General features: G+C 38.9%; 13 protein-coding genes across 20 annotated transcripts; 6 read left to right on the top strand and 7 right to left on the bottom strand.

The window, feature by feature from the left end:
* Positions 1-81,944: 81,944 nt before the first annotated feature.
* rag2 (recombination activating 2) lies at positions 81,945-84,760 on the top strand. The gene is made up of 2 exons (XM_004069726.4): positions 81,945-82,350; positions 82,892-84,760. Exon 2 carries the CDS (start codon positions 82,906-82,908, stop codon positions 84,502-84,504), a length of 1,599 nt encoding a protein of 532 aa, XP_004069774.1. The 5' UTR covers positions 81,945-82,350; positions 82,892-82,905; the 3' UTR covers positions 84,505-84,760.
* A 1,250-nt stretch (positions 84,761-86,010) lies between these two features.
* rag1 (recombination activating 1) lies at positions 86,011-92,908 on the bottom strand. Its single transcript, XM_023955935.1, has 4 exons — positions 92,718-92,908; positions 91,374-91,730; positions 90,158-91,284; positions 86,011-89,358 (listed from the first exon to the last, which is right to left on the bottom strand). The coding sequence occupies exons 2-4, from the start codon at positions 91,706-91,708 to the stop codon at positions 87,611-87,613; spliced, it is 3,210 nt and encodes a 1,069-aa protein (XP_023811703.1). The 5' UTR covers positions 91,709-91,730; positions 92,718-92,908; the 3' UTR covers positions 86,011-87,610.
* Positions 92,909-106,910: 14,002 nt separating this feature from the next.
* Positions 106,911-111,345, bottom strand: LOC101158851. The gene is made up of 4 exons (XM_004070099.3): positions 110,793-111,345; positions 110,514-110,716; positions 107,956-108,147; positions 106,911-107,553 (listed from the first exon to the last, which is right to left on the bottom strand). Exons 2-4 carry the CDS (start codon positions 110,704-110,706, stop codon positions 107,252-107,254), a joined length of 687 nt encoding a protein of 228 aa, XP_004070147.1. The 5' UTR covers positions 110,707-110,716; positions 110,793-111,345; the 3' UTR covers positions 106,911-107,251.
* Positions 111,346-111,464: 119 nt separating this feature from the next.
* On the bottom strand, positions 111,465-124,734 carry LOC101158604 (1-aminocyclopropane-1-carboxylate synthase-like protein 1). Of its 2 annotated transcripts, XM_011476302.3 has the most exons (16): positions 123,625-124,733; positions 123,409-123,537; positions 122,621-123,321; positions 122,473-122,532; positions 121,871-121,941; positions 120,615-120,684; positions 120,249-120,315; positions 118,960-119,057; positions 118,744-118,821; positions 118,490-118,590; positions 117,355-117,444; positions 117,223-117,268; positions 115,093-115,234; positions 114,576-114,718; positions 114,333-114,486; positions 111,465-112,280 (listed from the first exon to the last, which is right to left on the bottom strand). In XM_011476302.3, exons 1-16 carry the CDS (start codon positions 124,049-124,051, stop codon positions 111,862-111,864), a joined length of 2,796 nt encoding a protein of 931 aa, XP_011474604.1. In that variant the 5' UTR covers positions 124,052-124,733; the 3' UTR covers positions 111,465-111,861. The 2 variants fall into 2 exon arrangements, with proteins under 2 accessions (XP_011474604.1, XP_004070146.1); XM_004070098.4 differs by having other exon boundaries at positions 123,409-124,734.
* A 237-nt stretch (positions 124,735-124,971) lies between these two features.
* furin (furin, paired basic amino acid cleaving enzyme) lies at positions 124,972-223,707 on the top strand. 3 transcript variants are annotated; one of them, XR_002290424.2, is made up of 17 exons: positions 124,972-125,480; positions 135,042-135,309; positions 169,371-169,469; positions 177,345-177,440; positions 178,984-179,112; positions 181,833-181,909; positions 203,419-203,507; positions 206,579-206,751; positions 210,501-210,713; positions 212,411-212,511; positions 213,840-213,943; positions 215,865-215,982; positions 216,200-216,379; positions 216,550-216,677; positions 217,254-217,382; positions 221,216-222,037; positions 223,105-223,707. XR_002290424.2 is itself a non-coding variant. In XM_011476301.3 (17 exons), the coding sequence occupies exons 3-17, from the start codon at positions 135,145-135,147 to the stop codon at positions 221,920-221,922; spliced, it is 2,508 nt and encodes an 835-aa protein (XP_011474603.1). In that variant the 5' UTR covers positions 124,972-125,480; positions 133,976-134,099; positions 135,042-135,144; the 3' UTR covers positions 221,923-223,707. The 3 variants fall into 3 exon arrangements, 2 of the variants coding, with proteins under 2 accessions (XP_011474603.1, XP_004070145.1); XM_011476301.3 differs by adding an exon at positions 133,976-134,099 and having other exon boundaries at positions 221,216-223,707; XM_004070097.4 differs by having other exon boundaries at positions 221,216-223,707.
* Positions 223,708-226,163: 2,456 nt separating this feature from the next.
* Positions 226,164-245,621, bottom strand: man2a2 (mannosidase alpha class 2A member 2). The gene is made up of 23 exons (XM_023955934.1): positions 245,492-245,621; positions 242,362-243,201; positions 241,182-241,439; positions 240,934-241,078; positions 239,076-239,247; positions 238,729-238,856; positions 238,229-238,402; positions 237,653-237,839; positions 236,099-236,276; positions 235,592-235,794; positions 233,709-233,891; positions 233,302-233,416; positions 233,130-233,200; positions 232,881-233,046; positions 232,391-232,627; positions 232,050-232,172; positions 231,672-231,786; positions 230,407-230,540; positions 230,158-230,299; positions 229,773-229,906; positions 228,802-228,996; positions 228,613-228,726; positions 226,164-227,416 (listed from the first exon to the last, which is right to left on the bottom strand). Exons 2-23 carry the CDS (start codon positions 242,491-242,493, stop codon positions 227,264-227,266), a joined length of 3,459 nt encoding a protein of 1,152 aa, XP_023811702.1. The 5' UTR covers positions 242,494-243,201; positions 245,492-245,621; the 3' UTR covers positions 226,164-227,263.
* Positions 245,622-246,438: 817 nt separating this feature from the next.
* unc45a (unc-45 myosin chaperone A) lies at positions 246,439-254,690 on the top strand. 2 transcript variants are annotated; one of them, XM_020704138.2, is made up of 18 exons: positions 246,439-246,702; positions 247,374-247,566; positions 248,068-248,243; positions 248,351-248,440; positions 248,539-248,706; positions 248,854-249,022; positions 249,104-249,274; positions 249,413-249,584; positions 249,693-249,993; positions 250,888-250,982; positions 251,110-251,251; positions 251,384-251,524; positions 251,656-251,783; positions 251,848-252,028; positions 252,108-252,223; positions 253,470-253,587; positions 253,666-253,821; positions 253,907-254,690. In XM_020704138.2, the coding sequence occupies exons 1-18, from the start codon at positions 246,547-246,549 to the stop codon at positions 254,186-254,188; spliced, it is 2,955 nt and encodes a 984-aa protein (XP_020559797.1). In that variant the 5' UTR covers positions 246,439-246,546; the 3' UTR covers positions 254,189-254,690. The 2 variants fall into 2 exon arrangements, with proteins under 2 accessions (XP_020559797.1, XP_004070143.1); XM_004070095.4 differs by lacking the exon at positions 246,439-246,702 and adding an exon at positions 247,122-247,300.
* A 450-nt stretch (positions 254,691-255,140) lies between these two features.
* Positions 255,141-257,778, top strand: rccd1 (RCC1 domain containing 1). Of its 2 annotated transcripts, none has more exons than XM_011476295.3 (8): positions 255,141-255,452; positions 255,535-255,738; positions 256,026-256,185; positions 256,623-256,744; positions 256,834-256,938; positions 257,145-257,285; positions 257,380-257,409; positions 257,510-257,778. In XM_011476295.3, exons 1-8 carry the CDS (start codon positions 255,254-255,256, stop codon positions 257,701-257,703), a joined length of 1,155 nt encoding a protein of 384 aa, XP_011474597.1. In that variant the 5' UTR covers positions 255,141-255,253; the 3' UTR covers positions 257,704-257,778. The 2 variants fall into 2 exon arrangements, with proteins under 2 accessions (XP_011474597.1, XP_004069771.1); XM_004069723.3 differs by having other exon boundaries at positions 256,023-256,185.
* Positions 257,733-259,489, bottom strand: cib1 (calcium and integrin binding 1). 3 transcript variants are annotated; one of them, XM_011476297.2, is made up of 8 exons: positions 259,318-259,489; positions 259,181-259,246; positions 258,859-258,893; positions 258,691-258,790; positions 258,422-258,575; positions 258,228-258,346; positions 258,069-258,157; positions 257,733-257,966 (listed from the first exon to the last, which is right to left on the bottom strand). In XM_011476297.2, the coding sequence occupies exons 2-8, from the start codon at positions 259,229-259,231 to the stop codon at positions 257,945-257,947; spliced, it is 570 nt and encodes a 189-aa protein (XP_011474599.1). In that variant the 5' UTR covers positions 259,232-259,246; positions 259,318-259,489; the 3' UTR covers positions 257,733-257,944. The 3 variants fall into 3 exon arrangements, with proteins under 3 accessions (XP_011474599.1, XP_011474600.1, XP_023811701.1); XM_011476298.2 differs by having other exon boundaries at positions 259,322-259,489; XM_023955933.1 differs by having other exon boundaries at positions 259,181-259,332.
* A 240-nt stretch (positions 259,490-259,729) lies between these two features.
* On the bottom strand, positions 259,730-263,125 carry LOC101169107 (calcium and integrin-binding protein 1-like). The gene is made up of 8 exons (XM_004069725.3): positions 261,933-263,125; positions 261,632-261,666; positions 261,458-261,557; positions 261,164-261,317; positions 260,943-261,061; positions 260,784-260,872; positions 260,630-260,681; positions 259,730-260,446 (listed from the first exon to the last, which is right to left on the bottom strand). Exons 1-7 carry the CDS (start codon positions 261,981-261,983, stop codon positions 260,660-260,662), a joined length of 570 nt encoding a protein of 189 aa, XP_004069773.1. The 5' UTR covers positions 261,984-263,125; the 3' UTR covers positions 259,730-260,446; positions 260,630-260,659.
* Positions 263,126-263,247: 122 nt separating this feature from the next.
* Positions 263,248-270,828, bottom strand: LOC101157365 (titin). The gene is made up of 4 exons (XM_011476294.3): positions 270,676-270,828; positions 270,164-270,272; positions 263,693-269,941; positions 263,248-263,594 (listed from the first exon to the last, which is right to left on the bottom strand). Exons 1-4 carry the CDS (start codon positions 270,694-270,696, stop codon positions 263,560-263,562), a joined length of 6,414 nt encoding a protein of 2,137 aa, XP_011474596.1. The 5' UTR covers positions 270,697-270,828; the 3' UTR covers positions 263,248-263,559.
* An 829-nt stretch (positions 270,829-271,657) lies between these two features.
* Positions 271,658-273,938, top strand: gdpgp1 (GDP-D-glucose phosphorylase 1). The gene is made up of 2 exons (XM_004070092.4): positions 271,658-271,790; positions 272,751-273,938. Exon 2 carries the CDS (start codon positions 272,758-272,760, stop codon positions 273,874-273,876), a length of 1,119 nt encoding a protein of 372 aa, XP_004070140.1. The 5' UTR covers positions 271,658-271,790; positions 272,751-272,757; the 3' UTR covers positions 273,877-273,938.
* A 3,088-nt stretch (positions 273,939-277,026) lies between these two features.
* rhcg (Rh family C glycoprotein) lies at positions 277,027-284,118 on the top strand. The gene is made up of 11 exons (XM_004069721.3): positions 277,027-277,358; positions 279,822-280,011; positions 280,758-280,908; positions 281,018-281,165; positions 281,259-281,425; positions 281,732-281,869; positions 281,958-282,094; positions 282,207-282,307; positions 282,412-282,485; positions 282,840-282,907; positions 283,466-284,118. The coding sequence occupies exons 1-11, from the start codon at positions 277,142-277,144 to the stop codon at positions 283,512-283,514; spliced, it is 1,440 nt and encodes a 479-aa protein (XP_004069769.1). The 5' UTR covers positions 277,027-277,141; the 3' UTR covers positions 283,515-284,118.
* Positions 284,119-287,132: the final 3,014 nt, after the last annotated feature.

Raw genomic sequence — 287,132 nt, 5'->3', positions numbered from 1 at the left:
TTACAAGATAAAATCTGAACAAACATCTCAGGATCAACAGAAAACATGCCAAAGGTTGTTCGTATACTTGTTCAAAAGACCAAAGACTCTCCCCAAAGGCTAAAACAATTGATATATATTTATGCATCTTCCTATTTTAGAAAATGTAGATTTAACTAATTTATTAACATGAAAGATCACAGATGGTTCCAAATTTAAACTGAAAATGTTGCTTCTGTAGAGGGTTTATAACCACCAACTTTTTGACTATGCGTTGTTTTTCTCAGCACATTTTGAGATAAAAAAATAATGTAATTCATCCATGTGTCACAATTTGACATATTTGACTAATTTAATGTAGCACACAAGATTTATTCATCAGGGTTTTGGAGTAAAGAAAATGTTTCTAGCATGTCTCTTTCTCTTGGAGCTTAACATTTTCTTCTTTATTTGGTGAAATTATGCTAAAACTTGACATCTTTTTTGTATACATTTAGTCAGTTTACCCATTTTTTTTAATTCTATCAGAATTGATGTATAACACATTCTTTTTCATAGAGGAAAAGAAATATACAACAAAAATCAGAAAAATAAATGCTTATTTATGCTATTAGCAGTAATTATAAGATTAAACATTTATTTTACAATAAAAAAGCACAAATCGAAGTCTGTTATAACAGAGTGAAAGAGTTTATAAAAAGTGAAGGTTCAAGTTGTGTTTGGATGTAATTGGATGAAAAAAAAAATTTATCCCAACCTTTTTTTTAAGTCTATAGTGTGCTCTTACAATGTCTATCCAGGGTGCTGAGCAGACAGTTCTTAGAGAAAGGGTCAGCTGCCACATAAATCTGGGACCATTAAAACAAAAGAGGCTCTGAACTGCTGAGCTGGTGGTTTGCTTCTTACGGAAACCACCAGCTGACTGTTAACACTGACGTTGGGTATGGAAATAATATGGTGGGACTGGTTTGAAGCTAGGCCTGGAGGTAAGGTCACTGTAATGTCCAGAATGTCAGCTCCGTGCTTAGAGCAGGTTCATTCGAATGCCATTGTGAGCTGATAGCTTACAGTTGTCAGCCCTAACCTTTCACTCCACCACTGATTGCTGATACTTTCATAGATACTTTTATGCACAAGTCTGCACTGTGCAATTCATTTTAGCCTTGGTGTCTCACAGTAATTATGACTTTTTTCTCACATGTGCTTGAGGGTAAACTCATAATTGACTAATGTGCATTTCTAACAGTAAATGTGGTGCCAATAAATGGCCACACCTGGGGAGTGTATGTAAACACATCTAAAATGAAAAGGTAATATTTTCCTTGCACTCCAAATGCAATAAACTGCAATCCTTACCAGAGCTGCATTTGAGGGACAAGTTATGCAGATGCTGAAAATGAACATCCTGTCTTCAAATTAGAGTGAGAGTTTTCTTTTGGGCAACACTTTAATTAGCCCAATTGATATCACTCAGGGGACCCTGTTATCCCTGGGTGAAGTTACCATGAGCCATTAATTTGTGAGATGATTAAGATTAAATAGTTATTTAATTAAATCCAATTTAGGTGACAATTTCTAAAATACTGATGCTCTGACATGTGCAGATGATATTTATTTTCAATAGGAATGATTAAACACATACGCTTCTCTGTGTTTACGTTCACTTAGTCTGTATTGCCCACAGTACTTGCTGGTGTGTACCAATGGTGAGGGTTGATGGTACCGAAAAGATACTTTGAAGACTTTTGCTTGATGTGTTCTGAAATTTAGCTTAAATTGAGATAATGGCGTTTTAGAAGTTACTGCAGTTAATTTAGCACTCTGGGTTAAATAATTATAACCAAACATAAAAATACATCTAAAAGCAAAAGGTTTGAGCCTGGCCTGCCAACTTCCTGTCAAGGCAGGGCAGAGATGAACAGTGATCCTACAAAACTGCCTCTGCATCTGCAAAGCACAGCAATGTGAATGTATCTGAATACATTTATTTCCTTTTAAAAAGAGAGGATAAACAATTATAAATCAGTCAAGACATACATTACTGTTTGTTGAAATCAATAACCCTGCATATTCACCTCAAGGATAGACTTCTATGTTAATATAAAGTGAAAAAAACAATTTATATATAGAAATATTACAGGATGTCAGACTGTGTATACTACAGTGAGCCTGTCTTGTTCAGCTTCATTGCAATGACTGAGAGTAGCAACATGGATTGCCAGAAGAGAACGTTTCAAAAAAAGAGCAGATCAAGTGGGATTTGTCAAGTTATATCTAAACACAAAACAAAATAGTTGAGGAAGTGTGTTTTTACCAAACCATCTATGTTTGGTCTTAACACTTCCAAAAACATTAGCATTGAGATTTCAATTGAAAAGTCTCTTTCTTTTTTTCTTGTGGGCTAAAATTGTAAGAATGAAATGTTTGAGGTTTGAGCCAGATGCCAGCTATAGGGAAATGAATGCATCTGAATCAAGCAGGGAGTACATGGACCGCCAATAGTACTTTCCATGTCACAAACACAAGCTTTTTCCAATGACATTTTTTCATCTGATCCTGATTCACCACAATTTCAATAATTAAATAATCGGATACACGGTTTTGATCCTAATTTTCTTTGTACATGTCCTGTATAGGGAGAAAAATGCGACAAGAACATGTTAAAAACAACAAAAACACAATTTTCATTGGAGTGGGTCTTTAAAACAAATCACATGGTATCCTTCCTCTCTCCTCACCGTGAGCAGAAGGGCTTTAGTGTTTGCTGTGATAATATTTATCACAGCAGCTTTATCTGTTTATTCCGACCGCCTTTAACCATTATCCGTGCTGTATCCGTGTGCATCTTCCTGCAATGACAAATGTTAGATATTAATCCTTTAAGGAGATACAGCCCACAGATCAAAGCGAAAGCTTAACAGTCAAACGTCAAGTTGCCAACGTAGCTCATTTCATCTTGAAACAGCACACATTTTCAAACTGTTTCATCTACCAATTAACTTAACACATACATGGAGATGAATGGAATCCATTATCTTTCTTTCCCTCACTTTGAAGGTCAGCCAACTAACTTTTAAAAGTTATTGTCCAAAAATGGTCTCAGCAGTGGTGTTAAAACATTTCCCCTTTCAAGAGCCACCTTGCTGGTTGTCTGAAATTTCTCATTTGGAGTTGACAGGGTGCTGCCGGGAGCCGAGCAGCATCACTCAGCTCTCTGGCGGAGGCTTCTATCTCTCATTTTCTGTCTCCTCTGCAAATACTCCCCCATTCGTACTGGCATAACCCAAAGACAGTGCGGCTCTGCAGCGTGGGCTCCCCCGCTCACAACAACAAGGAATGCTGGCAGGCATGCAACAGAAAGGTGCTCTAGCCGTGCTGCTGCTGCAGAGACGGTGGTGTTTGAGCTCCAACTGACTGAGGTGCCTATGGAAATTAGTTTTTAAAATCAAAATTCAACCCCTTCTTAGAAAAATCCAAATAAGTTAGAAGCAAAGAAATGGGGGTGACTGTGACGCGCTGCAACGAGCGGAGAAGTAGAGGTTTCAGAATACTAATTTGGGAAAGTTTTCGCAACAGTTTTTTTCACCAACCCAGATGACATTGTCATGAGCTGTGGCCCATGACAATGTCCTTTAGCCCTAAGACTTTTATGAAGTAATTAACAGTTGACTTAGAGGGATTAGGCAACATGAACGCGCTTTTGTTTTGGTGACCTTGGAGAGGTTGACTAATCTCTTTAATTGAGAAGTTGTAAACACCATTGTTCTCACTTTGCGCCAATGTCAATTTGTTCCTATTTGTGGAAGGCTTCTCTTTTGGTATCTTAAAATGTTTATAAGATGACTGAGGGTATTATGGCAATCTATTTTTCTCAAAGCGTTTGGCACCTAAAGACACTGCTTCCATGTGAAAAACTTTTGATAAGGAAACCTCTCTTTAGTGTATTCTAAACAAAAGCTTAAAAAACATAATGGTTTTGTTTCAAAGTCACATTTTTGATAAAAAAAAATATATATATATATATATATATATATATATATATATATATATATATATATATATATATATATATATATATATATATGTATGTCCAAATAAGTTTTTCTTGTCTGAAGTACTTTGCAAAACAGCAGCAAAAATGATTTTAAATATTCCTGCTTTAATATCTTTTCTCTTTTATTTTTTTGGTGTTTTACAATACAATGATGGATTTCCCTGTCATTGCCTGCCTTGAAAATCCAGTTTCATACATATTCAATAAGGTCTTCTAAACAATTTTTACATTTTGTCATCTTCAATGATGCATTCCATTAAACTCTTAGGCAAAGTGTTTCATGCCACCTCCTTTGTTCTCACCACCACCACATCCTATCAGTTTGACTGCCAAACGTCCACAAGCCGCTATTTATAATCAAATCTTTTTAACCTTGGCTCAAATGGACGCCTGCTTCCCCAGGCACTGATAATGGAGTAAGTTCATGTGATATATTAGTAAATGAAGATATGAAGTTGAATGATATGAATGCACTAAAAAAACTCCAGAGCACAAGCGCCTGAGCTAAGTGGAATACATTAATCACTGGATCCCCGAGGCTATATCAGTTCATGCTAAAGCAAATGTTACTCTTCATTGACAACAGAAAAAAAATGGATGCAGATGTCACTTGTTCTGGAAATAAATCAATACACAATTGAACAGCTTTACTACACAATGGCTGGAGGCTCATTCGAGTTTATCCAAATTGAATGCACCTGTGTTTTTTAATGTACTGTATGAACTGTACCATTTTGCTGACATGAAAGGAATAAAAGCCCCACAACGCTGACAGGAAGCAGAGAAAGGCTACATTCTTTGTGTGCATCCTTTCAAATGTGTACACCTTGTCATGCAGCAGATGATGCCCAAAGTCACCAGTGCAGTTTCAGCGAACAGCCTCTGAGAGTCTGTTAAATCCTGATTTAAACAGTATCACCATGTGGTAAGTGAACCAACCAATAAAAAAAACGACGCTTAAGATACAATGACTGTCAGCATTTACGTCACAGCCTCGGCCTCCATGTCCCTCACACATTTACGTACACATTTTTTTTACCGTTTGAGCCGAATCCTCGGATGCAAGAAAATCAGTGTTAAATATAAAAAAAGGACAACAACAAGAAAAAAACTAGCATATGCATATAGATATTCAGCAGTTCAACAACAAAAGTCAACTTTTAACATGAAACATTTCTTGAGCTTCAAAATAGTAATAATCAGATAAAGAGATATTAGAAAACCCCAAAGGCCTAGTTGGTGAATCTTTAAATAATTAAAATCGTTTTTTTTTTATTATTAGTATTCATAATGAGATGGCAAAAAAATAAGAAATAATGAATAATGAAATGACACAGTTATGATTGCTTTCATGTAATAGTTTAAAAAGTGCTTATTTATTGTATCACACTTCTAACTTAGGATAAAAAAAGTGTTGTGTTTTTGTTTTTTTTACTGTTGCAGTTTAAATTTCACAGAAATACTGAGCATTTGATGTTTAAGATAGATAAAAAGGATGGATCCAACTGCTCGAATAAGAGCATCAGTTGCAACTCCAAAGTCACAATAGTCTGTTCCTTCACTGGTTTTAAAAAGACAACAAGAGAAATGGAAGTCTTTGTGCTGAAGACAAAAATTGCTTTCACCTAATCTCAAATTGTAAAAAAGATCCAACAATTTTCTTTTAAAGTGAAGTTTTATTGGTGATTTATTACAAACGTTTTTTAGATAATCGGCAATAAATATTTTTCACGACCTAAATTGGGCGACTTTTTATCTAAAACTTAGCTAATGAGATGAATAATTGCACTTGAGGAAAGAAATCCTCTATGCTCAGCAGTTCATGGTCACCACAGCTAGCAGGTCCACGTTTGGGTCTTAGCTGGGGCCTTCTGTGTGGGTTTGAAAGAGTTGGTGTCTCTTTTCAAAATCCCTAAAAAACAGTTAGGATATTTGAGATTCTAAGTTGTCCTTAGTGAAATTCAATGAAGCTATTCCTCTTTTTGTGGCCATTTGACCAATGAAAAATCTGCCTTTGGTTTCGTTTTTGCTTTGGCAAAAGTATGTTTACTGATGGGCAGATATAATAAAGTACTTTTTTTTTCTTCTTCTATTTAAAACGAGGAAGTCATGCACACCTCCAGCCAAGGTAGGAGAAATGGAGATTAAGTTCAACCAGCTTTCAAAAAATCTTATTGTGATGAAACACCTTTGCTGCTCAGTAGGAATTCTTTTAACTGGGTTAAAATTACACATCTTCAAAAGTGTCATCCTAATGAATTATACATATTTTTCTCATTTGTCTGTTTTGTGCCACCTTGTCTTTTGTGTGTTCTCTGTAGTCCTCCTGCCTGTGAATTCAATATTTATCTCAGCAGGCTACCCAAAATGAAGTCTCAATTCCAAAAGTTTGTGTAAAGAAAAGGGGGAAATGAGCTTTGAACCGAAATGAGCAGTTATATTTGCCCTGGAGGTATTTTACAAATAGTGAATTTAAACCCATTCAGATCTCAAGCATCTACTTTATGTATTTCACAAAGACAAAATGATTAGATTAAGACAGTGCTAAATCCATATAAAGTAAGAGATTTAACACCAAACCAGCTGATCTACACACAGTATTGATTATTAGCCCGGTCTCTTTGGAGGACGGCTATAAACAGGTTTGAGTTCAAAGATCTTTTTTTTTTTTTATATTTGAGATTTTAGAATTGTCTTTCAAATATAACCTTAGGTATAAGTTGATTAAAATGGTTTTGAAGACACAAACAGAATTTTTTTTTGTTGTTTAAAACATGTTCATGTTACATTTTTCTCATGATGGAGATGAAGAACATAGGGTTTAAAGTTGCATTTCTGAGTACTTATTATTCAAATATTTGGGATTTAGTAGCAGACATGTACAAGTTAATACGGCAAGCCATAAGCTTCCTGCCCCGCTCTGTGTACGTCTTCATTTTCCTCATCTGAGCTGGCTCAAAACTGTATGGCTGAATGGCTCCAATACTGCTCGCCATTTTTGTTGAACCAGTAATGACAGGTTAAAGGTATGAGGGGCTGAAGGCGTGTGAGAGAGTGCATTAACAGATGGATGCTGGGAAGCAGGGACAGGCTTACTCCACACCAACAGTCCACAATTAAGAGGCAAATATCTGAACTATGGTCGCTCTGCAAAAATTTTGTGGCTAAAAACCTCGTAATCATGATTAAAAGACCACTGGGAGCTCTTTAAATAGATCAAAAAGTAACTAAAAGGTTTGTATGAACCTGTAGCATTCCTCATTTAACAAAAGCTACAATTATCCTATGGAGCAATGTGCTTTTTTGCAACATTTTACAAATGTTGTGGCTGTGTTGTACATCATTTTGAACAGGAGCTGCTTTGAAAACACAGCTTCAAATCAACAATGCCCTGTTTTGTTAAACGTCTCATCCCTTCACTTCTTGTTGCTCGTGTTTCTTCGTCACCTTGTCTGTTCACATCTGTCTTTGTATACTTCACCTGAGTTTTCCTGCCTTCTGAGAGCTGCTTTTCATTATGTTAACATTTTCTCCATGCCCCCCTCCTCCACAGCTCTACCTCATGCTCCTGTCATGATGGGGGAGAGAAAGAGAGAATTAAACATTTCTGCATCTTTTAAGATGGCAAAAACCTCCAGACTATGAGGACATTTTAAAACTTGCATTTTTCACAGCTAAAAAAATGGATATCATTAACACATAGATAAAGATGTGTTACTTAGCCATGTAAGTAGCTTCATTAAAGCAGTCAGATTAGAATATTAATTAACTTTCATAAACAAAATGTACAACCCAAAATCATGTGAGACAGCTGGTCTGGTTTCCTTCATCACCACCATCAGAAGCAACCTTTTTCCCATCTGTGGTGTTTGTGGTATACATATTATTCAGCAACTCAGTGCTAAATTTAAAGAGTTTTGTTTTCATGAAAAGCTAATCTTACCAAATTGTTTTAAAAGTAGTTGTGTATTTCGTCTTCTTGGTCTTTGGCTGTATCTCTTATATTAGGCTGTTGAAGCCTGTATTTATTTTGTGTTGTGAAAAAGAAAAAAAGTAAAATCGCTTGTATTTTTTAATTGAAGTAGAGGCTAATTTAAGGTAATTTTGAAGCCAAAGTGGTTTTATGTGTATTTGCATCAATATCAAAGGGTTAAGCTAAAAAAAAAAATGCTACAAATATGTACTAACTTAGGTTCTATACTAAAACATGTCTTTGCAAAAATTCGTTTTTGGTCTTTTTTGTCCAAAGGGAAATATTAAGGAAATATAGATAAAGACAAAATGATTCGGTAACCAAAACAAGCAAGCAAAAACCAAACTTTTCAGGCCAGACCTAGTTTGATTGAACAAGATAGCGTCTGTCCCACTTTGAAAAAGGTCACATTCATATCTGGGAATGTGAAGCAATTTATTGTCCATCAAAATTCTTTTGTTGAGAATCGACACATTTCTGTGCCGCTTCTTCACTGAGAATTCTGTCTACATAAATAGGTCAAATACAGTCAATTTTTAAACCTCAGCACAAGCACATACATTAGAACAGAGTTTTGTTTAGCAATCTCTGAACATCAATAATTTTAAAGCTATTTTTAAATCATTTTTTCTATCGAAAGTGGCCAACAGATACATCTTTAGCGTTATGTTACTGTTATATCCTCTGAATTTGCATCCGTTGATAACTTATTGGTAGATCAGATGGATAGATTTTATACAAATTTAAAGCATTTTATGGCATACTTTATTTTATTTCATTAAAAACAGATAGTATCACGGAAACTGTGATGGTAAAGGTTAAAGTTGTTATGGTCGCCTGAGACGTGAACAGATCCAAACACTGGAACCAAGGAAGACACGCACAGAGCTTGGCGAGTAAGGATTTATTAAAGTCTGTGGAAGTAGCAATGAGTCCGTGGAGTCGTCACAGAGATAGCAGCGAGGCGTAAATATGAAGGTGAGTCTCTTCAGTGATGAAATTGAGTGGGGATTTTGTTGAGACGACGAGTAATGGAGTTTGATGGTGGGAGAGAGATGGCTGGAGTCGTGGCTTGGCTGGAGGTGCAGACAGGTAAGGTGGACTTGTAGATGTGGAGCTTGTGATTGAACCCAGGTCGGGACTTGAGGAGTAGATGTTCTGTAGGCAGATCGAAAACTTGGATGAGAATAATTTCGAGAAAAGATTAGCTTGGAGGCAACGTGATAACAATTGATCAGGTACTGCACCAAAGAGGGCAACAAACTGGCGATGAATACTGGAATGAGGCCACCATATATACAGGACAGGAGATGAGGTAAGTGATAAAAGTGATCATTTTACAGCCTTAGATTACAGTCTTATGTCTGAGCTTGTCCTGTCAGATCTCAGTGCTGTGTTTGACACTATTGATCACGCATTTCTGTTACTGAGGATTAAAGATGTTGCCAGGTTGCACAACCGACATTACCCTTCTTTACAACTTGAGATGTTCATTAAAATGCTTTGTGCATCTTGGGATGAAGAGGTTTTCTGCAAAAAAAATGCTACATTTTTCATTTTTCACATAAGGATGAGGTAATGATGGAAAAGTAAAAAATTGAATAAAAAGAAAAAAAAATCCTTAATACATTTATTCAAATGTATTTGTTGTTTGTATTTGTGTTAATTGGTTGTAATACCAAGTCTTCCTTACACTCTATACTCATAAGGGTCTGCAAAAAACTTTAACTGAGACTTTTTACTTTCTGAAAGCAGCTTCAAGACAATACATTTATAAAAATTGGAACAATTGTCTTGCTTTGTAGATATAATAAGTCATGCATATGTATTTTATGCGCTGGGATGCAAACTAAATGGGCATCTTTACAGGGGGATTTCTAAGTTTTCTTCGTTACAATTGTCTCATATAGATAGCTTTACCAAAGAGGAAACATATTCATTTATTTGTTTGTTTAAATACCATTCAGCAGAATGCTAGTTGTCTAAATGAGAATCCAAATTATTTAATTCTACGTATTTCTTATTTTTAGATTATTAATTTCCATTGTCAAATAGTTGAATTAATTAAATTCTATTTGGTTAAAAAAAAATCCACTGTCACCAGACAGGTATAAATATATTCATCAGGTATTCAGATCATTCTTAAGCCACTTTATATGTTTAGTTAATACTCACTTTATTTAATTGAAACTGTTCAGCAAAACTTAATTGAAATCAGTTGAAAAGCAAATAGCACTGATTCAAGGTTTGACCATCAATGGGAACCTTTAAGGAAATAGTATTTACCTTTGGTTTCTATTTTTTTTTTGTAACATTGCATTTTAGACATAAAAAAGTGAATTGCTACTTTTTTCAGGTAGAAGATGAAATCACTCATATATCATCCATTGGATAACTGCAAAATTGTGTTTTAATTATGAAATGAAGAATTTAACCGGTAATAAAAGTTGTTCCAGCCCTCACAACAAGCTAACGACAATAATGATAATAATTTAGGATTTTCTGACGAATAATTTCTAGCTCATTAAGTTGCTTTTAGGCTCTGCTATGTCTTAATGATGGAAACTTTGAAAAAGACACAGATTGAGGCTAAAGACTTTGCTCACTATGTGTCTGCTATCCTATAATCAATTTCAAATTCTATTAAGAAAGCTCTGTCCTCAGCAAAATTTCCCCTTCATTACAAGCTTTAGTCTCCGGTTCTTTTTTGTATCCACTTTCCTTCAACAACACGCTGCTGAGTCCTTTAATTCATTTACCCATGCTTCCTATACATGCCAACAGCATAATTGCGGTGGTAATGAACATGAAGAAGCAGAAAATTGGTATGGGAATAACGTTAGCGACTCAACAACGCGTGCATCTCCTTCTACCCACCATCTTTTAGTGTATGCATGCAAGGTCTCCCACACATACACGAACACAGAAAAAGCACCGGGCAGAAACTGATGCATCAGCTCAAGCATCAAAGCTCCATTTCCTGGTAAGCCTGATTCGGGCAGCTTTTTGCCACTGTGCAGCTGGAACTTCTGAAGCTCAAAGGTGGTCTAAAGGGATCTCTCTGCCCTTTGAATGCAGTTTTAGAAAGCCAAAGCTGAAGGTCTTGCCTTTTTTTTTTTTTTTTTTTTCAAATAAGCCTCACTTGTTTATCAAAATAAAAAGAAAGAAAAAGACTGCCAATTTTCAATGGTATTTCAACACTGAATAATGTTTTTTTCACAATGTTAACATTGGAAGGTAATAGAAAACTAAAAAGACGTCATTGATCAGAGCCCAGAAAGAATGAATATGAAAGAAAAGAGAAATGTTCTAAAACTCAAAATAAATAGTTTTGAAGAAGCTTCCGGATCCAAACTTGACGACTGGGATTGTGAAGCACACAGTGTGCCAGAGCAATGAGCAATGGTAATTAAGATATTTTAAAAGTTTAATTTTTGATCAACAGTATTTTATAAGTCGACACTGAGAATGTGGAAGCATTTAATGGTTTCAGGTGTTATGGTGCTTGTCAGTCTCCTCCCCCTCCCCCTCCTGCGCTGCACCTGACTCCACCAGCTGGGACCAATTCACCTCATCAACTGCTTCAGCTCTTAAGGAGATTCAGCCCCAGTATCCAACGCCAGTTCGTTGCCCCTTATGGTGACTAAACCTGGGCTCAGTCTAAGCTCATGTTTATGTGTTCAAGTCTTGCCTCGAATCTAACTGATCTCTTCCTGCCTCAGGATTCCAGCCTCCAAGTGTCACCAGTGTGGAAATCAGTTCGAGCACTCCTGCATTCCTGTGGAAACTACAACCTCTGCAAAGCCTCAAGCCGCAGTCCTCCCCAGCTTCATACCAAGCCACTGCCATCTCTCCTGGAAGGAAAATAAAAAGTCTTACTTGCCTCTCACCTACCGGTTTCCTCATTCTGGGTTTCAGCATCTGGGTCTGTCCATCCTACAAGTCATGACATCAGGGTTAGAAATGTCTTATGTTTGAAGAAACCTGGTCACAAATCAGATGAATAATGCTAGCCATTAGCATTTTCTACAGTTTTGATTCCACCAGACAACAGGTTGTGCTTTTGAAAGTTGTACACAATGTTAATGGTATACACATTTATGAAATGTGTACTCCAGGGACTCACGTTTTGCTAATAATATGGCAAAAAGTTTATCAAACTCAACAGGTGAATAAGTTACTGCTTTGATCATCTTTTGATCATTTTTTTAAAGCTTTCCCAATGGTCTTTTATGATCATACTGTTTGTAACCAAAAGGAACGGTTGTTTTCTAAGGCATGGTTCCTGCAGAGTGACAGTTCATAAGAAATTTGCCTCTAAGTTGTGGTGGATAATATTTTTAGAGTGGGTGCTTTAGACTGGGAAATACTTTTTTCAATAAAGCTTTTAAAAGTAACTAGAGCGAGATATATAAATTGAAGTATAAACATTAAAAGACACTGTAGACTTTTTTTTCATTTCACTTGGACAGAAAGTAGGAGGGTGGATGCAAAATATAAGTTATGACTTGCAATTTCTGCCTTGAACATCAATAACAATCCTGCATGGCAAACAGCTCAAGAGGAAGAAGCTTAATGAACAAGATCTGACTGTTTTTTTTTAATACAATCTTAATCTTTGTGCTATCTTAGATGACCCCACTGTTGCACTGACGTGTTCTCCCTACCATGACAAAGGTGGATAAAGGTGGAAAGATTTCATGTAATCCACGGAGGCCAGTGAGGATCACAAATCATTGAAGAAAAAAGGTTCAGAGCACCGTCTAGTGGGTCTAGATGACCCAACTCCCAATGTTAAAGTGCATAGGATAGCACAAGGGATACAGACCAACTCTGATCACCTTTTGATATATTTACACAGTGACACACAGTGGTCTTTTAATTATGATTATGCTGTTTTAGCCAAGATCCAAGCTGTCATTTTCTAGGACATAGTTTCTGCAGAGCAGCAGAGAAATTTGCCTTTGAGTTGTGGGTGGAACTGCTGACGTGAAGTGAGTCCATCTTCACTTCCCGTTATCTGCTGTTTCCACTTTCTCCTACCAGCTTACAGCCCTTCACAACCCCAACCTAACTTTGTTGATGCAACTTAAATGTCGAGCAACATCTGAATTATCCAGCTGACAGATGCCAGCTCAGCTAATAAAAATAAAGACATGGATCACCAGAACGGAGCACAGCAGGAAGTTCGCGGCTTGCTGACAGAAGCTTCTACGTCAAAGCTACAAGCTTTTTCAAACGATTTCTTTTGTCTGCTCCTGATTCACAACAATTTGAATGAAAAAATACTCAGAAATGCAGTTTTGAGCTTAATTATTTTTACATATGTCCTCCAACAACAGAGAAATGCCACAAGAACATGTTAAAAACACCAAAAACATATCTTTAAGACCTCAACAGGGCATGTGTATTGAAGACTCCAGTGAGCTGAACTGAGAGCAATCAACAGCTAAATCTAACCAAATAACACTAATCTGAGGAAAGCAATTTTACAATTCATGAAACTGTGTTGACAAAAAAATAGTGTAGTGATTTTATTACTTATTAAGGCAACATTGGACAACATAGCATGCAGAACCTGGAGTCCGTTTGTTCGTTTGAAATATGCTGGAACAGAAATACAATCAATGCTTAAAAAATACTTGAATGCTTTGTTTCCTTAAAATATAAAAGGTTCATTTTTTAAAGATTTGCATAACCTTTTAGTAAGTTAGCTTTATTGTAATGCTCCGTTATTACTCTTATGCATAAAACATAAGAAAAAAAATACAGAATATATAAGCCCATTCAAATGCCAAAAACATTTCATTTTAAATTGTGTCACTTTGACATGCGGGCATAACCAAACTAAATTAACCCCCACCCACACAAAGTCTTACAAAAACACTCAGATCAATGAGAATTATGATCTTATGACATTGAGTATAGAAAATGTTAAATGAGGAAGCTAAAGTGAAGCTAATATTGTCAAAAATATTCAGTTTCAGTGGAAGAAAAACAAATTTAATTGCACAGTTCATAAACACTCATAAGTAATTTGCTTTTTAAAGCTTGCAAGAGTGATCTCACTGCCTTTGGATCAAACATGCCCCAAATTTACTGAAAGTTGTCTTTGCTTCTAGGTGCAGCTCTGTGTTCCTCCTACCCCAAAAAGTGTTTTGCATTTTTGTTTGAACAGAGGCAACAGCTCCAGCTTCATGTTGGCTTGCAGGAAGGTGTTTCTTTTCCAGAGGAAAATGAATAAGCATGGGGGTAAATTGGCCTTATTTCGCCTGAAATAGATCATGACAAAAATTAACCATCTTGGTTATACTAAAGTAAACATTCATGCACCGTGCATAACCTAATATTTTAAATTACGTAATTTGTTTTTGTTTATTCATTAATTTATGTCAGAGTGTTTAAATATGTCATACTTCATGCACATTGTTTTCCTCCATCCTCCTACTCCTTCTGCAGCAAAGCATGATTTGTAATTAAGTTATTTAATGCATGCGTGCTCCCTGAAGCCCCTGCATGAAAAGGATGACAATTGCAATCTATGATAAATGTTTGTGTCTCAATAATATTTTGTCGAGTTTAAATCATTTGAAACTAAATCATCTGAATTTTTACCTTCCCAACTCCACCAAAAAAAAAAAAAAAAAAAAAATTGTCATATCGTTACGCCTCCCACATTTTCAAACTGTCACAAAACAGCACGAAGAGGACACACATTGCTTCAGGGAGAAATATGCATACTAAGATATTGTCTCTTTTGAAAATACATCCGAGACCCCTTGAGTGCTGTTTTTGCAGTGCTGAGCACACCATCGTACCTTGAAGTGGGTTAGAGTGACACTGTCAGGACACACGGCTGAACTTGAGTCACCTATCGCTCATAAGTGACAAAACAGCTTAACATCACTTAGAGAAATCTGGTCTAGGTTTGCAATTATACATGCTTGATAAGCATTAACAGGCTGGCAAGATGTATTTTAGTGTGTGTGCAGAATCTTTAAGAAAAAAAATCCTCAGGGACACGTTAAATGATTCCCATGGAGAGGCAAAGAATCTAAATAAATGATCTGTAATTCATTTTTCCCTGGCTCAGAGGTGCAGTAAGCACAACCGTAATGCAAATGCACGTTAATTATGAAAACATGTGCACATATACCTACATCTTAATCAAAATCTTATTTAAACTAAATGTTTTGTCCATGGGACCAAAATGGGTCAATTATATCACATTCATTCAGTGCAGAGAATTTTTTTTTCCAAAGCATTTACATTAAAAGTGGTAAACAAACACAACGGAAGGGGGTTAAGTGAAAACAAGCTTTCAATTAAATGTCTGGGTGATTTCACATATATAAAATATTCATTTCTGCAAAAGTCTCACTTTAAACAGTCATGTCTGCCATAATAGAACATACAGAGGAATAACGTAAGTGACTTTAAGCAGTAGTAAATTTAAAAATTTGTATTTCTTACTAGGGTGCACCGCATGTTTTTTTCATCACGGGGAATTATTGAATTTGTGTGGGTCGTACATATTCTGCGGGATCTGACAGAGTCTCTGATAGGATGTTGAACTCAGCAACCCTCCCGACTGAAAGGAAATGCAGTTTCCTCAGCATGTGCTTCATTTCCACTATCAGCAGCTGCAGCTCCTGACAGGAACAAAACTTTACAGATTTGTCAAAGATTCCTTGTATAAAAATGCAAACACTTGCTTACCTCTAGATTGGTCGACACCACTCTGCCTCTCCATCTGCCCATTTTTGCACCAAAAAAAGGAACATCTGTGCTAAACAAGCAGGATTAAAGCCCCAGTCATAACACTGCAGAAAAAACCATTAGAACTAATGAAGTGGTCAAAGAAATCCGCCCTTAGCTTACTGAGAGACTTTTTTTTACTTGAATTTCTCATGAATTCCCATTGTAATAAATTACTTAAATTTTGCCTTACTTTCATGTTACTTTAGACTGCTATTTATGGATAAAAATATATTTAAAGAACCCTGTTCTTGTGGCATTTTCTTTTCTTTTTTAGATAATATAGGACGTATATAAAGAAAATTAAGCTTAAAATTTCTCCTCTTAATATTTTCTTTATTCATTTCTTAATTTATGTTGAATCAAGAGCAGACAACAAATAATTTCGTTTGAAAAAGCTTGTAGCTGTAGTGTAGAAAATACAATCAGCAGTCCACAAGCTCCCTGCTCTGCTTCATTCTGATGCATCCGCTTGTAGACAAATAGATCCATGTGACTGGATAGCTCAGATATTTGCTTGCTATTTTTGTGGCACAGATATCGTCAGGTTCGGGTTGTGAGGGCTGTATGCTAGAGCGTGTAATTAGATGGGTGACGGGAAGTGGGGGTGGGCAACACTCCCGTCCACAGCTCAGAGGGGAATTTCTAATGCTGCCGCTATGCAGAAACGACAGGTGTTTTGGGAAGGATTTTAAAATAGATCAAAGGATAAACAGAGTGGGACTATGATTTCAAATTATTATTATTTTCATTTTTTTTTCGTTTTATTTATTTATTTTTATAATAATTCTTTTTCTTTTTGATTCATAAAACAAATTCAGGTACACAGATATTTTTATTTACTAAGAAACCATAGCCTTAAGCTCCTACTCTTGTTTCCACAATTTAATGGCACTCATCTCACCTCCAGCGTCTTTCAGTACATTGGAAATGTATCCACCATCCTTATGCACTCTTGGTGTCTTGACTAAAAAATTCAAAAATCAGGAATAGAAAATCCAATACATAAAAACAACATCAACCTTCAATTTACTCAAAACACTGGCTGGAAGAAACATCTTAAAAAATATATACTTTTGTCCTGACAGTGCTGCCTAGGCTTCTAAAACAGTAACCTCTGCTGTCTATCATAACCAATTAAACCACTGCTTGGCTTTTTGCAATTTTTAGAATTACTTTACAATTACAATTTTTGCCATTACTGTAAACTTACTATGGTTGATTAATATTTAAAAATAAACTGTATGCTTAGAATAGTGCTCAGAAAAATTACACTGTAATTATTAAATATAATCTGTCACTTCATGTCATTTTTAAAATATATGTGTAATGATTTTATTTCATTTGAATAAATCTTACTAAACTGGACCATGACTATGGTACATTTATTAGTTTGAATTAAAGCATTACGATCTCAAATATGTTTGGTTGGATGTATACTTATGCATACTTATGTAGTATTATCCTTTGAGACAACTTTGGGGGTTTATAAATCTACTAGATTCCATTTAAATAAATAGCTGTACTTATCCTGATATTTAATAACAACCTTGAGATTGCCCGTTTCATTTTCCATCCCGTTCAACATCCCGTCCCATTTTCCAGCACATCAGGATGCATGAATTACCTTCCTGCAGCATCCTCTTTAAATGCTCAAAAACAGGTTGGGGGCTGCTTGGACACAACTGGAAGCAGTTTAAATAAGGCTGTATTTTAGTACTACCATTGCTCTTAGATGACTGCAGCCACATGGCAAAGCATAAGTAATTTATAGAAACATTAAGATTTTAAATTTAGAGGCTCTGTATAGAAACTGTGCTCCTCACAATAAAAAAAAAAAACAGTTGAGAAAATTATTTTTTTGTGACTTGCTTCTAAAATGTTTTTATTTTTGCATCAACAGTTAAAGGAAAACATATTTTCTTCCAATTAAAGACATTTTTTTAAGTATGTATGTCCTTGAAACACCTCTAACCAGCAGAATAAAATAAGACATTTACATTTATTAACAGAGCAGGGCTGTGTAGAATTAAGGATTTTAGCATGTGAATGTTGGGATGTTCCTGAGACAATGCATGCATTGTGTTCAAAAAAGTAAACTTTTAAACATGAATCGATATTTATCATCTTTTTTGGGAAAACGTTTTGCCATCCCAACTATATCAGCTTTCTTAACAGCCAATATGCTGAACGCACGGGTTTTTGAATCAATAGATCTTTTTTTCTTGGCTGACATTAAGCACAGTTTCCGAGAAGACCAGGCCAAGATTCATCAGGCTCACATTGTGAAACAGTCAAGCATTGTTTTCCCCACATAGACTGTCCATCACACACCATCACCCATTCTCTTTTGGGTGTTTGAATGTGAAAACTTTACACCACAGTCAATCCCAAACACCCACAATTTTCACAAAAATGGTCTACGTTTTTTGACAAATTTTTACTTTCGTTTTATTTAATGGATATTATCTTTTGTGTTTTGGGGCAAAAATGCGCCAAAAAAGTCACAAAAATATTTTACACTATTTTTAATTTTAGATGTTTGATAATCTTTACCATTTCATTATGTTTTTGCTCCACAGAAAGTTGTTTTATTTGAGCAGCTGAAGCTTCTGAGTGAAAAGAATGTTTTTCGTTGACTTTTGGCACCTGTTATAGACCCACTCAGATGAAAATGTTTTTTTTTTATGTTTTTAACAAGTTTTTGTGACATTATTCTAATGATGGAGGACCTATAAAAAGAAAATTAAGTTCAAAATTGTATTTTTCAGTATTTCTTTATTCATATCAAGAATTACGAGCAGACGTTCATTATAAGCTTGTAGGTGTGATGTAGACGGTAATACAGCACGCCACTCTGCTGTACTAGCTCTCTGCCATTCTGTTTTTTTTAATCAAAAAATAGATCCATGTGCATCTTCATTTTCTACGTGCAATCTGGCATCTGGGTCCAAGCTGCTAACTATGTATAAACAGTCCTGCCCACAGTCCTGCCCACAACTACTGCAGAAACTATGTTCTAGAAAACAACACAGGTTTTTGGATTTTGGCTACAAACAGCATAATCATAATTACAAACCACTGGCAATGCCAAATAAATCAAAAGAGGATCGGAGTGGGACTTTAAGATTCCAGATCAAGGATGTTTTCTTTGATGGCATGATAAAGGAGTACAGAAACTGTAACAGTTTTTGTCATAAATGGTTTAAAGCACGTCCTTGGTACATTTCAAGGGTATATATATATTCAGTTTTTTGCACTGTACAATAACAGCTTTTGATAAAAAAAAGGAAACAAACTTTAAACTCAAGCTTTTGAATGTCTCTTTTGTATCAGTCTGCCATCAAGCAATCATCTGGTAAAACCCAGAATCCGAACCAAAAAGGGCAAAGCAGCTTTAGTTGCTCCTTTGGACACTGTAGGAACCAGCTTCTTAATGAGCTCAGATTTTTCCCATCTGAATTTTCCTTTTAATTCAGCTCTTTTCTGGCCCCTTTGTTTTAAATTTTTTGCTTAAACTGCTTTGGTGAACTTTTTCTTTTAGTCTTTTTTAGATTTTTTATTTTGCCTTTATTTAATTCCCCGTGTGTTACAAAAAATGTCTTCTCTGTTAAGCTATTTGAATTGCCTTTGTGTAAAAGGTGGCATACAAACCGAGCTGTTTTACCAGAAGAGTGACTGATCTCCATAAAAATGGGTGGTAGTGGTTAAGCTTTGCATTTAGTACTCAAAATCCATAAAATGTTTTCACAATGGGAAAAAAACATGAATCAGTGTTTTGAATGACCTTTAGAAATTTAGCACATAACTGAGAAACAGGGTGGGTACTAGGGTGGCATGTATTTCTGAGCCATTATGATTCATGAATTGATCAAACTTAAACTTAAAAATAATGATTTCTCTTTTACCTTGAGTGAGTTAAATGTAAATCCAGCAGAGTTAAAAAAATACCCCACTGGCTTAGAAAAGCTATTGCTATTTATAGCAACAACAAGCTATTACCAAAACTCAACTTTTTACATGTGGCACAAAAGGGACCTAAATAACCCTGAAAGTCATATTTTGTGTTCATGGTTGGCCTAAAACTCACAATTTCCACAACTTTCTTTTTATGAATGCACATATTGATGCAATAAATATGCAATAAAAGCAAACATTCATGGATTCATGTCAAACCTTTGGTTGGGTTTTTACTGTAATGTGTGTTTTCTGTTTTTAATGTTAAAGCGTTTCGAGCTGTGCAACATGCATGAGAAGATAATAAATAAATAATAAATAAGAATAAATAAAGTTTGATCTGATTTTATGTATCTATGTGTTGGAATCAGGTCTGGATGTGCTCCCTGAGAACATTTGTCACATGTACCTGTGTGGGGGGGGATTGACCCATTCGGATGCTGCAAGTTTTTGGGTTGTCTGGGCCCATAGAGGTTGGTAAAAGGGGCGGCTTCATCTTAAGGGGATTGCAGGGATCTTGAAGTTTACCTTGAGGCCTGTGCGGCCACATAATGAGAATGGAACATACAGTTGTTTGCATGTGGTAAGTCTATCGAGAGAAAAAAGCATGAACATTTTCTCTCGATAGGCTCACCTAATGTTGCTATTTTGCACGTGCCACCTGTGCAGGATACGGCACACAGCCTGTATCCACTAGTAAGGGTGGTTGTGATTAAATCATAAGGTTTGAATGTCAAACTAGTAATGTACAGTGACTAATACAAACTGGATGTTGTGTTTCTGTGTGTTTTACCTTTTTTTTTTTTTTGCCATTTTTAAATCCCAACCACTTTAGGCAGCGGATTCTTCTTTTTAGAAAGTCATTTCTTCCCACTGTTCCCTCATGCTCAGTACAGTACCTAATCCTTTTTTCTGGATGCGACAAATTGGTGCCTTAATTTGACCATTCTTAAAATGCAAATATACCAACCTGCTTCTCTTTCGGCTTTTTCCCATCAGGGGCCGCCACAGCGAACAAGTCGCATGGTAAACTTGGCAATGTTTTACGCCGGATGCCCTTCCTGACGCAACCTTCTCAAAGCAACTGGGCTTAGGACTGGCACAGAAGTAGAGAAGGGAACAGGGAGCAGCCCGGATTCGAACCTGGGTTTCACGGACGGAAGGCCCCGCAAACCAGCACGAGCTAAACCGGCTATTGTTTTTTTTTCTTTTTTTTTATCTGTTTCTTTCTTCTGAGCACCACAAGATAATTAAGTGTGTTTTATTCAAATAAACTAAGTTCATTTTATACCAAAGGGGAAAAAAAGGAATTTATTTGCAACAACAATATGAGAACACAACCAAAGTTTAAAAACATGTGCTGAAGATTAAACCAGAAAGCTGTTTTCCTAAAACAGCATTTTTGTTTGTGATTACACACCTTCCTTACTTATTGTGCTCACTTTCTGTACTTAGCAGGAAAAGAAGAAATCCTTCTAATCCTAACAGGCAGGCTGTGTAGTCAAATTAATGTATAGTAATGTTGGATTACTAGAATTTAGGCAGTTGTTTTGGTTGTTTTTGTTCAAGAATGTGAGCTGCAGCATTATTATTTTGCTAACTTAGAGGGGGGGCAATTACAAATTATCACACAAGGGAGTTGGGGTGCCACTTGAAAGTGCAGTGCAACACAACAATAATCAGCTTTATTAGGGGAAACACAAGATGGCTAAAAACAGGGGTTAAATATTCCATATTTATTGGACAATAGACACGGTACAAGGAGGCTCATACTGTTTGAATAAATAAACTGAATCTATTTACACATGCACAGTGGCAGCTAATTAGTGCTTCATCTGAAATTCTGTAAATGTGCAGGTGAGAGTCCCTTTTTTCCAGTGCTTACAGTTTCTGTACGGCACAAAATGTTGTTTTGCAACTTCAGTTCATAGACTTTCACTGCCAGTGGAACAAATTCTGTTCAGCCCCAAATGGAGTATTCAGAGCAGTGATATAAAGTGCCTCCACGTGACTTGTGCAGCTTAATGTATTTGAGCCCTCACATCGCCCTGTATCAGCACTTGGTATTACCTTCAGCGTGTCAGGGAAAATCCTTCTTCTTGGCACCATGTAAGGAAGGATAGGACCTCTGAATCCTGACTGTCAAAATTCAAATGGACCCTTTGGGAGTTGTGTCGTTCATTTATGTTGAGTCAATATCTGGCAGCTTGGTCCCCTCATTGATTATGAGCTGCAGAGGAAGAAAAGGGGGACAGCATGTGGGCCTTTTGTTCTTTCTCCTGAAGGAGGACTGCCAACAAAATACCTCGCCACAATTAGAATCCCGATACATCAGCTGGACTTTACTTTATAGGAGCACTAAAATGTTTCTTTTTAATGAAAAGGAGAGAAAGAAAGACTATTTGCATAGAATTAAACATTTTCGTTGTTGTTTTTATTTTATTTTATTTATTTATTTTGCTTAAAGAAAAGGCAGAATTCAGCATTCAGACAGTTGGTCCTCATACCAAGTTAAACAATCATGCAAATATGCACAAGACAGGCTTTATTATAAGAAAAAAAGATCAATGATAAAGGTCACCCCTGAAGATCAGGGCATTTGTTTAAACCCACAGATGATTGCTTATCAGTGTAAATTAAGACTGCTTGACAAAGCAGGGAGTCACGCAGGCTTCGGCGGAGGCTGGAGAAATGAACTTCAGCTTGATCTGTCAACTTCCATAGCCAACTGATAAATGAATAAGCTAACAACCTGTCAAAACATTAGCCAGTGAACGTCTAGGGACTTGTGGTGCTCGAGCATTGTGCTGAATATGGCACCCTTCCTTTCCAATGAGCTGTTGGCACAAATAGAGTTGGTGAAAACAAACAAACGACGAAAAATGATGCCCAGTCTATCACACTTCTCCACGAAACTTTAGCAACAACATGAATATTTTAATTTACTCACACAAAACATCCCGTGGATGCTGGAATGAGCCACAGCAAAATGGGAATGGGAATGAGGTCAGATTTCACCCCTGCATTCATTCAACGAGGCACCGTACCTGTGTTTAATGTGAGCGGTGTACAGAAAGAGGGATGGATGGATTATTGGATAGATGCAGCAAGTAATTCAGGCTCTGCATGGAACCTAATGAGAGAAAGAATTCAAAGAACTTCTTTTTTTTTTCCCCTCCATGTTGATGGCTTCAAGATTTCCATGGAGCAACTGTGCCCTCCAACAGGTCTGAGAAGTACTACAGCACAGCTTTGGAGGCCCGGCCCCTCATATCCCAAGATGTTTAAGTTCAAATGTGTACATTCACTAAAAGCCTGCTGATGTCGTCACCAGGGATCAATATTTTCTTTGTGTGGCATTTAAGTATGGTGGTAAATGGTAAAACTAAGGATTTATCCCAAACAAAGCCATGAACTATGGCAAAGTACAAATTCTAATTAATCTCCCCAATCAGCTTGATGAACGAGCTCTGCCAGGAATATTTTCTACAACGTTGGGTTTTAGCTTGCTGATATTGCTCATTCTAATGTGTTTTACTTTAAAATCAACAGTTGTATAGGGGGAATCTTTTGGCCATACATTTTAACTATGTAACAAATTAACGGGTCAAAATAGCACAGTGAAATATATAATATTTGCTTCTTTTCTTATTGAAAAACGTATTAATAACAAAAGAATTTATAACAAATCGTTTAGATAACGTTCAGTGCACATAAAATGTTTTTTTTCCTCTCTGGATTCCATTTCAGCTTCTAAATCGACTTTTTTTTTTTAAAGCAGGAAACAATGGTGATGACTGAATTGGTTTGGAGGGGCTTGGCACGTTTTGAAATATCTAAAACTTCAAATAGTGAGACTTTGTGGACATGTTGCATGTTTTATTCACCTTTTGTTAGCCTTTTCAATTGATGACCCCATTCCAATCATCTTCCGATCTATTTTTAAAGCGTTCCCAGTTGTCTTTTAATTACGATAATGCTGTTGTTTGCCAAAATAAAAAAAACTTCATTTTCTGGTACATAGTTTCTGCAGAACTGCAGATCATTGGAAATTTGCCTCAAAGTTGTAAGCGGGACTGTTGGTTTGGAATATAGCCCACCTCCCTTCCCCACCCATTTGCTGAAAGGTCTCAATTTAAAAGCTCTCCTGCTAGCTTACAGCTCTCGCACCCTACCTGAAATTATCGGTGCAACAAGAATAGCGAGCAATCTAGAAGCCATCCAGCAGTACAGTTTTTAGCCAGATGCCAGTTTGGATAAGGAAAACAAAGACTTACATGGATCTAGTCGTTTACAAGTCTACAACTCATGTGTGAAATGGACATTTTTGTGAACACACTTAGCAAATTTAAAGATTCTTGTCTCAGTCTTATCCCACCTCACAGTGTAATTTTAAGTTGTCTCAATGTTTAATCTACTTGTTAAGATAGCTATATATTTTTGATTGATTGTGTTGTTTTTCTATTAATCCCATGAGTTTCAAAGGTCATCTGTTTATGCACATAACAGAGCCAAGACTGGCTTACCCAGATTTCCGATTTGGCAGCAAGCATTTGCTGTGTCTCTCAAGAGCTGAATGAGATGATTGGGCTCATTAGCTGGCCAGATATGGAGTGAGAATCCACCAGATTTGCTTGTTGCTAAATATGGATGAAGGCTTTGACAAATGGAGAGAATTAGGGCTGTATAATGTATGGGGTTTATACGTCCAGATCGCATTTCCATTGTCTGGCTGCCTCCGAAAAATGTGTGCTGTCATGGAAAGAGCTGTAGAGATGCAGGTTTGACATTTTCCAAAGGCTTGTACTGGAATTTTTAGACCAAAGCATCTGATAAGCTGGAACTCCATCTAAAAAAGGTGCATTTCATTATATGGAGCAACACCTCGGACAAGTAAATATGGACTGTAAAAATAGGAATGACGAAGAAGGCAGCAGATGTAAATGCCAGATGATATCTGGAACAGGGATTTGTTTGCGACAAAAGCGATTCATATGAACTTAACCTACAGAAGCTTGTTTGAAAGTGCATTTCAAGGCCAATGAGTTTATTTTTAAACTTTATGGCAGAAAATCAAATATAGTAAATTTAAATGAGTTATAAAGATTAAGCCTGCTACTTTTACTTAAACTATTTTCTATTCATGATTATGTCAATGTCAATAAAACATCACCACAGATTTTGTATCGTTAATGTAATAAGTTACATGGTACTTCATGTTATCACTTAACAATAACTTTGCTCTTTCAGGTTTTTTCTGTTAGCTTTTAAAGTGAATAAAATAAAAATTATATTTGGGCTCTAAATTGTGTCTGCATGAATCATGCAACAAATAATACAGTCTTTGTTTTCAGTAAAAGTACATATTCTCCCCAGGCTGCAGGATATTTGTACTACATAAAAATGATTTTCACATCGGTTGTTTTTGACAGTTTCAAGCAAAAAAAACTCTTAACCAGGAGGAAATATGTACTTTTTTTTTTTTTATCTAAGGCGGTTATCCCATCATTCTGTAGACTTTCTTTAATAACCTATCCCAAAGTTCAGTTTGAGTATTTTGTGCTGTGCATCGAGGAAGAAAAATATTTTTGTAAATTCTGTCCACAGAAGCTGACCTTGTGGAATGTTTGGGACACTCTTACAGCTATAACAAGAGGGCTGATTTTCTTTGATGGAGTCTGAGGCTCTCTCCCACTGTTTTTCCAACTAAAATTGTGCAAGTGGTGCATCATCTCAGCTCTAGTGCTGCGCATATGTAGTAATGTATCTGACCTGGCCAGGGAAGCCACTGGACACGAACATATCAACAGATTTTTGAAGCATTTTAGGGGCAAAAAAAATCCAAACACAGAAGGGTTGTTCCAACATATTTCCTCTGTTTTTCCTTTTGGTTGTAAAATCTGGTCATTGATTTTAGTGCCTCATAATTATAGTTTTCATTTTCTCTAGTAAGTCTTTTCGATGTGAAGCCATGGTGCTGAAATAAAAGGCCTATAGATTCAATGATTGAGTGACTGGGTTTGGCTGAAAAGTACTGCCTGCTCACCCAGAATCTATAGTAGGTAAAAAATTAAAAAACAAAGAAAATCTTAAGAGCAAAAAGCAAAACATAAAGCAAAACATTTGTGACTCTCACAGTTAAGACTTCCGCATTTTGCAGAAACAATTAACTTTTTTTTACAGACCTATTTTTTATGTTGCCTAAAGCTTTTAATCCTAGAATTTTTTTGTTTGTATATATTTATTTCTTAAAAAATTGCCCATATTATAAATTTTCTTTCATGTTTGAAACATTCTAACTTAGGACTTAATTTAATAAAACTGTACATGTTAAAGAATGACTCAACACACCTGAAAATAATGGCAGGAAAAAATGAATTTATTCATTCTAGCAGCTTGAGAGCATGCAGAATGTGTACTTTTGCCCTCTAAAATGTCATATAAACAGAGAAACTTTCCTCATGCAGCATGTTCTTTCCTCCCCATAGGTGTAGTACCTTAAGGAATTTAGCAGTGATCAGTATAACCACATGCCACCATTATGAGAACAATTAACTCCTGTTCCAGGCCTGCAAGGAGACACGAGGGATTTGCTTGTTCTGTGGAAACATACAGCAGGCTTTGTTCTAAGCGTCGCTTTATGTACCAAAATATCCAGTCCCAGTCCTATTCTGCAACCATGTAATGTACCTGGTGCTCCAATCAAGTGGACTCCAGCTCTTTTTATCTCCCTCCGTAAAGCTCTCAAACGTTTTTGAAAGCACTCTCTATTTGTGACCTGGACTAATTTAGTTTAGCTGTTTCTATTGGCTAATAATACAGAATATGTCTAATTTTAAGCTACAGATTTGTGTTCCATGTTTCATGTTAAAATTGTTATGTAAATTTCTTCACAAGCATTTCCATAACCAATATTGTCTAAATAAATCACTTTCGATTCCTTCCTAGGGTAGTAATTTAGCTGTAACATCTAACTTAAAGACACACAGGCAGTGACACACTGTAAACCCTGACAATACATAACAATGTAACCATTAGGCTATTTTATCTATTTTTAATTAACTCTCAGTTAATGTAAAAAAAATATCTACTCTAAGAATTCTGCCCACAGAAAAATGTCTTAATAGTTCAAATTGCATTTAAAGGTTTAAAGCCTTTCAATTAAAGATGAGTCAGAATCAGAATCATCTTCACTGTCTTTTGCTTTACAACAACAAAATTAGCATCTGCTCCTTAAAACAAGAGCTTAGGAGAAAGTTTAAAATGAATCAAGCCATCAAAACTTTATTTGTAAAGCACTTTAACATCTACTAGAGATCCAAAGTGCTGCACAGGTAAGATAAAATACAATTAAAAGCAGAAATAATAAAATATAACAGTAGCTGTAAAATAAATATTAATAAAAACACTAACAGATCTGGCCTAATTGTCATCTACTCTGGTGTTAAAAAATCCAAAATATCTAAAAATATACATGGATAAAATGAAACGTGAAAATATTGTATGAGTAAATCAAATTAAGGAAAGGAGTGAATGAACACTGGCATCAGTGCAAAAGGTTGTGCAAAGAAAGATAGTGAACAGTACTGACTGATTATGTTGCAGATTTAAACAAATTCTGTGTAATTTTATTTTGAATTGTACTATGGACCTGATGTTGACAGCTCTAACAGGGTAAGAGAAATCTTTGTGAGCTTCTCTAAAATAGTGAAAGCTGGAAATGATCCACCAGGCTGTTAAGAGAGCAGCCCGTGATCCTCCGGGCTGTGTTGATTACTCTCCTTAGAGCTCTCCCGTCTGAGCTCATTGTGTACTATACTACTATACAATACTTCAGGATGGTCCCAATAGTGGCTCTGTAGAAAGTTATTAGCAGCTTCTCCAGGTTTTTTTCTCCTGAGCACCCCTAGTAAGTGAAATCGCTGATGGATTTTTTTTTCTTTTGCCATATCTGCTGGCTTTGCAGTCCAGAAGAGGTCCCCTGTGATCTGAATGCCCGGATATCTGATAAGAGTAGACTTTTGTTGTAGAGTGGGGCAGGGGCCGTACCTGTTGTTTCTTTAGTTTTTGTAGGGTTTAGTGGAAGAATGCATTCACAGTTGGATGAGTCTTGGTGCGAAATGTCAAAATGGTGCAAATCTCATAAATCTTATTCCAGGCTTTTTCTTTAACAGCAGCTGAAGTTAATTTCTCCTTCATGATCACTTTTCAGATGATTGGCACTTCCATGAATTAAAAATAATGCTTCCCATACGTCACGACCAAGTCCAAGTCCCTGATTGATTAAAGTTCAAATGATTTAACTTTTAACAGGTGTTCAATGGCCTCGCGTTTTGTACACCATGCGTGGTGATGCACGAACAGCAGAGTTTTGAATGCGGAAGTCTGTATGTGCGTTTACATAGACTTTTTATTGGAAGTGGTTACAACTTGAACACGAGGTTGGTGTGAACGTAGCATTAGGGTGGAAGAGATGAGAGAGTTAGTTCTGACAGATTGTTGGCAGTCCGACAAAAAGTTCTTAAAACTTGACGTGAAAAAGTCGGGGTTTGTAACAAACTTTAAGATGGAGGCGGAGCCTGTGGCAAATTGGTTTCCATGGGGGAGCCTATTAAAAGCTGGAGTGACGGAGGCAGGGCCTGTGATAACCTGACGGAGGAATTTAACAAACAGTTGTGGAGTCACAAATTGTTGGAGCTCTGGACAAAGCCTTGGATTTCACGATCCCGACCAACATCAGTGCAGCAGAATAATCCAAGTTTGGCATCTTTGTTTCATTCATTTTCAGAAAACATGCTATCTCCAACTACATCTGTGCAACAGATGTAGTTATGTGGGGGGAAAAAAGAGAAAACCTTATTCAAAAGTAGCTATCACATCATTGACTGTTTTGATTAAATACTGAGAATGTATTCAAGCATTCACATACCTAATCTCTGCTGAATGAGCTTAGCTGGCCACATTTTTCCCCACTGTGCCATCCTCCCATAATCATCTTATGCTCTTGGACTCTCTCCGGTAGACACAGAGGGTGTTCAGAGTGGTCTGAAAGATAGGAGAGGCACAACCGATGGAAAGACAAAATGAGGGAGAGAGGATGAGCTTAGTCTTTCAGAGCATCTCTGCGTAGACAAAGCAAACTCAGAGAGTGAGAATCATCTTATCAGGCAGACAGCAGACAAATAAAAGGAGACTGTCAAGAAATTATCACTTTGGTATTCAAGCCATGGCTTGCCACAATGAAACAGAGGGACTGCGAGTGGAAGCTCAAACAGCCAGAGAGACAGTGGGAGCTGTTGATCTTTTTAGCCTGCTTACTTCATTTTACTGCAGCACGTCTCCTCTGGAACGGCTGTGTTTGAAATCAGCTCTATACGGCCGAGCTCTGTGTGCCCAGGCATGCCTGTCACACCCAGGAAGAAAAGACTTCACAGATGAATTGTGATTGCTTACATACACAGCTATGCACCAAACATTAATCAAAGGCAGTGATTTTTCTTTCCAGAAGTACTAAGAAACATGGGAAGATTAGATGGAGGTGAAGATCCAAAGTGTAAGACTCAGGGCAGGATGGTGTGAGAACAGAAAAACAAACAATAAGTGACATTTGAAAAAGTGCTGTTGACTCTGTCTAGCTTGGAATGCAAGAACATTTCTTTTTGCCATTCTGGAAGGAAAAGTGCAGCAGCTAGAGATTGTGTGCCTTGTTGCTAAGAATTTTAATGCAAATCACAGCTTGGACCATCTCAGACTCTGACAGGGAGTGCCTGCAAACCTGCCTGTTGATCATTGTAAGCCTTCCATCTGCTCAAAGCTTCCTTTATATGCACATAAGCATATTGTCTAAGACATCCTAAATACATGCACCACTGTGGTCTATATATTATCATGTGTCTTAGCATATTGATTATATGCTTACTGATAAGACAGTGGGGCAAGCCTAACATGGAAAATTCATTTGCATTCATTTGTTCGCTCATCATTTACAGTGCAATGCTGAGGGGAACTAATAGATTGGTTTTTAACTAGACTCACGATAGCAGAAGGGGGAAAAAATCAACTCAGGAGATGAAGGGGCAACGTTAGCAGGCCTGCCAAGTCAGAGGAATATTTGGATGACAAATGTGCATACCCCGTCACCTTTCTTTGTTTGATACAGACGTTTTAACTTCTTTTTTCGCTGTGGTTGACTTTCATGGCAGAAGTGATTTGTAATTAATGGGAGTTTTTTAACTCATCTATATCCCTGAACCTTGACGAGACCGATCGATATCTCTGCCTGTGGCCAGTTTTGTGTGATTGTGCTCCGTCTCACTGCAGCACAAGTCTGATGTCCCACACAAGCAAGAATAGCAACCCATGGGAAAGATCCAAATTGATAAAAACTGATGTTTTTTTATTGTCATTTTGTAAAAAGTTGACTTTTTTTACGGTGGCCCTGAACTACAAATCACAACAAATCACTTGATGCAAAAGCATATTACAGATCACAACAACAATAAAAAGCACAACAAATAATAAAACAACATTATTACGTTTTAGAAATCACAATTCTGAAAAAAATGAAACAATAAAAATGAAACGAAAGCAATTTCCAGAAATCAAAAGAAAATTTTGAAAAATGAATCAAGGAAGAAACCAGAAAAGGGATAGGTACTGTGGGACATCGTTGATTGGATGTGCCAAATAACTATCGGTTGAAATGATGGATAAACGTCATGATCCAATCAGCGAAGTCCCATAGTACCTACCTTTACTGATTTCTTCTTTATCTATTTCTTTTTTAACATTTCATTTTAATTTCTGGAAATTATATTTGTTTTCTGAATTGTTTTATTTTTCACGTAAACCAGAAAAGGTAGGTAGATCATGGCATTTGTCCATTTGACATGAAGCAGTGCTGGATATACTCTTTTCTAATCATAAAAGCTTTATTAGTATTAATTTCATTTTATTTATTTTTTATTGAGTTTTGCCTTCTAGAATTTTGTTTTATTTCTAAATTTATCTAAATTTATCTATCTATATATATATCTATATATATATATATATAGATATATATATATATATATATATAGATATATATATATAGATATATATATATCTATATAGATATATAGATGTAGATATAGATATATATAGATAGATATAGATATAGATATAGATATAGATATTGATATATACATATAATAATTTTTTTTTTTTTTTTTTTTTTATTTATTTTAAATTTATTGTAATCTTCTTAGATTGTTAGTTTGATTTGCACTTCAGGACCACCATACTTTTTCTTGATTTCTGTTCCTGTTTTTTTTTAGCTTTTATATAGAAGTCAAGAGGAAAGAATTCCACCAAGGCACCATCCCTTAATGTAAATAACATTTCTGACTTTCCTTGCTTATAAAGGTAGAAATCTTAATAATAAAAGTGCATTTGTTTGTTGTTGCATTGGTAGTTTTTTTCTTTTATAGAAAAAAGATTCCAGCTAAGAGTAAAGCACAAGAGTTGTGGGCAATAAACCAAAGTTTAAAAAAAAAACATGAGAAAAAAGATGCCCCCACATCGAACAGAGGATCAGCGTCCTTCTTGATGATGACAGCAGTTTCAGGCTAAATTCCCTAATGATTTCTTGAAATGAGAGGCTAAAGTCACATGAAAACATTTACTGTAACATACTAAATGATTTCCAACTAAAAAGCCATTCAGAGAAAAAGTTTCAAGACAAAACAAATAGATTCACACAAGTAAATAACAAAAAAGACTCCTTGTTTGATGCTTTTATTTATTTGTAACCTTTCTCTTTGAATCTTCACTAATTTGTTTTACAGAGGTTTAGGGATGTCACATTAATCACTGTCGACAAGTAGCAAGTTTCAATTTGTTGGAAACAGCTTTTTCAAAATGAAATGTGCATAGAAGCAGAATACATTGAGCTGTCAGAAACACATTTCCGGTCATCTCATCCACACCAAGCTCTTCTGATCACTTGCCACTAATGAACACGCTGCATGCTCAAATGAACAGCATTCATCCTGTTTGATATCAGACTTTCCATCAGATCAATTTAAAGCCTTTTAAGACTGCGTCTTATGTGGCAGCGCACAGAAGAAAATCTGAGCAGAGGAAAGAAGAGCGAGCACAGGACTACTATTATGTTCAGGCATATGGTGGACATTAATGTGGCATGACTGAATGACAGAAAAAACACCACTTCATCATCTTAGCAGATGTTAGATCGGCTTGACCTCTCAAACAGAAAAAAGGGGACGGTTGACAGAAATTGCATTGGTAGAGTTTTTTTTGTATCATATATAGTGAAAATACATGACAGATAGAATACAGTACTACCAAACAGTCACATTGAGAAGGTCACACAAATAAAATAGTAATGTTGGAGACAAGGAAGTGAAATGTGGTTTTGTCATCACAAAAAATGATTCATCATCCAACATTTTTCCTCCATCTCTTTAATATTTTCCTTTTACCTGAAAAGGTTGTTCTCATGACTTTTTTTTAAATTTTTTACAAATGTTTTCATTTTATATTAGCCAGACAAAAACTATCACCATATTTTCTGCACTTTTGATTGCACCGGATTATATGCATTTACACTAATACTCAAACTTGTTTCCAGCTTTTACCAAAAGAGACCGAAACTTTGACTAAGCGCTAAGTTCCTCTCGAAATTGCTTCAACATCAGTAAGCAGAACCAGAATTAATCCATATATAAGGCACTCGAGATTATAAGACGCAATGTTGTTTTTAAAAAAAAAAGGGTGCGTGGTGGGGGGGTGGGGTGGTGGTCTGGCTTGGCTTGGGGGGGTGGTCCCTTTGCCTGTGCTGGGGGGGGGTTGGCGGGGGGCCCTGCTCGGGGGGGGGGGGGGGGGGGGGGCAGCGGCGCTGGATGGGCTGCCCATCTACACCTGGGGCTGGGATCGGCCCTTCCCTGGCTCTGGGACGGGACGGGACAACCCTCTTGGGGCCCCCGGTCCCTCTGGGTGTCATCCGCTTCGGCTGCGGGGTCTGGGGTGGGGTGGGGGGCTTGTCGGCCCTGTCCTGTGGTGGGACGTTCCTTGGGGGGAGGGGTGGCCCACTATTGGTACGGGACGGGGGGGGGGGTTGACAGGTCGGGGTCTCCGCTGAGGCAATCGGCGGTTGCCCCGGCCGGTTGGCTGCCTCGGTCCCGTCGAGGCCTGACCAGAGCTCTTCTAGAGCCGGCGTTTGGGGGTGGGGGCTTGGGCTTGCTCTGGGGGGGGCGACACTTTCTGGCTCCTCTCTCTCTGTGTGGGGTGGGTGGTGCTGGGCCTGGGGTGTCGGCGCCTCCGGGGGTGGGGCCCCTGGGCTGGGTGGGCCTGGCCCCTTTGCTGGGGGGGCTGGGGGGGGCTGTTTGACCACTGGTGGATAGTCTACCAGCTGTCCCCAACTTACCCCCTTCCTCATATAACCTCATATTAGGGTGAGGGGGTGGGGGGTTTAGCCTGCGATGCGCCTTGGGGGGGGGTTACTTGGCGGTGGCCCCCCTCCTATGGTTGCCGTATGGAGTGGACCCCCCCCCCCTCTTTCGGTTTTATTTGCACCTTAGACATGTAGGGCCCTTGGTAGGGGGGGGTGCTTGGACATCACTGCCAGCAAGCAGCAGGCGAAGGAAAATGGAAATCTTTGCTCCGGCAACATGTTCTTTAAACCTTTGTCCCAGGGAGGACAAGAAATACAGAAGTACTATCACAATGCTTGTATAGTGTGCAAACCTTATTGAAAATATAGTTAAAGAACTTGTTTTTATATCATATTGGCTAAAAATGACTGGCCAGTTTGACCAACTGATCACTTGTTTGGTTGAAGAAACTCTACACTCTATTGACACAGCTGTCAATAAGCAAAATAAAGTTCACACAAAGTCATTCAGATCATCTTTTGAGAAGAATGGGTACAGCTGGGTATCATCAGAGGAGGAGTGAGACATAATGCAATGTAAATGGATGGTTGAGCTGGTATACACTGCACAAAGAAGTAGTCCCATCCCTCAGCCCTGGGGGAAATCATGTGGAGATGCAGTGAAGTAAGAATGCTTGTCCATGCCATTGCATCTTAAAAGAACACCGTGTACAATTCAAACCAAGTGTGCATCATGCATAAAAAAAAGGTTTCTAGGAGTAAAGACAAGAAAATACTATCGCTTACCATGTCACTACATACAGAAAAGTCAAGTGGAATGGGCACCTAAAACACATATGAGGCAACTTTAGAGCCATTTGAGTAAAGTTATCTGAGACGTGCATTAGTTGTGGGTTTCGTTGCACAAAAAACAAAATTTAAGATATTTGGCAATCATTGATTAAAAGAAAAAAAAAGAACCAAAACTGACCAAAGATCAGCTTTTCTGTGTGGAAGTCTTGTTATCAGACTTTAAAATGAACCCAATTGACGATAATTGAAGGCAATGAATGGATTATTTGTGAATCAATGAATAAAGGGGAAAAAGAAAGTGTGAATGAAAACACAGGGCATGTAAGCAGTGCATGTTAGAAGTTAGAGTTTTTTTCTGTATTATAAATGATTTGTCACAGTCCAGAAAGATGTAGAACGATCAAGAAGTCCCCTGATCCACAGAGAAAATAGTGTTCTAAGGGTTGATGGACTTTATTACTTCAAGAGTTAAATAATGTGCTGTTTAGTGGTATTACTTAATTTGAGGATAGAAAGTCAGAGAATTGTTAGTTAAGAAAACTTGTGTTTTATGACTTTAGAACTGTTTCAGTGTCACTGATGCTGTTGTAAAGAGCTTTTGATGAGACTTAATTCCAACCCTTGAGATGAACTCTGACAACTATCGCTCATTTTCTTTCAGACATTTTGGGTGCAGCTTTTGAACGGCTTTTATCTGCCATGTCATGAGATTGGTTTGAGCAAGCAGCTTTAGTAGAAATGACTGGCTTTTCAGCCATAAGGAAGGTCAGTGTAGCAAAACTATTAGTGCATTGTTACCTTCTAGTGAGAAAAACAAGATGAAACAGTGCTGAGGAAAAGCAAAAGCGAAGGAAATAGACATGAATGGTATTTTTGTTAGTGGGGTTGAAACAAGAGTAATTATTTAGTGTAATTGAAATAATAATTTACTGACTGACAATGCTCCATGTGGTTATAATTTTTGACTTCCCTTTCCTTCTGAGCAAAACATATGAACAACAAACAAAGAATATATTTTTACTCAGTAGTTATGCTGTATTTTAATATGTGTTTTAAGTTATATCTCATTGTTTAAAAAAGAAAAAATACTTTACCCAAACAAATATGCAGTATATCCACACTTAATTGACATGCACATATACCAAATTGACTTTTGACTATCCAAACACATATACAGATCCTTTTGCTCTGTGAAGAATAGTTAGAAACTGCCTTAAACTTTTATTACACTAATGGTTTAAACTTAATTCACTAAGCATGTATTGTCATCTCAAAATTATATTACATTTGAAGACAGCACAGCCAAGCTATTTTCCTCACAGTTTATTCTCATCCTCCCTTTTTTCTGTGCATGTGTGATCTGCTGAGCAGGCCTCAGAGTTATCTCCATTTTAACCTTGGAGCTTCTCTCCAGCAGCAACCTGTGGGTGTGATTTTCACATCATTGTCTATCGGACGATCTTCTGAATATGCAAATACAGGGTTCATATACCAAGCCCATCTCTGAGCTCGTTGGTTCGGACTTTTGAATGCACCATGTTCATCTGTCTGTCCCCTTCGTGTTTGTACGAAGTAAAACCTCCACAAAAGATAAGTAACTGTCTCTGAGTCATTATTCATTCATTTCTGTGTGCAGGAAGCTGTGGGTACCTAAAAATATTCCTGTTTTACAGTCCTGTTTAGAACCACCAGTTTCCTCACATTGCTCAGGGTACATCAACAACTTACTACAGTATTTTTCAATAATCAGTAATGCAATAATAGTTACAAGAAAAATACATATCCTAATACTAATGTACATATTATAAAAAAATGTCATAGGTAATTTAATTAGATGTTTATTTAAAATATTGGTATGTGAAACAATAGGAATAACTGGTATTATTTTTCCAGTCCTTCTTGATGACTTTACTATAAGTTGCTTTCCTACATCTTGCTTCAGTTAGGTTATATTGTAGGAGTTCACAGTAATTTCACAAACTTATTTTAGAATTTAACTGCATATTTTGCACACGAAAAAGCTCTGTTCAATTTTGTTTACCTTAAGTACTCCAAAAGTATTTTCTTTCATGAAACTGTAATCACTTAAAATTGTTAAATTCTGAACCGCTACACATAAGTTTGTCCATAAATTCCAAGTCCTTCACACAAAAATGATAAAGAATGGTGTATGGTTCTGGACTTGGATCAGATCTGTTTTTGTTTTTTTTGCATGTTTCATATAGGCAGTATATGAAAGGACAATTTTCAATTTCATTGTAGCTCTGATGGTGCCCACCACTTTCTGTGTTTGTATGAATCACTTTGGATTGAGTTTGTGTGTGAAAGTTGCTATGTAAATACGTTGCCTTGTCTCTATATCTCAGCCAAACCTGTTGAGATCAAGGAGAAGCTCTTTGAACTCCTTCTGAGCGTCTTACTTAGCATTGCATTTCCCTGGCCATCGGCACCGCTGTTAGAAAATCTTGAGTTATATTCGGCCAAGTCCTGTCTTTGAATCCACACATTAAACAGACATCTGTAAAGTGCAAATATCAGAAGCCCCTGATATCAAAGTGATGCTGAAACACTAATTCATGCTTTCATCTGTTCCAAGCATGCTACTGCAAAGCCATTTTAGCTAGTGCTTCAAACAAGTATATGAATTTTTTTTTAGTTGATGCAACAAATGTGTATTTTTTTTGTTAGGCACCTTGTGTTCGACAACACAGTGATGAATATATAGAGTGAGTGAGTGAGTGAGTGAGTGAGTGAGTGAGTGAGTGAGTGAGTGAGTGAGTGAGTGAGTGAGTGAGTGAGTGAGTGAGTGAGTGAGTGAGTGAGTGAGTGAGTGAGTGAGTGAGTGAGTGAGTGAGTGAGTGAGTGCAGCTACTTTACTTCTGAAAAATTTAAGGTTTCCCTTTTTCACTTCTGTTCTTTAATCAATAAACAAGCAGATTGGTATTAGGAATAGCTGCAACAATTGTATGAAGTCAAAATATAAATATACTCAGTAAGCACAAAGCCTTCTATTGCATAATTAAAAATTAAAGTCAATACCAGAAATGCTTTTCAAAGTAAAGCTGTGTTCGTTGACCTAAAAATAAAATGAAAAAGCAGTCCGCCAAACGGCTTTTTCTTTTTCTTATTCAACACCACTCATTCTGTCACTTCATTAAAATGATAAAGAAAATGGAATTCGACATTTCATTTTCAAAAAGTTCTCTTGTAAATGTGTGGTAAAACTCAATTAGAAATATCTAATTGACAATTAAAATGGATTAACAGAAATGCATTTCACTTTGACAATGCAACTGCATCAAATGACTGCCCCGCCTCCCTCCTGGAAATGCTGACTGGAATTGAATTATGCTACACTTTTGCAGGTTGATGTGAAACCAGAAATGCAATCCCATTTTTGCATCATCACTTTAATTATGTCACAGAATAAGCAATGTTTAAGTAGAAAATGAAAAAGCATTTTAGAGGATTATTTCTTTATTTTGTTTTTTTATACATTTGGCGCAGATTTATTTTGAAAATGAAGAAGTGTTTCTGGTATTAACTTTAAATTTTAATTATGCAACAGCAATGCTTCCATATTTTGCAACATGTGTGCAATGTGTTTGCTCGTTTGTATCTGTTATAATAATAATGTAATAATTTGTTGATCTTCCAAACCCAGTTATTCCTGTTTAGTGGTCATAAGGATGCTGGAACGTACCCAGCTATGCAAAACAAATGATTATTACCCTCGTATATGAACCTGCAGGAGGGAATGCAGAGGTTAAGTGAGGGCACGGAGGAAGCAGCGGAGTGGGACAAGCCGATTGGAGTCGCTGCACTTCTGCACTGTCAGATCAAACCGCCTTTTCTGGGCATCAAAGTCACCTGCTGTAGTGGAGTCTGCTGTGATAAAGATGCCACTCTTCCTGCTTCCACTTTCCAATTATAATTACAAATGTATATAAGCAGCTTAACTGCATGGACAGGGGTTTTCTTTTACAGGCGAGGGCGTGGGAGTGTCAGGGTAAAAGCGGAGCTGGTGGATACGATAAGACTATGTGGCACTTTTTCTAATTTTATTTGTTTATTTCCTCTTTATTATCTATACCTACACACATTCAAGTACTCCAGTTTCCATGTCCATATGTCAAATACATATGGAGAATAAAATAAAAATGTGTGCATTCAATCTTAGTAAAAACTAGTTTTAAAAGCTTGACTTTTGGTGTTTGACTGATTTATTTAATTTGTCTCTCAATTCTTTACTAACTTTTTCAGGGACATTTTGCTTCCTGTTGTACGAAAGACAATGTTCACTGTTCAACTTGATCACCTCTGTCAGCCTATGAGTATTCAATAATACAGGGAGAAAAACAGATAAAAGCACAGAGCAAAAATAGACTGCACGTATTCTACTCCTTAGTCTCGGTTGAGCATTGCAATCCTTCAAAAGTTTGGAAGTCACCTTGTATTCGGAGAAAGTGAAAAACAGCTGGTACGATGTGAGACAATGCAGTTCTTTTTTTCTGCTTAAGAAACTTCATAAGTGAGATCAAGTGGTCTCCAGGCTGGCAAAGGTAAAGTAAGGCCATCTATCTTTTCGAAATGGGAATCTGACTAAGCACTTTAGAAAAGTCCGTTTATGAGATATTCTTAGAATGTCATTAACTCAATAACATTTTTTTTTTAATTTTCTTATTAGTTCACAGATGTCAAGAAGAGTATGTTCACTGAGCCATCAGCTAATGGGAATCCTTCAAAAGGGTGCAAATACTGGTCTAAATAATGACAAGAAGGCCCATTGTTGTGCTGAGTGGTGACAAAAACAAGGTTTATTCCCAAATGGAAGAGCAGGGGAGTTTATTTTGTTTTCAAATTGAAGGTGGACAGTAATTACATTTAGTCTCATTAGTCTCTCTCCCTTGAATCGGCGGAGTCATCAATGTAATGTATGTGGCTTTTCCTGTTTGGGCGAAAATGGATTTGTGCTGCATTAGCTGATGAGGCAGGTAAATTACATTATGCCCCCCAATGTGATCTTAATGTCAGGGATTCAGGGATGGAGAAGCCCCAGTATACAGCTGTTAGTGTACATCCACCATGACACAGTTTTATTTCTTTTTGTAACTTGGAATAATGTTAGAAGGAATTATTCAGCTAGATGTTTTTAGGTAAAAGAAAAATAAAAAAAAAAATTATTATTTTTTTTATATGTTCCAAAATTAACATTGATGGAACGTTTGCCTACAATGAAAACAAGAAAACCGGCTCACGCCTAAGATTCACAACAAAAATCTACTTTTTAAATTGGAATAAAGTAATTTCATCATTTTTACAAAGGTTAACATTTTCCTTTTCAAACATCCTCGCTTGACTTCCTCTTGAGATGATTTACTAGATGATCTACTCCCATCTAGATACTTTTATAAATTCACACACAGACATACATGTATATTCAACATCTATCATTTTGTATTGTTTAAATATTTCAAGAGAAAATGCCAACAAATGTTCTTGACGCAAAGTAATTCCAGGTGTTAACAGGTTTATTTGACATTCATTGGGACAATAGTTATTGCACCATCTGTAGAAACCAAGCGTTCTCTTACAAGTCATTTGGACACAGGTGCGAGAGATAACGAGTGTTGAAGTCTTTAATTCTTACCGGTGTGCTTACAGAAAAAATAAAAACAAATGCTGAAAGCTGAAAAAAAATCATCAAGAAGCATTAAAAAATGTACTAATAGATTCTGACTTCCATCTAGATTGTATTTAGTTTAATCAGTACCCGTCTGGGGTTCACTTGGTATTGGGCCACAGAGAAAATAAATGCATAACATTTTTCTTTTCATATTATTACATATGTTTTATTTGGGAAAAGTCACAATTTCTCTTCACCACATTTTATTATTTTCATTATTTTTCAGAAAATTTCAGAACCACATCTATGACTGATTGTTAATGCTTGTCAGGTCGCTCGCCTCGGTCACGTGTCTTAAATACATCCACTACTTTTTTACAGTGGCTGTTCTGGACAATAACATTATTGCTAAATAGAAATCCTCAGACAGGAAAAGGTGGCTAGATTAAAAAAAAATGTCTTCGTAAAATTTAGTTGTACAAAAAGATAGCCAGTGAGGAAACAGAAAAAGCCTTCAAAGTAAAGCAAAACCGCATTCACCAGACAGAACCAGCAGTCTTTACTCAAAATATTGGGAGAGTTGTTCTTACGCACTAAACAGAAATGTGGCGACCCACTCCCTAAAGTTTTTTGCGGATGCCTCTATTAAAATGTATCTAGTTATATTTTAAAAATAAATTTTTTGTAATGTTTATATAATTTTATTTTGTTCTAATCATTAGTCAAAACGTAACATTTCGACAAGCTGTAGTTGACGTCTTGTTTTTTACCTTCCCCTTTGACGGTAAAAAGTAAAGTTTAGGGATCACATTAAAATGGTCCCACATGCATTCTAGTTTTACAGACAGTTTGAAACTGTTTTTCTAAAATGTTAAGTGAAACCAGAAACTTAGAAAAACATAAGCCAAGGCAACCTCATAAATGCAGCTCCATGAAAGTATTTTCTGACATTAAACAGGTACATGGTTTGGGACCACTGAGTGTAAGAAACTTACAATAATCTTGAGAAGTGTATTAAACAAAGAAAAATATCCCTGAACTAAAGGATTCATGACATTTATACAGGTTCAAGTCTCAGGTCTAGTCCAATAAGATAAATTCCCCATGGTAGCAGCCAACTCTTCTCAATTTTTGGACAGAAAATGGTCTGTTTACAAAATACCTATCAATTTGATGCAGTATGTATTCATCGTGCAATGCCCAGAAAAATAACAAATGGAATGAAAAACATGATTGCTCCATGTGGACTTTTTGCCTTGTAAAGTAGTAGGATTTTCACAAGCATTACAAGATTCCAATATTGATAGAATGTGTCTTGCCAAGGTGCAAGAGTCCATCTGTTAGCAAAAATAGCATCTTTTACTGATTGGGTTCAGTCATGATGGCACTTAAGATTGCCTGAAGAGCTCCATTTGGTTCCACTTGGTTTATTTGATTGAACTAAATACTCTCATGACCTTAAAAAACAGACACTTAATTCAAATAGTCATCCTTTAACATGTGTTTTTGACTATACAGATGGTCTAGGAATAAAAAATTAATCCACTTGACTGCCCAGGTCAAGTATTGCATAAAAAGCGGGAAAAAATTGCTTAAAATTCATCTTTCTGTCTATGCAAAACTGCTCAACTCCCGTTTAGGCTTACATTTAGGTGTAAAATTGTCTCAACTTCTGCCTGTAGTGATTAACTGAGAACATGCTTTGCATTTGCTTAAAGCGCTGACATTTAAATTTATGTTCCAAAATGATTTCACAGTTGACATCAATCAGCTATAGCTGTTGGAATAGCACAAATCAGACACGTCAGTCTAAGCCATTATTTTACCAGCAGATGAGGGAGAAAAACAGCAAAAAAATGACAAAACTGATAATTATAACAAATAAGACCTATTTGGAGTAAAGTTATTCTGCATTTTATTATTTTAACAAACTGAGAATTTTTTAGAGTTCTTGAGGCCAGCAAAACAATAGTTGCATAAACATATGAAACAAACATTGATTCTGTCTGTTTAGTTGTGTTATTGTTGCACAACTGCACTTGAGCAGAGCTTGTGAAGGCCACAAGAGCCCTTTGGTACAGTGGTCCCCAACCTTTTTTAGGGCATGGACCAGTTTAATGTCAGACAATATTTTAATGGACTGGTCCAAATGGGGCAAAACCTTTAACAGTAAACATCTTGTTGAACATGCCAAGGTGCCCAAAACATTAATGATGGCAATCACGCCAAAATAATGAACAGAGGTTATTTGGAAGATTTTAAAAATATGAATAAATTTTCAACAATTTCATGATGTTGAAGAGGTTACAGGTTTTTTTTGGGATTTTTTTTAGGTCACACAACCCCCAGCCTTTGGTTTGTGTGACCTTGTCAGCAAAATATGCCCATAGACTTAATTTAGGATAACTAAGATCATGTCAGAAGTCAGAGCTCTGTCTCCCCTTCTTGTCACCAGTGGGGACCATCTCTTGAGTACTGAATGCACTAAATCTCCCAGCAACCCCAGCGCACAGTTCTTGGATGCCACAGACCTGACTCTCATTTGTTATCACTCACAGTACACTTAAGCACTGCACTGAGCCTCACTCAGTGTGAAGTATTGTTTGTGCCACTCTGCCTCCAATACCTGATCTTCTGCTTTCCTGACCCTGTTTTGTCTCCTACTCCGTTTGCCTGTTGCCTGCTCCGAATCTCGCTGGGATCCTGACTACTCCTGTTTCTTCTCTGATACTCCCATGCTCATTATTGACTCCTGCCTCCCTGACCTTGCTTTAGCTTTATGGACTTTTAGCTGTGCTAATAAAACCGGCTGCAATTGGATCCAGCTGTCTGCCAGTTCTTGTGACAGATGGATTAAGCCCTTCTTCGTGATCCTCAGGAGAAGCTTAGTAAACACAAAGTTTGGGGTCATGGTTTCTCTCAACTCAGGATAACTTAGAAAAACCATCTACACCCTGAAAAAACAAAACAAACACTATGCGAATGTAAAACTATTTACTCTAAGTGTTTCAAAGTGACCCTCAGGAGACTATGAGTGCTACCAAAGCTTTCAGCCACAAGTTTTAGTGCAAAACACATCAACTGGGACCAAACCAATGAAAGGAGCCATTTCGAGAAAAAGGTAAGTCCAAGAAAAAATGGGACATGTAGCCCTGGGTCTTTTCACAGCTCTTGGACTTTTGGTGGGAAACAAAATGTCTTCTAATTTACAGAGACAGCTCCTTGTGACAAACAACAAACACACACCAGAGGTCCTCTGTGAGAGAGCATAAGCCTGCAACCAACATACACAAGCTCTTTTCAAACTGCCCTTTCATGCTGCAAGTGATGCCTCTCTTCCTTGTCAGTGTCTTGTTTTTAAGTATGCTTTTCCACCGGTGAGCTGACAACCCAGGTCGTCCTAAAGTTCAACTTCAAGTACAAGGTGCAAATATTTTGAGAAGATTGATTTTGAAACACAAAATCCCATAATGAGAAAAAGGGTCAATTTCACACCCAAGTGGAATTGAATAACTTTTTTTATTTTTATTTTCTATGTTAAAATAATATACAGTTTAGGTATGATTGTTTCAGGTCCACATCAGATTTAAGACCTTCTGTTTCATGTACTTGATTACTAATTGCTATTTTTCACCTGATCTAGTTTTTCATGACAAAATATTTAAAACTGGTTTTAAACTTTCATGATCTGCACTTGGAGTTTTTGTAGTGTTTCGTCAGTTTTTGTCATGTTTTGTTTTCCTTGTCAGTCTCACCAGGTTATGGCTGATCATCTACTGCTGTTTTCTTTTTAGTTAATTACCCTCAGTGCATTTAATGCCGCTTGCTCTTTTTTTTCTTACATTCCATCATTCACCTTAGAAGAACGTATACACTCACTCGAGCACAGGTGCTAGCTTACCTTTGCATACATAGCTTGCGTGACTGAATGAAATGTTTCACGTGTTGGTCTGAAAGCATAAGTACGCGTGCACGAACGTTAGTTGTATTATGTCCATGTTTACAGGAATGTTAGTAACATTCGTGTAACAGTGTGTGTGTGGACAGCCTCACCCTCCTATCCCCCCTCTCTAACATCCCTCTCTCTTCTTCCCTTCTTTTCTTTTCTGTCCGGTCCAACAAAAAACTGTTATAAATATAATTAATCTCAGTGCAGTTTAGTATAAATTATTCTGGTGTGTCAAAAGATTCATAACCCCATGATGTAAAAGTAAAATATGTCCAACACAAGAGGCCTTCAGCTCTCATGTGTTTGCTTAGCTGTTGGACAGGACAAGTTAAAAAGAAAAAAGAAACAAACAGGCTTTTTAGTAATGCTAAATGGGCAATAGATGCATTGGGACAAAAAGTAACAATCCAGCAAACCTTTTTTGTGCTGAAAACAGGTTAAGTATTTATGATTTATCGGGTTTTTGTTCCAAAATCTTTTAAAAAACTAAAAAAAAAAACACAACCTCAAATTTGAATTGTCTATTTTTTGCTATTGTAAAAGGCAAGCTTGTCTGAATACCAAATAGTCACTGTATTTGCCACTCCTTTGGAAAACTGTGAACTTACTGAAGCATTACAAGTGCCACCCACAGATTACAACAATAACTTAATTGTGTGGATGTCATTTCTTACTCACTTGTTTGCCATGCTCTGAATGCTTGCTATCACCACAAATTTTCTGACAATGACTTCAAAAGATTGCTCAGAACTGACAGGGTGTCACAACTGTGGCTAGACCAAGGACTAAAGAACTTCAACAGCGTGGCTCTGTCAAAGAGCAGCTTTATTACAGCTTTTGTGTCCTTTTAGCTCAACCCTTCTGGTGTGTTTTTTGTGAAGGCAGTGTTTTCGTTGGCTGTGGCTTAGTTTGGCTAAATTTGAAAATTGGAGGAAATGAGCTTTGGTAACCTCATTTTCAGTCATTACAATGGTTCATTTCTGCTGCTGAAGCTTCAGCTGAATTCAGAGCTTAGGGCTGTACAAGTAAATTTGAATTGGAAAACTACTGCATATGATTAAACCTGGCTAATCATGGGATTAGGTTTAAAATTATGAAAGAACAACACAACCGTAAAACTGCAAATTGTGTCTTTAACAACCATTTTGTGTTTTGTGGTACGTCAACATGCCCTTTAAATTTACAGATTAAAAACTCACATTACGTCTTTTCATATTTGCGCACAACATCAAAGATACATTTGCTCATAACGAAACACACAGGACTTCATTTGATGACGTAAACTGTGGCACACACAGATGGGCAACAATATACTTTAGCCTGGGTTCCTTTAGCCTCACATCAACGACTTTTCAAGCAGCATTGGTGCATCACTGCTCCATTATCAATCAGAGGCGTGCCCTTTCATTTTTATTGCATCCCTCCTTCTTTTCATAAAGTGCAGTCCATCATCTACTTTACCTTCTCTCTCATTTTTGCCTCTGGTTATTCACCCTTCGTCACTCTCATACCTTCTATTTATCGTAATCTGACTTTCTCTTTTTTTTACTTTTTCTTGTGTTGCATTGAACAACAAAGTTCTTACACAAGACTCAAATAAATAAAAAATACTGTCTGCTTTAGCCCAGTCCAGTTTTGGCCATGAAATGTCCTTGGAAATGAAAGTGTATTAGATTCAGCAGATACTGAAATAATGATCCAACTTATCTGTCACAGAGAGCAGCACTCAAACATTCCAGCTCTCTAGAGGGCCATGATATTACATTTAAACTCCAAGTCTCTAATCAGAGAAGTTTTAATGATGTCTCCCTTGCTCCTTACTCTTCTGCTTTTCATTGATTATTCCTTTCTTCTTTACATCAGTTTTTATACGATTGAACATCTGTTTGCAAAGATTTCCCCCACTTATCTTTGAAGTTTTTTTTGTTTTTTTCATGCCATTTGGAAAATTCTGTAATCGTGTAATGATAGAACATTTTTTTTAGAAAAATGTCAATGACATTCTGAAGTAGTACAGCAACTGACTTACATTTAAATACTTTTCACTGATAGAGACAGAACACATATTTGGGTTTTACGCATTTCTACACATTGATTACAGTGTTCCAAAGTTAAAATATTAGGACATATTGTAGCTCCGCCAAAAGTGAAGGCAGGTTTCAAAAGGTCCCAATGACTCTAATGTTTACCTGCATAAACATGTGTGCAGTCTGGTTAAAAGAATTATTCTATTGAAAACATTTGGCTTTATTTCCTATTTATGGTAAATGTGGATGGGGGGCTGGGATTTTTGTTCAAAATAAGCTGTTTGATTTTATTAGAGATGAAATTTCTTCATTTGCCAGAGTTGTTTTTTTTATTATTATTATTTTGTTTTTTTGATTGGCAGCTAGTTGGAGGCATGTAAGCTTCAAATGTTCAAATTTTGGTCAATGTTTCCTTTCTGCTTCAAGCTCAATTTTTGGCTTTACTGAGTTCAATAGTTGACATCAAATATTGTCCTCCAGTAATTTGTGTATATATTTACCTCAAATGGACTTTACAAAATTTTCTTGACAATCTGTTTTTACTTTCGAACTAAAGGGAAATCCTTTCCAAAACATGAGCCCTTGAAGACAAAAAAATATTTGCCCTCTGCCCTAAAGAAAACTTGTTAAAACTGTTATTGTTAAGCAAAGACAGTTCATCATTTTTGTATTACTTGACTGCACGCTGAGAGCAGTGAGTGATAAAATAATGAACTCCTTGTTGCTGCAAAGGCTAAAGACATGAATCATCGTTTTAGTGATTCTAGTGCATTTCATTTTGCTTGCTCACTGGGGAGAATTTGTCTTCCCATTATAATTAGAATCAAGGCTTCCTCTGTCCTAAAGCCAACCAGCAAGGGCACTCAGGGAGGGTAAAGTCAATATGTCTTCACAGCACTTTTAATATGGAGCAGCAGTCTGACTGACAAGTTATTTCAGCAGGGCTCGATTCCGAGACTCCCGTCCTGACTCAAAGCAGTCACTTATGGAGGGCTGTGACACTGAGCAACTGCCTCTGCTCTCTTTCATCCCATTTTGTAGGACAAAGGAACTTATAAACTAAATAAAACTGTAGTAGTTCTTTGGAGTTTCTCAATTAATTGATGTTAATCATATTACTTACTTAGTACTTAAACTATTGAAAAACTTCACTAAACTAGCTTCATTCAGCTTAGAAAAAGAAGACAAACAAAACTTTTAAGGTTTGAAATTTAAAAAAAAAATGTTTCCAATGGTCTTTCCATTTTCTCGGAGTAACTAAGAGGGCAGCAAAATCGTGAACCTAATGTCAGTCACAAAACAGACACCATTCTGTGAGGAGGTTTTGTCTGTGAAAGGCTCCATTTTTATAATTAGAGTGTGATCATTGCTTAAAGCTTAAGGCTTCTTTGGACCCCTGAATGAAAAACGTCTTTTCGGTGTAAACACATTCTTGTCGCATTATTCTGATGATGGTCGACATATATATCAAGAAAATAAGCTTAAAATTATATTTCCAAGTATTTCTTCATTCAAAAAGCTTTTAGATGTGACGTAGAACTAAAAAATGTAGATCTATTTGCAGACAAATAAGATCCTCGTATGTCTTCGTTTTTCTCGTCCGAGTTATGTGGCTGAAAACTGCACGGCTGTATAGCTCTGATATTGCTCACCGATTATTGTGGCAACTGTAATGTTAGCTTTGGGGGTGTGAGGGGTTGTAAGCCAGCGGGAGAGTGCATAAGCAGATGGATGATGGAAAGTAGAGGGGGCTTACTCTGCACTAGCGATCCCATCCAGAACTATGAGGCAAATTTCTAATGAACTACTGTTCCTTTGCAGAATCTGTCATACAACAGTTTTTTTTTCTTTTTTGTCACATGGAAAAAAACTTGTGCCATTGATTTGAATGGTTTTTGTAAATTCAAAGACACTTAAATATTGAATCATCCAACTTCCCACTGATTTTTGTTTGTCAGGGGCTAACAAAAAAATGAATGATTTTCAGGAAAAATTGATTTTTTAAATATATTAATCAGTAAAACAGATGATGATTGTTTTACATTATCAGAGGAAAAAATGGGATGTTAAATTTTTGGCTGATATCACGCTGTTATTTTTCTTTTCTTGCAGAGTGATGGTTTTTGTTGTTCATTTTAAAAGATTGAGTGTTTATGTATTCAAAACAAGGGATAATGCACAAAAGAACAATGATTAAGTGAAAAGATGTATTGTGCCAGATTTCCACCTGTAGTCCTTACGAAAGTAAGATCAGCAAAGTAAGAACAACTAAAAGTGAAATATTAATAAAATCAACTTTTTATTTTTCTTGTGGCTCAGTGCAGACTGAACTACACAGAATGTTGCAGTTTCAGGACCTTAGTATGGTCTTTTTGAGTCCTTTTGTATTCAGACGCAGAGGTAAGAATCAAAAAGGTCAATTTTAAAATTGGCTTAGAAATGTGTTTTTCTGTCCTTCTGTCCTGTTCCTTCAAAGCTACAAATAAAAATGTGTTTGTAGTTTTTAAATACATGTAGAAAAATCAATCAGGCAAACTTAAATGCTGGTAGAATTAGTGGCAGGGTTTCAGAAAGTACACCTCTTCCAACAGGGTGCAATGTAAAGGCCAAACAATGATTTAGGTGACCTTTCATTTCTTCTCTTATGAATGTTCTACATAAAGTGTATAGTTTTCATCAGACAAAGTGCATTCCATATTCTTACATTTTTGGGATAAAATCAATAATAATTTAAGTGGGGATTTTCCAACTACTCTCACCTCAAAACATTGAGAGTTAACATTTTTATTTTAAATTGAGAGCAGCTCTTCATACTTAAAGTCCTAATATGTGATTTTAAGATAAAATGAAATATATTTTGAATTTTATTTCACATAAGCTCTAAAAAAGGTTGTATCATTCTGGGAGTTTGTGTACTCTCTCCATTCCTGTTCACCTTGTACACCTCAGATTTTCAGCACAACTCGGAGTCATGCCACTTACAGAAATTGTGTAGTGGGCTGGAGAGAATCACCTGCTGCTCAACGTGGACAAGACCAGGGAGATGGTGATTGACTTCAGAAGGAAAAGGACAGTCTGGCAGCCTCTCTGTATCCTGGGCAAGGATGTGGAGGTGGTGGAGGAAAATATCTGGGAGTGACTATCGACAGCAGACTGAGCTGGAGGAGCAACAGTTCTGCTGTGTTCAAAAAGGCCTGCAGCAGACTTCCTAAGAAAGCTGAGGTCATTTAATGTGTGCAGCAAGATACTGGAGATCTTCTACCACTCTGTGGTAGCCAGCACTTTGTTCTCCTCCTTGGTCTGCTGGGGAAGCAGCATTGCAGTCAGTGATGCCAACAGACTGAACAAGCTGATCAGGAAGGCGGGTTCTGCCATTGGCTGCAAACAGGATACGTTTAAAGCAGTGATGGAGAGGAAGTCACTGAACAAGCTCTTATCCATCATGGACAACCAAGACCATCCTCTCCACGCTGTTCTGGACAGACAGGAGGCTCAGACAGCCCCGCTCCAAAACTGCCAGGACCGAAAATCCTTCATACCCAATACAATAACCCTGTACAATAACTCACTGCAACAGATAACCGTTGCACATTTTTTCTTTTTCGCACATTTTGTCATGATTTGAACTTGTCTTGTTTTTGGTCCTTGTTCTGTCTTGTTTCTGTTTCCTGTTTTATTTTGAAAGTCTCCTGTCTTGTCTGTTTTCTTGAGTTTTACTTCCTTTGGTCCCCATCAGCCCTGATCGTGTCCACCTGTGTCTTGTCTGCCCTGTCTGTATTTAAGTCTTGTCTCTGCCTTCCTCCTGTGTTGGTCCATTAGTTATTCCTGTCCTGGTTGTCCTTGTCATGCCATGTTCCTCGTTTCTTGTTCCACGCCACAGCTCTCGAGCCACCCTGCACCATGACAGAATGGACCAACCATACTTTCTGGACCCAGCAGAGCGGGACATGAAGCTACTAGAGGCCTACTGCCAGGAAGCCGAGCGTACGAGGTCTTACTGGGTTTTTGACCAGGCCCAGTTTGCCTCGTATGCCTGGAGTGGGAGCCACCTGGACTTCACAGGGAGCCGTCTCGCCATGAGGGGGGGTCGTCGTCGCCGTCGTCCCCGCCGTCCCCTTCAACCTCCCCTTCCTGTTCCGGAGGTGGTCCGGCACGCACCACAACTCCTTCCAGTGGTGGTCCCGGATGCCCTCCAGCCCCTTCATGTTCCGGAGGTGGTCCCGGACGCACCACAACCCGCTCCAGTGGTGGTTATGGACGCACCCCGACCCGTCCCGGCTCCCAGGGGGTTGCCGCCTGCACCCCGACCCGTCCCGGCTCCCAGGGGGTTGCCGCCTGCACCCCGACCCGTCCCGGCTCCCAGGGGGTTGCCGCCTGCACCCCGACCCGTCCCGGCTCCCAGGGGGTTGCCGCCTTCGCCCCGACCCGTCCCGGCTCCCAGGGGGTTGCCGCCTGCGCCCCGACCCGTCCCGGCTCCCAGGGGGGTGCCGCCTGCGCCCCGACCCGTCCCGGCTTCCAGGGGGGTTCCGCCGGAACCCCGACCGGTCCCCACTTCCGGCTCCACGCCTGACCCGCCTGAGCTCGGCTCCACGCCTGACCCGCCTGAGCTCGGCTCCACGCCTGACGACTCCACGCCTGACGACTCCACGCCTGACGACTCCACGCCTGACGACTCCACGCCTGACGACTCCACGCCTGACGACTCCACGCCTGACGACTCCACGCCTGACGACTCCATGCCTGACGCCGCCTCCAAGCCTGACGACCCCTCCACGCATCTCATGCCGGACCTGCCTCGCCGGACCGCTCGGCCCCCCGGCCGTCCTCCGGACCTGCCTCGCCGGACCGCTCGGCCCCCCGGCCGTCCTCCGGACCTGCCACGCCGGACCGCTCGGCCCCCCGGCCGTCCTCCGGACCTGCCTCACCGGACGGCGCGGACCCCCGGCCGTCCTCTGGACTCTTGTGCCCGTCGAGGTTTATCCTCCGGGGCCCCCCCCTCATGTGACTTTTGGAACCTCGGAGCGGTTCCTTGAGGGGGGGGTACTGTCATGATTTGAACTTGTCTTGTTTTTGGTCCTTGTTCTGTCTTGTTTCTGTTTCCTGTTTTATTTTGAAAGTCTCCTGTCTTGTCTGTTTTCTTGAGTTTTACTTCCTTTGGTCCCCATCAGCCCTGCTCGTGTCCACCTGTGTCTTGTCTGCCCTGTCTGTATTTAAGTCTTGTCTCTGCCTTCCTCCTGTGTTGGTCCATTAGTTATTCCTGTTCTGGTGTTCATGTCTTGTCATGCCATGTTCCTTGTTCTTTGTCTCATGCCACGTCACGTCACAGTAAGTTTTTGTTTCCTTTGTCATCCTGCTCTGCAGCGCTTTTTGTTTGTTGGCCATTAAACCCCCTTGCCCCGGAACTTTGTGCCTCCTGCCTCTGCATTCTGGGTCCTACCGGCTTTCGAGCCTCCTCACCGTGACACATTTTTTCTTTTTTGCACATCGTCAAATAGCTTTTTGAATTACACCACTTTATTGTTTACATTTATGTTACATTTTTTTGTTTTTATATTCTTATTCTTTTTTTCTCTTATGTTTACACTGCTGTCATATGGTAATGAAGAAATTCTCCACGTGTGGTATCAATAAAGTAATTCTGATTCTGATAATGGTGATTGAACAAAAAAGGGGGGGGCACTTTGAACATTTATATAAGAGGTAGCCCTTTTTTTCGTTTAGTTTTTTTTACCATTTGAGATCAAAATATGAGCTTCAAGCTTAAAAAAACTCAATGGTACTCATCCTTCAATCCTCATATGGAGGTTTGACAGACCTGAAAAGTGCATCTGTGATGTCAAAAGATAAAAAGCTTTTCATCGTTGATCTTAAACTCTAAGAAAAAGTCAAAAGCCATTTTCCACAGCCCACCCAACAGACGAAACTACGGTTATCACCTAAAAAAGACAGGGTAGACATGATGCAATTGAGAAAATAAAAACTAAGCTAAAAGCAGCTTTAAGTTGTAAAACAATAAAATTAAACAGCTTCTAATCAGTTGCCTTTTTCCACAACTGTTTCTTTTCGTCATGTGAGACTGAAATACAAGAAGTAATATAAATAAAATAGCCACTCTAGCTGAACAAAAAATATGATTACTGTGGTTGTATAAAACTATTGCAGGAGAAGTATACTTTTCTTACCATCTGAAGGCTGCAGAATAACAAGTTCAAAGTTCCATTCTACATCTTTAATTTGCTTGCAATTAAAGTCGGCTTAGGACAAAAGGAGAGTGACGGAAAAATGGGATTCTGTGTGTGAGATAAAGGAAGAGGTGGAACAATGAAGCGAACGTGAGAGAGATACTGAAGGAGGCATTTTGGAAAGAGACTAGAGTGTGATGATGGGTGAAGAGGCAAGTGATGGATAAGACAGAAAAAAGAGGAGGGGAGCTGATGGGAGAGAGCAATTGTGTGGTTCTTGACACCTCCATAGAAAACACCTTGGCAAGCTGTCAATCGGAGTAGCTTGCTTGATTGATTTTCCTCTCTTTTCAATCAGCATTTCACTGTTCGTCCCGCTCTTCCCCTCAAATGTGCTCAATGCCAAGTTCCAGTTCTCCACAATTTTTTTTTTTTTACTAAATGTCAAGACCAAACTGAAAGTTAGTTCAACTAGTCTTGCCCAGTCACCAATCAATGAATTTGGTTGTAAATTGTGATTCAAATCTGTGAAAAATGTTCCATAACTTCAGAACCAGAAGTCTTTACTCCAATTATGGATTTATTGCAACAGTTGTCCCCACAGACCATATAATAATGTAAAATATTCAGTATCCGGCTGTCTAATGTTATCAGGATCCTGCTTATAAAGTTGCGTTGATGGTGGATTCGCGTTTTTATTATTACATTTGGAAAATAGCTATTTTAACTTTCTTTTTTTTTTTATTTATCCGTCACCCCTTAAAAGTCAGTCGAGGCTGAAGTTGGCATCCGATTTTTTTAGCTTCCTCTTTGACATTTATGGGTTAAGGCGAAATCTTTGTCACCTTTTAATGATTTCTATATGAATTCTAGTGAACAAAAAAAGTTTAAACCACCTGCAGATAAACTTTACCCACAAAAGTTAAGGGAAACCAAAAGCTAAAAAGAAAAAGCTGATGCCCACTTCCGTCTTGTACAGACATTAAACCTAAAAAAGGTTGGAGACCACTGATCTAAACGGCAAATACATACAGAATAGAAATCTAATTGGTTATTATAAATTTAATAGTTATGATAATAATAATGGATCAGATTTATCTCCGCTTTTTCTTGGTGCTCAAAGGTCATTCACTCCTCATTCATACTTGGTGATGGTAACTACTAATGTAGCCTCAGCTGCCCCTGGGGCAGACTGACAGAGGCGTGGCTGGCAGTTTGTGCCTACGGCCCCTCTGACCATCACCGGGACATTCATGCACATTCACACACCAGTGGAACCGCACTTGGAGGCAGGGAGGGTGAAGTGTCTTGCCCAAGGACACAACAACAGCTGGCTGGGGGGAGCGGGGATTGAGCCGCTGACCCTTCAGTCATTGGACAACATGCTCTACCACCTGAACCACTTCCCCGTTATTACTTATCAAGTTTTCCAAGAGGAAGAGAAGGATGGAGATTAAGACTAATCAATGTATTTATTCAAAGATCCCCATTAGTTTTAACCAAAGGTAAGACAAAAGATTAAAGCGGACCCCAAAGGAATAAATGCATCATTACACAAAATCATAAAAATGCATGCACCAATTAATACATACATCAAAAATAATACATGGAAAATTTATAAATTCTAAATAAACTCCAAAAAATAAGAACAACCATCTTATTAAAATAAATGACTCAGTTGAGCATTGAAATTACAACATCAAATATCGATTCAGTCAACTAATTGACAGATTGATGCTTTTTCAGACTTCATGATTGTCTTTTCAGGGGGAACTTGGAGTCCAGCTGGTTCTCCACAACAAAAGACGTCCAGCTGAGGTGATTTGAACATCTGGAAAGAGGGTCACTGCCTTCCTAAATAAGATTTTAACAGAATTTCTAATCTAAGGGTGGTGCTCTTTCAAACCTCTGGCAGACTGAAGACATTTTGTATCTTTAGCCGGGTATTGCTTTAGGTTCTCCACAAAAAACTTGGAGGAAGTGGCTGCAGAGAAGGATATCTAAGCATCCTTGCTGCCCTCATGATCCAAACCGGGATAAATATGGGAGATAATCATGTAAGATAATTATAGAGGCATGAGACTGAGCTAGTATGTTTGTAATGAATGTCTTTGTGAGACAGTCTAGGTCATCCAATAGACAAACGATTCTGCAAATGCCTGATTCACAGCTTGTGAATGAACAGGAAATGAGTCCAACATGTCTCGGCTTTTACAAATAGGTGAATATTTGTTTGTTATCTAGAACTCTGACTTGCCGGACAAGTTTTATAAAAATGGTCTATTTATCTTTTATATATCTCACTGTCAGCCTAGATTGAATGCAGCTCTTTCCACCTTCGTCATTCCGAAAAGGATGTGGGTGATGGAAATTTGATTTGTAAGTGTGTCTATAACAACCCCTTTGAAGAAACAAGGTTATTTCCATTTTGTAATCCATCTCTCTCTTCAGCAACTTCACATGTTGTCTTCTGGCTGGCTGTTACTTAGAGTAATTATTAGACCTTTTTTTCTTTTCTTTTCCATTTGGTTTTTGTACTTAGGAGCCATTCAAAAATATTGCAGACAGGACTAAAACTACAGCATCTCCATTAGGTGCAGGTTAATGATGAAACAAAGTGCTTACAGTAAAAGCTGCTAAGTTTATTTGGGGCTTTTATCTCACACAAAGATACAGATACAGATAAGATATTTAATGCATTTCTACACTAAAAATGCATTAAAATACATTTTGGGACAGATTACTTTAGAAGATGGGCCTAGACTGCTTTATTTAAAAATTAGGTGCTGGCTTTCAGATCAAAGATTGGCTGAAATGTTAATTCCAAAGCTGCATACTTAACACATGTGACAAACACAATTGTTACAATTGTTGCTAAGAAAATATGAACAATGGCAACACAAAGTATAAACTTAAAAACATTATGGATAGATGACTTGTCATAAACATGTCATGAATTCTGTAATATTAACCTTTCATGGACAAACGGAAGAAAACATTAATTTCAGTCATTTCAGCTGTTGGTATTTGATTAAATTGATTGGAAATTCTCAGGTAGCCTTCAAGTGAAGCTGAAACCAAGAAAAAGCAATTCTGTATTTTCTTTGTCTTTCAGCTGCTCTTTGTTGGGGTTGCCATGGATGCCTCCACGGATGCCTCCACTTCCATCTAATTCTACCCTGTGCATCTTCCTCACTTCCACCAACCACCCTTGTGTTCTCCCTAACTTTATCTATGAACCCCCCTCTTTGGTCTTCCTCTAAACCTCCTTTAAAGGATTTTGAGCCATCTTAACCTGTCTTCCTTGTAATCATCTCCAAAACATTTTAACATAAGCTCTCCCTCTAGTGTATTCATTCCTGATTCTATCCATCTTCATCACTCCCAATCAAACCTCAGCATCTTCATCTCTGCTACATTCATCTCTGCCTCCTGTCTCTTTTTAGAGCCACTGTGTCTAAACCAACAATATGACTGCACTCTTACCAGTCTTCTAAACTTTTCCTTTTATTCTTTCTGGCACTCATTTGTCACACATCACACCTGAAACCTTCCTCCACCTGTTCAAACCTGCTTGCACACACCTCTTTCCCACGCGTTCTGTTGCTCTGAACCTTTACAGAGAGTAAACACACAGCAGAAGTAAACAACTGGTAATAAAAGAAAAAATGAATAAAATTAAGACTTTAATCAATATATTCTAAGAAAATTAAAGAAAAGGAGTTGTTGCAATTAACAGAAACCAGGTGAGGTCTATGACAGGTAATAAAAAAAAATTTATCAAGAAAGAATGCAATTAAATCTGTTTAGCTTTGTTTTATGGTTTTATTTTGTTGGGTTTGTAGTTCATTGTTTATGTACAATAGTTTCTGCAGTATCTGTGTTTTAGTTTGCTTTCTGTCAACCTGTTTTCACTTATACAGTAACTCAGCTGTTTCTTGTTGTTTGGATCATGGGTTTGTGGCTCTCACTTGTTTTCAGTGAGTTCTTGCCAATACTGTTCTGTCTCATTTGGGTGAATTAAATTCCTTCATGCTTTGCTTAAGGCCCGATCAGCTTTATTCTGTTCCTGCACTCTGATTTTTTTACAACCACAAATCCAGACAAAACAGGACACTGGACCACATCAAAATGAGTCAATTGTAAAACCCATCCATCTATCCATCCATCCATTTGCAGAAACCACTAAAATCCCTTTCGGAATCATGTTGGAGCCTTTCCCAGCTACTGTTGGGCGAAGGCAGGGTACATCCTGAACAGGTCACTAGTTTGTAATGGGGCCACATATTTAAATGTAGAAAATAAAATAAAAAAAAATGTTTAAAAACATCTTGAAAGTGTTTTCTTAGACACAATTGCCAATAAATCCCATTAGTCATAGATATTGTAAACTGTAATAAACCATAATAATATTGATCATGACCACTGAGTAAATATGGACTTTTAATCGATTCAGTGTAAATGCTGAGATTTTTGTTCTGAACATTTCCAGACCAACAGTGATTATTTTATAATCTTTTTTTTATACAAAAAGTCAGTCCAATGCTAAACGAAAAATATCCACATTTTAAATTGGAACTACAGCAGAGAAAGTTGCTGCAAACAAACACAGCTTAAACCACAACAGAAAAACAAAGACCACATAACCAGACACATCCCTTTGATAGCTCGTCTACTGAAACCCTCAAACAAAGAAAAGTTGTGCCTGATAGGAAATGATATTTGGATATTTTGAAGATGAAAGTAGAAACTGTAGGAGGTGAACTGAAAAATATAAATGTTTGGCTGTCCAACCCAAGTTCTAAGAAAGTCTGCATGACTTATAAACATTGGAGGAAAAACTTCTCAAGAATATCAGACTCTGAAACAAAAGGCGAAATCTTTTCAAATGCATCTTCAACACCAAAACTTGAGAGGATGAATGATAAACTTTTAGAGAGAAAGCAGCTTGCAGTGTTGACACTACAGCAAAGGGCCGTCTCTGTTTGACCGGTGGGTGTTTACTGTATGTTTTTAATGAGATCAGCCTTACCTGTGTGGCTGCCTGCCCTTTCTTTCGGAAGTTGGCTCTAAGAGTGAATCAATGAAGCTTCACATCCTGGTCTATTTTTTAGTCCCTCGATATGGAGCTCAAATTTCTTAGTACGGCTTCAGTTAAAACTAAAAAGTTGACCAGATTTTGTTCAGGCAATAAAAGCATTTTGTCGCTTTTTGGAAGTTTTAAAAAACCACACAAGAAGGCTGGTCTATTCAGGCATAACAAGTGTGGGTTTGCTTGAGATTACACAACATTCTTTTTACTTATATAAGGCTTGTAAGCAGCTGTCAAACATCCTTTGTCCTTCAGGGATAAATAGCTCTGATCCTTTTCAAGAGTATTTTTGATACCAAGGATTTTTAAACTACAATAGTCCTCCTTAAATGTTTTTTTTTTAAAGGATGCTGAGTACATTGTTTCCTACTACAGTAGGAGTATTGGCCTGTGCTGGTGCCCACTTTAGACTCGCAGCTGACTCACATAGTGGGCAGAATTCCTGTGGTTAAAGAAAAAATCTACAAAAAAAATGTAAAATTGGAGCATGGGGGAGTTTTCGCAAAGCAGAGCCCATTGGGTCTTTGTACAAGCTGTCTGTCAGCTTTAGGGTTGAGTTTAGGATTCTTTCAATATTTTAAAAATCTCTTAATGGTCTCTATCCTTCCTGCCTTTTGGGTCCAATTTTACTTATAGACCTCCCCCAGAACTCTTAGGTCTTCAGGTGCTGCTTTGTTGAAAATTCCCAAGAAGAACCAAAACTTTTGGTGAGGCTGCATTTTGACCCTGGCCTGGAATGGGCTCCCTGAGGATCTGAGAGATTCGTTGTTTCTAGAGATTTTAAAAGAGTAGAAAACCATTTTTTGTATAACTTATTTAGTGGGGTGAGCCACATATTTAATAGTTTAATTATTGTAATATTCAAGCCTTGCCAGGTTTTCTCAATATTTTTAACATTAAATTCTAATCTGTCTTAAAATGGTAATTGGTGTTCACCCACGTCGTGCTTTCCTATTTTGATCAACACACATCAAAGAATCAACAAAACATTTATTTATTTTTTAATTTTTAGAATTAAGATGTGTTTAAGCCTTTTGATGAAATACACAAAGAAGATTTAGTCATGTAATATATTTTGTGAGATATAGATAAAATCAGTTGTAATGCATTGGCAAGTTTTTGCCTACATCAATGTTAGTTTAAGATGTAAAAATATTGACATGAGTGTTCAGGAAAAAAGCACCTTATTTACCCACAAATTTGACCGACAAATTTTTCACATTGTGTGGAAATCAGTGACAGCTGATTTGCTGTGGTGACCCCCTGACGAGATATGCAGAAAGGTGAACAACAACGTTTTTAACATAGTGTTGCATAATTGTTATATAAAAGGTTAACTACCATAAAGTTTTAAAAATTAGCCAAATTTTTTCCGCCCAAAGTATTTTGGAAATTTCACAGATCCGGCTCTTTTGAAATGTCTAGGAAAAGCCCCACTACTGCCCCTAGTGGAATCATGATGCACTACAGGGCAGAAAACATGGACCAAGTGTTGTACAATGGGTTATTAAGGACAGTTTGGATCATGGTATTGAGATAGGAGTCTCAGAAATGCATGTACGGTATATGATACAATTATTTAGAGGGCCAAAGTGCTAAGCTATTCATCCATGCACATTCACACTTTAATGCTGCCAAATGAGGCACCAACCCCTACCCACCAGTAGCAATGTGGAATTCAGTGTCTCGCCAAAGGACATTTCAACACATTGGCAGTAAAGGCAGGAATTGAACCTGTGATCAGTCTTCCTCTCCACCACAGCTGCCCCATTTACTTATTTATTGATTTATCTTAATACTCCATTTTTACTTAATTGAATATTCAAGTTTAGTTTAGTTTTTGCTACAGTTCAGTCCAGTGTTTTCCTTCCTCAATGGTGATTTTATTAAAAATATGTGACAACGTTTTGATTTATTTGAATAACATTTACATTCATTCATTGTTTTATATTTTTTTCATTTTTAGTGTTTTTTGTGAGTGTGTGAATCTTATCGCACATGCTAAGCCCTTTGCCCTTTAATGAAAAGTACAATATAAAAAAAGTTGATTGATTTTATTAACGAGGAATGGATTGTTCAAAAGCTCTTCTTCTTTAAGTCCCTTTCAATTCATAAAAGCCAAGGCCAATGAAACAGTCATCAATTTTGGGTTTTCAGTGAAATACTAAGGTTTGGCGGGTGCTGGTTTTATATTAATCAGGGAAATAAATGGGAGAGGGCATGTGGGAGTTATCTAGGAGGATGAGGTAGAAGCAGGCAGAAAAAAGTAAGGGACAAAATGCAAGGTAATATGTTAAATAACTGCACAGGACATGGCAGCTGAATGTTTAAACCTGGAGAACATGCAACAACCCAGCCACATTTAATGCTGCATGCACTGTGTAAAAAACAATGAAGAGAAAGGGCTTAGAGACAGAGAAAAAAAAAGGAAATTGAATAAAAAAGCGACAAAAACTGGAAAGCTCAGAGTGGACATGTGTGAATTCCAGTCCCAATCACCCGCTGCAAGACAATAAGGCGATAATATAATTCAGCTTGTTACTTCACTGATGGTATCTATCCATCATTCAGCATAAATCTTCGCTGTTTACCAATGTGCCAATCACTCCATCATTTTCACATCTCAACAGATCTGAGTGTCCGGAGAGTGAAATCAATTATCTCGCCAGCCTTTTTTTTTTTTCCCTCTGCAAGCTCGTCACCGTGCTGCATTTTGGTATTTACCATGAATATGAAATGCAGATTGCATTCCTGATTACAGAGCTGCCATCTTCCTTCTTTTTAATGTGAAGACTAAGTAGATGTAATCAGAGCCTTGTGGCAAAAGGGTCCTTATTTAGTTGGAGAGCCCAGATAGGAACAGGGAAATGAAAAAACCCACCTCATTTCCTGTCTTCTACAGCCACTACGAGGTATCAAAGAACAAAATGTTCCTCTGGTGATACATATCGTTCAGCCTTGCACTCCCAGAGTAAACCAAACACAAAATTGCTTTTTCACTCTTTCTGAACACCACCGTGAAGGCCTTTGCAGGCAGGCAGTAAGGGAGTGCTTTATGTATGGAGACATGCACACAGAGACATGCATAAAGCATGTCTCGCAATTTCCTTTTGTCGTCAGCATGCCAGCCCGAGCTCAAGTCTCATTCAGTGGGATCACACAGAGTCATGACCTAATTATTCCTGAGGAAACACATTATTATTGATTGGACTTTTATCCTGTCTGCAACAGATAGAAGCTTCCCTTAGATTCTAAAGTCAAGATAAATGATGTCAGATGGGTATTAAAAATGACAGGAAGGCTTGACCTCCAAACACACCATATATTTCCTCTGCTTGTTACTTGCACTGTGCCTGCATGAGCCCTCCCAGGGAGAAGAAGGATGAGTGAACCTAGACGAGCCTCAACACCATGTCAGGGGTGCCCCCGCTTCTTATTTTGTTTCGACAGAAAACAAGTGTTGATTGTCCTGAGCATGCAGAGAGTCACCAGAGAGAAAAGGCAGAGATCAGGGCGGACAAGTGGGCTCCAACTTGTGAGATTAGTCATGTAAGACACACAACATCACCACATCAGACCATCTCTGGTGAAGAGGGGAACTATGCTGAATTACTGATGTCTTCTTTTTTTTCGTTTCATAGCTCTGCCATGTTGGACCGTAATGCAGCAGGTTACTGGTATTTATGGGTCTGGGTTCATTTCATCTCCACGTAATGACACTGACATTTTTCCGGAGGGGAGTAAATTCCAACAAGAGCAGTGTGTGTAATGCTAAACTGAACCCTTACTTACAGGGCTTATGAGATGATTCCAATGTATGGATGTAACTGCACTTATTACTGTTTGATCCTTGCAAAAATGTAAAACCTTGTTGTTGTTTTTTTGTATCTATATTCAAGACATTTTACTAGGTTTTAAGTTTTTTTCCACTAATCATTGCTCTTCACCAGTGCTTCCCAACTCTGCTCCTCAGGGCATCCTGTCCTGCTTGTTTTCCATGTTGCCTTGCTTCTGCACACCTGATTTAGCTCTTCATCAGGCTTTGCAGAAGCCTGACAATGACAGCCATCAAAGGCAGGTGTGTTTGAGCAGAGTTGGACTGAAAACCTGCAGGACAGTGTTCCCCGAGGACCAGGAATGGGAAACATTGCCCCACATAAAAATTAAAAAAATAAAACCCATTTGCTTAGAACTAGCAAAAAAAAAAATCTTATTATTCAGCTGTAAAACATTCACTTTGAAGTAATCCCATCTAATGGTTAACTTTATTATCTTATTTCTTCGTTTTTGAATGCTTGTGTGGAACTCCTTGTTTCTAGATTTTGACATTTTATTATAAAACTCTTGTAAAATGACTTGCTGCATAGACAGACTTTCTAGTGATTTTCTTCTTAAGATAAGTGTTTTTTCCTATTTTAGGCTGCCTTTTTTGTAGTGTGGATGCTCAAAGATGGCATCCATATTTAAATTTTGGGGAAATAGTGCATCGCTTTATCAAAGTGACCAAATTTGACTTGTTAGCTGCAAATTGAAACCTATTAACCATAACCTATTATTATTGTTAAGATAAATGGCTTGTTGTGACATTCATCATAGAAAACTAACCTAACAATTTTGTGTTTTAAGTAGGCCTGCACAATATACCGCAAATTTATCGTTATCGCAATATCCAGCTCTGCAATATGCATATTGCAAAAGACGGTTTATATCACAATAAATCGCAAACTCAAAATGTGTTAAAACAATCTTCTAGCAGCTTGAAGCATTTAACGAATCAAATAAATCCCTTTATGCTTTGACCAATCAGATGGACGCCTTCCCATTTTTGACCAATCAGAAGGAGGCCTATTATGTTAACCCTGGTCCTGAAGAGCCTCAACCCTGCCTGTTTTCCAGCTCTCCTTAACCAGCTTGCTGTTGATTGGCTGACTCAAGTGATTTCACATCCTGATTGACTGAACACACCGGATTTTGGTTATCATTATCGAGCAGTCTAGGGAGAATAGGGTTGGCTACCCTGACGTTTGTCCCCCATGTCGATGAGGGTCATTTGGAGTATAATTTTTAAACTGTTGCAATGAAATGGGAATGATGTTTTTGTTTATTTTTCTATTTGTTTATTTACCACAAATTTATCGTTATCGCAATATTGATCACTAATATCGCATATCGCAAGTTTTCCTCATATCGTGCAGCCCTAGTTTTAAGTTTTTTTAGGAGAATGAATTAATAATCCATTAAAAGACTACTTTCAGGTACATCAATCAGCAAACCACCTTATTGATTTAACATTACTGCATGAAGCTGTTCTAAAAAAAATGTGAAACCCTGTAGAGGTTTTGTTCAATAAAAGATGAAAATTAAAATTTTCAGCTCCTTCCTGGAAAAAAATATCAACCCAAAAAGTCTGAATTTTAAAATGATCAAAGAGAAAAAAGGTAGGACTTCATTCTTTCTTGAATAAACTGTAATAGCTGCTAAATCAGCAACCTTGATGAGTGACCAGTCCACCCACACCAGACCCCACAATCCCTTTATCTCTCCTCTGCCTGAAATGGATGTTTGATCAAGTAAAAATGCTGTATACGATTCTGTACTTTCCTCCTAATCTTGCTCTCATATTTTATTAAGTTGTCTAAAATGCCTTTTGCTGCTTCTGTGTAGTAAGTTTTGCTACTGATTCTTCTTCCCGTTTCATTAAAGCGGGAGTGTGCCGTAAATTACAGTGAGTGAAACAGTGATTAAGGATACGTATCTCGTACGACCCACTTTCAAAGAAATAGAGCCACTCTTTTAAAGCTGAGTTTGATCTCAGAACTTCTTTGAATCGTGCTCTGCAATCCTTCCTTTAGTGACTCATCAGTTGCATTTCTGTTCTGTTCACCGACTTTAAAAACCAAACTTTGAACCGTCTTTTGTGAGTCTAAAGACCTCCATGATTGATCTTTGGGAATGTATCATTTTAATGATCTAGAACACCCTGTCTCTGTCCACTGCTCCAAAAGATGAGGACATTCAGACAAGTGTTGCATGAACTACCATAAGGTTAAACAGACAAAAGATGTCCAGAGAAAAAAAAACGTCTACGCTACAATATGTATAAAAATGCCTTTATGTATTCAGGTAACATCGGATGCAGACTACACCCAAAATGTCAACCAAAATGAGTGTAATCAGACATAACAGATGTGTTTTATGTTTAAAGTTTTCCCACTCTGAGATGAAGAGGAGTCATTCTAATAGGTTCAATCATGCATGGCTGTGCAAGGTCAAGAAGAGCTTATGTGATAGGCATCTGCAGCCCTGTCCTCTAACGGCACTTCCATCAACATCTCTGTCCAAACCTCATGCAGTTTTTTGAAGGATCATGTTTCATTTAGCACACAGCAGTTAAAACAATGAGTATTTTAGCACCAAGCCCTGACAGAATTATACATGTATTACCAATAATCTAAAACTACAAACTAGTGGGAAAAAATTGATTTTGAGATAAACCTGCCCTCCCACTGATGTTTTTTGTTGTTGTTTTATTTATTTATTTTTTTGCTGCTCTGCCCCTGTGCCAACATGCAGGGAGGTAATTGCACAGCGAGGCACAAACCTGACTCACTTTGCCTGCAAATGCAGAATGATAAAGCAGTGGTCTGTTTGTCCCCATACATCCAACTGATCTGCTTCATAATCTAGTTTGTGACTGCAGAGGACTCTGTCTGGAGGTGCCATCCCAAGTGCTCCAAAATCAACATCTTTCCACAAAAGAAAGGTACAGATATATACCTGTATGCATATTTTGAAATCCTGCCTTGTTTATACATGTTTTTTAACAGCATAAATAAAAAACAAAGTCGGTCAGTAGTCACTTTTTCATGAAGCATAGACATCACACTATTTATTTTGCTCTCGAAAGCCAAATAATTATTTGGAAAAGGGTCCTTGTCTCCACAGTCAAAACATCAGTAGTTACAGGGCATTTATTGAGGATTGCTAATAGTTCAAATCTGATGCCTTCATCAGTTTCATCTTCTTGAAATGGAGGCTGAATGCACCCTAACAGGCTCTTCAGATAGAATGTGAAGCTATCTCCACTCCCTCTCTGTCTCTCAGTCCCCTTTGCAGGGTTCATCCATGCTCACACATGTACTGTATTGGCAGAGTGTGTGTGTGCATCCAGACCATGTGCTGGGATGTGTGCTCAGTGTTGCAGAAATGTGGTGGTCTATGCGCAGCCGCCACATAACTCATTAGTGGAGTGGGATCATTGGACAAGGCTCATCGCTTCAGATGTGGTAACAGTGACCCCTACAGGGGAAGAGCTGCACAAGCCCTCCCGCCAGAGGGAAATTCACTCCCGGTATTAATGGTTATTTCTTGGGTATGTGCAGTTCAAGGAGATGGATCGGGAAAGGGCAAAAAAATAAATTATGAATTTTCTTTTCTCTATCTTAAGCAACGTAGAAGAAAAGTTCCTCAGCAAGAATATTACAAGTGATGTGATGTGCTGAGACTGGTTGCTATGTGCTCCATGGTACACTTTGTGCTGTAGAGAAATCTATCTCACTCTCCACAAAGAAAAGCAATCTGGGATCAGGACAACTAAGGATACCCTTCCCAAAGGGGGAGGGTCTCACCGTCTTTCTGTCACGTCATGTTTGTATATCATATACATCATCATGGGAACGATTAAAATCCTCAGCAGCAAAAAAGCATTGTATAGCTGCCTGGGGACAGTGAGGCTGCAGTGTATGGGAAGTGTGTTTACTCATGACAGCTGGAGCTCAAGTCTGTAAACAAAGCAGATCCAGAAAAACAGGAGAGTCTATAAAAGGTCCAAACATGAAGAGGTGTGGCGATCCCCAATACCATCAGACGCTCTTTCGTCTGATTACTATACTCTGAAGATTTAATGTATTATCATCATGTTAGCTTGATTATTTAAGGTTTAAATGGTAATGATTTTGAATAAAACATGAATTTATTAGAAATGCCCTTAAACAGTTACTATGCCCTGTGAATGAATATGTCTAAGTAATATTTTTATTGCTTAGTTAATTTTGTAGCTTTGGACTTTAATTCCTTTGATACTATTTAGAATTCCTATGGAAAAAAAACACATGTCTCTCTTGTGATGGATAGCTTTTAAAACATGTAGATGTTTTTTAACACAAAGTTCATTAAAATTATAAGATTTGGTTTTCTCTAAATTATAGGCATCGATAAAAGACTTGATTTTGATAAACGTGCAAATAATCAGATTTATTTTGTTCTTTATTAGTTTTATTGTGTTACAAATTGCCTAAAGGCAAAATAAGAGAATAAGAGGGTTGGACCTCAAATAAACCTCTTGCTTGAACGCAAGTAAAAAGTCCAGTTTTGAGTTTCCTAATTATTTTCCCAGATTGGAAAGTTTCTAACTCTGTAAGCCCCTCCATAAACCCCTTACTATGGCTGGGTTGGGATATTTTGGTATACTCAGCCAAAAAGAATAATCCCAATATTGGCTGTTAAACAGCGGTTCTCAGCAAGGGGGGAGTAGATGGTCCCAATGTTCATTTTGAGGGGCGCAAACAGTATTGGTGGATGATAGCTTGATGCTTTAGACTGGGCAACATTTTTTCACTTTACTGGATCATAGAAACAAGAGATTTTTTTAGAAATCCATGATTAGATTCCAAATGTGAGTATATAAATTGAAGTAAAAACTTTAAAAGCCAGTGCTCCACAGTAGACTTTTTTTTTCACTTGGGCAGAAAGTAGATGAGGACATGCAGAAAAAAATCAGATTTGCAATTTCTGCCTGAATAAATTCTGAAGGCCAAGCAGCTCAAGAGGAATAACCTAAACAGGATCTGCCTATTGTATTTTGAATTTTTTATCTGTAATCTTAGTCTCCCCACCATCATCTTTTGATCAATTTTAAAAGCCTTCCCAGTGGTATTTTAATCATGATTATACTGTTTTTAGCCAAAAATAAAAAAATCTGTGTGATTTTCTGGAACATAGTTTCAGTAGTTACACTTAGAAATTTGCCTCTAAGTTGTGGGCGTGACTGTTGGCGTGGAGCATTCCCGCCCCCCTTACCCTCCCTGTTGCGGAGCAGGGAGCGTGTAGCCTCCCCAGCATATTTTCTTTATCACAAATAAGCTTATTTTCAAACACAGTTTTTCAGTCTGCTCTTGATTTACAATTTGAATAAAGAAATACTAATAAAATTCCATTTTTGTTTAATTTGTTTTACATATGTGTTCTAGATCATCAGAAAAATGCCACAAAAGCTTGCACAAAACAGTAATAACACCATTTTCATTGAAGTGGGTCTTAACTATTTATTTTCTGAATGTTAACTGATTGCAGTAAATAAAATTGATCTATTCACTGTGTGCACATGACACCAACTGTCTTTGATCTCCTCATTTAAGAAGGGATGTATTTAGGGAGAAAGATGCAAATCCCCATTCACTTTAGATCATCTATAAGAGAAGTTTGAGCTTTAGTGCTCAGCCACAAAGAAATGAGTTGTTGATCTCTGATTTATTCATGAATTCATGGATTTGGAATAAGTAGCACAGCCACATTTATAGTAGATGAATCCTGCAGCACATCCTTAATAAAAAAAACAATGGAAGAGCATTGAACAATACATTACAACATGGCGCCCTTGTCTCATAAATGATCTGAAGATTTACGTCATCTTCATCTTAATAACACATCTGTGAATTACTTAGATACATCCTATTGCAATCTGGACTCAATTTCAAACATTGTAAAATATGTTACTATGCTGAGAAAGGGGTGGTTCCTCTGGTCTGGAAGAAAAACAAGGTTTGAGTGCATCAGAACTAAGTTCCCCAGTTGTGTTTGCTACTCTTTATGTTTTGCATAAAAATGATGGATGGAAACAATATGTTATGCATGACATTAAAAAAAAAAAGAATCAATCCATCTGTCTGTTTTCCATTGACCTATGGCGTGAGGATTGTTTCTACATCAAATGATCCACATTTACCTGTCCTGTCCTCTCTATACACATTTAAACTCTGTATGGCATCAAAGACATCACGTTCATCCAACTACCATGGCTCTACTCAATTATCCATCTGGCAAATTCAAAATGTATTTTGCTGTCAATGCCCAATGAACGGCAATTGTTTTCCGAATGACTTTTTCTGTTTGCTCTCCAGCCGCTGTCAGCTTGGCAGTTTATTGAGCCTAACCAGTTACATTTTGGTGTGGCTCATTGCATTTGGGTGGTAAATATCTCATTACAGAGATCCAAAGCACTGTGTTTCTCAGTGGTCAGGAAATTGTTGTAGCTGTTGTGCTTTTTGGGAAAGAATATCCCATTTTCAACTCATTACGGAAATGAAACATTTCATAACTGAGCCCTTTTGAATTAGCTGGAATCTGACTATGTGTTTTTCTCCACAGAGCTCAGAAATTGTACGTCACAACAATATTCTTGTGTTCTGTTCAGAGCGTTTACATTTTTTTCCCTTGAAAGTTTAAGAAGCAGTTGCTTCCATCTGACTCCTGTGTAAAAAAATAAAAAATAAAAAAGCGAAAAAACAAAATAATTAAAACACTGAGTGAATCTCAATGGCAGAAGAACAAAGACAAGAGTACAACAGCTGCGCCAGATGGACCCTCTTTTTGTAGAATGCCTTCTCTGTGCCGCATCACCTGGGTGTTACTGTTGGTGTCCCACTAAAAGTGCACCTGCAAACAGCCGTAAGGGCAGAGTGAAGCTTGGAGGTGCCCTTTTATCCCAACGCTCATCTCTCATGGTGGGGTTGCACCAACTGAAAGATTGTGGTCCCGACCCTTTGTGTTTGCCACCAAGTCAGTGGCCCCCTCTGGGAGGGGTGTAAACAGGGGAGTCTGTTTGCCAAAGAATACTTTATAACCATAGATTTACTCATCATGTACATCAGAAAACAAGTAAACGTAGTTGAAAGTTCCACCCTGATCATGTTTTGATCAATATTCAAAGTGTTCCCAGTGGTCTTTTAATTATGATTATGTTGTTTTTAGGCTAAATCAAAAAAACTGTCATTTTCTAGGGCATTGTTTATGTTTTTTGTTTTTATTTAAAAAATAAAAAGAAATTAGAAATTTGCCTCTGAGTTGTTACCTGGACTGTTGATGAAGTGCAATCCCGTCCCCATTTCCCGTCTTCCATCTGTTTACTGGCTCTCCTTCTAGCTTACAGCCTTACAACTCCAACCTAATATTACCAGTGCAACAGAAATGGCGAGCAATATAGCCATCCAGCCCCAACTAAGACGAGGAAAACGAAGGCATGGATCTCGTCGTCTGCAAGTGGATGTATCAGAATGGAGCAGAGCATGGAGCTTGTGGTAGGCCGCTTATAGCTTCTACGTCACTGCTACAAGATTTTTCAAACTGCATTTTTTTCATCTGATCCTGATTCACAATTTGAATAAATATTCAGTAATGCAATTTTACTTATTACATGTCCTCCAACATCAGAAAAATGCCACAAGAATATATTGAAAACACCCAATGTATTTTTCTGCAGTGACTTGTCCTTTACTCCTTTCACTACTGCAGAGTCCTCTAATTAAACGTGAGATATGATGAACTGGCATTAAAAATGCCTGCTACAGTCTGTATGCACAAATGTTCTCTTTAATATTTCAAAGCAAACCAACCTCAAATTGTGGGCAGGGTGGTGCAGGTTCCAATTTTCCAAAAGATTTTCATGCACTCTTCGTTTTTTATTCTGGATCAAATATTCTGCTCATTTTGCCAGTGTTGCACTGCAGCACCAAAGGAAAAAAGAATTCTTACTGTGCAAGCAAACATACCTGAGAGGAGAACAGAGACAGGACGCAGAGCTGGCGCTGTGAAACATATTGGACCACCGAATGAAAGCAAAGCCAAAGCAGTCGAAAGAATGGCAACACCGAAAAAAGGTCACATCATTAAAGAGGAACTAACATCTAACCTACATTAAATTAGCTTACATGAACACTTTGCTATCACCTCCCACATTTCCAGCCTTTGTAAAGCATTTGTAAGTGAGCACAGAGGCACCAACTCTGGCAATGTGTAATTAATTACTGTGCAGCTCGGTCGCCCAGTGGGCTGCACACACTGAAAGCTGACAATTGTTCCCAGCTAACACCTTTCCATTAGCCACACACAGAGTAAACACACATTTTTTCTCTGTTTACCTCAAGCACACATTCTTGTTCTTGGCTCTTTAGGGGACTGTTGTACAAGAACCTCTGATGTATTATTTCCCACCAGAACATTGAAAAACTCAGTTTTATTTGGCAAGAATTTGGCACAACAAAATGTTCTCCATGTCTGAATGAAATTACCTTAAATCTCTTGAAAAGCGGTTTTCAAATGTTTACATTTTTGCTGTTTGACTTTTTTGAATTTGTTGTGCTGATGACTGGCGTAAAGCCCGAGCTGTAATTACATCTATATGTTTGTGCATTGGATCAAAAACAGATTATTGCTGCTCTGAGAAAGAGTTCCAAGACAAAAAAAAATCGACCCCAATGTTTCAGGGCCATCTTTGAAACCAGCATTTAGTTTTTCTAATAAAAGCTGCTCCAGAGAAATTTAAGATACAACAATAAAAACACTTTGATTCCTATTCTTCGTACACTCTAATACCAGAAAGAAATTTTCCCATTTAAACCAGTAAATTATGCTAGACACTATATTTTCAAATTAAAATAAAATCTTCATAAATGTTAATGTATGTTTCATAAAAATGTAGAGCAACATTGTAAAATCACAATAGGAGGTTTTTAAAAACTACAAAAGATACACTAGGAAATGTGATAGCATCTGAAAAATTGATGACAAAAGTAATGACTATTGTCACTTTTACCACCAGCAATATCTGCTGTAAAATATGTACATAAAACAAAAAAACTTTCATATTGTCATCTTTGAGGTTGCTAAAATTCATTTCCAAAAATCTCATCACCTGTAGTAATTTTGCCATATAAGGAAAATCAAAACAATTATCAATCGTGGCCTTCAAGTTTTTTGTTTTTTTTTTATTTTAGCAAAAAAACACCCTCAACTTTAACTTTGCAACCAGTTCTTTTTTGACCACATCCCCTTTACTCACAGGTGACCAGGCCTATAATTATTTTGAACTTTCTGATAAGTCATTACAAAATAAATGATAATCAAATGACTAACAGAGGACAGGTTGGCAGAGTGCATGAAAGCTTTGAAGACACATGAAGTGCACCAAGGCAAGGATTTCACCTCAAGTCACTCGAGGTACTTCCACAGTAATGAATGCTGCCACAAGTGGACCTCTAATTGCATTCAGGCAGGTGCACGGTGAGGTGTGGGGAGAGCAAACCATTAAAGACTTTTCCAGCATCCCATTTTCATGTTGGCTGCTCCAGTGATTCGGCCAGATTTGTAGTGACTGCTCCTCTTACCTGCGCGGTAAATCTTGTATTCTGGAGAACTGCATGTGAACAGCATCACACTGCCACTGATCATCCCATTGTCGTTGGTTTTCTGTGATCATTGAATGCAAGTCAGGAGAGTTCCAGTCAAATTAAAGGAAATGAGAGCTGACCTGCTGTTCAATTAGAATCAGGCTCTGGTTGGTTCTGAACGGTTTGCATGCCAGTGTGATTTCATTGTATTACCAGAAAAGGGGGTATGAAATAGAAGATTTTGTAAAGTAATTCTTTTGGTCTGAACCAGCAAACATGACAAGCCGTGCATTTTTATAGCCTTTAGGAATGGAAAGGGAAATCTAGCAGGAACTGCCGACAACAATGATTTTGTTTGACGCAATCTGTCTCCCGGCTCCACCCACAACCAAAGCAAACAGATCTGTCTGTGAGAGAAAACACAGGCACACTGAAAGTGAATTCCATCAAAATGAAAGTCCTTATTAGTTGAGTCAAATGCTGATATTCGTCATGGCAAAGTGCACAAAATATAGATGGCATAACAGCAGGCCTTGTCAGTAGCTCAAGGCAAAGCACCCCAGACAATAAAATGTGATTGTGTGATGGCAGGCATACGAGCGGATCACAGATGATGTCTGATCTATATTAAAAGACATGGACCGGCTCTAATCCCCCTTCTGTCAACACACTAATGGAATTTAAGGACAGTTTACAGACACAAGAGGGCAAAAGGGGTCAAAATGTGCAATACAGAAAACTCTCCATAAAAGCCTTTACAAAACAATGACACTTGCAAAAGCTCAGAGTGTAGGCTGAGAGGGGACATGAGTGTCAAAAACAGATAGGGCTAAATAATTATTTTATTTTCATAAATAGAAAGTTAGAATACTTAAATGTTGGAAGATTTAAATTTTGGAAACATGGATCTAATCGTGGATGCATAAGAATGGGACGGAGCATGGAGCTTGTGGCTTGCTGTAGTAACTTGTCCGTCACACTTGCAGTCTTTTTAATACAGCATTTTTGTATCGGCTCCTGATTCACAATGATTTGAATGAAAAAATACTAAGAAATGCTACTTTAAGCATAATTTTCTTAATATACGTCCTCTATCATGAGAGAAATGCCACAAGGACATGTAAAAATAGAAAAAACACAATTTTTATCTGAGTGGGTCTTTAAACGAACAGCTAAGAATTCCGATTCTATTTGGTTGGTGTTTAAAATGAATAATAAAATTAAAAATGTGGAGCTTTTTGGTCATTCTGAATGACATAAGAATTGTTACATTTTGTTAAAAAGTTTACAGCGCCCCTCCTGTTTTAGTGTTCTAGCTGCTTCATTTTTTTTATCAGCAGTGGGAGGTGCCGTTCTTTAATTTTCTTACTACACATGCTACATAAAGCCGGTCTGCCAGAGCAGGGAGATAAAAGCATGTTTTACATCCAAGAGTCCCTTCACAGTTTGTGATTAAGCTGAGAAGGATTTCTTACTTGGAGGAGACGCAGTATGACGAGACCCAGGAGTCAAAGTTCAAGCAGACCCCGCAAAGTAACATACACAGATCAAACAAGTGTGAAAAAGTCCTGCTGGGTTTGGAATGATGTAGATAAATTGGTGCATCTGTGGAACTTTCCATGGGATGAAGGCAAGATGCACCTTAATCGCCTTCAAATTGAAGGTGCTCTCTTTGCTCCCTGTCTTCCCCTTATTCCCTCTTGCCTTCCAGACAGTCTGAACATCAAAATAAAAATCAACAGAGCCCGCAATTTCCAGAAAACGCAGGAGGCGTATTTTTAGTAGTCTTTAGCTTCCAGGTTGTAGAGCAGAAAATACAAGCAGAATGAAAGTTGCACTGCTGAAAAGCTGACTGATAACCCTCCTAGTTAGTATTTTTCTTCAGGACACAGTTTTTGTTTTTTAAACAGATGTTCTCAAGATAACATATTGTTTATAAAACAGGTTTACGTAGTGGTGTAGTGGTTAGCCCTCTTGCCTCACAGTGAGAAGGTCCAGGTTTAAATCCTGGCTGCGTCCTTCCAGTGTGGAGTTGTGCGTGTGTGTGCGTGCGTGCGTGCGTGCGTGCGTCCGTGCGTGGGTGGGTGGGTGGTTTGCTTTTCTCCGGGCAACTTCCTCCCACATGCTTCATGATTCATGATTCATGATTGGTGTATCTAAATTGTCTCTTGGATGTGAATGTGGGAGTATTTGGCTCTCTGCCTTTGTTTGGCCCTGTAATAGATGGGGAAACCGTTGAGGGTGTAGCCTGCATTTGCTCAACAGTAGCTAGGTAAGGTTTAATAAAGTTAAAGTCCCATTAGCTGATGTGTGTGAAAGGCGTTCTCCTTGTTTAACCCATCCCCTGAGGAAGCGGTGAGCTGCAGACAGCCACGCTCGGGAACCATTTGTTGGTTTAACTCCCCAACTCAACACCTTAATGCTGAGTGTAAAGCAGGGAGGCACTGGGTCCCATTTTATGATTCGGCTGTGGAGTTAAACTCACAACCTTCTAGTTACAGGGTGGACACTCTACCGCAAGGCCTAAAACGCTGTGACTTGAAAAATTGGAATAAGCAAGGATTTTAAAATGGATGCATGGATTAATAATACAGAATTATTAATGGTTACACATTAAAAACAAACTGTTTGCTTTTAACTATCCACTGTAAAATTGAGCCTTATGTTGCAGCATCTTATTTATAAACTTACCTATAAAGATGAATTTTGGAATCACTTGCTTCAGGAATGTGCCATGATCAATATTTCTTAAGGCACTCAGCGATTTGATAACAGCAGACTGGAAACTTGATTTCTTTGTGTTGGATTGATCACAAAAAAATATTTTAATTTTCCTAAATTATTTTTGGTTTGTTCAAAATAGAAACCTCAAATTGCACAGATATACTAAACACTTCAACATGAAAAGGAATCAATTTCAGGCAATTGAGGTTATAAAATATCAAAAATGCTGTAAACATCTGTAAACGGTACAAGAAACCTAAGATGTCTACAGGAGGCAGAATAAACTTGTTGTTTTATAACGGAATTTCAATTAAATTACAAAATTGTAAGTTTAATCAGTACAGCAACGTTAGACTCAGAGTAATTTTCTTCTGTGTTAAGTAGTGGGAAAATAAGAAGAAAATCGCTGAAAAAACTGATCACAATTTGAAACATCTTGAAGGAAATTAAAAATGTTACCTTTTTTAATCGATCACAAAGCAGCATTTATTTTCCTTGAGATAAGATAACTTCATACATGTATAACCGTACAAACACTAAAAATAATCAATAATTATCTTACCATATATTTGTTTTAAAACAATACAACTAGCTGTTTTGGTTTTACATGCAAATAAGTATTTGTTTTTGCAAAGGACATTTCTTCCTTTACTGGCAGCTATGTTTCTGTTTACAGGTGGTTAAAGGTTTGACATTAACAAGAGCAGATGGGGAAGAAGGCAGTTTGAAAGGAGGTTTTTGGAAGGCACTAATGGTGTCGGAGAGGAGGGGGAGGTGACACACCGAGCTGACTCTGACATGTTGGAGAGTAAAGGAGGCTCCCGGGCTAAGCGCTGCTCGTCATCTATCATGTTTGCATTGAATGCAGTTCAAAACAAGTCAACATGGTGGATATAGCACGAGCTAAGTCTTTGATACAGACATTAAATGTTCTGCCGTTACGACGGCACTGGTTCGCTAAGCCTAGTTTTAAATTTGTTTTAATGGTACTTTCTCAAACGATAACTTCTGTGAAAGGAAATATAGCTCTGCCATAAGTCACAGATGATTCAGACAAGCTGATTCATCCAAGTGCCAAAGGCTGAGCCCTCATTGATCGTGCGGTAGAAGCAATTACACGGCAGTCTGTGTCTGAGAGAGACAGCCGCCTTACTGAACGCCTCCCCTCACTCCGAGTCCGTGCTTACGGCGGCATATTCATAATTACCCTTGCTAATCAAGGTGGGAGTTCACAATAAGCCATTCCATTGTGTCAGCATCTCTGAGTGGCAACAGAGAGTCAACAGCCAATTCACATCTGCACCGTTTGGCAGAGATTACAGAGATAATTCCCAACACTTCACTATCTTTGCAGACCAATCTGCTGTGTCAAACAGTCAACATCAAATCACAGCAATACTGATGACAGAGCAGGTGCATGCGGCACAGGACGCTCCTTAACTAAACACACTGTTGGCCTCAGAATCCATGGATTTTGCCAGGCTTAAGGTTATGGCATGATTTTGGATGCATGTTAAAAGAGGCACGTAATGCAACAGACCAATAGTTACTCATTCTCCATGTTGATTATGTATAAAAAATAGCTATGAGAGTTATTTAAATACAATAGCGCTCATGACATGCATTAAATCACCATGAAGGGATTTTTCAGAAATGCCTTTTAAAGGCATACTGATTGTTGAATAAACTTGCCCAGAGTACGGAAAACTGGCTGGTTTTTTTGGGGGGTTTTTGTTTTTTTTTTGTCTTTTGTAGGAGCTTGTGGTTAAAATCCAGTAAATGTAATTTGCTTGTCAGGGTCTTGATTAAAGGAAGCATCCTCCGTGAAATAGCATTGCAGGCGTTACAAAGCCTCAAACAAATACAGCATAGCAAAACCTCACTCTCTAATGCCACCATAATCAGGAAAATTTGAATAAATTGTTATTAACGAGGATCCATACGCACAATTAAACAACCTTGTTTCCAGATAAAAAGCGTGCCAATGAGATGCGGTTGTAAAGAGTACTTCACTTAATATGCTAATCTCAATCCTGACGGGATACAGCAAAACTTTGAAGGCACTCAGACTCTGAAAAACAAGCATTTAGATGGAAAGTACAAGGAGTTATGTCATAACATGTCTGCATGTTTGACGGTCACTATGTATCGATCATTAATACGAGTTCCCAGCAACAGTTGGATGACCATATTTTCCTGACAGAACTGTAAGACTGTAATTTAGATCTAAAAGTGATAAAATATTAACTGTTCCTACAGTTTTTCATTCCATCCCAATCCAAAAATTAAATTACTTAATGGGTTTTGGATAAGTTCTCAAAGTCTAAAAGTCAAAACAACTTTTTTTTTTTGCTTTTAATACTATTACACAGTTGAGTTTAAAATAAAGTTTTGGTCAAGGTTCCGTATTTAATTATGAGTTTGTCTTAAAAACGTTCAATAGCATGCTTTTGCAAGGCCTTTGTCTCTGCTGCTGTACATGCCAAACTATGACCACCAGAGGGTCATTGATCTCTCTCACAAGAGATCATGTTGGTAATCTTCTACACATGGGAGGGTTGGTGGAAACTAAACCTACAATCCTGGGATCAGAGGTAAACTGCTCAACTCGTCCACCACAACAACCCATAGTAAACATTTAGTCAATGAAAATTAACCCCTACATCCCTGATATTATTTCCTAGTGTATAAAAAAATATTTTTCTGTTCAAAGTGAAGCTAAATTAAGTGGATTTAATGGTATGTTGCAAATTAGTGACATTTGGTATGAAGGGTTAATGTTACCAACAAATTCCAGACTTTTTAATGTTTTTATTTTATTTTACGTTGGATCTGTCGGAGTCTGTTTACATCGGTTTTGATTTAGGGTTATTAAGTTGTTCTTTTCAATGTCTTGTACCAATTCATTCTCAACACCTGGTCTTTGCCAATAATCACCTTGTCTGATCTCTTCCTCAGTCGGTAAATAATCTAGTTTTCAGGTCCTTTATGTCAAATTTACCGAGCTTGATTAGAAACCCAAGTATAATCAGAAACAAAAGTTAATCTGGAGCAATATAACTGGAGGAATCCAAACTATAGCCTTGTTTCCACTGCGCAGTCCGGTTCGGGTTTCCATTGTAAAATAGACCCATTAAGCAGTACCGAATCGTACTTCTTGGGAGCCCCATCGGTTGTAGGTCAATTGAAAAGTGGAACGGAACACATGTGACTCTTTTCTCGACTTAGGATCCAATCCAAAGGTTTCTTCCTCTTATTCATCTTGTATTCATCTTACCTGCCCGCAATCTTCTTTCAACATTAAATTCCTGTTATGCAAGATGTATTGCTTTTTAGTACAGCAATAAAAAGACGAGCAACTGGATTACCTTGATGGTTGTCGCTTTTTGGTTGTTGTACTACAATGACGGAATGACATGCTAGTGGTTTACACCTCGTATGCGCCGTGATAACAAATTGCTCAGTGAAAGCTAATGAAAAAGGGCGGAAAATCCCTCTCGCATGTCTAACACACAGTCTTCACACAGTCCATCCTCAGCATTTATTCTTCCAAGAACCCCGCCCCACCCTGACCCACTCATTATATTAGTTAAGTGATATATAACTGTTAGTGGCCTGCTTCTGTCCTTTGCCTCCTTGCCACAACCAGTAAGAGATGAATGTTGCCATTACAAAAGTGATAATACTCGGTCGGAACATTTGGTAAAACTGTGGAACAATGAAAAAAACATATATCAAAAACACTTTTAACGAATAGTGCTAATTGGTTTCCAGAGGCAAGATGTCCTATTCTCCTTCTGCTAAGTAATGTCATCTAATAATATTTCATCATGTCCGCGTACCTCAGTAACGAGTAATAGATTAATGCATTTATGTGCTCATTAACTGACAATGCTCTGCGCCGCGTTCTCTTGATTAATATCACACATTAAACTGTATAGCCATAGGTAATGGAACCCCAGGTCTCCATTACAGACCCAAGTTTAATTCCTGCAGGAAACTATTCTTGTCATCTGCTTGCTGTGGATTTTCCTACTTCCTATAAAGTAATGTTAGAGTTGTTTTTTTTACTAAAAATGTTTAAAAATGACTTTAGTTAAATATATCAAGAAGAAAAGCATAAAAGATGTTGTCTCGTTTGGGTAAAATATTACACACTTCCAGAGTTTCTTGCTAGGGTAAAAGCATCTGCTGAATTAATGTTAAGCAATATTTACTGCATTGCATGATAGCCATAATGAAGTGCATTTACAGAAATTAACTGTAACTGTGATTCACAGGTTTACTGGAATGTTTGCAGCATTTATAGGTGAAAATGACATGAAAGGCTAATATCTTAAAATCCCAATATGGGAAAGTTTGTATGCTAACTCATCACTCTTTAGATCTTAAGAATAATGAACTGTTTATTTATTGTAAAGCACGTTTTAGAAGTGATTTGAGGTGATCACTTATACGGTGCAGGCGACTGATTTAAAGTATTGGATTTAACAGGGAGCCCTCTAATCAGAATCATGGCTAAATCAATAGCTGGCACTGCCTGAGGTCCTGTTCATGCTTCAGTGTACACATCTGAAGTAAACTGCCCCGCTTTGAAACAGTCCGGTCATTTGCTTAAAGAAAATCGAGACCTACTGCAATGAGAAGGACTGCTGAGATAAACTTAAGGAGACAGGCAAGATAAAGGAGGCAAGGAGCGGAATGGAAGGAGGTGTGGGGGTGTTGATCAATGAGAGGCTTGAGGGTGGGTAAAAACTATAAAGGAGGTTTTTCTCACTCAGGGCGTCAGTCAATCAAGCTTCAAGGCTGCAACAAAGGGTCAACGTGTCAGAGACCTCTACCTGATCCAGATGTGAGATCCAGCTGCAGAGCTGCCCCTTGTCACTTCCCCTTCCCGTCCAACACCTCCTTTTGTCTTATCTCCGCTTTACAGCAAAGAAGCTCCACAGCAGTAGTGGTTCCTTATACTTTAAAATACCTGTGGAGAACAGAAGATGAATGTTGAGGATGAGTGGGACATGCACATCCTCTTCATGACTTTGTGTTGCCTATCAAGTCACATCTCATGTGAGACTAAATGAAGCAGGCCTGGAGAAAGGCTCCAACTACATCTGGCCGGTCGCCAAAACACAAAGCAGTTCTTGGCAAGCCACCATTTATCCAGAGTACTCAACCTTGCTGCACAGATCCAAGAGCGGCACTCGTGGCAAAGAGAAGTAGATAAAAGGAAGGTACCACCTGATGTGGAGTACAAAGAAGTTTTTAGAACAGGTGTTTTTACTCTAGTAAAAAGCAGTAGAACAAGTGTTTTTCAGGGACAACTGATTTTACATGATTTTAAGTAAATGCAAAAAAAAAAGCTTTATAGAATGATTTCTGTAATTTCTTTCATTCTTTCTGCTTCCATAAAATGAAAAACTAAATGTGACTTCTTTAACTTCTTCAGTCTATTTTTCCTTTACAGTACATACCCCTGATTTGATCCGTGGCCCATGTCTATTGACAATGATCAGCACACAGAATTGATCTTAGCAAGTTAAGTTTATGTGTACAGCACATATTTTGTACAAAGACAATCCAAAGTACTTTACATAAAACATTAAAAGAGTGTTTCAACTGAGTGTTTCAACTTTTGACTTTGGGAACTAACAAAAGACCGTAGATGACCAGAGGTCTGACATACTTGGTCAGGAGCTTTCAAAGCTTTTATGATCCAGCGACAAACTATTTCTGTTTTTAACAGTTCTTGTGGCATTTTTCTCATTATGGAAGACATTCATAAAGAAAATTAAGATGAAAATTTTATTTCTTCGCACTTCTTTCTTCAAATTATTGTGAATTAGGAGCAGTCAAAAAAAGAGCTTTTTTGAGTTGTAGAAATGACAAAGGGTGGGCAACAAACTCCCTGCTCTGAGTTCAGCAATGGTAAAGGGAAGTAGGGGCGGGGCTGCTCAACACCAACAGTCCCTCCCACAACACAGAGACAAATTTCTAATGAACAACTATCACTCTGCAGACTCTATGGCCAAGAAAAGAAAAAAAACTTTTTTGGGGACCAAAAATGGCATAATCATAATTAAAAGACACCTGGAAACGCTTACAATAGATTATAGGTCGATCGCTGAGGGAATTTAAAGTCTATCCCCTGGCAGACAGTCAGCCAGTTTAAAGGACATGTCACACTCCAGACTCCAGACATTTTTCGCACATTGAACAAATGAAAATTAGACATGCGTGGAAATTTGCGTGGAAAAAGTGAGAAGAATTGTGGTCTGTCCGTGAACTTTTTACAGATGTATCAAGAATTACCCACATTAAAACCCTGGAAGAAGTACGAATAAATAATGCAAAGAAGTAAATCAATGTAGAACATGAACCGTGCATGATTGTTGCGCTTTTTATAAGCAGTTTACTAGTGATTTGCCGCCAATTACATAATATAAATGGTGCACCATATACTTGATATAAAAAGTTATGGAACATGCATGAAAGTCTGTTAGACACATGTGGACGTACGTGGAACGGTCATGGAAAGTCACAAACGTGCATAGCCCTTGCATCTTGCAACATTTGCAAAGAGTTGTGTAAGATTTACATAACAATAGATAATACATTTAACCATCTCAAAACCGAATCCACGTAAACCTTGAAAACCTCGATGGACATCTGCCCACATCGACGTATGACATATGTAAGAAACACATGAATTACGTATATCACGCACGCATCATGACAGACCAAAATTTCATATATGGAAAATGCGCAAACTGTACGCAGTGGCTTCGTGATATGTCTTTAAAAATCTAAGGCCTGGGCTGAAGTGTTTTAATTTTTTAGGTGGACCACACTAGGTAAGGAAAACCTTAAAAGCATGCTACCCTGTTGCCTCATAACTGATTATAAACTATTTTATTTGTTCCAGCCGAATACTCCACATTATTAAAAAAGTATCTCACACTTGAAATAAAATTAATCATTTGATTAGTAACCCAAAATGACTGTCTTCTAGGTCTTGTATAATTAGACACCAACCATCTTGCATCATCCCCTATCAACCAGTAGGAGGTGGAAGCTGCATTGGCTCTCATTGCCAATCTCAACAAGCGGAGCAATTATCATAACATTAAATAGTGATAAACACCACAGCGCAGTGATCATCAGAACATCTGGGCTGTCGCCACGTCATCAGTCAAAGCCACACCTCGGGGAAGCGGCAGTCAGGGAATGATACATTACCGAGGACAGAAACAGGTGCTACAGTAGATTCTAATTATTTTGCTCTATCAATTATGTACAGATCCTCACATTGCCTGGGGTCTGCCACACACTGCTAAGCATCCTAACCCCCACCACCACCCCTCCACTCTCTGCACCAGCTCATCTAGGGCTGCATGGCACATCGATTTGTACAGACGTCTTCAGGTTTGATTTAAAACAGTTTATTTTTTTGAGGTTGAATTCGTAGGAGCAGTTCTAAAAAATAAATAAGGCAAAAATGTCTGCATGTCCCACTTACATTTGTTTCATTACACACGGACTGGTGACAGGAGGGGATTCTTTCGTCTTCCTCGCAGCAGTAGCTGCATTTGGCTCAGACTCACAGGTGTGCTGCTGTTTTGTGTTTTTGAGCTGTAACGGTCTTCCAGGCACTTGTGGTTCCTGCCTTTGTTTTTGCACACCCCTCCAGTTCTCTCTCAGCTTTTCAGTGCACAAAAACATTATGCTCATAAGTAGGCAGACAGCTGTTTCCACTTTTTTTTTTTTTTTTCACTTGGTATTCAGTATTTGTCACTCATACGGGGGAAGTTTCTTCTACAGCGGGTCTTATCTTTTAAACTCAGGCACATGCAAAGGCATTTCAGACAGAACTGGCTGCTCTCATGTATTCATTATAGTCGAGGAAAAGTGTTTTCTTTCTCTTTACTTTCCCCCTTCTCTTGCAAGCCACAGCATTGCACAACAATGTCTTTTGGTGTATCAGTGACTAATACCTACAGCATGCTGTTCAGATGTTGGAGTCAAAGGCTTACAGTGACAGATAGTAGGAGAACAACGGGGAAGGGAGTGGTCTGCATGTGCGAAAAGACTTTTAAAGCACAAGATGCATGTGCAGCACTGAAAGCTGCAAAAGTATAGCTTTCTTCAATTTTTTTTTTTTTTATTGAACTGTCCGAGGTTCAATTAAAACACTAAAAAACTTAATATGGGAAAAAAAAATCACAAATGTCTTCTCATTAGCCTGTGTAAAACAATTAAGTTTTTGGATTTTTAAACTTTGTAAAAACAAATTGAAGTCAAATTATATAAAGTTCATCATTATGGAAGAAATGTGAATGGTGTGTCTCATTGGAGAATTTCTCATGGTTTTTTTTTTAGGTTTCTGTTTTATTTAGTTGATATACTTCCACCTTTTTGAAGATATTAAAGCCCTCCTTGCAATGCTTCAACATAAGGTTTCTGAGTAAAATGTTTTTTTGAATTATATATCCAGTGACTGTTACCAGCACTCCATCCATCTTCAGAACCCGCTGAATCCCTTTCGGGGTCACAGGGTTGCTGAAGCCAATCCAGCTACTGTTGGATGAATGTGGGGTACATCCTGAATAGGTCACCAGTCTGCTGCAGGGACACGTACTCACACACATGCACACCTAGGGGCAATTTAGAGACACCAATTAATCAATGAAACCTGATTTTTAACTGTAGGATGAACCCAGAGTGTCTGAAGAAAACCCATGCATGCTCAGAGAGATCATGCAAACTCAAACAGAAAGGGGATTCGAACCAGAGCCTTCTCGCTGAGAGGCAAGAGTGCAAACACTACACCCCCGACTGTTAGCAAGTTTGTCTAAATCCAGACTTTTAATTTATACATTGCATGTATGTTTTGAAGACAGCAAAAAGAAAAACAGCATTTTACTTGTTTTGTCCTGAAGCAAAAATCATACTAGAATAATTTTGTCATTCAAATGTCATTCAATTATTTCATTGTTTATTCATAAAATACATTTTTTCATTCACAGAAAAAGAAATTTGTGCAAAAATGTTAAATGCAACTTTTTCCTGAAAGTTTTCAATATAGTAAACATTTCAAGTATGATCTATAAAGAGTTTAATGCATGACTAAAAGAAATTGGTTTTATATGCAGCTTAAAGCAGAGATATCACTGAAGTAACTTGCCCAGAGCATTCAAGCAGAACACCTGGCAGTGAGGAGCAGTCACAGACTGTTAACCTCAAGATGTGATAGTGTCTGTGAGTCAACGGAGCTTCAAAAACTCTGCCACTTTCTGCTTTTGTCACAGTTCAACTACATAAAGAGATCTTAAGCTTCATTGCTTCATTCAAGAAAGTCTAAGATTCTCAAAAAAAGTGACTTCGGATCACACAACTGCCTGTGAGGTAGGTAAAATACAATTATCCTACTGAGTGAGAGCTTTGATTGGTAGTATTCTTCCATGAAAATATGTTTGTTGGAGGTAAAATATGTCTTTCATATTTTAGTCATGGTATTCTGATTTAAATTTTTGACATTTAAAAGTGAACTTAGTTTTGGTCATTTCTGTTGTTAAATAAAAATGTTCATAATGTGAAACCTCAAATCTTAAAACTAAATGTTGTTGTTCAGTGAACCTCAGTGCTGTAACGCCAATATCAGGTTAACGTAGGTCATGTGTTCATTCAGATGGGTGTGTAGAGGATGTAACATTAAACATTATTGATAATATTATTACAAAATGGACTAAAGTCAGTATAGACATTGGTATTTTCTTTGCCAAACTGACGAAAAACAGTCACATTACATCACGGTGGGAGTTTTTTTTCTGCTTGCTTTATCAACATGTGTAATAAACAGGAAGTAAAACATTTAAACCTCCACGATGAAAAATAACACCAGCTGAGTGACCCTGTTTGTATGTGTGTTCTTGTTGTTTTGACTCAGGCACCTGCTGGATCATGAGTCTCCAGCCACTGACTCCAGTGAACTGTGCAGGCCTCCTGCAGCCTGGCTGCTCCCTCCTACAGCTAGATGGAGAAGTTCTCTTGTTTGGCCAGAAAGGATGGCCCAAGCGTTCATGTCCGACAGGTGTATTTGGTGTACGCTTTAAAAAGGGTGAGATAAAGCTGAGGCCCATTTCTTTCTCCAATGACTCGTGCTACCTCCCCCCGTTACGCTGTCCAGCTGTCTGTCGTCTTGACCCTTACGATGGCCTGCCAGAGAGTTATCTCATTCATGGCGGCCGGACCCCAAACAATGAAATCGCATCCAGCCTGTACCTGCTGACTGTAGACAGCCGCGGTTGTAACCGCAAACTGACCCTCAAGTGCAAGGAGAAAGAGCTGGTGGGAGATGTTCCGGGGGCTCGATATGGCCACACCATGAGCATGATTCAAAGCCGGGGAAAGTCTGCATGCATATTATTTGGGGGTAGGTCTTACATGCCTGCAGGGGAACGAACCACTGAGAGCTGGAACAGTGTTGTTGACTGTCCTCCCCAGGTTTTCCTCTTTGACCTCGAATTTGGGTGCTCGTCTGCTCACACTTTGCCAGAGCTCAGTGATGGACAGTCTTTCCATTTGGCTCTTTCCAGAGAGGATAGTGTGTACTTCATCGGGGGCCACTCACTCTCCTCCGACTCACGCCCACCTCGACTGTTTCGCCTGCGTGTCGAGCTCCTGCAGGGCAGCCCACTGCTGTCCTGTGAGACCCTGGACACGGGCCTATCCATCTCTAGTGCCATAGTCACTCGCACAGGTCCCGCTCACAGATTTATCGTCTTAGGGGGATATCAGTCGGATTCTCAGAAGAGGATGAATTGCAGCACTGTTGTTTTGGATTCGAAGGGAATCCACTTTGAGACCTTAGACCAACCCAAGTGGACTCCAGATATTATTCACAGTCGCACCTGGTTTGGGGGAAGCTCTGGAGAAAGCCGCATCCTCCTGGCCGTTCCCACTGAGGGACGGCAATCCCAGCCTGACACGCACTATTTTTATCACGTGAGCTTCCAAACAGAGGGAGAAAACCAGGATGAAGAAGGACTCCAGGCCTGCAGCCAAGAGTCAACAGATTATGACAACTCTACGCCTCTTGAAGACTCAGAGGAGCTCTACTTTGGTCGGGAGCCACATGAGCTGGAGGACAGCAGCGACGGAGACGAAGACACCTACAATGAAGAAGATGAGGAGGATGAGTCACAAACAGGCTATTGGATCAAATGCTGCCTTGGCTGTCAGGTGGACCCCAACACATGGGAGCCATACTACTCCACAGAGCTCCACCGCCCTGCCATGATCTTCTGCTCCAGGGGGGAGGGGGGTCACTGGGTCCATGCCCAGTGCATGGAGCTGTCAGAGACCCTGTTAGTTAAGCTTTCTCAAGGCAGCAAAAAGTACTTCTGTCTGGATCACGGAGGCCTACCCTACCAGGAGATGACCCCACCTCGACAAACCATGCCCCTGAAGCGTACACCCATGAAGGTGAAAGACAGAAAAACTCCTCTGATGATTAAAATGTCCCCTACCAAAAAACGCTTTTTCAAAAGGCTTTTTTAATGGCTGATTTTCTTTGTTAAAAGAATTATCACGCATCCCATGAATATATTTTTAACAACTCAGAAAGGAAAAGTGAAATTTTCTGTTCGTTCCCTGTATTTCTTGGCTGTTTAAGTAATTATTTTGCATTATTTAAAGTTGTGTGGTTTTCCTTAATCATAACATTGTTTTTAAAGCTCCTGTAAAATGAAATGCTTTGTACTAGTCATGAAAGTATAATTCTATTTTGTTATTAAAATAAAAAACAAAAAAAAGATGTGTTTGCATACTTTTGTTGTCATTAGTTTCTTTCTATGTACTGGAAGTACTTTATTATTCTAAATAGCTTAAATTATGCTGCTAGAGTTTTTTTTTTTACATACATTCATAAATATGTCTATGAAGACTCTCATTCATCCAGGTAAATTCCATCATAGTAGTAGGTTTAAAGGTTGCCATCTGGACTTGGTTTTTAAAGTTGAAGACGTTTCACCTTTTATCCAAAAGGCTTTGCCAATTCTAAAATAACTGGTTAAAAAAAAAAGCCTTTTGGATAAGAGATGAAACGTCTTCCACTTTAAAAACCAAGTCCAGATAACAACCTTCAAACCTACTACTATGATATATTCATAAAGTAAATATAAAGTATATTTATTGTGAGCAGATTTTAGTTTTTAATGAATGATTAAGATTTAATCATCAACTTTAACTACGTTTTGCAACAAAAACAACCCCAGAAAGCTCATAGAGACTGAATGCTGCATTTCTCCATCTGATACAGTAAAAGTAAAGCAAACTCATAATTGAGTAAATTATGATGGCCAGTCTGCCCAGCAGAGACTTGACATTTTATCGGGTTGGTCTTGCCTCTTTTATTAAACTAGTTCGCTTCTATAACAAGAGTGTCAGGGTGAGAATAGCAATGTGTCCATATCTGCCGGTTGCATGGCAACTGGTGGAATGTCTCAAGTGTGGCAGGATTTGATTCATTGGCTTGAATAATTTCAGAGTTGGGTTTTTGTCATAAAAACAAGTTTGGATGCATGTAGCAGCTACGCAAAGAGAAGCTGGCACAGAGAAACCACCACAGTGGAGAAAAAAACGCTTGAATAATAAGGTGCAAAAATAAAGAAAGAAAGAAAAAGATTAAAATATTCTTTAGTGGTCCACAAATCCTAAATATTACATAATAAGCAACTAGCTAAAACCAAGTTTACACTGGTTGTTTGATTGCTCCAATTCACTATTTTATGTCAGTTCGTTAAATAAGGAATCATATTTAAAAACTTTAACATTTATATCAACACTAACTCATAAATATTTGACCTGTCACAAGATATTTTATAATGAAATAAAGATAACTAAGATGATATGTATTGAATTATTGTCACTACTTAGGTTTATAAAGCTGCAAATTCTGACTTTTTTAATTCTTCATGAAATAGTTGTGAGTGCATGTTTCAAGAACTTAAAAAAAACTTACAAAAAACACTAAAACAGTAAAAGAAAGAACATAAGAGCAAGAAGTCACACATGTTTTGTCTTTATTTAAAACATAAGTAAACATTAAACACAAAAAACTTCCATCAACAAAAGAAATCTCATCAGTTTGATTGTAGATGTGTGGCTCTGTGAAGTGCATAAACTGAGCATGAAAAATACCACGAAAAAAACTCAGCCTTTAGTGTGATGCTGCTCTATTGCCTGTAAATAAAACGTCACCAGAGAATCCTTTCTGCAATCCCAGTAAACACGTCACTGATAAATACTGCAGGTGTGGAAGCATAAAATAAGGAAAACATTCTGAAATGTGAAGAATTGGAAATTTTCAGAATCATCCATCATCCATTAGTTTAGAAATGCAATTCATTACTGTAAAAACAGACATGAGAAAAACTCCAATGAAACTTGCTCAAAAATGATGTTATTGCAGGACCGGCTGACAACCATGGGGTAAAATGTGAATATGTCATCCCAGTCATCTTGTCTAACTTATGACAGTAAAATAAAATCAAGTATTCAATCAAATAAGAAAGCAAAATTACCCGTCACAATTCAAAATGGTGCGAGCAGGAAAAGACAGTGTAATCAATCAATCAAATAAATAAAAGTTGCCAACAAACCCGTTTATTCAAGGTCTCTTTGGTTTCCACCCATCGCTCTCCTCTGTCAGCAGCGTTGGTAAAAAAAAAAAAGAAAAAGGAAACAGGGCCACAGAGGTCTGACAAAGAACATATCCTCTACTTTTTCTGGTCCATGGAGTATTAAACATTGTAATGGACCATTCTGTATTTTTCTACCAATAAAAAGGTCAGTAGATACTTTATTAAAAAAGATTCAAAAAGGCATCATCTATCCTCTACTGTGCAAAAACTAAGAGAGATAAAAAAAAAAAAGAATTACTTCAAAGTGACCAAGTATCTATTCTGGCCCTCAGGGACCTAAGATAAAGCACTAAAGTAATCTTTTTTAGAGTCCCCTCATAAAACAAAGAACATTTGGCTCTCTGTGATTGCATTTCCCACCAGCTAAAATGATACATTAATACAGTGGCCACAAACAAGATCTTTTTAACACAATTTCACTCCAGGACTTACAGCTCTTTCATCTGTTTCCATAAATATTCGCTCAGTAAAAATTCATAAATCTGTCATATCCTTGCAACACAATAAATTGCACCATATTTCACATGGCAAAGATTACAAAAAAAGAGGAAGGGAAGCAGCTAAACGCAGAGAACTTTGGTTACTTGGAAAACAGTCAGAAGTTTAAAAAAAATAACAAGCAAGAAAGCATAGTACTTTGAAAAAAATAAGAATACCTCTGACAGGTTGGGGGAAAAAAACTCCCAAAATTTGCAATGACATTTGAAAACATATAAATTTCAAACACAAAACATGAGTTACTCCCTAAGTACCCTGTAATAGAATGGTGACATTCACCAAGATACAAAAATTCAAACTAGATATAAAAGAAACTTGAAAATAAGCCATTATTGAACTCAAATAAAAGAAGAAATGATTAAGAGAAAATACTAATTAAAACATAAAACTTAATGAACAATGAAGAAACTGGTACTCATTTTGAAATTAATCAAATGTATTTTGTACACACTGGGACTGAAAACTCATGAATCAGGGAGTTCAAGAGACAGGTCATCCTCATCTAAGGTCTCCACTGGGTCGATGGTGGCCTGGAAAGCTTTAGCAGAGTCCTTGTGAGCCTCCATAAACTTTTGCAAGAACTTGGAAGTGTAGAGCCAGTGGTGCTTCAGGACGTCCTCCAGCTCAAAGGCCTTTGACTGACGAGCATTCATCTTCCTGAAGCGCCGGAAAAGTTTGTTTGCTGACTCGTTTCCCTCACTGGCCCAGGCCCCTATGGATCCATCTCTCTCTATGATTTCAGGCACATGAGCCAGGGTCTTGTGCAGGTAATTTGTTATCTTTCCATTGTACCTGTATTTAAAGGTAGAGGAGAGGAGGTCAGCAAAACGCTGGGAGTTGAAACTGTAGCGACACAGCTGGTCAGGGCACTCCTTGGCTGGGCATGTGGCCCGCCACACTGGCTTCATCTGAAGGTAGAGCTTCATCAGCTCCCTAAGAGCCTCTCTCCTCTCCTCTGATGGCACCAGCTCACACACCACCTCCACAGCCTCCATGGTCATTAGCTTGCGGGCGTAATTTCCATTCATCCTCATTATTGGCTTGAGCTTCATGTTTTTCCTCAGCTGTTTATCTAAGGCTGCTCTCCAACTGCGCCGTTCCTCCCGACTGGGGTTGACCTTTTTGTACACTTCTCCGATTTCATCCTGGAAGATTTTGTAAAATTCTGTGGCATTGCCGATGTCGCAGTGTAATGCGTCCAGCGTGGGCTGCGTCTCCAAGAACGGCTTGGCAGACACGCCTTTGACTCTGTCCCGCAGCTCATCCACAGACTCAGAATAGGGGTTGGTTCTCCATATTTCATAGCGTTCAAGATTCTCGTCGTGACTGCGGGTGACGGAGTGTAAGACCATGTTCTGAGCAGCCTCTGCTCGGCTGGAGTCACACAGTGTGCAAACATAAGTTGACCCCGAGGCCTCCAGGCCCTCCATTTCACGCACCATTTTCTCATCGTAACCCGTGCCCCTAAAGTGGAAGCGAAAGGAGCGTTGCAGGCCTCCAATGGACAATATGAGCCTGCTGTGTTTCATTGAATCTCTCTCTGCCACTATCGGCCCCAGGATGGCTGTGAGAGTCTCGTGGTCTGACTCATCCACAAACATTAAGCAAAGGGGCTTGCAGGACAGCTCTGAGTTTGGCTTTGGCTCTGTGAAAATGGTAACTTCTTTGTCTCCGTCTTCTACTTGGACAGATATAGACATGATGGTGAAAGAGAAGCGGACAGCTTTCTCAGGAACAGCTGGTCCCCCACCGTGTTTCTCACTGACATCACCCATGCCATCACAGCATTCTTTGATCAAAACGCTGAAGCCTGAGGTGCAAGTGCTGTCTTCCATCCCACTCTCTCTCAGCCCATCCATGATGTCCTCCTCCAGATCCTTCAATGCTGCCACCAGTGCCACATCATAGCGAAAGCGCCGAGTGATGGTCTCAGCCGGGATATCATCAACAGATGACGTCCACCCGGAGAGTCCATTAATAATGCCAACATTGCAAGATGTAGACACATTTTTGAGGGCTGGCTGCCATTCAAAAAGGTGAAAGCCAGGCAGGAGCTCCTTCTCAGCGGCTCGGAGAGTGTGCAAGGGCTGAAAGATCTGGCGTCCACTTGTGGCTTTGACAGTGCGGTACATCTTATGATACTGGCTGCAGCTCAGGAAAGTGTTGACCCGGATAGCCAAACACACAGCGGGATTTAAACCAAAGCCTCTGCCTGCACGGGGAGAAATTGAAAAAGGGAGAAAATTAAAGCGGGAAATGTTATGGTGAAAGTCAGAAAATAAAAACAGTTAATTAATCAAGAGGAAAGTACACAAAAGCACTAGTTGGAAAATGAATGCTAAAACTGGCGTTTCCTTCAATCGATTTCCCAAATTTGTGGTTATTTCTTCAATGATCCAGCCAAAATTGCAAATTTTACATCCAAATATGACTGCAGCATTGTTAGAAGCACACAATCTATGATTGCAAAATCCAATATTTCCTAATTTCCAAATGAAAAAAACAAAAGGTGGTAAATCAGTGAAGCTGGCAAAAGTGATGTATTGCCTCCAGATGAAAATAGACACCAGCTGCCTTCTATTCCCCAGAGAGGAGGATGGTGCTGTCTGTGTAATTTGCAGATACAAGCGCTGCTTATGTTGTTTTGATTCTAACAGCCCCTTCACAAGAGCTGTTATTGTGCATTAAAGGGAGACTGAGAATGAGAGACTGACAGACAAGACAACTTAAAGTATGGCAGAGTTTGTGCATGTAATAGCAGGGCCTCAGTAGACAAAAGATGGACAATAATGAAATGGTTTTCTATTCAAACTCCAGAGAGAAAACAATTTTCTCTCCTTTCCACGGTGAACTTTTAAACTCATTGTTATTTATGAGATGACTGTATTCCTCAGAGGTAGGTGGAAATATTAAAGAGCAAACACCATCTTAATTAACATTCGTCTGTGCCCCTTTTCCATGGCCGTGCAGGTCTGTGTTAGCTGAACAAAAGGCTAAAAATAGCTCCTTACCTTGCATCATGGCCTCCAGCTCATCTGCCTGCCGATGCTCATTGGAGGATCTCAGTGCAAGCAGGAACAGGGTCAAACAAACGGACTTAACATCACCACCCTCTTCTTTGTCTGCAAATTCCTTCACCTGGGTCTTCAGGTCCCTCAGCCTGTGCTTCTGAGCACGGCGGGTCAATGACAGCAAGTGCTGGCGGGGTCTTCCGCCTTTGTTAGCGAGCAGGTAATTGTCAAACTCTAATGTCGGTCGATTTGATCTGTTTTCCAATTTGTGGCTCAGACAGTGAGCTTTAATGGAATCTAGTCTGACTTCTTCGTCACAACCGTCAGAAGGGCAGAGCAGAAGCAGGGAATGCAGGGCTGATAGAAAGGTTTTGGACGGAGGGATCAGGTCATCTGGAGCACAGGAAAAGTTGCAGGCAGGGCAGTGAGGTCCCAGAACGTGGGTTAATTTCATAATACAGCTGCGGCAGAAGAGATGCCCACAGGGGGATTGAACTGGGTCACAGAGTAAGTGGTCACACACAAGGCAGGTGAGAGAAATGATGAAGTCCACAGGAAGTTTTTCAGAGATCAGCTTGGTACTTAGGTGCTCCTTTTGGCAGTGTGTGATACTCCTGACCCACTGCTCTCTCTGGAGGCCCGCTTTCTTCCACGCTCTCAGCACAGGACCTTGACGTTCTCCGTATTGGCTCAGGGCTTTCCTTTCGCCAAGAGAAATGCTGTCACTGTGGTCCCATCTGCTCCTTTTTGCCAGACTCTGGGCTCTAGGAATGACTTTTCTCCTTTTTCTTCCTGTTCTTTGGAAGGAAAGTTTTTTTGGATAACAAAGGTGGCAGTGGGAGGAATGAGGTTTCCATTCAGAAATTTGTGTTCTGGTGAAGCTACAAACCCCCCCTCCCCGTATGGCAACCATACAGCAGCGGTGGCAGAAGAAGAGTGGGTGAATGGACTCTGCGTCCTCTGTCACATCCACTTTGAAGACGTTCAGGAGAACCTGAGGCCAGCTTGTGAGCTTGCAGCCCATTTTGCGCAGCGCACATTTGCTTGTCTCCTCCAGATTGCCATGAACTTCATGCAGTGGTCCTTTGACTTTCCTCAGGGCCATGCCACAGATGCGGCACAAACACCTGCACAGAAAACAAAAATGTGTAGTTAGACTTTTACAAATTAACTCAGAACTTAAAGGGGCAAATACTGAACTGTGGCGGCTAATCACCTGAGGTGGTTCATGTGGGTGTCCATTTCCTGGAGCTTCATATCCACACGCCTGCCAGGGCCCTCCACATTCTCTTTACTTTTTCCCCCAAAGCACAATTTCATAACACTGGCAGGAGCTTCACCAAGACCAGTCTCTTCATCAGAAACTGCTGGAGCTGAGATGACCAGCGTGGCTCCGATCTCAGACTGTGTCTTACTGGGAAGAGGAGCTCTCTCCATGGACTTCACCCTAAACAGCTTAAACTTCCACTGAGAGTACTCGGAGTGGGGAGGATGGAGCTCATCAGGCACCACAGATCTGGGGCCATCTATCTCCAGGCTCCTTTCCGCCATGATGAAAAAAAGATATTTCTCCCTGGAGAGATAAGTAGAAGACAGGAGAAGATAATTTGACATACAGCAAAGTCTGAAAATGATCCCACCTGTCCATGAGATAATGATACACTGAGAAGACTTAAAGGTTCAGACCCCACATGAGGATTTGACCTTCATGTAGTCTTAGTGTTGAGCCTGCAATACAATCGAAGAGCTTTACTGGATTCCTGTCAAATTAATATGCCGTGCACCCTGAGATCCCGCTGAAAAGTGGGGAGTGAGCCGTGACCTGGACTGTTGTATTTTACCAAAAGTGGCCCTTAGATCTTGTGTAAAATGCACAAGACAAGAACTGGAAGATCAATACAACATGAAAATCTACATTTCTCCAGTCTTCGGATCCTTGCCTCTTCAGTTTCTTTATTTTCCCCTGACATCACGTTTTCCAAATGGACAATCAAACTTCCCACTAGACTGTCAATCATGTTTTTCTTGATGTAGTGAAATTTGGACCCATGGGAGCCATTTCAAGAGCAAAGAAAGAAAAAAAGAGACCTCTTTTATAATACATGGATATTGATTAAATAGATGAGTGGGAAATGGAAAGTTTTTTTATTGAATAAACATCCAAAAGGTTATTTTTTCCAAAAACAGCATTGGTCAATTCAAGAGTAATAATTCACCGGGCAACCCCTCTTATGACACAGAACGGCTGCGATCAATAATACTGCTTTTCTCATGGATCTTGTTTTATCTCCTCCCACATAATAAAAGCTTCACCAGCAGTTCTCAAACTCTAACAAGAAAGTATTCAAGCATCCGAGGGTCCATTTAAGGTCTTACCGTTTCACATGTACAGCACACACACCAGAGAACAGTCCATTTATCCATCTTTTAGTGTTCTCGCTGCCTTCTCCCTTAGAGGCTTGAATCTGTCAATCTCCTCTATTTTCTGTCTCTTTGTCTCAACCCTCATCTAAACACACAGCTGAGCCTCTATGCTTGTGTGTATCAGCTGGGCCCTTACCTTGTTTTTCAGTGTCAGCTGGCGTCAGCTCCCTTGGGGGGCCCTTTCCGCATGGGAGCACAAGGGAAGCCCTGGAGCCAGACGCCTCCACGCTGCATACACCATGTATGTCGGGGAGTCTGTTGCAGCTTGGAGCATCTGTAATGAGGAGCTGTGGTTTCACAGACTGGGAAAGCTCCTTTGTGAGTGGTATTTATACCCATCCTGCCATGGAATCCCAACTGTCATCTCGAGCCAGCTGAGACGCACAGCTGACAAAAAAATAATAAAACAAGGTCGACCCCAAAGAACGGTTGCAACAGTTGCATGTCAGAATCAACTAGTAAACCCCAAAAAAAACAACTCTTTTACCACAACACACTCATCCACAGCTCCTCGTATCCATCTGTACGTTTGCCTCATCCAGGTGGCCTGATGGAGACACAAAGGGTGTTTAGTCTTTGAAAAAGTTTACATGCATGACAACTCAGAAGAAGACGAAGGCAACTCAGTAATTACACGCAATTTGAAGGATGAAACAATTTGATAACCACATACTAGAGAATAAAAAGGGAAAATTATGGATTTTATTGTTGTTGCTGTCATTTTTTTCCCCTGCTATGGTTTAAAAAGAACAACAGAAACCACATCCATGAGTCAAAAGTAATGCTCACTTCGCAGTTATAATTCTGAGAAATTCTGTCAGTTTTAAGAGCAAAACAAATTAGAGCTGTCTGGAGAGAGTGTGGTAAATGCAAAATAAAGTTTATTTTATTCTGAAGTGTTTTTACTCTACAAAATTGGGAATGCAATGGATTGTGTTTATCTTTCATTTCTATATATACATATTTCAGGTGCTTTCCTGCTTCACTCATCTGTTTAAAGTCTGTTGTTTTCTTCGCTGATGCTGAAGAGTTTTTAATTATTCAGCATCATTTGTCAAAGCTTCCCAGCAGGTTTGTGGAGTATTTGCCCAAGTTCATTCTTGTTTGCAATTATCCAGGGGATTAATCTGGTGTATTCACCACAGGGGCCCATTGCTGCTGCATTGGATTTTCCAGCCAAGTCGTTAGAAGCACAGTCAGTGGCCACCAAACAACAGTTGGGTCTCTCTCACTCTTGTCAACTTAACAGGGAAGCTGGATAAACACTAGCAGACTTAGCAGCTTATTTTAGGTGCATATGATGAAGTGTGACCTTAGAAAGTATTGCAACTTTTGTTGGCTTGTATATACATCAATCTCCAGTTAATGTTAAAGAGCAAAGTCAGTGGCAGGAAGGGCTGCTTTTTAGGCATATTCACATCAGTCAGACATGGATGAGAAATCTGTAGTGTTTGATTCATCAGACATCTAAGAACAAGCAAATGATAAATTGTTGCAAGATGTTCCAATCCTATTTATAGCTGATGTTTAGATTTATGATGGCCAAGTAGCCACATGATTTCCAGGTAGGCGTCATACCTGACTCCGGCAGACAGAGACAGAGCTGCAGATGTCGGCCAGACAAACAAGCAGTCACCCCTGAGACCCTCATCTCTCTACGCCTGCTAATTGACTTGTTATTGATCAACTCAAAGGGAGTCTGATTTATGGGGAGAGGAACATGTGGAGACAGCCACCTGGCATGGAACGGAGTGTTATAAATGCAAGGAGAAGGCTGCAGTTCAGGAGGACATGCAGGAGATTGCAATGCACCAATGAACTTGCACCTTCCACTTACAGCGGATGTTTTTTTAATATGATAAATCCAAACAAGATGGGGAGTTAAAAGAAGACACACATCTACACATTCAAGGCCAGGTCAACAAGTATTTGCATAAGAGTGTGTTGGCGTGTGGATCCTGGCATAAAGATCAAATTTATAGAAAGCCCCTCCCCCTAATCCATCTTTTAGGAACTTTTTAGTTGATACTTTCTGGTTTGCTAAAACACCAAATAAAACAAATGGGCAGAAAAGGGAGGAAAAAGAAAAGGTCACAGAAGCAAAACGGATCTGAAAGACAGAAAAAGGGGATAAAGAAGTGATTTCGTGTAAGGGTTGCACATGATAACATGCTTAGCTCAGAATAGAGAACAGAAAAGGGCTTACGGCTGATTGCAGGCTTTGACAAGGAAAAAGAGAAAAGAAACTCAGTTTGCGTCGCAAAACTGTCAGCCAGAGACCCCAAATAGGTCCTCTGATAGCTCAAGTTATGCAGCGTCATAAAAAAAAAAAAAACGTGTCAATAGTAGAAATGGACAATGAGTGAATTCCACAGCAGCTGCAGCCTTCCAACCACAAGGGATGAAATGTCAGCAATGTCTGCATTCGAATGGCCCATCCAAAATTGCAGCATGGTATTTTAAAATGTCATGATGTGTGTGGGAATATTTGCGATTACATTCAGGCGAAAGGGGGCCTTTTTGCTTTCATTTCTTCACTGTGTCTCAAGCAATGTGTGCAAATTTTTAATTGCAGTTTCGTGGCACGTTTGACTTCTTCAGCTTCTGCAGACTGTGCTCTGTGAGTGGCCTCCCACTGTCCACTTCTTTCATCCTTCATCTGCAGGGATGATTTGCAGATTAATACTCAAAGAGGAAGACTCCGGCACACAGCTATTCATCAAACTTACCTGCCAAAACAAACTCCTTACCCCACTACTCAAATCCCCCCTCATTCATCTCCCCCGTTTCTCCCACTCAGAGTCTTGTTTCGTTCACCTGGCTCCTTGTCTTCCTCAGCTTTTGCTAAAAACCAAACGTGCGATAAGTCCAGCGAGATGTTTAATTAGCTCTCCCTCCCTCTGTACAAAGGGGTCGGCTCATTTCAACTCCCACAGTGACGTCCAGTTGAGACATGCCTTTGTGGGCTTTTGTGTGACCCTGTATGACTTGGCTGCATTTATTGTTGCCTCATTAACACTGACAGAGCTTTGATAGAGAACAGAGGCGCGCCACAACGTCACAGCTTCTACAAATGACATCCCCTGCTAGCTGCTGGCAGCCAAACATCACAGTATCATTCACTGCTCCAAATATTTGTTTTATTGGATAATCCAGTCTTGGGATCATCTTTGTGTGTTCAATTTCTAACTTTTCCTGCAGGGTTGCAGAGTTATTTTGGTTTTGGAGCCTTTCCCCCCTCCTCTTTTGTTGTATTAGGTTACTCGACACATAGCATAGCTTTACTACAGCAATGCAAATGATTCGGAATGCTTCTCTAAATATGCACACACACAACTATAAAGACCTGGATAACGCATATTACCATTTCAAGACAGTCTACAAATAGGTCAACAACATGCAAGGGTTTCAGTGCAGTATTGTAGCTCTGAAAAGTTCCAAGCGAACAGACTGTGACTGATCCAGTCACAATTAGCTGAAAGGGATTATAATCATAAGCTTGATTCAGGAGCACCAGACAAGAGCTGATGAATCAAGATCATTGTGTTTAATCAAAATAACAATGCTCTTTAATTTCCTGTTAGTTAATAGTAGATTTTCCTGATTGAAATGCAGTCCACTCAATGCTAATGAGGTTTTTCAATTTTTGCATGTTTTCCTAAACAGTTTAGAGTTGCTTCACACAGTTCTTTCAGCTGAAGAACTGTAAGGAAATACCGTATAAAAAGGGATCGGGAGCCAGTTTTGTTAGGTTTTTTTATTCCATTAGTGTGTTTATTAGTTTTAGTTTATTTCAAATGTCTTAAAATCTACTTTTCATTTAAAAAAGAAAGAAAATTGACCTTTGAGCAAATAAAGCTTATCTCTACCTGGCCACAAGATTTGCATACCACCAACAACATTTCACTGCACATTTTTGAATAAATCAAGAACTTTTCTGGTAGAGCTGTAAGACATGAGAGAATATAGATGATAAATAATGTGTCAACAGTTTATAGCATGAGATTTATTTTTCTAAATATAAAGCTAAAAACATTACAGTGAACCCCTAACACAGAGGAAATGAGTGTAATATAGGCTCCTCAAATCAAATAAGACAAATAGTCGATATTCGGAGATAGATTCAACACAATTTGTCTCTTAACTGGGCTTCCTCCTTGTTTCTCCACCTCACTCACCTCCTCAGTCACTTTCCATCAATGTAATGAGCAAATCATGGCCACAGGGGAGAGATGTATAGAGAAAAATTGTTCCCATTATGTGTTGAGCAGCTTGAAAAGAGCAGTGTTGTCATCTGTCAAGTCAAACCTTAAACTGTCCGTGATCCCAACTTCCTGCCAAACACAAAGGGGTCTCTTCTGATGCTTATAACTGCTTTTATTTCCTTGTCTCCCACCTAAAAAGTGCACTGCAGGAGATTCCAGGACAGATTTGGCCTTTTCTGTGCTTGTCCTATCAGATCTCAGACAAGTGAACAATGGAAACAGCAGCACATGGCAAAAATGGGGGTTTGTTTAGAGTGACTCATCCGAATCCTCAAGTAGAGAGCACAGGAATTAAAGTCAATGAAAGGAAAAGTTGTTAATGATGGATAGATAGATGGAGAGGTGGTCTGTGCATAGAGGTTGTTGTCATTTGGCTGCCAGTTCTGTTGGAGAGAGAAATGACTCCTGGAGCCAGAGCCTGAGTGGTGCAACATTTATCAAACAGTCATCGCAGTGATTCACATGATCCAGCAGGGAGCCATTATTTTACTAGTCCACTCTCACTGCAACCTGCTGCTAGAAAGGACGATAATAGCTGTGGGCTTTACGGGCATGTGAGCAGACAAATACAGTAATTGTTTGAGAACAATGGTTTGGGAAGTCCTACCTCTTTCAGCGAGTCAAATGTGGCCTGTGGTTTGCTCTACACTGGGAAAGAACTGAACGGTGGAGCACAACTGCAGGGCATATGGAATTTGTTCATTGTTGCAGAACACACAAATGCCTGAGGAAGGGACAGACAAACACGAGGTCCCTGTAGTTTAAGGGGGAAGAGCGGTAACTTGAGCTGAATGCATAAAGATCCCTCTCACCAGAGCATCCGCCCCCTCAGCAGCAGCTATGGGACCAGCTGATGCCATCAAAAAAGACCTGTGTTTCCCTGTGTGAGCAACCCGTGAATAAACGCATGCATTCCCAACCAAATGAGGAATGGGGAAATGAAGTAAGCGGGGCACGTGAGAGCTTTGTCGTAAAATGATGATAAAAGTTGTATTCCTCTATTCATTATCCTCTCTCTCTACCTTTACTGGATTTCCATTTGGCTCCTAAGGGACAAAAAAAAGCCATGTTGGCAGTTTACGACAAGGAAGAACGACTGTGGAATTATTTTGAACCAAGGAAAAGGCTGTGAAGACTGTGGCCTCAGTCAGAGTGGATGTAGAGCATTTGGTCTAAATATCACTGTTATTTTTGAGTAAATGTGACATACACAACTCAATAAAACTCTAATCTTGCTAATCCAATGATCAGTTTAGGGAAATCGTCAGAAACATCTACCAGCAGACATCTGATCAACAGAGCACATTTGGTGTTGAAATGTTGGTGTTTGGAATGTAAGCCAACACTATCATGGTGCTACAGATAGAAGAGACTTTTTATAAAAAAAATAGCATAAAGCAACAGATCTTTTTGAAAGCTGATTAGACTTTATACATTAGCTTAAACTGTAATATTTGACAAAATCAAGAAGTAACAAACTCTACAACACAGTTTTTCTGGTAAGGTATATTTTTCTCAGCGGTGGAGCTACGGGGGCCTCGGGGGGAGCTTTGCCCCCCAATTTTTGAGTCAATATTGATATCATTATTTGCAAAGATTAGGAAATCCTCAATACAGGCTAAGTATTGCAAAAATAACACAAAATTGTTTACAATTTTAGCCCCTATAAAACAATATCAATAAAACAGTTTGAAATATGTATTTTTGATCCTTTCATTAATGGCCTTCCACTCTGTTGTTGTCATTTGCTACCTTTCCAAAGTCTTCTAACCTCCCTTTTAAATTGTTTGAGCTCCCCCACTGATAATCTCATTCGTTCCAAACAGTCCTGGGATCTTTTAGCTTGTTTATAGCTTTTATTCAACTGTCCTGTGCAGGCTAATGTGGGTTTCTGAAGCCCATGCCAGCTTCTTTAGACCTAATGCGGTGTACATCCTGAATGGATCGCCATTCCATCACATGACCACAAACAGATGGACACTCAAATGACAAGTTAATATTCACCAATCAACCAGTGACGTGACTTTTTAGACTGTAGGAAAGGGGTGTCAAATTCCAGGCATTGAGGGCCAGCCTCCTGCTGATTTCTCAGAAATCCTGCCTTATTTGCTGCTGATTATCTGGATCACGTGTGTTAAGCCAATAAGAAGCCTCAATGGCAGGTTGGTTTGACAAAACGTTGGACAGCGGCCCTCGAGGCCTTGATTCTGACACCCCTGCTGTATGACGAGGCCAGGATGCTGAGAAAAATGTGCAAGGGAAGAACATCCAAACTCCACACAGGAGGAACTCAACTGGGATTAAAACCAGGGTTTTCACACCATAAGGGCACTACACCAAAAAAAAAAAAAAAAAAAAAAAATATCTACCATGCATTGCTGTTTAAAAACTACAAACTTGTGACTGAAATCTCGTTTGTTTGTTTTTTTCCTGCAGGTTCTCCACAGTCACTGTACAATTTAGGTGCACGTTTGCTTGCACCTGTGTGGACTGATGAAATCTCCCACAATGACAGCTGGGTTCAGTCTGCTATAAATCTGATGAGAATGAAGAAGGTAAAGTAACAAGCATATGCCCAGTTTAGTTTAGTTTAGTTTAGTTTAGTTTAGTTTAGTTTAGTTTAGTTTAGTTTAGTTTAGTTTAGTTTAGTTTAGTTTAGTTTAGTTTATGAAGCCTGTTGAGACAACTGTGTTGTAATATTGCGTAAAATAAACAAAACTGAATTGAAATATGAAAAAAGGTCAGATTGGGTATTTAAGTAACTTCCAACTGCTATAAAGTGATATGTGATTATTAAACAGCATTAGATCTTTTGAGTGGATTAAAGAATAGAGCTCTAAAAAAAAAGTCTAACTGGCTCTTGGATTTTACCAAAAATGTTTTTAAACTGAAGACATGCGAAGGGTTCCCGAGTGATAATAGGTTTCTATAAATGGATTGAATAAAATTGAATAGAACATCAACAATTAGACATGGGAAGCTAAAGGACGCCCAAGAAAAAACTATCTGACATAACCATAACCTTTGGTCACTCGCAGAGAAGTAGTTATAAAATATTTGTTGCATTTCAGAGCATTCAGTGCCTTAAATTAGCCTTTATAGTAAAATTGCTGGAGAAGTACGTAAAGACTGCACTATGTGACAAAGTCTGGAAAGGTTTTGTGCAAACCTATTGTTCACTTTTTATCACGAATCTTGAAGAACTCCCCCCTCGCCATGCAAAATTATACTACTAAATGGCTGCATAAAGCCTGTCTTTCATACATTCATTCACTTTACTCCCTTATGCTGTTCATTGTAATTGTCCAAAGGTGCGTTACTTCCAAGTAGAGCAGAGCCCATTATTATAAATAGGCCAATAAATAACTTCACACAACGTGTCCCCAAAGTGCGCACACTCTAAATGCAAAGCAGACATGCCGTCATAGAAACTGGCACCAAGTAATTATGTTTGTAATTTAATTTCCTTGGTCACACAGAGATAAGAAAAGAGAGAAGCTTTGGTTGGCTGAGGATGAAAAGACTGACAGGAATGTGTCTATGGCTTTATTGTCTGGACTGAGATGTCCAAGACGTTGCCACATGAGCAAGGTTACTACCTGGAAGAAAGAAAAAAAGAAGATTAAAGCGCCGTGGGTTAAGGGTTAAAACCGATCTAAAACAAAAATGATTTTAGAGCTGAAAGAACTAAACGCACCGGTATGAAATGACTGAACTTTACCGTTTACTATCCTCTGAACAAAACTCTGCTTTCCCACTAAGTTCTGCTAAACAAATGCAATCAGTAAAGTGGTCTGGGTGGGATGTCAGCCACAAAGAGCAATGGCTCATTATAGATTCTACAGGAAAGATGAACTCGACACGAAAAAGAACTGAAGGACACAGGCAGCCCCCCCCCCCCCCCCCACGCACACACACACACACTCTGTGCTTTTTCTGAGATTGTTGGACTGCAGACATCAAATTTCTCAACTTTTCCATTTTCCGAGTGTCCACTTATACTAATAACAGAGCAGCAGAGGTCACCAGACAGAAATGGTCAAACTCTGCTTTTTTGCTTCATCAGAACATTCAGATCTGCGGAGAGCAGGCAGTGAGGGAATGGAGAGACGAAAGAAAGGTGTACGGTTCATCAAAATACGACACAAAGCAGAGCAGCACACAGAGGCAGCGTGAAACTATTTTGTGACATCTCAAATCCCCCCCTTTTCCTCTTTTGTTCTCCCCTCCTCTGATCTTTGTGTCTGTTTCTCCCCTGCTGTCTTGTCTTTGTGTATTTCCTCAGTATCTTCACTTTGAACCTAACAGCATTCTCCTGCCAGGAAAGTTACAAATGTTCTGAGTGAATTATGGAAACCACAAAGAAGTAAAGCAAAAAAACAAAACACTGAGCTTCTGCTTTATTTTACAATTCATCATGCTACAAGATCAAGTTAAAAAGCAAAAGATTTATAAAGGAGTCCAGCACACTTTGGCTCTTAATCCTCTAAAATGTGCCTCTGAATATTAATCATACTTTGTCTACCTGAGAATCAAACACACACACACACAAGTGAACAAAACCCCCTTTTCCCACTGTTAGTCAAATAATATTAGTGACTGACCCTCTACAATAGATTTCAATGAAGGAGGCAAAACAACAGATGCTACACTAGCACCACCAAAAGGCAAAAAAGGGTACACCAGTTTGGGATTTTCCTCCAATTTACTGTGTTGTAGCTCCAAAAATCAGAGTTAGAGGGCCTCAGTTTGCCCCGTGCCTTTTTTTAATTCATAGCAGAGAATGCAGACACAAAGAATGAGCATGAAATGCTTCAGGAGCTGCACCATCACTGTAAAGCCTTCCGTTGTTACACAGAGAGAGACTTCAGACCAGGTTGTGTTTTGTACAGTTCAGCACACTTTGCTTGCTTGACGTCTCAGTGGCAGACAGTCTTTAACAATCCGCAGTCTCTCTGTGGTAAGCCACCTGTCTGCGTGCAGCCTCCTTCACCACCCATCTGTCATGTCTTCCTCTTTCCCTAACTGTCTCTGCTTCTTGAAGGAATTCACCAACAATGCTTCTTCTTTTATTTTTTTTACGGTTTGTTTTGCAGAGACATGAATAAGATGAATTTGTGTCTACAAAACGTGAAAAAGAATTGGCTTTGTTTACAAGCCATCAAAACCATGGGTGCTTTCAGGAATCCAGTTATTGGATTGAATTAAAGCCGCAAAGGGTGAAAATAAAAATAAAGCGTGAAAGTAAGAGCTTTGAAAGTAGAAGATTTCTGTCGAATAACATGCTGATGCAAAGTGACCTTCAAGGACATTCCTTTCCATTCAAACAGCAATTAAGCACTGCCCATTGGTAAATTTAAAAGGAGACAAAAATCCTCTGTGGATTTAATAACAAACTCATTAGTAGGGCCCAACAGGGCAGAACTGCCTTTTAATTAAAGCAACACCTGATTAACGCCCAATTAACAAAGGCAGAGCCACTTAATTCTCTCCTGCTTTGGCAGGTTGCAAATGTAAACATAAGCAATCCAGGATCTGAGTGCTTCCTTTTCTCTTGGGAAGGTGTGAGAGAAAAGTAAATAATGACTTTGGAGCCAATGTGTTGACTGGTGGTCCAAATGCTCGGCAGAACCGAATGCTGTGAATGCATGTGGTAAGTGTTTCAGAAGGAGGCCAGATGTACAGATGGTTGACAGAAACTCTGCTTCAGCACACAGGCAAGTCCTGCTGGACTGCCTTGCATCTGTGCAAACAGAAAACTGTCGCCTTCAGCCACAAAGAGTGAGCTCTTGTTGCCCTTTTGCCAGGAGGTTGTCATGAAGGCAACTTTTTCATTTCATCTTTTAGATTAATTAAAAAGCAGCTTTCGTGGAACACACACACAGGGCCAAAAAAAAAGGCCGAAACACAAAAACTGATGGAAATTTCTGTTGTCCTTTTGATTGTTCGTATTAACTTGACTGTAGCCATTACCCTCACCCTAACCCTTTCTCCAGTCCATGCAACCAAGAAAAAAGTTCAGCACTGACTACAAGTATTTAAAAAATTACGTGCGAATAATCAATTTACAGACCATTTTCTTATTTATTTCTTTGTTTTGTTTTCATTTCAATAATCCTTAGAGGAAACTCTATCAGACATGTCATTCTCTATCACTCTTAATTTTTTCTCATCTCTATCTTACAGACTGGCTTTCATCCTGACAATCATCAAAAAGAGTTTGTTTTGAGAGAGACACATTACAAAAATAAGATCGCTACAACATAAAGTGTAATATTTTACTTATTACATGTTAATTAACTGGTGTATTGAAACAAACCTACTGCACAAAATAGCTCAAAGCATTAAGAGCGTGTGGTGTTTGTAGATGAAAGAAAAGATGAACTTTCCTGCTTGTCAATTGTCACTTTCAGCTTATTTATAGCCACTGTTTCCTCATCAGACTCAAAAATTTTCATTAAGCGTATGAGTTAGTCCAACATCTGTCGGCTTTTCTAACCTGATTTTTTTTAAGCAGCATTTTATTTTTGTGGCACACAGGCTTCAGGTTCTCTATTTGGTCCCTTTTAAAGCAGTTAGCCAAAGTTTTGAAGGTTTTTTGCCTCAAATATCCTTCATGTGCTTTCACTTTAATTAAAAGAAATCATTTTATTTTTAATCATCGTTAAACCATGTTGGCCCTCATGAATGTGAAATACTTTGCAGCACATTTGTCACTACAGGTGTTAAATGTTCTTCCACTGCAGGTGTAATAAAGAAAGTAACTTAAAGGAATACAAGGCTTATGCAATGCTTTCAAATTTTGAAAAAAAGTAATATTTAAAGACATTCCCTGGTTAAAATGGTTTTGGGTGTTTTTAACATGTTCTTGTGGCATTTCTCTCAAGATGGAGAACATATATAAAAAAATAGTTCAACTCAAAATTGCATTTGAATTGTAATGCAATCTGAAAAGGGTAGTACTTGTTGCAAAGACACTACAAATGGTAAAATACAAGCTCCCTGCTTCAAACCATTATTGCAGACAACTAGATCCATGTATGTCTTCGTTTTTTGCATCTGAGCTGGCATCTGGTTTCAAAACTGTGTGGCTGGAAAGCTCTTAAAATTGTTCAACATTTTTGTTACACCGGTAATGGTTGGGGTTGTGAGGGGCAGTAAGCCAGTGGGAGAGAGGATAAATTAACAGATGATGGGAAATGGAGACGGGCTTACTCTGCACCAGCAGTCTTGTCCACAGCTCAGAGGTGAATTTCTAATGAACTACTACAGAAACTATGTCCTAAAAAACGATAAAGGTTTGTTGATTTTGCCTAAAACGGCAACATCCTAATTAAAAGATCACTGGGAACACTTTAACAGTAGATCAAAAGATGATCTGCGTGGGTCTTGTAAGTCAAGAATTGGAACACTAAAGAGTAATCTGTGCCACAAACTGTGTTACAGTTTGAAAGTAACTTGGACAACACTGCTTCAGTTTAAAACTGAACCATATGTTACATCATTAAACAGAATCAAAGTGAATCGTTGCATCACTTCTGTGTTTCATTATGTTTACTTTGAAAGTGTCAAACACATGTTTTACTAAATTTAAGAAGGATTTATTATTTGTTGTTTTATTACATTACACCAGGCTTGGCATAAGGCAAACAAAAAAAAATTTTTTCATTGTTACTTGCTTTTTAGCACATTAATAAAATTGTTTTTCGAATTTTTTTGTTTTTGTTGTATATAACAAACAGAAACCAAACCGTCACCCAAAAATTGAGGTTTGAATCAAATCGTAAGGAAAGTGAATTGTTGCATTTGTAGTTGTTTGCATGGTGATTGCTTGTAACTTGCAGGAGTAATGGGTGGAGGAACGAGTGTGGGCAAAGATGGGGCTGATTCTGGGTCTCTGGAACACACTGTTAAGCATTTTGAATGTCGTGGACCGAACTCAAAGAATCTCTGATTGTCTAGAGGGTTCTCTGTCTGAAGACCCCAGTACCCTGATTACATCTACAGCAATCAGGCATTATTTTACAGTGTGGAGCATGAATATTAGCATGTGAAATGGTGCTGTTTAACCCAAGGCCCCACACATATGATGGTGCAGAAGATGTCTTTTTTTTCCCCAGTGACCGATGAGTCCAAATGTAATTTCAAGTGACAGCCTTTTTATGAAATGGTTGGCCTTGTTTTCTCATAAAATAATCCAATTGCTAGCACTATCATTTGTGTATTTTGCAGTGGTGTTGTAATGAGAAAAAGAAAAATTAACAACAATAAAAGTGATAGAAGAACTTATTTTCCTTAAGAATGTAAGGTCTGTTTCATTCTTGGACTGCGTAGCTGTTAAGGCTGTCCTAATTTCTTTCTTAGAAAAAAAATAAAACGACATTTCAAGACATAAAGGTTTATCATTTCTTCAAATTGTCAAAAGGATAAAAGTTTCATCTGGATGTGCTTTCAAAAGCTTTAAAAAATGCAGCTTTCATGGGAAATGCCTGCAGGAAAGAAAAAGGTTTCCGCTGCTGAGGAAGAAAAACTCATCAGAGACAGCTGCATCCTATACTGCAAATTAACAACCCTTCAGTTCAGAGCTCACATCAGCATCCAGCAAGAGACATCTCAGAATCAACTGTGCAAAGGAGAATGCTGAATTCATGTGGGTAAAACAAGGCAAAAAAAAAAAGGACCAAAGTGATTGAATATTAGGATTGTGCAAAAGGTGTGGAAAAGGGGAAAATTTAAATTTCTTTTTTACAAATTCACTAATCTGGTATTATAAATAAGCAAGTACAAATACTTACATAGGAACTCAGCCAATGAAAGTGGAGTGCTTGTTTAAAAATTTCCCATTTATTGCATTACATGAAAAACATTTTCTTTTATTTAAATCAAACAACACAATAAGAAAGCATCATGACGTGTATTTTTCACATATTTAGTGATCTGCTTTAAAACAATTAGCTTACATATAAAAGTTATTTTTTAAACAGAAGTGATCATCTGACACGTTTTTTTTTTAACCCTTGTGCTATCTTAGATGACCCCACCCTTACTTTGATGTGTTATTCCTACCATGACAAAGGTGGATAAAGGTGGAAAGATTTCATGTAATGCATGGACACCAGTGAAGATCACAAATTATTGAAAATAAAAGGTTCAGAGCACTGTCTAATGGGTCTAGATCAGTGTTTTTCAACCAGTGTGCCGTGGCACACTAGTGTGCCGTGGGAGATGGTCAAGTGTGCCGTGGAGAAATTGCCCTCATTCACTGATCTAAAAACATTTCCCATCTCCAGGATATCAGCTCTTTGTTCATCCAAACAGGCCCTGATAAAACACTGAGTAGTTAGGAATATGAAAGATCTTAAAATTACTTTTTCTTTGTGTTTATTTAATTATATTAAAGACATTTTGATAAGGATTACGTTACCGCGATTTACCTGCAGCTATGACAGTTTGCGGAAAAGTCCCGTCCCTTTAACTGTCTCCACCAATCATTCTTGAAGGCTTAATCACATGTCATCAGTCTGACCAATCAGAAGTGCTTAAAGTCTTCACTTCCTTGTTCTTAATTCTGCTGATAAAGTCGCTCAGTTTTAACAAAAATACCGGCTAAAGCTCTTATTTAGCGGTGTAGTTTTCCACAGAGTCCGGTGTCAGACCGTGAAACAAGTGGACAATACAATAAATCTCAGAGACGCCAGTCTTTCTGCAAGTTTTCGGCACTTTTCACACTACATCTCCCATGATGCATTGGCTTAAAGAGCCAGTGTCCCAGCGCACAATGAGTTGTCCTTGCGAAACGCCTTGAAACCCCAACAAACAAACAGTTTCTAAATTTTTCTAATTTAACTTTCATTTCATCTCTTAGAAAAAACAGCCGCAACTTCTTGCTTTTCCGGCCACAATTATCACAAAAATACACGTGAGATTGCGGGCGGGGGGGCTGTCGATCAATACAGACCATGAATTTCTGTTTTTTTTTTGTTTTTTTTGGATGCTGGTGTGCCGCGGGATTTTTGTCAAGGTTAAAGTGTGCCGTGGCTCAAAAAAGGTTGAAAAACACTGGTCTAGATGACCCAACTCCCAATGTTAAAGTGCCTAGGATAACACAAGGGTTACAGCACTTTCATACATTCTAAGTAAACTGCAGCATAAAGACACTTGTTTAATGTTTGGGAAATGTGAAGTGTATTTCTTAGTTGTTGTTTTTTGCCAGTCTGGTCATGACTAACTCAAGCCAAAACCCCGTGAACTGGAAAGGTTTTCATGTCCTCCAGGGCTGGTGGTCCTTAGTGTGCTTTTATTTTGGTTCCATCCTGAGGATCAGTCCTGCAGGAGGCAGCTGCCTTCAGTCCTGCTGATGTACAGCTTAGAAACAAGTCTCTGTGACATTATTCAAGAGTTACGTTCAAGGCTCTGACAAAAATCTCTTTGGAGCATTGCTGCTTTTGTGGCCGGTTTGCTGTTGAACCAAACTGACAGGCCGTTTTGATCTTTCAACCCACACCCTCTCCAGACTTTTCTCCAAGTCAGGTAAAGTGTTTTCCACGACGGCTTGTTCGATGATAAAGACAATTGGCTCCACAACCAGCAGCAATATCCAACCTAAAGCCCCCAACCAGTATGAAGAGCCAAGGCCGGAAAAGTCCTGCAGAATCTCCTCTCGGTGCTGATGGGTAAAAAATGACCAGCTCAGGAGGAAGAAGAAACCTGGAGACAGATGGGAACAAAAAGTCAAACCGAGGATCACTGCTACTAACAGTGGAGGAAAAGTCATTAGGCTCAATTATTACATGCCTGAAGCGTCTTGAAAGAGTTTGTATGATAATGAGCTGCAATTCCACAGAAAGGCTCTTAAAAAAACTGCTGCTCTGCAGGGTATGTAAATGAACAGTTCATGAGAGCATCTCTGTAGGAGCAGCCTTTGACGTGAACTACTAAAATAAAAAAGCTATTTGGAGATTAAACTGGAGCACGTGCTAGTTTTAATGCCGTACAAACCCATCTTAATTATATGTAATATTCAATAAACCATTTAATAAGTATTTTATGTCAGTGTGGGTTCATTTTATACATTAACATTTCAAAAAAAGCACGGCTGTTGTTGTGTACCTGTGAAGCCCATGGTGAGCAGCAGGAGGGTGGTGGGGTAGAGGGCCTCGCCCGCAAGGAGGAGAGCGCGGGTGTTGGAGTAGGACAGGGGGGTTTTAGACGTCCAGCAAAGGGCAAACACCAAACACAGTGCACCGGTGCTCAAGGCCATCAGACAGGAAATGAGTCCAAATACCCTCTCCGCTTCCAGAGCTACAACAGATACAAAAACACTTTCACTACACTTTTCAAAGAATAAAATTCTTGAGTCAGTGTTAAAAGACCCGGTTTGGTGAAAATTGTGTTTTTAACCTGTTCTTGTGGCATCAAAATTGCATCTTTGAATATTTTTTATTCAAATCGTTGAGAATCAGGAGCAGACCAAAAAGCTCATTTGTGATGTAGAAAATAAGCTGGGGGGGGGGTCACAAGCTCCTTGTTTCTCTCTGAAACGGGGAGGGGAAGGGGGGGCGGGATTGATGCACACCACAACGCCTCCCACAACTTAGAGACGGATTTCTACTGAACTACTGCATAAACTAAGTCCTAGAAAACAATACAGTTTTGGGGGTTTTTTGGGCTAAAAACAGCATCATCATAATTAAAACACCGAAGGGAACACTTTTAAAATAAATCAAAAATGATCTGAAAGGGTCTTTAATTTCTTAATTTGTTCTTAAATGTGTTTTTCTGTGTGAAATACAGCAGACATTTTTTTTTATTCACATCTGACATTTGGATCTTGTTGGGGGTGGTTTGGTTTTTTTTTTTTCCAACTAGTGAGTGGATTTTTAATTACATGTCTGCTCTTTCTTTAACCTCTGCTTCCTGCATCTTTAGGTGGCAGCCTTTACGCGCTTTTACAGTTTTTAGGTGACTGTCAGTTCTTTTCTCCCCCATATTTCTTATGCTGGCCATCTCTCTCAGATTTAGCTAATTAGATAGATCTAAAGAGCCAAATAGGCAACAGCTAAATGAATTACTGTAAAAGTAACAGATAACTAGAATCATCTTCATTAAATGTATTTGTTAAATCTAGATGGCACTAATGATAAACAACTTAAAGCTTTAATATGCGTTAACAACATGAGGCGGAGCTAACGAGACTTTAAATAGAGTAAATGAAACATCAGTATGCTATGATAACAGTGCAAAGAGGGATTTGGTTTATAATAACTTATGTAAAGTTAGAATTAAATCAATCTTGTTTTTTCTAATTAATGTTACACTTTAACAAGTAGCAATTATTATAACAGTTGTATAGATTAAAGCTCATAATATGACTAAATTGCACATCAGATTGGTGCTAAGTCCTTCACATTATATTTAAGCTTATTTAATCTTGTTTCAGTTTTCCAAAAATAAATCATATAAAGAGGGAAGGGTAGTCAGAATAATACATTTCTTACTTGTTTACATTTATTTGCCTTGTAAATTTTAGAAAAAATAATATAGTTATTTTTTTATTTTTGGGTATTATTAAGAGAAGTCTTACAATACAGATATTTTTACCTCTACTTATGTGAATTTTTCTTTCATCAGGAACTACTACTCCTATAATATACTGTATAACATGCAATGATAGACTATCAATAGTCTAAATTCTTTTTAATTGGTTGTACACATGCTTTATTTTTACTTGAGTAATGTTTGGAAACCATCTACCTCTGCATATCATTAACCTTTTTTTGGCTTTCCTTTTGAGTCTGGATTCTTCTTCTTGACAGAGTCTAGGTCAAAGTCTGAAACCAGCCTTTCTGGTTCTGTGAGGATTGTGAAATTTAGTTTTGTTTTTGTCAGTTATGTTATGATTTTGGTCATGTTGTGTTTTGAATTGTCCATTTTTGTCAGTCCCACTACTTTCAGGTTTCTCATGATTCACAGCTGTCTTCATTTCAGTCGATTGCTCTCGGTGTATTTAAGCGTCTGATTTTCACAGCTCATCTGCTTTTGTACTCTCATGGTTTTGTCCTGTTTTTGTTTTTTGTTGAATGTTTTTGCCACCAAGCCTGGTCTCCTGCATTGTGGGTCCTACACCACCAGTTCCTGACAGGTTGATAAGATTTTTTTCTTTTTCTTGAATGCGATTTTTAACCTTATATTCGAAAGAGTATCATCGTGTTCCTGGGTATGTATTAAAACCTGTATTTGAACAGTTTTTGGTTTCAAATTAAATATAGACAGAAAATACTTTAACCAAAAGAGGATCTGAGAGAAAAAAAAACAAGTTGCAGCACATTTGCCTTTAAGGAATAGCGAACGCTCCAACTGCTGTACAGACAAGAATTCCTGTGCAGGCTCAAACTTGTCCGCCTGTGCTCTGAAGCTGTATATCATGGAGATTTTATTTAAACTAAAACTAAAGATTCAGATGAGTACAACAAATCCTTTTTTAGGCAGATTTCCACTTATCCTAGCAGAAGCACATGTGCCTCATTGTATGTGTAGTCTTCCCTAACACACTTCAGTCAGTCAATTCTTTCCTCTAATCAGCCAAAATGACAGCTATCAACAGATTGTAAATCCCGTTTGCTGTCTAAAGAGGGACGTGACAGAGGGAAAAGCAGCTTTTTGCTCACCGTTGAAGACAGCTTCATTTTCACTATTTGCCTGGTCGCTTTTGTTGTTAATGGACTTTGCCCACAGTCCTTTGTTTTTCAGCCAGAAGGGTGTCGACACAGCGTAGCACACAAAGAAGCAGCCTGCCAGTCCCAAACAGGACTGAACAAACCTGTAGCGACTGGCGGAGTTTCTGAGCTCCAAAAACGTCATTTCTGCCAAACTGAGAGAAAAAAGCAACACTTAGGTTGAGTTACCACAGAAAAAATCCTTCTACTATTCATGACAAGATGTCTTACCTTAGTTGTGATGATTACAGGTAAGTGAGAAGAGACACCAGGAAGTCAATCCAGTAGCAACACGACTGTACAAACAAATACAGTACAGCATATTTCTCCAACTGCTTATAATCAAAGACGGGCTCAGAGATTAAACCTTTCCTCTGAGTAACTCCTCCTCTCCCTCCGTGGAAACTACCCCTGCAAGTGATGAAATTTCCCCTTGAACTCTCCGCTGAGTTACCAAGCCCCCTCATAGTGGAAAGCGAAAGTAGCGTCGGCAACTGCAGTCCAGCATTTGCATAAACACAATTTTCTCTTTAGAGAACTGACAAAGAAGAATGGGACATTAAAGGGAAGTTGGAGATACAGATATGAACGCATGAAACACGTGAATGGGTTTGCTGGCGTAGAGGCTGTATGTGGAAATGGGTAAATATACTGTTCATCACACAGCGTTTAAGGAAATCCCACTCTGTTTTTTGTTTTTTTTTACAGTGGGCAACAACGGGTTGTGGCTGAGAACGTCATCAACCTCTGACATGTCCCGTTTCTAACACCACCCCCGAAATTTCCCCTGTTGCAACAAAACAGCCCACCCAAGTGAAAGTTATCACTAAACACGGGATCTTTCCGACACAAAATTACAAATTTGCATTTGAAATCTTAAAACAAATGTTCTAAAAGCATGGCTTCTGTATAATCATTTTCTTTATTCACAGATACAAATACATTGCTTGTAAAGTAGATTAAGCAAAATAAAGACTTGACTGATCTTCAATTAACTTTGGCATTCACTTTGAATAGAAGTGGGTTGATGCACATTTTTTAAAAAACAAAAGCATTTCTTTCCAGCTTCACATTAAGGCTTTCAGAGGCACAAGGACAATCTTATCTCATCTTCACTTGTAATGTCATTTTTTAAAACTTCTCTGCTGATACGCTCCTCAAAAAACAGCATTAACTGACTTCACCTTTGATTCGATTTTTTTTGCCGTGCTCCTCAGAATAAGCGCAGGCAGCGAGACGGATGCTTAAGTACTGCCTCTTCAAGTTCTGGCAGGTGCTTTCATGCTTGTTTACCTTCAGCTTACTTTTTGGCTCTTTGCAGCAAGGCTTTGAACACATCAAGAATCTCTGGGTCCTCCCCAGCAGACAGCTCTGGAGTGTTTTTCTCCAGCCAATCAGAGGATCGAATCTGATGTCTAAGGGTGCCAATGAGAGAGGCAAGACTCTCTGTGGGCTTAGAAGCTTGGCAGTCGAGCAAAACAAACTCCTCAGAGGCGAGTAAGTCCGTGTCAGGAGCGGGGCTCTCCTTCTCCTTCAGCTGCTCTGATGACTTGCTTTGCGGTGATGATGCTGAATTAACAACTGAGGCATTGTCTGAGTCCGCGATGTCTGATTTGACTGATTTTCGGCTCTCCTCCAGAGCTCCATTGAAGGAGTGTGTATCAGGATCGGCCCTTCCTTCTTGGGTTTCTTTCAAAGCCTCCAGAAAACGCTTTACTCCTAAAATAACACAAAGTGTTAGCGATGCAAACTGAATTTTAGGTAGAAAACTAAAATAAGAACATGAATCATGTGTGGCAATTACTTTAACCCTCCTTAAACGATCATTTAGTTTAAAAAGAGAGTGTTGAAAAAAATAATTCAAAGGAATCAGCAAGGTGCTTTTTTACTCTGAATTTGACAGACAAGAAAAAAGGAAATCTTTTTGAAATATTTCATTCAATAGTTATTGATTAGATCTGTAATCCAGGAGTCCTGAAGTAACTTACATCTATAAAACTAAAGATAATAGTGGTGTGAAAGTCCCACTAAGATCATCATTTGATCGATGTTGTTCATTTAATATGATTATGCAATTTTTAGCCAAAAATCAATACTATTGTGTTGTTTTCTAAGACATAGTTTCTGCAGAGCGGCAGTAGTTCATTCAAAATTTGTCTTTAAGTTGTGTCGGTACCTTTGCCTTGGAGTAAACCCGCCCCCACTTCCCATCGCCCATCTCTTTACAATCTGTCCCGCTAGTTAACAGTCCGTCACACCGTTAAACAAAAATGGCGAGTGATATCTGAGAGCTTTCCAGCCGTGCAGTTTTGAGCCAGATACCAGCTCAGACGAGGAAAACAAAGACGCACATGGATCTATTCTGCGAATGGATGCAGGATCTTTACATCTTATTGATTCATTGTTGCACACTCCAAGTTACTGTTGCCCATTTCTGCATTTAACATGTTGCTCCTTGTAAAAAATAAATACTAGTACCACACACTGCTGACTGTCTTATACAGTATTGTCTGGTGTTTACTTTTGATTTCAAACTAGTTTTTTTTTTTGCTTGAAATGTAGTGGGGCTTTTGTTTGTTTGTTTGTTTGTTTGTTTGTTTACTTAAGACAGAGGCAGCATGTATTATTATAATATTTCAAAACGTAGATATATAACATTATATCCTTGTAGGTATTTCCATCTTTAGTCTGTATAGACAGGTTGATGGTCTCTAAGTAAAAAGACGATTTAAATCAACAAAAAATAAAAAGCAGAAGGCCGACAACAGCAAAAACAGAAACAACATATATCACATGTATCAACGGTGAACTTCAGTTTTTATATTCTTGATCATTTCATCTGCTTTCACATTGTCACAGCACTGAAACTGCTTTGCCTCTTGAGTCACAGCCAATCTTAGTTTCACATTTAATCACCTTAAGCCACGTTTATTCCTAATCTGCTGTTTCAAGTAGAATGTAAATATGGACAACTGATCTGATAATCCTTAATGAATCCTAGTGAGGATGTTGCTTTAAACAAAGACAAATGAGGGTAAGAGGTAAACTGACAGTTAAGTTTAAACTACACAAAAAGAGGTAAAAGACCTCTTACCTAACTGCCTCATAAGGTATTTGAACCTCGAGTGTTTTCCACTCCATTTGTAATCATTAAAAAATGCTAAAAAGAACTGCAGACAGAGGCTTTTGCTTTCACAGAATCAATGTGAGGCTAGATATCTCAGTGAGTGAAACGAAAACTGAACTGGTTTGTGCAGAAAAAGAGGAATTATGTTGAAAGGTCGAGATCTGAGTCTCTGACCCTCCACAGCACACAAGCTGAAGAGCACTCAGGCAAGACAAGACTCGTTTGAGTTGATACAGAAAAATAGCAGTATAAATGTGTGTGAATGGATGAATTTGACTTGAAAACCTGAGTGTCCTCCGTGATTATTAACAAGGGAGGTTGCTACAGAAACATGCAACTTATTACTATGTATATGTTTAAAATATGGTTTAAAGTAGGCTTTTATTTTGTTAAGTTGAAAGTAAGGTGTATTTCATTTATTCAATCCATCAACTGTATAATCTTGCATAATGATGACTGGCATTAGCTACGTGCAGCAATGCAAACCCAAAGGTTTTCCTCCCCTTGGCTAATGAAGAAAAAGACAGAACTATCAATACTTTCTTCTTACTAGCAAAGATTAGTAGACAATATTCAAGTTGCTGTGCATGAAGAGTATAACAAACCGAGTATTATGTGGAGGGATTGATGCTCAACAAACTGACCAAGCTGAAGGTGATGTTGCTGGGCTGCAAAGACAATTCGGAACCATCCGGGTGTGGAGCAGGAGAACGCCTGGCCGCAGCTCAAAAGCACTTTGTGTTTGAGGAAACGCCTCCACAGAGCCAGCTCCTCCTCAAAGGACGACTCCCTGAGGTACTAGAACAACATGTGACAAGAGTCAGACTCTTTCTAGGAAACAAATAGAAAAACTGTCTGTATTAGGTATTTTTTAAAGCCAGTGTTACCTTTCTGAAATCAGCCCAGACATACAGTGCAGCAGAACTGTCCAGAAAGGGGATGCCCATGCTGGACAGCTCTCCAGTCAGGTAGGTGTGAGCAGCTTTAAGCCTTTGTCTGTTTTTAGGCAAAAACTCCTTGCTGATCCACTCTAATAGAAATGCAAAGGCAAAAGCTGGGAAGTATGTCCTGGAATGCAATGATTCACTTTCCACAGGATTCAGTTCAAGCCTCCATTTCATTTTTGTCAAAGTTCAATAAATGATTTGTGTGTTACCAAAAAAACAACCAAAAGCTAAAAAAATAAAAAATATATAAATATCCTTTTTTAAATTTGCTAATAACCATCTAACAATAAAAAAAAGGTTTCAGTTGGATCATACTAAGCCTGGTGAGATGAAATTAAATATCAAATCTTTCTTACACTTTTAACGTAAACATACTGGCATCCAAATGATTAAAACTGTGTTTTTGGTTAATATGATAACCAAAACCCAAGTGCATTATTGTCATTAAGGTTTGTACCTCTGTCCTGGAGCAGCTGTGCAACTTGATACTGTGTGGTTCCGGGAATGCAGTGAAAGGCGCCTAATTGGGCCAAAGCCTGCACAAGGTCCGTGTTCTCAGTGTACAGAGTGCCAATTCTGAATCCCGCCATTGCAAAGTCCTAGACAGGAACAAACCACAAGACAACAAACCCTCCCAAATGAATCGTCTCTTCATTTCATACATTTAGAAAAAAAAAAAAAGGGTCCAAATGATGTGGACTTTTTTAGTGTTTATTAAATGACTACATTGTGTTACAATACTCCAACAATTGTAAAATCTGATGCCAGCAGCACTTATTATTCTTCCCACGTGCCAACACTTTAAACAGAGACTAATATTTCTGCAATTGTGCGAAACCACTCTCCTTTTGTGTTCTACCTAAGATCTGAGCCGCTCGTCTGTTTAAAGCTCTTGTCTCATTCTCCTCCTAATAGCACAGAATACATCTTTCATAAGAACCAGAATGGGTTTAAGCAGGACCACTGTGACCAAGACACCACACAGACATAGCGCTGTTTTTCTGAAATAAACACAAACCTTCAGAGGGTAAAGAGTCTTCTGGATACACCTGTTATTGATAACATCACAGATGAGCTTTATCATCTTTTGTCCCAAGGCTACATATAGCCCAGAGTGTGTTTTTTTTCTTCAAAGCAAACTGGATTGTGACCACCAAAAAATGTGCCCCCTGTTTTCCTATACATCTGAGGTGAGCTTTTGTCTGGAGAAGCCAGGTCTGTTTCTGTAGAAAAACTAACACAAGGCTTCCCTCCTGAGTCATTTCAGCATGCAAGAACACACTGCGTTTGGTAACAATGTTTACCAAGGTACACTCAACCCCATGTGGCCACAATGTTTAGTGGCACAACAGTTGTTGGTGCAATTTTTCCCAAGGTCTCTGAAAGAAACATACATCCAACCAGCTGTTCTCACTTTGCTGAAATTTACCCAGACTGACGTTTTTTTCTGACAGTTTTACACGCTTTTTACCAGACTTACAAATCCTTTTCATTCTTTTAATGATATGTTTTTGTATTTAAAGAATTTCTACTATTTCCTATTGATTAAGGTTAAATTTAAATTTTCACGGCTACATAAGAAAAAAATGAATAGCGAGCAGTCCTTCTGAAGCTCTCAGGGATTTTTTTTGTTTCAAATTTTGCATTCACACCTTTCTTGTGTCCTCACAGACACAGTTTTATTGTTTTACCCCTAGAATACTGTGCACTTTTTAAAATTTTATATATTATTTTGTGAGCTGTGTATGAAAACTTCTTCTCCTCCAGATTGTCCTCTGCTGCTTCAGCTTCAGACAAATCAAATCCCTTTTTTTTATTTATTTTTTATTAAAAAGCACTTCTTATGCAAAAACTACAAACATGTTCAGAGTCAAACATACCTTACAAGAAGTGGCAGTAAATTATCACTAGAATACATTTTCAACACCTCAGAAATTAATCAGACGGAACAATCAGTCATACAACAGTCAAATATAGCCTAATGCAAAACTTGTTGGTAATGCTCTTAACACAGTCTTAACCCAATTTATTTGTAATTGATGATAAATTATTAATCCAAAGATTTTTTTACGAAGAAAAATCTCTAATTGACATCTAATCTGCATATATTTCAATACAATAACTTGAATACTGAATGTGAATTGACACTAGCCTATTCTTTGTTTTGAATTAATGTGCTGCCTAACTGTAAATTGTTAAAGAGTTCTAAATAATATTAATTTGATCCCAAAAAAATGACACGGAAAATGTATATGTATCATTAAATAACCAGGTCAACTTTAAATGATTATACCATATTGTTTTACAATGCATAATTGTTATTTTCTTTAAAAAAAAATATTGTATTGAGCATTGAATCATGAAGACAAAAACACTTGTTTATTTATTTTGGCAGAAAGTCGTATCCAGAAACAAATTAAAATCGTAATTTTTTGTTTCTTTTTTGCAACTTTCAGAAACGTTTCAAAGCTTTGTGGTAAAAGCCAAAGACTTTTAAACGCAAATATCACCTGAACAACAAAGAAAGAATGTGTATGTGCTGTCAGGATAATAACAAACGTCTCTCACACAGTGCAAAATCACGTACCTTGCTCAACCCCCACATTACATGTGTCCTCTGCGGGTCAGGCAGCCTTAAATAAAAGCACACAGGAGATAAGAGGACGTCCTCGGACACAATACTGATGATTACAGGTCTAATACAGCAATCCTGCAGTACCTGTCTATACTGAGGACACTGTGAAAGGTGACAGATTCATCAAACACCGTCAGCATGTACACCTCATCCACGATGGCGTGGAGCTCATTTCTGGTTCGAGAAACGAGAGAAAGAACAGCCTGAGAAAAAAAAAATCTACAAAGTAACGCAGCGTGCTTTAGCTTTACATCGTGGGTTATTGTGTATGACACAAATGCAACATGAATGAACGCTGGTTCCTTGAGAGTCCACTGTCAGCGTAAAAGCCCTGAGATTTATGATCACAACAACTCTGTGCGTTAAAGGCTCTGCTGAGGGAATTACTCTGGCAGGATCATTCAGACGAAAGCAGATGACGCAGGAGGAGACTTTGACACATGGCTGCTATTAACAACATGCAGCTAGTTAAGAGTGCTGATGCCACGATGTGACACATTTTGATAGTCAACACATGGGACACGGCTACTACCTAAAAAAAAAGGAAAGAAAGGCTTTAAAGACCAATTTCGGTCATCTTTTGATCTATTTTCATTCCCAGCCATCTTTTAATTATGATTATGCCATTTCTTGCCAAAATAAAAATAAAATCTGTTGTTTTCAGGGGCACAGCTTGCTGTAGTAACTGTTATAATAATAATGGATTGGATTTATCTGCGCTTTTCAAGACACCCAAAGCGCTTACATTATGTCCATTATTCATTGACTCCTCATTCATACTTGGTGATGGTAAGCTACTGATGTAGCCACAGCTGCCCTGGGGCAGACTGACAGAGGCGTGGCTGCCATTTCGCGCCTACGGCCCCTCTGACCATCACCGGGATCATTCATACACATCCACACACCAGTGGAGCCACACTGGAGGCAAGGAGGGTGAAGTGTCTTGCCCAAGGACACAACGACATTTTGGCTGGTGGGAGCGGGGATCGAACCGCCAACCCTTCGATCATTGGACGACCCGCTCAACCACCTGAGCCACTGTCGCCTCTTCTAACAGCATTTTTGAATCTGCTCCTGATTCGCAACGAATTGAATAAAGAAATACTCAGCAATGCAATTTTAAGCTTCATTTTCTTGTATATGTCCTCCAACATCAGAAAAATGCCACAAGGACGTGTAAAGAAAATTCCAGAGAAAATTGGTATCGGGCCAAACATACCTTTTAGCAAAATTCAGAAAGGCGACCATTTCCTTTATTGTGTAGACATCAGCCAGAGGATTATGGGGGTTCATTAGTATAATGGCTCGAATGATCACCCCCTTAAAGAAATGGAAAGGTGTGTCATAAAAAGAGAAGATAATATTAAACACGCTCCTATATCTTTGGGACTCTATGAATGAAAACAAAACATTTCAAGAAGAAATGAAACATCAATGCTTTCATTAATACAAGAACAAATGTCTTTGTCTCACCTGCTGCTTTGCACTTTTCAGGGCTTCTTCTAGTCTCTCAACGGTAAGGTGAAAGGGTCGGCTGTCTTTACCATCAGCCTGTGGATAGAAAGCAAAATAAAAAAAAAATAACCACACAAGGGAACAGAACGCACCGTCACATTTGATGAATAAAACAGAATGTGCAGGGGATTGAAAAAAGAAAACTATTATTGCATATGAAATGAGGCCTCCCACCTCACAGTCGAGGGGAACGTGGAAGAGTTTTACGTTGCTGTAGAGATGCAGATCTTCAGTGATCACGCCATAGAAAGGAGTGGGGATGAGAACGGCGTCTGCAACAGGCAAACAGAAGAGAACAGTTTTGACAGACATTTTTCTAGCACGTTTTGAGGTTTTTTGATCTTTTTTTCCGTTGAAAGTATATATATTTAGAATTTGCTACTAGCTCTATATAGAGCTAACTCTATGACGGCTTTAAACCAACTCTGATACATTTGCAAGAAATGTTATGGTTTATAAATGTATTTAAACAAAAATTACTAAATTAAATAAAAATTAAATACTACAACTAGTGTAAACTATGTTATTAATAATAGTTATTTACCATCTAAAATAGTTTAAATCAGTAATACACAAGAGATTCTTCACTAAAAATGAACATGTACGATTAAAGTTATGGTCCAGAAATGACATGTGATGTATGAGATGTAATCAACATGAAAAATTATTAAATTTAATTTTTCTTAGTAAAAGCAAAATGCAACATTTATAGTCCCATTATTGTTAATCTTTTGAGCTATTGTATAAGTGTTTTCAGTGGTTTTTTAAGTATGATTATGCTGTTTTTAGCCCAAATCAAAAAAACATGAGCAACACCGCAACCCTCCTCGTTGCTGAGAGCTCTCTGTTTCCACTCTCTCCCGCTAGCTTACAGCCCCTCACACCCCCAACCTAATATCAGGGATGCAACAAAAATGTCTAGCAAAATTGGAGCTTTCCAGCCGCACAGTTTGAGCCAAATACCAGCTCGGAGGAGGAAAACTGAGACGAATTTGGATCTATTTGTCTACAAGAGGATGCATCAGAATTAAGCAGAGCAGAGAGCTTGTGGCCCGCCGACTGCAGCTTCTACGTAACAAATACGATCTTTTTCAGACATCAATTTTTTTCTCTGCTCTTGATTAACAACGATTTGAATAAAGAAATACTCATAAATGCACATTTGAGCTTAATTTTCTTTGCATCATCATAAAAATGCCACAAGAACATGATAAAAAATACCAGAAACACAACTTTCATCTGATTGAGTCTAACACTAACATGTAAAGAAAACATGGAAACATTAGGAATCTTTGCCACCAAAGTCCACAAATGTCATTGTATTGTTGTTGGTTTTTTTTGCTAGTCAGTGGAGCGTCCAATAGAAACAAGAAACTCTGCGCTCTCTGTTAAACACACATTTTTCATTGGAGATCACGTGTGCATTGTTCATGTGAAACATGGCGACGCATTTGCTGGCTTACCTTCGGGATCACAAATTACTGCAGCGATGCATGAAAAGAGGGAACCACAGCCATTCATCACCACAACCTGAACATGAACACACACACACACACACACACACACACACGGTTTCATCGACGATATGTGAAAGCTTAAACTACTGAATCCACACTTTAGACAAACATCTCCTTTAACCGTTGTGATAGATCATATTTCCCCCCTAAATTATGACTAAAAGTTTCCATTTTGTTAACATGCTTTGGTACTTTTAACTTACAAAAACACTATTTACACAAGTTTTATTTAAAAACAACTCTCCTAAATTTTTCCTGTTTATTTTAGAAATCTTTGAAAACATAAAAATGAGCTGTAATAATAGTGCTCACATTGTCGGCTTTCAGTGGCTTTGGAGAACAGCAGTAATGAGTGAGGAACTTTGCCACCTCGTCTCTCAGGCTGAAGGAAAGAAAGAAGTGAGAAAAAGCTTTTCCCTTCACTTTAAAAACACACAGCTGTTACAACTTGACAAAAGAAAATAAGGGGGTAACCGTTCATTTTAACAACAATTTGATTTACACTATAGTTGGTGGCTGACGGTACGATTCATAGTTGATATCGATTCATCTTGAACGATCCGATTCACTGACCTAAAATCAATCCATGAACTTCAACCAGTGTGACTCAGAGCTAAATACCTGGTACTGAACAGTGCAGGTGAAGTTTTCCCGATTTGTTCTATTTCTTGAAAGATAATCAAGAGTAAATTATGTGTACAAACAAACAAGAATGAATGGCAAATCCATTCCCATTTTAGCTTCCACACGTTGGACTGTAAAGGGTTGTCCGCTGTGTTTTTCCGCTTGGTCGTTTATACGTCAGAGTTGTCTCCAGTGGAAATAAAGTTTACTTTATTTATGCCACAATGGGGTAATTGTTCTCCGCATTTGACCCATCCCCTGGGGGAGCGGTGAGCTGCAGACAAGCCGACAAACTTGGGAGACAACAGCTGGCTGAGGAGAGCGGAGATCGAACCGCCAACCCTTTCGGTTTCTGGACGACCTGCTCTACCGCCTGAGCCACTTGCCGCCCTTGTAAGAGCCCTTCCTGCAAAAATAGTTTTTCTCTTTCTACCTCCTTGGTGAAAGTTGAAGTCTGTGAGCAGTTTTAGTGGGTATAAAAGCAAAGCGTTGGTGTCTCAGCAGCAGCGCAGCACATAGGTTTTAACTGGTGTTTTAACTGGTAAAACTGTCTTTTTTATCCTTTTGATGTATTTTTAACAAGGACTGCTTCTTTAATCTACATTTTACATATTTTTGTAATGTGTAAAACCAAAAAAGCCCAGCTAAGGGCAAATGCTAAAAGCATAGTGATATGGACATGGAACTGCTGTCTATGTTTTTATATCTGTCCTTACTCAATAAATTCATTCAATTCAATTCAAAATAAACCTCCATCCAGATGGTATTTTCCAGTATTGATTATAATCAAGTTATTTCATTTTGAAGCAATTGGTTAATGGTGGATGTCGATTGGATTGAGAACTTGCCTCAGACAGATCGATCTGGTTGGATCGTAGGAAAATAAACCAATTTATCGATTACATCGCTAATAAATAAAATAAATGGCATTTGAAATGTCTCACAAAGCGTGTCCTGTCCAATCCGGATACTGCAACATGGAGGGGTCAACATGGAGCATGTCAGGCTTGGTCAACTGCAGAAGCATAAAAAAAAGAACAGAAATATTTTCAAGAAAAACAGTTTCATTTTATGTTGCAGAGATGTTTAATCTGCTGCGCGTTACAAATGATTTAAAATAGTGCGATCCCTGTTTTTTCATCCACAAATGTTGGTCTGAATGTTTTTTGTGTGTCCTGTTTGTGATGGACACAAGTTTGTGTGTCGCTCTGTGTCATAAATCACTGAGGCTTTAATTGCTTGTCCTCACATACCACCGAACAATTGTTCTGCGAGGCTGAAGCTCTGTGCACAGAGGCAACCACAGAAAATGATGTATGGCTTCGGCTGTAAATAAAGCGGAGAGGCTTCCTCTTAAAGTCATGCAACCTGTTTCTCCCTATTTGTCTTTTACTGGCATGTAACTTCATTATGGCGTCTTGTCATCTGAATGCTTACACATGTTTTATTGCACAGGAATAAGTCTGCTCGATGCGTATTAATTTTTAAAGAATTTCCACAGCTGTTGGCTGTTCTGCCCCCCATGCGACTGTGAGATTTATCTTACGCGTGTGTGGAGGAGATCAAAGCAGAGTTTGTTCTCACTGGTGCCCAAGTTGAGGATACCCTGGGTAAAGGAGAAGGAGCTAGTGAATAGCTTGTACAGATTTTTCTTTTCTTTTAACTACTGAGATTGATATTTTACACTGACTTACATCGGGGTTGTGGGAGTCGTGGTGTTTGTTCATTCCATACTGGGCAAAACCCTCCTGCAGAATGCCCTGGTGCTGCAGGATGCTGTTACCACGGTTGGACAAGTAGACACTAGGCCCACGAGGAGCTGTAGCTTCCACTGCTGCTAAGACGCTGGGTGACATTTTGGAGGTGGTGACAGATGTGGGTGGTGACTTTTCCGTCTTCCTGGTGGGCAGGGCGTCGGCGAGTGACTGCGATAGAGAGGACGACGCGGAGGGGGCGACAGAAGATGACGGGGAGGGGTCTGCGGGGGATGCTCCGGCAGGAGCGGCCGGCCGGACGGAGAGCAGTGCCCCCGTGAGCATGCTGAACAGTCTGAGCTCATGCTGCCGCTCCTGTTCCGCCCTCCTCTCCTCCCGCTGCTCCCTGCGCTCCTCGGCCTGGAACTCTCGCTCCAGCCTCGCCTCCTCCAGGGAGAGCAGGCGCTCCTCTGCAGACTGCTGCCAGCTCAAGAAGCTGGTGAGCACTTTATCCAAGCTCCCCTGACCGCCCAGTCGGCTGCTCCCGTGGACCCATGATGCTTTGCCGCCCCGTCTGCGCTTCCTGTGCCTCGTGGAGTGAGCAGCGTGGGAAATATCCTTATCTGGCTCCTCTGGAGTGTTTTGCATCACACCTGCACCTCCAGCTGCTGCAGAGCCTCCAAGGTTCGGGTCACTGAAACCTGCAAATATAAAAACAAATGAATATATTACACAAAACCGTGTATCATGTTGCGACATCAACATAAATGAGTATTGAGTGTAACCACCTGAGGGTGAGGCTCTTGTGTTGGCCGAGCTCTCAGGCTGACCCATGGTGTACTCTGGTTCCAACAAACACTGTCCATCAGTTTCCTGCTCCTCCCCAGAGGCGTAGTACATCTCTGGGGGTGCACCACCTGAGTTCAGCAAACTCTCCTCAGCATCTTCACACTTAATATCCAGCGGATCTCCAGTTTTGGGGGGCTGGCCGAATAAAAACCCACCTGCTGAGGCGGGCCCAAAAGAGCTGGCTGGAGCTCCCCCCTGCATGAAGGCCTCAGACCCCCCTGAGCTCTGAAACACCTGCTGGGCTATGACAGCTCCACCCAGGGAGGAGTAGGTGATGGCCGGCCGGTTCGCCAGGACCCTGTCCATCACGTCATAGAACTTCCAGGTCCTCATTTTGTGGTTGTCCTTGATGCGCCGGTACTCCAGCTTCATCTTTTTGATCTTCTCCCTGCACTGGTCGCCTGTGCGGTAAATGCCCTTTTCGCGCAAAATGTGCGCGATGCGGTCAAACACGCGCTGATTGCGCAGGGAGCTCTCCAGCTCCACCTGGACCGACTCGTCGGACCACAGCTGGAGCAGCTCAACGATCTCCGGGTCGGTCCAGTTGCTGCCTCTCTCGTGTCTTCTCCCGCGAAAGTCCATCGTGCGTGTTAAGTTAAAGGTCCTCAGAAAGAAGCACGCGAGAAGAGAAGATCTCTACTTCAACTTCGAGAGAATCCAGACTATTTTCTGATCTACAATGCGTGAATAAAACAAGAAAAACATAAAGTCGTGCACGTGTTGTACCCACTTTTTCTCCCTTTTCTGCGTTATATCAAAGGTGCAGCTCCTCGTGCGGGACCGACACCCTCATCCACGCAGGTGTCACATGTTCATAAAACTGTCTGGTCACTCACTACAACACGCAGAGGTTCAGTCCAGCTGAGTGCGTGTTGGACATTTATAATGCACTAAATGTGTCTCAACTTGGGAGAAACGAGGACCGAACGCGCACAGAAATATCTACATCCGGGTTTACGGCACATGCGTGCTGTCCCTATTCCGGGATAACTTTGGCCCGAGTCAACGTAGGGAGACGCTGTAAGCGGACTGGCTCTCCCTTCTGTGTACCAAGCTGTACCGGGGTACATAAAGCCACGGCAAACCAGCGTTATGGCCCCCTCTACCGTACAAAACTCCCTTTTTCACGCACCTCTGTAAGTTCATTGCTTGTCCACAAGATGGCGGTCACACACAACAAAAAATTCCTCATAAACTGAAAGCTCGGCATTATGCGTATGCGTACTTTGTACACAAGTGTCTCCCGGAATTTGTAACAACATTTCATGGTGGAAAACCCTCACTCAAGAATAAAACCAGCACAAAAATATATATCGTAACAAAAATATGACTTTGAAGCCCCTAAGAGTTTATCAAATAAATAATATGTGGACGGTTTACGTTTAACACCATGCTAAGTTGCTTCAAGAAAAAAAATTCGAGCCGCCCTCCTTGCGAGTACAGTGCAACAAATCAAGCATTCACCTTAATCTAGTTGGCTCCAAACGTGACGTACTTCCTGGAGAAATAGGTTTGTAGCACTTTGTTGTCATCTCCAACCAATAGTGAACCTGCTACATTGTAGTGGCTGTTGTCTATAATTTCACCCGATTTTCTTTTTTTAGCCGTTAATTCATTTCACCCGCGTTGATAATGAGGCTAAGATGCGGCGAAAAACAGCTCGGGGAAACTCTTAACATTAAAAAAGAAAATCCCGGATGGAGTTAAAAACGCTACAATATTATATTATAACCATGATGGATGTGGCAAGTTGGTGGCGAATAATAATTCAAGAAGGAATAGTTTAATGCTGCACTTTTAGTTTTTAGGGGGAGAAAAAAAAAGAAAAATTGAAATGGGTGGCAGCGCGTGGCGGTGTAACTCGTCTGCTGGAGGGAGTAAAGGACGACCGGCGAAAGGTTTCATGTGAAGTTGAGAAGCAGGAGAAAGGGGAGTCTCCGCCCGGAGCGAGAGGATGAAGAAGACGTGGAGGCATGACGCCTCGGTGCTCGCTCGTGTCTGACTTTTTGAGGTAAGTCAACGGCTTTCTTCATTTCCTTAATTTAAGAGTTTAAACAGCTGAATTGGTTAGTAAGGGAGAGCAGGGGTAAACTAGTGAATTTTAAAAAGCTTTTAATATTTTATTGTTTTTGTTTTTAATAACAAAAAATTTCAATCGTGATTTTATTAGTTTTAACGTTTTTCTATTATTGCATAAAAATTGTCTTAGCGACATTAGTTTTTCTTTAATATTATTATTATTATTTTATTTGAGCCCTTAAAGTAAAAAAAAAAAATGTTGTAAACTTTTGTATTTAAAGTATTTTTTCTTTTTCCCACACAAAGAAGTCGCAATTCAATATTTTTCAATTGTTTTTGTTTTTCACAATAAAAGCCATAATTCAATTATTTCTACATTTTGTGTTTCTCACCTCTCTGTCTACACATCCCTTTGTTCTTACATGCTCACGCTGGAGCTTTAATCAGATAAACCTTCATCAAGTTGTCTTTATTTATTTTTTACTCTCACTCTTCGGCGCGAATTGCTGTAATATATTTCAGTTAGTGCTGCTCCTCAGGCGAGGAAGAAATTGTTTAGACCCAGCTCTACACTATTCTTCTTCCCTCTGCCTTTTTTTGCCTTCTGGATCATGATTACCCACTTTGATACAATAAAATGCAACCACCGAAAATAATTTTCCACATGTTCTACTGCTTTTAGGGGATAAACAGCTACTTTCTTACTCACATTTATGTCAGCGGAGGTCAAGGTCACCTGTCTCAGCTAGGATAGAAGCATCCTTTAACTTTATTACAGCTTTTTGTTCTATTTAAAATGGACTTTATTGGAGGAAAATTTTTCTCGCTGCCGTTGTTGGGTATATAATTTGATCAGGGTCAAAGCCGTCACAAGCTTTTTGTTCTTGCTCTTGAGTGGAAAGACTTTCCATTTCAGGTGGTTTGTCCTCACAGGCGCTCAGTTAATCAGTTTGGATAGTTTTTCTGCCACAAGCTCTGTGGAGAAAGGCTTTATTAGAAGAAAACAGGATTGCTGGGGAGGCGAAAAAGGTGACGGCAAATTCGCCAACAGTATAGGCTCTCTGGAAACTAGGCCACTGACTTTTCTGGATCCATTTAAAGTTTGTTGAAGGATTTTGCTGAAAATGTCTATAGAACATTATTTATTTCATTACTGCCCCCCCCCTTGAAACATAGTGGTAATTAAGGGGGTTAGGGTTTTAATGGCTCACTTTGGGGGTAAACGTCTGGGTGATCGGTGGGCAGCGTTGGACGTCCGGCTCTCGGGTGCGCTTGTGTCTCTGCTTTTCCAATTACAATTTAACTTGGAGCATTTTTTGGGCTCTGTAGAGGATGCTTGGCTGTCAGTGGTGCTGTGTTAATGCTGCTGGGCGGTTGTGTGCTTTTGGTTTTCAGGGAGAGGGCAGGCCAGAGCACATGGTGGGTGTTGATTTAGCTGATGGGCTGCCTAAAATAGAGCCAGAGTGCTGCATGTGGTCTGTCACACAGCTTCGTGCGCTCGTCATCACCGATGCAAGTTGTTTGCACAGCCCCATGAAGTCCATCAAACCACACGCCATCATAGTTATAATCGTGCAACAGAAGCTAACCAAATGTTTACTGAGTTGTTTGGCTTTTAACCTACAAGGCTGAAATATGGAACAGACAGTTTTTCTTCTCCAAGTAATAATTAATACCTTAAAAAAATTAAGTACAGTCCAAGCGGTCATGCTGTTGACATCAAATTGTGACTCTGCCATGTGGCAGCAGAAACGGAGACACAACAGATCAGACAACATTTTTCCAATCTTCTATTGTACAATTTTTGTGAGTCTGTGTATATTGTAGCCTCAGTTTCCTGTCCTTAGCTGACAGAAGTGGCACCGGTGTGGTCGTCTGCGGCTGTAGCCCATCTGCCTCAAATATGGACGTGTTGTGGGTTCAGAGATGCTTTTCTGCAGACCGCTGTCGTATTGAGTAGTTATTTGAGTTACTGGTGCCTTTCTATCAGCTGGAACCAGTTTGGCCTAGGGCTGGGTATCACCAATAGGAAAGGCATAAAAGATTGATCTCTAATTTTATGGATCTGTTATTGGTTATTTAAACTTGGATCGATTCTGGTCGATTAATTGATTTTATCAACCCAGCCCTAGTTTGGGCATTTTCATCTGACCTTTGGCATCAACAAGGCATTTCTGCCCACAGAACTGCCGCTTACTGGATATTTTGTATTTTTTCGGACCATTCTCTCTAAACTCTAGATAGTTTTGTGTGAAAATCCCAGTAGTTCAGCAGTTTCTGAAATATTTAGACCAGTCCGTCTGGACCAATAACCATTCCATGCCAAAGTTACTTTTCTTCCCCATTTTGATGCTCAGTTGGAACTGCAGCAGATCGTCTTGACCATGTCTACATGCCTAAATGCATTGAGTTGCTGCCATGTGATTGGCTGATTCGAAATCTATGTTAATGAGCAGCTGGACAGATGTGCCTAATAAAGTGGCCAGTGAGTGTATAAACAGAAAGCAGAAGATAAAATACGTGTTTGAAGGTGACACATCTTGGCAGCTCATGTAAAAACAGTTCATTTTGAATTTTTATGGCTCCAAATTGTCCCAAACGAAGTTGGGACAGAAAGATATTTTCTGCTTCGTAGCATCTTCTTTTCTTTTAACTGGAATCCCTTTATGTCTGGGGAATAGAGAGACTCATTTTCTGGAATTCAAGCGCAGGAATCATGTCCCATTTTTTTTTTTTTTTGTCTCATGTAGGATTCAAGCTGCAGTCCTCAGTTGTCTTTGTTGCGTTTTTCATCCCGTGATGCCCTGAATGCTTTCCATTAGTGAAAGGTCAGAGCTGCAGGCAGGAAATGTCAGCACCAGGACTCCTCTACTACAAAGCTCTGCTTTTGTAATGGATGTATATAGTTAAGCACTGGCTTTCTGGGAGCTCCAGGGCCTTACCTGAAAAAGACATCTGGATAGAAGCATTTTTCTCTAACCTGTATATACCTTTCATTGTTAATCTCTCTTTTCCAGCTGCCAGTATCAAATAAACCCTTTTATTTGGCTAAGAGGAGCAAGTCAGAAAAATGGAATATGTTATCAAAAATATTCGTTTTGATTTTGATGTGTCTGCTGACAGGAATGCTACTCTCTTTGCTTTGAACACTGAGGATAACTTTGTGCCTTTGGATTATGCTAGATTTCAACTCCTGTTTTGTACAAAATAACCATAACCTGCATTTGCAGATGGGAAAAAGAACTGAGCTCTTAGACAGTGATTTCCATTAGTGTCGCGGAGTCCATGCTATCATTTCCATTAGGGATTCAAGCCTATATTTAAATGCACCTGAAGGGCCTTAAGATCATGGAGATATGTTATTTTGACAATGAGAAAAATATAAAGCAGGTCTCCTCGTGAGAGGTTGGATGTATTTTCCTTCAGAATTTAACCTGACATTGGCTTTAGTAAGATTTGAAGCTGGTGTTTTATGAAGTAAAGGTGCACACAAATAACAGATGGGTGTTTGAAGCTGCTTTCTTATATCAACACGCTGTTTTCTTATCTAATTTTGAAACGAGTGGCAATGGCACAGAATACTCAGAACATCATGTAAGGCTGTTTCCTCAATTCTGTTATGATTACGAATCAAATTGTTAAATAAATGTGCCCAGGTTTACAGCCTGTTGCTGTCCATCGAAGACATCTTAGAATTTTGATGTTGACTTTTTGTATGGCATGTATTAGTCACAAGTGCCCCTATGGGGTACATACGGGCTGTCTGCAGGCAAAAAATGGGCCTGGATAAAATTTAAGATCGTAGACCACACAATGAGCCCATAGAGTCAAAATGCCCATGCAATTTTTTTGCAGGAATGCAGCAGTCAACAGGTCATAGAAAACGTCTATACAACACGCAAGGGTAAGAAAAGGTGAAGTACATGAGACGCAGGCGTGTTGTGCGGATTTATCATTTTTACAACCCTCCCGAACCCTGTGCACTATGAAAAATGGGCCCGCTAGTGTTGTTCAAGTGATACATGTGATACTGTTGATACAAGAGTGATACACTCTTTGCAGGCACCCTGACTGCGAAGCTACTTTCACATCACCCTCTGCAAGCGACCACTTCCAATGAAAAGTCTATGTCTACATGCTTTTCAAGCTTCCGCATTCAAAACTCTTGCGTTCACGCCTAGCTACGCACATTTTAAAGACTTTTTTGGGCTAAATGTACAAAACACGAGGCCATTGAACGCGCGTTGCAAGTTAAACCAAGTCAGACTTTGACCAATCACAAAAGTGCCAACCATTTGAAAATTGATAAATGAGGAGAAATTAATAATTGTAGTTTGCATCTGGTTGGAATTATATGACACCAAATCTTTCACATATCAGAATAGAGCTGTAAAAGAAAAAGGCTGGAGCAAGATTTGTGAGATTTGCACCACTTTGTCATTTTGCACCAAGCCTCACCAAGCCTTGGTGGTTGACCCATACGGGTGTATGTGACTAGGGCCTCAATGTCAGAATCACCCTGGATGAGTGTTGTCTATGCATCTATACAGAAGTGCATTACCTATCGCTCAAAGACTCCATTATTTCGTAATGATATCTCAACCACTGACGACCTTGTGGGTTTTTGCTGAGTCAGTGATGCTGCTGCTTCGCGCGGTCTCACATTCACAAGGCGGGCATGGCTCACTTTTATCCAGGCAGCATCTGTCGGCATGAAGTGGACAGGCTGCTGCTTAGTGAAAAGGCATGGAGTTGTGCTGGGTGTGAAAATAGCCATTGCACCGTCAGGAAATTAGGAAATGTACACGCACCACCAAGCCTCAAGCTGTGCAGCTGCAGTAAGACGGGGCTTTTTATTTCTGGGAGTCCTTCTCGCCAAGATCCTTTTTTATCGTACCTAGTCATGTAAATGACGTGTTTCCAGCAAAACGAATTAGGTGCAAGGTGTTCCTCCAGATGTTTCTTTTTTTAAGACACCAACTTTGCAGGCTTTTATCGCTCAAACTTTTTTTGTCGCAACAATTAATTTAGAATCAAGGTTGTCAAAGAGGCTGCTGTAATCTCTCCACTTTTCTGAAGAAAAGCTGCATTATCACTGACTCAAAAAGTTGATGTCAGAAATTTTTGAACACACTAAAATCAAATTTGATCAATTTATTCATAAGAATATAACTCATCTATCATCAAAAATGAGATAAAAATGGATGTTGAGTTGAGCTGATGAAAAACTGTGAGCTTGAAATTTAAATGTTGACTGCTCCTTCAGGTTTCCATTAAAAAAATGCTTTTGGTACTTGGGTAGCCTTTTTATGGAAACTTCTAATATATTTTCATGTTGTTTTGAGAAGATAGTCCACATCTGTGGAATATTCAGTTTCTTTTTCAAAATGTTTATCATTTTATTCAAATCCTGAAAAACAAGACGTACTAATTTGGTCAAGGAACAAAAATGGCATCAAAGAAACGCCCAACAAAGAAAAGACAAAATGAATCAACACATGGAAAAATGTAGAATAGCGAGTTTAGCTCAGTCAAAACATGTTGGATTTATAGATAAATATTTCATCCTTGTGGTTTTGGAAGATAACTTCTCAATCTTGGCACTTTTTTTTAGTTTTGCACACTTAAGTTGCAAACACGATGTGTAACAATCGTATGTAATGGGGAAATACCTCAATTATCCAACAGAAATGTTCAATAACCTCTGCATTTATTGCATGATTATAGAAGCCAGGTAGGTCTGAACAATAAACACGTTATGCATGACAGCAGCTCAAAATGTACGCGATTGTAATACCTAGGAACTGCAAATGTGAAAAAATATTCTCTAGTTTTTTAATCCGTGCAAACATGTTTGCCAAATCTTTATCAGATTTTGCTTCAACATGTAAAGTCTTTCGGTGCGATTGACTTGTTTTTGTTGCTTCTTGGTTTTAGGAGTGTTTTCTGAAATAAAAATAGAAGAAGTCACATGCCGTGATCACAATTATAACTCCTATGGCGTTAACCTTAGAGGTGTGTCGCTCGTTGGAAACAGAAGGTGCTGCTTTTTAATTCAAATCTCTGGTGTTGTTTTAGTGTACTGCGGGTCATTTAGCCACCCCTGCATTTCCAGAGGCTCATTGACTCCACAGTGGCTCTAATCTCAACAGGGGTTATACTACTAATTTTCTGTATTTACTTCAGAAACCAAGGTCTTTGTTTTTATATTGTTTGAAGGTTGTAGTTCAATCTTATTTTAGACCTTTGATGTATATTGGAGGAGTGAGCAGGCTCTTGTTATTTCTTCTTCACGCTGTGATTTGAAAGGTGGTTTGAGTGTTGTTATGATGTGCTCGTTATATTCCTCAGCATCTCATGAGGGGAGGGCTCCAGCTCTTTTTCTTTTCTCTTCCCCTCATCTCTACTTTCTTTCCTCCCTCTTTTCAGCCGTCTCAGTGACAGCAGACCGCTGATTTATTTATTTTTTTGGCGCTTGTGTTGATTTTAATGAGCTCAGAAGATCTGCTTCAAAGAATGAGTGACAGACTTCGGTCATGTTCCCTACGCTCCCAAAACTCAACCCCACCACATGTGTCCCCAAAGTTAGAGTTCCATTTGAATGCAGCAAATTCATCTAACTGTTTGGAAACTAATGTAATCAATGGAAGTTAATATTCTATTTTTTTCCGTCTTACGTCTCATACCTGCATACCCATCCATTTGTCTTCAGTGGAGTCACAGTGGAAACCAGCTTCCACATCTCAGACAGCACAGAACCCAGTCACTTTATTTGGGTCATTAAGTCTGAAAATATCTCATTCGCTGAGCCTCCTCATATATATTGCTGTGCTCGCTCTACCTCGGAAGTGGGAATTCAAAATCTTATGCTTCATCACTTATGAACGAAATGAGCTAATAATGCTCCACTATTATTTAGAAGCTTCATAAATTGGAATTCTAACTTTGTGTTGCAGTTTTCCTTGACACTATACCAAAGTCTACCTCAACAAAAACAAGTCTGTAAGCAGCAGGAAAAAAGCAGCGCAGGAAGGCAGCATGTTTTAAACAACAAGAACTAACAAAACCAGAACATAAACCATGAATTAAGGGGAAAATATTGACACTGTGCAAAAACTGAAAGTGAATAAAGTTTTAGCATTTCAGTCAGGAAGGTGACAAATACTTTTTTATCGGCAAATAATGATGAATTGTCCCTATAAGGTTATTATCTTTTTTTTTAAATATTTTAATGATATTCGTTCTCATAATCTCTGTATAAAAGTCTACAAATATGTAGATATTTAAGTATTAAAACATTTCATCTTTCCTTTTCAGCATACAATTGTTGTTTCACTATTAATGGGCCATTATTAAACACTAACCAAACTAATAGTAATACATTTTTTTATTTAATTTGTGCTGTTTGTTATTGCCTTTTATTTAAACTTCATTTTATTGATTCTTCATAAAAAGTCAACATTCTGATCCAGTTTTTGCTGTATCTAAGGTGGTGTCATTGTTGATGACTTAAAACCCTCCAGAAAAATGTAGACCCCCACCGTTAAACTATGGCATTAAACACAACCGAGGTACATTCTCCTATATAGGACAGGATGAGACCACTTATTGTCACTGGGGGGTGCTGAGGTCACAGCCACCTTGTGTAATCACATTAAATAAAATAACCAGCTCTAAACAGCTCTATTTAATTAATTGTGGTGTTTTTGCTTTTCATTTCAGCAGGAAGGCTTCTTCTGCCACCCAACAGCTTTTTGGAAACTTCACACTTTTTGCAACACTGATTTTGTTCAGATCACGTTACCTAAAGTGTTCTTGAATACTGTGATAGCTAAACGATAAAGCATTAAGGTAATTCATAATATTGGCCATTTAATTTATGTAGTTAGTTGACAGTCATTTGGCTACTTTAGGAAGAACAACAATATGTTTAAGAAAAGATTTAACATTGATGCACGGTATTCATGATATTACTGTTGTCAAATACCAATTGTCTATTTTCATAAAACATTTGGTCTGCTTAAGTCTATATTTTCCTGAAAACTCTAAAAATAAAGATTGCGGGTCACAAAAGGCTTTGGTTGTTTCAAACCACAACAACAGGACTCTGCATTCTTTGCAGAGACTAATCTCATAACCACACCTGTCTCTTTAGTCATGGAAAATCTCCACTGCTTTGTTTTTTTCAGTGATGGAAAAACGGCCGTATTTCAGCCCAGCTGCTGAAGTATCCATCTACAAACTGAAGTTATGGGGCGCTGCTGATAATGCAATAATGTAATAAACCCTAAATGTCAGTAGACGTTTTCAGTCCTCTTAACAGGGTAATGTATTTGGGACTGTGTCTGACTCAGTCCCCCTCTGATGAGGATAATGTTATTTAGTTTTTGATATGTACGTGTGGCATTTTTCTAACGGCGAGAAACAAATGTAATAAAAAAATCATACCATTTTTTTGTATTTATGTGTATTTCTCCTTTTAAATAGCTGTCAATCAAACTGTCACAAAGAAGCTCAGTTTGAATCAATGAACTGCTGAGGTGTCCCAACGGCCCAGGTGTGCATCGCACAAGCGCCCAAATTTGCCCCGTTCAGCGTGCACATCAGCTAAGTAATGATCACTATTATCGCATATCGTGAGTTTTCCTCATATAGTATAGCCCTAGTTATTGAAACACTTCACATCACTGTAAAACTAATGACATAAACTGAAGAAATGAGAAACTTTGCTTATTTAACTGAAAGCTATTTTTTACTTGAAAAGCATGCAAGAATTGCTGTGAAGTAAATTTGATTTGTGGATTTAATAAAGAATTTCATCATAAAGATCAATTCAAAGTTGATTTAATCTTATCATTTTTTGTGTTTCTTTCCCAGCCTCAATAACATAAAAGATAATAAAACAGTGACTTTGGGTCATATTTCTTCACCAGTGTAGTTCTACACAAGTTCACCATCTCATGAAAGCGTGTTTTTCAATTAAGCATTGAATGCCCTAACAATAAGTGACAGCTTAGTGTAACAAAAGTATTACTCAAGTGGTAAGCGATAGTGTTCCAACAGAGTTTACTGTATTTTGGAAAAATCGTCATAAATGAAAGGCAGAGTTTGAATGACACCTTGAAGTTGTTACCCTCAAAAGCCTTTTAGATCATTTTTCCCGTAGCAGTTTTTGTTAGTTTCAAGCTTTTTCATATTCCCAGCCACATGCCACCTATATACCCACCATTATTATACATCCATTATCATGCACCCATTATCATACATTACTATTTCTGGTCTAAACAAAAGGGAACTGTTAAATAATTTAGCTTCTAGCAGCGCGTTTGCCCCTTTTTTGGCTTGATATCAATGCTTTTAGTTTTACTGAAGGTCTTCCATTGAGAGTCTGATAGAAACAACAAGATGCAATCTGCACAGTGTCTGTTTTGTTTTTTTTGGAGAACTTGTTTGGGTTTGAGTGATAAATGCAGCATATAAATGAAGCCTAACTGTGACCTAGTTAACAAGGCCATGTTTTTGTTTATAGCCTGCTCTGTCCTCTCATCTCTAGGCCACTGTTCTACTTTGCTGCTGAAAGGTAGAGCACCCCGACTCTGCCTGGAAAGCAGTGACAGACAGAGAAATAGACTGGCCAGTGAAGAGTTCTCCTTTTAATGGATGCCTGGGTGGCCCTGCTCCTCACATGGACAGGATTTGTCCTGCTGAAGTGGACTGATGCTGCAGAGGTCTATACCAACTCTTGGGCTGTTCAGATAAGTGGAGGACCAGAGGAGGCTGATCGCATCGCCAGGGAACATGGTTTCATAAACCATGGAAATGTAAGTTCCTCTCCCTTTGCTTTTAATTGCTCTCATCATTTAACTCCATTGGGATTTTTATTGTGTTTATGTTTGTATGTGCTGTGGACTACGTATAGCCATGGTTTATACAGTAGATGACGTCATTGTTGTTGGATATCAATGCTGAGCATCAGAGAGCCTTATCCTGGCTATTTTGTTGAAGCAGCACATTGAAGTTTGACTCCTTTCACTGCTTTTAGCCCAAGTAGGGCATGGCTCCCTAACACACTTGGAAACTGTTGTTCCGATAGAGTTAAAAATAGCCATGATATATCAGAAATTTTAAGATTTTAAAGAACTGTATAGGTTTTCTATTGTTCGTAGATACATTTTAGTTCCAGACTTTCAATATTTGCTCTAGGAATTTTCTGCTAACGGCAATTAACAGGTTTGCGCTTTCGAATAGGGAGAAAAAATGTCAAAAAGAGATGTAGAGAGACAAGTTCTCTCAAAGGTCTGTTTAGTTGCTTGAATATTAAAATGCTCCCAAAGCAAAACTTTCTCTTATTTATCCTAAGCCCTCGACAGTAGTGAGTCACTATTTGGTTCCCCCCCCCCTTCCCCCGTTCCTCCACTTGAGATTTTACTTCATTTGCATGTGTCTCTGCGGAGCTGCCTGAGTGCTACATACACCAGTGAACAGCCGTCTTACTTCTTAAGAATATGCGTAGGAGGTTCAGCAGACTCCCATCCCTCCTCTACCCACCTCAAATAGAGAAGATTTTTCTGAAAGAGAGGTTTGTAAAATTATTCCTGCTTCAGCTTTGCTTCTTTTATTTAGTCAAATATAGAGCTTGGCAGAGAGTGCAAACTCAAATGTTGTTTGGAGTTGTGTTTGTCCTGCAAACAGTGGTCAAAAAGGGTGTGCCGCTAGAAAATGGACAAATGTGGCGGCATTAAATACACTCGATTGCTTGTCTTGTTTTTAAAGCTGTGACTTGACGGAAAACTTGTCTGAAGATTTATCATTGTCAAAATATAGATTTTGTTTTGGTATTGATTTAGTGAGGTTGATTCAGTCTAACAGAGAATGAAACTATTGCACTGGAGAGTAAAATAAAAAAATGTTGGGTTACGGATCGATTTGGATGGAGAACCCATGGATTGTCTTGAAGTGGACTGGCCAAAAAGGCTATGGTCTGTTCTGCCCTCAAAATTATATTCATTCTTTAACTTCTCCTCTAAGCCAAGCTTTTTGTGCTTTTTTTATATTTTGTTTTTTGTTTTTTCGCACAACACTTCAAATCTTACCTTCCCCAAAACATTTCCAGCTTCTGCCTGTTATCACACTGCATTAATGTAGATGTTTGGCTTGCTTCTTTCCCTCTGTAAGTAATGGACTGTCACAAAAATATGATTGATATGTGAAGATCTGTGAATGTATTCATCAAATCATTTTCTGTGTCAAACAAATGATGCGTTATGACAGTTTGTCAATGTAGTTCAAGGGACATCAAGCTGTGCAGTCCAGGAGACGGAAACTGAAATGAACCCATAGTTTCCCAAAGGGGCGGGTTAAAACATTTCACTTGTCCGACTTGAGCCAGTAGTTGGGGACCGAAATTACCTTTCATTCGAAGTCTCTTGGAGTTCGCAATACTTGTCGGATGAGTATGTTCTTGCTCTCAGTAGTTTCTGGACATAATCTGATTGAAGGTATGGTTTTTCTGTGGACACATCTCAGTCATTTCCCATCATCCTTACTGCCCAGTTTATAAGGAATTTGAAGGGCGCTAACAGGCTGATGCATAATCAGGAGGTAATAGGATTTTTATTACTTATGCGAATTACAGATCGTAATGTAACTGTTCATGACGGTTCCTCAAAATGTCTTTTTCTGTTTTTCCTTAATTTGCATTTTAATTTAGATTGCTTTAGTGCGAGTTCTTTTAAGTGGATCATAGAAACAGAAAGCGTGTCAGTGGGCGACTTCATGCACTTGTTGAATACAAAGGTTTAAGTATAAATGTCATTAAGACTTCCTGCTGTGCATTGACATTTTAAGAGTTGTCTTTAAGCTTCATTATATTCATTTCTTGGTAATGCTCTCAATACTGTTTGTTTTGTTTGATCTTCTTCTTCTTCTTTCACTAATGCAGTGAGCATGCGTAGGAGTTGTAGGCAGACTTTATAGCGAAATGCCATGTTGTGCTCTTGGTGAGCCCAGTCAGATTCATTGTTTTTGTGAGAATGGGGAGGCTCTGTGGGTGTTGATAGACTGACTCACCCAAGAGTAGACGTCTGGCTGTCTTTGCTTATGTTTTTATGTCTTTCTAGGTTTCTATATCATGATCTTCAGGTCAGTTTCTATTTGTAGCTTTTTTTTAGTTATTATTGCAGAAAGCAAGCAGTGATATTATGTGCAAAAAAGAGGGTTGCAACCTTACCTTACTAGTTGAAGCCATCCTGGACAAATGACAAGAACACAGTCGGTGTGCATTTGTCTTTTGCACAGTTAGCATTGCATTTTCTAGTAAAAAGCAAATGTTAGATTGAATCCTGTGCCAGCTGATAGAACCTATAAAGTTTCTGCAAAATCCAATTTTCCAAACACACACACACATATACAATCACTCTGTGCTGGATAGAATTTAATCTTATCGAAACTACTGTCCATAAATCTGAACATAATACCCTGCTAACTGTGTGACAGACCAACTTGCTGACGAACTGTTTTATTCAGTGAGCGGATATTTCATTTATTATGATAAAAAAATTCATGAAATCTATTTCCAATCTTTTTGGGGCTTTTATACCAATCTGTGACAACTGCTGGATTGCTTACAGTGACCGCTTTTATCCTGTTTTCATTTTGCACTGGAGCTTGATTTTTTTTTTTCCCTTTAGAGTTTATATTAAATCTTTGTTAGGCTTGCACTACAAGCGACCCACACCATCTGTGCGGCACCGCAGGTCATTTTTGAGAAAATTGTAACTTTGGAATAAACGTGTTTGTTTGTTTTTTTTGATGGGGGGGAAAAATTAGAAAACTAAAAATAAATCCTCATCAAAGTAATAAGCAAAATACGGTTTATAGAAAAAAAGATGAACAGTGTTGTCACTGATTCATTTCCAAATAGACCCCATATATAAAATACTGTGTGTATTTTGTGCAAGGGCATGACTGACACGCTAACATTCATTATCATGTAAATTAGGCAGCATTAGAGAAAACTGTTATTTTAAGAACTTCAGAGGCTTTAACGGTGTCATTCACAATGTACTGTGCACATGAATACTCCAGCACTGTCAAAGGAATCTCCTATTAAAGTGTGAAACATTTAAATTGAAAAGCCAATATCTGCAATGCTTTCATAGATTCATGAAGTCATACCTAATCTGTGTGGTATCTCGTGGCACAAAAACATTTCTGTAGAAGGAATCTGCAGAGGTGCTAATAGACCATAATAATATCATGAGATACATGTAAAAAAACTAAAGGTAGGAACAATTGTCCAATTCTGTATTATATTTTATTAATAATTAAGCCTTTTTTTAGAATTCATTTTTAGTTTGTGTTGCTTTTATGAAATTGATAAATGTGAGTAAGAGGGAATTTTTCCTGGTATGAAGGCTTTATGGCTTTGTTAGCATGGATTCAAATCAAAACTAGCCTTTTTGGAGTGTTGAATTAGGGATATATCAGTGAAAAAACTAGGGTTGAATGTTAGAAAATAGGATTTATGGGATTTCATTTAAAACACTTAAAAACACTGAAAAAGCCCCACATATATATGTGATGATGATTTATAAAACTGACAATAAGGTAATATCAGAATTCCTTCACTACTCACTACATAGTGCATTCTGCATTTTGTAGTGCTGTCCGAATCTACAATTTCAAAATTGGGTGCCTTGTAAATTTCCTAGAAGTCTGCAAAAAGCAGTGTATCGATGCTCACTAGATTGACGAATATAGACCATAATGCATTGCGTTTGAACAATTAAACCATTCAAGATTTCATCATCAGAACACAGTGGATTCATAAATAGCCTTTCTAAATTGTTCATATTTACTAGGTTTTTAGTTCGGGAGACTGGTGACATCATACTTGCCATTTAAAAAGAAAAAATGCTGAGCACAGTGTCCAAATTGCTTTAAAAATTGAGGGCACTGAACTGTTTTTAGTAGTTAGGGAGTAGAGAGGGAATTCGGGCATAAGAGTAGGATTGTCACAATGTAATGTGACCAGAGTGGCCTGGCTTACATAGAAAGGCCAATGTCCAAAAGGTCTACGAACAGTATCCTTTTTTTTTATTTGTCAAAGCTGCCCTTTCTCCACAGCTCACACTTTCTCTTCCCTCTTCAGCCTCCCCTAACAATCAAATCCTCCACCTTTTATAGGCTCCATGGCCCCACCCAGGAAGAAAGCCACTTGAACTGAACAAGAAAAGAAAGACACAACAAAAGATACGGGTTTCTTGAAGACTGAACATTTATTTGAACTTAAAAAAAACAGACATAAAAAAAAAAAGACGACTGAAAAGGTAATCAAATGAATCCAAACACCCTTCCCCACTCTTCTCCCCTACGTCCAACCCTCAAAAACAGGAAGTGAGGGCTTTTGCTTTCTGGTAACCAGGAAGGAAAAGTGAGAAACATTGCACATAAATTCAAACCAGTTGTGTGTGTCTTTTGTCATTCGCTTGAAACAGTCAGCCTATAACTGTGAGAACAAACAAAATGAGCTGTGACAGAATAGTGACAAGTACACAAAACTACTTCATCACAAGGATACATTTTTTTAATGAAATGCTTGACTTCATTTTTAGTTTTACAGACAACACTCATAAATGAGTGGGAAAAGATTGTTTTAATCATGTCTGTTTATTTTAAATTTTAAGTGACAAAAGTATGACAACCTGTTGGTCAAAGTGAAAATAAAACTGTAGAAATAGTTCATAGCTAACAGCTTCTGTTTTGCATTAGTAGCTGCTGAGATCAGTCAGTGCCGAAATACCATTAAATAAAAATAAAAAGTCATGACTGTTGAAAATTAGCATATACTAATGATAATGAAGCTGCCAGCTTTTACGTCTGACTGGTGTGTTTACACAGTGTTCTCTAGTCTCAAAGCAAGTTTGAGCTAATGTTGTGCGACAGCTCTGGTCAAAGTTGAATAATTTAAAGTAGACTCTTCCTAATAAATATTCATAAATTTACTTAGAGTTTTGAGCCTTTTTTGTTGTCACAGCCGAGGCTTACTGATCATGTTTATTGCTCACGACTCACTTTTTAACTGTAGTAAAACCGTGTTCATAATTTGATTAGCTGTGTAGCCTGCCACAGTAGTCTGCTTCCTTTGCAACACTTAAGTTGAAGCACGAGTGGACGAACTGAGCCTTTTAAGAGTTTTAGATTCAAGCCGCTGCTCATCTAACTTCTTTAATTCGTAGGAACATTTGAATGCAAATGAAAAAGCAGATCTAAAGTCTGCAACTGAAGAGATAGTGGAGGAGGGAAAAAAAAGAAATGAAATCATGCAGAAAACAGAAACAGGAAAGTAACCTTTGAACTCTTTGTTCCTTATCAGTGTTTTTAACACAAAGCAGAGGAAATGAAAAAAAAAAAACACCAAATAATCATAATCTTGTCATTCCATGCTTTTTCTTTACTTGAAAAGACTTACTTAAGCTAACAAAAGCTAACTTTCAATATTTAGAAATGATAAAATCCCATTAAACATGAGATTCGAAGCCAATCATGTTAAATGAAATATTTTACTGATGTAAAAACATCAAGAAAAGGCTTGTGGAGGAAAAATGGGAATAACGCTTCAAGGAGAAACAAAAAAATCCATGTTTATATGCTGTTTTTTTATTAAATTCAGGGGCCATTATAATCTCTAAAAATGGATGATGAGATGATACTTTTTCAGGGTACCTATTCAAAAATACATGCTAAAGCTTATGTTATCCACAAGTCCTTGTGTGTCTTAAGATGCTTCTGATGTGAAAAATAATTGTTAAATTAATAATCAATATTTAAAAAACTGTATATACATGTCAACTGAATCTTGTAAGAGTACATTTACAGAAAGTCTTATATATCAGAGTTTTGTAACCTTAGAAACGTATTTTGTTTGAGGTCCTTGAACAAAGTCCTTTTTTTAAAGGCTGAAGCCCTTGCGCTGCATTTCACATTTACTGAAACCATGTCTATTTTTACCATAAAATTTCAGGCAAACATTGCAACTCACAGATTCTTGATAGGGAATTTTTTTTTCTTTCTTAAGGCACAAGATTTCTTTTACTTTGTTTACAAGCCTTCATTTACTTTTAAGTTTAGGGGAACCTGATTTGGGTTTTTTTTTGCCAAAAATATGATGGAACAAAGAAAACGACAGACTTGACGAATTCCAAGCACCTCTGTAGGTTGCCATGGAGAGATTTTGCAGAATATTATTTTGAGCAGCATAACTCCAAAGCCAAGAGAAGGAAGGGCTTTTTTCCCTGCCATGGCAGCACTGTATGCTTCCCAATGTTTCAAGACCACTTCAGCTTTGTAATTGGGTAATGAAGAGACTCTTTTGTATTTTACATGACATTGGTATTTATTTTTTCTAATATATGCGTTCACAAATTACTCTTTTTATTACATATTTTTTCTAAAATGTCAAACATTAATTTCTAAAAAGAAAGACAACATTTTTTGTTGATAATTAAATTTAGTTTTCGTAGCCTTTTATATTCCCTTGGTATCTAACTCAAATACTCCCTGTCTCTGTATACCAATCTTTTGAATCGTTATTCCACTCCTGGAACTCCCAGGTCCCAGGTTTCTCCCTGTATTTACTTATCAGAGCAAATTATGCCTTCATGTATCCAAGCTGCATGTCATTAAATGCACTACTTCAATTTATAGAGCCTCACTTCACAAACCTTTTAGCTGTCTTCAAAATCATCTCTAAGAAGTCGGCTGGCGCTGAACCAAAAAATCTATAGAAATTATTTTTCAAAAGGCATTGAAAGTGTTTTTCTTTTTAGACCCATAAAATGTAATCTATGCATGTGAGTAGTATTTCATTGGTTACAAGGCTGTAGTTAGGTGTGTTAGACTCCAGAAAGGGTTGCCAAAGACAGAAGTTATAGCAGAAGAGATGGCTGAAGCAGCGAGCAGTGAAGAAGTCTTATCAGTCTGCTCTCTGTTCCTCTGAGATATGGAAGCCATTGTGACTGTGTGCATTCTTCCTTTTCATTCAAGTCTGATCTTCTGGGAGGATTTTTACAGATTGAGCTTATTCTTAAATGGTGGTTATTGACTTTTGATGGTGTTGGAGCAAATTGAAGTTGGAACAATTCTTTTGTTTGACTTCACTGTTGCTTCAAGGAAAGAATGTTGATGCAGGAACAAAAAAGTAAAAACGCTGATATTTTTGAAGATGTGCTGTCCAGGATACGTTTTGTCTCACGATCAGGAACTGGGCATAAATAGTTTTAACTCAGCTAGCTAATTACCTCACACTCATCTGTGCAAGAGACAGGAAAATGTGCAGATTCATGAAGAAATAGCTTGAAAATAGTCAAAACTCATGGTGGCTACACTGTTTGCCAAAAATCATCGGCATCGTTGCAATCGAATCCCATGTGCAGAGTAAGAAACGGCAGACTCCGGCTGTTTGTTTCTTTTTCTTTGTACATACAGTCTTAAATTAGATTTTGAGTATTCCTAAAAAGTTCTTAAAAATACCTAAATTTAACTTCTGTAAATCTGTTGACAAGCTGTGTAGGAACCTTATTATTTGTTACATGTGGTTAAGTTACCCAAATCAAGACTCAAAGAGGATATAGCATTATAAAACGCTGGATTTATTTTCTTTATTTTTATTTATTTTTCTGCCAAGACAGGTACACTGGAAAGTAGAATAATGCAACATCTATGCATTCATTTTTGTTGCAGCCTGGAAGAATGTTTATTTTGTTTTGAGGTTAGGTGGCTAACAATAGATTGATGTAGGTTTATTTCTTTTCCATGATGCCTTGAGGGATTACAGGCTGAACTGCATTTTTCTCGAATTGGTTTTGTTTTCTAAAGAGCTTGAATCTGCATTGAAAGGGCTGCAAAAGGGTTACAACTGTTGCCGCTCCTAGCTGCCCCCTGTCTTGGTCAGGGTACAATTTAAAAAAAGATTGAAAATCCACAAAGGTTAAATAAATGTTTAAAAAAATATCCATGGGTGTAGGAGTTTTTTGATTTAAGCCTTTAAAAACCGTTCTGGAGTTCTTTCAGCCAGCTTCATGAGGTCTTCACCTGAAAGGCCCTTTAAGCACAGCTGCAAGTTCTCGCCCATCGATTCTTGGCTGCTTTCCCCTGCAGTCAGGCTACCAGACGGTCATCTGATGTTCTCTGTTTATTTTAATCTTGTCCAAAAAAAACTTCACTTTGTCCAAAAGTATCTATTTTTTCACACCCCACTCATCATTTTTTTATTTATTTTAAAAGCATTCCCAGTGTTCTTTTCATTTTGCTTACGCAGTTTTTAGCTAAAAAAAAGAAATAAAATAAAAAACGGCGTATTTTCTAGAATATGATTTCTGCACAGCGGCAGTAGATCATCAGAAATTCTTCTCAGAATTGTGGGCGGTAGCGTTAGCGGGGAGTAAGCCTCCAATCAGCTTACAGCCCCCACAAACCTAGGCTAACATTACTATTGCAACCAGTCATATAATTTGGAGCCAGATGCCAGCTCAAAATAGGGAAGAAAATAAACATACACGGATATATTCTGCAAATGGATGCATTAGAATGGAGCAGAGCAGGGAGCTTGAGTTCTGTAGATTATAGTTTGTACCCAAAAACTACAAGCTTTTTTCAACTGGATTTGATTGTATGATCCTGATTCACCATGATTTGAATGAAGAAATACTCAGAAACGCATTTTAATCTTGGTTTTCTTTGCCTTCTGTCATGATAAAATGCTGCAAGAACATGTTAAGAACACCAAAAACACAATTTTCATCAGAGTAGGTCTATAACCGTTGCCTTAAAACTTCTGCAAAATGTGATCAGCTTCATACTAAACTCTACTTCCAATCCTCATTTACATCTTGAAACTTTTTTCAATTCAACACTTATGTAGCTATTACAGCTTTATAATTTCATATAGTTACAACAGAGCAACATTTTAAAAGACATGTTTTCAGTAGTTTTGATAGAAAAAGTTCTTAAAGAGAGATGTTTTTGCTTTTTTTTAAAGAAAAAAACCCTAGTTTGATGGTGTATAAACTGTAATTAGTTGAAATAGTTGCCACAAGATGAATGAAAACAGACAGGATTCATATGAAGCTGGGAAAATGTATTTGCTTTTAGATGATGTGGTGTTGCATAAAAATCACATCTTCAAAAATACAGCATCTCTTCAATTTTAAGTTGTTTTCTTGCTCGTCATTAACCATTTGTCTGCATTAACATTTGCTTTTTATCTGGTAAATGTCAATATCAGCGGTTTTCTTGAGTGAGAGTGAGCTTGATTTGAAAATATTAGTTTACATTTTGTCTATAGTCAGATTCCCATGCAGTCTTACAGAAAATCTGCATTCATGTAAATGTTGTTGCACTTTGATCGAACAGTTTTCTTACATCTAAAATGCAAATACCATGCAGAGAAGATGCCTATTTTCTTTGTACTTAGCTACATGTGACATAGAAAGGGGATAACAAATGGGTTGGTGTACTCCAAATATCCTGCAAATTCATGTTGAGGAAAGAAAGGAAATGTTGGTAAAGACTGGGATGTGGCCCCTAAATCCATGGTCATTACGGGTGGGATGTACTTTGACCATGATGCAATAGTCTGAAATAGAGCACCAATTTGTTTCCAAAAGATTATTATTGTTAGAATTTTATAGCACTTTGTGTACTTTTTAAATAAAATGCGTATTTAATACATATTTACAAATATGTATTTGCATCTTTATTTAATGAGCTAATATTTGTATGTGTGTGAGTTTTCACAGCAATGCCTGCATTTACTTGCAAACCTAATATATTTCAAGAAAGACAGGAAAAACATTTACAGGGTTGATGTTATAATGTAAATGGATTTAAAAAAAGGAAATAAGCTGACAAACAGATTTTAGGTCCTTGTAGATGAAATGTTGCCTTATATAGGCTTTTATGTGCCTATAGAGAGAATAAGAGAATTACAATTATACTTTTATTAGTAGTTTAGTGTTGTCCAGAGTTGGTATATAACTTTAATACAGTGTCAGTTTTAGACTCGTACATTTTTCTTTTCTTTCCTTTTCGACTTATTTTCACCAAATTGGCCATTAAAGGCGGATTCACACGTCCCATCCCATAATAGTTGAGGTGTGTATGCAGTTTGTACTGCTGGCTGCTATTCCTCTTCATTTAGTCGAGGATTATCACCACATGTATTATTTACAGTAGTCAGATGATTTGTTTACTCTTATTTCAAATGTCTCACATATAAATAAAGTTGAAGGGTTGCCTGGTTTATGCAAACCATTCATTAACACAAATGTTGGCTACAACCTGCATTAAACAGCAGTACTTAAAAAAGCTTCAACTTGGTTTGAGCTAAGACTAAAAATCCAAAAGAGTTGTTCACCAGCTGGTTTTCACTGCAACATAATAATTACCATGTGATGTGTGAGGATTGTTTTTTGCCAGTATGAACACAACCACTGGAGGGGTTATTGTAGAATCGAAATCAGAGGCAAGAGCTCAGGATTCTGACCTCTTGGAAAAACCTTTGCACACTTGTGATGTGACACAAAACTTCAAATTTGGCACAATCCAACCTTGATGTCTAAAAATGATTAGTTTGTTGACTTTCAGTAATAAACAAATCAGTACACATATACTAACATTGCCTTATATTTGTTTTAAACACAGTGAAACAGGCTGGAAAAACATTTTTGTAATTGGTTTTCTGGAATTGACACACTAAACCTGTTACTTGCATAGTTACAGTTGCAATTATTACTGCCACTGTCTGTAAAAGTCATAACTGCTGCTATAATGCAGCTGCTGCCAAACAAAGTCGCTTCAGCTTAGAACCTGCATTTAGGGAACCTGCAACCTGACAAAACGATCAGAAGTAGGCAAGACATTTTAATGTTTTACCGTCTAACTTTTCCTGTTTCTTCATTAGGACTCATTAGTGTCATTTTGAAGGAATTGGTTGAATTACATCAATTAAAAGGTAACAATAATGCCAACTGAAAATAATCACTCCCTGAGGCAACTAGATTAAATTGCTGTCAGCGTAGCCATTCACACACTAACTGAACAAGTTTGATAAAAACGCCTTTTGTGATAGCTTTTATATTGCAGGGATTGTGAGCTAATTCGTTTCCATGCACATGTTTTAAAAAACAAAGGCCTTGAGACAGCCTTGGGCTCTTCAAACCGTTTTCATGTTGATAGCTGCACCGCTCATGCGGTACAGTCAAATTAGTAGCTTACGTGCTACACTTTTGTATTATTTACTTTAACATGTTAAATCCTTATATGGATTATGGTTTTTAAGTCAGTTTCTGTAATAAAGATATATATATATATTTATTTTCCTTGGTCTTCGAACAATGTGGACAAGAATGAATTTTTCCTCCTTCTTTTCCAAACCGTTTTCATAATAACATTTGTGTTTATTAAAAATGCAATCTATTTGCTTTTCAACAAAGGCCAAAAAATGAAAATAAGAAGGAAGCGATCTGGATACATATGAGGGAAAACTGCTATCCACATATGGAAGGAGCTGTCTAATCAGTTTGCAGCCAATATTGCATTCAGCTGTCAGACTCCCTGAATGCCTCATTGGAGCAGTGTAAATGTGCAAAGCTACTTCATTTTACTATGACTGAGGAATCAAGAACCAACATTATACATAATTTATTACTCTGAACATGAATTATTTAGAATCAGGTAATTAAAAAAACCTTTATCGAGTTAATTATGATTTTAAAGAGCGAAAGGTAATGGTTAAGTCCTTCAATTACAATTTTAATAATAGCTTTTTTAAACTTAAAATTATACTGATTCAATTTCCACAACGATGATCTTTTTTAGATCTTGTTGAAGGCATTGCAACTGTTAAATCTATTTAGTTCATCTTATTGTAATATAAATACTTTGTCACTGTGGACTTCTTTTGCACATGCAGGTAAAGCTCTTTAACAAGTTAGTAATGCTTGTATTGAACAATAATGCATCAAAACTCTTCAAGTGAGCAGCAAAACAAGAAAAAACTAATATTAGCTCATGTTTCTACACAGGCCAATTCAAATTTGGATTTTCACATTGCTTTATTTCATGTTTTAATTTTATTTTCTGAAGAAAGACAAGAACAAATAGATAATTGCTGACAGGTGCACGGCTTTGCTTTTCAGAAGGGAGGTACTATTATGTTCTCATTGTGTCTCTGACCCCATTGTGTTCTTTTAGCTGGTTTATTTTTGTGTTTTGATAAAAGGTTTCATGTGGGGGCGGATACATCCATTTTCTAATAACATGAGAAAAACAAATCAAGTAAAACCTTTATAAACTCCAACCAATAGCATGTGGTTTTATATACCGTCAAGCTATTTCTGTAATGTTCTCTGGGCTTTTGTTATCCATCTTAAAGTCTGATGAGCCGACATGATAATAGAAAAAGGTTGGGTAGAAGAAGAAGAAGATGTACTTGGTACCATTGTACGGGTAAAAGAATGACCTTTGCGTAGAGAGCAAAATGGAGAAGTAAGAGGTCTGTGGGGCTGTTGTTAAGGCTCCTTCTGAAGCGTGACACTTGATCAATGGCAGAGTGATGCAATTTAGCAGACAAGACAAAGAGTGATGGTGAAATAACAAGGTAGCTCTGTCTCTCTGACTTGCACTATTAGTGATCAGTTGACTCCTTCCTGACGATTTTAGAATGCAGGTGGACTTATTTTGGGAACTCCATTTTAAAGCAGAAATATCACCAACTCTGTCTATATCGATACTTTTTATATTCCAAATATTCTTTACACTTTATTAAAACAATTGGAAACCCTATTAAATGAACTATAAAAACTGAATTTTTAACATGTACAAGTTCAACTCTTATGAATGTTTGAAGGGCAACAATCGCCTGTGCCTTGGGTTGTGTGTGTTTTTGTGTTTCTGTTTAAAAATGAATTCCTGTTATTACCTAATAACGAGACAACTCCTTTGCCTTGGAAAATATATGAATCTGGAATATTGCTAAAAATTCTGTTTTGGCTTCAAAACTTTTTTTTTTACATTATTTGTCGGGAGTCTCAAAATTGTGTAGTTTAACCTTTAACTCCAGTGTTTATATTCTTGTGACTACTAAAACTCTTCAACCGGTTTACGCAATTATTGTAATTTTAAAGTGGAATAAACCTGCGTTGCGCTGATATGAAGAAGGTTTTATATCAAAGTACTTACCCAATCAACGTACAGTAAATCAACAGATTCTGTGAAAGAAAGAAAAGTGGCTTTGCACCATTATGGATATAGATTCAAATAAGAATTGAAAAGCTGCTTTTCTCTGTCTCAGAATTGCTGTTTCACAGTGATCATGTAAAAGGTCAAAGATTTACAGCATGTCAAAGAGAGGGTTTTATTTATATCTGATATTAAAGGGTCAAAGACCAACTCTGAGCATCTTTTGAACTTTTTAAAACTGTTCCCAGTGGTCTTTTTATCTTGATTATGCTGTTTTAAGCCAGAATTTGCGGGGGGGGGGGGGATCTGTGCCATTTTCTAGGACATTGTGTGGCTGTAATTCATAATAGATTTGCTTCTAAAGTATTTTTGTGACCTTGGCACAGAGCAACCCTACCACTTGTGGGAGCTTGTGGCCTGGCAGGAAATGTTCTGCATCGCAAATAATCATTTTTTCCATCTGCATTTTTTTTTATTCAAAATTATTTGAATAAAGAAATTCTCTGAAAAGTTATTTAAGGTTATTTTCTTTACCTATGTTGTCCATAATCAGAAAAATCCCACAAGAACATCATAAAAACAACATTTATTATATTGATATATTGTATTCTATAAATCCTTATTTCAAAAGGCTGTTCAACTTCCCCAAATCCTTTTCATGTTTTTACATACTTCATCTCTATAATTCAGCGAAGAGTTGCTTTAATGTCTTTTAGGACGTGACAAGCTTTAGCCAAATGTTATCGTCAAGTGTTGTTTATTTATGATTTGTGATTAAAACCAACAAATACACTATCTTCCGTAAGAGATTCTTTAAAATGTATTTATAATAAAAGAAATAAACTACTTCTCTATAATGAATGTATGGATTTTAAATAAAAGACTGCAGTTATGTATATGGGGGCCTAATGATCCATACAAACCATTAGAGGCACTATGTATGTGTGGATGATGGGTGGTTAGGTGCCATTGTAAAAAGAAAAAAAAATACATTTAGAGATAGATGTGTGCTCTAGTTACAATAGATCCAGATGATTCTGAGCCTGAATAATGTAGAAAGAGTGTCTGCCATGTGGCAAGACTATCGCAGTAGAGGATGAATACAGAGTAGTGTTGCAGTCTTCACCCCATTTTAGTTCTTCATTGTGATGCCGCCTGGGCAACTTTCTCCAAAATTTAAAGGACACATGGGCTTTTCATATTACATTCCTCAAAATAAAACTGACATGAAGAATTGAGCATTTGGCCCAGAACGTATCGGAAATCTTAATTCAAATGGTTGCATCACTTCCACGCTTTTGACTGCTGATAAAGAAATTCTCACAGATATGTAGGGATTTAAGCTGCAACAGTGACATAGAGCCTTTCTAGACCTCCTGACTGTTTGTCTACAACGTTCTTTCTCTGTCTTTTGTTCTTAATGACTTGAGCCAACTAAAACGTACATTTGTTTCAGTCGGCGCTTCTCAACTATGATAAAAGACCAATTTCACACTCCTGAGTTATAGTGAAGAGGAATGTATCCACAGCTTAAACTCCTTCTCATTAGTTGTTGGGGGAATTAATGAACGCAATAAATTTCCAATTTACATCATGATATCATGTGAAAAATGGCAGCAAGTCACTAGTCTGCATCTAACCTGTGTTGATGCTGGATCCTAAGCTTAGTGAGGCTGCTATGAATTCTAATGCACAAGTGCAACAGTTCTAAAACAAAACAGTGTTCCCTCATTAATCACAAGAGTTACGTTCTAAAATAGCGCACAATGGGCGAAATTTGTGAATTTTTTAAAATTAATATACCGGTAGATATTTTAAACCCTTCACTACACACTTTTTTCAGACAGACAAGACCATTTTCACACTTTTTCTCATGTTGAAAAACTCTCAAAGTTCTTACTTTTGTAGAAAAATAAGTCTAGTATTATAGAATGAAAACAAAGATCTGCTCATCGAAGATTTATGTATGTAGTTAAGTTGGCTAACTGTATGCGTTCTGTACGGACACACCACATAGCAGATTCATTGATAATGGTCTACAGCTAATTAGAACGTGCAACACAATGCGCTGTGTAATAACAAATATAGCAAGGGTCCACTGTAGGAATATTGTCTGTTTTTCTTCACATATCTCTGTTACTTAAAAAAATAAAAATAAATAAAAAACACTTACATGAATTTACCTTTTTTGTCCCATGATCTATAATTAGAAAACACACACACACACAAATAGACTGGTTTAATTAGGAAAGTTGTTTTTATTTTTGTTTGTTTTTTGTGTTTGTACTTCTTTATCTTGTAAATGAACCATGTTTTGGAAAAATTATGCAAATCCATGTAGGGATGGAGTTATTTTATCTTTGTCATTATTATTAATGTAGTCTTTATCCATGAAGACTTTAAAGCACTTGTGACTTCCTGCTACTGGTACTTAATCTGCTAAGGTTGTTTGGTGCCATAGCAGCTCAGCACACTGAAGTGCCTTTGGTATGTGCAGCTCAAAATAAACTAAAAGAATAGGTTCAAAATGTAATGGTTTCCAGCAGTTAAATCGTTTTGCCCTATTCTGCAGAAATCTTCCTTGGAATGCTCCCATTAAAGGTCTAATGAAAAAAATTTCAAATGTGCTATTCATATGCTGTAGCTCTGCAGAATGCTTGATCCATTTATCACTGTTATGAAGGCTATCATGGGACATTGCACAAGAATCCTTTATAGTAAGTGCTGTTCTCTCATGTTTTCTGTGCTGCCACATAAATCCACATACCCCAAACTGCAAATGTGAGAGCTAGTTTAGTTCCAGTGGCTCTGCTGTTTTGGATTTATATCCCCTGTTTTAATATGATTAATTTAAACTCTTAAATCATAAAACGTATAGCTGCTTGGGAGATTTCCATTTTTAAGTTGTTTCTTCAAATCTTTATTAAAAAAACTTTTATATTCTCATCAGCTTTCGGCAAAACAGAAATTGCTGTTCTTTTCCCCTTGTTTTGATATTTTCATGAAGAACGTAGCTTTCAATTCTCCACATATTCCATTTAAATTCTTTGTGTCACTTTGAGTTGTTGTCATTCTGATTCTTATTCTTTTCATGTTTCGTTTGGTTTGCTATTATGCTGCCTAAATATTGTGTAATTTGCTCGAGTCAAGTTTGATAAATTGTTAAAAATATCTGTTAAAATTTAACTTGACTGTGATAAAAAAAAATCACCATTGACAAAATTTAATTTCACGTCACAGCAGATCCTAATTTTTGTAAAAGGAAACATTACTTAAAGACTTACTCCAATGAAAACTGTTTTTGGTGTTCTTGAAGCATTTTTCTCATGATGGAGGACATGTAGAAAGAAAATTAAGCTTAAAATTGCATTTCTGTATCTTTCTTTATTCAAATCGTGAATTTAGAGCAGACAAAAAAATGCAGTTGAATAAAGCTTTTAGATGTGATGCAGGACCTACAATGGCGAGCCACATGCTACCTGCTCCACTCCATTCTGATGCATCCACTTGTAGACGACTAGAACCATGGCCGTCTCAGTTATCCTTGTCTGAGCGGGCATTTGGTTCAAACTGTATGGGTGGATAGCTCCGATATTGCTCGCCATTTTTGTTGCACCTTTAATGTTGGGTTGAGGTTGTGAGGGGTTGTAAGCTAGCAGGAGAGAGTGTTAGTATTGGGATGATGGGAAATGGGGGCTTGATTACTCTGCGCCAATGGTCCCACTCTCAACTATGAGGCAAATTTCTTATTAACAGTTGCAGCTCTGCAGAAAATATGTCCTAAAAAATGACAGTTTTTTTTTATTTTGGCTACAAATGGCATAATAATAACTAAAAGACCACTGAGAAATCTTTTAAAGTTGTTAAAAAATGATCAAAGTGGGACTTCAAGCATTTAGTACTTTTTAGATCATGAATATTGTGCATACATGTTCACAAAAAAAAAAAAAAAAAAATTCAGTACTAATAACAGTTTGACATTCCAGTTGTGTGCAGGCTTAAAAGCACCAGGAAAGTTCAGCAAAGTGTGCACTGCACACAATGTATCACAATAGTAAGTTTACTATTCTGTGTGCAGCCTTCCGTCCTTTTTCCTCTTTTCTGTGCTTCTACCAGCTGCCACTCAATATTTCACACCCTAACTAAACATATTAGCTAAAACTGGTCCATTGCCATGTGACTTGGTCAAAGATCAATATTAGACTAATGAAGTCAACTTTGTAGTTTGAAAATAAGAAAAAGCAACAGAAAAAGAAAACTCACACAGAAGCTAAAAAGAAAATTCAAGGAGAGACAAGAAAAAAAAAAGGTTTTCTTTTTCTTTCTCCGATAACCTGTTTGTAACACCGCCATCTTAGTTTTATGTCCAATTTTAATAGTGGATTCATTATTTCTGTTGTCCACCTCTAGTCTCCCCCCCACCCCATGGTTTGGGTCAACATGCCCAGATTATTTTCACCAAAGCCTTAAAGGCTCATATCTGAGTCATGTTAAGACCTAATACTCATTTCATAGTAATATCACTTGTGCAGCTCAAAATCATTCAGGATGCTCTTTTTAATTTACACTGTCACATCCACGTTAAGGGGGTACACACACAGGTTCACATAAACCAAAAAAAGGGAATTATAAAACACCTGATTTCTTCCACCCTGTCAGTTTTAGTATCTGTGTGAGTTGAAGGCCAAAGGTTTTACGCATGGATTAGCAGCTGTAATTGCAAACAGAATGAGCTACGTATATTGTTATGGCTGTAGTTGTCTTCTTGCATTAATTTGCTACATTGTCAATTTATTCTTTGACAGAGTGAGTGTTCGCAATTTTTTGTGGGTCTTTGCATGATTGTTTTTCGCAGGTGTGAATTACTAATGGGTGTTTGCACTGGATTGGACCAAGGCCCAGGGTGCTGGCTTTAAATATTAGCCTTTCCCTCTCTTTTCAAGGACTTTTTGGCTTAACTCATGTCATGGTGTGTTTTCCTCTGACAGCGAAAGGGAGACGTATCTTGTGTTACTATGGTCTGCTGGTCTTTCCAGTTCTTCAGTGGTTCTACCTTGGTTTTGGGTTACAGGTAAAGCTACAGGGGAGAGTTGTCATTTTTTTCTATTTTCTCCTCATATTGTTAGTTTGAGGACTTAACTAATTAATAGTGTGTGTTTTTTCTTTCACAGCATAGTAAAAGGCACTTTGGATAAAAGATAGTTTGCTTTAACCCTTTATCACATTTAGTAATTGGTTGATTTTAGAAACGCTGCTTTGAATTTACAATTTATGGTAAATATCTTTGTGTACTAAGTTTGTTACATAGACTGGGAAGATACACCAGCATTCTACTAAGGTGAATAGGTCCACCAAGGCTGACTTTTGCTAAATATGAGAATCAACATTTTCCCAGTAATTCATGCAGGTTAAAGATGCACAATATTCTGAGCACTCAGTTGATTTGACAGGACATACTGCAATCCCCAGAGGGGGGGAAATTACTGGATGGACCATTCAGAGACACTATCTTTGACAGCATAGGCATGAAAGCTCCTACAGGTCTTATACGCGCTATTAACCCTGATCGAGTGGAGGTACGAGCTGTGGTTCCTGTAGTCAATACTGGTGTGTGATTTAATCTGATTGGTGGCTTTTGCTGTAGAGCTAAAAAAAAAAAAAAAGTCCCAGGTTTTTTGTCCCCTACAACTCATCCTCAACAGTTTGATGTGAATCAACACAGTGCTCTTGTTCCATCTTTTAAAGGCGCTAAGGTGGGTTCTTGTTTCAACCTCACTTTAGTTGACAGTATCAAGAGACCATTAAGTCCCGCAGCGAGAATTCCACTGCAAGCAGGTGCAATGCCTCTAAGAACATGTGAATGCTTTTTTTTTGCCATTATAAAGTACATCTCATTGTAACCAGTTCTAGGATGAGAAAAGATATCAAGATCAGAACCCCCAAATACCAAATGTTCATCGAGCACTTAAAAAGTCTTTGTGGTTTTGTTATATTATTCTTCTACCAACCTTCATTTAAGTAGTAAATTTTCCTCAGTATCAGCATACCAGTCAGCTGTGCAGAATGGCTCTTCACTATATTCTCAATAGGCAGAACAGTGATTGATGTTACTTGTGACACTTTGTCCCAGTTGGAAATGGGTGATTTATTGTCATGGCAAAGAGTTGGGAGAGTTAAGTGACTGCCAGTCAAGGTTTAAATCTGATAAAACGTGCCTTGTGTATACATGTTTATGTGACTTCTTTCTGTTCATCTTGCGTTGGTTTGCTGCTGTGACTCATAATATTCCTGCTCTTTAATGTGCTCCACTGTGCCCTTAGATTTGGGTACAAAGCCAACTCTCTCACAGAAGATATTTCAGGCTGCCGTAAGGATACTGACAGCTCAGGCTTGCATTCACAATGTGCAGTGAACACAATTCACAAACCATAGATTCCACGTTTTGATGTCCTCAACTCAGTTCTTTTGAAGTCTACGGAAGGTCTGCACTATTCAAAGAATTTGAAAAAGGTTTGGTTCAAAGATGCCCACATCTCCCCACTCTTTAAGTATATGCAGTTTTATTGCTTGCTAAACCAGCTGTCTTTAAAAAAGCTTAGAACTTAAGTAAATGTAGTAATATAAATCCACAAAGCCATTTAGACACATAGTTGCCATTTATATTTTTTGTTTTGGCTGTAGTTGTTACAATTCGTTGATCATTAATTGATGTTTTAATTCAACTAAATGCCACTCCTTTAGCTAAAAATAAAAATAATACTGTTTTGTGTTATTTTGCTTGCTCTTCAAATACTCTGTTTGTATGCATATTCTTAAAAACGGTTAAAAGACGAAAAATAGGATCTGTTGACCATGAATAGTAGACAGCACAGTCTTACAGCGCGCTCTTGGATTAATATTGACACCCCTGCCTACAGCACTTTCCTCTCCACTCCAGTGTCGCAGCACCTCAGGAAATGCAACAAGGATGGAACCCCCAGCGTACTGAAGATAAATCCTATAATTTAATATATTCACATACAGTCTGAATCTGTCAGGAATATAGAGGGAAAGGAACTTCTAATTTACAAAAGGTTTCAATGGAAAGAGCGAGATAAAACATATCATCTGAACTTGTCTTTGATGGTAAATAGAACCAGCTAGAAATGTGCATGGATGAAAAAAAAAGAGAATAAGGAGACTAAATTGATCAGGGTTCAATAGAAATGCAAAGTGCAACCTTACATTTCCTTCCAGCAAATGTGGAATGGAGCCTGACATGCGTGGCTGTAGCCCCGCCGAGTTCAACGCAGTTTATGTGGAAAAGGGGGCTGAGATTCACTCCACAAATGATTAATCTAGCAGTCTCACAGAATCCCAATGCTCCGTGGCAGGCCACCATCCACTGAACAAGTCAGATGGGGCAGCTGAGGGCTGGAGCTGTCTCTTTATTGACCTCTTCACTCACTGCAAGAGCAATGCTGTGATGTAGAGGTGTGAGTGTTGGCATGCGTGTGCACAAGTGTTTCTTCACCATTCTGTCCTGGTAAAGTGAGAGTGCATGATGATTTTTCTCTTGAGGGTTCTTGGGTATTTTATGCAGCTGTGTTGCATCTTCTTTTTATTTGTCTGAAGGTGCTGACAGCCTCTATTTTCCCAAGCTGGCCCTTGAAATGAAGGGTACAGCCCAGGTAGAGGACATTTTGCACATTTCTTTCTTAGTAGACTGCCACTGCTGCTGCTGCAGTACACCCACTGCACTTGTCTCTTTTCTTTGGACTTCCTTCTTGCTTGCATTAATACAATGACTGATCTGAGTCAATGAAAAATCAATGGGACATACTTTTTGAGTGCTCTTCACATTGATTTTTTTTTATGGAGTGTTGTTTTGCACCAACATGAAATAAGACTATCATTCTTTTGTTAAATGTGTTCTTTCATGACCCTGAAGCATGAGTAAGGTACACCCCAAATAAATTGGCTGTAGCAATCAAGATAGTGTGGCGTCTTGCGTGCATGTGGCCCTTCTTTCAATTGAAAACTCAACATAATATCTCACAAAACTCAAGCTGCTGTACATTTTTCTCTTATTTTCTTTTTTCTTCCCCCTCTATTTCATCTCTGGAGCTCCTTCCTTGATCCACTTTAGCATTGCAGCACTTTTTTGTATCCTCAAATGTCGTTTTTATCCAAGGAACACTGAGCCTGTTCATCTTTATAGAATTGTGTGTTTGCTCTACCCATCTCTCCCAGCGGCTGGAAAATTAACTCAGTTTGATCTCAATCCCTTGCTTTGCAGCATTGTTGTTTTCATGTATTGTTACATCTTCTCTGCCTTTCCCCATGGCAAGAGGAGGAGGCCCCTTGTGGCCCTGGGTTTAGCAAAGATTCTGTGAATCAGTGAATCTTAATGTGGTGTCTGTCTTTCATCCTTTCTTTTCTTGCATTCTCCTCCGCCTTCCACCGCTTTCTGGCTTTTCTTACTCTGTTTGTTGCTCAGTGATTGACAAAAGCAACATTCTATGGAGTAATACCTGGTTACCTTTGCCCTTGAGCTTTCCAGAGTATTTATGTGGGCCATAGCAGGTTACCTGTATTTTATTTCAAAATACCAGATGAAAACCTCTCCCAAAAAAAAACTCAAATCGATGAACAATGAACTACGGATTTATAACCTTGGTTAACTAATTATTTGGTTTGCACTGTCTTCTGGCTTCTTCTGGAGAATTGGCCGTAAGCCTTTCACATTAATCCCAAATCAAAAGTCATATTAAATATTTATTTGTCTCTTTGATTGTCCCAAATAAACACGCATTCATATGCATGGTATTGTTTAACACCCAAATAACCTGCAGTGTTTAATCTTTGGTCTCTGATTTTCACATTGGATGTCCAAATACCACCAAGCCAAGGTGAGTTTTGGATGCTACCTGGATATTTCAAAGATTTTTTAAAACACAGTTTGGAGGAGTAATGTGTGTTTGTGTGTCCATTTTTGGGTAGCTGTTTGATGAGGCACCTTTGCTTGTGTTGACTCTTATCGGTTCTCTTTAAAGTTTCACCAGAAAGATAAGCTACATTAAAAAAAAAAAAACTTCCATTTTATTTTCTTATGTTGTCTGGTTCAAGTGATTTAGATTCATAAGCTGTAGTTATATCAGTTTTATGGTTTAATGTAATCCTAGAGCCACTGCGTGAAGGCGTAAGTGATACTAGATTTACTATCTTTATTCAGGCACAGAATCCCAGACCTAGATCTCATCAGTGATAAGAAGTTTAGGCCACTCTTCATTTACAGACCCAGAATATGTATAAATTCAGTTTTATGGTAATATTTGCTAAAGGTCAGGCATCAGTTGGGGGTTTTGCATGTCTACTCTCCTAGTGACACATACATTTTGTAGTCATTATTTTTTTTCACCTTCTACTTCATCTATTCTCAAAAGATATCATTTGTCATCCTGCCTTGATATTTTATTCCCCTCCCGTCTTTTGCCTTTGCACTCTAAGAATAAGAATTGGTTTGAAATCTTTTTTTCTTTTGAATACATCTTTACTTTGAAACTCTCAATCCTTTTTCCCCAAGCTCTTTATATATCTATATCTTCTTTATTTTAACTGAGTAGCTAATTTAATCCTCGTCACTTTCCATATCTTTTAATAGCACTGCTATTTTATGACTTCACTGCTGCTTCAGCGGTTTTGTCCGTAGACATTTTGTTACATATTTGTTTTTCAGCCACACAATTAGCTGTGGCTTTAAGTTGTTTTGATGTGCGTCCGCTTTACCAAAGTTTGCTGAACTGGTGAAAAGAACCAGAGCTGTGTTTTAAACAAATAATTACCCTTCATTTGAAAACACTCAATTAGATTTGCTTTCAGAGTAAAATAATGAGCTATTCCCACTAAGCGAAACTGTGGAGTTATGGCTGTAATTAGTCCGAAAGATAGGAGCCTGGCTGTTTTGTCGCAAACTACTTTTTATCAGACAAATAAGTAACATCACAATATCTAGAAAAAAAAACATTTGCTTTTAGCAGAGTGGAAAGCTGAAGACACAAAGTCAAAGTTGTTGTTTCTGTCTAAAGCCATAATTCATGCATGGATTTTCTTGTACCAAAAACAAAGAAATACAAAATGCAAACATCATAAATTGAAAAGTAGAATAAAAGAAAGTAGCATCAGGATGTGAAGCTCTATTGTGATTTTGAGTCTTCTTTCATAAATTAGCAACAGATGCTGCTGCTGAAAGCCAAGCTGTAGTGTCCTAGAACATGTCTTTGCTCCCATTTTAAACCCTTACCAGGAAAATTGAATTGGAATATTTTCAAGGATCACAAGATGCTTTTCAAAATGCTTAGCCTTCAGAGTCTATTGCGATTATTTTTGCTGCTGTGTCACTAGATGGCTGTGATTGACAGCCACCCCTAGGAGGTGCACCTTCTGTTGAACTCTCCTTCTTCGCGACTCTTAACCGTTCTGTTGCAGCTGTTGTTGTTTCTCAGTTGTTGTTCTTTTGTTCTTTAAACGGTTGCTTTTGCTGCGTATTTTTACTTATTTATTTTTGTATAAATTCACTTTATCCTCTGTAAATGGCACTTGTTTTTTGCTATTTGTATATGTGGATGTCGTCTTTTTGCTGCCGAAGACAAGAAAATGTCCCCTTTGTGGGATAAAGAACGTTTTATCTATATATCTAACTCTCGTAGCTAAGTAAACACAGACTGTTCAGTATGCATGCTTAAGCTCAATGACTAGACTCATAGCAGTGCCTAAGTCGGCTTGATCCATACAAAAGGGTGACCACTTAATAGGCAGAGAATCAACTGGCAAAGTTATTGCCTCTTTTGTGTATTGATTGGCTGGAGCCCACACATGACCATGGAACCCAGTTTAATGTAAGCACACATGGTTCACCAAATCTTGATGTGGAAAGCATAAAGTTCAAATGAAACCATTTTTCAACCATGTCTCATCCTCCAAGCAGATTGGAAAGGCTTTAATTAGTATCGTTCAGACTCCAGTATAACTAATTGATTAAATATGTAGTGTTATTTTAAAAAAAGTGAACCTGCTAAGGGCACATTGACACTGTAATGATAGTGAAGCGTCAATCAATTTTAATAATGTAGCAACAAATCCCTAAATTTAGCTCAAAGACTAAATTATCTGAGACTGTAGTATTGATAAGATGTCCTATCCATCCATCGATAGATCAATACATTTTTCTCTGCTTATCTTGAACCTGGTTGAGTGACAACAGTCTCAGCAGAAACTCTCAGATATTCTGCCACTTATCTGAGCAGACACTAAGGATATTCCCAAAATATGAGAGCAGTATAATCTCTAAAAGTCCTCACTTTGCCCCTAAGGCTTTCTCCCAGCCTGAATTCTCTTTTGCTGTAAAGGAAACGTTCCTCAAGCAGCAATGCATAATGCAGGGAAACCACATTTACAGACATAGAACTGCTCTTAGCAAAGATGTCAGGAAAATATGATTACAAAAGCTCTATTACATTGAACTGAAGTTGATAGTGAAAACTGTTAGTATAAAAGCAAAAGAAGCTTTGTGTGTATGGGCTGAAATGTGACAAAAGCACCAAAAAATGTTGCACACAAAAAAAGGAAAGTAGTTTCTGCACTTGTATGGTGTGCCTTTAGCTTTGGATTCATAACCAAAATGAATTCTCTGACCTCTAATTGCAAAATGTCTGTTAACTCTAAAGCTGTAAGGCTTTTCACTGTTTTAGAGCTGGAGACTTTTATTTTCAATTTTTCCCACTATTCAGAAAAAAAAGGTAAACACAAAATTGTTATAATTATTTATATCTATAATATTTAAACTGTATATAGGCCATTGGCATCTGTTATCTATTGATATCAGTCGCATGTAAACCAACACTTTTGAGCAATGCCTGTTTTTTCTTGAAATGTTACATTTCTTTATTTTGACTTGGGACTATAATGTCAGGTATAAAAAAATATATGTATGTATGTTTATAACCCAATTTTCTTCCTATCACATTGTCTCCACAAAATATTCCCCTTTTTATCTCCCCAGTTAACAATTTTGCAAGGATCTCTTTGTGAAAATAAGGTGCCCTTATTTTGATATTTTCCTGCAAATGTATTCCAAGGTAAGAGTGTGCTATGCTTGGAGCAACTGAAAAAAAATGTTACCACTCAAACTAAGCTGACACTGGGGTGGTCCTTGAGAGAAAGTTCAGGTTAGAACTTGCGTTAAACAAACCAAAAAATAAGACAACACAAAAGGTTTGCCAGATGACAACACATGGATATTGTATGCAATTTCTTTCCTTTTTTATACAGCAATGGGCAACTTTCTTTTAGGAGTTTCATTCAGAGGTGCATTGATGAACCAAATAAGGACATCAGTACAATCTTATTTTAATCTTTAAAAACATAAACATAAAGAGTGGAGCAGTTGGATCCGTTAGACCAGGGGTCGGGAACCTTTTTGGCCGAGAGAGCCATAAACGCCACATATTTTTAAATGTAATTTTGAAAGAGCCATACAATAATGTAGTGTCCCTTTCCCACACTGAGGCACTGAGACTTAACCTCTTTTAAGGTTCTTTATTCTGGTTGCTGCAGACCACAACAAATGCCGTACAATTAATTCAGCAGCTCCTGAATCTCTCCAGCGAGATAAAAGCGCTTCTCCCAACTTTATATTCCCCTGCTCCCGCTCCAGCCCTCCCATTTCCCTTATTTGGCCCATAGCTGAACCCCATTGGTCCAAACTACCGAACAACAGGCTGAGTGACAGAACTGAGAGCCAATCAGATCTCTGCTTGATGGGTTTAGTGAACTCCAGAATTTATAACGCGGCCCAACAGCCACCCAGTTAAACTCTGTCCGCGACAATATGTTTAAAACTAATTATACAAATAAATGTGGGCATTTGATGAAATTTCAACATTTTTAAATGACAATAAACATGTGGATTCTATTTAATAACATTTTTATGCTGTTGCTGATGAGTATTTCTCGTGGTAGTTTTGCTGATGGTGTAGTCTGGTTGGTTGATACGTGGTGAGTTTCTGCTTCATGCAGGCGTTGAGACTTTAAACGTGATCGTAGGTCTGAATGTTCTGTAGATGTGAGACAGACGTGGAGCCAAACACACACTCACACGCTGCAGTGAGTGACGGGCAGCAGGTTTTACGTTTTTACAATCCCTGCGCGATTCACCTGCTGGCCGTGCCCACAACCCCCCCACCCCACTCTCTGCTTTCTTCCTCACACATCGCGTCCCCGCATCTGCGCGCTCGTTCTCAGAGATGGGAACGCGCAGTTTTAGGCATGTCAATTCACAGGTTTCCAGTTGCTACAAACTCTGTGAAATAATAGATAATAGTAAACTGATAGTTTTCTCTCTAAGCACTGCTACTACTGCGCGCCTCTGGCATCGCATCGCGCCCGAGAAGGACTGGTCTAATGAAAAAAAAAACTATAATTAAAGATTTGTCTCGAGCCACATGTGACCATCAAAAGAGCCATATATGGCTCGCGAGCCATAGGTTCCCGACCCCTGCGTTAGACTGTATCTTTAGCCACTTAATGCCTGGACAAAATTGTGATAATTTAAAATGAGAATCTTGCCAGGCAAACAACAAAATCCAGAGCAGCGTATTTGTTGATGGTGAAGTCATTAGCTGGGGGGTATTCCAGGAAGCATGTTTAAACTAGCCTGACTTTAAGCCTGAACTCTGGCTGAAATCCGCCTGAACTTGCTTACTCTGGGTATGTCGGTTCCAAAAGACCGGATATGAGTTGGCGTAATTACGCTCAACTTGGTAACCCTGGGTTACTGCACGTGCATGTCAAGTACATAAAGACATTCTCAATAGACAGCCGATTTCCAGAGTCACCATGAAAACGCGTGGAGAAAAAAAGAAAGCGCTATACTTCAGTGAGACAGAGTCTGAGATTAATGACGGCGTATGAAGATTATACGTCCATCAAAAAAGTAAAACGGCTGCATCCGCAAAAGAAAGAGTTTCTGCTTGTAGTAGAAGAACAGACAAAGTAAACGCACGAGTTTCTGATCTTATTTCCATTTTCATGTGAGGCATATGTATATAACTTATCCAATTTTGCCAACTTAAATGAATTACTTCTATTGGTAACAAGTAATTGAGTTAAATTTATTCAACCTAATTTCTTACATCTATAAAACTCAATAATTGTTAATACAACTCAAATTTGCATATCTTATTTAACTAAATGTCACATCACTGCAATTCAATTAATTTTTTTTCCATCGTAATGAATTGTAATTCTTGAACTCTCATATGTCTAAGTTTGAGCCGGCAGATATACTCATTTTTATAACAATAAAAAGAACAAAACAGTATGCACTTAGTACATGCATTTAGGAATTTTCCAACAATATCAATATAGTACTTAACCGCAGGGCTGCTATACAAACTCATCATCCTCTCCCTCCCTCTCCCTCATGGTGCAGAGACTTGAGCAAAGTAGGACAAAATAACTCGGCAAAACACGGTAAAACACAGTAAAACAGCTAAACAACTAAACACATTTGGTCAAAAATCCACACTTAAACCCTGTCCAGACAGGCAAAGGGAATGGTATCCCACAATCCCTTGCGGTGCAGATATAACAGCAGCACCAAAGTTACACCTACTTAATTGAATTAATTTGAATGAAAGTAAAATAAATGTCTGATAACTACGTGTTATTTTTAAACTGACTTAACAAAAAAAAAAGATTTTTAATTATCTTAAATGAAGCAAATAATTAAGTTAGATCAAAGTAAAAAAGTTTATTTTTTAAAAATCCATACGTGGTCTTATCACCCTCTCACGGTGGAAAAAGTATTATCTGAGCTTCTTCATCCACTAAATCATCTTCAAATGGACACAGCATGCTGCTTCAACTCTCTGAAAACAAACTAACCTTCAACTAAACCTGCTACGGACCAGGTTGTGTTCAAAGCATGAGTTGCCATGGCAACTTGACCTACCCTGAAACATACCTCCATTTCTGGAACCGAAAGCTGAGGTTATCAACTTCCTTAGCCTCAAACTTACCGTGGGAGCTAGCATAACCTGCTTTCTGGAATACCCTCCTGCTGTGTGTTGTCTTTTTTGATCCTGATCTTTTTAGGGCTTTTCTTTTTAAACAAATACACTATCATTATGTTTTAGCTTATAAAATCCACAGTACATAGAACATTATTTCCTTTATGTTTTTTTTTTTACTTGTTGAATGACGTGACAAGAGATTTTACATTGTTTTTTTTTTACCCCATTAGACTTGCATCTGCTTAACAGCTTCAAAATGTAACTAACTTTTACTAAAATGCACAAGAGTCACTGTGAATTGTTAAAAGTCCCACTTCAACTATATTTGTATCTATCTATGTATTTACTTCCCAGTGGCCTTTTGGTTATGATTATGCTGTTTTTAACCAAACTCAAAAAAAACTTGTGCTGTTATTGATGACATAGTTTCTGTAGAATGGCAGGACTTCATCACAAATTCACCTCTGGTATGTGCGGAAGTAACCCCACCCAATATTTATCCTTCATTATGAGAGAAATGCTACAAGAACATGTTAAATTCACCAATACACAATTTTCTTTGGATTGAGTCTTTAAAGATTTCAGGCAAGACTCACCAGAATCATAAAAAGAATGAAAGACCACATGGATATTATATCTACTGTAAAACTTTAACATCTTCTGTTGTCAGAAATGCATGTTGAACATTTTTTTAACTATCATAGCCCAGCTCAGAGGCCGTTCAAAAAGCATTATGTATAAAAAACATTTAAGATCAAAATCCAAGAGGTAGACATGGTGTGGTTGAGTGAGCTGTGCAACTGGATGAAACCTCTGATGATTCACATGGATCTCCTACTGGTGGAAAGCCTTTGATAACAGATCTACATGTTAGTTTCTTTCAAACTCATCTCTCGCATCAGTCGGGATTGTACACTTGAAAATTCAAAGCTTAAAAGACTTGGAAAAACCACATCAGATCAACTCAATTAAGGAAAGCTTTGGTGTATAAATAATTCCATTTTAAATCTACTTTCTTCTTGTGTCTGCACAGGAAGTTTCTACCAGAAGCTGGTGCCACTGCAATGGCTTTTAATGAAAAATGCCAGATCGCATAACACTACTTGTCTCATTCACATTTGCACCCCTTAAAGATCAACACAATAAAGGACATTTCTGATAAACATCGGTGCATATAAACTGACAACGGCTAACTTTTAGACCATTGAGTCAGAGGAAAGATTTTTAACTTTTTAAGAAATGTTCCTGTCACATAATCATTTAAAGCATCTGTTTTAATTGATTTATTTTGTGACTGCAATATTGGATTTGAAAGCAAAAACATTATTTAACTTTCTTTATAGCCCCATTTTGTCGGATTGAAAAGCACTTGCATTTGTTGGGAATGTGTTCCCTTCTTTTATTAAAAATCCATTAAACTACTTGGCACAAAGAATAAAGTCACTTAAAGTCATTTGGCATTGACTTTTCTTCATGTATACATAATACAAATCAGGAAATTACAAGTGTTTTTGATAAATATTGGAAATATACAGAAAGGTAAACTTTGTTTCTCTTTTAATCTTCAATTTGATTTACAAGTTTGGCACACAATTGTAGATGAATATATTGCTGTTACAGCTCTAGTGCAAGCACATAAACCTTCACTGGAGGTTCCACTCACCTATCCATCTTCTAAACTCCCTTGATCCCTTTCAGGGTCACAGAACCAGAACCTATCCCAGCTACGAATGGGTGAATGCGAGGTACAACCTGCACAGGACACCAGTTTTTTTTTTTTTTTAAATTATCAATTACCATATGAAAAATGTTTTGAACTTTGGGAGAAGCTGGGGTGCTCAGAGAAAACATGCACACACATGCACAGGGGGGAACATGCAAACTACACACAGGAAGGACTCAGTTGGAGTTTGAACTGGGGCATTCTCACTGCGGCAAGAGTGCTAACCTCTACACCACAGTGCAGCCCTTGCCAGCCATCTGCTTAATGTGAAAAAATTACATAGTACATCAATTCAATTTTGATTAAAGGCTGACAGCAGACATATTAAAAGTTTTAGTCACTAAGACTCGTTTGAGTTGGAAAGAAATTTTATTCCCCTTCATTTTTGCTTTTGTCTTCATTCTCATCAAGCCAAGTTTGGTTCGGTTAAAATGAAACAACTCTAAGAACTTGGTGGACTTTTGATTATAAAGTTAGCACATGAATGCTCTGACCTTGTCTGGCAGAAAGAAAGCTATTGCTGTCAGATAAAGAATATAAAGAAATAGGCATTCTAAATTATTCTGCTCTATTAACCTTTCTAATAAAAAATGCTGCTTTTGACTGCTTTTTAGGAGGACATTTGTTTTCAACAGTGTCTCTCTTTTTTAACCTTCAGTAGAATACTACTTAAATTAATGACATGCACATGGGATATTATCCTGTTTGAAGCCTAAATGCATAAAGTCAAACAAAGCCTTTTATGATTTACCTCCTGTTTCAGCAGTATGCTTTCATATTTTCATCTTACGGCCTTTGTGTTTCTTTAATTAGTGCCAGTTCTAGTAAAATTCCATTAAAATTGTTTTTTTCTCTTTAGCCGGCCTGTTAGTGCAGATATTAGTTGCCATTAAAGACATTTTGTGGAAAACATTCTTGTTCTCTAAATTCAGTATGTTTGCCTCTGGAAAAAACATTCGAAGAGGTTTAAGAGCAAAATGTTTTTTTTTAATTAGATGTCCTATTGTGGACATTACAGTACAACTTTGCATGTGCACAGATTCAACGTGCCTGCCAACCTTTGTCAAGATTGAAGGAAGTCCTGTTTTTAAAATTTAATAAGATTGGATATATAGTTTTTATCTTTGTTTATCACTAAGGGTGTTACAGTAATACACTTATCATTCACTGTTTGTTTTTTTTTGTTACAAACCTGTTTATATATTCATCGAAATGCCAAAAGTGTTTACTCCACCATTCAATTATTTGAATTCAGGTGTTCCAGTCACTGCCATGGCAACAAGTGTGTTCTCAGCTGCTCATAAGTCACTCAGGTGTCAATCTAGCAAAACAATTCAGCTTACCAAGAGATTGTTGGCAGGTCCAGGCTCCCAACTTTGTGGGAACATTTTGGGATGACCCCTTCCTGTTTTAACACGATTCCACTCCAGTGCACAAGGACAGGTTCATGAAGACATGGATGAGAGAGTTTGGTGTGGAAGACTGGCCATCACAGATTACTGACCTTAACTCGATGGAACAGCTTTGGGATGAATCGGAGAACAGGCAGCAAGCAAGACCTGCCGGAAGAATGCCCAAATATTCCCATTAAAACACTACTTAACCTCGGAAAAGCTTGAAGAATTTCTGCTAAATTCTGCTTTAAATAATAAAATACAAATTTTTCAGTCATTTTTACGATTTGAGTATTGTCTTTGGGAAATAGCAATAAGAGCAAAGCTGGTGATGAGATGCCAGCCTCCTGTAGTGTCCACTGAGCTGTATAAAGGGCAGTGTGCCTCTCATGCAGAGTAAAGACATAGTGGCAGGCTGACTAATGACCTACAGTGCTCTCAATTATTATCAGTCACACATATGCTCACACACACACACACACATACACAAACCTGATATGATGCCCTCTAGTTCAAGCTTTGGAAAAGCATGACTCAGCCGCAGCTTTCCGACTCCATCTCAATTTCCCAAGACTCGTGGACTTGTTCTAAATGAGGATATCAGCACTCTGGGAAATAGGTTTGTCCCACAGAAAAACTACCCTGGTGCAGCACAAATGAGCTCCCTGGTCTGCTGCAATCAATGTGAAGGTTATTAATTCCTGAGGTCACATTTCATCAAACCTGGAAGTTTATACCATGCCGTTTCATTTTTTGCCATGGCATTATTCTTGAGACAGAGTGGCTGTTAAGGTCGTTGTCTGTCTGTCTAATGTTGGGATTGATTTTTTTTAAATTTAGAGCCAGTTATGGGCCTGGCGCATAGGCACACCACAACGTGACCATCATGTTATTGTATTTTGATGAGTTCACCTTTGGGTTCAGTGTTAATTACATCACCAAAATTAGTCTGTATTGATCCTGTGACTCATCCGCTCGCTACTTTGATTCAAATCATTTTTTATGACATTATGTGTCAAACAAATACACTATTTAAACTACTCCAGTCAGTGTAGAATTGTTGTGTCAATATGTTTGTTACTTTTTCAATAAACTCATTATTCTGCCTTTTTGTAAAATTGTCTCACAAATTCTGCCTTACCTTTTGTATCTACCAAAGCATGAAATATCAAATCAAGCCTAAAGCTACTTTTCTCTTGATTCCTACATCATCTTCACTTGTAAAATCACATAAAATAATTAGAAAATCAGTTCTAATTACAAGTCTTAGACACATTTCTTGCCATCTTTATGTATTTGCTGCCAGACTAGACTGCAAGTCTGAACGCTCAGTCTGACTGACTTCTAGAAAGCCTACCCGCAGAATCAGCCCACAGCCCCATGAGAGCCTTCTATCCTGCTGCGTATGCTCTTCTTGCTCCTCACACACATCCATCCTGCCGGGTCGGACTGTCAAACCTTGGGTTTTCTCCAGCCGTCTTACCTTCCACCACCTCTCTGCTTTTTATCCTCCGCTCCAGTGGGCCTGTGAAGGTGAGCCGGTCCCCAGCGACTCCACTGTACAGATTGCAATGCTTCCTCACTAAATGGAGGTCATTCTCTTGGGAATGCTCCCATTTTAAAGAAGAGCTCGGTTGTTGTCCTTCCTTTTTTAAACCCTTGTTTGTGTTATTTTTGCTTGTGACGAGACAGAAATCTCTGAACGTCCAACCTAATTAGTGCTCTTTGTGTCTTTTTAGCTGTCCTTGGTATGACAAGAGGAGGTTAAGGCTTCTCAACGTCATGCCTAATAGCAAGGCTAATGAAAAGTCAGCACCCCCAGAGATTTTTGGGCTAGTTTGGTGACAGCTGTCACCAATTCACTTGCCCTTAAAAGCTCCTTTACAAACAGAACGTGAGGGGAAGCAACAAAAACAGTCGGAGGAACGTTTTTGGAAAACCTCAGATGGTGCTGTACTTCAGAAAGGTTCAGCAAATCATTTCTGATTGACAGTGGCCTTGAACAGTTCAGAAGTGGATATCTTAAAGCTTAGCACTTTATTTTCCTTCAGACTTTAAAATTTTTAAGTGTATATGGAGTTTAAGTCTTCACCTCCTCTCCAGATGTCTGCATTTCTGTGGTATTAATTGCAGTGAAGAATGAAACAGTCCAAACTGAAATAAGCCATTTATTCCGAGGTGAAATAATGATAATAATGAGTCTTGTAAAATTGTTTTTTGCTGAAATCATACTCGCATTTCATAAAATCTATCAGGTCTCACGTACAAAAATACCATTTAAATAATGACCAATAAACTGACATCTTGTTGCCAAATGAGAATTTGTTTTTCCAATCCTTTTATGGCTTTTATGAAAAAGGAACTTCTTTTTACTTGCTTCTCTGCACACCAGTTCTTTCATGAGTGCAGGTTTGTGGTTGTTCTTTTGCTGCAGGTGTATTCAGCTGCTTTTTCCCTTTGTGTTTCTGCAGGTTTTTGGAGATTATTATCACTTCAGGCACCATGCTGTGAAGAGGAGGTCATTGTCTATCCATAAGGGGATGCACATCAAACTGCAAGAAGAACCAAAGGTAAGAACATTGTGGGCTCTCAGCCAGCTCACTGTGCCTCTCCATGTTGGCAACCAAAAAATCTGTTGGCTGATTGGATTTCACAGGAACACAATCTAAACCAGGGCGTTGCTGTTAAAAATGGAAATTGAAAGAGAAATGTTGTTTTGTTCATCGGAAATTGGAAAGGTTACAGACTTGATTTTATGCATTTAATTTTCTTAATTAAAAACAGTAATTGATATTATAGTACTACTAATCATACTCGTGTTCTTCATCTATGATACTTACCAATGCATTTATGTAAAAGAATTATGCATCCTGCACCATTGCTTAATATTGAAGAGGATTCAGTAATATTTTAAAATGTGTTCTTTTCTGCTCTTGAGCAATGATGGGAACATTACTTCAAAATAGTTATAATTGCTCACCAGTACTTAATCCAAAAAGGTTGAGTTTGTTACTAAATTACTATATAGGAAAAATAACTAGTTACCAGAAAAAATGATTGTATTTCTTATAAAAGTTACTGTGTGTTTGTTTTTTCCTGATTTGTTTTCATAAGTCAATTGAAATTAATGAAATATTCCTGAAGTTGTTTTAACTTTGAAAATGTATTGCATAGGAAGTATTTTGTCACATCAAAATCAAACATTTAAAAACAAATACTTTAGTCCAAATGAAATCCAACTTAAAATCTCAGGCAACTGGTCTGGTTTAAATCTGTTATTATTTTCAGGATTACACCAGTCTTCATCCTGGACATAATGTACACTCTCCATACATATTCTGCCCTTTGACCTCAATGAATGTAAAGTAGTTCTTATATCTCCACCTAGAACTTTCTGATAAGTTTCTCTGGACTCTGCTTTCTGCAACTTCCTCCACCTGTATGTGTGTATTGGATGAGTAGATACTGGTTTGTGTGTAAAACAATGCTGACGCCAATTGGCTACCATGAAGCATGACACTGACCTAGCCAATCACAAAAGCTTATCCTGTTGTCAACCCACCCAGTTTCCCCTTCTGACACAAAGACTATTTGTGCCACAACACCAGCCTTTGGTGTGTTTGTACCGAACAGTTTATTAAATTAATTCTAAGTAACCCACTACATTTAACATTCAGTAACATTCAAGAATGGTGACGGTATTGTAAAACCAAAAATTTGTTAGTTCAGGCCGTTATAGGGATGCCACGATTCTCGGGTTAAAACTGAACCGTATGTTACACCATTGAACCGAACTATGGGGAAAGTGAGTAATACTGTATTTACATTGGGACTGTCAGACACATTTTGTGCTAAATAAAAGAGTTTAAGATGTGTTGTTTTATTACATCACACCAGGCCTAGTATCTGCCAATTGGAAGGTTTTTTGTTTGTTACTTGATTATTAACAAATAAAATAAAAAAATTGTATTCTGATTTTTAGTTTTTTTGTTGTTGTTTTGTAATAAACAAATCAAATATCCAACTGAAACAAAACCGTGACCCAAAAATCGAGTTTGAGCCAAATTGTGAGGAAAAATGAATCGTGGCGTCCCTACTCCCCTATATTGAAAAGCAACTGAGTTATTTAATGCCATTACTTTCAACTCCAATTTTCAACTTTTCAATTCATTGTCATACTTGACCATGGGAGAGGGGGAGAGGTTGGTGATTACCAGATTACTTGTCAGTGTGTCCTTTGGGAAATTACTGAACCTCCTTTGGTCATTGATGTGTTTATCTGTGTAGGAGTGCAAAAAATTAGCACCTTGTAAACAAATTGGCAAACTGCTTTGAAAATCCCTTGAAATGATCTTCTACGTTACCTGACTGTAAATGTAAGGAGAGACCTTCCTAAACAGCTTAGGCCTGCTTTTAGGCTCAGACTTCATGTTGTCTGTCTTGCAGCTGAGGTGTGAGAAAAGACAAAAACAAAAAGAAACAAAAAACTGAAGACTTTGTCCTGGACTTTTTTCCCCATGAAGTATAGATTTCGGATGAAGTGTCTTAGGCAGAAATGTAGAATTGGGACACTGAAAGCTGCTTGCTTCACCCTGAAAGTACCAGGTGTGCTCTAAAGTGCTTTCAAGAGTGCTTTACAAGGTGAAATTTTCCCTGGGTTCTTTGTTTTTCCCATGGTCCTTGAACTGGAACTGTAGCTGGTGATGAAAAGGAGACTTGTAAGTGTAGCTACATGAGCTCTGAGGAAAAACTACTTCAATCAAAACACATCTTTATTTTCTTAAGTTCTTGTCATAAGTTCTTAACCAAGTGCATTCCTTGTTTAGAAGTAATATTACCACACGATTAATTGAAATTTCTAGAAAAAGGAGGCAGTAATTGAATTTTATTGTGAAGTGTTAGATAGACCAAAGCAGATTTACAGAAAAAAAGTATTCTAAAAATTCAGGTGTAATCCTAAATAAATAAAAAGAGAAACAAAACTGCGCAAAAATAAGGTAACTGGACATTCACTGATTATTTTACTTTTATCACGAAAAGTCACCAAGAACTTAGTCTGAGTAATTCCCCTGCTAACCAAACACTAGTAAAAAGACCCTTACAAAATAAAAGGATTTCAATGTTTTTATTTTTTTCTATATAATTTGAAAAGGCTTTTGTATTTCGTCTTTCCCTCTAATTTCTTTCCTTTCTGCAGACCTTTATCATTTGAGCCAAGCTGTTGGTAGGAAATTGAAAGACCTCTCATTCCTGCATGCATCAAGAGTCTGCTGTGGGCTTTTTCCTCCCACTTTTCTCATTCCTGTCAGTCCCAGCATCTCCCTCTGCTGCTAGGATTTTTACCCCAAACAGGGGCTTTAAAAGCATCTCATCTGAATCACCTTATTCATATCAACTTAGAACAAAGAGAACGTCTTATTTTCCTCTCGCTCTCATCCGTCTCACCCGTTATGCAGCTCACTCAGCACATTAAGGTTAGCGAGAAAAACCTTAATTTAGTCCAATTTAGCTGCCCGGTAAGTTGAAGCATGCCAAGGTGAGCGTCATGTGTTTATCGTCCTCTGGTTTGTAACACAGAAACAGCATGAGCCACTGTCTTGCAAACAAACCAATTAAGATTAGCACTGAGCGTAGCAATCTTTGCTCTATGAGGCTGATCCTTTGAAAAAAAAAACAAAGAGAAGGTTACGCTTAATGGGGTTTTAAGAAAGCCGCCTTAAGAGGGAAAAACACAGAAATGTTGAACTTGGATTAGTCATTCCTCAGCTCGTCATTGTGCTCTGCCTCCGTAATCCAGCAGTAGAGTTTTGCAACACCTCCATTGTCTTGGGTTTTTGTGCTCCGTGGCAACAACATGTCGCTTATCACCATTCCCTTTGAATAATCACACAGTGGCAACAGGACATTGGCAACTGCATACGCTTTTACCATTATGCTTGTAAGGGATGTTTGTCATCTCCTCTCCACTCTTCCATCCATCCTCTATGAAAGAAATAATTGATTTGTTTTGGGATGACTCCTCTTCGTTTTTGATTAAAACACAGTCTCAGGCAGCAAACGGCTTACAATGCCGAAAAACCCTCTCTGTCACTCCAGTTCTCCAAGTCTCTCAAAGCTTTGCGACAGTTTCTTTGAGATGTACATGAAGTGTCATCAGCATGGAGATGTTCAAGCTGCAAAATACTGTACCAAGCGGGCAGGAGTGCTCAGAAAACAGATAGAGATCAAAATTAAAACCATATCAATTTTCCTACAAGCATTTTCAAGATATTCCTTTGTTTTGATTGTTGCGGCATTCATTCCCAAGGCCAGTCGTCCTGCTGTTGGGAATGTATAAATTTGAGACTCTAGATGAGTACCTATCATGGTTTCCCCCGAAAAACATTTTTAACAATCCTCTAATTTGGAAACAAAGGAGAAAATTGAAACTCCTCTAGTAAAATTAAAGTAATGATTTAGCATTAAATATGCCCCACTGGCATAATTAATTAAAGATAGATCTTGATAAATAAAAAAACAGTTATTTTTTTGCTTAGTATTATGTGTTTATATAACCTTTTAGGCTTGAAAATTTGTGGTTTTATTGAAAAATGTTAAAAATGAGTTGATTTTTCTATATTCAATGCAATTTTTAGAGAGTATAAAGCCTTTGCTCTGAAAGGAGCAATGCTTCATGGGAAATGGACTCACTTTATGCATTCATTTATTCATTCATTCATCTTCTTCCGTTTATTCTGTTTCGGGGTCACGGGGCTGCTGGAGCCTATCCCGGCCACTTGTGGGCACCCTGGACAGGTCGCCATGTCTGTCGCAGGGTTCACTTTATGCAGCGTTTTTAAATTCTACCTAACCACTTAAGCCACGTTCACATGTCCTCACTGCACTTTCTGAGGCTTGAAAGTCAATTTTCTTTTTTTTTTACCTGTGAATTGCTTACTCTTCACACTCACACACCAACAGTTGACCAACTTGTGAAATAACAAATCCCTGACAGCTGAAGACTGAAAAGCACCTGTTTGTGATTTTCACACAAAGAAATGGGTATTATCTTGATGTTTTTGCCACAAATTAGAGAATATGACTAAAATTTGTTTTAAAAAATCCTTTTATGTAAATAAAAAACTAAGTCTAAAGCCAGGTTATTGGAAATTTTAGTTGAAATATTTTATACTCAAAGGAATATAGAAAGTAAAAAGAGTACTCTTATTCATCCTCTGTTACACTAATGTATTTCTTTTTATTGTTCTGATCACTGTGTCTATGTATTTGGCCTATTATTGTTTATTTTTATTATTGTTACTGTTTTTATTTTTAATTTTTCTAAGTGTTGTATGTGGCACATTGGCACAGCTGACAGTGGCAATAAAAATCTCTCTCTCTTTCTCTCTCTCTCTCTCTCTGTCTCTCTCCTTGTATAACCTAGTTCAACCTAAGACCTTTGCACTTCAAAGTCTGAAATGCTCTAAATTGAGTTTTCAAACTACAATAACAGCTTCACTTTGAATTACATCTGTGTTTGAAATATGCTGTACAAACAAAATAGCCTTGGCTTTTTTCTGGAAAATAACTTGGAGAATTGCTGTAATAATGAAAGAATTTCTGCATTTGCATTTGTCTTTCTGACTTCTAAAGCGATTGCAGTACCTCTGATCGTAGCTTTAGAGCTATACAATCAGTGGTAAAAGCTTTATATAAAACATTTTTTAGGACAGAGGCGGCAGTCTAATTCATTTTTTTCCTTTACAGAACCCTTCCACATCACAACATTAAGCTCAACTTCTTTTCCTATTGTTAAAAATTCTAAAACTCTGGAGTTTGCACAGTGCATACAAACTATAATTATGAATATAAAAATGATAAGAAAAGGTGTTTAGTTTCACTTCTACCTATATTTCACCTTTCACCAAAAAGGATGACTTCTTTAAGCGACAGTACGAAGATAGAGATGCAACATTTTGTTTGTTTGAATTATAAAAATGGTTTATGTTTCAGTTATTAATGTTATTAAAATTCTACCTGATGTAAGATAAGAGTTGCAGAAACTCTGGTTTTGGGGGAAACCTTGGACCATTGCTGAGGTCAGAAGATCTTTGGAATAGTGAAGTCAAACCAAGCCGTTAACAGTGTGTGGAGGTCAAAGTGCAAAGCCAATACATGATGCTATAACACCCAAACCAGTTGATGGTAAGACTATCAACATTACATTTATTCAAAACTCTATATTTAAAGACTCACTCCAATCTTCCTTTCAGCTATTTTCAAAAACGCTCCCAGTGGTCTTTTAATTATGATTATGCAATAAACACTGTCATTTTCTAGAACATAGTTTCTGCAGAGCTGCAGGAGTTCATTTGAAATTTGCATCTGGCTTGTGGGCGGGACTGTTGGCGTGAAGTAACCTCCGCCCCCCTTTCCTCTCCTCGTTGCTGAGAGTATTTTGTCCACTGCTTTTTCTATGTTACAAACAAGCTCTTTTTCAAACGGCATTTATTTTTTCATCTTTTCCTGATTCACAATGATTTGAATAAAGAAGTACTACAGAATATAGCTTAATTTTCTTAATATATGTCCTAAAAGGCCACAAGATCATGGTAAAAAATAAATCAACAACCAATGCTCAGTTTACATTTTAGAACAGAAAAAAACTCATACAGGTTGAAAAGGAGTAAGACACTTTTTTTAAATTGGTTTAAAAACTCTTAATCTTGAAACTGATGATGAGATCTAAATCTTGCTGTTGTTTCTATTGCTGCTGCATCAGTAGCAAAGGGGAAAAGACTTGTTTTTATTCTGTTTTTAGTTTGTTTGTGAAGCAACTCATGAAGTGATCTCTGCAGAGAGGTAAAGAAGTACCGGTACATGGCTGACTAACTGCTGTGCCTCAGACTGCCTTCAGTAATGAAAGCAAACTGGTTCTTGGTCTCAGTTCAGCTCTGCTCAGCTGTATTTATAGAGCACTCGTCAAATACAAGTGCAGTCCAGAATGTACATAGAGAAGCACCAAAGCATAAAAGGAAAAGTAGAGTATATAAAGCCCTTATTGTTAATACAAGGGTCAAAAATCATTTCACAATAAAAGCCTCAATCTCCAACTAAAATACATATATTTAAAAATAAATGATCATAAGTAAATTTGATTAAGCATTAAGCATGTTCTCTTAGGCAAAAGACAATATGGATACAATAACAGGAGTAAACTTGTGAAAAATTTTATATTATCCCTCTAAACTGAACTTACATAATTAAGAAAATTATTACTGTTAAACAACTTAAAAAATCTACAATCAATAAATAATTCCAACCCTGTCTAGGCAGCTTTTTGTAGATTTTTCTTGATTTTACAGCTTGATCAAGTACATAATTGTGTTGGATGTGCAAGTGAAAAAAAAGGATTTTTGGTGAAGGAGAAAGTGACAATGTGTTATAAAAATGGTAATAATTGCCTGAATGAAGAGCTTAGGTGCTAAGTGGAAGTGTCTCTTCTGTGCTTTAATTGCTTTTGTTTGCATGTTTTTGAATTCGAAAAGTGTTAATTTGCTAATCAGACAATGTTGCTTGCAAGATCATTTATTTAAAATTAGAGTGTATCAAATAAAATAAAGAAATATCTTTCTGAAATCTTTACAAGGTGAAATAAAAGATGACAGAAATCAAAATTGTTTGGTTCATTTTTAAGGGAAAATCTTTAAAAATAAAAATAAAAGGTTTTCTTTTAAGAAAAGCAAGTTCACCTATTTTTCTTCTTATTAAGCTCTTATTCTCACTTGCTGTGGTTCTGAATCAGTAAAATGGGGAATTGTTGAAATACAATCTGAAATAATTAGAGATGGAAGCATGTAGGGCTCAACTTTTTATTAATTTCATGTTCATTAACTTCATATTTTCCTTTTTTTTTTTTTTTGCATGCCTGAGGCAATGATACATGCAGAATGAATTTTAAAGTCACAGAAACTGAACTGTGTCTGTAGCGTGTATAGCAGCAGTGTGCTCGCTCCAGGAAAAAAACTGTCATTGCGAAGAGAACATGATGACAGAAACATTTTGTCCATTTGCAATAATGGCAGCTTAGGGTGAGAATATTGCTTTTTCTATTAACGTTTTCATGCAACTATGCAGAATAAGAAAGAACTTTAAATCTAACAAAGATTGTGAGCTTTTCTTTTTCTTGCAAGCTTAAAATCAACAGAGGCTGACACTTTTCTCCTGCAACGGAGCGCTGAAATAAATTCGATTTGCTTCGCATCTCTACCTCTGTTTCAAGTTATTACGTTTTGAACACAGCTGGGGCTTTGCTTTTTCCCCCCTTATGTCTTGTCTTTAGGACATCGCAGCTGTTTCCTAAATAGAAAAATTAGCACTGACACAATGTTATGCCAGAACAACCATGTAACCTGTCTGTGATGCCTTGGTGTGTGTTCGTGCATCTGTGTGTTTCGGTCACATAGATCCTTTGGGCGGAGCAGCAAGTGGTGAAGAAAAGAAAGAAGAGGGACATTTATGAGGATCCCACTGACCCGGATTTTCCTAAGCAGTGGTACCTGGTGGGTCCTGGTTTCTTGCTTTTTCAAATAACACTTTTGTTGTTTGTTAATATTGTATAAATTCAAAGATTTCTGATCTATGAAACATATAAGATTAGGAATGCATTTTTTTTTATTAAAAGAGAATATTTTAATAATGGTTTGATAAATGTATTATTTAAAGCATGAAGGCCAAAAAAGAAGAAAAGGCAATCTTAAACAAACATAATCAATCTTTAGGTTTTTGCAAGAAATGATGATGAAATGAAAATACTTTTATATATTCTATCAATATCATATATTTACCTTCTGGGCAACCAGGTCATAAAAGACTGAGTTGCTGACTCTTAGAGTGAGGCCTTCATCTGTCCTGTTTGCCACAGACATACAGTTTTCTGCATCAAATCCATAAACCCTTGCATTCCAAGGTGTTGAATTGAATATTAAAAATGATACGTCAGAATAGATCCACTTCAGAGTTGTATTACCTGTGAAACATTGATAGCAAATTGTGCTGGCAGTTTGTCTGCTTTATTATTCACAGCTTTTTCTGGGAAAAGCTGTGAATAATTAATTTTCTTCACCTAAATGTAAGCTAAAAATTGCTGTCACCAAAACAGATTAATAACTGGGCTGAATCTCCTCGGCGGGAGTCCTCGGTAAATGGAAGATGTGAGAGAATATGCTGTTTAGCATAACATCCAACACTTTAAACCCTATTTTTTAAGGTTTTAACTCATTTTCTGGCTTCATTCTCACACTCTGTTTTCTAACTTGAGAAAAAGAAGAAGAAATAAAAAGATTTTAGCACCATTGGCTTCACATTTTCACAATTTAATTTTCTTTTTCTGAATTTTTTGGACTTTTAAGAGAATCATTTTTTCTTTCTTTTCTTATAAAACACCTTTGACTTATGTGCAGGTTTAGATATATATAAGTTTAACCTTGCTTCTGTCTTCACTGTTGACTTGCCAGCAGCAGTTTGCCCTCAACTCCACTTAAACTCTACTGACCCGTCGACTTCGCCGCATAGACAGTTCAAGTTTCACAGATGTCAAGTAAACTTGGTGAATAATTGTTAATAAAAAAATAAAGCCTCTCAGATAAACCAGAAAATGTGCAACCTTAAGGTTTAGAATGTAATTTCTATTCGAGAGAAAATGAATAATATTAAATCATTTTGCGACTGTTTAACAGAAAGGACTTTGATTCCAGCTTATATTGTGTGAATGCACAAAATTCAAATGGAGAGATTTTCTATGGAGCTTCACAAAAGCTAAATGTACGTACTGCAGTTTTTTTTTTGTCAGCAGCTGAACCTAATGCTCAGAAAGACAAAGGCAGTGCATTAACGGTAGATCCTAATTAACACCTATCAAATGCTTCCTGTTACCTCTGTTTAGCTTTATACCAGACTCTGCTGTGGGTTGTTGTTGGTTTTTTTTTATGCAGTGGGACTAATAGGCTTTCACAGATGATTCAATCTTTGCCAGATGTTCCTGTTAGTCTGTCAGGAAAGTGTCAGTCACATCACATCAATAGAGCTTCGTGTCTCCCCCTGCAGTCCAACCCAACACATCAAGACCTGGATACAAAAGCAGCCTGGGCCCAGGGCTACACTGGAAGAGGTGTTGTGGTGACCATTCTGGATGATGGCATTGAAAAGGACCACCCAGACCTCATCAGCAATTATGTAAGTGGGGAAATATAACAGTAAATTTGTCAAGAACACCTAACTTTGGGGATTCCCTCTGGGGAACAGTAGATAGCAATCCTTTCTTCTAATGAGCAGTGATGAAAGGAGAGGAAGGTAATGCAACTTGCTAGATCTTTTTTTTTTGTCCTAAATTGCTATGTTGGGTTTAATAAATCTTTTCCCAGTCAAATGAGCTAAAAAGAGTTATGGCTTGCTTAATCATTTCAATATCGGCCACTGTAGTTTTTTCTCATGCTTCAGATATGGTGGAAAGAGCTTTGTGAGGAGAACAGCACATTAGAGAAAGTGGGCCACTGTCGCTTTCATAGAACTGCAAATAATACAAAACTTCCTTTTTTTTTGTTTTGGTAAAATTCTTCATATCATCAGGAAAACCTAAAAGCGATTCTGTAAAATGCCAATAAAAGCTTATAGCACAGATAAAAACAAAGATTGTGTGGTTGTGCAATTAAGTAATATTCACCTGGGGACCCAGTTTCCATCTTTACATGAAAAGCCACACACAGTACTCTGCTGGCCCTATTAGAGTAGCAGTTTCCACTTCATAAAAATAATCAAACAAGGGGGTAACAAGCTCACTGTGCTGCATAAAGCAAATGCCAGGGAGCAGTTGAAACGGTGCAGCAGTCACACAGCTCACAGAAGCTCTGTACTGTTCAGATGCTTTTTATCTTATGCCCCATTAACTCGGCCCTGACACTAGGAAAGAACAACACACTAGCTAAATTGTAAATAAAGAGAAATAATGCAATTGTTGTTTTTCTTTTTTAGATAGCTCTAAACCAATAACTCTGAGAATATAAATTAACTCAACTTGTGTTGTGTGTCTTTCAGTGGTAATTGGATTGCAGCTGCTAAAAACTGCTGATGATGTATTTGAAAAACATTCGTCTCTTTATACATGCAGGTGATGGTAACGCATAACTTGGCCAGATTGCCATCACTACATGTTTTGTAAAAGCTCCAGGTGTTCATTTAGGCTTAAAGTATGCTCAATTACCTACAAATTAACTGCAGAAAAAAAGGTGCAGTGCACAGCTTTTTATTATCTCTACATTTCAGAGGAAAATGTTTGGGTTTGTCTAAAATCTACACTTTCTGTTAAATTAATTTGATGATCTGAATCACTGAAGTGTAGCAAATATGAAAAAAAAAATCATGAAGGGGGCAATTTTCTCTGCAGTTTTTGATTTACATGAATTCACACAGAGGGAGGGAGCGTATTACCTGACAGTATTAGTTAGTTTGTGATGTGGATCCCCTCTAAGCAGTCTGTATCACCATGGCAACCCATCCTGGATTTTTAAACAGTTTAAGTAAAGAATGGAAACAATGTTGTTTTTTTTCCCCCACAGAAAACAAAACAAAAGCCTTTTCTAATGTTTTGTCTAATGTTTTATTAAAATAATCTAATTCTTGCAAAAATATCTTGGTATATTAATTTTCACAGAATAGCAGTTTAATACTTAAAATATGAGAATTGTTATGCGAAGCTTTGAAGACAAGTCACACGTTGAGGGGTTATGGGAATGTATTGCCAGCACTAATCTCTTTCAGTCTACTTGTAGAAATGTCACAGCGTTTTGCCCCAATAGTTTTTGATATCTCACACAGTCTCCTCCGGAACAACATGTTCCCCTTGATTGAATTAGATAATCAAAGCACTTCTAAAGAAGAAGAGGAAGCATCAAATGAAAAAAATCCTTGTTTAACTATTGAACTCTTGAGGCATCACTTAGATTTATACAGAGTTTTGGGTTCGCAGTTGCAGACAAAGAAGCAGCCGTTTCATTAAACTTGCTTTAATGTTCATTAGTCAATCGTGTGTTTAAACCATTGACTTTATATGAGAACTGGACCGAGTAAGTTTGATGTTACTCTTAGAAAATGGTTTACTTCCGGCTCCAAATAAAAATAAAGTTGATCCATTCGCTTTTTTTCTTTTTTGCGAGACGGACGTCACTATGTTGGAACCATAAATCCTTGTTTCTATGGCAGCCACTCTCGCCAATCAGAAGTGAACTTGCTGACAACGGGCTCCGGAGAATCTGTCAATCAAACGTTTTGAAGATTAGATGTGGGGGCCCAGCAGAACTTGAATAACTTGCACTGTAGAAAATAAATATTATGAAAAAAATGAGTATTAGCAAGAACATGTTAACCCTTTAACACCAGAGATGTGTCCGATGACACACGCTCTTTGACATTAACACTTTGTCGTTTATGCGATCTGTGTGAATCGGCTGATTCTGATTCAGAGAAAAGCGGCTTTTCATATTGATTTTGAACAGATGTGCGACACATTACAAACATAAAGTGCTGCATAATGACGCAAAGCAAATATGATGACTCAGCAATTCATGCCTGAAAAGTCTATGGGATTGTGGCCTCATCCTAATAGGAATGCGAGTTGGGGAGGGGTCACTCAGTCCAGTTTTTATATAAAGGTAATGGTATGAACATAACAAATATGTGCTTTTATATTTCCTGTTTTCTATCTTTGTCATATTGACTAACAAACAATATTAACGTGTCAAAGGGAGTGGAGGGACACAGTCTTTAAGGTTTATGGGTCTAAAATACACAACATCAACTTTCATAAAAGTATTTTTGTGGTCAGATATAATACAGTTGCTAAAATAAAAGAATTTTAGAATAACAAAATAAGTGAACCAATATGTTTGTTTGTCCCTTAGGATCCTGAGGCAAGCTATGATGTTAATGATGGAGATGCTGACCCCCAACCAAGATATACGCAGCGAAATGAGAACAGGTAATTTGTCAGCAAACCACACGAGAACCAAATGATTAATTCCCTTGTTATCACCGGCAAATGGATTTATAATCACTCAGCATGCATGAAGAATCATTTGGAAGAAGATGTCTCGGTTTTACCAAGCAACCTTTGCTCATTAGTTCTGGATATTTTCTGTCAACTCCAGCTTCCTGTGAGGCTGGTGTTGAATCAGACCCTGTGCAGCTCCTGGACTATGCCTTGCTTTGACATTGAAATCAAAAAATTCATCCTAAAAAGTTTGAAAGTACTTATGTTCTGCAGAGTCTTGGCTGTTCAGCCTTTAAAGCAGCCCAGCCACATCAGCAATTAAATGTTGCTCCAAGAATATTTGTTTATTTGGCTTTGCAATTCACACCATCTCCCTCCTTTCCTCGGTTATCACAATAAAACATATTTTCTGCAGCTGAATGATGCACAAGACTAAAACTCCAGCAAGAATGAATCCTAAACATGTCATTCCATTTAATCCTCTTTCCCAGGTCTCTGAATGCTATGCTATGCTGTTTTAGGCCTATTCCCTCAGAGAAGATGAGAGCCTGCTTCTGTTTATAAAATGCACAGCAGAATTTTTATATATTCCACGGAGCTTGCTGCTAAGTCTTTTTGCTGTTTTCTTTTCTTTTCATTTAAAACTTTTAAGCCTGGCATCCAATTGCCTTTGGTCAAATGAAGGAATTAAACACGCTTTGCAAGTTTAGAGGGATCTGAGTGGAGAAAAGAACAGTTCATAAATAAGTATTAGTGGCTATTTACTCCACCTCCATTGTACAGATTTGTGTCTGTTGTTTTCAGATACAAAACCTGATCCATCTCTTGTGGGTGTTGAAGCTGAAAGGGATGGGCATCAGTTGTTTTGGAGTTAACACCTTGTTGGTAGTCTTTGCCGGCAGCTTGAGCAGCCATGCAGAGCGACCTCGGCTCTTCCTGTCAGCAAACTGTAGATCCTTCTCTTCTCTGCTGTTGGAAGGAAAGAAAAAAAGCGGCACTGGAGGGGATAACCCCCTGATTCGGATTCGCCGCTCCTCCCAGCGTGCACCATGCTGTTATTGCAAAGCACACACATACACACCCATGGTTCAGAAGAAAAAAAAAAGCTAACCAGCTGGCACTCATATACTGGCTTGTGCCTTTCAGTGGATTTCCCAGAGCAATTATTTGAAACTGGATCAATTCAAAGGCATGAAATGAAAAGGATGTGTCTGTTACATGGAGGTTGAGTGTTTGGAATATAAAGGCAAATTATATCCTGTGAGTTATGTAAATCTCCACAGAGTAAAACAGGCCATCAGTGAGTAATGCTCTCAAACCTCTCACAATGTGATTATATTATTCTATATTCACTGAGTGACAAACGGAAATTGTGATTTAGAGGCATAGAATTTTCAGACTGCAAGCTTCTTCGTTCGTACTGACGACAAAGAAAGCTGGATTTAGATTTGTATCTGCGTCATTTTCTTAGAGATACTTTGTCTTGACTTGACAGCTGCTCTTGAAGGGAAGCTGACTGTGTTGAAGGCTGTTTTAAAGTGTGGTCAGGCAGGTAATCCATTTTTATTTTTTATTTTTTTTGCTTTACTGTTTTCGCCTCTCCTTTTCCCCCCGTCTCTTTCTCCACCTCCGTGTCAGTGAGAGCCAGAAGTATGCAAATTAGCTCCGAACAGAGGAGAGCAGGATGGATTTCACCCCCTGCCCACAACCTGGCAGTGGAGTTGAACTCTTTCCAAAAATCTCATCGTGCTGAAAGGGCTCTGCAGAATGGAAAACATCATTTCCTGGAGATTTATCTGCATAATAACCTCACTTATAAATATTTTTCTGGTCTATAGGCGCAAGAACATATTCCTGACTGGAACAAGATCTAAGGTTGTAAGAAAAGCTGTGAGTCAAAGCAGAAGGAGCTTGGAAGGGTTTGTTGCATTTCTTGTTAACAACAGATGGTCCTCTGTTGATGGTCATCTTGGATATGTTGCTGTAAATGATCATACCTGGACCCCAGACACCACTTTCTTAGATCCCGGTTTTCTTGTTCAACGTCTTCCAAGAAAGTTTTGTTTTTTTTTGGGCAAAAGTGTCTGTCCTACTATCATTTGCATCTGAGGCTACATGTAATACTATTGACTTATCTGTTTTTTTAGGAGACAATACAACAACCCAAGTCATTGATTGCAAAATTTGAAAGATTTTACACAGTTCCTGTGTGCAAATATTACGGATGTTTGTAATTTTAAAACTATTCCGGCAAAATCCATCCTTCGAGTTGGAATCCTGAAACTACAGGAGTGCTTTGAGGTTTTTGAAATAGCATGGATACAGTGGCTGGGTGTGTGACAGGCCATATCAATTTGCGTTGAAGAATTCCCACCAGGATTGTGATACTTGCCAAAAGCACCAGATCATTAGTGAAAATGTGTGACCAGTGATTAATAAAACCCACCACAGGCATCACATGTAGGGTGAATCAAAGTGAAACCAGCCGGCGATGTGAGCGTGTATTTTATAAGTTCAGCTCAGGAAGTACCATTTTACTCACTAAGCACTCAAATCCACCCTAGACCCACAGCTTCCTTGTCACGCTGCCATGGCTACATCCTTAATGGTAGCTCCGGCCTTCGCACTGTATAATTCAGAATCCTGTAATCTGCAGGCACTCTTAAACGGCTGCGATTCTTGTGTGGAGGACTGGAGGCTGAATACAATGAACTGGTGGACTGCTTTGTGGGATGGTGTGATAACACTTGCCTCATATTTAATGCCAACAAGTCAAAGGCGATGATTGTGAGGGGCGGGGGTGCTGTGCCAAAACAGTATTTCCATCCTGGAAGGAGAGATTAAGGTGGAAGAGAATAACTACAGCCAAGGTGTTCATCTGCACACACTTGGCTGGAAATGCAACATTGAGAGAGCAGACTTTTTCTTCTGCTAAAGTTGGGGGTCCCTCTGTGTCTGCAGACTGAAATCTACAGTCTTCAGTTGGAGCAGCAGCATCAAAACCACCTATGCCTCAAAACCAAACAGGCTGTCCTGGGGCCGCTATGAAACGTCTAGAACACTGCAATGAATGCAGCTTTAGTTGAAAAGCATGGAAAATGCTGCACAGCTTCTGCGTAAAGTACTGTTGAAATAAGGTCTTCAGTCAGTTAGGCTTTTTTGAGTTCCCTACAGCTAAGAAGAGATCATTCCAGCCAGAATCAATAACTCTACAATGACCTTAATGAATCACTTTGTTCTGCAACTCCTTTGAGTAGGATTTATAGTGTTTTTAAATTTGAACTGAAAGCATATACAACACACGTATTTAAAAAAAACAAAATCATTCAGTAAATATCTAAGATATAGGCTTGCTGAAGTTTTTAGCCACTTTTCAAACTCTACATGTAACTGCAATGGGCTCCATTCTGCTCTTTGACTACCATTTATTAGAAAGCAATTGGTATGCCAACCATGTAACCTTCATTTTAAGTCAAACCATCACTGTCTGAATACTAATGCTATACTACTTGATGAACCAAGGCCAAAGGAAAAGGTGCAGTAGCTAATATGAATGATGGCATTGAGATTTAAAAAAAAAACTGTTTGCTTGTTTTTTCTTACCCAGTAAATTGCTTTGTCCTTGGTGGCACGTGGCTGTTTGTTTTGCTGGCCGAGAAAATGCTGCCTCAGCAGAAATACAGGGAATGAATACAGGTACATACACCACTTTCAGCAAAACTCACTGCTTGACTTTATGGTAACGCTTTCTTTTACAGTACAGTACTTACAGTGTACTTAAGTGGTATTTACATGGTACTTATAGTGTAACTACTGGGTACTTTCAGGGTACTTACATGGTACTTTTTATGGAATTTACTGGGTACTTACAGTGTGTTTACATGGTACTTTCTATGGGACTTTACTGGGTACTTACATGGTACTTTTTGTGTCTACTCTGTACTTACATGGTACTTACTGTGTATTTATATGGTACTATTTGGTTCATACCTATGTGGTACATACTGGGTATTTATAATATTCCTACTGGGTATTTACATGTTGTGCAAAGGTGTCTTTTATGGTACTTACCACATGTAAGAACAAGGTAAGTACAAATAAAGTACCTTGACCTTTAGGTCTGCACTCGCTGCATGTTTCATGGTATTTACCATGAATTTACCACAGAAACTACCCCTTAAGTACACTGAAACTGTAACTGTAAAAGAAAGTCAGCCCTATTTCCACTCTATTACATGGTACTTTCATTACTAAATACTGGATATGTTCACTTGAATATTACTTGGTACTTACCCCTTAAGTACAATGAAACTGTAACTGTAAAAGAAAGTCAGCCCTATTTCCACTCTATTACATGGTACTTTCAGTAGTAAATGCTGGGTATGTTCACTTGAATATTACTTGGTACTTAACCCTTAAGTACAATGAAACTGTAACTGTAAAAGAAAGTCAGCCCTATTTCCACTCTATTACATGGTACTTTCAGTAGTAAATGCTGGGTATGTACACGTATTACCTTCCTGTGCAGTGTACATACACACTTGGTCTTCTGACCTCACCACATGAGACAATGCTAACTTGTTGGTAAGGGTAAAGTAACTACATTGTAAAAAAATATACTGGCCTGATTACTTCTTGTAACATGAAGCAAGTTTAAAGAGAAACAAGACAGCAGTGAAAACAACAATCTTTAATATGATACGTGTCTGCAGCATACAAAGTGTCATCACAATGAAATAGGTTTTAAGTACAAAACAGTTCAAAGGAGAAATCTAAAAAACACATTGGCCTGAGGGTCGTGCTTTTTGTCCATCAAAATTCTTTCAGCAGAGTTTGGTAACGGTGCAGGACTTCTTCAGGGTTTGTAACTGCAAGAAAATTCACAATATGAGCTAAAATGAACATAAAAAGCATAACGACTTTGATGAAATACAAAATATATTTTACTTATTTAATCATTTCTGTAATGAGTTTGATAAATCTCTATGAATTTTTTTATCGCTTTGACTGTAATGCTTGAAATTAATCAAGTATCCTCATTTAAAAACATGATAATACATTATTCAAAACTTAACTTTTTTTAAATATTGTTCTAAAAATGAACTTGTTTTAATATATATTATATAATGTCAGGAAAATATGTAAAACAACAAGGCAAAATATTTACTTTTAATACTAAAAACACCCCAAGTGTGTGTTTTTGTTAAATAGGTCGGGGCAAGTAAAGTTGCAAATTCCCAGCGCACTTGAATGCAGCACAACTACCCCCAAAGTGAACGTGCAGATTAATCCGGAGAGCCTCGAGGCGCGCGCAACAGTTTGAATTTCTCTTCATCTGGCAGGTAAACCAGTGTTTTTTTTTAAATATTGGATAAATTACATGTAAATATTTAAACTGATCAAACTTTATAAAGAAGCTAACTTCGTGATTTCAAGCCACTATCTCTGTGTTTGAAACGTGACGTAAGAGCATGTCTACCTTACTGCAATAATTTCAGTTATTTCATGTATACATTTTCAAAGTTTGTAATGAAAATCTACAAACATTGTTGTTACTTACCAGGAGAGGGGCACCTGTAAAACAAGCACGTAGCCTAAATGATAACGTCTGTTGTTCTGTGCTCGTTTGACTGAGAGCACGTCTTTCTGGGAAAAACAATGAAAGGCGTTTATTTAAAATAATGATGACGTACTTCCGTCTTTTTACCGCTTTAGATCAGCTATGGTGAAGAAGACATTCCAGACGAATCCACAGGAGAGTAAGCAAAAGTAAGTTAAATCCACCAAGTGGACATATTATTTACATTAATGAAGAGTTTAACTGCCTTTTCCCCATTTTCTTTTCTTTTGCCGTTTTTATTTTATTTTTATTTATTTTCAAATATGATAGAGACAACAATACCACCCAACACAGTGAATGTAACTGTTTGAAAATTAAAACATATTTTTGTGAATAACTGTGTTGAATTTGAAATCGCCTATTTATTTCTTTTTTCCTTTTCTTTTACCCTGCAATGTTTTTCATGCTAATGCAAATTGTAGGTGCGAATAATATTTATAAAGAAGAAATACACACAGTAATTGCCAATTAAAACATTGCTTTTGTCATTCTTTGTCTAAACAAATTAGATTTTTTTATGGCAATATTGATTTTTTTTCTTTGATTTCTTTTTTGTTGTTCTTGTTTATGTAACTAAAATATAAAGTTGTGAATAATTTATTATCATGTTCATAAATGAGGATAATTGATTAATTTCAAGCATTACAGTCAAAGCGATAAAGAATTCACAGAAATTTATCAAACTCATTACAGAAATGATTAAATAAGTAAAATATATTTTGTATTTCATCAAAGTCGTTATGCTTTTTATGTTCATTTTAGCTCATATTGTGAATTTTCTTGCAGTTACAAACCCTGAAGAAGTCCTGCACCGTTACCAAACTCTGCTGAAAGAATTTTGATGGACAAAAAGCACGACCCTCAGGCCAATGTGTTTTTTAGAATTCTCCTTTGAACTGTTTTGTACTTAAAACCTATTTCATTGTGATGACACTTTGTATGCTGCAGACACGTATCATATTAAAGATTGTTGTTTTCACTGCTGTCTTGTTTCTCTTTAAACTTGCCTCATGTTACAAGAAGTAATCAGGCCAGTATATTTTTTTTACAATGTAGTTACTTTACCCTTACCAACAAGTTAGCATTATCTCATTTGGTGAGGTCTGAAGACCAAGTGTGTATGTACACTGCACAGGAAGGTAATACGTGTACATACCCAGCATTTACTACTGAAAGTACCATGTAATAGAGTGGAAATAGGGCTGACTTTCTTTTACAGTTACAGTTTCATTGTACTTAAGGGTTAAGTACCAAGTAATATTCAAGTGAACATACCCAGCATTTACTACTGAAAGTACCATGTAATAGAGTGGAAATAGGGCTGACTTTCTTTTACAGTTACAGTTTCATTGTACTTAAGGGGTAAGTACCAAGTAATATTCAAGTGAACATATCCAGTATTTAGTAATGAAAGTACCATGTAACAGAGTGGAAATAGGGCTGACTTTCTTTTACAGTTACAGTTTCAGTGTACTTAAGGGGTAGTTTCTGTGGTAAATTCATGGTAAATACCATGAAACATTCAGCGAGTGCAGACCTAAAGGTCAAGGTACTTTATTTGTACTTACCTTGTTCTTACATGTGGTAAGTACCATAAAAGACACCTTTGCACAACATGTAAATACCCAGTAGGAATATTATAAATACCCAGTATGTACCACATAGGTATGAACCAAATAGTACCATATAAATACACAGTAAGTACCATGTAAGTACAGAGTAGACACAAAAAGTACCATGTAAGTACCCAGTAAAGTCCCATAGAAAGTACCATGTAAACACACTGTAAGTACCCAGTAAATTCCATAAAAAGTACCATGTAAGTACCCTGAAAGTACCCAGTAGTTACACTATAAGTACCATGTAAATACCACTTAAGTACACTGTAAGTACTGTACTGTAAAAGAAAGCGTTACCGACTTTATTTAACTAAACAACTGGGTGTTTTTTTTTTTTTTTTAATTAGGAGTCCATTAAACTTTGAACTTGAGGGTTCCATTGGTTGGTTTTGGTCACTCTTGATTTTAATTAAGCGTTAGCAGGTAGCACGACTTGTTATTGAGTTACTGAGTGATTTAGCCTTCTAGTACAAACAAATTCATTTAGGAATAGTGGTGGAAAAGTCTCAGAATGATCAAATGTCTTTGCACAGCTTCAAAACAGCAATAGCTGATGCTAGAAAATGTCAGAGTTTTAAAAACCAGATAAAAATGTGCTAATTCACCTGCTCCAAATTTAGACTTTTTAGTTCGACTATTTAGACCGGCCGAGCCAGTTTAGGCCGAGCCAGTTTAGCTCGTGCTGGTTTGCAGCGCCTTCCGTCCGTGAAACCCGGGTTCGACTCCAGGCTGCTCCCTGTTCCCTTCTCTACCTCTGCCGGTTCCAAGCCCGGTTTGAGAAGGTTGCGTCAGGAAGGGCATCCGGCGTAAAACATTGCCAAAATTTACCATGCGACTTGTTCGCATGGTAAATGGGAGAAGCCGAAAGTGGAAGAAGTTGGACTATTTAGACCGGTTCTTGCTTTTCTGACGCTGCAGTTAAACCAAAGTCTCGAAAATGACCAACACTGGAAGCCGTTTCAACCTGTTTGAATTTTTAAAGCTGCGCTTGCTTCTGTTAGACATTCAGAGGTAATATTTACCGTGGATAATAGTGGAGGAAAGCCCAAGCGTACTCTGTGTCCTTGGTCAAGACAAGTGACTAGGGCCTGGAATCAGCCATATTTTGCGAGTGAGCGCAAATGAATTTGCTCGTCCTGTTCCCCTGTAAGCCCGCCGTGCATGTGCTGCATGCATATTTCTCTGTAGGCAATAAATCCATGTCACCAAGGAGGAGACGCGCACTCAAAGAGAGTGAAGGAGGGCACACATCAAGGAAGACGTTCTTCCTGTGTCATCAGCTTGAGACGTTCCTTTACAGTATTTGATGCAGTGAGCCACTGGGCTGTTTCTGTTTTTTCTTTAGGAAGGCTAGGTACTGGACGGTATTATCATTTTTAAAGCATTTACATCGCTGCCCTTTCAGTATTCAGTGGTATACGAAAATTTTTCCTTCTCTTTGAGGTACAGATGAGCCATAGAAAGAGATGAGCACAGTCTGTGAGGATCTTCTCATTTCGCAACATTGTGCTTTTTGAACGATCCGGTTATAAGCAGACAGTTCTGTGCTGCATTAAGGCATTGAGAATTCAGTGAACACCAGCAATTGGATTTCTGTTACCTGCTTCAAATGCACATGGGTGTCCAGTGGACTGTGAAAGGAAGCACTAAGCATTTGTCACCCAAACTACAGTCCAGTGGTGAAGAAACTACAAACTCTTTGACTTTAGATGTAAATTATACAAAAGAGGCTACATTCACACTGCCCTCAGAAACGTGTGTTCAAGCGACCACTTTCGATGAAAAGTCTATGTAAATGTGTGTAAATGCACGTACGCTCAACACTTTGCATTCATACGTCATTAGGTAGTGATGTTTCGATTGCGTTGTTTTTTTATTCACAAAAATGCTAGCCGTTTGAAAACTAATCATGAAGGAGGAATTAGTATTTGCGGTTTGCGCCCAGCTGGGATTATATGACACCAAGTCAGTCATACTTCAGAATTGAGCTGGGAAAGAAAAAACCTCGAGCAATTTTTGCGAGATTGTGTTGCACCAAGCTTTTAACAGTAGGTGGCGGACATGGGCTAGTAAATAGGAGCAAAAGAACAAGAAGAAAAAGCCCCTCCCTGCTTGTCCATTGTGAACACAACAGGGCTAAACACGCATTCAAAAACATGCAACACATCCTCGGTGTGAACACAGCATAACACACGCAGTCATCAATGTTCATACAGCTGTAAATTTGTAAGAAGATTATTTTTTGAACAAAACTCAGTTAAAGGTAGTGTTGTGTTGTAAAGAGAACTTTATGAGGGAATCCTCCAAAAAATGTTTTTCGTCTGTACATCATTTGTCCCTGTGATCTCTTTTGTGAAGGGAACTTTTGCCCACTAAAGCCTTCAAAGTTGCTTAAGTTCATAAATCTTTGGAGGCATTTGTTTATGCACAGCCTCATTAAGCTCCTATCACAGCATGTTGCGTCGCTCAGCTTTTGATGAGGCCATAGAAACACTTCAATTCTTTTCTTTTTCAGCCTATCCGGGATGAAATTTTGACAACGTTGTCAAATTAACAACATTAAACAACAGATTGGCGATGATGGATAGGAGCTGGTGCACTTCTGATGACTAAAGGCAACACAGACAGACACTTTGAAATGTTGCACTTTTCATTTTCATAAACGCTAAAAAGCTGAAGTACATCTGCTCAGAACAACATCAAAACATCTTCTATCTACAACATATGTGGGCTTGTTTGCACCTTGTAATGCACCTGCTCGCTCCACCAGTCTGCACACAGAGCTGCTATTTTACAAACAAAACACAAAGCAGCAGAAAAATGCACAGCTCATTTAACATTAGAGGAAAAATCAGCCAAAAAGGCCCTTGGACTGTCGGAACAAACAGGCATTTATGTTGAGAGCACAAGGAATGCAGGTAAAGAGTGTTATTGCATACCTGCTTTTTTTTTTTTTTACTTCTGTCTGGTATTTAAAGGATATTCTTAGCAAAACAGAAAAACAAAGAAACTCTCATTTCAAAACATGAGGAAGATCATATTTGTCAGTTTGAGCCAACCTTTGACAGTTTGTCAGAAATATTCTCCAAAACCTACACTGTGTTGAGAAATGTCAAAACAATAACAAAAGGGGGAAAAAAGTTCATTTATATTAGCTGTCGCATCTTGAGTGACACTGCTTTTCAAAATGAATGCTAAATAAGAAATGCTTATTTACAGAGTCATTTGTGTTACCGGTGTCTTGGTGGTTGTGCTTTGGACATCCTGTTTTTCTCCTTTTGAGCTGCCAGACTGATTTTCTGCAACAGATTCTGTCAGAAACTTCATTCTGCTGCACCTAAAATCATTTTATTTTCTCTCTACCTTCTTTCCTTGGTCTTTTTTTTTTTAAAGAGCTGCATGATTTAAAGCCACTGCTTTCTGAACATTTTAGCAGAGTATAGCCCATGGTGATTGAAGGTGACATTTCTGAGCCAAAGCCCATTCTACAAGACATTACAGATAACCCACAGTCGATCAATGTTATCCCAGTCCTGTTGAATAGATACTGATGAATGGGATGTTGAAGAAACTGTTTGCTGAGTGTGAAAATGGCCCCGTTTACACACACTTCTTTATGTTGAGCTATTTGTTTCTTTCTAGTCTGTTAGCTTTGACAGATTCGTTGGAAATTTGAAATCATTTAAACCCCCTAAGATGCTTGGATTACTTTTATTCTTTTCTATAATGATACTATAGCTGATTTAGATGGCTATTTTATTGCATGATATCGTGTTTTCGATGTATACAAATATATATATTTTTTTCTATTTAAGGGGACTGAAGCTGCTGATGTGTGCTTTCACAGTAAAAGTAAGACGTTTAGGTTTCTGGTCTGCATCTTTATTTACTTTTTTTCAGCTCCTCATGAGTCCTACTGCCCAAACAGCATGCAGATCAAATGAACTCAAATGTTTAAACTGCCAGTTGATACGATTTTCATGACCATTTTATCTGACTCGCAGCATCTAACTTGCATAGTGATGATGTGACAACGGCTGTAACGCACTTCATTTCAACGTATGCAATCACTGCCATTGAAGAGTTTTCAATATTTTTACTCCAAACTAAAATATTTAAATGTGAAATAGCAATGGTTGCAAACAGTTTATTTTGAAGATTTTTTGAAAAGTTGAGGACTGAAGCTCTGTATTTGCTTATGTATGAAGCTATCTCCTCTTGGCGCTCCTGCGTATCCATTTGAAAAGCCTTGCCGTGGGCCACAGCTGACTTGAGCTGAGCATAAAATAGCCAAATCCTTTTGGCAACTACAATGAACAGACTCTTTTCTGTCCCCCTGAAACAGAAGAACCAACAGTGCTATGCCAAGAGACACATTCTGCAGTTTAGCCAAGCATTGGTTAAACATTAGTCACAGTTCGTGATGCATATTTCAGCAGGCAGACCCCTTATAGAACAACACAAACCGTGGATAAAAGCTTATGTCCGGTCACATTGATCTGACTACAAACACAGATTCCCTCTTCTTGAATTGAGAAATGTTTGTTTCAAGGATGAGAAAGTATTTCAGCGCGTCGCTGGAAGCCAACGTGTTATTTTTTATTATCTGCTGTCACACAAATACCAACATTCGAGTCCCCGCATCCAGGTTGTTCTTGAGCTCAAAACATTTTAATAAAGAGAGATTTTGAAAGTGTGATTGAAAGATTTAATAGTGAAGCATGAATAGACAGTAGTCGTTGGGTCTGGGCCGGAGGACCTTGTGACGACCTTGGACCAAGTGAAGAGACCCCAGAGCCAGTTAGAGAATGGGGCGGAGGTGGGCCAGCGAAATGTCTGGAATCCTGATTAAAAAAAAATCAAATAATTTAAAGGCAGGAATTTGATTAGGATTGGCTTTAAAGAGAGTCGGCACTTTAGCTATTGGCTCAGAGTGAAGATCAATTAAGTGAGGTGTTAGTGATGAATCAGAATACCCAGCATACCTGAAGATGGGGTAGATCTTCCTCATTGAAATCGCATCAAAGCTTCACAAAAATGTCAGAGATGATATGCAGGATCAGCAAAAAAGTCTTGATTGCTAGCTTTTGACTACGCTTAAAACTCTTGGCCTCAAATGTGAATGGTTTAGTGCCAGTTTTTGTTTACCATCTTCCTGAAAAAAATCTCCAATTATGTTGAAACTGCTGACCGTGTATCGTCTTCCAAACAGGAAGTACCCGCTGGCTCCAAGAAGCCAAAATCCCTTAGACGTCTAGTAAAAAAGGAACCAGCTATTACTCAGACGTTATATTTGTCAGAATGACCATTCTTGTTCTGCTACATTTCATGTTTTTGATACTCCAATTTGTTTCATGATATTTTTGTTGTACAGTAGTGCAAGTTATTCCATACATAAACTGGCCAATCAGATCCCTCGATAAAAGAATGTGTTCACTTTTAGGTGGCGGTAGGAGTGACCTTTCAACAAGCTCACTCCTAATTGGCGAGAGGGGTTACCATGGAAATGTTGACTCAGACCAACATACCCCTCCCACTATTGACTTTAGTTGCACAGTTCCTAACCCCATAGATAATGTCATAGTAATGATTAATCATAATAAAGTTTTTTAGTGATAGTGCATAAAACTTTGAGTTGGTTCTTCTTGCCGCATTGCGTTGCTTTTCCACCCACTTCCCCTCATTACATGAAACTCAGAGCTGCAGCTCTTCCTGCAACCTCTGACTCGGCGTAGCTGCGGGGAATCGCCACGTCGTTCCTCAGTAAAGGATCATCAAGCTGTGGGAAGTTGATGGTGAATTGTTATGACAGTAATTGCTGCTGCTGCAGTTCAAAAATCACAGTGGAAACATTACGTTTTAATTTTATCCACCAGTAATCAAGCTTCAATTGCACTGATTTACTGATAAAACCTCACCATAGGTGTAGCACACCCCTCAGTGGCCCACTGAGCCCAGTGGCGTTTTTTTTTTTTTTTTTTTTAACTTGTCCTGTCCAACAGCTAGGCAAACAGATGAGAGCTGAGGGCCTCTTGTGTTGGACATATTTTATTTTAACAAGAGGGGTTATTCATCTTCAGACAAACCAAAGGTATGTCTGAATAAACCCCTTTTGTAATTGAGGCCAAACTTTATTAATTTCAATCATGTTTGAAAATCTTTGGTGTTGGACCGGACGGAAAAGGAAAGAGGGGAAGAAGAGAGAGGGACGTTAGAGAGAGGGGGGGGTAGGAGGGTGATAATAGGAGGGGAAGGGGGGTGAGACCATGAAGCAGCATAGAGCAGACAGGTTTACTGGTTGTTTATCGTTACGGTACGGTTCAAATGTAGTAGAATAAGGGCGGGGCCTGTTCACACACACTCAAATATTATCAACACACCTGCTAGCCGCAAAAATGTCCACATGTCAACATGCACACAAAACAGATAGTGTTCACGAACGCATACCTATGCCTTTAAACCAACTAGTGTGAAATCTTTCATTCATTCAATCATGCAAACTATTAGTGCAAAGGTGAGCTAACACCTGTGCTCAGGTGAGTGTTTATGTTCTTCTAAAATGGATGGTGGAATGTGAAAAGAAGGAGGAGCGCCCAGCCACCCCCACACCCATACCCCCGCCGCAGCAGCAGCGGCAGCCGGAATTCCCCCAACGCCACACGGGAACAGGCAGGGAACAACCGCCCCCCGGGCGACCAAGACTGCCACCCAGGCCAGGGCCAGCAGGACCGCCGCGAGGCCCCCAGAGCCAGAGAGCAGGGAGGCGCAGAGGGAAAGAGAGCGCCGCCCCAGCCCAGCCAGGAAAGCAGCCCCCCGCCGCGCCGGAAGAGCCCAACGCAGGGCCCCACCGGAGAGGGACGCCCACAGCCCCAGACGAGCACCCCACCACCACCCAGGAGTTCCGGGCATCCCCCCGCCCCGACCCCAGGTACGAGCCAGGACCCCCCAAGGGAGACCCGCTCCGCACTCCAGGCAGCCACCCACCCGGCCCACGGTTGGTCCAGGGAGGAGCAAGGCAGGGGCCCGCCGCCCCCGCCCAGGAGGGGGGAACCCTGGGGAAAAAAGGGCGGCCCACAAGGGATGTTATAAATATGGCCCGACCAGGCTCGGCCATGTTGGAAGTTTGGCGGGGCCCAGCGCCCAGGGGCAAGGACCAGGACCCACCCCCCAGGGACACGAACACCCCCGGCTCAGGTGTAATATGAACCCCCCCACCGTGCGGAGAGAGCACCGCCTGGCCCAGGGAGCCGGCACCCAAGGGACACGGCCGCCATCGCCAAGGGGCCCGCACCCCCCACCAGGGAAGGGGTAGGGGACAGATGGACCCAGGTCCCACCTTCCTTGTAAAATGTGTGTGCGTGTATGGGTGTTTGAGAGGGTGTTTGTGTGCATGTGTGTGTGTTTATGTTTGAATGTATATATTGAAGGGGGAGGGGTGTGTGTACTAAGGGGGGTGCAGTTAAAATTGGCGAGTAGGGCACTAAGGGGACATCTCCTGATTACTCACAGTGATGTCCCCTCACCCTCCACACCAAGGGGCCCTAAATGTCTAAGGTGCGGTTAAAATTGGCGGGTAGGGTGCCAGGAGGACATCTGTTGCTTGCTTGCAGTGATGTCCAAGCACCCCCCCTACCAAGGACCCTACATGTCTAAGGTGCAAATAAAACCGAAAGAGGGGGGGCCCACTCCATACGGCAACCATAGGAGGGGGGCCACTCCCAAGTAGCCCCCCCCCAAGGCGCATCGCAGGCTAGACCCCCCACCCCCTCACCCTAATATGACGGTTTTTGATATGGGCGATGTGGGCGGTCGCCCAGGGCGGCACTTTATAGGGGGCGGCATTTGCCGTGCCTGAGGCGTTACACATAATGTGCTACATACTATATTCAAAGAGGAAGCTTGGAGCTTTTAATTTGAAATTGCTTCAGCAGCCGACACTTAGTGCTTTTAGTTTGACACATCAGACTCTTAAGAATGTCTTCCTCCTATTTGCTCTTCACACTTATGGTGCAAAAAAAAAAAAAAAAAAAAAGAATACCTCAGAGTGAAACAACGTAAAACAGGCACATGAAAAGGAATTAGGCAGAACAAACACCCGTGCTCAACCCAATTTCGAAAAAAGCAGGCAATGGAGATTATTTCCCACAATTCTTTGCTCCGACACAGCATACCCGATGCGCACGTGACCACCGCCCTCTGCTGCAAGACGCTTGCGGCCACACCTCTTTGCGGTAGTCTTTGGAACATAAGTCAAAAAACTCGAGAGGGGAGCGCAACTCGCCGGTGGCTGAATCACACTAACAGGTGATTGGGAGTCTTTTTCTATCTGACAATCAACTCTGGGCCGCAGCTGCGCCTCCCGTCATAGAGACGGAGCCGCGTGTGTCAGAGGGAAGGGGAGGGGGAGGGGGGATGAGATCAGACCATTTTTTTAGGATTGAGTTTTTTTGGAGGATTTCTGCTGTTGGTGTCGCACAAATTTAGGGAAATGCCAAATATTTTTGGAGTAATCCCACTGAGTTCTAAGATTTAGTCTTTAATGTTTTATAAGACCTAAACATATTAATCACAATAAGTTTTATTTTTTAGATCTAATCCCTCTGATATGTTTCACAAAGACACACAGGACGTCACACATTAAGAAATTATTGCTAAAAATGAAGCAGGAGTCCAGCTCTAAAAAAAATGCTCTAAAAAATGATGAAAGAGCAAAAAAAATGGAATTATTTGATATATAATTTCTTATTAATATTTCCAGGCTTTCTTTGTTTTTTGTCCTGCAGCATGTTCATATTTGTATAATTTTGACAGAATATATTTATATGGAGAACAAAATATTACAAGTTATTTAAGGTTTAACTTGAGTTATTCTGGATTAATGTTCCTGTTTTATTCATATTTATGTTCAAAAAGTTCAGTTTAAAAGGTTTAAAAGTTTAGCTTTAGTGTGTTCAGTAAACATTTATCTTCTTCGGCCCAAGACCTTAAGCGTGTTTTTAACTTAGGCCCCTGTGTGACTGAGTTTGACCCCCCTGTAAAATCCATGCATTTTTTTGTGTAAAATGGCTAAATAGAAGATAGGGAACACAGCAGGATGTTGTCAAATTTTGTATGTGTGCGGGGGGGGGGGGGTTACTCGCCCAGGGAGTAAGTTAGTGTAGAACCGCCACTGACTGAGCCCCATAGGACATGTTATAGAAGTGCTGTATGCAAAGAAAGGTGCTCTAATGATGCAGCAAGATTAAGCCACATGCTAAAAGAAATGAAATTATGAAGTTATAATGTAAATGACAGGACTCTAAATGAATTTCTTAAAGCACGACTTTCAAAATTAGAGGGTGGGGCAGCAGCCTGAGCCACATATTTCAGTAAAATCAGTCAAGAGTTGGTCCGCTCATGATTCTGGATTGCTGGGAGTAGAAGGGCTGTCATCAGCGGTGAGATATTTCACATTAATCCCAGCACCTATAGCTGTGGTGTTATGCCGATGGGACCCGCTGGTGGAGCTGAAACGGCGCCCTATATTAGCATTTCAAAAACATTTTTTTTTTAGCATCCTTAACGTTTTATTTTTCTTTCCTTTCTTGTCTGTGTAAATCTGAGAGCATATAAAAGAGCATTTTTTTTTCTTTCCCAAATGCCAACTCCAGGTGCAGTACCTCCTTTTACAGTTTAAATTCCAACACAAATGTATTCCATTCAGTTTGCTAATCCTCACCCTTTCTGTTGTGCTCCTTAGATATGGAAGCTCACATTGGTTATGGGAATAGTTAAGCAGCCTTTCATGTGAGCTCTGGTTTGCGCAGTTTGTGGCATTTGCCAACAACATGTTCCCATACCAATGCTTTAGTCACTACAGTTGTTATGCTCTGGGAAGAAGCTGGCTGTGTTCTTTATTTTTTATTTTATTTTTTTTCGTCTGCCTTTGAAAATTCCAATTTCTCTTTATGTTTTCCAACCTGCTCCTCTGATGGACTTTGCCTGCTGCTGCTTCCCTGACGCTTCTTCCAATCTGTTTTTAAATGGATTTCAAATGAAGCCATTCAGTAATGTCCTTTTGAAACCATTTAATTTCACAGACACTCAGAAGCAAAAACTGTATGCTCGACATAAACCCCCTTTGTGCGCTCTGGCATGTTTGTACCTTCCAGGATGTATTAAGCCGTCTGGCTATCTTTAGTGAGTGATTGACCTGGAGTAAATCTTTCTGACATGAACTCACGCATACGCGTGTAGGCGCACATGTAAACAAGCATGGTCTTTTTTTACATAATGGCTGAACTCTCTTTGGCATCTCTGTAAATGTCTCTTCAGGCCCCGAGCTCTGCACTCACTCTGTCCTCGCTGGCCGAATCCCCTCCATGGCATCACATCTGTAGCTCGCTGGCCTGAAAATCTGCCTTTTCCAGATCATTAAGCTTTTTTTAAGGGTACTGGAGTAAACATAATAACAAAACTATGAACTGAGGGATGCAGCTAATGCTGTTGTCGAGGAATATATAAGAATTTCAGAAATAAACACCATCAATGTCTAAATACGTTGTAAAAATTACCAAAAAAAACACATTTCTTTTAAATGCTAAAAAGCGATGACAAACAAGCATCATGAATCTGATTTCTGGTGTTTATTTTTAAGCAGAAGTCACTCACAGCTGACACATTAAGCTGTTATTTGCGCTGTAATTGCAGTGTAAATACCAAATGAGCGCAGATTGCGAGCATGCAGTGTTCTGCGCCGCGCCATCTGGATCTTCATTCAGCGATTGGCCACCTTCAATGGCTGCTGGCTCTCTGGCTGTTTGTTCAAGAATTCCAAAACAATATGCACGCTTTTGCAAATCAGGGCTCCTGTTGTTTGCACTCAATCATCTCCGACTGTCAGGAAATTGTAAAACCCCTGCAAGTGGAAAGTGAGAGTGTTTATTAGCCTATTTTACATTATTGCTCAAAAACAAATGAGGAATGTGCACATTTTATTTCCAAGCAGGAACTGTTGTTTGACAGTGGCTCCCTGTTGAGCCCCAGAACTTAAAAAAGTACTCATTTAGATTTCAGATCCCATAGCTATAAGTACATTAGAATACAAAAGCGCTTTTAGTGGAATTGTGCCTCATTAACCTTAATGACCAGCTTTTTCGGTCAATAAACCCGCACAATTGCATTTTCTCACTTCCTTTTTTTTTTTTGTAAGTGTGCAAAAAAATGATTATTTGATTATGTGACTAGTCTTCCTATTTTTTTTCTTCTGAATTTATTTGTGGTTTCAGTCACAAATAGGGACAAGTTTCCATTTATCTCCCGCTCTGTGCAGCCTCTATATAATAAAAGATTTGTGAGGGGCTTGTAGAGCAAGGCAGGCGTTTGTCAGACGAGCATTTGTGAGCATCTGTGATGAGCAGGCACGTCTTTTCCTATTTAGTACTCCGATAAAAGCGCGAACAACTGGTGCACGCTGAAAGGCTGCATCTGATCATGACCTAAGTGCAGAATAAAGGCCAAACACGTTTGCTTTTTCTTTTCTCTGAGAAGTGCCGATTATACAAGTTTCTCCTAAACAGCCTGTTTTTGTTGTTTTTTTCTTTTAAGCTACATAGAAATCGTTGTGCTTGCGCAATCATCTATTTCTATGATCAGCTCAGAAACAGCCTTTTTCTTTTAAGGGAGAAAATTAAATACGTTAACCTTTAAGACACGCTGTTGATGGTTAGGGGACACGTCAAATCTCCATCACATGTTTTTAAATGCAGAATGAAATTGGCCAGCAGTAAAGTGAGTCACTTAACCTCTTGTTAAGAATGACGGCATTTTAATTGCAACTGTGATGTATTGCACTCTGCCATATGTGCTGAGGTCCTTGTTTAAGGGCATATATGTCAGGGAAAAATAAGCTCCATCAGACAAGTTGATTGCTTGCCTTAAAATCACTTTAATGCTCCTTGTTGCTGAGAGACCAGATCATAAAAAGAAATGATTTAGACAGCGATGTTTTACAACATTTTATTTCTTTTAAATTTTTGTGTTTTTTACTGGAATAAAGTGCTTTAGAGGTTATAATTTCATAATGTCTTTCACAGCTTTACATTCTAAATCAGGACTCCAGCAGGAGGTGTGATCGTGACCCTGTATGAAAAGGCTGCACCCTCCTGCCTCTTCATCAGCGAGGTTGGGACAAAAGAGGACACGATTTCGAGTCCGTCTAAAACAGAGCTCTCGATGTAATTGCCTTTGCTGATAACATTCACAAAGCGCATCTAGGAGGCGAACCGTACTCTTCCCAATCAGATATCTGCTCTGCAATCACGAGGAAATCTTAACGATCTGCGTTAAATGGCCCTAGCTCTTTCTTTACCATCTGTTTTGCATCTGATCACACTTCTCTAAGAGGTCCAAATGTCAATAAAAAACACATTCAGTGCATTTTTGCTGAGGATTTCTATAAAACATGCAAAGCTGTAGAGTTGTCATTATAGACGCTGCGGGGGCTGCAGCTGGAGTGGCTTTTGTTGTGAAGTGCGGGGATATTGGACAGCTAGACAATGCCCTATAGGAAACCTGTCTGGTCTTTGAAACACAAGAACGGGTAAAAGATTTAATTAAGGGGGCTGTGAATAATTCATGGACATCAATAACTTCTCAAAATTTGTGTTGGAGTCCGGGGCCACTTTCTGTCCATTAAAGTCGGTTTTTGACAGGTCTCAGCATTTGCAGAGTTCCAGTCAGTAGTTTTCTGATCTGAAGAGCCTTTTTTATTTTTTTCACCCTGTAGACCCTGCAGCTACCAAACTTTCCTTTAGAACCAGTTAAAACATTGTTTAATAAAGAAGGATTTATTATGATTGAACTGTCTTTAAAACTACTTACTATTCGGTCTGCTTTTCTAAAAGAATGAAGTCATTCAACAGTTCAGTTAAAAGTTCATCTCCATATAGATGTCTCCAATGTAAGAAAAACACAAATATCACATAACCCTAACCCTTAAACTGTATACAGCGTTTGAACCAGATTTCACGGATGACAACCCAAAATGAACCTGATGGTTGTCCGTGTGACAACCTGGTCTTTTATTCAACATTTTGGTATTTTTCGACTATTTTTCAAAGTTTTTGGGAAACCGACGTCCGACTTTTTAAGATAAAACCGAGTGTACACGAACAATGTCACGTGACTTCCGAACAAACCGAGTACGCCCGAAGACATCGCAAATGACAACATTGCACCTGCATGTCTTGTTTAAAAGATCAGGGATATTAGTCTTTACTGCTACTGCAGCACACAATGTAACATGGTATCATTTACACATGTTTTTATTTGAAATAGATGTTATATCATTTTATAACTTTTCATCACATATAAATATTACTTTTTATTTGGAATGCTGTACTAGTCCCAGTCCATCCAAGTGTTCTAAATTTTAAAAATACTCATTAGGTTACAGTGTTGGTTAATGTAATCAATTTTCTGATATATTATAGGGTAAGATAAAGTATTTTCATTTAACGGTAACAGTATTTGATTTACATGGCAATACTTTGTGTAACCAGATGCTTCTAAATGTAGTAAAATGTTTGTTTTTAGTATTTAAAGAGTTTTTTAAATGTCCATCATAAGAGGCAGTTGATATTAGATGTATAGAAGAAATAAAGATGTAAGTACTGACATCTGAGTAGGATTCGTTGCTGTTGAATATTGGTATCGAAGGGCAACCAAAAATTGGGGAGGAAAACCAAATATTACTTGCCACCATTTTTTTCCCTTATTTCTAACGCTGGTATATATTTTCTTTGACTGATACTTGTTCTTTTGTGTGGGACACATGTCCTCCAAAAAGGTCAATTTAAGCAATTGGATCTCAGGCTTTTACGAGAAACCCAGTTTCATTCGCTTTACTAAGTATTGATTTTACTTTTGTGTATGATTGCGCTGCTTTATTTATTTATTTTTTTTACCTTCGTGTAACCAATTTCCCCTCAGGGACAAATCAAAGTTCTTCTTTCTGTCTTCTTCTGGTTTAATTCACCACAGTACATCTGCACAGCTTTTTGTACTTAACAATGATGCCCCTTGGCTTGAGGGACCTTTGCCCTTGGTAATTTTCATCATTTAGCTCTTCAAGAGCTTTTCAGTTGGATTTTCGGGATTTTGGTTTTTCGTGACACCACCAACTATTTTTGAAAAAGCGAAGCAGAACATTTCCTGGATTTATGGTTTGCACTTCACACTGTTTCCCCCTTCTCTCCTTCTCAACTTTCCCATCGCAGGCACGGAACGAGGTGTGCAGGAGAAGTGGCAGCTGCAGCCAACAACGGAGTGTGTGGAGTGGGCGTGGCCTATCACGCAAAAATCGGAGGTGTGTGCACTAAATTCGTATTTTTTAATGCAGCGCCAGAAAACTAAACCGAATAGGTTTGATGTGAGTTAACAGCGAATAGCAATATAAAATTCACATCATTTTTAATTTGTCGAAAGGATTTCTGCTTTAACTGGTTTCGCTTTGAGTCACAGCAACAGTTGTACAGTAGCTGTCTCCTCGTTTTATTAATGACGCGGTGCAAGCACCGAAACTACGACCACCTGTGTTTGGCTCTTTGCCTTTAAGCTCAAAGCTTTCTTCAACTAATTAGATGAAAAGCAAGTTGAGTTTTTAAAATGTTGAGGCAAGCTGTTCACTGATTAGAAACCAGCCTAAATTTAGTATTTCACAAATGCCAAGAAAAATGACTCCACCTTTCAAAGTTGCTAAAACTCTTTTTTTTTCTCTCTTATAAAGGGGGTTATTTATGAATTTTGCTGTCTTGTGAAGAAAGTTGACTTTGTTTTTAGTGATTTCTTTCACACAGCAATCTGTCAGTGCCATGATGGCAGCCAACAAGACTCTACGGAGCCTGCGGGGCCCCAAGCAGTGCCGCTCACAGATGTTTCTCATAACTCTCCTTCTTTGTCTTCATTACAATTCATCTCCCGACAGATCCACATGTTGGCCCAGCTCTCATAAATGACTCCTGCGTGAGTCTGCTCACGTCACGGGGGTCAGCGGATCCTTTATAAACAGCTGTGATTTCCTCCCAGATGCTTTCACATTGTAGTTAACCATAAGTGTAACAAAACAGTCGTGATTCAGCCCCGCTACCAGCTTCTGTTCCCAATCTGGGCGCAGTTCCACAGATGACCACTGGAGGCAGGTGGCAGAAGGGAGCAAATTCCTATCAACTTTCATTTTAAATATTTTATTCTGAAGATAATTGCAGGGGGTGTCAGTCACAATAAATTTATCAAAGTTCAGGTTTGTGCAATATTAGAGGCATGTTTGTTGATTGACAGGTAGCTGGTCTCAACAAAAACGTACTTTACTTTGTCCCGCATATCCGCTAGGGTTGTAGCGAGTATTCAGATACCCACTATCTATTTGTGATGACTGAGATCACTGGTTTACGATCTTTACAAATTAAGTAGAGTACAGTAGAAATACACTTCTAATTATCGCTCTATGATTGCAGAATAACGTTGGATTTTCAGTATATAAACTAAACAAATGGAATGCACTGCTGTTACCAGAAGTGAATAAATCTTCAAAGAGTTGTTGAGGTTCTCATTTTCAAACTAAAACTGTTTTTCGTGGTCAAAACAAAATTAGACTTAGTTTCAGTTTCCTGAAAAAAGCTCTAACAAACCTATTTTGTTTAACAATTGAAAAAAGAAATATTGAATTAAAAATAGAGAATATAACAAAAGTGTCTTGATCAATTGTGTGGCGTTACATAACTGCTACTATGGCAGAGAAGACATACCAGAACACATCTGTAAAATATTCATCTAGAGTGAGGGAGTTTTTTAGTCTTTCCACTACAGATGAAATAAAGTCAGTTTGTGAAACATGTCTGTTGGGAACACTTGTCAGTTTAGATGAAAGGACTGTGAGGCCTATCTAGTTTATTTAGGTGTTGCTGTGTCTTAGTGTACTAGCTTCTTGTCAACTTTTTTACTAAAAGTGTAGTCAGCACAACTGGAAAAACAAAAAACTGTGAAGAACATTTTTAGGATTTTAGCTGTTAAATCCTCCAAAGTAAAAGAGATATATTTATGCTTTATTTACTGGCAAAGTTAACTAGGAAGTTGACAGAAAAACTATAGTGTGTTTGAAGTGATAAGTCATTTCTTTCTTTCAAAAACTTTGTTTTTATCTGTTATTGTTTAGTTGGTGTTGTTTTGTCTAAAGAAAAATATCCAGTAAAAAGACATACTGTAGATATAGCAACCATTCAATCACAGTAAATCTAAGAAATAAGAAGTACGATTTGATCTGTAAATCATTGATCTTGGTTTGTAAATCAAATTTGGTCCTCGCCACAGTCCCCTATTTCAAAGACAATGTTGAGGTGGGTGGAGCACATTTTGTCTGCATGCACCCCACCCCCCATCATCAGACCTGTTTAGATTCCAATGTTGGATAGTAAGGACAAACTTTGAATTTGCTCTTCGTGCCACACCGCGTTCATCCCCGAACATGTGAAACTCAGAGCTGCAGCTCCCCCTGCAACCTCTGACTCGTCGAGCTGCGGGACGTTGATGTCTGAATTGTTACGACAGGAATCACTGCTGCTGAAGTTCAAAAATCCCAGTGAAAACACAGTTTTAATTTGATCCACATCCAACCATTCAGTATTCAAGCTTTAGTTACACTGATTTACCAGCACAACCTAACCCCAAATTAAAGCATCCCTTGTTGTGTCCCTGCCAGCATGCATTGTCTAAATATCTTAATGTTGGACGCCGTCACTTATAACTCTGCCTTGATGTCTGGGGGTCCTCTTGTAATGGACCTCATTTGAGTTTGCTTCATTTCATGCCTCTCCACGGCCATTAACGCTCAGAGTAGAGATCTGAGGCTGCCGACTTCAAAGGCACAGACAAGATCATGTTGAGGTATGATGAAAGGTGACATTTAGTGCTACCCTGTGGACAATCCAGTCTGTTCGAGGTACTGCAGTCCTTCAGATCAGCTTTTTGCAGGTGTGCATATGTGTGCACGTGACCTTTGGACGCAGTTTGTGCAGATTTGTCAACGATTTAGCTTGGTGTGAGCTACAGAGACACCAGAGGGCTTTGATTGGTTCCCTTTAAAACAAAACATTACAGGTTTTAATTTTTCTTCCTAATTTCATTCAAGCTCAGTCAGTGAATTTCTACCTTTTTTCTCACCAAAGGCTACTTGCTTCCAAAGTTCTTGTTGTTGACAATAACATTGTGTGTATTTTTACCTCATTTCTTTTGTTTTTTCTTTGAAACTGTGTGATCACGCTTATTTTTAATCAGGTGTCTAGATCTTTCCATCCATTTGTTGAAGTTTTCAACACTAATTATCCAGCTCGGTGACCTTAGAAGGCACATCGACCCTCTTTATTTATTTTTTTTTTTTCACAGGAGTTCGGATGTTGGACGGCGAGGTGACAGACGTGGTAGAAGCTCGCTCTCTGAGCCTCAACCCTCAGCATATCCACATTTACAGTGCCAGCTGGGGCCCCGAGGATGACGGCAAGTCCCTGGACGGCCCCGCCAAGCTGGCCAAGGAGGCTTTCATCCAGGGGATCACCAAGGTCAGCTAAAGCAGATTTCCAACCCTGTAAAAGAAAACACAAAAAGATAGATTTATTCTTTCATAAAATTTGATGCAAGTGCCTTAAATAGTTAGGTAAAAACATATTCTCCATTTTGTAAAAAAAGAAAATGCTACAAAATTCTGATTAAGTGGGATTTAAAGGCACTTGAAAGAACATCTCAACAACATATTTAATAAAGTTGCCTTAACAAACACCTAGAAATTGAGATATTTTACTTTGAAGGAATAGGATGACAGAATGTATTTTGGGACATTTGTATTTTGTGAATAATATCCCAGCCTGTCTGCAGTCTTGACCTCGAACAGTTTGTTGTATCACAAAATGAAAAGTTTGACAAAAAAGGCAGATGGCTGCAGAGCAATGGAGATGATTTATCTACCCAGAATGGGGATAAAAGGTTCAAATCTAGTGCAATTGATGTCCTCCGTTTCCAAATACTTGCAGAGTGTTGTTAGAAGACGAGATGATGCAACTCAGTTGCAACCTCACTCAATGCCAGCATTAACATTTCAAGTCAGGGAGTATTCTGAACTGTTCTCAAACTCGTGACAGTAGAATTTTTAGAGATTTGTTTCAAATGCACCTGTGCAGGTGTTTCATTGATGTGAACTCTTTAGCTTAAGGAATTTTACATGATCTCTAAATCTGTGCATTTAATTGACAAATATTACCCACAAAATTATATATTTTATGAAAATTATTATTTATGATGTAAAAAGAAGCAACAAACAAAACAAACTTCTGTATTGGGTGAATCAGTTTGGTGACCTGCTTTTTGACCGTTTAAACAACAAAACAATAAGTTGTGTGCTTTACAGACCTGAAATACAAACGGTTAACCTATCATACCTTTGTGTGATGAGATGCTTTTCCATTACTGTGGGTTATTTTTTTGTCTGCAACCCTTCAAGGGTTTTTTTGTGGCCTCTGCAAAGATGAATGTTTGAGAACTATTGAGAAGATAATTATGCAGTAAAAGCAGCAAGCTCGGGTGCAGGTAAAGATGAAGTAAACACAAATCCATGGGGCAGAGGCTTCATTAGAAACTCAAAAATACCAAGTTACCAAGTATCACTCACCAAATATTGTACTGTGTCTTCTAACCTCCTCATCTACAAACCAGTGTCGGACATGACTGCTATGAAGGACTTTAGAAAATAAGGATGTTCAGAAGTCTGGAAATGCTTCTGTCTTTGCTTTCAATTCGATTTTCTTCTTTTATGTTTTGTGGAAACTAAATTCAGTTTTTCAGCCATTTATCAACTATACCTTTAAGAAGATAAAATGATTGTTGTTGGTTATTACAGCTGTTTACATACGACCTTTCTGGTCTGCCACCATACAACATTGAAATGTGTCTTTAAATGGTAAAGATGAGATTGGAGAAAAACATAAACAGAGCAGCAGCCTTTGATGCAGAACATCAAGTTAGAGGCATCAGTAATTGGCATGCTAATGAGTCAAACAGAACATTTTCTGTTAAGCAGAATGACTCACATCGCCAACTTCTCCGTGTATCACTGTGTGTTCGGGAGGAAAATGTACCTGACGGCAAGAAAACGGGAGCCTGGGGACCCAGCGTGAGTTCTCCTGGCAGGGAGATGACGGTTGATGCTGAAGTGTTATCATCTGGCCTCCGCTACCCGCAGCAAAATCAGCGCTCGACCGCTCGCGGGTCGGGGCCGGACAGTTTAGGAGTACTTTTTTCAGCTGGTGGCGCAAGCACACCCTTTGATTCACACTTCCTCAAACACACAGCGGAAACATTTATCCTGGCTTCTAAAGAGGAGGGGGAATCCATTAGCAAAATGAAATGGGTAATCCTTATAAAACCTCTATGAACAAGCTTGTTTAATGTCTGTCTTTAGTTCCAATTATGGTCTCTTTGCAGATGTACGAGCTTAAGATTTCACAAGGAGTAGCAGTGATAAGCAAGGAAAAAATATTTTGGTATCCAGGCAGAAAATAGCGTGCGTTCATTCTGGCATTATGGGGGCGACGCTGAACAAATAATTACTTTTTCCACCTTGGGTTTACCTACCGTAACTTTGTTGCTATTTTCAGTGAGCAGCTATCCACCAATCTGATCTGAACAAAAAGAAAAAAAGGCTGTTTTCTTAAAAAACAAAAGCTGTTTTTTAAGGCTGCTTTGGTTATGAACAGTCTCCCTGCACAGTTTGCTACTACTGAGTATACAAGCAGCCAATAGGATTGGAATAATGACCATGTTAACATTTTCTACATTCTAAAATATCTTCTTTTATTCAGGTTAAGTCACGGTTCATGTTCAAACTAATTCAGCTAGTGTCAAAGGCTGTTCCACAGGCTGCTGTAGTCATTCTTCTACTGACAAATTCAAGCCATCCCTTTTAGTTATTCTCATTAGCACTTGCTGGGTTCATCCACAGCGCTCCGGCTAATTGTGTAGATTCTTCAGCAAACCCCAGAAACAGTGAAAATAGTTCCATAGTTCATGTGAAGGTGAGACTTTTTGACTTTAGAAGTTCAAATTAGTTTAACATCAAGCAGATTCAAGCAGCCTTACTTGTTTTTTTATTTATTTATTTGTTTATTTATTTATTACAGTTAAATAGTCCTTATTCATTGTATGTGGGGGTCATGGGTCATATGTTTTAACGGATGGGAGTGGGAAGGGTGAGTTGGGCTTTTGCTGTAAGATTGTGTGTTTTCTGTTTTTAATGTTAAAGCACTTCGAGCTGCGCAATTGCATGAGAAGGGCTATTTTATAAATAAAGTTTGATTGATTGATTTATTTACATGTTCGCAAAGACTTTCACTGCTTTAATTAGATTTTTATAAAAACGTAACATTGATGTAAGTGTTTGATTAAGAACAATTTGGGAGATGATTTAGGACAAATTAAAGATAAGAACAAGGACTTTTGGAGAGAAAAATATGCCTTTTATCCCAAAAATAGAGATTTGGAAGACAAAAGTCAGGATAAAACATCTGAAGCAAGACTAATTAATCCAAAATAAAAAAATCCTTCAGTCCTTAAGTAAAGGTCATTTGCCACCCTGAGGGCATTTCAGAGCTGTGGAGCCCTGACAGCAGATGCCCTGATGCCCTCTGTCTCCTGCTCCAGACCGTCCCTGTGGACAGACGGCGAGAACTAGTCCACGCGCTTTAGGCTATCATCAACCGTTTGTTGAGAGAAAGTGAAGGTCGGCAGTGCAGGAGGTCGACAGGTCAACCGCTGCTTTTAAAATGTGTCGGGAAACTTAAATATTATTCACAGAGGCAGCTGGTTACCAAAAAGAGTGGAAACAAATTGAAGAAAATAGGTCATATTTGAAAGCACAATTTAAAAATATATACAAAATAAAAAACAGTAGACCGGCGGGGTACAAACACGTAATAAAATGTTGGTTTGTGTTCTAGAAAAGGTACAGCAGACAAATGACAGTTCTGTTAACAATCAGAGCTTTTGTTGCAAAAATAGCTGCTTTAGTGTAGTTTATAGTTCAGTCTCACACTAACTGCTAGGTAACATTCTGTGATTTATTTGACCTTGAAATCTGTTTAGCACCAGATCATGTGATAATTAGATTTATGCAGTTATTTGTCTAAAGTTTTACATTTAACACCTGTCTTCAGAAAAAAAGGGTCTATCTGTCCCTGTGGCTTTACTTATTTGAGAGATGGGACTTTTCAGCCACTTTTAGCTTAAATGAAGTGAACGTTTTTATCTTTGGGTGCTGCAGGGGCGCAGCGGCCTCGGTTCCATCTTTGTCTGGGCTTCTGGTAACGGTGGTCGAGAACAGGACAGCTGCAACTGTGACGGCTACACCAACAGCATCTACACCCTGTCCATCAGCAGCACCACACAGTCGGGAAGCGTGCCGTGGTACAGCGAGCCCTGCTCCTCCACCCTCGCCACCACCTTCAGCTCCGGAAATCCAGGGGAGAAACAGATAGTGGGTGCAGACACAAACACACACTATTGACACCTCTTTTTAGTGTTTTACTTTTCCTGCCTTTCTGCAATGCGACGCTTTAAATGTCAGCTGACCTATGCAAGACTATCCTTTCATTAATTTGAGTCGAGCATCAACCTGTCAGTGTTTGATGTTGCATTAAGAGGTATGGCAACAAAAACTCAGATGACACATGCTTCCTTCAAGCTGCCTCAGGGACCTTCACCAACATAATTGAAGGCACGGAACTGCCTGTCTGTCTAAAATGCACTGCAGGGAAGCTGCAGGAAAACAAACAGAATCCATCAAAACAACTCAAATGAAAGTTGGTGCTAAAAAGTCAAGCATCACTTCCTCTGCGCTGTTTCTTGGCAAAGAGAGGCTGCTGTTTGTACTATTACCAATTACATGCTGTTTCGCTTTTCCAAGATGGGTAGACACGTTTCAGTGCAATGGATGGATGCGTTTTCTACAATTGCAGAGCAGCGTTTCAAACAAAACCCAGAAGCGACCCCCGCCCCCCCCAAATATTTCATTTAGTGGAGAGGTTCATCAGCAATTGTTCCATCAGACAAAGAAAGGCTAGCAACTAGATAACAGCAGTGAAATCCAATTTCTTTAAAGTAGTTGGGTTGGCAATAAACTTCAGCGCTTCTTTGATATTCTCATCTAAAAACCTGTCTCTGTGTGTCTAAGGCCTTTGTCACAACTGCCCTTACGGGTAATTGTCTGGAGGCAAAAAAAGAGATAAACCTGTACGGGACACACAGGTGGCCCGAAGGGAAATATCAAGGTCGGGGAACCTGTGAGACAAAAATGTTCCTGTACATTTCTACAGGCGTGCTGCAGGCGACAGGTCATAGCGAACACTTAAATAACGCGTGATATTTGCGCGCTCCTTGCTGTTAGACTGTTGGAATTTAGGAAATTAGGCAATTAAACCGTCGTTTGTCCGCAACACTCCAGACAACCCAAAAACCTGCAACACCTGTGCGGGTCCAACCCTGTACAGGTTTATGTGACTAGGACTGAAACCCACACTATAGGAAACACTCAGAGTTCACTAAGCTATATTTGCAACGTAATAATTATAAGTTTTAGCATTTGTTATGCAAAGTCTGAGTGGTTTAGTGGCTGACATGTGCCGCTATGACCTGTCGAACAGGTCTGCCGCGCAGACGCCGGCCCCCTCTTTGTTCCAACCTCCGACACAGAGGCATCTTTCTGGACATAAATGTCATTAGTTGCACAATCTGTCAGGTCAGAAGTTCCAATCATGAATGCTCCTGGCGCCCCCCTCCTTGCCTCTGGCCTCTTTGTCATTTCTGACGAGTCCTCATCTTGACCCAGGCAGGCCTCATTAGCCGCCTGGCAACTGACAGGGAGCACAAGCGGAGTCCTACCTGCGGTGCCAGCATGCTCCATCTCACCACCACATGACCTGGATGGGCTGATTTGGCTGACATTCACTGCCCTCACTGTGACTCTTTGGCAGGCAGGGCATTCACTCATCCTCCTCCTCATCCCAAACAGTTGCAGGAAGGACTCAAATTCTCCCTGGATCTTTTTTTGTGTGTGTTATTTTTTTATAGCTTTCAGCATCTCTCTGTCCTTTTTGAAATCTTAAAATTTAGTGTGTCACATTAAAAAGTGTCTCTCCTATAGTATTTATGTGCACCTCTCTGTTTTTCTCCAAGGTCACCACCGACCTGAGGCAGAAGTGCACCGACTCTCACACGGGAACGTCTGCCTCCGCCCCCCTGGCTGCAGGGATCATCGCTCTGGCGCTGGAGGCCAAGTAAGTGTGAAGCACGGCTGTAAAGACCCTCGTATCATCGTTAGTACCAAGATTCAAATTGTCCTTTATATTACTGTGCTTCATGTTTTCCAAGTGGGAGCTGCTCGCCCTAATGTCCTTAAATGAACATATTCCTTTGGGAATCAACTAAATCCCAGAAGATTTTTAAATCTACCAACAATTTAAGCTTTTGTTAATCAGTTAATTAGTAAGATAAATCAGAAGCTGAGGCCCTAAAGCATTGTTGCTGTGACCGTGCTGTGGATTTCCAGGATTTACAAATCCATTTTTTAGTTCACCTCGTATCCTAAATCACATCTTAAGTCAGTTTTCTCGCTGATCTTCTGGCTCTATAAACCTCCTCGTGTCCACAGTGCTGATGGCAGGTGTCAAAACTCCTCCTGCGTTGCCTCACAGGTCTGTGTCCCCAGCGCCTCGGTGTATCTCAGCTCTGTCAGCTCTGATATCATAAGAGATGTGCGATGACTGACAGATCTCAAGTTTTCTCCTCGTTTGTCGACCATCGGTTAATATTTGCCAGCAAGCAGCAGCCCAGCAGAAACCCGCATGACAGCCAGCAGTAATAACAGAAAAGCTAGCTTATCACTTTGGAGCTTGCAGAGATCAAATCATTTAATAGGGAGAGTTTGTATTTTTTGTTATTATTATTTGATTACTCCCTCCCCCTCTCCCCAATTCTGAGATGACAGTGAGTGGATCCAGGGGGATCTTGTCCATTAATAACACATGAGAGGCTGGTGAGAGGTGAATGCTGATGTTGGTGGGAAATGGAGGTGATGCGCTTCGCTGAAACTCTGCGTTTCTATTCCTGTCGATTTGTGGTGTTGCGCTCCAGCTCCGTGACTCATCGTTTGATTATTCTAACCCTCTGAAGAGTTTTAATACTGTCTTTTCATAAATCTATATCGGGGGAAAAACTGACTTTTCACAGGCGCCTTTCTGTGTGGAAGGTGACCCTGTCCCACAGTCCCAGGCCTCATTAGAAACGAGCATTATAGAGATGAATGTACACCAGCCTCCACAATATTATATCTACTGCTTTACTGTGTTCTTTGACCTCCTTGCACAGCGGGTTATGATGTTCCTTTTGATATATTTTATGACGCCATCCTGGTGAAACATTTTAAACTGTGAGGAATCACATTAGGGTGTTCTTCCTGTGTGTTATTGTTTTGTTGAGGTCAGCAAAACCTGATTTTCCCCATCATGTGCATAATGTTGAAAGTAATACCTTCAGCTATTATGTGACAGGAAGTCAATACTGGTAATGTTGCTGTGCTCTCTAATATGTGTGTGTGTGTATGCAGTATGAACCTAACCTGGAGAGACATGCAGCACTTGGTGGTGAGAACGTCCCAACCCGGGCACCTCAGCGCCGCAGACTGGAAAACCAACGGCGTGGGGCGCACAGGTACGGACCAACGATTGTGTACGTGATGATGGACAGACTGCGGGGTCATGTGTCATCTATTGGTCCGTCATCCATCAAGACATTTCTTTAGATCTGGGGTTATCGCCATCTCTGGTGTTTTAAAACATCACCAGATGTGGACAGATGTTGGACAAGCAGTCGTTGGACCATGCCTAAGTTGTGTCACTACTTAGTGGACTTTAAAGGGCGTTTTTCCATTTTGAAGGGGTGTCCGAATCTAAAATTCCAAAGTCCAGTGTCCAACAAATTTCCCATAACTCTCTGAGAAAACTAGTGTTCGTTGATGCTCACTAGGTTAGTCAACATAGACCACAATGCATTGTGTTTGCATTGAATTATCCAACTTTTCACTGTTGGAACACACTGGATCCATAAAAGGTCATCGTAAAATTTTCACATTTATTAGGTTTTTACTTCGGCAACTGGACGACATCATATTTGGCGTTAAAAAAGTTATAAGCATGTGTCCGAATTGCGTTAAAAGGGCACTAGATATTCCCACACTATATATAGTCTTTGAGGGGTTAGGGGGAGTAGGGAGGGAATTTGGACATAGCCCCAGTAACTCTGCTCATTGGATTTGAGTCTCACTTGTCAATCAAAAGACCACACTCCCATTACTTTTAAGATAAAACCTTGGGGTTCATAAAAATTCATCCACAGAACTAGAAGTCAGAGATATTAAACGTAACCACTGCTCTGAAATGGCTCCAGTTTTGTTTTTTTTTACCTATCTTGAGGACCAAGTATAGACATTGAATGATCTGTGTTCGATATTACAAGACCAACATTTCTTATTGTTGTGTAAACCAGCAGTTATATAGTGGTGTCTTGCTTTATCGCGGTTTAACTTTTGCTGTTTTTCAGTGCAGTTTTTCATGTTTTTCTTTTTTCAGCATCCTGGTCACTTGTTGACTATGTCAATCCGTCTCCTCTGTGTTGTTTCTTCTGCATGAAATCTGTTCAAATTACTACATTCAAATAAATCATTGATCACAAGCAGATCTTTGTTTTCATTCTGGACTCTTTTTCTACAAATATTTTAACTTTGAGAGTTTAAAACAAAACAGAAAAGTGTGAAAATGTCTGAGAAAAGTGTATAACGTGTAATGAGGTCTTAAAATATGTGTAATCCTACTTTACTGATTTAATCAGGTGTAGAGTGATTGCAGCAGGATGACAAACATTAAGTCTTTCAAAGGCTTTATTATTTCAGTCGCTAAAAAAACTTACAATAATTGAAGTCTGCTTTTAAACTGCTCAATGAACAGTAATTTATCTACTTGATCCCAAGACAGCACCACCTTTAAAGGATCCTTTCCTGTTCATTTCTTTTCCTTGTGACATTTACAGACAGGAACAATCTGTGTTTTCCACCTTATATGGCTGAAAGGAAGCACTCAACAAATGCTCACCCAACAGCAACATGCTGTTTATGTCAGGCTTTGCAGGCCTGATAACATATTTACTGCACGGCTCTGGTACATTGAACAGCAGGTAGCACTTGGAGGGAAAAAAAAAAAACTCCTTTTATGTGCCGTTGTGGAACCAGCTACACAGTCTGTCCACAGCTTGTAAGTTTAGGATGAATTTGTTTGCTTTGTCTGTCATCCCCCTGCCGGCGGCTGTCAGTCAAACATGTGTGGCCTCCAGCCAGCCAAGACGACATGCTGATATTTTCCTAAGGGTCTCTTTTTGATCTTGATACAAAAAGAGAGCATTGAATTATTGCTGATTCTAAAAAGAAAAGATGAAAAAGTGATTTCCATGGGTTTTAAGTAAAAAAAACTCTTTTTAAAGGTCAGTTTTTATGGTGGATGATTTATACCTCTTCAGGTCTGAAGCACAAGAAGAACATTTTCCATCCCTCCGTTTTGCTTATGTAATCATCTCTCCATAGTGAGTCACTCGTACGGTTACGGGCTCCTGGATGCTGCAGCCATGGTGGGTTTGGCACAGAACTGGACTACAGTGGGGCCCCAGCACCAGTGTGTTCACACCATGCTGGCAGAACCCAGGTTAGAGGAATGACTCGCATCTTAGTTTGTGTGTTAAGTTCTGTTTTATTGGGAGCACTTGCTGTTCTGTCCTCTCTCTCTGCCTGATAGATGTCACAGCCTCCTCCTGGAGGCTGGAAGAGGCCACTTAGATTCTTAGCTCAGTGCCTTTGTGTGTGTGGCCTCTCTGCAGCCACACAACATTAAGCGCTCTCCCCTCCACTCCTCAAACCTGCAGAGACATCGGGAACAAGCTGGTGTTCAGCAAGAGCCTGGATGCCTGCTGGGGGCGACCCGACTATGTCAGCTCTCTGGAGCACGTTCAGGCTCGCCTCACGCTCTCCCACAACCAGAGAGGAAAATTGGCCGTTCATCTCATCAGCCCGCTGGGCACCCGGTCCACCCTGCTGTTCCCGAGGTACGACACAACCCCCAGCAGCAGCAGCGGCTGAGCCGCGGTGTGGAGCTCCGTCTGTGTCACACCGACAGACGCCGCGTGTGCGCCCTGCCATTCTGCTTGTACACAAAGCGCTCCCACAGGCTCAGAGAGGAGACAAACAAGCGATTTCTCCCTCCTTCTCTTTTCAGGCCCAATGACTACTCCTCAGAGGGGTTCAACGACTGGGCTTTTATGACCACCCACTCATGGGATGAGGATCCTCAAGGAGAGTGGACCCTAGAGATAGAAAACGTGGCACCTAATGGGCATGACTATGGTAACCCCACTTATCTTTATTAATCACTAGGTCTAGTTACATCACATCAAATTAACATCCTCCCCAGCATTCATTCCGTCCCGCACATCTTTGAACAGCCTCTTTGCTTTTTTTTTCTAAGCCGTTCAGTCTCTAATGACACAGTTTGAGCAGTTTTTGTTCCAAGAGGAGAAGCTCTCAGAGGCACATCCCAATTAAAAATTGGCAGTCCCTTGGGAAGAGAGGGATAATTCTCTTCTTTTTTTTAAAAAAAGCTACTTCCCACTGTGTTTTTCTTTCCAACAATTTAGCTGCTTGGAAGGCAGCAGCAAGCGGTCATGAAGAGTTAACATCCTGTGGCCTTGTTTACTCAGAATTGCAAGGAAATGAAATAAAGTAAGAACGCCTCTCCTCCTCTGCTGGAGTTGATCCTCCTCCAGAGGTGTGTTTGGCCAGATCACATCACTTGTTTCCTCTCCTTCCACCCACATATCCTCTATGCAGCCAGTTTACCCTTTTCCCTGTCTGAGAGATCTTAAATTGATATTTGCTTCCATCTCTTTACACTCGGCCTCTTCTGCTCTGTTTCTGGCTCAGGTGTGTTGACTCAGTTCACCCTCCTGCTGTGGGGAACCGGACCCGGCTTGGTCAACCCTTCGTCTCCAGACTTTCCTCGTCCGTCTAACAACAGCTGCAAGACCTTCGATGCTCAGCAGATCTGCATCGGTGAGGCTTTGCATTTGATGCACGCTCCAGAATGTGCTAAACGTGCGAAACAAGCTAAACAAGCAGGAAGGGGATTCTGCGTCCTAGCACGTGTCCACCAACTACAGTTAGAAGAGCCGAAATGTTGAAGCGGTGCAAATCTTGTGAATCTTGATCTAGAATTTTCCTTTCTTTTCCGATATACGTATGAAAGACTTGGTGTCATAGAATTCAGACAGATCACTCGTGGTAACTATTCATTTCTCCTCCGTGATCGTTTTTCAAACGGTTGGCACTTCCATGAATTAAGAGACGCTATCCATACAATACTACTAGGCCTGCACAATAAATCCAAAATCTATTATTGTTGCGATATCAAGCTGTGCAATTTTCATATCGCAAAAGTAAGCAAAAATTGAGATTAATGGTTAACTTAATGTGCTAAAACAATCTTATGGCAGCTTGTAATATTTAACTAATCAAATAAATGCCTTTAAATCCCTTTATGGATTTGACCAAACGGTTGGACTCCTTTTATGTTAGATGTTCGTCTCCTATGAAGACGAGGGTCATTTGGAGTGTAATTTAAGTTATGTCGACTCTTATTTAAATTAAACAGTTGCTATCAAACGGAAATGATGTATTTTGCTGTTTTGCTATTCGTTCATGTATCGCAAGTTATATCGTCATCGTAATATTGATCACTAATATCACAAACCGTGGGTTTTCCTCATATCGTGCAGCCCTAATCACTACCAAATCCAAGTCCCTGATTGGTCAAAGTTCTACCTGGTTTAACTTTCAACGCTCGTTCAATGGCCGCATGTCTTATACTTAGACCCAAATGTTTTGAAACTTGTTTTAAACGCGGGAGCCCGAAAAGTTCCACACTTAAACAGACTTTTTCTTGAAAGTGGGAGCTTAAACACGCGTCGCCAAGAGCGGTGTGAGTATAGCTTTCTACTTCCGACTCACAAACTTAAACTAATGAGCAGCTTCGGATGTTGCCTTTATGCAACAGACTTCAAGACCGACGACTCTGAATAGACCAAGGCCAAAGCTTTGAAAAGTCACTCCCAAATGGCGTGCACAAAATGAGCATGTCACACAGAGTGCAGGTTGTTACAGGAGCAGAAGGCCAGATTAAAACTGCAGCACAAGAGGTGCACGCTGTCAGCAAAAGTGGACTTCTTCCACCAGAGCAAGATAAGGTCAGACAAGTGTCTCTGCTTCCAGTCAGATGCCTCCTTCTTAAGCATTTCAAATCTCTTAATCGGTCAGACTCGCCACTGTAGCTGCTGCTGCTAATCCTTTAATGTACAGTACATGTCACCAGCTCCCTAATGACCTCCCAAAACCTGGAGGAAAAAGCCAGTAGAAACAAGCAAAATGATCTGTGAGCGCTATGGACGATGCACAAGATTCCCTTTAACCCTTTAAAGCCCCCAACATAACAGATTAAACAGAAAATTCAAATCATTTAAAATTAATATGTTTTTAAACCTTCTGAGGAAATTTGCAATATCATTTTTAAAAGATGTAGATAATGTCAATTATGATCCGTTGGGTGATTTAGTAAGTTTTATCGTACTAAATTTTTTAAAATAAAAACAATATTAACATGAGTCTTCAAGAAGGAAACTCATTATTTACTCATCGTCTCAAAATTGTTCCACACTTTCATGAAGTAACTGTTTCATAAAGAATTAATTATCAACAAACGTTGTGTTCTTTTACCACAGCAAGTATTCATTCAATAATAATAATAATAATGAATTATTATCAGCATAAAGTTTAGAAAACTAGCGAAACGTTGCCCACCAAAATGGTTTTTAAGATTTTTTTTGGAAGCAACCATTTTGAAATGGCCCTTCTACTGCCCCTAGTGAAATAACCATGAACTGCATGGACCAAGTGATACATATATGAGGGGTTTTTAAGGACAGTTTTGATCATGCTGTTGAGATAGGGGTCTGTATTTTAAAATATGTCACGAAATCTCTTGATGTCAAAATTATCATTCAGAGAACGGCGGAAAAAGGATCCTGAGGTTTGATAGCAAACGGCCTGCAGTCAAAAGGAAGTTTATTATTCAAAACTAGAGAAAGTTTTCTGATCATCGCCAGATCAAACAGGCTCAGAAAGGGGCAGACTCTGAGGCTTGTGAGTCTTGAATACAGATCTGATTGCAAATGACGTTTCTGTGCTTTATCTCACCCAGACATCACAGTTAATAGATGCTGAAAGGCCATTTGATCATACATTACATTGTCCAGTCAGTTTCAATAACAGTGAGCATGGCTGGACAGCATGTGAGTAATGAGAAAGCCAGTCAATAACCACAGTGCATGGAGTCTGGAAGGCTGGTGAGGAGCTAACGCCCATGTGATCTGTCACTTTTCTGAATTAAACATGTTTGTGTTGTCACGGCGCCAGCGTTCGTTATGATGACTCGACTATCAAACAATAATTGTAAATATGACTCTTCAATCTACCCATAGGTTGTTATGCATCTCATCAGGCTGCTTAGGTCTTGGATTGCGGTGAACTTCAAGAAAAATGACCATTTCAGAGTATGTCCATCAGTGTAATTCGCTCGAATGTTGATGCAAAGTAATTGAATATTCACATTAAAAAATATGATCAATAATTTCATAGATTCTGCTTTATCAAAGATTTCTCTGAAAGGAAATCAATGAGAATCTACATCAAGAAGAGTTTGTTATTTCGCCAGAGAAAAGAAAATGAAGGATGAGAGAAAAAAAGTGATAAATCATTTCATTTATTCTACTTGTCCAACTTTCATTTATTGACTTTTATGGCTGACGATCTCTGCCAAAAGTTTGAATCTGTTCAACTTGAATCCAAAGTTTAAATAAACATTGATTCATTTTTCACATTTCCTTCCCAAAACCACTTTTGTTTGATTATGAGAACCAGTTATCATCTGAATAATAGTTTAAAATGAGCAAAAAGGAAACAGCCATCAATAAAATAAGGAGTTTGTTAAATTTAAATCAAGTAAAAAGTCAATTTGTGCCCAAAATTAGACTAGAACTTGAATTAAAGGCAAATCAATTCATTAGTTTAATTAATAAATTATGCATTTTCTTAATGGAAATCAATTTGATTTGATACAGCATTTTAGATCCAGCCCCACTAACTGCTCATGACCTTTTTTAATGAATTATATGTCATATAAAAAACAGAAAAATTTTCAAACTACTGAAAAAATGTAGGTTGGACCTTTTTAAAGCAATGTTTTTCCCACTCTGAGGAAAAATGCTGCTTTTGGTGTTTAGCATGAAGGACATATATTAAGAAAATTAAGCTTTACAATTCATTTCTGAGTATTTATTTGTTTAAATCAGTGTGAATCAGGAGCAGATGAATAAATGCTCTTTAAAAATAGTGTATTTGTAATGTAGAAAAAGTGGGCCACAAGCTCCCTGCTCCCAGCTCTTAGTTAGCAACAGGGAAGGGGGCGGGGTAGCTCCACACCAACGGTCCCGCCCACAACTTGGACTTGAATTTCTAATAAACTACTGCCGCTCTGCAGAAACTATGTCCCAGAAAACGACACAGATTTTTAGATTTTGGTAAAAATGGCATAATCATAATTAAAAGACCACTGAGAACGTTTTAGAAATAGAAGATCAGAATGTGACTTGAAGAAGCATCAAGGGATGATTTCTTTTTTTGTTTTACCTTTTTTTAACCAGGTAAGCTATGAAGAACATGTTCTCACTAACAGTAACGACCATTTCTTACTTACGTTTAGTCCATGAATGGGATTTTCCGGATGTCAGCTTAAACTTAAACCAGTCGTGCTTTCCTCTCCTTCCTCATTCCAGAGTGCAGCCCCGGCTTCTCCCTCTTCCTCCAGGGCTGCGTGAAGCTGTGTCCTCTGGGCTTCACCTCCGGACCGCAGCTCCTCAACCTCTCCCTGGAGAACTGGGTGGACTTGTCTTTGGTGCAGGCCTGCCTCCCCTGCAACCCCGCCTGCCTCACCTGCTTTGGCACGGGGCCCACAGACTGCCTGTCCTGCCCCCCTCACAGCCATCTGGTCTTCACTTCCTGTTTGCACCAGAACCAAGTGCAGCGGAAATCTCCTCTCACAGGAGGACTCCCCAGCTCTGAGGCCCAGCCAGAGAGGAGCTCAGCGGCAGCAGACGGCAACAACAGGGGGGCCGAGGAGCCCCCGGGGCGCGGGGTAGCCCCACCTACCCAGCAGCACGTCATGGTGGCGGTGCTCAGCTGTGCCTTCATCCTGGCGGCCTTCATCGGCATCTTCTTCTTGCTGCACGTGCGAGCGGGCGGGGCTTCTACGGGCTGGAGGACCAAACTGCCCTCTGTGTTCTCAGACTCCAGAGGCGGGGGGGCGGGCTTCGGTTTGAGTCTTCGGCAGGGACCGCAGAGGAAGGCTCGGATATGCTACAAGGGGATCCCCACTGTGTGGGCCGACGAGGGCTTGAACGGCTGCGAGTCTGAATCAGACAACGAGGCGGGGGACGGACACAATGAGTGGACGGCTTTCATCAAGACGCAGAGCTCCATCTAGGTGTTCTGGGGAGGACGGGCACAGAGAACACAAGGCCTTACCGTCCCATCAGCACCCCCCAAAGTGCATTAAAACCTCTTTTTCTACGCTTTGTCGTCTAACTCAGAACTTCATGGTATTTATTATTACACCCTTAATTATTTTCATGCATTTCTCGTGTTCTTCTTCACTCCTGTAAAACAAACAAGCCGACTTCAAAAAAAGTTTTCAAATCCAGTTCTAATCAGTTTGACCTAAAGAAATGATTCTGTCTCCAACATTACCAACTTCAAAAAAAGAAACCATTTTTTTTTTCAAATTGTGAAGTAAACTTCTTCTTTTAAAAGCTTGAATGAAGAAAGTAAAGGTTGACCCCTTCATACCTGGCTTTAATTCCAATTATATAAAAACATTTTCTTCAGGGTTTTTTCTAGGGGTGGAACAATTAATCGACCTAATCGTTCAATTTATATTCGATCCAAACGGAAGTTGTTAATCAAATTGATCTATCCTTTTATAAAATGGTTACAAAATGAAATCAGTTGATTATGTTGATATTGGAAAATACCATTTGGATTGAGACATGGTAGGTTTACTATAACGTAAAAACAACCAAATGCATCACAGCGGACAGCACACATTTGATGACAGCAAAAAGATGAACATGTGACCATGTGACCATCCAGTGGGCTGAACTTTAGGAACTAAACTGAAAATGGATTTGCCATTGATTCTTTACGTGTTTGTTTGTACACACATTTAATTTACACTTGATTATTTTGAAATAATTCCAAGGAATCTGGAAAACTTCACGTGCACTGGTCAGTACTCGGGTATTTGTCTCTGAGTCTCACTGGTTGAGGCTAAAGATATCCTGGATCCATTTTATGTCAGTGAATCAGATCGTTCAAACTAAACCGATATCGACTGAATCGTATCGTCAAATTGTTACAACGAATTTTTACACCCTTAGTTCTTTTTCCAGTCCATGTGATTCTAAATTAAGTGGAGTCCCGCATTTATTTGCACGTTGGGAATTAATGACATAGAGCATGAAGGGGTTCAATCTTTTTTTTTTTTTTTCGGAAGTTGATTTTTCTTTGAAAAATCTGATCTTGTGGATGAGTTTCTTGACAAATTTCTTGTGAGAATCATTTGCTTCTCATTTCTATGACTAAAACCCCAAATTGTGGCTCTCTGCAGCGCTGGGACCGCACAGAGAATCCTCCCTCAGGCTGCTTGAACAGAAGAAGTGTGGAGGATGTTGCGCTCTCAGCCGAGCCACAGTCGGGCAGAAAAGACATTTGATGAATCATTCACGGAATCTCACCGACTTGTTGAGGAGTAACTCTTGTTTTTTTTAATAGTACAAAAAAACAAAACCCCACTTAGCCCAAAGCTGCTTGGCTGACCTTTTGCAACATTATCCAACTCGGTCGCCGCTGGAGAGGAGCACGATCGTTTTCTCCTCATTTCCCCCGCAGAGCATAGTGTATATTGATTTTGGGGCTTCTCCCGCCAGAATGTTTTCATCGAGGTGCAGCTTCCTCCTCTTCTGGTGCCAGCACAGCACATATGAGGGGAAAAAAACAAACATACACTTCCTTTATTTCCCATTTGAGTAAACAACACAAACTGAATCAAAAAGCCAGGTTTGTTACAGAATTCCAATAAAACAAAGGAAGGGATGTCAGAGGGCATTTTCTATGTTTGTTTTATACGCTTTTTTTTATTTAACTGAAAGTGGGTGTGAATATTGTAGAGATGAGTTTCACGCTGGAATAAAGATGTTGGCTGTCGCATAAACGCCTGGGTTTGATTTTTGTCTCCAACGCCATATTTGCAAACTTCCGGGGTTTTTTTCTTTTATGGAGCTCCAGCAGCAGCAGCAGCACCCAGGAGAGCAGATGGTTCATCACTTCTTTATGGACGGGAATCTCTGCAGCCAGCGTTCTGTTGCCTTCACTCAGGGCGTTTGGGCTTGAGCGAGGCGCCAGCATTCTGTCGCTTCCTGTTATCCAGTTGCACTGAAGGCTGCTGCCAAAACGCCCTCAAGGAAACTGTTCACCAGCTTCCAACAAGGAGGCCTCCACAAACTTTGCTTGAATCTTAAATGGAGCTGCGTGAGGACGCAGGAAAACGCCTGCTGCTTGCAGCTTTGTTCATTTGCATCTTCTAAAAAAAACTGTTTTATGCTTCAGTCCATAATTATACCAGCTGGGAGAACTTTTTGCTCACAGATGTTTCTTGCTTTGCATTATAAATGTATTTGTCAAAGCCTTTTATCTGACTCATTACATGTTCCTACTTACGTTTTCATTTGTTCACCATCTACATTTTTTCCTATTTGCCCTGTGGTTCACAGTAATTAGCCATCAAGTTCACAAAAAACCCCGGTAACTAGAATTATTAGCCATTACAAATACTTATTTTACTCATTACGTGATTTCATTTTTGGATCCATTAAACGCCATTTTGGATTCATCACAGAAGGCCACTCAATATCAGTTTGTGTGTCTTCCTTCTGCACGCTCACAGAAACATGAAGGCTGGAGTTTGGGCGTCCAAAGTCTGAGTGTCCACAGTCTGAGCGTCCAGAGTCTGAGTGTCCAGAGTCTAACCTTTCAGAGTCTGGGCGTCCAGAGTTTTAGGGTCCAGAGTCTAAGCATCCAGAATCTAACCTACCAGTCTGACTGTCCAGAGTGTGACCTTCCAGAGTCTGGAGGTCCAGAGTCTGGGCGTCTAGAGTCTGGGTGTCCAGAGTCTGAGCATCCAGAGTCTGGGTGTCCAGATTTTGAGCGTCCAGAATTTAACCTTCCAGATTATGGGCATCCATAGTCCGGGCATCTAGAGTTTGCTTCGTAACCTTCGTGTTATCCCTAGGCACTTTAACATTGGGAGTTGGGTCATCTAGACCCACTAGACAGTCCGCTGAACCTTTTTTTTTTCAATGATTTGTAATCTTCACTGGTGTCCATGGATTACATGAAATCTTTCCACCTTTATCATGTTAGGACTAACACGTCAATGTAAGGGTGGGGTCATCTAAAATAGCAAAAGGGGTTACGGCTCCACCTGCCTCCATGAACAACAAAGAAGCCTCCATCTCTGCTTTTGCTCAGCTCCAATGAGGTGTGAAGCAAATGTTTTAGTATCAGGTCCCATTCTGTGCCAATCAGGTTTGTCAGCACCTTTACTCTGGGTGACAACCATCCAGCTGGAGATTTGAACTTTAAAGCTCAGGTTAAGGTCATGTTCACTCCATGATGATGAAGACGAAGGTCTGGACTGTCCTGACTGCAGGAACCTACAGTTCAGTAACTCAATATTGCCCCCTACTGATCAGAATTAATTAACCCCAAGGTGTAGAACCCAAAGCACCTCAAGTCTGAGAAAGAAGCTGTTGTGAATAAGGAAATAGTTTGGATGTTTAAGTTCATTCTGCTATTTTATTTGACTGTCCTGTTATATTACTTTATCAAAATAAACAGTGCTACAACAGATTAAAGAAAAGAGATTTGATGAAATGTGAGGCAACTTCCAGAGCTGGAAGAAATAGATGCAGGTATGTCTGCCAGACTTCAACTGCAGCTGAAGAAAGGCAGGAGGCTCCTCTGCCGAGCTCAGACTGAGACAAAGCAGACGGCTTTGATCCCTGGCAGGTCAGAGAAAAGACCTGCAGACATCCTGAGGGAGACGGAGATGACTGGCAGGAGTGACGGGACCCGGTGTGACGGGCTGAGGCGGCTGTGCACTACAAAGTTCAACACGGGTAGGCTAAGAGAAGGCGGGCATCGACTTCAGAAGCAGAGGAAAAGGTCTAACACAGCAGGTGCAAAAGGCAGATAGAGAGCCTGAAGACAACAGCGGGCGGATGGTTGGGGGGGCAACAAAGCTGCAGCTTTCTTGCAAGAAACCTGTGTGTGTGTGTGTTTGTGTCAAACTTAGTTTTGACAGGTCACCAAAAGAACAAAAGAAATGAAACCCTGATAACGATCAAAAGGTTTCAGGAAGGCAATTTTGGCAGCAATGTGTTGAAAGTTTAGCAATATCAGTCGATCCCACCGTTAGTGTGCCCCCTTCCCCTCATGAGTGCAGATAACCGTACCTGAACAAAGACAATTATATTAGAGCTACATTCAAAATGCTATAATTGAACCAGTTTGGATAGATTTGAATGAAGCAACTACTTCCTTTTACATTTAAGTCTATTTTTGCTCTAATTTCAGCTTCAGGGTTGTCGGTTTAGCCTTTATTTTTTCATTTAAAAATGAGTCGCTTCTGGAAAGTGTCATTTCATTTTCTAATCACTTCTGAATTCATAAAATTCTTCCACTTTTTTGTGCATAAAAGAAAAAGAAAATTCTTCCACTTTTGCAATATTGTCTGAATGACTCTTTAATTTTCAGTCACCTTAAAGATTTGACTCACTGCTCCATAGAATCCATGACATCAAAGAAAGAGCTACTGGTCCCTGATAGCCGAAAGATATAAACCCTCACAGTAAGTTTTTTTTTTTGTTTTTTTCCCCCCACAGACACGTACTGATATATCTGCTGTATGATATACATGAGGTATAGTCTCTGCTTAAAGTTCTGCTGCATATATGAGGTGCTACACAAAAAAAGGTGCGAGAATAAGCGTGGGACATCTGACAGGTGTGGACCTTCCTTCCAGAAGGTTCTGGATATTAGAACAGAAAAACTGACAACAACAGGAGGGGCCGTCATCCTACAGAGTTTATGATCATCTGAGGACCGACGTGGACGTTTTCATGGAATGAAAAAGATTAAAGGATTTGCAGCTCAATTCTCCTGGCAAAACCCCACATTCTCTGTGCTGCATTCAAGTCTGCCAGAAAATCAAAAAAACAAAGTTACATTGATTGATAAAACAACAAAAAAGCACATAGAAAGCAGCATAAATTGCACTCTGATGTGGCACCCATCCCAGCCCCCCACCACCATTCCTTCTATTTACATTCAGTGGCTTTGTCCTGGATTGAATATCGAAAGTCACAAAAGTGCTTCCAAAGCAGAACACAGAAATTTCAGTTTTGATTGCAGAGACACAAACAAGTTTTCGGTTGCATCTGAAAGCTCTTTGTCGCTCATCCCCATTTGGAAACAGCTGTAAAATGGCATCTGCGGTTAACAGCCGACGCCTGCCCCCTGCTGTGCGGTCTGTCCCGTTGCAGGGAACGCTGCTTCTTCCTGCTAAAGTGTCCGTGGTTCCACTTAAAAAGAAAAAAAAAGAAAATCCAGGACCCGATTCCTGATTGCTTCAGGACGGGACCGGGTTGGACTCAGTCTTCGGTCCAAGGAGTCTGGTTTGTTTTTGCTTCTTTTGGCTGAGATGGCTCTTAGCGCAGCTTGAGCTTGAAGGCTGAGATCTCCATTGGGTCGAGGCTGATGGTGGAGTGGTTGGCCAGAGGAGTACTAGAGTACATCAGAGTCAGAGACACGGGTTGGAGCAGCTGCAAGTCCAGGTTCTTGAAAAGACTGGATACATTCAGCTGCAAAGAACAAAAAGGCACAAAAAAAAAAAGAAAAACAGAAAAAGTTCATGTACAATCAGAAGAAATGACAAAGGCTGCACTATAATCAAAATAATATTATTGCTAGAAAATAAATTCAGTTCGCAATTGTGCATGTTTTTTTACAGTGCACGGTGTTTTGCATCCTGATTTGCTGTTGACCTTGTCAATCAATCTCCTCTGTGTCAGTATCTCCTGTACAGAATGCATGCAGATCGTCAACTCTACACAGATCTGACCGCGAGCAGATCTTTGTTTTCATCAGGTCACCGCCTAAAACAATGGCACTTGGGGGGGGGTGAGGGGGCTAAACTTATTAAACCCACTCTGAAGAAAATCATGTTTTTAAAATGTTCTTGTGGCATTTTCTCTTGATGGAGGACAAACAAAGAAAATTACATTTCAAACTATTCATTTTTTCAAACCATTGTGAATCAGGAGGAGACAAAAAATGCGGTTTAAAAAAAAAACATAGCTATAATTTAGATGCTTTTACGGCAGGCCACGAGCTTCCTGCTCTGCTCCATTCTGATGCAGACAAATAGATCCATGTACGTCTTTGTTTTCCTCGTCTGAGCTGGTCTCTGGATCAAAACTGTACCGCTGGATAGCTCCAATATAGCTCGCCGTTTGTAATGTTAACTGGGGTTGTGAGGGGCTGTAAGCTGGCAGGCGAAACGGATGACGGGAAATGGGAGGGTGAGCTTACTCCACGCCAACGGTCCCACCCACAACTCTGAGGTGAATTTCTAATGAGCTCTGCAGAAACTATGTCCTAGAAAACAACACAGGTTTACTGATTTTGGCTAAAAACTGCAGGATCATAATTAAAAGAGCACTGGGAACGCTTTCACAATAGATGATCGGAGTGGGACTTTAAATTGCTGAATTGGGTGGAGGGGTGTGTTTATTTTGCTGATGGGCTCAGTTGGTTCGGGTGGTGATACTCAACTGCCTTTTTCAACACTTTCAAACTGGACCTATTTTTCTAGGCAGGATTGAACTTTGAGAGTTTAGCCAAGAGAGAAAAGTGTGAAAATACTCGTGTCTGAGTGTAGGAAGCGTGTAGTGAGGGGTTTTACGGCCTTTTAACAGGATTTTTAGAACAGAACTCCTGCAATAAACGAGGGAACACTGTTACAAAATGATCTTGTGTGGTTTCACGCATGGTTCACCTGTCCTTGTGTTGTTGTGCAGTTGAAGCCCAGGTTCTGAGCCTCTATGCTACAATCCAGAGCCAGCCGGTGCAGAAGTAAGGCTGTGTGCGGAGATGGAGTCAGCCCATCTTGCTGCTCACAAAAAAAAAAGAAAAATAAGTCAGTGGAAGTAAACTCTCAAGCCCAATAATCGCAGCGTCTTCTCACCTTGTTCTGGATGCTACGCAGGTTCAGCAAGTGGAAGTCGCAGGGAAACCTGGACATCAGCGGGGCGAAGGTTTTAAGAGGAGGGATGCCGCGTCTTTTGGGCACAACAGGAAGCGGCAGCACCTCGTGGTTCAGGATGGCGCTGGTCATGTGGCTGACTATGGAGGGGAAGCTGTTCGTCGAGCTGTCCGTCCCCTGCAGGAGTGCAGAGACGGATGAAAGCGACTGTGATAAATGACACTTTAATCATCGGGGCATCAATGGTTCACCTCTAGAGATGCTCTGCAGCCACTACTTTAGAAAAGAAAAAAAAAAGACGAAGCTATAATTACTTTGTCAGAGGAGGAGGTACAGGTCTAATTCTACTCCCGGCAGACATGTACTAATCACACATTTGTGATGTCAAATTTCAAATTAAGAGGGTTGTGGCATTTCAGATTTGATGTACTGCAGCAAAGCAAGTGTAGAACCATCAGGAGCTGGATGATAAAACTGCTACCAGTACCATCTATCCTCTGCCAATGCGAATTAATTTACTTGATAAATGATGTCATTAGTTTCTCCCAATAGTGCAGTAATGAAGAAGACGTTTGGCTGCAGCTATGAGGTGGACGGGGGGAGGGGGGGGAGGTAATGCAACTGGAGCTACAACATCAGACACGAGAAAAATCCCTAGTGGCTAAAGCAACATTTACCTCACGAGCTCCATCGCTTAAAATATTAGAGAAGAAAGACCGAAACGAGCAATAGAGTTTGGCAAAGAAGCCATCGTGCTGAAAGTAATGGAGCGGAGAAAAGAAGAGAGGGAAAAGAAAATTAACAAGTGGAGTGATCCCAAAAACCCAGATGGAGAGGTCATCAGTGCTGGAGAATAACAAAAGAGGTGTCGTCCTAACACGGGATGAAGAGCTCATCCCTGCCACTCCCTGCCAGTCGCTCAGACTGAGCCGGGACGTGCCGGAGCTGCTGACCTTGTTACCAGAAGATCTCCTCTCCAGCAGCAGTCGGAAACGGTTTTCCGTCCTCTTGTTGTCTTTTAGGCCCTGGCCCAGTCCTCGGTTATCATCCTGCATCAGTCGCCGGTCCATAATCACTTCCAGCTGGCCTGAGGGGGACGAACGCAGACAACACAGAGATCACTGAAACTTCCCGCCAAGCACTAACAGAACGTGTGGACATATAAAGATAACATGGAATTAGCTCAGCATCAAAAAAGAAATCATGAAGGGTGTGGACTGAGAATCTCACGGGACAAAGATACTTTCAACACATGAAAAAAATGCATTATAAAGACAATTTTCAAGAAGAAATGGCATTAAGTGAAAAGCGCTAGATTTCATGTAATAGGTGACAAACCACTTTCAAAGCTGGTGACCCCCAGAGCCTGAGCTGTGTGCAGAGTGAGCCGGTGCTGGCTGTCCTGGATGTACGCCTGGCTTGATATGGGATAAAAGTTACCCTGCAAGGGGAGCTTTTGGTAAAACCGTCGGGGCTGAATCTGTGAAAACAAATCAAACAAAACAGGTTTGGGTTTGACAGTTTGGGAAGAAAAGCAAATCTTCCTCCCACCGTCTGTGGGGGGGGGGGGGGGGGGGGGGTTCTGACCTGGAAGCCGTTGAGGTCCGTGTAGAAGATATCATCGCTCTTGATGTCGGTGGACAGACGCATTGATAACTCCTTATTTGACTGATCCCTGATGTCTACCATTGTGCTGATGTCTACAGATAAACCATCCACCCCTAAAAAACCATGAAATAACATGTTAAATATCAATAGAAGAAGAAATCTCTCCTTGGATCAAACAGAAAACGGGGCAGAAACAATTTTGCATAGACAAACAAAATGTGTGCATTCTGAGCATCGCTGTCCAATGACAAATGTTGAAACATTATCAATGACAAAAGCAAAAGGACTTGTGTGCAAAGTACTGCATCAATGCACAAAAAAATATAATGCTGGGTAAAAAAGGCTTCGTGAAGCTTCAAAGTTTTTTTTCCTACTTATTGCCAGGAATGGATTTACTGCTTCAAAGCTTTGTTCTAACAAAAACAGCGACCTCTAGTGTCCAACTGAGATTATTGTTTCAATCCGCATGAACGTTTACAATATAGTGTGGTATTTGCAACTACATTTGCTTTTGGTTACAGAGTGGCTGTAGGGTATTGTCAGTCAATCTCCTCTGTGCCATGTCTCCTGTACAGAATGCGCTTAGTTTCTCAAATAAACATAAATGTTCAATATCAGGCCGATTTTTGGTTTCATTCTTTAAAGACCCACTCAGAGGAAAATCCTATTCTTAACATGTTCTTGTGGCATTTTTCTCATGACAGAGGGCATAAATTAAAAAAGTTACGCTTAAAATAGCTTTTTCGAGTATTTCTTTATTCAAATCACTGTGAATCAGGAGCAGACAAAAAAAAAACCTGTTTAAAAAAGAGCATATTTGTTTAGTAGAAAATACTTTGGACGGGGCACAAGCTCCCTGCTCTGCTCTGATGCATCCACTTGCAGAAAAATTGATCCATGTTCGTTTTCCCTGTGTGAGCTGGAATCTGACTACAAATTGTACGGCTAGATAGCTCCAGTTTTGCTGCACCGGGCTGTAAGCTAGCAGGAGATCATGTAAACAGAAAGCACTGAGCGGCTGGGTTGCTCCGTGTAGTGAGGCTTTCACAGCTTTTAAACAGCTATCATTTTTCTAAAAGCAAAAGTGGACTACTTTGCCGATTCTGTCTGATGTGGGTTATTTTTAAAAGCAAATTTCATGATAAAGGAGGGAGCACTGTGTTGATGACACACTACAAAGAAGTCATTGACAGATCTTGATTAAATGCAAACTGTCAAACACACTGGTTTTGCGTGTTTCGTACCTGGCACGTTGTGTATGCGGATGGTCTGCTCAAAGTGCTGATAGTGCGCCACCACCTCTGAGAAAAGAGGCCCTTCAACCACACGCACCACAGGCGGCTCTTTCTGGTTGTAGGGCTATAAGAAAAAAACAAAAAAAAGACCAAGAGCAGCTTTGAAGACAACATGTGATAAAAAGGGTACAGAACAAGCAAAACTAATCCTTTACACTTTTGTATTTTTTATTTTTTTTATCCAGTGAAGATGAAGGAGCAGCAAGCCTGCCTGTATTCCTGCCCCAGGCTTCCCAGCAAGAAATAATGAGACGGATACCCCAGGGAGACCATCAAAGCCTTTTTTGAGAGACGAGTTAACATCTGATATGCAACAAGGGGGAATACCTTTGGTTTTCCATCCGGCAGGAAAAGGTAAGCTCCGCTTTTGTCTTTCGAGGGACTGGTGCCATAGACCATGAACTGAATCTGAACTTTTACTTCCTTAGAATCATCCTTTCGCTTGATACTCTGCACATGAAGAAGCAACACAAAAGGGAAAATAAAAACACGCACAGATGAAAGAGTGTTCCAGCAGCAACCCAAAAAAAAGGGGGAAGTTTGCTGGGATCTCTGTGCAGAAACAGCTGCCTGCTTTGCTTCCTAATGAACTCATTGATCAAAGCTAAATCAGATTAGCCCAACCTCGGTGGAGATGGGAAGTCAACGGAAGCAGATTAAATGCAAACCTCCAGCAGCCCAGTGCTTCCAGAGAAACCCAGAGTGAGGAACTGGCTGCTGATGTAGAAGCTCTGAGGGTCGGCCAGCTGGGAGTGGACAGGAAGTGGGTCGGAGGCCCGAGCTGTGACGCTGCGGCTGGACAGCCTGAGCAGAGTGTCGGAGCGGAGCGTCATGGGAGAGTCCGCAGAGTCGTACAGATGGAAAACTGCCAAACCGAGCGGCGGCAGACGAGCCATGAACGTTGCCTGGACACACAGTTGGACATAAATATTTAAGTGATCCATAAAAAAAATGTTGGATTCATTTCTCCTGATAATTGGAGCGGCAGGCCGTGACCATAAGGTGTTTAAAGAGTGCCAAAGTAAAAGTGGGAACAAGAGACTGTTAACAAGTCTCCGGATTTTCCTCCGTTTTAATTGAATTCTGAATAAGCATTTTTGTGTGTCGCTTCCCTCTAAAATGCTCCAGAAGAAAGAAATCTGAGCTTCGCCATCTCACCTGGAACACCTCGGCGCTCATTTGGGTAGCAGAGCCCCACTGAGCACTCAGCTGCACCGGGAGAGTCTGCCCGTCCTCTGTGAGGACCCGCACCCGGACCGTGTTTACCAAAACCTTCACCAGGCACAACCGCTCCTGCTCAATAGGGTTGAATACAACCAGGTACCTGGTGAAGGGAAAGAGTCATGAAAAGCTCAGGATGGTGGATGAGGGGACCAAACAGGAGACGTAAAGAAAAGCAGATTATACCTTGGTCCTGCTGGGTCCAATTCGATTAAAGTGCGCTGAGGCAAAGCATCCTGAGTGGCTCGCCTGTCGTCCTAAAGACAGAAATCCTTCTTAAACAGGAAAAAGCCTTGCGTGCAGAGCCTTTTTTTTCCCCTATATTCAAGCTGGTAACAATGTCCACATCTCATCTCACCGTCTCCAAGAAAGCCTCCGTTTGGTAGAAGCGATAAAAATCTCTGTTTTTCATCACCAGGAAATGAGCAGCGTTAATGATTACTCTCTTCAAGCCGATTAGGGAGCGCAATAATCTGAAGGGGGGTAAAAGGAAGAAGCTGAGAGAAGTGTTCACAGAAGACAACCAGACACCGAAAGTTTTCAACATTTGCCAACAAAAAGAAAAACCCAGAAAAGTCACTGAAATGATTTCATATTCTCAATAGGGAGAAGAAATGGATAAATGCTTAAAATCATTATTTACTATCAAATAATTGTGTTTTTTTTTCAAGTTTTTGGTTGAAATGCGTCTGTATTAACTCAATGCTAAGGGTTTTTGTTTTGTTTTTTGTCATTGATGCTCATTTTAAAGCTTTCCACTCTTACTTGTTGCCGTAGTCGATGACGACGTTCTCCTTTGCGGTCCCTGTTATGGCATCGTGGTGCTGGAAGAGTCCAACCGCCCGTCTGGCATCGACCAGCAGGGAATAATCTGTTACCGGGTAGCGCCCCTCCATGCCCTCATGTCGAGCAGTGGCAACCGCCAGACTGTAGAGGATTTCTGCCCCCCTGCAGGACAGAAAAGGAAAAGGAAAAAAAAAGTCATCCATGCGCGTCATCACAGTAAGTCTATTCTGTCATCAATGTGAAATTTCTTTTAGTTAAACTTTGGAAAGCAGACTTGGGTTGGTTTTGTTAAACTTCAATCATTTATCAGACACACAAAATCATCCGGTCATAAAACCAAACGTAGAACTAATTGCTTTCAAATGGTCTAACAGAGTGCTCCAGCTGCACACAGCAGGATCTATGGTCACGGTGCATTAAACTGGCTAAATACACTCAAGAATACAAAAAGTTTGTCTGTTTGTTTGCTTGCTTGCTTTGGACAAGAAAAAAAACTGTAAAAACTGATTTCTTTAAAGGGGTTACTTTGTGTAATTTCTTTAAAATGGAAAAACTGCTATTTCTATATTGTAATACCATAAAACCTTACTTTATTAACTAAAGGAGGTTAGGGCTACAATGGCCCAATAACATGGAAATTATATGAATTATAAGTGTAAAAACTGAGAAGTCATTTAAACACATTTGGAAGTAAATAAGCTCAGTTTTTACCGATAAAGGGTCAAATTTATTATTTATAACAAAGAAAGACAATAAATAGTTTTCATGGTGTGGTCCCAAAAGCCAGTAAACTACACAAAATACTACCCAGAAGAAATAGAGGAAGGGTAACTGGTAGGAACAGGACTGCAGAGCTTCCAGCACATTATTTAACACATAAACCTCATCATGAGCACACCACAGTGATAAATATAAATAAAATGATGTCCAAGTCCTTCTAATGAAGTAGACAGATTGTTCAGACTCAAAACAAAGTCCATTTAACTGCAGACAGACAGGAAAGACACCAAGAGGCAAGAAAACAAACACCTGGGAAAGCTCCATCAATTTAATATTGCATCGTCAAATGAGTTTTAGTCCCTGTTTCTATCTTGCTTTTGCTTAGCTTCATCAAACTGCATGCATGTTTGAGTTTAGTTGCTAAAAACGCTGAACTTCTAAACGTAGCCATGACAAAAACAAAGAAGAAAAAAAGCACAATTGACAATGTCCCATTCTGACTTTCAAAGTCCCACTCCAATCATCTTTTGAGAGTTATGAGAGTCAAGAGTTATGATTATGCCGTTTTAACCCAGAATTTAAAAATTGTGTTGTTTTCTAGGACATAGTTTCTGCAGAGAAATTCAACTCTGAGTGGAGCAAGCCCATCTGCTTACATGCTCTCCCACTAGCTTACAGCCCCTCACAACCCCAAACTAACATTACTGGAGCAACAAATATGTGGAGCTATCCAGCTGTACAGTTTTGATCCAGATATAAGCTCAAAAGAGAAAAACAAAGACGGACATGGATCTATTTGTCTGACAGTGGATGCATCAGAATGGAGCAGAGCAGGGAGCTCCAGGCCTGCCATTGAAGCTTTTACATCACACCTGCTAGCTTTTTCAAACAGCATTCTGGCGTCTGTTCCTGATTCACGATTTGAGTAAAGAAATACTCAGAAATGCTATTTTAAACCCAATTTTCTTTATATGTGTCCTCCATCCTAAAACAAAATGCTACATGAACCTGTTCATAGCACAGTTCTCAACTGAGTGGGTCTTTAAACAAGCAGAAGTTTTCAGTCCCACAAAAACACATCAAATAGTAAAGATAAATTAAACAGGTATATTTAGCAGAAAGAGAAAATAAACGAGCCTCACCTGAGGTGGGACTCAATCACACGGTCCAGGCTTTTGTAAAAAGGTCGCGACGTGTAATAACCAGTCCAGTAGTGGTCTTCCCGGTCTGCATAAGCAAAGAAGTCTCCACTAAGCACAGGGAAGTCAGCCGGTCGGGATCCAGCGGCGGCTCCGGTTGTTTTGTACAAAGCACTGAAGTAGTCCGTCAGAGTCCCAAACTGAGCCTGAAGGGGACAGGTGACAAGACGGAAAGACAGAAAGAGATGCTTACTCAAACAGAGCAGAGGAAATCATCTCTTTCATTGGTATGCATGGGCCTTTTATCTTACACTGCATCTTCTGAGGCTGACAAAAAAAAGCATGACAGTTTCTGTGTTCTGTCAGCAAGTTTAAAAAGCTCCTGCATAATTCTTTTTTTTTTTCATTGCAATGCTTGGCACCCATTCATCCTGAAGCACAAACTCTATAAAAAAAATACATGAATGTTACAAAGCAATATACGTGACAGTTAACAAATCATCTTTTCACCTGTACGTGCAGCTCAGGGTGAGAATTCATGTAGTCGAAGAGCTTCTGATAATTGATGTACTGTTGATCCCACTCCAGGGACTTATCGTAGCGGAAGTCGTCTCCCAGGGGGACGAGGAGGACCTTGCTGCGGTACAGTTTGGACTTTTTACGGTACTGATCCAGGAGCAGCTGGGCCCTGTGTGAGACAGGGAAGAGAGCAAAACGTCAGTGTAGTGAGGAAATCATTGTTAGCCTAAAAAAAACAAAACAATAAAAGCCAACTCAAGCCCCGGAGACATTTTCCACAAACTCGTATTCCAAAAGAAAAAGGCTTTTTAATGTGGCCTCAAAACTCTGAGCAGCTCCTCGGTGTATTCTCACTGTCTGGCTGCAGTCACTGGCTTTGGTCCACGTTGACTTGATGAAGACACCATTACACAGTTGCAAGAGCTCAGACTAAATCTTTTAGGAGGCGTTTGCTGTTGGAAATAAACTATGCTAAAAGAAAAAGACGCTTTACATCATAAAATATGTTAAAATTTCTATGTCTTCATTGGTTGTTTCTGCATGGCTGCAACAAGATTTCACCACAAAGATTCATAAGAAACATCCCAACACTGCCGGATCGTATTAGAACATGACGTTTAACATGGCAAAAGGCTGAACTGCAGCCTTTTAAGCAGATGGGCATGCACAGCAGGAGACCAATAAATGAATTTAGCCTCGACTCCACAACACCCACTCATCCACAAAATGTAGAAAAACCAAGTATTTGCATAATTGGAGCATATTTGTTGGTAAAAGCTAAATCATTGCAGCAAAATGTTTGGTATAACATCAACTGAAAATACCTTTTGAACATCTAAAATGCAAGAACCAATGCACTTCAAAATGTTATCTAATGTCAATTAGCATTTGTCTAAACCTCTAAACAATAAAAATCCTGCTTCATCTCTGTGCCTGCAGGAAACCAGAGTTGTGCCTCAGCCACAACTGCCCTTACAGGTGGAAACAGACAAACCTGTCCGGGGTATGCAGGCGGCACGCTCAAGCATTTTAAGGTCATAGACCACCTGGTGAGCCCATAGAGCAAAACTGTTCCTACACATTTTTTCTCTGGACATTTTGCTAACGACAGGTTGCAGTGAACACTTGAACGAGTGAGTAAAAGGTGAAGTAGGTAAGACAGATGTTTCTTTTTTTTTTTAACCCTGCACACTGGGTTAATGATGTTCATTAGAAAGGTGCAGCCTGACTGTTAGAAAATTAGGAAATTAGACATAGAGTAGTTGTGTGGGCGTCCTACGGACACTTGCATATCACCTGCACACCACGGCTGTGCAGCATTTGCATGCAGTCAACAAGGAGCCAATGCGTGGACTTTACTGACGACTAGAGAGTGGCATAAAGATACCACAGCTGTACGTCATAAGTGCATGTAGCTCAAGTGATCCTAACAAATTGCTCACGGGTTCCTCAAGGGAACTGCTAGACACACCCATGCTCCTTATAAGATGCACCCGCACCCATCTACGACCTTTCACGACCCCGGACAACCCAAAGACTGCTCACCTCTCTGCCACGTTGGCCTCAACTATTGGTTTCGGTGGGACTTTCCAAGGGCAGTTAATGCGACCTCCAGGTAACCTCTTGAAGTCAAACTGGCAGCAGATCTTTGGATCAGGTCCGCAGGTGTGAGGAACATCATAGCTGTAGAACGGCATCATGTGGCAGAAGATATCTGTGCTGGACCCTGTGTCTGTTCAGACAATGAGATCAACTCAAAAGGCAGTATAAAAGTAGAAAAAGAATCAACTGAAAGGCAGGCAGCTCCTTTGAGCGATTTCCCACTTTTAAAAGTTTACACAGCCTGCCGATCAAAAACACAGAAAAAAAAATGTGGTTTTAGCATGAATTCAAAAACCTCAAATAAATCCTCTCAAATGATTCTGTTGAATAAATCCTTCCAGTTTGAAGAGAAGACACTTGACTCATTCTGAGATAATAATGAAGGGAGCTTTTCAGAAGCCATTAAATAGCAAGTTTTGAGGAAAAATTCAATTTTAAGTGCCTCAGTAAAAGGTCAACTTAACAACAAGCGTGTGGACAACACTGAGTAGATGGCATTGCTGGCTCTGGTCCACTCACCCCACGCCTGCCTCCACATAAACTCCAGATTGCGTGTGGAGGAAAAGTGTTTTTTAATAGAGTAGTGGATCCTCTGGATGAGCATGCTGGTCAGGTTGGACTTCTTCAGCAGGTAAGGCATAGTGGCGCTGTGACCGAACGGGTCTACAGCCCACCCGCTGCGGGGGGTTACACCTGTGACAGCAAGCAGAAGGCAAATAATTCAAGTAAACGACTGGAAAGAGAGCAAAATGCATTTAAAGAAAATCACTCCCCACAGCAGGATGCACTGAAAGTACCACAAATCATTTTGTCACCCACAGAGCCTGATGCTACGTCTGTTGCATGCGAGATGACGAGTCTCAATTTCATTGTGGCGCTCCATGAAGATTGGTAGAATTTAAAATTCTATAATAGTGGCTGTGAGGCTGTGTAACGTCAGACAAATATCTCAGCTCCATCCTTCTGAATTGAAATGAAAGCTTCTGCAAACATGGACCCTTAAAGATTCAAGTAAATACCTATATTTCTTTCCAGCCACTGATGCCCCTCGATGAGCTGGTCGATCATCGCAAAATAGTGAGCATTGGCTTCATCCGTCATCACCCAGCCACCAGTCACAATCTCCAGCTGCCCTTCGAGGATCAGCCTGTTGAAAAGACCAAGATTAAGAAAGCAAAATCAGGATAATCCTGAACTAAGTCCCTCTAAACAGGTGTCGCACTATTTTTAGATCGTCCACAACCTGCCTGGAAATTCCGTCCAAGGTGTCAGCTATTGTACTTACAGTAGGGCTCGCCTGCCTCAACTAATTCTTTTGAGAGGCAATAATTGGCTTAACAGTGTGCTTCCAACAGCAAAAACTCACTTTCGCATGGCCTCTTGTTTTTGCGGCTCAGCAGTCTCCCACCACTTGGAGAAATAGGAAATCTCTGACCAGATGAACTTCCTGCGAGGATCCTCTGCCAGCTTCACCACCATGTTGTTCAAGATGTGCTGCGTCTGGTCTGTGAAGTACTTGTCAAATGTTTTGATCCAACCTAACAGAACAGTAAAGACAAGGTTAGGCATCCTGCAAACCTGGAGTCCTGCAAGCTGGTTTCTTTTTTTTAAAAGCAAGTCAGTGAAGTGGTTCATAGAAAAAGGCGACAGTAGAAAAGAAATAGGGAGGTGTTTATGGAATCTGACAGGACTGCTGTATTCCAGCTCTTTTTACAACTAAAACTGCTTATAAAACCTTAGAATGTATATTTTTTTTTAAAACAAAATAAAAATTAGAGAAAAGAATAATCCCAAATGAACAATGTCCAGGTTTGTACATCCACATATTAACAACTGTCAAGTTGGGAAACAAGTCACTGGCTGGTAAACAGGTTACTTTTTTTTCCCTTTCATGAAGCATCGGGAACATCAGCAACACAAAATCCTGTACCGAAAACAACACAATCCTACAACTTCATGAATGAAAGGGAGCAGTCAGAAGAACAATGTTCTTCTTTCTATGCCTGCCCCCTCTAAATCAAGAAACTTGTATATGTTTACATCGTTTAGATGGCCCCACACTTGGCCAGTCACAATCAATACAATAATACAAACAAAAACAAAATAAAGGCAAAGTGAAATTATTTACATTTTACATAACTCTCCAATTTGATTCTCCTTTACATATTTTAAACTGGAAAATATGTGTACAACTTTTCTCATCATTTTGTTGTAGATTCCAGAGTTTAACACCCACAAAAGAAAAACATTTGTTTTAAAGTGGTGCAAGTATCTGGGAACTTAAAATTAAATCTCCTCCTAAAACCAAAATCTTAAGTAAAATCTGGCAGTGCTCTATTTTTTACTTTAGACATACCTAACAGAGTATGTTGTTCTATCAAGTCTTCAAATTTTAGAAAACTAGATTAATAAATAATAAATTCGTGCTTTCCCTGTACCCAACTTTATTTTTTATTCGAATAATTTGTTTCTGCAACAAAGGGGATGGTATTATATTTGATTGAAACCTCAGTCAAAAATAACATTTCAGCCACTCTTTGAAATTAATTGCTTCTGTTTTCCCATATAAATATGCAAATATATGCCATGCAAATATTTTTCCATTATTGGGAACAAAGCTCTCTATTGTGTTGGCATCACGCCAGTAATAAGGACAGCGCTGGACAGAATTTAAATACCTTCTTCAACCATTTTAAAAGCATTTCCAGTTGTCCTTTAATGATGATTATGCTGTTTTTAGACTAAATCAAAAACCTGCGTTGTTTTCTAGGACCTAGTTTCAGCAGAGAAGTTTATCAGTAATTTGCCTCCGATTTGGTGGGTGGGACCGTTGGTGCGGAGCACCCAAACCCCCTCTTGCCCTCCCGGTTCCTAAGAACAGGGAGATTATGGCCGTCAAATGTATGTCCTACGTTACAAAGAAAATCTTTTTTAAAACTGCTTTTTTTGTTTGCTCCTGATTCCCAAACCTTTGAAGAAAGAAATACTCAGCAAAGTTCACTTGAGTTTAATTTTCTTTATACATTTCCTCCATCTTTGGAAAAATGCCACAACAGCACGTTCTAAACACTGAAAACATAATTCTCATAATTTAGAGAGGGTCTTTAAAAGACTACAACATCCCACTCCAGTTTTTTTTTCCTTACCAAATGGCTTTTATGTACAAACCTGATGTATTGTTCGACCTTAAAGAGAGGTATTTAATTTTGAACAACATTGCTCACCTGGGTCATTGTGAGAATGAGGGATGACAAAGACTTGAAGTGGCTCATTATCCCATTCATTTGCTTCATAGGTAATGTCAAAGCCCTGTTTCCATACACCTCCATCAGGGTTGTCAAACTTAAGCAGGGAGTACACATCCAGCATCTAAAATAAACATCGAAATATTAATAACCAGTTCAAAATAAATAAAAGCTAAATGACAACATTATTGGCAACTCTGCTGTATTTTCTCTTTTTATTTTTTTACCTGAACATCCGTTTGATCGCGGCTGACCGAGGCGAACTGGCAATCCTGGGACTTGATGGCGAGATAAGTGGGACGCCGGTCGAAGGGTAGGACCCAGGAACCATTGGCACTTCGGAAAGGCAGGTGGCCGCTGGGAGACACAGCTCCTGTGTCTGTTAGCTCCATCACAGAGTCCTTTATGTGGCTAATGATTTGATGGTTTTCCTCCAGGAGCTGCTCTAGCTGCTCTATCCGGTTCTGCAGGACTGAGATTTGGCTCTTAAAAAAATAAAATAAAAAGTCACTTCGTTGTACCACTTTGATTATCTACATAGCTTTATACTAGGCCTGCACAATATACCGCAAATTTATCGTTATCGCCACATCAAGCTGTGCAATATGCATACCGCAAAAGAGGGCGAAAATCGCAATAAATGGTTACCTTGACCCTTGCGCTATCCTAGGCACTTTAACATTGGGAGTTGGGTCATCTAGACCCACTAGACAGTGCTCTGAACCTTTTTTCTTCAATGATTTGTGATCTTCACTGGTGTCCATGGATTACATGAAATCTTTCCACCTTTATCCACCTTTGTCATGGTAGGGAGAACACGTCAATGTAAGGGTGGGGGTCATCTAAGATAGCACAAGGGTTAAATGTGCTAAAACAATCTCATGGCAGCTTGAAATATTGGATAAATGAAATAAATCCCTTTATGCATTTAACCAATCGGAAGGACCCGTTTACGTTGTTGATCAATCAGATGAGCCCTTTTATGTTTGATGTTTGCCTCCTACGTCGACAAGGGTCATTTGGAGTATAATTTTTATACTGTTGCATTCAAATGGAAATGATGTTTTTGGTTGGTTTGATATTTGTTTATATACTGCAAATTATATCGTTATCGCAATATTAATCACCAATATCGCGAGTTTTCCTCATATCGTGCAGCCCTACTTTATACTAATCTAAAACACAGAAAATATTTTCAAAGACGTCTGATTAAAGAAATACATTTTGTTGTTACTGAAAAAAAAATGTACATTTGATTTTTAGGTGAATATTTATAATATTTTAAAATATTTATTCACTGCAGCTGCCCAAAAAATACGGAAAAATAAAAGTGCAGAAAAAAATTCCAGCAACAAGTTAAATCCTTTATTTTAAAAAAAGAAATAAAAAAGGATCAGCTCTTCTCACCCGTGGAAAGTTTCCTCCGTTCTGTCGTCTTGCAGGGTCATGCTGGACTCGATCCAACATCAGATACAGCGAGAACACTGCCACACAGAATATAGCCCCTCCACACACTGTCACTTGTTTCCTTAGCTTCATCCTTCCCGTACTGTGGTTCCCTGACTAATGAATGTTTTGTTTCAAGCACAAACGGGTAGAAAAGGGCTCTAGAAAATGGTAATGCAATCCATTACAGTGCATTAAAAAAAACGATGGAGAGTTGGAGTCCCACTACTGCGATGGTTGCAGCCTCCCTTCACCATACTGGACAGCAAAATGACAGGGGACTGCAGTTGTAGCAGTAAAGAAGGACACTCAATCTGTAACCTTTCAGCTCTGGCCCAAGCACAGCCAGCGGGGGGTCTCCTTCAAAGTGGTCCTTGTGTTCGACCGCAAAAAATGATGGGACTGAAGCAGAAGGGGGGGAAAAAAGTACCAAACAGGAAGGGAACAAACAGTGAAACTAGTGTTCGTGCATCTTGATGTACGTTAGTGTGTGTTTTCTCGCAGAGTCCTCAGAAGAGCTTCATCCACCTGTACAGTCCTTTTCTTGCTCAAATGACCGTCGGAGTCGTATGAGTTTGTAAACTGCGCATCGGAGAAAAACACTGATTTGGCTGAGAGGAGCAGCAGATTTTTAATCAAGCCTCAAATCTGCCCACGAGCAGCTCCAGGAATTAAAATGAGACAAATGTCATTCTTCCCTCAGTGCCGTGGTGACTGCATATCTGCTTTGGCAGCACGGTCGGGGCATCTGTTGTGGATCCCAAGAGCCAAGTTTAAGTCACATGAAAGGCTCCTCTTCAGCTGTTGGGGAAATTTTGAGATGAATTTAACATGCATAACTAAACATTCACCCCACCATTTTTTTAAAAAGACAAACAGCCACTGATTAAAAAAAAATAAAAAAACAGAGCCAAATTCTTCTCTGAATCAGACTGGTAACACAGAAGGATAAATGTGGCCATGAAGAGAGCTCTGTTTTCTTTAATAGGCAGAGCCACAGAGGCCAAATGGGAATTTCATGAGCTTTCCCTTCAGGTCGCTTTGCATTTAGGCCAGTGTCCCGAGGGGGGAAAAACAACACAGAAAGGCATTACACCACTCGATCTGATCTTTTCTTTTGTTTTGTAGACTTACAGCAATGCATTAGAGTTTTCTGGCAACAGTGGGCTAGCTTTCAAAAAACGCCACACTGTGAATTGGAACAGTGGTCAGAAATAAGCATGATGTCATGAAAAAGATGTTGATGAGCCAAAAACAAACTGGATATACATAGTTTGTTAGATGCAACACAGGAAAACTGTGAAGGATTGTATCAATATTGAGGACCTGGAAGAAGAAAACTTCTTATTACTCATGGATGTTAAACTTAGGTACATTTATAAATTAAATGTTTAAAAAAAGTTTTTTTTTAAATTAAGTTTAATTTAAACAAAAGGGTTCTAACCAAATGCACCTCCAGTTTGTATAAGAAGTATATGACAGAAGCCTTGATGTCATTTAAAAATCTGTTTGAAACAAAAAATGTTCAGCTTCCATCTGTTTGCTCAACTTCAGAAAAATCTTTTTAAGATTTTAAATCTTTAAAAAAATAATCTTTTAAGATATGTGTACCATGACCATTGTCTACAGGAAGAACAACTAAAATCTTCACATGATCTTAAGCCATTTAAATAGCATGTAGTTAAATCAACCTAATTAAACTGCCCTTGAAATAAACCATAAGGAAGTTAAATGTTGAGAAGACACCAGATTGAAAATTTGTAACTACATATAGTTGGTGCATTTTGAAAAAAAAAAAAAAAAAAATCTGTTTATTTTACTCCCAGGATTTTAACACCAAAAACTGAACTGGGTCCAATTTTTCAAACTTTTTTTTTTACATTCCAACAGTTTACGGCTCTTGTGTTTATCTAAGCATCTTAGAAATAGGTGAAAGATCACAGCTTTTGTTTGATCAATGGTCAATAACTAACTAAGGTAATTGGACAAGATTTTCCATAAAGGAGTTTCTGATCAAAAAGAAAGCTGCTCCCAATTATATTTATGGTTGTTATGATTAGAAAAGGGAAAAGAGAAAAAGACCCTCAAGCTCTTGTGCTGCCCTGGAGGGCAATTATCAATGAGACTAAGAGGAGGAGGGGTGGACAAACATTCATATAAAGTTCAAAGGAAAAATGTGAGATATATTGGGCTTAAAGCAGTCTAATTTAGCTGGATTGCTGAAGAATTTTACACTTAACTCTGTGTGTGTAAATCCATAATTATAATCCAGTCACTCGATAGGCTGAAGCCATTTTAGTATTTCATCTCAACAACATGGAACACTTTTTAGGAAAAGTAGTTCCAAAATAAACTGGAGGCTCATTTCCTCGACATAAAGAACAAACCAGGTTGTCAAGCTGTAGAGAATGAAACAACAAAAGACTTCCGCATTCACGTGACAGCAACTGATCCTAATCTCCTCACCAAGTCTCCCTATTGATTATCAGCATAAAATAACAGCTCAAACTGCATGATCATGTGCACAAATATGTTACGTTTTACGACGATACAGCACTAAAACCGCATTTAGTTAGTGACTAACTAAACTAAGACTAACTTAGTCTTAGCAGGGCTAGCAAAAAAGCAAATAAATGATCGACTATAATGATGAATATATTTTGAACATTATATCGAAATTATCCAACATAAACCCAAAAAAGGCTAAACGTACATTAACCCGATAATAACAGTCAGTGTGAAATGATCTCATCCACTCGAAACTCTGCAACAATATTTGATAATCGTGCCGCAATGACCTGAGCTAGCAAGATATTAACTACTATATCTGTCCCATCGAGTTAGTTTGTTGTCCTTAAAACTGAAAACTTGCTAACTATTCTTGATAAACAATTGCCTCACGGACCTGCCAATTCGCCCGGAACGACACCAAATACTCTCATGAGGGACGAAGCAATACGTGTCTATCATTCATTTGCTAACCATTCACTTTCTATCAAAAATCGAAAATATAACCACGCTAGAATTTCTGTTTGCAATTTCTCTCAAGTAAAATAATAAAATAAAACATGCATGCATTATATAACGTTACCTATAAATGGTCGGGTGTCCAATAAGAGCGCAGAGTTTACTCTGTGGACTTATTCAGATGCAGGTTGACAGATCAGCTACTAGGCTAGCAGGTTAGCTCATTTAGCTTAGCTGTTAGCGCCGCTGAGCCGTCGCAAAGCCTTATGGGAACAGAGGTTTTTATTTTAATTTTATTTTTTGGTGTGTCAACATAATTGTGCCTTACACCGTTGCAGTCGAGTAGAAGAGCACATAATATTTATTTATTTGTTCACATTTATTCACATTTCAATTTATTTAAAGTGTTATTGTATTTAAAGGTACAAAACACGTAATATATTACGATTAGGAGTAATTATATTGGCATCACAATACAGATGTGGGGGAAAAACGTGTGTGATGTAAACTTTCTACTCATTGATTAATCATCCAGTCTGATCTATGTATAGATACAAAGGCTTGTTTTTTCTGTTTTTGTTCTCTTGTTTAGTATTTCTTGTTTTGATTGTTTGAAATAAACCAATTCCCAAATCGAAATTTCCAAATGTATATACTTTTCCGTAGATTTTTTTAATTAGAGGAAAATTAACTTATCAAGCTAAAATCAGTGTGATTGTTCAATTTCAGCTTAGATTTGAGTTTGTAGTTTTGATGGTTCCTTCTGCAACTCTGTTAGTTTGTGTAAGCAAGAGATGAGTTAACATTTCAATAATTCACAACAGAACACTGTGGGTGAAGGAGGGATGGTGGTGTCTTTCATGAGTCCAACCACAACCCATCATTTATAATTGAATCTGCAAAAACATTGAAAAAAATGCAATAATAACAGAACAGTGTTTTTTAGTTTGGCCTTGGAAAACACTAGTAAAGACTGTACAGTCTCAAAACACAGTGGTGGTGAAGGGCAAATGTTTACACAGCTGCTTTTAATTTGAATTTCAGAGTGAAGTTCTGGATTCCTGCTGCCTGGCTGAGCCTTGTGGATCTCCTGCATATCCGACTTGTGAACCAAGGGAAGCCTGTGCCACCTGCTCCGGCTTGGCTATTTGACTCATTAAACAAAGCTGACATGGTAATATGAGAGTCAAATCAATTGTATTGGAGAGCAAGGCTCACATGAAACCACCTCGTATCCAAGGGAACGAAGACCATACAACAGTTCTTGACAGACAACAATTCCCAAGACGCTGGTCCAGGAAACTGGAAACTTTCTTCAGGAGTTGCAGCTCTCAGGTTGCATTGTAATACAAAAAACAATTCGCTGTGCACAATATACATGTTAAAGTTACAGTTTTTATAGAACAAGTTAAAGAAAACCACTTTTTTTAACCAATTTTGGGTTTGTCATCACTTAAAGACTTAGATTTTAACGATTATTGCCATCAATTTCATTTTGATGTACTTTAAAGAAGACCATTTATTTTGTAAAATATTCTTTAATAGAAGGTGAAACAGATTTAGTTTTTCAAAAATTATGCTTTTTGGTAAAGTTTTTAATTATTTAATATAACACGGACGTAGAATAACTAGTTTTGCTGTTATTTGAGTAGAGTAAAACCATAAAACATCCAACGTGTAACCAAATCCAGAGGAGACGGAGCGAGATTGAGCCCTCCCTTCCTTTTACGGTAATCCAGTGTCGGAGGAAAGAGGCGGGACTCTCTGTCGTCATCAGCCTTCTGCGCATACCCGGAAGTATACAAAGATGGAACGTCTTTAGTTTATTCAAAGTTTACGGTGTTGTTTTGATTGTAAAAGTGCAAATTGCATTATAAAGTCTTGCATAGTTGAATACAACACACTAATAATGAGTGAGAAAGAAGTAGACAAGGTAAGAAAACATTAATTTGCAGTGTTCTTTAAGATTGTCTGTCACCTTTGCGCACCTTTTCTCTGAAATCCAGGATCCTGCAGCCCTCAAGGAGAAGGGGAACAGCCTATTCAAGGCTGGAGACATGGAAGGGGCTGTCTGCTGCTACACTAAAGCCCTCAAGCTGAGTGCCAGCAAGGCAGACAGCGCGGTTTTGTACCGCAACCGTTCTGCTTGCCACCTGAAGCTGGAAGAATACAACAAAGCAGAGTGTGATGCATCCAAAGGTAGGATCATTAGTGGTATAATCTTCAACGAGAAGGAAGCATGCCAGCTGCTATCAAGAACCTATAACTTTTTTCTTCTTCTTTCATAATTCGCAAAAAACACTGGATTTATTTATTTTTATAATTCATTTTTAATGGGATGTTTTGATTTCCAACCAGGGTTTCACATGGTGCTACACCAAAAAGCAGGAGAAAACAACTGTGATCAGTTTGGGTCAGAGATGGTCAGAAAGGAAAAATTACAGATTTGTCTGACAATCTACTATAAGACAATAGAAATAAGTAAATAACTGTAAAAATGACATTCTGTCACTGATGAGTGGGTGCAGACAGAAAAATGTAAAGTTAAGAAGGTGAATAAAACTGCATTTTCATGCAACTCCTAGCAGATTAATACCAAAGCAGCACAACTAAAGGCATGGCTCAGAGATTACAGCATGACGCATGCATGGTTGTCTACTGGTGACATTAATTAACAACTTTTTGGGGCCTTTTTTTAAGCTTTAGATATTGACCCAAGTGATGTGAAAGCCAGATTTCGGAGAGCTCAGGCTTTTCAGAAGCTGGATCGACTTGATCAGGCCTTTCTGGATGCTCAGAGATGTGCCCAGCTTGAGCCGAAAAACAAAGCTTTCCAAGAACTACTCAGACAACTGGGAGCACTGATTCAGCAAAAGGTAAAGTGGTTCAAATGAGCTGGTTAGTTGTTGATGGGTTTTCTTGGAAGGAAACCTTAGAAATCTAATTCTTTTTACTGTTTAAAAAAATATATATTTTTTTTTAGTCAGTCCAACTAAACTCCACAGATGCTCGAGTGCAGCAAATGTTCTCCATCCTGTTAGATGATGCTTCAAAAGACTCAGATCGAGAGAAGGTAAAGGTGGCCTCAATGTCTCAATCATAGACATTTTCTTGAAGAGTCTTTGAATCAAGGTTTCCCCGACATAATCAAATTCGTGTATGAATTTTCAGGCAGCTCAGAACCTGGTGGTCTTATCTCGAGACGAGGGAGGAGCTGAGCAGATCTTTCGCAATGATGGAGTGAAGCTAATTCAAAAACTCCTTCAGTCAAAGCAGGAAGAGGTTGTCCTTTCGGCTCTCAGGACTTTGGTTGGGTTGTGCACAGAACATCAGTCACGGGTAAGTATGGCAATACCCTTAAAATACAAATGATGTATCTCAGGAAATTCCTTTGCACATTCATAATGAGGAGTTGTTAGGAAGTATTTTGTTAAACCTATGTGAGTACTTTCAGACTTTTAATGACTTGCACTTTTTTATTCCCAGACCATGGCTATAGTGAATGAATTGGGGATGGACCAGCTGTGTGCTGTAATGGGGTCAGGAGCCTCCACTGTGTCTCTGGCTGCCTGCCACCTGCTGCAGGTGATGTTTGAGGCTCTGACGGAGGGCATGAAAAGAGAGATTAGGGGAAAGGAAGAAGCCATGCTACCCGGTGAGTCGAAACACTCACCAAAGCAAATATGGCTGCATTTCCAGCCCTCTGCTAAGTCGTAATTCTTTGCACAAATTCCAGAGCCGTCCAAAGAGCTGCGTTCAATGTTGCGCCACCTTCTTGAAATGATGCCAGCGTCTAATGTTTCTGGGCCGGGAAGAGACAGCGCCATCAACCTGCTGGTCAAACAAGTTCCCCGCAAGTCGTTCAAAAACCCAGACAATTCACCCACATTATGGGTTATCGACCAAGGTATGAGACACACCTGCATGAAGTCAATCATTCTTCTTACCCAAAAACCATAAAAAGGACAGAAAATATACTTGCTATATAGGCAAGTGATTTTTCTGCACTCCATTGCACATTAAAGCACACTTTGCTGTCTTGCAGGGCTGAAGAAAATCCTGCAGGTTGCCGGAAGCATTCCTGAACTCTCAGATGGACCACCTCTTACGGACAACACTCACATGAGCTGCTCTGTGTTGCTTAGCAAACTCTACGATGACCTGAAGAGTGACAAAGAGAGGGAGAACTTTAACAAAATATGTGAAGAATACATTCAGTGAGCCAAACACATATTTCACTTTCCACTAACTTTTGGCTCTTTATTTAGTTTAAGCAAAAGTTATTCTTAAGTGTCTGAAACATTTTTCCTTTTTTGTGTGGTTAGGCAACATTTTAGCCAGTCTGCTCTAGATGCAAAGCTGCGCGCCATCCAAACGGTGTCTGTGCTCCTTCAAGGGCCAAGCGATGTGGGAAACCGAACTCTAGAAATGTCCGGAATGATGGATGCAGTGATCTCGCTCTGTGCCTCCAAAGATGTTACTCACCAGCAAATAGCAGTCGAAGCTCTCATACACGCGGCGGGCAAAGCCAAGAGGGCCTCCTTTATCACAGCCAATGGCGTGGCTCTTCTGAAAGACCTCTACAAGACCAGCGAGAATGACAGGATACGCGTGAGAGCCCTGGTGGTAAGTGCTTCATATAGAGGGAAGTAGTACTGCTTAGTGAAAGGAAGCTCTCCGCAGGCTAATCTTTTAAGGCGACTTTATTTATTTAGCAACTTTTTTGAACAATACGATCTCAAAATGCCTCAGAGATATCCATGGCAACCCAGCAATTCAAGTAATAAAAGAAAAATTCTTTGAGAAACGTCAAACTTGAAAGATGAAAGATGAAAGTGTTAAATTCAATACGATGAACACTATTATACGATACTAAATGTATTTAAAAGTACGTATAAGACTTTCTTACAGAGCTGGGTTTTAAGTTGACACGAAAAAAAACTGCGATGAATGCTTTATTTCTAAAACCATCAGGTTTGTTGGCATCAAAGTTGAGCTGCATTCAGGCTAAAAATTACCATCCCACTATTTATTTATAAACTTTGAGCAGCAAAGGCAGCCTCTTTTCTTGCGAGCGTTGTGGTCTCCTGGGTTTATACACCACCAGTGTGTTAGTCAAATATTTAGACCCTTCTCCTTAGAAACATTTAAGTTAAAAATAAGACTAGAAGAATCAATTCTTTGGTCCACACAGAACAGTAAACTCTTATTTTTCTTTGCAAACTTTGGCTTCCAGCTAATTGTTTTTTTTATGCTGAACCTTTACCCAGTGTATTATGTCAGGCAAGTGTTGTTGTTACAACCAGGAAGTGCGCCATCATTTATTTTTTGAACCCTTAGTTGAGGGGCTTTCCAAAAATAATTCAACCTATTAAAAATTCAAAAGTTTCAATCTATAATTCATTTAAAAAAATCTCAGTCTCTAAATGTTTAAAGCCACCTTTGTGGCATAAACGTGCTTCCACAGAGTTGTGCATTCCTCTGGTCACAGATAAAACTAATCATTTAATGTTATCGCAGGGTCTGTGCAAGCTTGGGTCAGCAGGAGGCACAGATTTCAGCATGAAGCAGTTTGCAGAAGGATCCACGGGCAAACTTGCCAAGCAGTGCAGGAAGTAGGTTTCCATGCTCTAATCCGAACCTGGAATTCAATTAAAAAAATGTGATCATTTCTGACTTGTTGACATGACTGCAGTGAAGTGATACAGACTTGGAGTTGGCCTCACTTTTCTCCTCTGTTAGGTGGCTGTGTAACGAGTCTCTACCTCCAACCTCCCGCCGCTGGTCTGTGGAAGGGCTCGCTTACCTGACTTTTGATGCTGATGTAAAGGAAGACTTGGTGGAGGACAAGCACGCTCTCACGGCCATGTTTGAACTGGCAAAGGTTTACCTGTTTATTTTATTAGTTTCTCTAAATAGTTACCAAACAGAAGAGAAGAAATCTAAAAATGAAACCTTGTTTTGGATGGTGGCTGAAAAATGTGTTGTTGTTGTTGTTTTTTTTGTGGTTGTGCAGTCTGAAGATAAGACTGTGCTCTTCGCTGTGGGCTCTACATTAGTGAACTGCACAAACAGCTATGAAGTAGAGAAACCAGACCCCCAGATGGTGGAGCTTGCCAAGTATGCAAAGCAGCATGTGCCTGAGGAGCACCCCAAAGTAGGATTCTTCATTTTTGTGTTGCCTTATTTTGTAGATCTGCCAGAAAAATCCATCCTTAATAATCAAATAGAATATGAATCGGACTTTGCAGGAGTTTTAATTGACTGTCCTTACCCTTTATGTGTCAGGATGCACCTTCTTATGTGGAGAAAAGGCTGGTTAAGCTCCTTGAAGCTGGAGTTGTATCTGCATTGGCCTGCATGGTTAAACAAGAGAGTCCTGCCCTCACTGAGGCTTGTAAAGAGTGTATTTCCAGGTAAGGAAGGAAAATGTGTGTTTGACCCCCCTCTCTGTTGCTTAACGTCACGTGTCCTTGGCAGGGTGTTCTTGGCTTTGGTAGAACGGCAGGAAGACAGGGGAACCGTGGTGGCCCAAGGTGGAGGGAAAGCTCTGATTCCACTCGCAACCGAAAACACAGATGCAGGAAAAGTCAAAGCTGCACAAGCCCTGGCAAAAATTGCCATCACATCCAATCCAGAGATTGCTTTTCCAGGAGAGAGGGTAAGAATGGGAGATAGTAATGCAAACAACTTTCTTTGAGATATTTATTTCACTTTGCAAACCTCATTTTTCCCCTCAGATCTATGAAGTCGTGCGTCCACTTGTGAGCCTTTTGAGCCTCAATTGCACCCTGCTGCAGAATTTTGAAGCACTAATGGCACTCACCAACCTGGCTGGCATCAGTGAAAGACTCAGGTTGGCCACTAGGGGGAAGTCTTCCCCTGTAAAACTGCTCATATCAGTTGGTTAAAAAATAGACACATTTATTCCCACGGTTTGTCGATCCAGGTATTTAAAGTATTAATTTATTGTGCGCGGTGAAGCAAGAAGTCCTGGGGACCCTGAAGCAGAACACCAATGGGGGACCTTTCTGTGTGGAGTTTCCATGTTCTCCACGTGCATGCATGGTTTTTCTCCGGGGATTCTGGCCTCTTCCCACCATCCAAAAAACAGGCCTCATAGGTTAATTGGTTACTCTAAATTGACCCTAGGTGTGAATGTGAGTATGCAAAGGTGTCTGATTTGATTGTGGCCCTGCGACAAACTGGCAACCTGACCAGGGTGTCTCATGACAAAACGGGTTTAGGAAATGAATGAAAGATTCATTGTCCATGTTTGGTGAACTAATTTAAAAATCATAACTCTTTTGTACAGTAAGCACCACATTCTTTAGGCCATAATCCAGGCTATGTTTAATATTTTCATCCAAAAACCATTTTGAGGATTATGTAACTTGAGCAGTTGCTGTATCAGTTTTATCATTTTTGTATAATCATATAGTGCTCCCCAAAGCCACAGTTTAAAAAAATAATGACTTATTATTTGCTCAAGGCTCCACTCCAATGAAAATCATCACTTTGGTGTTTTAACATGCTCTTGTGGCATTTTTCTCATGATGGAGGACATGTGTAAACACAATTTCTTTATTTAAATCATTGTAAGGAACAGATGGAAAAATGCTGTAGGCAGACGTATAAACTACTATGGCAAGCCACAAGTTCCCTGCACCACTTCATACTGATGCATCCACTCACAGACGACTAGATACATGTACATCTTCGTTTTCCTTGTCTGAGCTGGCATCTGGCTCGAAACTGTATGGCTGGATAGCTCCAATATTGTTTGGCATTTTTGTTCCAACTGCAATCTTAGGTTGGGGTCGTGAGGGGCTGTAAGCTAGTGGGAGTGCACGTAAACAGACGGATGAATTTCTAATGAACTACTGTCGATCTGCTGAGACTAAGTCCTAGAAAACAACATAGGTTTTTTGTTTTAAAAACAAAAACACCATTTAATGTTAAACCCATACTGTCAGTGAAATGGCATAATCATGATTACAAGACCACTTGGAATGCTTTAAAATGGATCAAAAGATGATCAGAGCGGGACTTTAAAAATAATTTTACATGTTTTACTCCCTTTTTTGTATTTTTGTTTACAGGCAAAAGATAATAAAAGAAAAAGCTGTACCAAAAATTGAAGGCTATATGTTTGAGGAGCAGGATCTTGTCAGAGCTTCAGCAACGGAGTGCATGTGTAATTTGGTTTTAAGTACAGAGGTAATGCACAGATCATTAAAGATAAAGAATGTGCTGGAAATCTAAAGAAGAAAAGACACCAATGTAATGTGTCCTCAGGTTCAGAAGCTGTATCTGGCCACAGGAAACGATCGGCTGAAGCTACTTGTGCTCTATAGTGGTGAGGACGATGAGAGGCTAAGAAAAGCTGCTGCAGGAACTCTGGCCATGCTGACGTCTGAGCAGCCTGAGCTCTGCAAACGCATTCCTGGAACTGTATGGAAATCACTCTGACAACATTCTTACGTGCTGGTGTTATAGCTGACTTAATGTTTTACACTCTTAACCTCTCTCTTTACAGACCACTCACTGGTTGGAGATAATGCAGGCTCTACTGCTCTGCGAAATATCTGACCTGCGTCATCGTGGGGTGGTCATTGTTCAGAACATGATCCAGGCTGATAGAGATCTGACTGAGAAGCTTATGGAGAGTGAAGTCCTGGAGATTCTTACCGTCCTTGCTAAGGGAGGAGAGGGCACATCTGATCCGGTGTCAAAGATTGCCAAGGACTGCCTGGACAAAGCAGTGGAGTATGGCCTCATCAGAAGCAGAGAGGGGAAGATGGAAGGAACTGAGCCCTAACAACACGGCTGCAGTGTGTGGATGTGACACCTAGGAGTTGTAATTTACATGAAAGAGGAAATTTTATTACAACTGAAAGTAATTTATGAAAGGTCTCTTAAAAAAACAAACATGTGACAGAAGAATTTGAGTGTTGTCAGGCTCTCATATTATGTGGCTTTTGACCTTCAAAATTACTAAATCCACTTGAATCCACTTCTGTATTATACATTTTCTACTATTTTGGTCTTGCTTTTTTATGTATTGCCTCTAATTTTAACATGTCTTTCTTTAAATATGAACTGCTAAAGATCTCACAATCACATGATGTACTTTGTTTAAAACGTTTATGGCACAATTATTTCCACTACATTCCAGTTCTTTATGTTTAGTTTGCTCTCAAGGCAATTTAGTTTAAACATGTGCACAGAAAAGCAAAATTTATATTTGGTAACGTTTTGTCACATGTATTTTCTTACCTTATAAATCGGTTATCTAATAAAGTTGAACACATTTAAATACATGCAAACTACCTGGTTATTTTTTATTTTACTCTGCTTTAAAGAAAATATTAACTTCTTCCCTTTTCAATTTTTTATACACTTCCAGAAACTGTAACTGCTTATTCTAGACTTGCATCTTCATCCTTATGGCATTCCTTTTTCTTACATGTACATTTTATTTTTCTTTATGACCCAAATTAAAATGGGTAATAATATAGCTTTAACTTGTATTTTTAATCAGTTGTATTAAAAAACATTGGGGTGGACTAATACAAAGTTTTCATTTGTCTGTTCGGTTTTCATTTAATTCAGATTTTAAAATGAATCATGCTAAAATTACCAACAATGGATTTAAAAATGACAACCTATTTTGTTTTTTTCTATCACTTTTTTTTATTTCTAATTTTAAAATACTACGCTATTGTCAACTACTTCTTCCTTTTTTTTAAATAAAGTTTTTTTGAACGGGGAAAAAAGCTATTCAAAAGTACAACAACGCATGCGCAGACGTTTCCGAATCGTCTTGTATCTACTGCCCAAAAGTTTCTGAAACAAACCCTTTAAAGACGCAAAAGCCGATGTAATGCGCTGGTTTGGGTTTGGTTTTAATGCTTTTCAACAAATTCAAACCCAAAATAATCCAGAATACAGCGGCCTCGATGCCGAGGAAAGGCTGAGCAGTCCGACTGAGCTGAAAGGTCACGTGAACAGAGATGGTCGCTGTTTTGAGTTTAGTCAAATCCGAGCAAGCTGGAGCAGAAGAGCATCGCTGCATTCGGATGGTCAGATTTCAAAATCCCGATTGAAACAGTTATTTATTGATTTTTGTTTTCTAGGAATAACATTTTTGTTGTTGTCTATCAGACGCCGGCTGCGTGTGTGTGGCAGGTTTCGTTAATGACTCTTGCAGAGGAGTTATAAAACAAAGCCGTGGCTGCAGAGATGTTTTCATCAGTGAGTCCCACCTCACACTCGCTTTCCTGGACAGAGTTGAGTGCTGGGATCTGCAGAGCAGCGATGAAACTCCATCATGGACCATGGGCATTGACACCCAGTCAAAGAGCTCTGGTCAGTTGCATCTTGTTTAACCCTTGTGCCATCCTGATCCTATGGGGTCAAGATGACCATTGACGTGTTATTCCTACCATGACAAAGGTGGAGAGGATTTCATGTAATCCATGGAAACCAGTGAAGATCACAAACCATTGAAGAAAAAAGTTCAGCGCACTGTCTGGTGGGGTCTAGATGACCCCACTCCCAATGTTAAAATGCCTAGGATAGCACAAGGGTTAAATAACAAACAGCAGTGTACTCAATGTCTTTGCTTTCCTTATGTTCTTATTTTTTTTTAGCAGCTGTCAATTTGCCACTGGTTCCTGGTGGTTATATAGCCTCCAAACCTCCGTTCTTCCACTCCTTGTCACCTCACATGCAAGCCAAGAGCCTCGCTTTGGGTGGAGAGCATGTCATCCTCCTCACTGCAACTGGAGCTGTTTACACTTGGGGACAGGGAAGGTACAGCAGGAGCGTCCTGCTAACTAAACACCATAAATCACAAAGTTACCTTAAATGTTTACACAAATGCTAAAACAATCTCATGGCAGTGTGAAGCATACATTAACGAATTGCATAGCTTTATGCATTTGACCAATCGGATGTCATTAATCAATTGAATGGAGCCCTGTTATGTTAGATGCCTGCCTGCCTGCCTGCTATGTAGTTGAGGGTCATTTGGAGTATATTTTAAGTGGTGTTGACTTATTGAAGTGAAATGGGGATTATGTTTTATTTGTATTTTGTTCAGCTATTTGTTCATGTATTGCAAGTCATGTTGTGAATATTGATCACAGCAGTTTCCTTTTCATGTTGTGCAGCCCTAATTGTGTGTATCTCTGTGTGTTTTTTTAATAATTTGTTTGCATGCCTTTTTTTAATTTCATTTTTTATGACAGTCATGGTCAGTTGGGACACGGAGGACTCCTCCCTGAGGAGGAGCCCAGGACAGTGGAGGCTCTGTGGGGGATGAAGATGAGCTCTGTATCTGCAGGAGGATGGCACTCTGTCTGCATTAGTGGTAGGCCCTGAAGGCATCGCAGGTGCAGTGTAAAAGTGATAGAAGACATTTTTGACAACAAACTGAACTGCGTTTATATTCCTTCTTAGATGCTGGAGACCTTTATGTGTGGGGCTGGAATGAAAGTGGACAGCTTGGACTTCCATCACAAAGGCTGAGAAAAACTTCAGAAAAGAAGACGGACCAACAGGAAGGTTTGCAAGCAATACATTATTTTTTTCTACTGTTCAATATAAATAAAAACTAATATTTAAGATGAACAAAAATCAGTTTCCCATGCTAAGAACAGCATTAGCTATAAGAAAGAATAGAAATGCCACTGCCTAGGTTTTTATTAAGTTGCTTTAGATGTCCATTGTCATATCTTAAAGTCTTTTGTGTCATTATCTACGTTGAATAGGAGAATTAAGCCAAAATAGCAGCACACACCAGGAAGAAGTATTCATTTCAATCCAAGCGTTCCCAGCCCTGTTTGATGTCACTCCATTATGTGAGGTCAAAACAGTGAGTTGTGGCTCACGGCATACAGCTGCAGTAACAAGTAAGAGTCTCTTTACAAGGTTTATGTCCATCTTAGATCGATGTTTGACAAATGTATGTCAATAATCTTTTTTTTTTGTTATTTCTGATTTCAGCTTCTGGGGATCTTTATACTTGGGGATGGGGTACGTTTAACCAGGCTCAAACTTTTAAGACCACCAATGAAATTGAGATGTGGTGTTAAAGCCTATATCTGTATGACTCCTCATTGCGTTGTGTTTTCAGGTGAATATGGCCAACTTGGACACCAATCATTTAGCAGTTCAGATGAGCCCCAGCGTGTGGAGTTTTTTAGGGCGCAGCAGCTGCATGTTGTTGGCGTGGTGTGTGGCCCCTGGAACACCTTTGCTGCAGTTGCCAATGAGGAAGGACTTGCTCCTGAATATCCCACAAAACCTCTCAATAAACATGGAGAGTAACATTTTATACCAAACAAGTATTCTAACAATTGAGATTTTGTATTTATTTAGTATAATAAAGACGTTGGAAATTAAGCACAATGTATAATAAACTATTTATATACAGACATTAAAAAGAGCTTAGAAATTTTAATTCACAAGTAAGTAGAAATTTAAGGCGGAGCTGTGAAAATCATTGGACTTATAACTGACACTACAATGAAAGTTACAGCTGAGTATTTCTGTGATCCGGTCAAGGTCTTTACAGCACAATCTTGAATGAGCTGCAAAAACAAAGTTATAGAAAATGTTAGAACATGCAGAACGATGCTGAATGAACTGCAAGGGGATATAGTAGTGATGACATGGATAAAGGCTTCATTCACCTGACAAAATCTGGTGATCTTGAAATGACATGCTGAAATTCAGAGAGGTTCACGGTTCCATCCTTGTCAATGTCTGACTCTTCAAGAATCTAAATGACATTCAAGGGAGATTAAGCTTCACCCCAAACTTGAAAGGAGAAGAAGCCCAGATGAACTCACGTTGTCGATGAGCTGTTTCATCTCATCAGGAGTTAGGCTTGTATCCCCTGTCCCACCAGTCAAGCAGTTAACCAGTTTCTCCAGATCCTGACGACCAAGGGTCCCATCATCGTCAAAGTCTAGAAAGGATGAAATAGTTAACCCAACAACAAAAAAGGGGCATTTTACATACATTTTTCTGTCATTTTATTTACCAAAAATACGGAATGCATAGTGAGATTTGATTTCCAGAGTCGCTGAATCGCTGAAGGCACTCAAAAGATCGAGGAAGTCGTCAAAGTTGAGGCTTCCATCGTGGCTGTCAGATGTGGAGAACACCTTGCAGATTCTCTCGTTGAAAGGGTTGGTCTATGACAGGAACAAAGGTCAGATCGGTTTAGATTTAGAGCCACTTCCTCAACTAAATCTCCACGAGTCACCATGAAAAACAACAACAATGTTTTCATGTGAATTGCCTCATCACCTTGAGTTCAGGCAGCTCCAGGATGGCGTTCATGGGAATTCTGTAACTTATACCGTTTGTTTCCTCCTTCGGTAGCAGCTCGCTAAATCTCTTATAAGCACTGAAACAGGCGACAGCAAATCAGCCATAAAGTACAGAAATGTAAAAAAATGTAAAATCTCTACTTACAGAAGAATTTCTTGCTTTGTTAGGAAGGTTAGCTCCTAAAAGTATAAAAGACTACATTAGAAAGTGACACATTTATGAAAAACAACAAAAGGTTCCGCCTGGCTTTACGGTAAGTTTACATAAAGCTCACATACAAACATAAGTACGAATGGCTTAAAAAAAGAACTAACCTAATCTTGGTGGTATTAAACATAGGGTTTTTTTTCTTTTCCCCTGTCAAATTAATCTTTTAGAGCTTTTTTCCGCTTATGGCAAAATAATGTCGCCGTACTGTGTCTGTTCCTCCATTTACCTTCATTTTGACGGCACTTTTTACACTTACTTGATATTCGGATAACATCCCTTTATCGAGTTGACTGGCTGTGGTTCCCATCTTCAGCTTTTTAAACTGGAAAAAGTCGCTTTTAGTTTTGTTTTGGTAGTTTCAACTACAAAACACTCGAAGTGAGATCGCATTACCTACTTCCGGTTATAGCCAAGTCCGTTTCCAGTCGGTTCTTCCTTTATGAAACTACGTAACGGTTTCTATGGCAACACACATACAAAAAAGGGCGCCACTGCTCACAAATGTTGTGCTTCGTTTCTGTGAGGAACATTTGAATAGTTTGTATGTTTTTTACGTAATGTCTGTAGATAAAGACTGTTTCCGTTTTTCCACCATAGTGTTACAACTATTGTATCGTAATTGTGTTTACATGTGCGTGCACGTGCTTGTTATTATTTATTAATCATGGAAAGTTAAAATCCCCTTTCTTTTTCTAAATTTTTTTATTTTTCATTTTGTTTTTTAGAATATATATATTTCAATATGATTTTCTTTATGTAGCTCAGCAGTGCAATGGGTTTGACAATAAACAGATCACTCACATAGTTATTTCCTTTTAAAACTGTTTTTTTTTTTACATTCAAATGTTTCTTTCAAACAAAATTTTAAAAAAGCTTGCATTTGTATAGTAAAATTGATTCTAACAGTTTCCTGATTGCTCAATAAAAAAAAATCAGTCTTTGGATTAAATGTGGGGGTTTTTTTTGCCTAAAGAAAAAGGTTTAATTTTTATTCTTAGAAAAATAAATCTCTGGCGAATATGCTATCTTTTTCTTGACTGTCCATCCCTGTCTTTATACTTGGGTGGGGTACGTTTAACCAAATTTAAACCTTGAGACCAATCATCAAATTGAACAGACATTCTGTGTCAGCCTGGGGCGGTGCTGGCAGCACAGACTCTTCCTGAAAGCAGCTGTTCTTCACTTATCTATGTATGAATGTGAGAACCCAGTAGGTTTTGTACAATTGCCGGTGTGAAGCCCATTGAGGAAGCGCATTGAGACAACTGTGTTGTATTATTGAGCTGTATGAATAAACCCCGTGAACCCGAAAGGGACAAAACGGATTAGAAGTTGAATGAATTTAAGTACAAAATTATATTGTGCTGACTTGATGTAAACGTCTAATTTTTTTTACTCTTTGTTTTCATGTGAATATGGCCAGTTTGGACACCAATCATTTAGAAGTTTAGATGAACCCCAGCGTGTGGAGTTTTTCAGGGCGCATTGTTGGTGTGGTTGTGTGACCCCTGGAACACTTCTGCTGCAAATACAAATGGGAAAGAATTTCTTCCTGAACATCCCACAAAACCTCTGAAAAAACATTGTACCACACAATTTAAACAAGACATCATCTTTGAAAAAAAAGTAGAATTTTTAATTCACAATTAAGTAAAACTTAAGGCAGGGCCGTAAAAAACAATCTTTAGACTTAAAAGTAACTTACAATGTTTAAAGCAGTGTCCAGTCAAGAGCTTTACAGTACAATCTTGAATGAGCTGCAAAAACAATGTTATAGAAAATGTTAGAACATGCAGAACGATTCTGAATAAACTGCAAGGGGATATAGTAGTGATGACATGGATAAAGGCTTCATTCACCTGACAAAATCTGGTGATCTTGAAATGACATGCTGAAACTCAGAGAGGTTCACAGTTCCATCCTTGTCAATGTCTGACTCTGCGAGAATCTAAATGACATTCAAGGGAGATTAAGGTACACCCCAAACTTGAAAGGAAAAGAAGCCCAGATGAACTCACATTGTTGATGAGCTGTTTCATTTCATCAGCAGTTAGGCTTGTCTTATCTGCCTTACCAGTCAAGCAGTTAACCAGTTGCTTCAGATCCTGACGACCAAGGGTCCCATCATCCTCAAAGTCTAGAAATGATCAAACTAGTTAATGCAATAAAAAACTTTTTTTTAAAGTGGAATTTTACATACATATTTTTGTGCCAACTTTAAATTTGTCATGGTATTTACCAAATATATGGAATGCATAGTGAGATTTGATTTCCAGAGTTGCTGATTCACTGAATGCACTTAAAAAATCAAGGAAGTCGTCAAAGTCGAGGCTTCCATCCTTTTTGTCAGATGTGGAGAACACCTTGCAGATTCTCTCTTTAAAAGGGTTGAACTATAAGCGGAACAAGAGTCAAACCAGTTTGAATTTTTTGTTTATTTATTTCACCAGAGCAACTTCCTCAGCAAAAACCCCACGAGCCACCATGAAGCCAGAAAAGAAACTGAATGTTTTCATGTGAATTGCCACATCACCTTGAGTTCAGGCAGCTCCAGGATGTCCTCCATGCGAACTCTGTAATCTATACGATTTTTTTCCTCCTTCGGCACCAGTTTGTCAAATCTCTTGTAAGCACTGAAAGGTGACAGCAATTAACCACAAAGTACATTCATTTCAGATTTAAATTCTATAAAAAAATCTGCACTTACAGAAGAATTTCTTGTTTTGTAAGGAAGGTTAGCTCCTAAAAGTTAAAGAAGACTGCATTTGAAAGTCACAAGCCTATAAAAGAAGAATAAAAAAGTTACATTTTTTTTCCATTTGACTTGAAACTAACACCTGTACAAACAAAAACAGGTTGAACAAGCAAAATCTTGGTAGTACTAGTAATTTTTGCTTCCCCTGTCAAATAGTTAGTAGCTTTTTGTCTCGTTAGATATAGAGTACTATTCTCTTACTGCCATCCATTGTTTTCAAAAACTTTACCTGAACTGCATTTTGTACACTTACTTCATATTCGGATAGCTTCCCTGTATCAAGTTGACTGGCTGTGGCTCCCATCTTCAACTTTTTTGACAGGAAAATTCACTCTGTGTTTTGTTTTGCTTTGCTGCAGTTCAAACTACAGACTGGATAGGTGAGTTTGCTTAACCAGCCAATCCCGTCAGTTTCTTCTTCCTGAAACTACGTAACTGTTTTTACTGACAACACACATAAAAAAAGGTTTTCGCTTTACAAGGTTTACAAATTTTCTAAGCAAAATTTGAATATTTTGTATTTTATATTTACTGTTTGTAAATTAATATATGTGCCCACGTTTTTTCAACAATATTAGACAAAAAATAACTTAAACGGTACTCAAAAAAATACATGTATTGTTCTTTTCCATATATAACTCCACAGTATGACCGAATTATTTACTCAATTGTTGAATTTGGTTTATTCCTTTAACTTATTCATTGTTTGTACAAAATTAACAATAATTTTAAAAACTATTATATTTTAGTTCCAGTTGTGTGTGCACATATTAGTGCATATGTTTGTGGGTATTATTTGTTATTAGCCATTTCTTTCTCTGTATTCTTTGAATATTATATAATCTATATCTTTGATTTAATGTTTTGTTTACTTATATACTTTAAATAGCTTGCCACTTTAATGTTTTACAAACCAATTAAATGTGAATGTTGTAAAGATACCATAGAGAATGAAGCCTGTGTCCAAGTCTTTAATAAGATGTTTGAAAAAGTAAGTTTTCCTGTCACTGTCCACTTGGACAATGAAATTGGAGAAAACTATGCTTTTGCACACATTCAAACTTTATTAACAACAGCTCACCAGGACAATACCATTTTATTTCTTTTCCTTTATTACTGGTTTATTTTTTATTTCTATGCAAATTTAAAAGTGTTTACAATTACAACCTCAACACTTAATTAGTTTGTATAAAATGTATTTCTTTTCCAGATTTGCTAAATCATTTATTTGTTTACAAAGCCTATAAGTAATGCCTCTTTTCCTATTTTTATTTTATTTTTTAAATTTTGCTTGGTAAACACGTCTGTGTGGATTCTTATTTGATCCAGACTGGTTAGATCAGAGAAGTGCAAAAAAAAGTTGTCAACTGGTTTAACTTTTACTTTTAAAATATGTAAATTCTTCTCAAATTGACTTTTTTATTTTGAGAAGCACAGTACTTTTTCAACATTGTAAGATTATCTATTGTAGATCAGATTCTGCTGTCCACTGCAGTTGAAATCCCCCACTAGCAAGAGTTTTAAGTCATCATAATTTAAGAACTTCAAAGAAAACAGGACAACTGATTAACTTTTGTTCTGGCTTAAAAGTTCTACACTTATGGGTTTATTGGAGAGTTCACTAAAAATGGCACAAACAGTGTTTACTAGAAGATATTTCCATTTAGTTCAATAAGTCATTTGGTATTTACTAGATAATAAACATTTCTTACATTAAACTCAAATTACTATCAAAGCAACAAATTAAAACAAATACAAGATTCATGAGAAAGAATTGGGGATGTCAACATTGTCAGGTGATAATTATTTTTTAATTTGAAGAAGAAAAAAAGAAGTTTAAAAAAGGGGGAAAAAAGAAAAGCAGGATTTAAAAACACACACTAAGCCCCTTGGTCTGTCTCCAACTCCGTTGTATCTGGAATAAAACAAAGACAGACGCCATTTTAAGCACAATGTCAAACATTTTAGTTCAGTGTAGCATTATGGATGTGTATGTCTCTGTTAAAAAAATACCTGTTATCTTTGTTCCTTCTTTGGTCTCAGCTGAAACCCCAATGCCGTATTCATTTTCAGCTGTGACTCGGAAGAAATAGATTCCTCCTTCCTCCAGATCAGAGATCCTATATGACAATCTCTTACACTTGTCTGTGAGTCTTGTCCATCCCTTTCTGCTAATATCTCTTAGGTCAACAAAATAGTTTGTTACTGCAGCCCCTCCCTCATTCTCTGGAATGTCCCATGCAACAGTTGCAGAGTTCTTGGTGATATCTTTAACTATTATCTTAGCTGGAGGTCCAGGTGAATCCAAAACTCTCACATTCAGGGTTAACGATGTAGAACCAGCAACATTTTGCAGTTTGACCTTGTATTTACCAGAGTCATCCCGTGTTGCTTGTTCAATGCTGATAGATGTGATGGAACTGCTTGTGCTGATAATTCCTCTGATTCTAAGATCTACTCCCGCTTTGTCCCATGACACAGTGGGAGGTGGTTTGCCTACAAATGGAACAGTCAAGGTGAAGGAGCTTCCAGCTTTTACAGGCAACGTCTTTCTCATCTCAGGGTTGATGTCGAACCTGGGTATCTCTTCTCTGTCCATGACTACTTCAGGATCTGTTTCAGGGCTGGGATCACTGATGCCAATCTTGTTAATTGATCTGACAATGAAAACGTATTCTGACCCAGTGGTGAGTCCAGTTACTGTAGACTCTGTCTTGTCAGTGTTGTTAACACCAACAGTCCAATCTTCCTCTGTTGTTTTTCTGAACTCAACATTGTACCCCGTGATCTGCGTTCCACCATCGAATAGTGGTTTGTTCCACATCAGAGTCATTGAAGACTTGGAGGAATCTGTTATGATGGGCTTTGCTGGAGGACAAGGTAGAAACTTGGGATCTTCTGCCATAGTAAGACGACAGGGTAAACTAGGTTCACTTAGACCAGCTGCATTCTCGGCAAAGACTCTAAATTCATACTCACATCCCTCATGCAGGCCGGTGACTTTGACTCGTAGGTCATAGACAGTTTTTTTATTAACCCTAACCCAGCGGACACCCTGCTTCTCCCTTTTCTCTACAATGTACCCACTAATGCGACTACCACCATCGGTGGCAGGCCTCCTCCAGCATACAGTCATAGTTTCACAAGTTGCACTTGTAACCTCGACATCCGTTGGAGCAGATGGGACATTGAAGGGATCTATGGCCTTGACTGGTTCACTTTCTAATATCTCACCGTCTCCATGTTTGCTGACGGCCCTCACCCTAAACAGATATTCATTTCCCTTGAGCAGCTTTGTTATCTTACATGTAGTCGCCACTATGTCATCATATACTAGAGTCCAGGAAACACGGCTGGTTTCACACTTTTCGACAATGTAATGCGTGATCTCAGCACCACCAGTCTCATTAGGAGGGTCCCAGGACAGGGTGCATTTTTCTCCTGTCAATCCAGTTACTTGAAGAGGTCCAACAGGAGGACCTGGCCTGTCCAATACCTTGCAGGTAACAACCTTAGATATGGTGCCCCCTGTGTTCTGCAGGGTCAGAGTATACTGTCCAGAGTCTTTCCTAACACACTCTCTTACGAGTAGAGAAGTATTTGTCTTTGTTGTAGTTATCTCAACCCTTCCTGTTGTGCAAATATTTCGTCCATTTTTCAGCCAGAACACAGTTGGGTTAGGGCTTCCTACAACTTCAGCATCTATTTTAAGGCTGTCTCCTGCTTTGACAATCACCACTTGTTTAAATTTATCATCAATTATAATTCTGGGTGGCTCCACATCATGCTGTACTGTTACAGGTCCAGTGCTGTCAGAGGGTAGACTGAGAAGCTCTGCTGCATTCTTCGCAATAACACGAAAGTCATATTGTTTGCCCTCTTCAAGGCCTGTGACTTCCAAGTAGGTGTCCAATAAGTTTGTGAAGTTACACTTGAGCCAACAACTGTCTGGAAGTTCTCTACGCTCAACAATGTATCCAGTTATTTTAGCTCCACCATCATATTCTGGTTTTACCCATGACAGCAATACTGACGTGTTAGTTATATTGGTAACTGTGACATTGCCAGGTGAATCACACTGATCCCTGGCTGCAACAGGCTCAGAGGGTTTACAGCAGGGTCCCACACCAGCAATGTTTTCAGCACTGACACGAAATTCATAGACAAGACCCTCTTCTACACTTGTCACCTTATATCGATTCTCTGTTACTGGAATTTTGTTTAGTTTTGTCCACAGAATACTGCTTTGATCTTTGATTTCAATATAATAGCCAACAATGGGACTGCCGCCGTCGCTGTCTGGTTTGTTCCAAGCAATGACAATAGCTGACTTTGAGGCCAGTTCAACATGGAGGTGTATCGGTGGACAAGGTGGTTTAAAAGGATACTGTGCAACAACAGTTTGTGTTTCCACAAATTGGCTTTTTCCATAGCGATTTTCTGCAGCAACACGAAATTGGTATTCAGTTCCCTGGGTCAATCGAGAAATTTTGATTGATGTTCTTGCAACTGTAGCTGAGACAGTCTGCCATACTGTACTGCTTGTGTCATGTTTCTCAACAACATAATTAGAGATCTGACATCCACCAGAGTATAGTGGTGGCTGCCACGACAAAGATACAAAGTCAGCACTCAACTCGTCCAAAATGAGGGCAGTAGGAGGTCCAGGTCTCTCAAAGACATTCACAAAGATTTCAGCTGATGTGGTTCCAACAGAGTTTGTCAGGGTCACCTCATAAACACCAACATCAGTCCTGGATGCATCTTTGATTTTGATCTGAGATGTTGAGTCAGATGTTTGTACATTTACCCTACTTGTCTCTTTCAGTATATTGCCATCTTTTTTCCAAACCACTGTTGGCTGTGGAAGCCCCCTAAATGGAACATCAATTCCCAGATCATTACCTGCCTTCACATTAAATGTGTTGGACAAGAGAAGAATAACTGGACTGGCACTGTTATCCTTAAGCATAACAGGTGCCAATAGGGTCTTTGGTTCACTCTTTCCTTTCTCATTTATGGCACTGACTCTAAAAAAATACTCGTTTCCTTTTGTCAAACCTTCAATAAGCAGTTCTGGTGCCCTACTCTCTGAGCATGATATCCATGTATTATCTCCCTTAGTTTGCATTTCTACAATGTAAGAGGAAATTCTGCTCCCTCCATCATGATCAGGGTTTTCCCAAGAGAGTCTTAGACTATTGCAAGAGACTTCGCTTAATGATATTTTGCCAGGAGACTGAGGAACCTCAGACGTTTTAACAGGTTCAGCGGTTTCTGCTGGAAGTCCAGTTCCGAATTCATTTACAGCCAAGACCCGGAAATAGTAAAAGCATCCCTCCTGTAAATTGTCAATCTTATAGGAATTTCTTGCACAGTCACTACAGACACTTGTGAATGCTTTCCTGGACTCCTCTCGCCTTTCTATAATGTAATGTGAAATCTTACCTCCTCCATCAAAAAGAGGTGACTCCCATGAAAGTGATACAGAATTTCTCTTTACATCTTTTATCTCCAAATTTGATGGTGCACTTGGAGAGTCCAAAACTCTAACACTGATGAAAGCAGATTTTGAGCCACCACAGTTCTCAGCAGTCAGCACAAACTTTCCACTGTCATTTCTGTTGACATTCTCTATAATTAAAACAGTGTGGGAGTTGGTGACCTCAATTTGAGCTCGCCCACTCAGAGTTCCACCCTCTTTTGACCATTTCACTTCTGGTTCTGGCCTTCCCCTGATGCTAACAATGAGTCGTAAAGTGGAACTTGCTCGAACATTTACAATCTTTCTCAGAGCACTATCCAGCTCAATCTCAGGTGCCTCAACTTTTTCTGTTGCAAGTACAGATCCAGGTAAATCCATTGGCTCTCCAACACCTGCTGCATTTATGGCTCTTACACGAAAACTGTACTCTGTGTTTTCTCTTAGTGTTTTCACAGTGTAGTTTGTGTCCTCTATACCTGTGTTTGGGGTACATGTAGTCCATTCCTCGTCTGTTGAACCCTTCATCTCAACCAGAAATCCAGTGATGGGTGCTCCACCATCATAGAAGGGCCTTGACCAAGTCAGAGACACAGTGCTACTTGAATAGTCTGTGACCTTTAGGTTTGTAGGTGGACCGGGTGGATAACTAGCTTCACATACTTTTATGTACTCACTTGGCTCACTTGGTGTACCCATACCAGCTGCATTTTCTGCAAGAACTCTGAACTGATAGTAATGTCCTTCTGTCAGCCCTGTACACCTGAAACACAAGTCATTTAGCCGTCTCTTGTTGCATTTGGTCCATCTGACGCCTTCTTTATCAATCTTCTCCACAATGTAGCCATCTATCTCTGAGCCCCCATCACTCACAGGCCTCTCCCATGTTAGCAGAACAGAGTCACTAGTTACTGCACTGGCAGTAGGGCTTGAAGGAGCACTGGGTGTTGTAAAAGGATTTTTGGCAACAAAGGGCTCAGATTCCAAGAATTCACCCACACCAAACTTGTTCACTGCAGCAACTCTGAACACATATTCTTTGCAAGGTACCAGTTTTGAAACTTTGTAGCTCACAGCTTCAATATTTGAGTCTAAACATGTCCATGTGACACGACTTGTCTCCCTTTTTTCAACGATATAGTGAGTGATAGTAGCACCTCCATCATTTATTGGGAGATTCCAGTAAAGATTGCACTTTTCTGCACTCAGAACCTTAACTTTTAGTTGACCATCAGGTGGACCAGGTCTGTCCAAGACCTTCACATTAACTGAAACAGATGTACTTCCTCCTATGTTACTAAGACTCAAAGCAAAGCGTCCTCCATCCACACGTGTGCATTCCCTGACAGTGAGAGTGGTATGAGTCAGGGTGTTTTTAAACTCCATTCTCGGTGTAACCTTGTCAATCTCTCTTCCATCTTTTAGCCACATTATTTCCGGGAGAGGCTTTCCAAAGTAATCAGCATCAATAGCAAATGTCTCCCCAGCCTGAACAACAATAGTGCTCTTAAACTTTGGATCTATGAGTATGGTCGGTGTTTCGATGACATCCTGAGCCATGATGGTTAAAGATTCTGAAGGTGAGCTCCAAACACCAGCACCATTCTTTGCAGTTATCCGGAATTCATAACTCTGACCTCCTGTTAGGCCCGTGACTGTGAAGAGATTCTCAATGACATTTGTGAAGTTTGCCTTCATCCATCTGCCATCTGGGAGATCTTTTCTTTCAATTACATAGCCTGTAATGGAGCTTCCCCCGTCATACTGTGGTTTGGCCCACTGAAGCGTGATGCTGTCTCTGGTTACAACAACAGCCTCTGGTTTTCCAGGTGCATCACATGGGTCTCTTGCAGTGTAGCATCCAGATGACTTACTTGATGGACTCAGTCCAGCAATATTCTCAGCAAAGACTCTAAATTCATACTCAATGCTTTCGTCTAGGCCACTTGCTTTGAAACGAGTGTCAGGGATGACTAATTTGTTAAGTTTGGTCCATAAAATACTGTTCTTCTCTTTACGTTCAAGGTGATACCCAATAATAGGGCTGCCTCCATCTCTGAGTGGCGGTTCCCATTCCACCACCATGCTGTATTTTGTCACAGAGGACACACAGGGTGTTCCTGGAGCAGCAGGCACGCTGAATGGATATTGTGCCATGACAATTGGAGAGGTGATTGCAGCACTTTTCCCATACCTGTTTTCTGCAGAAACTCTGAATTGGTATTCGCTTCCTGTTTTCAGCTTGGTAATTTTGATTGTGGTTCTCACTGTTGTTGTTGAGACAGTCTGCCACTCTGTGCTGGTGGTCACACGTTTCTCCACTATGTAATTGTCTAGCTGACAGCCTCCTGTATATTCTGGTGGCTCCCAAGAAATGACAGCATAATCAGAACTAACTTCATGAACAACCACCGGGCCCTTGGGTGGATCTGGTTTTTCTAGAACAACAACAGTGACTTCTCCAGTGTGTTCTCCTGCACTGTTACTTGCTGTGACAGAATACTGACCAGAGTGTTCCCTGGCAGCACGCCGTATATGAAGGATGGTTAATGATGCTTTGGTTAAAATTTCTAGCCTTGACGTCTCCTTAACTACTTGTGCGTCTCTTTTCCATTCAATCTTTGGTACTGGGTTCCCTGCCACTGGGATCTCCACTTGCAGATTTTCGCCATTCTTGACAGTAAAAGTGCTAAAAGTTATTTGGAGTTTTGGTCTGACAGCATTTTCTTTTTCTTTGGTCCGGGCAGGCGTTTCTTGACCCTCAAAGGAAGCAGCCTGAGCTGAATTGTTAAAAACAAATCACAAGTTAAAAGAGACCACCCACTTGATGAGAATGGGATATCTTTGTCTTTACACTATTTTTTCTCATTTTTATGAACACAAAAGTTTGCAATGATTTACTCTTCTACACAGAAACTGGTATAAATCTGTTCAATACTTTCAATAAAATTTTAAAGGAAGATTCTGAGGCTGCATTATGGCATGTTGCATGCACACCATACCTTGAACAAAAGGTGTTGGGGGTGGTAAAGCCTCACCCGTGAGCTTCTGTTCAGAAACGTGCGTAACATTTGTGAGTCTCTGATCTTGTCCCTCAGATTTGTCTCTCATCTAAAACAAGATGTGAATAAAAAAGAGAGGTCAAAAACAAGCAAGCATATAAAAACCTTTTTTTTTATATAAATCTGGTCATTTTAATGTAAAATTATGTTTTGCTTATGTCAAATCGGACATGTGGCCCATTTCCTTTCAACGGTTTGAAGAAACTATCAAGTAATTTATACTTTTTGTGGTCGTTTGAAGGAGACACAGTTGATGGTGTTAAAAATAACTTGAGTTACAGCAAACGGGTCAGCCATATGTTGCTTAACGCATGTTGGTTTATAATTATCACAATTTTAAAAGTAACCAAAACCACTAAGTAATCACTGAGGTTACAGAATTGTCTGTAAACAACTGAAGAATCATTCTGAATAGATTACCTCTAAAGTTATTGTTAAAAAGTGACACTTACTTCATTTTTGCCTGCTTCCATCCTTGTTCTTTCTGCACCTTTATAAAACAAACAAGTGGCCTTTTTAAATTCTGTTTTTTTTAGATGCTTAGCTGTAAGAAACAGAAGGTGGTGAAGTCAAACACTTTAAAGCAGACTGTCATAGCTCACTGCTTACTTATCTGCAAGAGCACTAGGTGACAAAAATAGGCAGAGCAGGATTGGACAGCTGCTCATTCTTTCAGTATTAGTTTAGTCTATATAGGTCAGCTATGAAAAACTGTAAAATTACTCATCAGCCTTTCATTACTCTATTTCTGTTAAATGAAACAGGCTTAATAGGCTGTTAGGAGTGACCGATTGTCTTATAAAAAGACACTATATTAAAACACAATATAAAATGGTTCTTCAATAACTAAGTAAACATTTATGAGTCACCCACCAGGAAGAACCCTTGTTAAATTATTGTGCTGATAAAATATGAAGGATAGCAAAAGATTAAAAAATGAAAAGATTATTTATTTATGTGTTTTTTGTTTTGTTTTATAGTATCACATGTGTGTACAAATATGGACAATCATGCTATTTGTCATCATTATGGTGCTTTTCAGTACTTGATGATTTTTGCAAGTCTTATTGATTATTTAATTAATTTGACTATGTAAAATTGAATTCAAAGGGGGCAGGGGGCATATTAAAGACATTTTTGGCTCTCCTTCATTGTATTGTTTTGATGTAAAGCAGTCATACTTTTTTTTCCTGTTTGCTAAACTTTTGTATTTAAATAAAAAAAATACAACAAATCTGTGATATATTTGTAAATATTTGCAGTAAAATACTCGTGGTCAAAAACAAAAATCTTAGCTGACATATGTGTTAATATATTTAAACCTCTTGTTAAAAAATAAACAAAGTTCGAAGATTCCTAATTATCATTCAAATTTAAATTTGACGACTTTCATTCTGAAAAACTAGACCGGAAATCCTCCCGGTAAAACGCGGAAGTTGGTTACGTCAGCTAACCGGTGTTGTTGAAATGTAATTCATTTTAGTCCACGTAAAAATGTTCTTAAAAACGCGTTTAATCCACTGTCGCTCCAAGATTACAGTTTAAACACCGAATGAAAGCACAAAAGGTGAGGGCTTAACGACAAGGATGTTAGTTTGTGACACTGTCTGTGAGACTAAACCTGCGTTTGACTACAGAGATGTTTGCTTAGAAGTAACTTCCCCCTGTAGGTTTTCGTCCCTTTTTGACAAAACTTTGTGGCAGATACAAGGCCATGCTCTTTTTTTCTGGTTCACAAAAGAATAATTTTTTCAAATATTGTAAAATATTGAAAGACCCCCACTCTAATGAAAATCATGTTTTCGGTGTGTTTTTTTTAAACATGTTCTTGTGGCATATTTCTCATGATGAGGATATGTAAAGAAAATTAAGTTTAACATTTTTTTTGAGTGTTTCCTTATTCAAATCGTTGTGAATTAGTAGCAGGAGCCTTTGGAAAAAGCTTGTAGTTGTGACGTAGAAGCTGCTATGGCAGGCCACAAGCTCCCTGCTCTGCCCCATTCTGATGCATCCACTTGTAGAGAAATAGATCCATTCACGTCTTTGTTTTCCTCGTCTGAGCTGGCTTCTGGCTAAAAACCTTACGACTGGATAGCTGTTATATTGCTCGCAATTTTAGTTGCACTGCAAATGATATGTTTAGGGTGGTTTGGGGCTGTAAGTTAGCGGGGGAGAGTGTAAAGAAAGGGTTGATGGGAAGGAGGCTCCGCACCAACATTCCCTGCCACAACTCGGAGGGAATTTCTGTAGAAACTATGTCCTAGAAGAAACTATGCCCAAGAAAACAACACAGATTTTTGTATTTGGGCTAAAAAATAGTGGCATTATCATAATTTAAAGACCACTGGGAACACTGTTATAGTGGATTAAATGATGATTGGAGTGGGACTTTATAAACAATTTTATCTTCCTGTTTAGGGGGTGATTTAATTTTTTTTTGTGTTAATATACTAGAAATGTGAACAGCTGATTCAGGAGCAAAACGCCTCTCTTGTCATAACTAACTTTGTTTCTTTTTTGTGAACAGATTGACCATGACGCTTCAGTTTGTGTACACCCAGCAGGACTTCATCACTGAAGTGTGTCGGGGGAGTGACAAGATGGCGCCGCCACCTACAGTGTTTGACTCAGCCATTCGGGCCGGCTGGACTGACAGGATGGAGAAAGGGCTCTTCCGCTACCAGCTGAGTGCTTTAGAAACCCGCGTCCTGCCAGGTCCGTACGGCTTTGTGGCTCAGCTGAATATTAAACGAGGAACGGAGAGAAGAAAGCCTCAGGAGATATTAAGCATTAAGCAGGAGTTTAATGGCAAACAGTTTAACTTTAACAAAATCAGTCCAGATGAAGTTCTATTTGAAATGGTGAAGGGCAGAGATGGAAGCCCAGCTTTGCCTGATGACGGGCTGGCGCCTTCACCCTCCAAGATGTTTGTAATGATCAATGTGAGTCCACTGGAGTTTGGCCATTGTCTGTTTATTCCCGATCCCTCGCGATGCTTCCCACAAATCCTGACAAAGTCCACAATCCGGATCAGCATGGAGTCTGTTCTGCTGAGCTCAGACCCCAGTTTTCGAGTTGGGTTCAATAGTCTTGGTGCATTTGCGTCTGTCAATCATTTACACCTTCATGGATATTATCTCGACCATGAGCTTAAGATCGAATCCATACCGGTGGAGCCTTTACTACCAGAAAAGGGACTTTATCTCTCTCAAGAATTCCCTGGAGGATTTGTGTTTTACGCCGAAGCAGATACGGTGGAGAAAGTAGCTGAAGTGGTTTGTCAAGTCACAGATTTTCTTGTGGACAACAATGTTGCCCACAACCTGTTCTTGACCAGAGGATGTCCGCCCTACAGTTGTGCTCAAACCAACAAGGATTGCCAGTTGCGAAACGGTGTGCGGATTGTCATCTGGCCCAGAATGGCCTGCTTTGGTGCCAAAGAGGAGTCTGCCTTCAACGTTGCTCTCTGTGAGCTGGCCGGACACTTGCCATTCAAAAACAAAGAGGACTATGAGCGCTCGACTGAAAGGGATGTGGTGGAAATAATACAGAAGTACCTTCTGCCTCAGAGTGCTTTGCAGAAGTTGGAGCAGCAGCTTATTAATCACCTGAGACCTTGTGACCCAAGGACTAAAACATTGATCCATCCTTAATTTTATGCAGTCTTTTTGTTCAACCCATGGAATAAAAGCTGAAAGTCTACACTTCAATGGCATCTGAGTTGTTTTATTTAAAATTCACTGTGGTAATGTACAGAAACTACGTAAATTAGAAAGAATGTGTCTCTGTCCTGCAGAGCAGCACTGGTTTGTTAGAAATTCTGATATGTTGGTGTGACAGTTGGTGTAGTGTAGAACAACCCCGCCCCCTTTCCCTTTCCCCTCTCCGTTGCCATTTTTTTCCTCTGCTCCTGATTCACATTTATTTTAATACTTAGAAATGCAATTTAGAGCTTAATTTAAAGAAAAATATGTCCTCAATCATCAGAAAATGTCACAAGAACAGGTTAAAACAAAGTTTTGTCCTTAAAAATTGATCAAATAAGAACAAAAATGAAAGAGCAGCATTCAATAATACAAATATAAAAAGAAAATAAAGTTTCATCTGAATTAAATATTTGGTCTTTACTCCTTTTAGTGATCAGCTTAGTTTCTGCAGAGACAGACCTGCATTACTTATTGGAGCCTGTGTGACTTAATTTTCACCAGTTATCCAAAGTAAAACATTTTCAAAGATTCCTTTTGGCAGAAAGAAATTGTGCCTCATGCTCACTGAACAACCTGCTCAAAAACCAGGATATATATCGCAGCAAAAGTACTACTTTCTTTGGTATCATTGCAAAACATGTAAAGACAATCTCATTTCATATTTTTATTTTATTTTTAAATGTACTTTGTTTTGTTTTTAAGTTTGGTGTCTTTTGAAAGCTTTTAAACATCAAGTTCTGCTTGTACCGAAAAGAAACGAGTGTCCAGTGACCATTTCCATCAGAGTTTTTTTATTTATTTATTTATGTTTAGCCACAACATCTTTGTAGAAGAAGACTCACTTATAGAGACGAGAATACACAACGAACAGGTTGTTGTGTTTTGTTTTACTTCAGAGAAATTATGTTCTTGTCTCAGTCAACTCCGGTGCAAAATGTCTTGAACCGTTTTAATGCAGGAGAAGTGATGAGTTTATACTGAGTAATGTTTTCCTATGATGCCATAACATACCTTAATGCCTTGTTTATTCTTCCAACAATACACTAAATCTTCCCCTTTTTCTCAAGACGTATCTCTTTTTTCAGCAAAACCAGTCACTGTAAACTACAGATCAAATGTAAGGACTGTATTACGGATTTTTAAACATTCATATTTAAATAAGTCAACACTAAAGAGCTTCTTCCTGGTAGAAGTGTCTTTTTTTTCATAATTTGGCATTGTATCTTCAATTTCTTTTAAGTAAAATGTCGTATAAGGGTTGTTTTCAGTACAGCATAGATCACTTAACATGCTTCATTGTTGTCAACACAATTTTTTATCCCAGAGGAGCACATCATCTGCCAGAATGACCTCACCAAGGCAGCAGCATTAAGCTGAGCTTCACAGTGTTGAGTTTATCTTTATGTCCAGCTGCTCACTTGTCCCTCGTAATTTATTACGACTTTACCGCATTTAAAAAAGCTAATTTAGTCCACTAGAACAGATGCACAAGTTTTTCCTCTTAAAGTCTTTCTATACTGGTTTTTTGTTTTTTATTTTTCACATTTACAATATATCTAATTCATCTGTCTAGATTTTGTTAAAAGGCCGTTCGGCTGTCTTATCTATTTTCCAGAACTGCTCCAAATAACTTATAGCTGCTGTGAATTCCCTAAAAATACTCAAATACAGTAAAACATGTTTTATCATTAATAACTCACCAATTTATTTGCCTTTCTTCTCTTCTGCTTTAAGATGTTTTTCATTTCTTTTTACAAACACAGACACAACAGTTTCTTTCTACTTTCATTACAACATTCTGCACAATATTTAGTTTTAAGCTATCATTTAGTGAATTTCTTTGCACTTGTTTATTGCAGCCTGGCAAATTAATCATTACGTTTCAACAGAAAGCTGTAAAGTAAAGCACCTGGTGTTCTGTGGGCGCTGTTCTCTATCAAGTTCATTTGACTTTCCTTGAATGACATTTAAATATAGGGCATGAAATATGGGCCATTACCCAACACTTTTACACTCTTCCGTTGCGTTATGTCTTGTAAACTGACAAGTACATTGCCCCTACTTGGAAAATTACATCAGCTCAACTTATTTATATGTTACCTTTCAAACAGAGGTGCTCGACAGAGCAAATCCAGATGAAAGTGTTTAAAAAATCAAACCAAGCATGGCAAAAAACAGAATTTACGGCAATAAAATCCCATTATATAGTTAATATCAAAATTCAAAAATCCAGTCTGGATTAAGACACACGTGTACATTACTTTTAGTGTTGATAGGTGATAACTCTTCCCAGGTTTTTGTGATATTGTAGATTTTCTTTCTTTGTAACCTGAAGACATCAGTAAGTGTTCTAAATCCAGGCTAAAGTTCAAAAATCTACCAATGTGAGAGAATATTCTTTGTAAGTTTAACATCTATGAAATGTTTGAATGACCTTGTATGGGATTCTTAACCCCGTTGGTTTGATGCATATTTGCATCAAAAGGCGTCAAGGTGACAAAACCAGGTTTATTTTGCTTATGACCATCAACCACTAAAATGTAAAAATGTGTGGATTTTCTTCAGTTTCGTGTACAGCTGCTTGATGACATTGCGATTTATCCAGACGGTAAAGCTCATTTCACCCAATGACGGCGGAGAGCGGCTCCTGCCAGACATCTTGGACTCTTGATCCATGGTTAACAAAATAAAGCCGCCTCTTTTCTGATGAAGCCAGCACGGGCACAATTATTTACAGTTAATGCTTCAATGCAGGTTCAGTGAAATGTCACCAGCTTTTGTTCTTGACTTTGACTGACATGAAGAAAAAAACAAAATAGGGAGAGGTGAACTGTTTTTAAAATTACCTAAAATCTGCAGCAAAAATAAATTAAAAAAAATTAACACACTTTTGCATGAAAATGTCCCAGAATAAATTTTGTAATCATGTTAAAACTGTATTTGATGACATCCTTAGGTTTTGCTTTAGTATTGAAACTGGATATGGACAAACATAAATAGCAAAGTCATTGAAAGAGTACAATACATTCTGGAGGCAGGCTGGTGGGAGTGGATGTGGGCGTGTCATGAAGGTAGACTCCCTTGAACTTGAGCGTGAGGATGCTCTGGCCTTTGCAGCATTTGCAGAGAGCACAGCTCAGCTGGGCACCTTTGCTCTCCTTGCAGACTCAGACTCTTTGACATTTCTGAAGGGATCAGCGAAGCATCGACGATGGGTGCTGCTCAAAGCTTCAGGGCGATGTGTGACAGAGAGAAAAATACAAACATTCGTGTCAGTCTTCCAGCAGTTTGCATCGTGTGGCAAATATCCATGATCATCCTGTTTGGAATTTTTGTTCGGTATGATAAAGAATCAGACGCACATTGGATAGAGACAAACCCAAAAAATATGAGTAAAATAGAAAACGACTTCTACTTCAGATATCCAAGTAAGTGACTTTCTTTTCCTCTAAATAAGTATATGTATTTTAAAGTAAGGATTTTTAAAATTCCTTTTAAACCTTGATTAATTTGCAGAATAAAATTTGTTTAATCTTTTTTTTTTCATAATTAAAAAATCACAGTTTGACATTCGTTCTAAAAAGCTTTGATGTTGACTTTTGTTCACAAAAGTCCAACAAATGGCTACCAAGTTGTTCCCTAGATTACCCTCAACATAATTCATTTTACTAAATAATTTTTTCCTATAATATCACCCGTCTTTGTTAAGTGTTTGGTTTAAGGGTGTGGTGGGAATGTGCCCCACATAAAATGGTGTCAGTCTCGGGTTGTTACTAAACCATCTCATGTTTTGTAGGCTCAAAGTTTGCTTTGAAGCACTCAGAGGTAAAGACCAAAAAATAGTTTGAAATGTTGACAAAACAGCCTGACACCCTTGAAATGTGATGGGAAAAGTTACAACAGCAGAACTGAGTTCTTTTGGAATTGAATTGGATTCAGAGGAGCAGTGAGATCAGATCCTCCTGCTGACATTTGTGGTTTAGGTATTCAGCTTTCTCCAAAGCCGAAACAACTGACCTGTGTTTGCTAATGGCCTTTATAAAAACCAAAAGATGGGAGTGTTTGCAGTGCATTTTCTGAACCAAGCGAGCATGAGGTGACAGTGGAGAAGAAAAAAACATCTCTATCAAAGATCAGGAAGAAACTTTTAGCACCAGCAGAACCAGACTGAGTATTGGTGACTATTTGCTGTGACCATTTAGATTCTGAGATGACATTGGAATAGAATAGAATAGAATAGAATAGAATAGAATTTATATTACAGACTCAAGGTCCAAATGTCAATGCAATAAACAAAACATAAATCATACAGCAGACTTAAAATACAAGTAAAACATAATTTATAAACTCGAAATGTAAAAACTCAAAAGCTTCAAAACTTAAGGGTTTAAAAAGACGTCCATATCAGTACTTGGGGACTAGTAATGAAAAGAAAAATGCAAACTAAACTTAAACAAAATAAAAAACAGAATTGTCTGTGGTAAAACAGATATACTCTCTACCCTTCTCCACTTTTACAATGATGAAACAGAAAAAAACTTTCAGAATCTGTACTGTATCTGTACTCAAGCAGAAGTTACTTTACAGTTACATTACCAACATAGTAGTAAAAGTATGTCTATAATTGCAATAAGTTTGATATGATGCTGCAGCTACACACAGATGCAATGTGAAAAGTATTGTGAAAAGTTCAGCAAAGTGGACCTGCAGTTAGTATACCACTTAGATGGATTTATTTTTTAAATTCTTGAGCAAAAATAAAAATAATTGTGAAATTGTGGGTGTTTTGAAATCCTTTTGCAAAAATCAGAACAAAAATGTTGCTGTGACAAAACAAAATCTACAAATAATTGGCAAAATTCTATTCAAATTTTCCTTAAGTAAATTATACTGAAACCACACAAATGATTTGCTTGATGAAAACTTAAATTACCTTCCTGAATGGAATTGAGTAAATGTAACTTCTAGTAACCCTCCTCTATAAAAACGAAACAATTTGCCCTTGAGTTGTCTTTACATCATAACGTCCTTCTATGTAATGTGCCCCCATGCCAGCCGGCATTGTGCAAACGTGTTGTTAAGGTAAACTGTTCTATCTGTGATGAAACATTGTGTCACTTCTTAAAGTGGCAAGTTTTCAGGTGTACATGGAATACTCAGACTTTCACCTGATTTTTGTTTGTGGAAAAAAGTTCTGAAGACATTTCAAAAGAATCAGAATTAACTTGTTATTTTTGTTGCCCCTCAGGAAAAAAAAGTGGCTTATCTAATTCAATGATTTTTTTTTTTCGTTTTATCCTGTTGCTTCCCTTTTTTAAACTGATTGAATATGAATATTTCTGCTATTTAAAACCTTAAAGACATCTTAAAGAGGATCCCTTAGCAATTCCCTGAGATGGTTAATATAGATGCTTAAAGTATTTTTGTGGGTTATGAATTTAATCTGTCTATATTTTGAATTGTCACAATTTCCTAATTAGAGCACTGTATGTTCTTGAACACATGGGAAATTAATTCAATGTCAACGTTTAAGATTACCCAAACATGTGAAAAATCTTTAATTGGGATGAAAATGAGTTCTGGCATCTGTTCATGTTAATGTTGTCATGTTCTCCTTTGTTTTACCCTTATTTATTTTTCCATGAGCATTTCTCCACGTACACAGAGTTCACCTGGAAGACTTTTATTTGTACCTGAATCACGTGTTCTGAGCTGGTTCTGCAGGTGAAGAGCTTCAAACAACAAAAGACTTGAGATCAAATTCATAAAGAGATATGCCCTGTCAGGGAGATACGTCCTATCCATGCCTGTTAACCTTCCTCAATTGTGGCTTTACTAGAAAAGCCAATGCAAATAAATGCAGGGAAATTCATGGAACAATGTCCCCCTAGGTTTCCAGGATGTTCATGTAATGATCTTCGTTGGATTTGGTTTCCTGATGACGTTTCTGAAGCGGTACAGCTTTGGTGGAGTGGGTTTCAACTTCCTCATCGCTGCCTTCGGCCTCCAGTGGGCGTTGCTGATGCAGGGCTGGTTTCACCACTTGGGAGATGATGGGAAGATAAGCATTAATGTTTATAGGTAAAGAAAATGTCTCTTTTTTAATAAATTCATAATATTGAAACAGTGTCAAAGAGGCAAAAAAGGCAAAAGGCTCTACTATCTGTTGTTCAATTTAAATAGGAAGTTTGATTCCACTTCCTCCAACTTCCTGAGGTGTGCCTCTTTTTTGATTAGTCTGATCAAATATTTGCATTTCCCTTGACAACATTTCATTTTCAGAGTGAAATTGTGTACATTCTGCATTTTTTTGGCTTAAATTTCCAGAAATAATCGCCATAAACAGGCGTCCTGATGTAAAATTAACCACACCAGCAATTCATCTTTAAACTATGAAGTCACAGCACATTTAAAATTCACAATTAACTTTATAAATGTGTTTTTATTTTCTTGGATTATCATCCGGAGCGTGTCTCTAGGATAGCAGAGATGAAACATTTGTCTGGGTGGAGAACCTGGTCTCACTGCTAGATTGCGTGAAAGCTCATCCAGACATATTATGCAACAGGTTTGTTTAGAGTCTGTGTTTGAAACTCAATACGGTGCTCTGCTATACTGAGAAAGGGAGATTGCGCAAAACAACAGCTGGTCCTGTACATATCAAAGGAAGTTTGAGGTGTGTGTCTCATTCAGAAAAAGCATCTGAATGAGCTTGACGTTTTGTGGGTTTTTTTGTGGGTCACAATGGCTCGCTGTTTCTTGACAATAAAACAATTCTTAAAGGTTTGACTAAGCCTGTGGTGTCTGTGATTCATTTGTCTTTACAGTATGATCAATGCAGACTTTTGTGTGGCTGGCTGCTTGATTGCCTATGGAGCATTGCTGGGTAAAGTCAGTCCAGTCCAGCTGATGGTCCTGACTTTGTTTGGGGTCACATTATTTGCTGTTGAGGAATACATTATCTTAAATCTCATATATGTAAGTAATGCAAATATTTTTCTTGTATTAAATAACATCCGATTTGCTTTATGTCACTGTTACACTTATTTACAGAATAAGCTAAATGGCTAATGTTTTGCATTTAAAGGCAAAGGATGCTGGAGGCTCCATGGTGATCCACACATTTGGAGCCTACTATGGTCTCGCCATATCGTGGATGCTCTATCGCCCAAACCTGGACCAGAGCAGCCGCTTGCAGGGCTCAGTCTATCACTCCGATGTCTTTGCTATGATCGGTAAATCCAGTTGCTTGCAACAACTGTTTGACTTCTGCAAAGATTTTTTTATGCTTCAAAACCAGATATTTGAACTCTGTCTCTCATTCACAGGCACTCTGTTCCTGTGGATGTTTTGGCCCAGCTTTAACTCAGCAATTACTGAGCATGGAGACGGGCAGCACAGAGCTGCCATCAACACCTACCTGTCGCTGGCTTCAACCGTCCTTACTGCTGTGGCTGTTTCAAGTGTCTATCAAAAACATGGAAAGCTGGACATGGTGAGAAACAGAAACTGTTCCTTTAAACTATACGGACATGATTCTGAATTTACAAGAAAAACTTGTTAATTTGTTAATTAGAAATAACATCAATAATTTAATTTATTGTGGAAGAAAGAAGCAAGACAAAATGAACGACATTGCTTTTGAAACTCAAATTTGGCAATTTTCAAAACTCGATGACATCTAATCAATATGATTGAAAAAATTAAGTACATCACATTTTTTAACCCAAACTTTAGAACCCAAATTATCTACCTAATCTTTTACTTTTCCTGACATGCCTTTCATGATTTCTTTGCTCAGGTCCACATCCAGAACGCCACCCTCGCTGGAGGTGTTGCTGTAGGAACTGCAGCAGAGTTCATGCTGATGCCTTATGGATCCCTGATTGTTGGGTTCTGCTGTGGAATTTTGTCCACACTTGGATACATCTACATCACGGTACGAGTTTTAACTACTTTCATAGTAAGTTCTAATCCTTTGTGGAATTTTTGTTAACACTTCATTAAAACATGTGCCTGTCTTTCAGCCCTTCTTGGAAAAGTACCTGAAAATCCAGGACACATGTGGAATCCACAACCTCCATGCCATGCCTGGTGTCATTGGGGGTATTGTTGGAGCCATCACCGCTGCTGCTGCCTCAGAGTCTGTTTATGGTACAGAGGGGTGAGTTTTACTAAAAACGATGGGTGAACCTTCGCAAAGATTAACCTCATCTTAAGTTGTATGTTATCACGCCTTAAAGACCCCAATTTAAAACTATTATTTGTTCCAAAAGGATAAAACTGTTTAAGTTTCCTCCCGCGCAGCAAGGCGGTCACCAGGCAGGAGCCCTCTGTGTGGCTCTCTGCTTTGGCATAGGAGGAGGCATTCTTGTGGGTAAGAAGTGTCACTTTTACTCACCTAGTTTACAACAAAAACACACCATTTTGCACAACCGATATTTGTGTTTTGGATAATCATTTCCCTTATGTTGTTCTAAGGCGCCATCCTAAGATTACCAATATGGGGAGATCCAGCTGATGACAACTGCTTCGATGATGAGTCCTACTGGGAGGTAAGAGGCAGATTTGAATTTTTCAAGAATGTTTTTGCTGTTTGGATCATTCTCCAATATATCAATACATTTTTAAATCTAAACTAAATGCAAAAAGTGCAGATCTTTTCCTAATAAGTTTTTAGTAGCTATCACTGGTAAAGAACTTTAAGAAAGCACTGGAGGTCTTTTTTAATATTATTATTTGTGAAAAGCTGATTCCATGAACAAAAGGTCAGAAACATTTGCAACTGTTTTCCTTTATTTATCCATGCATTGCACAAGACATCGTGCAATTCGACATCTGTTGTAGGAAATAAGGGATCATGAAAGCACAGCTTTGTTAAAAGCTGATTCCTCACGTTTTGTCCTCAGGTGCCGGAGGAGGAGGAGAGCATTCCAGCCGTCATGCAGTACAACAACCACATGCGGAATAAAGACGTGTGCGTGTCTGTCTTGTTTATGGGTCAACAGATATGATTTCTCCCACTGAGGAAATATCACAGCAGCAGTTTTTCTGCGTGTAGACAGAGGATGCGATGCATTCAGTGTCCTCTTAGAGGCAGCAGAGCCAAGGTTATAAAGAGACGGCATGCGGTTTGTTGAGGGTGCAGCAGCTCTTTGGTGATGTCCTTTCTCAGTAGGGAGTTGTTGACTCAAGCCCACATTGTTACAGAGGCTGGGAGGCAAGATTTATCAGTTGGTGACGCAAACCTGCGTCCTGTGATACTAAGTAAAGCTGCACCGTGTTGTTTATTAATAGGTGTTTTTACAAAACACACCCATGAGTCTAAAGCCCTTGGAAATATTTAACAGCTGTCATATTTACAGTCACAATATAAATTATACTGTTGGAAGGAGAACCCAGTCAGATTGAACTGTAGTAATTTTCAGTTTTACTATTAGTAAAATGGACAAGATAGAAGCAGTAAATGCAGACAGTGGTTAACTAAAACGATTATTTTTGTGCATACAGTTTTTTATTTGTACATTTTTTTCAGGGCGGAGTCAAATTTCACCATGGAGTCAGATACCAGGCCTCGAGCGTGATGAACATCTGCGTCAGTTGCACACGTCTTACTCTTCTGCTGGACAAAAGTGAAAAACCTGAGGCAGTCACGGCACAACTGTCACTCCCTGCCATTCTTCATGCCTTTTGTTCTTTCTTTTTACAGTAAAAGTTGTTTGATCTTGTTATTGATCATGTATTTTAAACATATACCAGCGGTAATAATTGTTTTGTCAACCATGTTATGTTATCAGCAATTTGATATTTTACCTCCACTCCTCCGTTTAAGCTTTTTTAACATCACTTTGATAGTTTTAGGACAATTTATATGCAGTGGCTTCTTTTTACTTACACTTAATATTTCTGATGTTAAATGTATATTTGTGTTTTTATTGTTTTGCATTTGATTTGTTCAGAACTAATAATTAATGGACTATGATGAATGCCAGATGGGGATCCAAGTCGTGGATTTAAAAAAAAATTCTCAGTAGGAAGAAGAAATTAAGAAGTTACAAGAATAAAAAACAATGTCTTTGTCAAAAGCCTGTATGTTCATAATCATTATAATCTTTGCCACATTGTTTTGAATCTTGCCATTTTTGGATGAAGAAATAATTACGAATAAACAGAAGAAACTACATAATATGTAATGTCCTAACTAAGTAATTTTTATAGAAATAAATCTTAATTTAGCATTTTTACTGACATACTTGTTGCACCAGGTGAGTTGAGAGGTTTTTTCACCACTCAAAGACTAAATCCTCCATTTTGCATTTTTGTTCCTAAAGTGTGTAATGTTACACAAATGGGGGGGGGGGGGGGGGAAGTGGCATTTTTTGTATAACTTAGTAAACAATAGTCGTTGGAGGAAATGATTCTTTGTTCAAGTTATTTTGTCACATGATGTAAGGGTCAGGTTTTTGTTTTTTTTGTTTTTTTTTTGTTTTTGCCTTTGGTCTATTTTATTTTCGTGTAGTGTCATCAAAAATCCTTCATTCTCCTTCGATATAATCCTATTTAAACAGAGTTCAGGACAATCTTAAATGCAAATGTAAATATAGACCTCCAGAAGTTTTGGATTCCTTTGTTGCTTAAAACAAAATTACTTATTTTTCATCCATCTATTATCCAAACCTGCCTAATCCCTTTCAGGGTCATGGGGATGCTGGAGCCCATCCCATTCACTGGTGAACACTCTTGACGTTTAATAATTTATTGATTTATTTTTTTACTTTAAAAAATAAACGCGTTATTCCTTGAGATGTTGACTCAATTTTGTGTCATCAAACTCTATGTCAAAATGGATTCCTTGCTGATTTCTTTCTGTGTGAAAGGTTCAGGTGGGAAGGAGGCAGGATTTTCTAGGTTTCTGTCACATGCTCCTCAAATCGGTGAGCAACAGCAGTGGCAGCGGCGGCTCATGGTGGGAGCGTGGCCGATTCCCACACATGAGTAGCAGTGAGGAATCCATCTCCTCATCCAGCCTCACAGCCAACAATGGCAGGCTTAGTGCTGTTTTCTTTTGTCATCAGTAACGTGTTTGAGTAAAGGAGGTAATGGTGCCACAAGTGCTCCAATTAAACGAGATGCAGCCTTGCTGGGAAGAAAAGCTCCCCATTGCCCTCAATAGTCCCCTATACACACACGCACAAACATAGCCCCTTGTCATGCTACAGCCATGAAGTTCCCGCCCTAGCTCCTCTCATGTTTATTCATCAGCCACTCAAAGGGCAAATGCAGAGGCCTGTTACATCCAAATATCTAAATCGGAGTTCTCTTGAAATGAAGCAGGGTTGATGTCTTTACAAAGCCTCATTTGGACAGACTGAACACAGATAAGACTGCCGCAGGTGGAAGCTTCATGAGACGGAGGCTAAAGGGGCCGACTAGATGGTGAGGAGCAAACCTGGGGACATTTGGGGGGCATCAAAGAGGGGGACTAAGGCCTCACTTTCATTGCTGGTGACTGACTGCCTGCCATCCAAGCTCAATCAGGATCACTGATTGACGGTTGAGGAGAGCCCCCCCCCCCAAAAAAAAAAGTGGGTCCAGGACGGCAGCTTTGAAAGGACAAAACTTCCTCCCAAAAAGGGGGCCACTGAGATGCTCATTAATGATAAAGAATGTACGTTCTGTGTGCCGATGACGGTTGTTTTTGGTGCGTAATCTTCTGTGGATTGTACAGAACGGCGCAAAGGCGAACACAACGTGGGAGGTCATGGAACTGAATTTGTGACTTTTTTTTGCTCTCCTTTTATTTCACGGTTTTCCAAAGAAAGAAACGTGCAGTGTAATGTTGGTAATACTATTTGTTTTCAGATTTGTGTGATTGTTTTCGCTCAATGAGTCCACCACCAGGGCAGTAAAACTTTGCAGCAGGGGTAAACAGAGGCTAAATTAGCATTGAGGAGTCTGAACTGACTCTGGTGTAAACAGAGCAGTAAAGAGAGTCTATAAAAGTCTTTATGAACTGACCCGTTTTACGAAGTTTCAGTGTTGCCCTGAAGATGGCATCTCAGCAAGGGGTACCAAACAAATCTAAATGAGGAAATCTGGAGGTACACACAGCCAAATATTTGATACTTACAAAGATTCAAAATCCTTGTTTTTGGACATTCAAGATCCTTTCCAAGCTTTTCTCAAAATCAGCACATTTGAAAATGTTTTGTCTCATACTGAGCTAAAATGAAGGAAATTATCAAAACAAGTCAAAATCCTTTTGCTTCAGTCTTGACAACTGAAAAACTTAATTTAAGACTCCAAAAACTCAAATCACTCCACTTAATAAAATGTTGGTTGTTATTTTAAAGATCAGGAATTCTTGATAACAAAAATGTAGACTTATGTTTTAAAAGTAAGCGCTAATTTGAGATTTCATGCTGATTTATTAAGATGGACCAACCAGTGCTAAGATCGTATTCTCATTTTGTTCACATTTTGTTCTAAAACGAGTCATTTCCAGTCATTACATTAGGTTTTGTCTCTGTACTCAAAATGATCTACAATTACGTGCATTAAAACAAAAAAAATACCATTAAATTATAACAAAAACAATACCTACTTGTCATGATCCGAACGCGAGTTCAAAAATGACCCAGATGCTGGAACCCGGAAGGAGACTGACACAACGGTAAGAATTCAATTGTTTAATTTAAACCAGAACTTGACAGAACTTCCTTCCAGGAAGAGTGAGCGTGAGCAGGCTGGAGGGATCTTGAACTGGAATCTCCTTGAGGGGAAACAGCGGTGGGAGCGAGGCTTGAACCACGACGAGGCGAGGCACTGGCTGGAGGCTTCTTGAGAAGGCGTGGGCGAAGCTTGAACCAAGGCGAGACGAGGCGGCTGGCAGGAGGTTTTCTGGGTTCGGCGTGACTGCAGCGTAGGAGGACTGCGACCAGGTGAGGATCCAGAAAGTCAACGTCCTGAGGCAGAGCGAGAAAAATCATGAGCTTGAGTCTACTAGACTTGAGACAAAAACATGAGCTGAGCTGACCAGACTATGCACCATAGGAGGAACAACGAACTGGCACCGGCTGATGATCCTGGAGGAGTTTATGAAGGCAGGTGATGATGAGGTGAGTGGATCCAGCTGGTCGCGTCCAACAGAGGAAGGTGGGGGGAAGAGGGAGTACTAGACAGGCCATGACACTACTATTGGG

The sequence above is a fragment of the Oryzias latipes genome, chromosome 6 (assembly GCF_002234675.1).
Source record: "Oryzias latipes chromosome 6, ASM223467v1".
NCBI classification, from domain to species: domain Eukaryota; kingdom Metazoa; phylum Chordata; class Actinopteri; order Beloniformes; family Adrianichthyidae; genus Oryzias; species Oryzias latipes.
The sequence above is the reverse complement of the archived record's forward strand: the minus strand, read 5'-3'. Positions and strand labels throughout refer to the sequence as shown.

Excerpts from the sequence above, each read along its gene's own strand:
- cib1 (XM_011476297.2), bottom strand. The coding sequence starts at position 259,231 with ATGGGAACCACAGCCAGTCAACTCGATAAAGGGATGTTATCCGAATAT. Across the intron at positions 258,894-259,180 it reads GGATGTTATCCGAATATCAA|GAGCTAACCTTCCTAACAAA; the intron begins GTAAGTGTAAAA and ends TTATACTTTTAG. Across the intron at positions 258,791-258,858 it reads ACAAAGCAAGAAATTCTTCT|TGCTTATAAGAGATTTAGCG; the intron begins GTAAGTAGAGAT and ends CGCCTGTTTCAG.
- LOC101158851 (XM_004070099.3), bottom strand. The coding sequence starts at position 110,706 with ATGACGTTTTTGGAGCTCAGAAACTCCGCCAGTCGCTACAGGTTTGTT. Across the intron at positions 108,148-110,513 it reads AAATGAAGCTGTCTTCAACG|CTCTGGAAGCGGAGAGGGTA; the intron begins GTGAGCAAAAAG and ends TATCTGTTGTAG. Across the intron at positions 107,554-107,955 it reads GCTCACCATGGGCTTCACAG|GTTTCTTCTTCCTCCTGAGC; the intron begins GTACACAACAAC and ends ATCTGTCTCCAG.
- unc45a (XM_020704138.2), top strand. The coding sequence starts at position 246,547 with ATGAGAGTCAAATCAATTGTATTGGAGAGCAAGGCTCACATGAAACCA. Across the intron at positions 249,023-249,103 it reads GGAAGAAGCCATGCTACCCG|AGCCGTCCAAAGAGCTGCGT; the intron begins GTGAGTCGAAAC and ends CACAAATTCCAG. Across the intron at positions 251,252-251,383 it reads CCATGTTTGAACTGGCAAAG|TCTGAAGATAAGACTGTGCT; the intron begins GTTTACCTGTTT and ends GTGGTTGTGCAG.
- LOC101157365 (XM_011476294.3), bottom strand. The coding sequence starts at position 270,696 with ATGGAAGCAGGCAAAAATGAA. Across the intron at positions 270,273-270,675 it reads TGGAAGCAGGCAAAAATGAA|ATGAGAGACAAATCTGAGGG; the intron begins GTAAGTGTCACT and ends ATCTTGTTTTAG. Across the intron at positions 269,942-270,163 it reads CCCAACACCTTTTGTTCAAG|CTCAGGCTGCTTCCTTTGAG; the intron begins GTATGGTGTGCA and ends TTAACAATTCAG.
- furin (XM_004070097.4), top strand. The coding sequence starts at position 135,145 with ATGGATGCCTGGGTGGCCCTGCTCCTCACATGGACAGGATTTGTCCTG. Across the intron at positions 135,310-169,370 it reads GTTTCATAAACCATGGAAAT|GTTTTTGGAGATTATTATCA; the intron begins GTAAGTTCCTCT and ends GTGTTTCTGCAG. Across the intron at positions 217,383-221,215 it reads TGCTCAGCAGATCTGCATCG|AGTGCAGCCCCGGCTTCTCC; the intron begins GTGAGGCTTTGC and ends TCCTCATTCCAG.
- man2a2 (XM_023955934.1), bottom strand. The coding sequence starts at position 242,493 with ATGAAGCTAAGGAAACAAGTGACAGTGTGTGGAGGGGCTATATTCTGT. Across the intron at positions 233,892-235,591 it reads GTGATTGAGTCCCACCTCAG|GGGGGCAGAAATCCTCTACA; the intron begins GTGAGGCTCGTT and ends TCTGTCCTGCAG. Across the intron at positions 229,907-230,157 it reads GGTCACCAGCTTTGAAAGTG|GCCAGCTGGAAGTGATTATG; the intron begins GTTTGTCACCTA and ends CGTCCCCCTCAG.
- rag1 (XM_023955935.1), bottom strand. The coding sequence starts at position 91,708 with ATGGCGGAAAGGAGCCTGGAGATAGATGGCCCCAGATCTGTGGTGCCT. Across the intron at positions 91,285-91,373 it reads ACCCACATGAACCACCTCAG|GTGTTTGTGCCGCATCTGTG; the intron begins GTGATTAGCCGC and ends TTTTCTGTGCAG. Across the intron at positions 89,359-90,157 it reads GCTGGAGGCCATGATGCAAG|GCAGAGGCTTTGGTTTAAAT; the intron begins GTAAGGAGCTAT and ends CTCCCCGTGCAG.
- rccd1 (XM_004069723.3), top strand. The coding sequence starts at position 255,254 with ATGCGCTGGTTTGGGTTTGGTTTTAATGCTTTTCAACAAATTCAAACC. Across the intron at positions 255,739-256,022 it reads CACCCAGTCAAAGAGCTCTG|CAGCTGTCAATTTGCCACTG; the intron begins GTCAGTTGCATC and ends ATTTTTTTTTAG. Across the intron at positions 256,745-256,833 it reads GCACTCTGTCTGCATTAGTG|ATGCTGGAGACCTTTATGTG; the intron begins GTAGGCCCTGAA and ends ATTCCTTCTTAG.
- LOC101169107 (XM_004069725.3), bottom strand. The coding sequence starts at position 261,983 with ATGGGAGCCACAGCCAGTCAACTTGATACAGGGAAGCTATCCGAATAT. Across the intron at positions 261,558-261,631 it reads ACAAAACAAGAAATTCTTCT|TGCTTACAAGAGATTTGACA; the intron begins GTAAGTGCAGAT and ends GTCACCTTTCAG. Across the intron at positions 261,318-261,457 it reads TGGAGCTGCCTGAACTCAAG|TTCAACCCTTTTAAAGAGAG; the intron begins GTGATGTGGCAA and ends TTCCGCTTATAG.
- gdpgp1 (XM_004070092.4), top strand. The coding sequence starts at position 272,758 with ATGACGCTTCAGTTTGTGTACACCCAGCAGGACTTCATCACTGAAGTG.
- LOC101158604 (XM_004070098.4), bottom strand. The coding sequence starts at position 124,051 with ATGGACTTTCGCGGGAGAAGACACGAGAGAGGCAGCAACTGGACCGAC. Across the intron at positions 121,942-122,472 it reads TTGATCTCCTCCACACACGC|TTGACCAAGCCTGACATGCT; the intron begins GTAAGATAAATC and ends ATGCTTCTGCAG. Across the intron at positions 119,058-120,248 it reads AGTAATTTGTGATCCCGAAG|ACGCCGTTCTCATCCCCACT; the intron begins GTAAGCCAGCAA and ends TGCCTGTTGCAG.
- rag2 (XM_004069726.4), top strand. The coding sequence starts at position 82,906 with ATGAGTCTCCAGCCACTGACTCCAGTGAACTGTGCAGGCCTCCTGCAG.
- rhcg (XM_004069721.3), top strand. The coding sequence starts at position 277,142 with ATGGGTGCTGCTCAAAGCTTCAGGGCGATGTGTGACAGAGAGAAAAAT. Across the intron at positions 281,166-281,258 it reads CGATGTCTTTGCTATGATCG|GCACTCTGTTCCTGTGGATG; the intron begins GTAAATCCAGTT and ends TCTCATTCACAG. Across the intron at positions 282,095-282,206 it reads TCTGTTTATGGTACAGAGGG|GATAAAACTGTTTAAGTTTC; the intron begins GTGAGTTTTACT and ends TTGTTCCAAAAG.